This window comes from Borostomias antarcticus (assembly GCF_949987555.1).
Source record: "Borostomias antarcticus genome assembly, chromosome: 24".
NCBI lineage: Eukaryota > Metazoa > Chordata > Actinopteri > Stomiiformes > Stomiidae > Borostomias > Borostomias antarcticus.
The window spans coordinates 9624446-9912803 of record NC_140257.1 but is presented as its reverse complement, the minus strand read 5'-3'; the positions used below and the strand labels follow the sequence as shown (position 1 = coordinate 9912803).

The 288358-nt window shown below is 46.0% G+C and overlaps 16 protein-coding genes across 18 annotated transcripts in view; 10 read left to right on the top strand and 6 right to left on the bottom strand.

The window, feature by feature from the left end:
* The window catches only part of LOC311325508 (protein zyg-11 homolog), a gene marked incomplete at both ends in the record, with an annotated part of 8174 nt that extends 1201 nt beyond the window's left edge, over positions 1-6973 (top strand). Inside the window, 14 exons of the mRNA XM_084458222.1 lie at positions 1-633; positions 769-909; positions 1088-1264; positions 1377-1441; positions 1565-1664; positions 2746-2796; positions 2959-3120; positions 3250-3297; positions 3502-3696; positions 3778-3830; positions 3925-4022; positions 4226-4396; positions 6410-6526; positions 6858-6973. The exon at positions 1-633 is cut by the window's left edge and continues 194 nt beyond it. Of these exons, the coding sequence (XP_084314348.1) occupies positions 1-633; positions 769-909; positions 1088-1264; positions 1377-1441; positions 1565-1664; positions 2746-2796; positions 2959-3120; positions 3250-3297; positions 3502-3696; positions 3778-3830; positions 3925-4022; positions 4226-4396; positions 6410-6526; positions 6858-6973 (2127 nt within the window). The remainder of the gene's footprint in view (positions 634-768; positions 910-1087; positions 1265-1376; positions 1442-1564; positions 1665-2745; positions 2797-2958; positions 3121-3249; positions 3298-3501; positions 3697-3777; positions 3831-3924; positions 4023-4225; positions 4397-6409; positions 6527-6857) is intronic.
* Positions 6974-10543: 3570 nt separating this feature from the next.
* Positions 10544-13770, top strand: angptl1b (angiopoietin-like 1b; the record flags this gene model as incomplete). The annotated part of the gene is made up of 4 exons (XM_084457837.1): positions 10544-11357; positions 12024-12217; positions 13145-13415; positions 13583-13770. The coding sequence occupies 4 exons, from the start codon at positions 10544-10546 to the stop codon at positions 13768-13770; spliced, it is 1467 nt and encodes a 488-aa protein (XP_084313963.1).
* A 4562-nt stretch (positions 13771-18332) lies between these two features.
* On the top strand, positions 18333-21873 carry tada1 (transcriptional adaptor 1). The gene is made up of 8 exons (XM_084458008.1): positions 18333-18419; positions 18748-18839; positions 18954-19019; positions 19112-19206; positions 19335-19547; positions 19636-19787; positions 19907-20063; positions 20728-21873. The coding sequence occupies exons 1-8, from the start codon at positions 18346-18348 to the stop codon at positions 20878-20880; spliced, it is 1002 nt and encodes a 333-aa protein (XP_084314134.1). The 5' UTR covers positions 18333-18345; the 3' UTR covers positions 20881-21873.
* A 755-nt stretch (positions 21874-22628) lies between these two features.
* Positions 22629-24252, bottom strand: LOC311325159 (transcription factor Jun-like). The gene has a single exon (XM_084457822.1). The coding sequence runs from the start codon at positions 23973-23975 to the stop codon at positions 23022-23024; it is 954 nt and encodes a 317-aa protein (XP_084313948.1). The 5' UTR covers positions 23976-24252; the 3' UTR covers positions 22629-23021.
* A 2108-nt stretch (positions 24253-26360) lies between these two features.
* Positions 26361-37318, top strand: fggy (FGGY carbohydrate kinase domain containing). Of its 2 annotated transcripts, XM_084458456.1 has the most exons (16): positions 26361-26677; positions 26778-26987; positions 27225-27336; positions 27738-27889; positions 28054-28142; positions 28343-28455; positions 28574-28702; positions 29309-29412; positions 30146-30253; positions 30379-30440; positions 30866-31016; positions 31140-31214; positions 31347-31467; positions 31726-31820; positions 36348-36409; positions 36548-37318. In XM_084458456.1, the coding sequence occupies exons 1-16, from the start codon at positions 26606-26608 to the stop codon at positions 36624-36626; spliced, it is 1734 nt and encodes a 577-aa protein (XP_084314582.1). In that variant the 5' UTR covers positions 26361-26605; the 3' UTR covers positions 36627-37318. The 2 variants fall into 2 exon arrangements, with proteins under 2 accessions (XP_084314582.1, XP_084314583.1); XM_084458457.1 differs by lacking the exons at positions 36348-36409; positions 36548-37318 and adding an exon at positions 34214-34325.
* A 182-nt stretch (positions 37319-37500) lies between these two features.
* LOC311325426 (peroxiredoxin-6-like) lies at positions 37501-40706 on the bottom strand (the record flags this gene model as incomplete). Its single annotated transcript, XM_084458128.1, has 5 exons — positions 37501-37964; positions 38189-38335; positions 38503-38649; positions 38805-38961; positions 40615-40706. The coding sequence occupies 5 exons, from the start codon at positions 40704-40706 to the stop codon at positions 37836-37838; spliced, it is 672 nt and encodes a 223-aa protein (XP_084314254.1). The 3' UTR covers positions 37501-37835.
* Positions 40707-41265: 559 nt separating this feature from the next.
* Positions 41266-43190, top strand: LOC311325506 (polyisoprenoid diphosphate/phosphate phosphohydrolase PLPP6-like; the record flags this gene model as incomplete). Its single annotated transcript, XM_084458220.1, has 2 exons — positions 41266-41695; positions 42802-43190. The coding sequence occupies 2 exons, from the start codon at positions 41266-41268 to the stop codon at positions 43188-43190; spliced, it is 819 nt and encodes a 272-aa protein (XP_084314346.1).
* Positions 43191-44409: 1219 nt separating this feature from the next.
* On the bottom strand, positions 44410-47052 carry LOC311325699 (myocilin-like). The gene is made up of 3 exons (XM_084458439.1): positions 46427-47052; positions 45710-45814; positions 44410-45580 (listed from the first exon to the last, which is right to left on the bottom strand). Exons 1-3 carry the CDS (start codon positions 46872-46874, stop codon positions 44772-44774), a joined length of 1362 nt encoding a protein of 453 aa, XP_084314565.1. The 5' UTR covers positions 46875-47052; the 3' UTR covers positions 44410-44771.
* Positions 47053-58775: 11723 nt separating this feature from the next.
* On the bottom strand, positions 58776-66815 carry LOC311325169 (activin receptor type-2B-like). The gene is made up of 11 exons (XM_084457835.1): positions 66401-66815; positions 64146-64353; positions 63859-63974; positions 63467-63618; positions 62978-63121; positions 62702-62845; positions 62388-62536; positions 62129-62243; positions 61899-62037; positions 61641-61771; positions 58776-61382 (listed from the first exon to the last, which is right to left on the bottom strand). Exons 1-11 carry the CDS (start codon positions 66450-66452, stop codon positions 61188-61190), a joined length of 1545 nt encoding a protein of 514 aa, XP_084313961.1. The 5' UTR covers positions 66453-66815; the 3' UTR covers positions 58776-61187.
* Positions 66816-70603: 3788 nt separating this feature from the next.
* On the bottom strand, positions 70604-72207 carry LOC311325687 (gamma-crystallin N-A-like; the record flags this gene model as incomplete). Its single annotated transcript, XM_084458423.1, has 4 exons — positions 70604-70739; positions 70908-71053; positions 71522-71770; positions 72187-72207. 4 exons carry the CDS (start codon positions 72205-72207, stop codon positions 70604-70606), a joined length of 552 nt encoding a protein of 183 aa, XP_084314549.1.
* Positions 72208-73136: 929 nt separating this feature from the next.
* On the top strand, positions 73137-74465 carry ly97.3 (lymphocyte antigen 97, tandem duplicate 3). The gene is made up of 4 exons (XM_084458161.1): positions 73137-73220; positions 73492-73561; positions 73929-74051; positions 74206-74465. The coding sequence occupies exons 2-4, from the start codon at positions 73513-73515 to the stop codon at positions 74316-74318; spliced, it is 285 nt and encodes a 94-aa protein (XP_084314287.1). The 5' UTR covers positions 73137-73220; positions 73492-73512; the 3' UTR covers positions 74319-74465.
* Positions 74466-74608: 143 nt separating this feature from the next.
* Positions 74609-79228, bottom strand: LOC311325450 (GTP-binding protein Rheb-like). 2 transcript variants are annotated; one of them, XM_084458160.1, is made up of 9 exons: positions 79202-79228; positions 78397-78546; positions 77754-77825; positions 76685-76752; positions 76429-76511; positions 76260-76316; positions 76124-76171; positions 75855-75936; positions 74609-75501 (listed from the first exon to the last, which is right to left on the bottom strand). In XM_084458160.1, exons 2-9 carry the CDS (start codon positions 78446-78448, stop codon positions 75409-75411), a joined length of 555 nt encoding a protein of 184 aa, XP_084314286.1. In that variant the 5' UTR covers positions 78449-78546; positions 79202-79228; the 3' UTR covers positions 74609-75408. The 2 variants fall into 2 exon arrangements, with proteins under 2 accessions (XP_084314286.1, XP_084314285.1); XM_084458159.1 differs by lacking the exon at positions 79202-79228 and having other exon boundaries at positions 78397-78637.
* Positions 79229-89262: 10034 nt separating this feature from the next.
* On the top strand, positions 89263-90168 carry LOC311325125 (uncharacterized protein; the record flags this gene model as incomplete). Its single annotated transcript, XM_084457783.1, has 1 exon — positions 89263-90168. The coding sequence occupies one exon, from the start codon at positions 89263-89265 to the stop codon at positions 90166-90168; it is 906 nt and encodes a 301-aa protein (XP_084313909.1).
* A 10410-nt stretch (positions 90169-100578) lies between these two features.
* Positions 100579-244138, top strand: LOC311325505 (receptor-type tyrosine-protein phosphatase mu-like; the record flags this gene model as incomplete). Its single annotated transcript, XM_084458219.1, has 33 exons — positions 100579-100651; positions 132886-133008; positions 147379-147653; positions 151301-151379; positions 153127-153242; positions 154448-154622; positions 163592-163885; positions 179348-179656; positions 180509-180618; positions 182750-182951; positions 183124-183226; positions 194509-194782; positions 197050-197086; positions 198042-198116; positions 201881-202016; positions 208753-208970; positions 210834-210905; positions 211314-211340; positions 214902-215098; positions 220034-220121; positions 221255-221331; positions 226283-226319; positions 231921-232018; positions 236159-236275; positions 236990-237144; positions 237363-237498; positions 239281-239430; positions 239749-239922; positions 240106-240237; positions 242224-242349; positions 243285-243448; positions 243725-243860; positions 244085-244138. 33 exons carry the CDS (start codon positions 100579-100581, stop codon positions 244136-244138), a joined length of 4539 nt encoding a protein of 1512 aa, XP_084314345.1.
* A 29050-nt stretch (positions 244139-273188) lies between these two features.
* LOC311325504 (transmembrane protein 200C-like) lies at positions 273189-274700 on the top strand (the record flags this gene model as incomplete). Its single annotated transcript, XM_084458218.1, has 1 exon — positions 273189-274700. The coding sequence occupies one exon, from the start codon at positions 273189-273191 to the stop codon at positions 274698-274700; it is 1512 nt and encodes a 503-aa protein (XP_084314344.1).
* Positions 274701-284683: 9983 nt separating this feature from the next.
* LOC311325666 (band 4.1-like protein 3) overlaps positions 284684-288358 on the top strand; it is a gene marked incomplete at its 3' end in the record, with an annotated part of 30037 nt that continues 26362 nt past the window's right edge. The window contains exon 1 of the mRNA XM_084458392.1: positions 284684-284757. The remainder of the gene's footprint in view (positions 284758-288358) is intronic.

Here is a 288358-nt window from a genome sequence, read left to right as displayed (position 1 = left end):
TCCCACCCGGAGTGCTGCTCCGGCTTGCGGAGTCTCACCCTGAGGGGCCTGCGCCTGGACCGGGTGTCCCCAGAGGAGGAGGAGGAGGGGGCCCCCCGGGTCGGCTTCGGCTCCCTGCGGGGACTCCGGACGCTCAACCTGGCCAACACGGACCTCAGCAACGCGGGCCTGGAGGACATCTGCTCCCTGCCGCAGTTGGAGAGCCTGGATATATCCGGCACCCCCGTCACCGAGCTGAGCGCCCTGATGGGGTGCGGGGCCACGCTGCGCTCCCTCTCCGTCCACGCACTCCGGCGACTGGAGATGTCCCCCGCCAGGCTGCTCTCCGTCATCAGCCGGCTCCGGGCACTCAGGCATCTGGACTTCTCAGACGATCGCTTCGCCCTGCCCTCCGCGGGCGGCGACGACGACGGCGATGACGGGAGGGAAGGGGACGAGACAGTGCGGCAGCTTCTGGAAGGGAGCGTGGCCGTCCTCCCCGCCCTCGTGTCCCTTGACGTGTCTGGACGGAAGAGGGTCACCGAGGGGGCGGTCAGGGCCTTCGTGGAGGCCAGGGGCGGGCTGGTGTTCCTGGGCCTCCTGGCCACCGGCACTGGCTCCTGTGAGGTTCTGTCTGGGCGCCCTAGCCTGAAGGTGAGCACAGAAATGGAAAGATCAATTAACTCATCAATGTGTCTTCACTTACTGTAAGTAATCACTGCTGTTGTTAATCTCATCAGTGAGGTCTCGTAGGTCTTACTCTGAGGCCCTGCTGTTGGTGTTTCCCAGGTGACAGGAGAGGCCAATGAGGGTCAGATCTGTGAAGCCCTGAGGAGATACAGTGAGAGAGAGTATTTCACACGGGAGGCCCTTGTCCACCTCTATAACTTGACTAGTGATATGGACAAACCCAGACCAGACATCCTCAAGGTATACCTGCCTCTATCAGTCTCTGCCTAATACCTCCTAAAATAATATATTTCATTGATAATAATATTAATAGCCCACAGAATTTTGACAGGATGTACTTTTGACAGGATGTCTGTACACTAACCTGGGGATGAATTGTGATTTAACCTGATTCAACCACCACTCCTCTCGTCTGTAGCTGGTGTTGGAGGGGATGCAGAAGCACCCTGAGTCTCCGCATGTCCAGCTAGTGGCCACAGCCTGTGTCTTCAACCTGACCAGTCAGGACTTGGCTGTGGGCATGCCCCTCCGCCTGCTAAGCACAGTCCTCGGTCAGCTGCTGCAAGCCATGAGGAACTTCCCCAGCCACCAACAGGTACAGTACACACACAGGCACACATACGGTACAGGACAGAACGCAACAGAGGTTACACCAAGACTTGGTAAAGAATATGTTCATGATGAAAAATGCACTGTTGTTTCCCCAGGTACAAAAAAACTGCCTACTGGCCCTGTGCAGTGACTACATCCTGCAGAATGTCTCCTTTGACAGGTCAGTGCTGTATATTATTCACCCATTTCACCATGACAGGTGCTTACTGTACTTCACACACCCTTGTCCCTAGGCCTGTTGCTGTGTGAGTGGGTTCTCAGTACTCTGTTGTCCCTGTGTCAGGTTTGAAGCAGCCAAGCTGGTGATGAACTGGCTGAGTAGTCATGAAGACCCCGCCCTGCAGAGGATGGCTGTGGCTGTGATCTCCATCCTGGTGGCCAAGGTCAACTCCACTAACTTATACCCTTCGACTACAGTCAGCTCCACTAACTTATACCCTTCGACTACAGTCAGCTCCACTAACTTATACCCTTCGACTACAGTCAGCTCCACTAACTTATACCCCTTCTTACTTATAGTGGTCAGCTCCACTAACTTATACCCCTCAACAACAGTCAGGTCCACTAGCTTATACTACCCTTTGACTACAGCCAGCTCCACTACCTTATATGCTTCGACTACAGTCATCTCCACTAACTTATACCCTTTGACTACAGTCAGCTTCACTAACGTTTACTCTTCGACTACAGTCAGCTCCACTAACATATACCCTTCGACTACAGTCAGCTTCTTTAACGTATACCCTACACCATACCCTTCGACTACAGTCAGCTCCACTAACATATACCCTTCGACTACAGTCAGCTCCACTAACTTATACCCCTTGACTAGTCATCTCTGCTAACTTATACCCTTTGACTACAGTCAGATCCACTAGCTTATACCGTTAGACTACAGTCAGCTCCACTAACTTATACTCTTCTACTACAGTCAGCTTCACTAACTTATACCCTTCGACCACAGTCAGCTCCACTAAATTATACCCTTCGACTACAGTCAGCTCCACTAACTTATACCCTTCGACTACAGTCAGTTCCACTTACTTAAACCGTTCGACTACAGTCAGCTCCACTAACTTATACCCATCGACTACAGACAGCTCCACTAACCTATGCCCCTTGACTACAGTCAACTTCACTAACTTATACCCTTCGACTACAGTCAGCTCCACTAACATACTTTTCGACTACAGTCAGCTGAACTAACTTAAACCCCTCGACTACAGTCAGCTCCACTAACGTAAACCCCTTGACTACAGTCAGCTCCACTAACTCCCTTTAAAAAAAGGGATATATATACAAAACCATTTGTAACGATAGAAAAACTCTATGAAAAAAAAGCTCCATACAGAACCCTACTATTCCAAATAGAACACCTTTCAGATCCGTAAAGCCCAGAGCACACAAAACACAAGCGATGAAAGCTATTAGAAAATGACGCAGAAGACTTCTGTCTTGTTGCAGTTATCCACAGAGCAGACCGCACAGCTGGGTGCCGACATCTTCATCATGAAGGTATCTTTTTTCCGTGCCCTTCAATGTAACCCTCCCGATTCCTCAAGCAGACCTCTTCTCCTTCTATCTCTCTCTGTTATTCAATGCTGTATCCCTACCACTACCCCGCACCCCCCACCCCCACCCCACCTCCCCTCCTCTCTTCTGCTCTGGACTTAACAGCAGCTGCTGGGCATCGTACAGCAGAAGGCCATGACAGGCGTGGTGGACTCCACTCTCAAATTTGCCCTGAGTGCTCTCTGGAACCTGACGGACGAAACGCCCACCGCCTCTCGCCACTTCATCCAGTGTCAGGGCCTGGAGCTTTATGAGGAAGTGCTGGAGGTATACAGTATAATCATACGCATGCACGCACACATGCACACATGTTCCAAATGCGTAAACACACGCACACACACGCATAACATCTGGTACTCATTTCTTCTTCCTCTCTGCCTCTCTCCGATATCGCAGTCCTACTACTCGGAGTCCGCCGTTCAGCAGAAAGTCCTTGGCCTTCTGGTGAGGGCTCACTGCGTCTCAGTGTGTTGTGGTTGCGAGCAGTGTCCTCTGCAACACCGACAATGTGTTTTTTTTGTTTCAAACAAGCTTTGCTTGCCATGAAAATGCATTTTATGGCATATAAAACCACATTATTTCCCTTGAGTTCAGTCTTACACCCCCCCCCCCTTCCCCCTCTCTCCTGGTGTCTCTTCGGCCCTGCAGAACAACATAGCGGAGGTTGAGGAGCTGCAGGGGGTCCTGATGGAGGAGGACCTGCTGGAGCACATCCTGACCCTGCTCCAGGGAGTGGAGGTGGGGGTCAGCTACTTCGCCGGGGGGATCCTGGCTCAGCTCACCTCCAGGGAGGCGGCGTGGACCCTGGAGGAGGAGCTCCGCGCCAACATCCTGGAACAGCTGGTGCGCATCTGTCTCTCTGTATGTGGCGACGCTTGTTTTACTGCATTCTTTGATCTTAACCTAATTCTTGCTTGTCGCCAGCATGCTGCCATACTGACGTGGACGCTGCCTGAGCGGGAGATGGTGTCCTATAGGTGAGAGATAGGAGCTGTATGTGAACCAATCACCGTTCTGTCCCCCCCTTCACCTTCCTCTTCATCACTCTCTCTCTCACACTCCATCCATCAGGTCCTTCCATCCTTTCCTGTCTCTGCTACAGCCTGCCCAGCCCCCGGGAGTGCAGCTGTGGGCTGTCTGGGCCATGAGACTGGTCTGCAGCCAGAACGGTAAGCAGCACAAACACACCATAGTGGCTGTAAGATGAGATAAGTTCGCCTTAATTGTCCCCAAGGGTGAAATTGTCTTGGGATACGATATGCTGCTGTGTCTAAAAAATAAATGAATAAAATGAAAACATGAATGCATAGTGTAATGTTCAGGGAAGTGCTGTGGCACCTACTTAGAGAGAGTGTGTTTACCTGTCTACCAGCCGTCCAGTACTGCAGTATGCTCGTAGAGGAGGGGGCGGTGGATCTTCTCCGGGCGCTAACCTCCCACCCCGACACACACAGCGACGTCACAGCACTGGCAGAGTGCATCCTGGGTATCCTGCATCGACACCAGAGCCACGGAGACGCCCCTACAGACCAGTCAAGGCAGGGTCAGGAAACATCATGATGATTGGTTGCCCCCACAATGCAAAAAATGCACAAGGATTTGATTGGTTGCAGGGGTTGGGGACTTAAGTTGTGAACTATTAACTATGTACAGTAGCATTACCAACACTTTTTCAGTCTCAAATATATATGTGAAATATCTATATTTTAAAGCATTTCTGAAATAAATAGTACAGAGTAATCTACAGACAGATTGTTTGTATAGTAAACAACTATCTTTTATTTGGAAAATGAGAGCAGTGAAGTTGTGTTTTCTTCAGGAGGACAATTTCTAATTTTTCAAAATGAGCTTTCCTAATTTTTTTTTTTGTAAGTGAACAAACCTTGAGTTTTGGATTCAAATCCTAAAGCTGTCGCTAGAGGGCACTGTGGTACTATGACTCTAGAGGGAATCTGTCCTCAGTTTCCAGGATCAGTTTATCAACCTCAAACTATAACCATGGGCATTAGACGGAATAATGCCAAACTGACCTGGGACTAGTCCTTGGCAACATTCCCCTCCACTGGATAGATGTGTACTCTTTCTCAATGAGTTACAGTATATGAAGAGGGAGTAACTCCTTTTACCACAAAGGAAATACATCTAGCATGTTTATCTTATGTACAAGATATGGGTATTGTACCATGTACAATGAAATGCTTAGCTGTGCCCAATGAGTGGGTCTCATGCTCGATGAACTGAGCTAGCCAGGCAGATAGAAGAGGCCAGTTTGAGGTGCAACTAGACCATAGCTTGGCTATCAGGTTCTGAATTGACTCTCTAGATTATCTTTGACAAAAATAAACTTTTATGAATGTGTGTTTGTTTGGCATTCAATCTCTTCCTTTTGGCTTATATCATAGCCTTCAATGAGGAGGAAGCATTTAGAAAAAAGCTCCAATAAATTCAGCCATAGGCCTACATCTGGAGCCGACAGTGACCAGAGCCAGAACTGAAAAAGAGATTAACTGGACTATAAAAATTTTATTGGCTATAACTCCTTTATAGAGAACTGCAATATGATAAAATAACAAGATTGTGCGGGTGTGTCGTGGTGGTAGGAGCACACAGTCAAACCCGTTCCAGGCACAGCCAGCCGTACTACATCCAAAGTGTGTATCCCCGGCTCCCTGGGGGGAAGGGTCAGTTTAAACAAGGCCCTCTACATCCTGATATAATTTATTTAGGTACCTCTATTTTATACAAACGACCACCTTGGAGAGACGCTGAACACACACACGCACACACACACACACGCACACACACAGCTGAAAAAGACCTCTGTCTTAGTATCTCTCAAATTAAATCTTTCCCACCAACTCAAACCTTACATCCACTTCAAAGTTTGACATTCTTCCAAAACATTTGCCCCAGAGACCATCTTTTCCTTTTAAGGCCTCCACACATTGTCTTTGTGAACAAACACAGCTGGGATCGTCACAAGACACATACACACCCTTGTGGGAAAAACGCATAACAGAACAAAGCCCATCCCAAACAGACGTTCTATTGTCTTACAGAAGACATCTTAACACTAATAATTCTTATCAGATTCTTAAGACGTGCCAGAGAGAGCTTTCAAAGAGCTTGTAACTTGTAAAATGGATGAGCAATAGAGACTGTCTGTGATGTTGCATGAGAAAATTAGGTTTGGAGTTTCACAAAGTGCTTGTGAGTGAATTAGACAGCAGCAACAACAAAAATGTGTCGCGCGCATGTGTGTGTGTGTGTGATATGAGGAGGGTGTGAGCGCCACCACCACACATGGGCTCCCTACCGGTCCTGTTTTGACCCTTCCCTCTCTTAACACTCGGTGAGAGTAGGCAGGGCCAGTTCTACTGGGGAGAAAGCTCACCGTCCGACCCTGTTGCTCAATCATTGTGGACCTCCTTCAACACAGCCGTTAGAGTGAGTACACTGAGCGCGTGCCCCAGCTGTACACTGACAGCCTCTGCTGCTGAATGAAACCAGAGCGAGAGGGACGGAGGGCTCCTAAGCACTGGATCATGGAGAGCAGGCATCTACACAGGAGCCCCAAGTGAGAGGCCGCGGTCCCTGCAGACGCCCGGAGGATCACCACAGGAGAACCGACCCCCGTTGAGACACCTAGACTCTCCTGCGCACACAGACACAGGTGAGCACGCAGTCCTCTTGTCGTTCTGTCTCATCTGCCTTTGTGTTACTTGCTTCTTGATGGTATGTTTCGATTCTTCTTCAGAGGATATTCCACTGTAAAGGCATTCAGTTGGGTGTCTATTTCTTACCAGCAGTTGCCCCGTTGGTAGCAGGGTTAATTGTTAGTTTTTTGTGGAATTGAGAGCTTCTTATCTACTGTATACCTTGGTCTTTGTTATGGATTGTTTTATTATCATTAGACAGGTTCATACGTTTCCTACAGATGTGAGTTTTATGACTCATTCAGACTCATCTGCTACAGGTGAGAACACGTCCCATCAATCATCTAGTCTGCTTGCTAAAGAACAGCTCTCAGTCCCAGCAGAACACCCAGAGTCAGATTGGCTCCGGCCCACTGAATTGGCAGAGGGTGCGGGTTGTTGCCACAAAGTTTGACCTGTCCTGAGTGAGAGCTGCTCCATTAATATACTGTAGCTGAGGTATTGGTCTGGCTCACAGCTAGGAGGAAAATATACTTTGGTTTTTAATAAGTCAACGAAAAAAAATAGAAATTCTGTGGCTGACTTGACGAAGAGCAGCCGAGTGTTAACAAGAGACAGCAGTGGTAATGACTGTGATTTATAGTCCTGCGATTTTCACCCAACCTTTGTGTAAACACTGTCATTCAAGTCAAATTGTGAGCCATAAGCCTTTATGTTGAGCCTGTAATTAAACGTTTTAGAGCCAATAGCTGGGGTCAAACTATTGATGAATAATCATGGTTTGCAAAAAGGAGACTTTTCTTTTGGCCTTAGTGTGTTCCTGAAGGTGTTGACGTGTTTGTGAGCTATCTGATGGTTCATTTTCAGTTATGTCCATTGCACCAAATTCCACTAACTTATGATGGCTTATAGGCTTATAATCAGTTAACCATTCTTAACCTCTACTTTACCTGTACAATGTTTAATTAATCTAACATCATTTTTAGTTGCTTATGTTGTAAATCCAGACACTATTACCAACCATAAATACGTACTTAAACTGCCTGTGTCAGTTAATATCAGTTAATAAACATTTCAAAGAAAGTTTGGAAGCTAGGACAATGTTTTTCTTGTTTTGACAATGATTAAGGCTGCAATTTTGCTACAGCAGCAGTCTGGGTTTAGGTAATGCTTCTGGGTCCGTCCCATTAAGTATGGTGGAGATCCATCAGTGTAGCTAAACGCTCTGGAAAAGGCCGCAGAGATGATTGAGTACCCCTACTTTTCTCCATCCACAAGACATTCAGTCCTGTTTCCCTAGGATACGCTCAAATGCAGAGAGGGTTTGTTTGAAAGGTTATTGATGTGAAGTACTGTAGGTGATATTGTGCGCCTGTCAAATGTGTTTGATGACGGTTATTTAACCCTCTTGGCCACATCCACGACAGACTGCATTCTAGTTAGGTTTGGCTGAGGAGCAACATCAGACTGGAGTTGGCCTGCCCTTAGCCCCATTGCCTGAGCCAAACCAGCCACTGGATTTGAAAGGGGGGGATCTTTCACTTAGTATGCATTTTTCAACATCACCCACTCTGCTTCATTTGCTCCACTGTCAGGACCAATACGATCAACATGTGAGCCTCTCCCCAAAATAGACTCTAGAAAACATTACTCATAAATCAAGGGCCTCTGGTCACACATCCAGCGCCGTCATTCTCTTCAAATGCACTTAGAACCATGTGTTTTCATTCAGGACAGCCAATAAGAATGTGGTGTGCAAGTGGTTACCCTAAAGAGATCAGTAAGATAGCTTGGGTTCAGTGTACGTGCCAGGGTTCACACCCCAGTCTTGCGCTTGTATTGCTCTAACATCTAGAGTCTTCTAGATCCAGAGATGATCTCTCTGGTTCTGGTGAGTTGGGGTCCACACGGGGAAGCGCTGCCTCATAATAAGAGCATGATTCTAAACCTCATCTTGACAAGGTAGTTTGAACCTACATAAAATATACTTTGAACCTACATAAAAGGTACAAAACTAAATTTTTCAATGTCAATTTACATTTACATTTGAGTAATTTAGCATTTTATCCAAAGTGACAAGTGATAACTAGAAAAATCAAGTATTGTCATCGCCAGTAAAGCCAGTAGGCTACAAGTGATATTTATAGCTGCTACAGCAGTGAGTCAGGGTGGAGGAAGAGGAAGAAGGAGGAAGAAGAGGAGGAGACAAATGACAAATACATGAGGGTCTCTGCCCGGACCCTAATTATTTCAAACTTCTTAAATTAAAAATATTGTTATAATCATGTGTCTGAAATCGACACAGTACAATGCCTGAGTAGGCAATAGCATGTTTACTCTGCATCACCCAGGGCTTGAACTCGCAACCTTAGACACCAAGGGAAAAGTCATATTCTTGTTGAGTTACCTGCCAAGTGAGAAGCTGGCAGTTTTGCCTTTGCTTGGCCTTGTAATAAAACATCTTAGGTTCTACAAAAGAAAGTTAAATCACACGAGGCAGCCTTCAAGTAGTGTCAAAAAAATCTATCTATCTATCTATCTATCTATCTATCTATCTATCTATCTATCTATCTATCTATCTATCTATCTATCTATCTCTTCCTCTCTTCAAATAGGGTTTCAAACATTTTGGCTTATTTTATGAATTACAGATTGACTGCAGTGCTCAATCAGTGGCCAATCAATTTTGGGCGGGGTTGCCAACAGTGACATTTTTGATTTGTGGAGCTTGCTGTTGCCATGGAATGTTTCTTCTCCATTTGAAAGCAATAGTTTGAGGGGACAGAATGAGGACAGAATTCAAATAGTGCCAAAAATGCAGTTTTTGAGATTGTGATTGAGATTTTGAGACCGTGCCATTAATATTTTGTATTTTTTTCATGAATATTGGAGATTTATTGAGTGAGAATTTGTGGTGGTGTCAATTGAACAAAAAATGTGTGAGGAGATAGGTTTAATAGGTTTTACTAGTGATGGACTTCATAATTCCTGCCAGTTCAAAGCATATGTTTCTCCTCACTTGGGCCTACATTTTGGCGGTGGCTGCGAAGTGATAGGACATATGGCTGATTTGTGATGAATTTTCTTTTCATTTTTTTCTTTTCATGCACACATACAACGTAATCTCCAGTGAGAGATTTTAAAAGTCCAAAGGATGCAGGCCGAGAGCTTTGGCAGAAGGTGAATAGGCAGGGGGGATATCTGAATATGAGAAACAGACGGAACAGATCCAGAGACGTCATACAGAGCACAGGATGAAGGGACACCCGAGAGTGAATGAAAGGAGAGCAGCTAAAACAGATCTGAGCGGGTCTGAAAACCAACGAAAACGGGAAGACTGTAAAGTATGCCTTGCCAAGGCCAAGGCTGTGTGTTTTGTTGAGGCCTGTGTGGTCTGCAAGTTTTCTCTCCACATTTCAATGCTCAGTCTCTTCATAATTAGACAAAACTATTGTATAGCGTCTAGACAGGACGTCATGCATTCTGTCATCCATACTCCCACCAGCAGCTGCCATACTTCCAATTCAATTATTACAACTTTATACCCCCATGGGCTTTGTGGGTTGTTTCCAGGCCCAGGTGGAAATACTACTTGAAATCATTTCAATTAATTATGTGTTTGATTGCTAACACCATGGTTCCACAATGGGCTGTTCCCCAAAAATGCAAACCACACTTCACACTCTGAAGAAGACACTGTGCTGTCGAAACGTCAGTGTCAGTGATTTGTGCATTTGAATAAAAAATAAAGTTTTTTTAAGATGATCTGTGAGCTCCACTACTCTCTTATTTGATGCTGCCGGTCCTTATCTGAGAGCACGGGTCCCCGTCTCTATAAACAGGTTTTAGTGTGTGAACACCCACCTGACACTCCAGATCCAAGCAAATGCTGAAGTCACTGAAAGGATTTTAAATAGTATTTTGACCCAGGTCTGTTTTTCCCCCCCAACGTTGACCCTCTCCCTTCTGTGGTTCTAGGTGCCCATCTGACGGTCAGGCCCGCTGCGGGGAAGGAGGAGAAAAAGACAGTAGCTATGGAGCCCAGGACATGGAGCCTGCTAGTCCTGGTGGGGCTGTCCCTCTGTGGCAGGAGCGAGGGCCTCGCCAGGGGCCCCAACCTTGCGCGGAAGCGGAGGGCCCCCGAGGACAGGGCGGCAGGGGGTGGACAACCCAAGAAGTGCTCGTACACCTTCCTGGTCCCCGAGCAGAAGATCACGGGCCCCATTTGCGCCAGCCGGGGCCTGTCGACCGACAAGGACCGCGTGACTCGCATGGACGTGGCGGCGGTGCGCGACCTCCTCTCCAAGCAGCGGCGCGAGATGGAAACGCTGAAGCTGGTGGTGGACGTGGACGGTAACATGGTGAACGAGATGAAGCTCCTGAGGAAGGAGAGCCGGAACATGAACTCCAGGGTGACCCAGCTCTACATGCAGCTGCTCCACGAGATCATCCGGAAGAGGGACAACTCTCTGGAGCTAGCCCAGCTGGAGGGACGCATCCTCAACGCCACTGCCGAATCTCTGCGACTGGCCGCACGCTACCGCGACCTGGAGTTCCGCTACTCGGCCCTGTCGGCCCTGGTCAACAACCAGTCGGTGCTGATCGGCGCCCTGGAGGACCGCTGTCTGCAGGTGTACGGCCGGCGGCGCGAGCAGCACCCGGTGGGACCCCCCCTCGTGCAGGTGGTGCCCGAGAACCTCCCCGTCAACATCCCGCGCTTCACCAACGAGATCCAGAGGGACCCCGGGAGGGGCTTCCCCAGGGACAGGGGCTCCCGCTCGGGGCCCACACCCACGGGCAGCACCCTGGAGCTCCAGAAAGCATCACAGGGCAACTTCAGCGCTGAGGGTGAGGCAGAATAATGGCCGTGGACCTGGTCCACCTGGTCGGTTGAACGGATGATCGTGGAGGGAGGGAGGGTGGCAGGGAGAGGGTGGGAGTAACTACCAAGATTGCAACATGAAAAAACATTAGAAATAGTCATCCTTTTGAGATACACTGTCATTTGTAAGATTATGTTGGAGGCCCAAAGGTCAGATTTTCATCTGGAACTAAATGCAGTGCAAACAGTCTGCCATGGAAATAAAAATGTTGTAATGTCTGAATTCAGGTGGAGAGGGGGAAAGGAAAGAAAGAGAGAGAGAGAAAACAGCCCGTGCGATTTTACTCATCAAAAGAAATTCCTGACACATTTAGATTGTCCTGGCCCAAGAATAATAAAGTGTGTGGGATTTAAAGGCAGCTGTATATGAAAATGAATCCTCTCCATGGCTGATCCCTGCGTGGACGCAGCCCGGGCTGGCGTGACATGATTTCCCTAACCACGAAGTAGCAGTACTTCTGGTTTACTTCAAGCCGCCGGTCGGATAGGTTGGCCAGCCTACTCCCATGAACTGGGCAAAGATTCCTCTCACACTGAAAAGACTCAATGCTCAATGCTCTGCTCAATGCTCTACTCTATCGTGCTAAACCTGTAACATCTGTCTGTCTGTCTGTCCTCTGTACTTCCCTCAGGTCCTTTTCAGGACTGTCTCCAGGCACAGGATGCGGGCCACATCGCCAGCGGTATGTACCTAATCAAGCCGGGCGACGCGGAGCGGCCCATGCAGGTGTGGTGTGAGCAGGGCCTGGATAACGGAGGCTGGACCGTCATTCAGAGTAGGAGAGATGGCTCCGTCAATTTCTTCAGGAACTGGGACAACTATAAGGTAACACGCCATCCACTCAACACGCTTTTGGTAGGCCAATCATCCAGGGACAACAGCGCTGCCGTTATTTGAACCATCGAGAACCATCTGGTGTCCCGGGGAACATTTTCAGGCTAGACCCTGGTGTTTTCATTTAGAGTAGACTAACTTGTGTTGTCAGCATATTCCTACCGTGGTGATTTAGTTTGAGATTCCCATTACGAAACTTAAGAAGACCCCGCAGGAAGGTATGTTCCACAGCTCAATCTCCGCCTTTGCTCTCCAAACCGCCAGTGTACTAGGCCGGCTAAAGGCACATCACACAGTACGTCTGCTGTGAAGAGGACGAGATGGGCTGCAAAACCTCGGAGATTCAGTGTTCCATTCATAGCTGCCAGGCTAGCGCATGTTTAACTGGAAGCCAATTATTCTCTTCAACATTGATTTGCCTCTCCCACAGAGCCGCCACATACACACGCAGCATTAGATGAGGCCCCGTCTGAAAACCACACATCGTCCATCATCCCTGGCTGATCTAGTTAATCCGCAATCAGAGACCACAGGCGTTTTTGCGTGGATGTACTCTGGAGGAGGCAAATAGCCAGACGGACTCTGGTCATGGTCATTCAGCACGAACACAGAGGCCTGTATCACCGTCAGCAGGGATCCAGGGTTTGTTTTCGGGGTTGAAAGATGATAGAAGCCCATTTTGAAGATGAATGTCTACTTTCCAGTAGAGATTGTCCAACACGCTGTTTCATAACTTTTATAATAACCTCATACGCTACTGCCAAAAGTGATTCTAAAAGAGACTTTTTATTGGGACAGACCAAGACACAAATTAAGATGGCAGCCTTTCCAAAAGTACTTTCAACATACATAAAATCTTTCTAAACACCCCAACCGCGAAACTAACAACTGACTTCATATCTCTTCCCCCTGTGGCAGAGTGGCTTTGGCAACATCGACGGCGAATACTGGCTGGGCCTGGACGGCATCTTCAACCTGGGGAAGCAGGGAGACTACCGGCTGCTGGTGGAGCTGGAGGACTGGGCGGGGAAGAAGGTGTACGCCGAGTACAGCAGCTTCCACCTGGAGCCGGAGAGCGAGGGCTACCGCCTGAGGCTGGGCGCCTACCAGGGCAACGCCGGCGACTCCCTCACCAGCCACAACGGCAAACAGTTCACCACGCTGGACCGCGACAAGGACGCGTTCTCAGGTGGGATGCGCACAGGCGTCTCTGTGTGTCTTGCCTTCCTCGCTAACCTGTTGTCCTGTTCTTTGTTTAAAATCCATCTAATCATTACCAAACTGCGTGTGTGTGTTAATACGAGCGTAGCTCTGTGGTTCCATGCTGACAAACCGTCCCATATTCCCCCCACACAGGTAACTGTGCGCATTTCCATAAGGGCGGCTGGTGGTACAACGCCTGTGGTCAGGCCAATCTGAACGGCGTGTGGTACATGGGCGGGGTCTACCGCAGCAAGTTCCAGGATGGCATCTTCTGGGCCGACTATGGAGGAGGCTTCTACTCCATGAAGGGAGTTCGTATGATGCTCAGACCCATAGACTGATGTTAGGGGCGGAGGGACCACAACCCAACCCTCAGCATGGTCATGAGATGCCTGCTGTTTCTCCCAGCTCGCTCACAGACATGGACTGTGCATAATTACTGTGTGATACTGTAACGTCCTCCTCACCAAGCTTTGTTTGTTTATATCCCTCACCACAATAACACAGTTGGCTAAAGACCGAAGGGGGTTAGAGGTCCCTTTATACTCATTGTATGAAAATCCACGAGGTTCAACCAGGACCAGTTGCTACGTGTGCAGCAGGTCGTAGGTAGAGGACAGGTTTTTCCCGCAGGCTTCGAGATCCTGTTCTACCTGCAAAGACTGCTACTGCGCCATCTGGGTCAGCTAAACACTAAGACCAGGGAATGTCAGACCTGCCCATTAATGAGGAGGAGAAAGATAACAGAAATACCATATGGTATGGCCAAGATATATCCATGCTATTCATAGACTACAGTAGATACGATAGCCTACCAGTTGAAGATGTATGTACATATCTGGGTGGCTACATTTGTAATTGTTTTTTGTTCCAATACAAGTAATGTAAAGCACTTGAGGATGTATGTGTACCATTAAATAGGCTATAATCATGACATTGAAAAGGACCAGGCGTCCTGAGGAAGCTGTAAATTATCCTATGGGAAACAGAACATTTTCTTTTCACTGTATTCATGGCAACCATGTGCTGTTTTGTGCTTGCACAGTTCACTTACAGTATGTATGTGCGTTGCTGTAATGTTTCTCTAATTTTGCGTGTGATTAAATCTCGATATGAGCCCGTGAAAAACAGGCTTTGTTGAAAAAAAGAGATGGAATTAGGCTATGGTTTGTTTTGAGTGGTTTTGGAAAAATGCAAACCAAGCAGGGAGTAAGTGAGAAGCGTCGGGACAGACAACGAGAAACACATTTCTGAATGCCAGACGGGAGGGGGAGAGAGGAAGAAAAGAGGAGAGAGGGGGAGAGGGAGAGGGGAGGAACTGGGATGGAATCGGTCCAAATTTCCAAGCATTTTTCCCCCTCTTCCTGATAAATACAGAGAAATTTACATTCTTTCCACACAAAAGTGCTTGGGCTGTATGTTTTTAAAATATTCTAGATTCAAAAAGTCACGACTCTCTGCGGTCTGTAATCACTGGTCGGAGCGGACTCCGTCAGAAGGTATCACAATCCCACAGGATAACTAGTGAGAATAGAGAACCTTGGCTTCTGTGCCTGTACTGAACATTGATAGCAACCCCACATCACTTTTTAAGGAATATATTTTAAGGAATTACTACCTACATTTTATTTATTCTTTATTTAAACTGGTTTTGTCTATTGAGACCTGGGTCTCTTTTACAAAGACCACCTGTGAACACGCAAAGGAGTACAACAATAGAGACATAGAAACCAAATTCAATTCAATTAAAAAAACATTGGAAAATAGAAAAGGAATAATAACAAGAAAATATGCATTCGACATGTGGGTTAAACAGTTACAATCTTCAGATAAGTGTTTGGAGACCATCCTCCAGAAATGGCCCCCGGGATATCGCCAGATATGACAGAATGACATATTTCACTTTGGCCCTGGATAAGTGCTGTAATTTGATACACAAGGCCATGATCTAATGCAGCAACAACAATACTGCTAGCAAGACAAAACCACATTGCCATCACACCCTCTCATCAAACTGTAAAAGGAACAACATAAACTGGTCAGAATCAACCAGTTGAGGCACTTTGAACATTTTTAGAAAGTGTTTATGGAAAGAATGAAAACGCATAGCCAATTAAATGTGCTTAGACACAATGTTTCATTTACACAGACCTAACAGGCCAGACTGGAGCAGATGACTCACACTTGACCTCTGATACAGACTGATTTAGGAGCAAGGGTACTGTAGGAGTGGATGTCTGTAAGAGGTCATTCAGGGTCCTCTTAAGATATAGTACATTCATACAGCCAACGTGCATGTCCCAGAACAGCTGGGTGTGTATTACGCCCTTACAGTGTTTGTGCTCATTTAATTAGTTTATTCTTTGTTGTTCATCCAAGTTCTAAACCTTCTTGGACTTGAACTGTCTCCACAGAACTCATCGCATGAGTAGAAATTCTCACATTAAACTCTCTTCTTCATCTGAAACATATGGCTGAGGGCTTTTGTGTGACGGTAAATCTGGGAGGGTAAGGAAAGAGTTTTCCACTGAAAGACTAAGGTACATTCTTTGCAGATTGTCTAATATTTGCATTGGATGGTGATGGGGCCTCTCAAGGTGTGTATGTGTGAGGGAGGCTAGTGGAGAGACACGAACCAACCACACAGACCTTCAGCAGCTGGTAAAATGCTCAGATTCCAGAGCCTTCCTCTCCCATTAACAGCACTGCATTCTGTGTGTGTGTGTGTGTGTGTGTATTAATGTTTTCATGTGTGTCTGTGTGGGGGAATGAGAGAGAGAGAGAGAGAGAGAGAGAGAGAGAGAGGGAGAGAGAGAGAGAGAGAGAGAGAGAGAGAGAGACTGACAGAAAAACAGAGGGAGAAGAGAGTTTGAGCATGCATGTTTACATGTAACCCATCATCAAGTCCCGGAGGAAACAAAGACAGAAGGTGATTGAGTCCACATGGGTTGTGGCGAGTCTTCCAGTAAGTCTGTCTACCATACCCCATAACCCTCATACTTTACATAGACACACACCTGCCGTCCTCAGGAAAAAGAGCCTGTGCTCTCAGAGACTGGGAGCGAGAAGGTGACATCCTTGGCCCAATGAGAAGACCACACTCAGGCACTGGCCACTAGCAGATTTTGGCAGCACTGCTGGTTCTTGGGGGACTGTTGGAGGTTTTAAGAGTGAAAGACGTCTCTGTCCCAGTGGACCTGTGTGAGAGAACACCGAAACAGTCCTAAATTCGTAAAACTTGGGGAAAATGTTTGTGGGGGCTACCAGGTATTTGTTTAAAGACATCCAGTGCTGGGAATCTCTATAGAGACCCATTTATCCCAAACCGTTCCAAAAAAAAGTCACTGTGAGCCTCAAACAGCAGAGAATGATATGAGATGGAAAACTGTAATCTTGAATGGAGCACAGTACCAAAAATGGCTCACTACATAACTGCTTTCTGTCTTCAGAGAGCCAGTAGAGTAACTACTCCATAGAGACGGGTAGCCATTCAGAGGAAGCTAAGAAGCCTCAGTCTGAGACAGCCAAGGAGCTTTTTCCTCTCACTTACTGTAACTCCAGAACGTGGTAAGATATTTCAGGGAGACGTGAAACACGGAAGTCTTTGCCAAGGTTTGATGGAATTTATTTTGATAGCACCCAAGAGCAAATCTCTGGGCAGTACGTCCAGAGATAATACATCCAGAGATAACAAATAAAAGGACAACTTGAGCCCTGAAATGAGAGCTACTCTCCCTCAAGCCAAGTTTCAACAGCCATTTAGCAGGCATTTAGTCTATTAATCCTCCATCAGCTAGCATTCAGAGAACATATCACTAGTCAGCAAGGGGTTTTTACAGCCCACATGGCTCTCTAGGATAAGGTATTATTATAGATAATTGTAGATTAAAATCTAGTATGCCTCTTTTTGCCAAATACATAAAGCTTGAAAACATAAAGCTTCACATGATAAATTAATCACATAAAGTATGTCCAAAAGTCAAAATAAGAATTATTTAGTTAGATTGTGTTTTCTACATTGGCCTGCTGTACCTATGTGTTAGCTCCAAATGTGACAGTAATTATTTTGATGAATTGTTTTTGGGACCATGGGCCAATGTCTGTCTGGGTCTGGAGCTAATAGGCCAATGCCCATATGCTCAGCTGTTTTTATGGCCTAGTTAAGACTCTGAAAAACAGAAGGACCTCACGGTAAAGCCCTGCAGAGGAAAACAATGAGCTAATGTGTTAAATTAGTGTTACTCATTCTGAACTCAAAGCACGAAGAGCACAGCAACCAAAACAGAGCCAAAGGGAATGGCAGTTTTTTCCTGCTATATGTTTACTTAGAAAATTAACCTGGTGGTTAGGGACCATCTGTTCTAGCTCTTAAAACAATAATGATACGCATGACGATATTGATCAGTTCTAAAGCTAACTTATATGAAATTGTGATGCTGATAGGCCTAGGCTACTAATCTAAGGTAGGTTTGTTTGGCACATCCTCTACCCTAAAGAGTATAAAAGCAATGCTATTACAAATACTAATATTAATAGCCTATATTAGTTTCAAATTGACTATGTAATAGGCTAGATTACCAAGAGAGACCCCAGCTAGGCTATTTTAATTCTATTCAATCAGGGAGAGGAATAAGTATAGATAAAATAAAGCCCTGTATTATGTTATGCGCCTACAAAGACCAAGGCTTCCAGCTTCAGTATGTGAGGCATGTCTGCCCTCTGCTGGCGAAGTAGGATTTTAGCAGTGAAATCCAAAGCTGCACAGCTCTCCTCACACCGCTGGGCGGCGCTACTGCACTACGCATAGCAAATAATGGCACCGAATTAGCAAATAAAGAAGTAGAAGCCACCTCCATGGTAGAAGCGCTGGACGTTCAGCTAACGTTAGCCTCGTCGAAGGCAGGGCTACAAGCGCTATGGCGGCACATGCTAGTGAGCTTGAAATTGCGAAGAAAAATCTTACTGAAGCAATTGGTGATAATGTCAAGCAGTAAGTAGGCTGTTGTTGTATGTTGTTCTGTTTGATGCTATTAATAATCAGGCATTTCTAATTTTACCCAAATTGCAGCTTTAGCCAGCTATGCTAGCTGGACTCAGCCTCAAGCTAACACTGTTGTAGCCTAGCTAGTAGGAGGCTCAGTTACTGCTACTTCTGCACTGGACCTGTTACAATGTACCCGGCTGGGACGTTACACGCTGCACATCTTTTTTGTTGTTGAAGATTCTGATTAGTTCTTTTTTTTTGTGTGTGACATCTTTTGATGGAGTAATGTTTTCTGCTGCTAATTACTTTTCTTTCATCGTCTTAATCGTTATAGTTATTGGGCAAACTTGAAACTATGGTTCAAACAGAAGATAAGCAAGGAGGAGTTTGACATTGAAGCTCGTCGTCTCCTGGCACAAGATAACGGTTAGTGGCCAGCCTACTCTACCCAGCTGGAGGTCTACTGGTAGTCAACTTTCAATGAGCTACATAGTGCTATCTAACGTTACCCACTTCTCAACTGACTTGTTTCTCCCACAGTTCATGTCCACAATGACTTTCTCCTTGCCATTCTCACTCGCTGCCAGATCATTGTATCCACACCAGGTATGTTGTAAATGAGCTGTTTGCCGAAACCTTGCCTGCTTGTCATCTTGTTTGAGATGGACTTGTAACTCCCGACTTTTTCATTTTCCCAGAGGGCCAAAGCTCTTTACAGTGGACGGGAATCTCAGCCTCCAAACCTGGCAAACCCAAAGGAAAAAAGAAATTCTCCTCCAGACAGAAGTTTGATGTGAGTTTCTATGAAGCACAAAAAAAAACGGGAACAACTGAGCTAATGATACCTACTGAGCGGTAGCTTGTCCTTCCTGCTGTTGAAGAATTGTAGTTATGTCTTTGTGTGACCTGTCCGGCCTCCAGCACCGTTTCCAGCCCCAGAACCCGCTGAGTGCAGCCCAGCCGTTCAGCCCCCGGGAGGTGGGGGCGGAGGAGGAGGAGCTGCGCCTGAGCGCCCACACCCTACTGCTGCCCACCCGGGGCCAGCTGGAGGCCCGCATGATGGTGACGGCCTTTGAACTGGGCCTGGACAACGTCACAGAGGACTCTGTCAGCACCATGATCCATGCTGTGGAGGTGTGTACTGTACTAAATGGGGGTGTGTGCACGTGTGGTAGGTAAAGCTCTCCTTCAGGCACCCAATTAAGTGTCTCCTCACTGACAGGTGCATTTGAAGGATGTCCTGACTGCCATAGTGACTAGGAGGAAGGCTTATCGGCTGCGGGACGGTCACTTCCCCTATGCCTTTGGTTGTGATGTCACACCACGGCCCTATCTGAAAAACAGCTTGGCTGCTTACCACAGTGTCACTGAATGGTAAGGAGATGGAAGTTCCTCCTGAAGTTTTTGTGACGGAGCGAAAATCTCACTCTTAGGTAAATCCCTCAACTCACTTTAGATCACTAACATAAAATAACATGACTTTCTCACCCTAGCCCCCCTCCAAGTGCGTCGCTCCCTGCAGGTCCGCCCCCTCAGGTGTCTCCAGACGAGGCAGAGCAACAAGCCGCCCTCCTATTGGCCTGTTCCAGTGACAGTGTCCCCGCGCCCCTCCCCCCTATCAGTATGTTTGATCTACTGGAAGCACTACAGGTGAGAGAATCACATTCCAAGTACATACTCATTGTTATACAACGGTATAGATCCGGTCCATTGTCTCTATTGGTCAGTTTGCATTCCAGCCGTGGCGATAACCACGATATCCCAATGCTAAAATGGAATGTTTGCACATCTTTTAATATCAATCCACCTCTTATTAGTAGCCTATAGATCAATGTTTACAAAAATGTGCTGTAGCATTGTCGCCTGTTGCCTGGCAACGTTCCCTTTTTCAGCGGAAGTATCCGCAAATGATTACCAAATAGTTCCATTCAAAATACATTTATTTAAAGTTCATATTGTCTTTCTTTTTGAAATATTGACGGATAAATGTGGCAACCGTTGTATAAAAGCATTATGGAACTCGAAGCCGTGGGATGTCACGGATATCGCCACGGCTAGCGGGGTGTAACGGCACTCTGCTGAGCAGCGTCGTGCCTAATCACTCCCGCTAGCCGTGGCGATATCTGTGACATCCCACTGCTTCTCATTCCATAATGCTTTATTGTCATGTAAGAGATCACGTTTTTATGCCTGGATTGTCCCACATTGATTCCAGCGTCAGTTCGCAGCATTCCGTCCAGCTACCAAATATCGATGCGTCACACGGAACGGCCTTTTGTGAAACTGCTGACTCGCTTTGCCCCCCTGTCCGCAGGTCCACCGTGGCGTGATGCCCTCCCACACCATGTTCGCCCTCAACATGGAGCGCATCCTGTCACGGCTGTGGCACCCCAGCCACGAGGAGCTGGAGCAGGACCACGTCCACCGGCAACGCCTGGCCACCAAGGAGGGCCTGCTCGTCAGCTGAGAGACTAGCTCGTAGACGGGCGGACATACAGACAGACAGGGTAGGGCGTAAAAAGACACGGTCAGATGTTGACAAAAAGAGATTTCAAGTTCATGTGAAGCGCCCCTGTGGGTTCTTGAGCCTTCTGGAAGCTATCCTGGCTTTGCCATCTTGTTCACGTTATCTCACAGTCTGTTTCTGTCCATGCTTCATCCTTTGCACTTGCGAATTGGGTCTGGTGATGCCAGGCTACCTGGAAGTAGGCAGCTGAGATGCACCCTTGTGAGTCCCGAGTAGGCAGCGAGCTGTTGTTGAAACTCGCTCCCCCAGTTTAAATACTGTCCACCTGCGCAGATGAAGAGCTAGCTATGAAGAGCGTGGCTGGTCGAAGCTATCCCACAGGAGACCTGGGTTTAAATCCTACCCAAGGCATGCCGAAACGTATGGGTTACACTAGTGCTGTGACACGGATGCCCTGTGGATGTAGTGAGTTTGGGCGGGTGAGTGTAACCGAGTGAAACGACAAATTCCTCAACTCACTCTTTCACTAACATAAAATAACAAGACTTTCTTGCTCCGCGCCCCCATCCTAGCCCCCCACCCAGGGCGGTGCTCCCTATAGCTAAGTGAGTGGAACAGAATCCTTGTGAGTCCCAAGTAGATGAGTTGTTGATTAAACTCACTCTCCCTGTATAAATACTGTCAACCCATGCCAATGAAGAGCTAGGTGGTTAAAACGCGAGTCTGTCCCACGGGAGACCCGTGTTTGAATGCCACCCTGGGCATGCAGGACTATATGGGTTAAGTGTACAGTAGCAGTGTGACAGGCTCACCAGAATGAAGAGAACAAACACCTTAACACGTGGTCCCATTATTCAATAAAACTTTGGGTCTCTGATTGGGGTATTGACAAGCTGTGATGGAACCATGCCTGAGTACACTTGGAAACCACTAAACAGTAAACCATCCAGCCTGTGCAGCAACACTGTGTGTGTGCGTGTGTGTGTATGTATATATGAGAAAGAGAGAGTTTGTTGTTTTTTTTACTTTTTTTTTTTTTAAACAAGAAACATGTTTGCGATTCCCATGCGGGTGATAAACCATACGAAATAAAATTTAATACATCTCTAACATGCTTTGTATGAATGGTGAATGAGATTTGCACTATATTAGTTATTTAATATATTGTCATTAATCAACACCAATATTATCAGGTTACAAGGATGGGACAGACTGGTCTGTTCACTGGACAACAACGGATGTGACAGGTTAGCTAATCTTTGCCTGTAGACCAGATGTAGGCTATGGAGGGAAAAGCCTAATTGTAGAAAGAAAATGTTTTTCGATATTTTCTTGTATGCCATTAACATTGTTTGCAATATAATTTAGTTAATTTGGGGAAACAACCAACCCAGTCCCACTACTGCCAGCACAGTATTTTAGGCACACCCACCGTCACACATTGTAGTCGTCTGACAGCTCTCTTGCCATATTTGGCTTGCCTGCTGCTCATTTCCGACACTAGGCCGTCCAATCGCCTGTCGGACGCAGTCACCACCAGACCTCTACGCTGGAGTGACTCAATGCACGTCCGACACCCATTTCTTTGTCAACAAATACTACAATAATTCACTCAGGACGAACTTGAATAAAACTACTCTTGGTTCATGAAGTCAAGGCAATTAGGATAGGACAACGATTCTCAATTCATGTTTTGTTCCACATTTTATTTGTAGTTATACAGTTCTGAAGTGCTCAAAAGACAGGCATACAAATAGTTGGCCTATTACAAAGTATTAATTCGGGTCTAACAGTTGTTACACCCACAAAATGTTACCAATGTAAATGTTATCAAAGTAAGGCAGTTTTTGTCAGTAGGCAAGTCACACCTCTGAGTCAGTCCTTAAAGGTGTGTCAATGAAGCAATGTTTCATATTATGTTATATTGTACAACTCGCCGCTGGTGAGAAAACTCAGTGCTAGACACGGTCTATATACATTTGCTACTGGACAATGTGAAGACTCATTTGGCTACAGGCTTTGGCCACCTCTTGACACACGTCTCTTCTCGCTATTCTTTCGGGGCGCAACTTTGTATCACGCCCCTTGGAGCTGCGTTTGGTCCCAAATGTCCCTCGCTCACAGCGCACTGTCCTTGTAATTCAAAAAGCTTGGAGCTGCTGCGTCAATATGAGCTGACACCCACTGTTTACGTGGTCCATGACCTTCTGTTTGAGCAAAGCAAGTTCATCCCGTAGCACGTTGGCAGAGGAAACCAACTCTGTGTGTTGGGTCTTCAGGTTTTTGACCCTGTCCTCTAGCCTCGAAATCCTTTCCAGCTTCCTTTTCCGGCATTTGGACGCGGCCACTCGATTCCGCATGCGCTTTCGCTCGGCTTTGATCCGCTCCTGGCTTTCCATGTCGATAGGAGATAGCGGTGGGGTTTCGCCGGTCATCTCGGGTACCGTTTGGGGCTCCTCTTTGAAGGCTTGTAGTCGTGGGTGCTGCGTTGACAGCTGGGGGTCGATTTGATTTTGGGACGGGACCGCCGTGTAACTGGGCGAGGAGTGTCTGTCACCAGTAGGTGCCGACGCAGAGCTTACGGCCCGACTGAATGTGCCCAAGTTTGTATATTCCGGTGGTTCTGCACGTACGGTGCAGCTGTACGGAATACCACTTTCGGACACAGTAGATACGGGGGCCATGTCGTTGGTTACATTGGCTTGAGCGTCAGAGCCATTAGGCATATGCTGTTGATAATGAAGCTCCGCGAGCGCCCTTACAAATCCCTCAGCAAAACCCTCTTGCTCGTCGGTGATGTTCTTAGGACAGAGGAACTGAGTAGGAGTGGGAGTAGTCAGCCCATTACACGACTGAATGATCAGTCTTTCCAATTCAGGAGAGGCCAGTTTCAGTAATCCCACGTCAGGGGACGTCAGTATGTCAATGGCTTTAGCTCGCAATTGAGGTTTGAAATTTCTGGGGTCGTTCAGATTTAGTGTCATGCTCTGCTTCATAGTTTTCGGATTGAATCCATATGTTCCTATCCCGCCGTGCTGAGAATTGGAAGCATTCACCGATTCGTCATAGAATGTCGCTTCCATCTTGGTAGGCATCAATTGAAGGTTTTCTTGAGTGTAGAAATTATTTTTACATCAAATCTTCCGACCGCAATAGACGGTTTCGGCTGAAAAAAAAATCCAATCCCCTATCACCACCAGTCGTCTAGGATAGGGTGCGCCTCTTTCTGAACCTCAAGTCAGGGAACAACTTGTCCAACTGCAAACTTTTCTTTTTGTTGCTAAATAATTGTGACAAAACACACTAACCTTCGAAATGATGAACGTCAATTGGTCAATTCGAATATTCAAGTGAAATAATTATTTTCTTCTGTCTAGCCACTACGCCTCGCACTGATTACAATGTACTTTCTACCACTTCCAACGTGGAGACGAACTTTATCCACTTCTAAGCTGCTGCTATACTGAAAATAACAATGATGTCATTTCTAAAGCTTCCCATTGGTTTGAGATTATGCGATGGGCGTTACTTTTTGTAATGACATGCAGGTTGCTTTGACAACCAGCCATATTCCCGCCTCCCGCAATGGTTGATGGGATTAGGTAATGCAGAAACTGCAGCAATGTACTCTGGGATTACGTATTGTTTTTGAATATTTAGTTACCCGCTCATTTATATATTCGCTGTACTGTATATTGTCACATTACATTCCCATCTCACGCACACAAGTACACACATGCTTTTAGTGTGACAAAAAGAGAGAATGTTTTGGAGTTGAGAGAGGTATACTGTAGTGTGCGAGTTGAGAGCGAGAGAGAGCATTATGTCTAGGCTACACAAATGCCCAAGGCTCAAGTGGACTTTCTTGTCAATTAATAGCTACGTATTAGGCTACCGGTGTCTCATTAATGTAAATTGGGGAGTTCTAGGCTACTATGTGAAAATGTACTTGACAAAAAAGATTCTAAAACTCTTGTCTCTATGAGTGCAAGATATTATTGCTTTGTTTTAGCCTACTCTATAGGCTATTTCTTTGATTTGATTGTATTTTCCCGTGCCTGCCATGATACTTACCATCTGATGATTCATGTGATTCAGATGAATTTGTGTTTAATTCTGGTAACCCCTTGCTGCATTATTCAACCTATTCTATTCAGACCAACTGTAAATACAACTCAGCCACAGAAGGTGTGAGTGTTGGCTGCATGAGGTCAACTCTGAGATGACAAGCTGTGTCCAAATACACCCGCTGCTATCCCTCCACTTGCTCTGGATTTTAATTTGAATATGAGCAAAATCTTACACCACATATCGCCATACAGTATGATTCTCAAACCATGCAGGGGAAGAAGAGGAGCAGGTCCTCTGAATTGTCCTCGGCCTCTTCCTGCAAAACAACAACTGTTTGGAGGTATTAGACACCTTCAATTGGAATATCAGATTGGAATATTTTCTTGCTTGGAATCTTGTCCCTCTGCAGATATAGTAACAAATGGCATCAAGAGCTGTAGGCTACTCCAGTCCAGTCCAACAAACAAACAGAGCACAGACACACACAGTTGTCCACACAGAGTTGCATTACTTATAATTATGTGATTATGAACATATACATTATTTCAAGGTCTTAAAATCACTTTCACTATTGTTATTTAAGACCTTTTTTTATTTGAGCCTGGTGCCTCCGTTGGCTGACTAGAAGACGATGCTACGTTTCTGCCTGCACCTGTGTTTATAACTGTCCAGAGGAATTTAACCATCAAACTAACGCTGACCCGGCCACGCTTCCTGTTTCTCTGGCCACATTTCCCTTCCGCTGGCCTGATGGGTAATCTTTCGATAACATCACCTTCCTCTCTCTGATTCAGCCAGCTGTTTCCACGATGTGGACTTCCCTAATCAAGAGTGGGCTCAGCCACAACAAGCTGTCCTTTGTTGTTAAAGGATGGATCCACAGACCATGAGAACACACCCTTCCACCAGGCCAAAACATGGAGAGTGCGCTGTGCATGTGTTGATCATTAAACAGAGCTACACTTCTCTCTCTCCTTCCCTTCCTCTCTCTCCCCCCTCTAGGCTACACAACAAAGAAAGTGAGGGAGAGATGGGATTTCAAACATTGTCCTTCGTGTTTGTAGAGGAACATCTGTTTCTTCCTGTCCTGCTGCTCTGTTTTTCTCTCTTCTCCAGTATTCATTGCTGCTCCAAACATTGCTGACTGCACTGTTTACCTTCAGACTTTAAGGAATGAACAAATGCATAGCACAAGTGCTGTTAGCCTCAGACCTTTGTTCATAAAATAGGCTTCTCTGAATGGCATGGAAGGTGGTATTTATTTGTATAAAAGAAGATTACCTGGAGTCTCTCATGAAGTCTAATCATCTTGAACACATATGGCATTGGTTTTTAGAGATAGTCCAGATGCTGGGACCTAATTAATGGTAATTTTACCAAGGCCCTCAACAAGACGTCTGCCTTGACAATCTGGCAAAAAGTAGGCTATACGGAGGTAAATGCAGATGTACCCTTTTTGGCCACTAAGGCGCGCCGTTGGAAGTCAAAGTACAGCTGCTACAACAAAATTAGCCAGTGAGGCGCAACAACTGACATTGGCCAACGGGTAAGGCATCGTTTAAAGTTAGAGGTTCCTTTTGAATAGTTTATGAGGTGAAAACCAAATCATACAGTGATGTTTCGAATTGTGCAGATTAGTCCGCTTCTATAAATCATGCCAACAATATCTGAATTCGCGGTCACTCACGAAAATGCTGTAAACAATGTTTTACTTTTCAAACAGATGGTAGGCTACTGGAAAGGATCCATTTACTTAAAGTTAACAGAGTAACGTCTCTTCTCTTGTAAACTCTCGTTAATTAACAATATTCTCTCTTTCTCCCTAGGAGTATCTCCTGATGACTACTCACGATTCTATGGAGAGGTACTTTGTGGGGGTTGATGTGGGCACTGCCAGTGTCAGGGCCGCTTTGGTCACTAGGGATGGCCAGGTCAAGGACACTGCAGAGGAGCCGATCACCATTTGGGAGCCCCTCCCAGATCATTATGTCCAGTCGTCCACAGAGATCTGGGAACAGTGCTGCCGCACAGTCAAAGTAGGTCTCCAAGAGATGCGTTTTTGCGTGCACATTCATAACTAGTTCAACTGTCATTTAAGAGGGATTTTCTGCTATAGGCTATGCTGTCTTCATTGCCTCAAAGTCATGACATTGACATACATTTAATAATTGTTTAAATATGCAGCTTGATGCTTTGATTCTTTACCGTTGTCTCAACATTTGCTAGCAATTCAGAAGAGGCAGCAAGTCTTATCTGTTGTCTCGCCCTGCCAGAGAGTAACCCAGGGTGTGGAGAGGAGCCAGGTCAGAGGAATCGGGTTTGATGCCACCTGCTCTCTTGTGGTCCTGGACCAGAACTTCCAGCCAGTGGCCGTCAACCAGGACGGTGAGTCCGCGAGCCCATTCCTGTTCTGCTTTGCTAATGTTCAGAGGTGCAGACTTGTCACCTTTAGGTGAAAATAGCCGTTTTTTAATCCAAAATAGGTCATTTGTTTGATCAGTGTTTGTATGAGTTTGTATGTTTGTCACCTTCTTCACCTGTGATCTGTTTGCACCTCTGAATGTAGAGTAGGAATTTGTGACTGTGTGATTGGAACGGGAGATGTTAGGTCTGTCTAGCGTACAATATTTCTTATATAAACTTGTACAAATTAAGGTTTGATACATAAAAACCCACACCGTTTTTGTTGTTGTTGCATATTTATAGCTTTGTACTACACGAGGTGAGTTGACTGAGCAGCACATGTTTTGGTCGTCATTCCTCATCTGATAATTCCCTCCCTCTAGGCGAGCAGGACAGGAACGTGGTCATGTGGATGGACCATCGCGCTGCGGAGCAGGCAGCTCGAATGACCAGCGGTGGCCACCGGGTCCTGAGGATGGTCGGTGGGGTCATGTCACCAGAGATGCAACCCCCAAAGCTGCTCTGGCTCAAAGAGGTCAGAGTTCACTGAAGTCAATGAGCTTTTTATGGGTGTGCTCTAGGCTCCTCTTGAGCATGTGCTGTTTATAGCCATGTGCTTAGGAGATCTGATGGATCTCAATCACTCCTCTCCATCTTGGAATGTGAATGTCATTTTCCTCCTCTTGTGTCTTTTGTCAGAACCTGAGAGAGACCTGCTGGAAGGATGCTGCCCACTTTTTTGACCTTCCAGACTTCCTGTCATGGAAGGCTACTGGGTCCTTGGCAAGGTGAGGCATTGGAGAGATGGAGAGCAATGGAGAGAGGCTTTTTAAACATAGATTATGTAGATTGTTGAACTAGTGTGCTTTGTGTAAGGTGTCGTCCTCCAAGTTTAATGGTTGTATGAATGTGAATCCAATAGTGTTGGTCTGTGTCTAGGTCAGTCATACTGTAGTATGTGTCAGATCAAGTCTACCACCCTTTTCAGATCCTTATGCACGCTGGTGTGTAAATGGACCTACTGCCCCTCGGGATGGGACGCCAGTTTCTGGACAGCCATTGGTCTAGAAGACCTGCTTGAAAACAACCATTCCAAAATAGGTTAAAGGAGTTACACTTAACATCGCCACTCAACACGGGTTGGTTTTGGATTCCACAATAGGAGACCACACACTGTTTTGTAGTTCAGTGTATCTGCTTTGTGTTCCCCCACCTTCAGGCAATCTGACCTGCTGTCCAGGGACACCGGTAGGAGAGGGCCTCAGCCAGGAGGCAGCAGCTGACCTGGGGCTGGACCGGGGCGTGGCAGTGGGGGCCTCCCTCATAGACGCTCATGCTGGAGGCTTAGGTAGGTCGCCTGTTCATTCCGGGAGAGCCAGAGAGAGCAGAGTGGACCATTTGTGGTCGATGTTGCTTAGCCATCGATCGTCTTGAGCATGTCTATTAAGTCCCCGGGTCATTGCTGTTGTTTTCCTGTGGGCTCTGTTAAAGTCCATTCCAGCTGTCAAATCCTCTGGCCCCAAAGGCCCCACCACAGCCATCTGGTTTTTGTTTACGGAGTGGCCTTTGACCTTTGCTTTGACCTCTGCTGATCACACAATGATACCTCAGTCGGAGGTTAAAGCACTCAGTAGGCTTAACTGTTTTACATACCACAGTGATGTACACTCAGGCCCCTGCACAACCATCTACCTCCCACCTCTTAAAACGCAAACCAGCTTGGCAAACATTATTCCAGCAGTGTCACTATGTCACTGCTCAATTCCATGTGAAGGTCAGAGACCCACTTCAAACGGTAAGTTAGACATTTCAATTATAGAATTCTCTCTTCAAGTTAGAAATGTAAACTGTCTGCTTTCTGTATATTGGTTAACCTGGTGAAATGAAGGTAAATACTAAAGGCCCCGAATAGGACCTGATTTGTTTATGTTTCTAGTGTGTTTTGTGATCTCAGGTGTGATTGGTGCAGATGTAAGAGGCTTCCGTCTGCCCTGTGAGGACCAGCCAATCACATCGCGTATGGCTGTGATTTGTGGGACTTCCTCGTGCCACATGGCGGTCAGTGGTTTTGAATTGAACAGCCCCTGTTATGTGTGACCTCGCGGAGGAGAGGCTACTTATTTAACAGTCTTATTTACGGTAGTTAATACAGCACGGCATGCCTGGCAGCCTTAGCACATAAGAGGGAAAGAGCTCCCCCTGTGTCTTGGCTTGTTGAGAACCAGCCAGGCATCGTGGAGTTAGGAGGTCTACACAATGCCTCTCTGAGGCTAAGTATCCATGCCTGTCTAATCTAAACCACCCACTTTTGTCTCTTCATCATAGCACAATGCTCACCTTATTCTCAACATCTATCTTCCCATCTGGCAGGATCCACCCCTCATGTCTGACCTCCATATAGAAAAGTCTTGCTATGTGTTGATGTTATTACTGTATTGAAGTTGAGGAAAAAGGAGTAAACGCACACCGTAGTCTTGGAGAGGTGCTGGTAACGGGTGGAATATTCTAGAAAAAGAAAAGAGACTGTACACTCAAGCTCTTGATGCTGGGTGATTTATTCACACAATGTTTCGGCCTAGTGGCCTTTGTCAAAGTCTTGGACAAGACTTGTCTGAGTCAAAGACTTTGATAAAGGCTGCTAGGCTGAAACATTGTCTGAACAAATCACCCATTCTTTTCATTTTCTAGTATTACTGTATTGAAAACATATTTCCATGTTGAAACTACTGTTACTGCGTGATTGGATGAGAACCGCGCACCGTCCTTAACATGGCTTTCTCCTCTGTTTCAGATCAGCCAGCAGCCTGTGTTCGTCCCAGGGGTGTGGGGTCCCTACCTGTCCGCCATGGTGCCCGACCTGTGGCTCAATGAGGGAGGCCAGAGCGCCACGGGACGACTGGTCAGTTAACGTGCTACACAATAGGACTTTGCATCTGAAAGGCCAACCCATACAGCAAGCCATGATGATTGTAGTAGTTCATCTTTCGCTTAAATTTCTTTTTTTTTTTTTAATCTCTCCCTCAGATTGATCATGTGGTGAAGGGGCATGCATCCTACCCCCAGCTAAAGGAGCAGGCAGAGAGAAGGTCAGCTATATGCAGAGTTCTATTGTAAATACATTCACCACCATCTCTCTACTGAGGTCATATGAGTTTGTTGGGTCTACTACTGGTATAGTGTTATTCTAAAACAACACAGAGCTGTTCAGTGTTTGTCAATAAGCCACACTTATTGACTTTGGTATACCATAGATCTACCCATTGAAAAGGTATGTTAATAGGTCACCTGGAATGTACCATTGTATATCTATTTAATGTTTGTAAACTTGCACTAGATGCACCATATGTACCATTTCCTGTGAGTATATGTACCCCGACTGACAGAATGTGGAACCAGATGGTTGCCTCTTACAACAGAGTCCCTTTGACGATGAAAAACAAGTATTTCTCTTGATCCTGATTAAAAGCCTGTGCTGTCTGCTCACCATCTTGTTTTATGCTCCCCTTTGCAGCGGAGAGAATATCTACTCCTACCTGAACACCCACCTGGGCTCCATGGCCAGAGAGCAGTCCTCCGTGGACCTGCTGGGCTCCAGCCTACATGTGTGGCCGGACTTCCATGGGAACCGTTCCCCCCTGGCAGACCCCACCCTGCGGGGATCGGTGAGGAGAGAAGGGCCCGCCCAGGGCTACTGTAGCTCCGACCAGTGGCTAGCGCTAACACAGCTAGTTAGCTTGAGCCAACATGCATCTGGTCCGATTTAAGGTCCTCTCTCTGTTCCCCAGGTGGTCGGGCTGTTGCTATCCCAGACTCTAGATGACCTAGCCCTGCTGTACCTTGCGACTGTACAAGCTCTCGCTGTGAGTTCACTACATTTACTTACAGTAGTTCATGCATCGACTATAGCATGTTTTCCTCAGCTGTTATGAAAAGGATTCATCATGGTATCATATTGTATTCCTCTCTTCCTGACTGTCCCACTCCTGTTTCAGCTGGGCACCAGACATATCCTTGAGGCCATGAGAGAGGCAGGACATGACATCACAACCCTATTCCTGTGTGGAGGGTTGAGTAAGAATCCCCTATTTGTGCAGATTCATGCCAATGCTACAGGTTTGTGATGGGGACGGAGGGGTAGTTAGCAGTGGGGAATGAGCTTGAATTAAGTAAGAGTAAAGCCCGATTCATACTCTAGGTAATCTACGCTGATGCGGCTGTGAATACAGGCTCTACGCAAGCGCTTGCGTAAAGTGACAATTGTATCTACGACACACACAAGGCCTTAGGTAGCTCCCGCTAGCCTCGCTTGCAATCTGCCGTAAGAGTCAGATTATGTGGAATCCAGCTGTGTAATGTGTGTGGCCTCTCCAGGTCTGCCTGCGGTCCTCCCGGCCCAGACCGAGGCCGTGTTGGTGGGGGCAGCAGTCCTGGGTGCATGCGCCTCACGTGAATACACATCTATACAGGTGAAGTATATGTAACGCACACATGCGCGCACACAAACACACACACACCCCCCGAAGCAAATCTGAAGCCCCCTCTCCCCAGATTTTGAAGTGAGATCAAAACAGTTACTTTCTGATTCTATACAAGTGCACAGTAAACATATTGTCCCTGACCAATGATGTATCACCCCTTTGTGTCAGTGAAGTAGTGGAAGCAAGTAGACAAAACGAGTCTAAACACTTTCTTAAAAGAATGGCGAACAAAAATATCTTGATGCGAGAGAAAACAACACCACTATATTTTTGACATTTGTCATGTCTAAGCATCGGTACGCTAATGTCACTGACCCAAAACAATTTAGAAAGTTAAATTGAGCTGCTCATGGTTAAATCAACCGCTCACTGTGCATCATTGGGTTATCCTTAACAGCCAAGTAGAACTATGTCCAAGTAAAAAAAAATATAGCTTCTATAAATGTAATCAATAGATAGTCAACTAGTGACCAGGTCGCCTCTTGACTCTGACAGCTTATTTAAATGTATTATAATACGTCAGTAGCCGCTGATCATTTGATTACTCCTTTACAGTCAAGCCGGAAAGTCTGCACACCCCTTTCACCTTCTCCACTTTTTATTATGTTACAGACTTATTCTACAATAGATTGAGTTCATTTTTTGCCTCAAAAATCTGCACACAATAGCCAATAATGAAGTAAAAACAATTTATTTTCACTGACAAAAATAGGTTATTTAGGGGTTACATATCTATACACACCCTTAGCCTAATACTTGGTTGACGCACCTTTGGCAGCGATTACAGCTTCAAGGCGTCTTGGGAAAGAAGCTACGAGTTTGGCACACTTGTTTCTGGAGATTTTTCCCCATTCTTCTTGGCATATCCTTGCAAGCTCCATCAGGTTGGATGGGGAGCATCGGTACACAGCCATTTTCAGCTCCTTCCACAGATGTTTGGTTGGATTCAGGTCTGGGCTCTGGCTGGGCCACTCAAGGGTTCCTGAGGGAGGGTGAGGGAGGATGAAGTGTGGTTGCCTACCTTCACCACCTGGGGTCTGTGACACATAAAGAAGTCTTGAATCTTGGACCCCCTGATGGAGGACGTGAGGGGCAGAGTGCAGCTGGTGGAGAATAGCTCCTCCCTCCGAATCTCTAACTCCACCATGTCTGACGTGCCGTTCACCTGCGTATCTCTGAAGGAACGGCGATGGGGCAGTCCGCAGAGTCCCAACACATACCATAAGTACTACCGCACAGTCAACTGCAGGGAGATGTACTTGGTGGACAGGACAAAGAGCAGGAACTTCTCTCTGGTCATCCCATCACTGGGACTCAACCACTCAGGGTTTTACGAGTGCTTGAGTCGTGGTTATAGCCGATTATATAGAGTGCCTAAGCGGAAGTAGGAAGAGCCGTCCCATGGGACCTTATTTAAGAGAAAATATGTTCGGTAGTGAATGGCGAGAAACAAAATTGCTTGATCCCGTTTTATTTGTGCCATGACCATACACATATGATATGTTTTTCAATTTAAAACATAATTACAAACAAAAAAACAAAGTCGCAGTTTGTCGTAAGACTGGAAAGCACTTATTCCAGAATTAATTTAAAATTATTCAGAGGTGAAAATCACTATTATACAACGGTTAGTTCTGGTTCTTGATACTGATTGGCTGGAACCCGTGTTAAAATACTTTGTAACACACACCTGTGTCATTCCATTTTCAGTATTAATGCGCCTCCCATTTGATCCAATGCATTGTAGTTGTTGCTTGGCAAGCCTTTTGTTAGGGGAACTATTTTGCTCGCCGGAATTGAGGAAATGATGCTTTGTTTTGAATAAATGTTAATATTTTACATTGCTGTGTGTTTATTTTACACTAATAGCTGTAGTAACCGTTGTATAAAAGCAATAAACCACTCGAGGCCGTGTGTTATAGTGATTTTATAACAGCTAGGGGGGTGTTATAAAACCGCTTCGCGTCGTGCCTAACAACGCCCCCTAGCTGTTATAAAATCACTATAACACACGGCCTCGAGTGGTTTATTGCTTAATTAGTCTGGCCATGTTGAGAGCTGTCACAAGGTTGTCACAAGGTTTTGGTGAGTTTTAAACCAGTCAGCAAGCTAATATTAGCTAACTTGCAAGCTAACCGAGATGAGTAAAATGTATGCTTTAAATTGACAGACATCATATGTGATGGTCATGGCACAATTCAGTCAGGATCAAGAAATTATTTTTCTTACGCCGTTCCGTACCATTCAGATTTTTTCAGATTTAAGGTCCCATGGGGTTTTTCTTTTCCTGCTTCCGCTTGACACTATAGTCTACTGGTCTCATGGAGGTATAATATGACTGGTCGACCTCACGCCCGCCCCCCTCACTGTGTTCTTCTCAGAGGGGGCAGAGGTCACTCTCATCTGTGACCTAGGCCCAGTGGACCAGGAGGCCATGTGGCTCAGAGACACGGATAAAGACGACAGTGTCATACTGGAAACAGAATGGCCTGGTACACCACTTCCTGAGGATTTGGTGGGAAGAGTGAACGCGTCTCTCCGTTTCACCTCTCTGACGTTCTCCAACCTCTCCGAGGAGGAAGCGGGGAGTACTGGCGTGTGAGGTACAGACCCGTCACTGGCGTGTGAGGTACAGACCCGTCACTAGTCCTTTCAACGGGGAAATTGGGTATGTGTATGTACAGTATCAACAGCCAAGTCTATCTTGGTCTTTCAGGAGAAGGTCCCCCTCCACGCAGTGCAGAATGCAGTGGGTAGCTGTGCCCTGCTGGGGAATGTCTGTGCTGTGGTCAGTGTCATCCTGAAGGCCAGGAGAAGAGACCAGCACTCACTCTGAACCCTCTGAGAGAGATAGAGAGAGACGGGTCATAAGGTTAGATGTCGGGGGAAAAAACAGGGTATCTGTTGTTCAGTTCACTCACATAATTTTTGTCTGTTGTTGGTTTTGTAGAACCAAACCAATATTTCAATTACTTTCCCATTCCTTTCTAATCTCAAACTTAGATGATCCATTTTGATGTCCAAATTGCATTTTTATTATTTTTTTAAAGACTTTTTGAGCAAGAAAATGTACATTGAATAAATGTATTATTTTCGACTGAATCAGAGTAGACCTGATGAAGTGACATACAGTTTTAGGACTGTTCTAAGACAAAGAGCCTTTTTGATCCCCAGTGATTTAACTCTCCAGATGCACTCTATCTAAGATGCACTCTATCTGGCACAGCCAGCAGGAGGGCGGCCACATCTGTCAAAGAGGAACATGAACTGATGAACACTGAATTAAATTAGCATTAAAAGCTGTGTTTCGGTAAATCTTAACATTGATTGCTTTTAATGCATGTTTAGTATCATTTTGCTATGTATTTTTTCGTGGTATGTTAAGACTGGGATGGCATTAGTTTTGTCTGTTTCCGGTAAAACATATAAACATAAACCATATCCATTGTCAATGTCTCTATCTCTCTATCTCATCTTCTCAATTTAGGTATAGGTATAGGTAATGCATTTGTAACCCGCTCCCCATCCAGTTGTTACACTGGCCCGGAGCGCCATTCACACACCAATGGCAGCAGCTGCCATGCAAGGCGCTTGCCTGCTCATTGGGAGCAATTTGGGGTTCAGTGTCTCGCCCAAGGACACTTCGACAGGTAGTGGCGGGATTCGAACCACCGACCCTACGATCACTGAACGACCTGCTCTACCTCCTGAGCTATACCACTGCTGCATTTCCTCTCTCTTTTCTCATAGGCCTTTGCCATGTGTTCTCTCTCACAAGCTTCTTTGTCCTTCTCTAATCTCTTAGGGCAGGATCTCAACCTTAGCTTACTTTGTTGCATTTTACTTTGTAGCATTTTCGCCTTGTAATTTGTTTAATTAATTTGCAATGTAATATGGATTTGACTTAACACACTGACTATTCTTACTCTCGTTTAAGTCATAATCAGCTAGTGTTTGCACAAGGAGTTAGGGGAGTCAGATAATTGCAATTTTAACATTTTGTGTCAGTATTAATGTACTGTCAGAGACAAAGGCCATTTTAATAGACCCGATTTCATCAGGTGGGGGACAGCTACCATCTAGTGGAGAGGAACTAGAATACATTTAGATATCCTCTCTGAGTGGATAACATGGAGATGGTTATCTATCTGGAAATAGAGTGCAGCCTGGCTATGGCTATGTGGCATTCCACTAGCATACCTCTTCACACAAGGGGATGGCAAGCCTTTAAGCCAGATCCACTAAAAATAAGAATATGTGTTATTGTTCGGACTAGGTTGCACCTGTCAACTCATTTTGAGTCATAACTGTCCATGCAGTTGGTGTTGTCTGATCTGTTGATCCAGGGTCAGTGAGCTGATGAGCGCACAGAGATTCAGAGGTTCTGCCTGTGTCATGTTAACCTCTGGTCCAAGTACAGAAATAGTTCATCCTTGCAATGCATGTTTGAGTGCTCTAAACCAGAACGTGTTTTATCTAGTGGTTTCCAATGTGGGTTTTTTCTTCATGTTCTAGGAGGCCATGGAGAAAATGGCCAAAGTGGGGAACGTTGTTCGGCCGAACCAGGAGCTGCAGAGGTGAGAGTTGCATCAGCCACCGGTTTCTTTTAAAAGTGTGCCGGTGAACAGAGATGACAAATCTCTGCCCTTTCACACATCGTCGTAGATCAGTCTTGATATTGTATCTAACAGGACGGTCTTGACTTTCTCCCTCAGCTTTTACCAGAGGAAGTTTGAGGTGTTCCAGCGGCTCTTCGTCCACCAGAGGGAGTACACGGCCCTCATGAGTGACTGAGCAAGCACCTGGGTGCACCCCTCTCCCCCTTGAGAGAGAAACGGGGTCCTGATACTGAGCTGCTACCTCCAGACAGCGGGGGACATTGGGAGTAGATGCACACTTCGACCCCACGTTCGCACCCCTGAGATATCTGATAATCACATACCCTCGGTGGACGCTGAACATGAGCTGGGTATCCGACATCAACTATTCAGATTGCCATGAAGAAATGTGAGCAGTGTCTGCCAAGTGTCATAAAATCATCCTCCATCTATGACACAAAGTTGCTAATTTAAGATGTAGAGCAGGAAATGATGCAATAAACAAAGATACTAACAGGAAACAAGAAACTAACCACACCGGATAGCCATGTAGATAGCTGTATAGCGGAAAGATGTATAGTAGCTTATTACATGAATTCAGTGATTTTTCAACACTCTAAAGAGGATTTTGAAGGAAAGCTTGGCGATACAGTTTAGCAAATTAACGTGTATGGAAGCCTCTTTCTCCTCTCTCACTCGAACACCTGTGTATTGTAATGAATTTCACTACCACTTACTAATTGCTCTCCGTATCTCTCTCTCTGTACTCATGCTCTGAGTTGATCTTTATCACTCTCCATTACTCACTACCCCACTCTTTCCCTGAATTCTCCTGCGTCACGGCTGCCGTGGAGGGATGTCAGATCCCAGCGCTGTACAGGATCAAAGACAGGGATCTCTCTCGCTGGTGTTGTCCTTGTGAGAGAGAGAGACGCCAAATCCCACACACAGCTGAGTCAACAGCTGACTCCAAACATCAGCGCTGACTATTGACCTTTAACAAGTGTCCGAATGGTAGCTAGGTTGCAGACCCAATGACAGAGGAACATGCAAAGATCCATCACTGCCAACCCTGTCACTTTCTATTCAGATACCTAATTAGCTACATTGACAGGAACCAAAAGACTGTTGAGGTTGAAGGTTTTTATTGATGTTTAAGCTTCAAAAGAAGGCACCACACTTTTGAAAGGTATTTCAGTCAAGTCCACACATAATCCAATCCATAATTTATGAAATTACTCTTCATGAGCATGCCAGTGGTACCCCAGTCATGGCATCTGGACTTTGCTACCAGTACTGTGGTCCGACCTCCACCATGGCCAGGAGTATACTGTAGCAATCCTTCTCCCCGATCATCATCGTGGTCCTGTCAGCGACTGCGAGAGCATCATTTTGCAGCACACCCTCAGGGCTGGGGGGTGTAGCGCAGGTACTTCTTCCCTGACGGCAAGTCTTTGGTGTACACCCCAGCTGGGAAGAGAGAGGCAGCCTCCTCCTCTGGGATGTTGGGCGGAACCATCACACAATCTCCGGGCTTCACAGGGAAAGGAGTGACAAGTGGGGTCAATTGGCCTCAGAGTACCATGAGAGCAGTTCACTGTAACAAACAGATGTCATTTGTACTGAAGAGGCCTGCAAATCGGTACAGTATGGTACCGTTTTCTGACGGCAAACTAAATTTTCCTCCTGCATTTTCTAAAAGTGCACACGACAGTGATAATGTCCACCTTGACCAGTTTGTGTCACTTCTTGTCTCACCTTCCAGTCTACAGGGGTGGCCACCCGTTTCTGTGCAGTAAGCTGCAGGGAGTCCACCACTCGTAGGATCTCATCAAAGTTGCGTCCCGTTGTGGCTGGATAGACAATGGAGAGCTTCAACTTCTTGTCTGGACCAATGATAAACACCTGAAACACACAGGCGAAATATAACACTGATAGCAGACAAAGCGTTGGACAGTTCATGCATGTGTGTATAAGAGAGAGAGACTGAGGTTTACTCATATCGAACATATATTGCGGGATTGCTGGTGTTTTAAGGCGGGCGGGAGAAAGGTGTCGGAGAGGAGACTCACGCATCGCGCCGTGAGGGGCATGCCACTCTTGTCCTTCTCGTCTGGGTCCAGCATGCCTAGGGCCACCGCCAGCTCCCTCTCACTGTCCGCTATGATGGGGAAGGGGAACTGGGACCCCGGCTCCTCATTATTGTAAGCCAGGATGTCCTACAAGGACACAAGAGTTCTTCATTACTTGCTGGAGGGTGTGGGGTCTCAATCAGATGTACGATATCTTACAAGCCAGGGACTGGCAATTAATTCCTCTCTTGACAAAAATGACATTGGACATGTTTTGGGGTGTGAGAGAGGGGAGTTGACACCTTGCTCCAGCCATGGTGTTCCTCCACGGCGTTGATTGAAAGGGCGATCATCTTGACGCCACGCTTGATGAACTCACTGCTGAGCCTGGCGGCTCTGCCCAGCTCCGTGGTGCAGACGGGGGTGTAGTCACGGGGATGGGAGAACAGAATACCCCAGCTAGAGAGAGAAAGGAAGGAAGGAAGGGGGATTAGTAGAGGCCTAAAAAAGCATCTCTGCTACTGGTTGTGTTTCTGTTCTCATGCTACAAGCTGATTCAGCTAGCCTACAGGTAGCCTACCCTCTCTGACAGAATGTTCGCTGGTTAAAAACGTGTCACAGGCTACAGTAATGTCTAATAATGTTTTAGGCTATATGTTGTAGCCTATTGTATGCACTATTTTACATTTGATACTTCAAAATTCCTTTTATTTGTCACATGTAATGTACAGTGTAGGCCTACAGTCACAGTGAAACGTTGCTGCTGGCTCCAAGATTATGCTACAGATAACTAATACTCAATTTCCAAATTACAAATTTACAGTTACAAATTTACAAATTTCAAAAATTACAATTTTATAAATGAGCACAAATTACACAGTAAGTAGGCCTACCCTTTCTATAAAGTATAAAATTAAGATGGGATAAATAAAGGTCTGGGTGGATTCTGTACATATGGATATGAATAAATAAATAAATAATAAATAACGTTTTAATAAATAGTCCCGGGGGGGCATTTGCGTTGTGGTGGTTATGTTATTATACACTAGATCCTGATCCTAGTGATAAGATAGTCATGTTAGGTAGTCATTCAGGAGCCTGATGGCTTGCGGAAAGCAGCTCTTCCTCTATCCGTGCATAGAGAAATCTGTTGCCTGGGTGGCTGGGGTCTCTCAGGATCCTGTTTGCATCTTCTGCTGGAATAGATGTCTTCAAGGTGGAGGAGTGGCCCCCGAAGATACGTTCAGCTGACTGTACCACTCTCTGTAGGGCCTTGCGATCCTGAGAGCTGCTGTTCCCGTACCAGGTGGTGGTATTCCCAGTCAGGATGTTCTCGATTGTGGATGAGTAGAAACTCCGTCGGATCTGGTGGGACGCTCTGAGTTTCCTCGGTTGTCTGAGGTGGTACAGTCTCCTTGGTGATCTGGACGCCAAGGTAGGCTACTTGAAGCTGTCCATACTTGAACTATTCTGTATCTTTCCTGTCCTTTCTTTTCTTGATGCTATAAGGCTTACACCCCCGCCGCCCCCCCCCCCCCAAATGGGCATTATTAAAGTTGCATCTTTTATTATAATGCTCATTATCAGCCTCCTGTGGACATAAACTTTAGTGGACATTTAGTGTTTGCTACAAACACTAAATGTAGCCTGGAAAGAACTGCAAAAAGTTCAAATTAATAAAATGTAGCTTTTCATTTTGATTTGCCCTAAATAAAAGCAGTTTGTCTAGAAAGGTGTAACTCAACGGATGTGGTAGGTTGATATCGAGCCTCTATAACAACGGAATTGTTTGTCAGCGTTTTTATTGAGCTCAGCGTGCAAACGATTTGAGACACTTTCTCCCCCGACCTAGTTAAGGATTAAAATATAGGCCAGCACAAAGAACACGTAGCCTAATAAACGTTTCTTATTATTTCGAGTGCTCAAAACACGTGCTTAACATCCCCATAAAAAGTATAGGCTATAGTCTATCCTATACTAGCCTACATTCACATCGAACATCGTTTCTCATAGCCATCTTCAAAAGGGTATTTAATAAATGTAGCATCCAACACAAACCTTAACTGATATCGGAATCAGGCTATGATACGATAGCACTACATGCATACTTACGAGTCCCCCAAGAAGTCATGGAATTTTATATTGCCAGTAGTTGTTTCGGCCTCGAAATTAGGAAGCACATCTCCGAGCAAGAGAGCAGGCATAGCTGCGACGGCGAACGGTGCGGCGCGTCCAAGCAATGACGACAGGTGAGATGACATAGGGGCGATGATGACGAGGCTGAGCCGATCGTCCTCGATAAAGAAAGTGATGGCCTATTAACGGTGAGCTACGATCTGTGTTAACGGAATTTGCCTCTGAACGCTGAACAGCCTGATATAGACACAATTGTGACTTGATTGTTCAATTGTGTTAATAAGCTCACTCTATAAATGTTGAGGTTAATTGGCCTAAAATCAGCATTAGTCATAATGAAACACTTAATTGTTTCAGCAATAAGAAATGTAGACCTGTCACAACAATGTATTGTATCTTAACTACCGTTTTGTGCCACGTGACTCAATCCATCCTGCAATAGTCGGCAACATTTAACCTCATTGTGTCTGGTGCCTGAAGTTTTGAGGATGGCTATTGTGAAGGTTGGATTATCAAGGGATTAGCCTACCAGTTATAACAAGCCGCCAATAAACAACGGACAAATTAATTGTCATATGCTAAATTGAGCTCTTATTTGGATTATTCAGCCTATTATTTAGAAGAATAATGCCGTCGCCAAGAGCAAGAAGGAATAGCAGTCGTAGTGGCAGTATTTCTGGAAACAGTGGCGCCGCTGCCAGTGGGAGATTCGAGTTTGCCACAGTAACCCGTTACCGGGCGTCCGAGTGGCCATCTCGCCGGCGAGGCTCCAGTTGTTTGTATGCCTCCACAGCTTCACAGACAGAGGATTATTCGGCGAGTTTGAATCACTCAATTTTTGTCATCATCCTGAGGTTGTTTTTAGCCATAGACCTGTGGCTATCGAAGCGGCTGGGGGTGTGCGCCTGTGAGGACTCGTCGTGGGGCAGTATTCGCCCCCTGGTGAGGCTAGTGGAACTCTCTGGCCACGCCATCCCGTGGTTCATCGGTACCTTATACTGCCTCCTCAGGGGCGAGACAGTCACAGAGCAAGAAATGATGCTGAACCTCGTTTTAGGTGAGTGGGCAGGCATAGTGTGATTTCAATGCATTATTTCAATTAACTTGTCTTCTTTGATTGATAGCCTATTTTATCGATTTTGTCATATAAAATAATCCCTGTCCCGTTAGACTAAATTCTCAAATCAATGGCCCGTAACCTTTAGGCCTAGCCTGGGCTACTTTTTATCCTGCATAGTGCCTGCACGGCCACGATATGCACGCATAGCCTATGAACTTGTTGAACCTAAAACAGTGCCAATTGCAAAGCTGCATTATGATAAAGGCCATTTGTATGCCTATAAGCTACCCATCGGCTTTGCGCCCTGTGGCCATTGACTATCTATGTCAATTAGTAAGTACATTTATTTTATTTGTAAAGCACCTCTCTAAACCAGAGTTACAATGGATAAATATAAAGTTAACACCAGAAATACAGAAAATAATAAGAATAGACCTACAACAGTTAAACTATCCTAATAGAAGGTTAAAAGAAAAATACATAAAAACAATGTATAAAATATAAAACCACAGAAGGCAGACATTTATTTTATTTTTAGGTATTTTTTGGCAGAATGCCTACAGGTGGGTTTAGCGTCTTGAAACCGTCCACCGAATTACGGCTCCATCAGCAAGTAGACTCGGCAGCAGCTGAGCGGCACTAAACAGGGAAGGGATGCAGCCATGGAAAGTTTCTCATTTTAATCTCCTGGTAGACCTACAGTGTCACCTCTGGATAGGAAATCAAGCAGCTGTTCGCGATTACATGATCAGGCCTATCTTTATGCACGTGCCTCTCGTGCTGTTTATATTGAGAGGATTAGCTGCGTTGACTGAGGTCTTTGGGATTCAGTTGTCGTACGTTCCTACTAGGGGAGCGTTCTGCATAAAATAAGAATGGTATTCTATTTTGGACTGGAAGACGAAGCTAAAAGGTCAAAAGTGAGTAAGCTACTCTTCTTATGGAGGAGAATAGCCCTGCCAATTAACACTGATGTTTTAACAACAATAACAACAACAACAACAGCCTTTCATAAAAGTAACATCCTCTATAACCGTTTACTTTCTCTCTCTCTTTCTCTCTCTCTCTTTCTCCCTCTCCCTCTCTCTCTCATCACCTCACAGCTCTACTGCTGGATTGGATTCTGGTCAGGAGCGTAAAGGCCGCGTTCCGTCGCAGGACACCCGCCCAGAACCGCTCTGACATGTTCTCCGCCTTCTTTGTAGAACGCTACTCCTTTCCCTCGGGCCACGCCACGCGGGCTGCCATGTGTGCCCGCTTCCTGGTGGCCCAGCTGGTGGTCACGGCCCCCATGCGCGCTCTGGTGCTGGGTTGGGCTGCCCTGGTGGGTCTGTCCCGTCTGCTGCTGGCCAGGCACTATGTGACGGACGTGGGCTGTGGCCTGGCCATGGGCTACTGCCAGTACACCCTGGTGGAGAGGCTGTGGGTGTCCTGGGACTGCTTGCAGGACCTCCTGCTTCTGCTGCTGGGAGAGGGACAAGCCAGCGCGTGAGGGACTGGAGGTTGTGAGAAAAGGCGTTAACATGTGAGGGAATGAGGGTGGAATGTTTTGGACGTGTAGAAAGAGACTGTGTGCATCGCAATCCACCCTGTCAGCAGCCCTCTGTTCCCTATGTTATTGTTGTTGTTGTATTTCAATATTTTTGTGTGTAGGTTGTATATGTCTGCGTTTTTGGTTAATAACCATTTTTCAAATAGGCTCACATTAGGGGTTTAATTGTGTTAGATGGGATGGGGTGGTCCTTGTGTTTTTCACTAGAAACGCACATGCATTTTTTTTGCACATACGTTTTTGTGATGCATGCACTTCAGCTATCAATGTTGCAGTCAACAGCTTTTAATACTGTATGTAGACATTTCTTCACTTTTCAATTGTGTGTCAATTAAATTCATTTGTACATCAATCCATAGGAGTTGTGGTATATTTCTTTATCACAATCTCCTGAAAGAGAGAAAGGGGGGGGGGGTGAGGCAGTATGTGTGCTGTTGAGTATGAAAGTAGAATGTGCGTGCGTGCTTCCTGGTTCAGAGAATGATTCTGTGCAAAGTGAGGTTGCACAGTGTCCATGTAGGGTGCTGTTGTATTGTACTGGCTGGCTTAGTCCACCGCGGGTGTGCGTTTGTGTGGGAGGGGGGGAGTCCAAAGTTTCCATCGGTGTGCAGCTGCTGCAGAGTCTCTTGACTGTCATTATAACTCACCCCCATCTCCCCTTACAGAGTTGGTAATTCCCAAGCGTGCTGCCACCCTCTCCAGCCCTGCCAGTACCCCACCACCCTTGCCCACCATGCCAGTACCTCAGTAGTACCCCAACCCACTCTTCACCCCCTAGGGGGGGCAACACTGGCCTTAAACCATTATGGGGGTTAGAAGGCATGAAGCCGTGTCATCTCTCTTACTACTCTGATGAAGTTGCTAGCATTGACTGTGGGTCACACTGCATAGGCCTATTATTATATGGCTTAATAGTGGTTTGTGGTGTATAGGTGTGATTTTGACTTTTTGTCACCAGATGGAGCTCTGTGTCAGGAAACCTCCACTGTCATGGCCTCAGGAAGAGTACCTCACTCCCTCACACTCAGCAAACCTACCTCATTTTGTGGCGCAACAGATAGTCTTGAGCTATTGGATTTTGCGTACTCTTATGTCAATATTATTGTACAAAACAAAGGTGTCTTTTCACTTCTTGGTCCTTTAATAATAATAGCTTTAGAGAGCCAAGTTGACATGTTAATAGTTACAGACGTTTCAGACGTAGTTTGATTACAGACAGTAACACAAACTATATTATTGTACATTCTTAAATTAAGATGAAAAATAAAACTATAAACATGAGTACTATCTGAGTTTGTCAAAACAGCAGCATCAGGAGATGGCAAGAGGTTAGGAGATATTTACTGTCATCTTATTTACAGTGAAATAGAAAAAAATATATTCTAGTGAAGCAAGGCGATAATACATAGACAGAAGCCTCAGTATAATCTCATTACAGAGTTAACAATGAAAGCTGTCATCGATATACTGATCGCTAAATAGCTCAATAGTCCACACCAGGCCACCTGCACTGCCTCTCCTCTAGAGGGCGCCACTGCTGCTGCTGGCTCTCCCCAGCCTCACGTCATAGGTGATCATGTGGAAGTTGTCCCAGGCGAAGAGTTTCCTCTGGGCGTGGTTGTAGTCCACCATGCTGTTGTAGCGGTAGCGGTTACGGAAGGGCACATGGACGGCCCGCCCCTCCCCGGTGGCCGTGTCGAACACGTGGTTGATGGTGGTGTTGGCGGCCGTGTAGCTGGCCACGGTGTACAGCCGGCCGCACACCATGAAGGCGTTGGCCACCGTGTTCTTCTTGACGCCGGTCTCCCAGCTCCTCCTCACCTCCAGGTTCTCGGGGTCCAGCAGGGAGACCACGATGGCTCCCTTGGCCTTGCTGGTGCTGTAGATGGCCCACAGGCCCTGCTCGTCCACGGCCAGGTCGATGTCGGTGTAGCCACCCCAGGAGTAGGGGTGCTGGCCGTGGAAGCCGGCGTGCGGCAGGTCCCGGCGCGCCGCCAGGCTCTCGGAGGCCAGGTCGTAGCGGAGCAGGGTGCGACTGCGCCTGCGCTGGTAGTAAATGGAGCCGCGGAACAGGGTGGCGCCTGTGCTCTCCACGGGCTCCGGCAGGACCAGTACCTTCATGGGGAAGCCGCGGGCAAACTGCTCCGCGTCCTCGTAGGCGAACAGCTGCCGGACGTCCTTGCCGACCGTGTCGATGCGCCACACGGTCTTGCCGGTGTAAGGGGGGCCCAGGGGCTCGGGGTCCTGTAGCCACACCCCGTACTTCCCTGTGATGCTGTCAGCCTTCCTGTGCAGCACGGGTTCTCCCACAGACACCAGCTCCCCGCAGCCTGTGCACGGGAGGTAACACACACACACACACACACACACACAGAGGGTCACAGCAACGGCCATAGCACTGCGTGTGATCTGCATGTGCGCCGTAGTCGGGTGCAGAGAGACGGCAGGCCGTCATATACCTTCGAGGTTCTGTCCCCCCTCTGGAATCAGACGGGATGCTGGGACCTCAGTTACCTCAGCCTTCATCTCCTGATAGGCAGGATTGCTGAACTCATAGGCTTTGTCTGAGAGAAAGAGAGAGAGAGAGAGAGAGAGGAAAAAACAGGGAAGAGGAAGGCAAAGATTCATCAATACGACTAAGGGCTTTCCAGTGAAGCCAGACTCAGTTTTGTTTCATTATAATCTTGAAAGACAGTCCACGCTAGTGAGATGATGCCCAGTTACCGGACACTAACAGACACACAGTAATTCACCCCGAGGCACATTCATTATTACACTCTGACCACATCAAGGCCTAGCTGCCCCATTGATTGGACTCACAGCATGCCACTGTATCCTATAAACTAGTTATTGCATTCCTCAAAAACGATCACACACACTCAAACTGACACGCAGGCACAAGCGTTGTAAAATGAGTATCCACGTTTTAAATTTCAATCCCCTTACCCAACCTTTAAAGACAGCTAATGGAAACCTGACTGTAGCTTCACTTAGAGACTCTGCATATCCCACTTTTGACAGTTAAACAAGTAGTCGTTTATCATCACGTGTCCTAATCAAAATGTACTTGTCGTCTGTGATCAACAAAAAAACATTGGTGCGTAGTTAAAACAAATGATGGCACAGTTAAAAAGGGGCGACTCAAATTTCCCATCCCCCTCAACGTGGAGACTCACCGCTGGCTGCTCTCTGTCCGAGTCCGTGCAGAGGGCCCCCAGGGGCCGGGGGCTGGTGGCAAGGTTTCTGTCTGAGGGTCTCGGCCTCCAGGCTCAGCTCGTGCACCCTTCTCTGGAGCTCCTGCACCTGCCGGGCCAGCTGCTCCTTGTCCTGCTGGAGCTGGCTCTTCCCCCCCACGGCCTGGGAGTAAGCCTCCTGGAGCCCCCCCTCCCCCCCGACCAGCCTTCCAACCGTGGCTTCCAGCAGGGTGAGGCGTGCCCTGACGCCCTCCAGCTCCGGCCCCCCGCTCACACTGGGGCAGCTGGTCTCCAACGGGCTGTCCACTGTGAAGGTGTACTGGCAGTGGCCACTGTGGTCATGGGAGCGATGCAGGGAGGCTCGGCCCTGACCCTGGCTAGCCAGCACCAGACAGGACAAGGACAGGCACACGGCCGCCTGGAGCCACATTCTAAAAGATGAGGCTGAGTGGGTCTCTTCGAGGAGGATTCTCTGGACTTCTCTCCGTTTTTCTACCTCCGGTTCCCTGATGGCCGAGAGTGCCTCAGATTCACCACAGACTTCCTCGCTCCTTTTTCTTTCTGTTTGAATCCTTTGCGTTTGTTTGTTTCGTCAGTCTATCTCTCTCTTCTCCTCTCCTGGTCTCTGATGGTGTCTGAGTTTCAGCATGCTGAGGGGGGGTATTTATACAGTCAAGTGTGGGAGGGAACAAGGAGCGTGGTCGAACTGCACATCTGAGAATGGGATGTGGGTGGGGTGTTGGACCGTGTGTTTTTGGGACACACCGATGTCTAAGTATCAGTGGAAAACAGTTTTATGTTGTTGTTGTTCGATTCATTGTGTCTTTATATCTGTTGTGTCTGGACAGGACATCTTTATGTCTGTCTGTCAGCTGTTTATAATAACAATTAGGGCTACTCTTGTCTACTTCCTTTGTAGCCGGTAGTTATATCATTAAACTACTGTATGAAATCCCTGTGATTTATGACCTGCATAATTAGGCGTTCAGGTGCAAGTACATCTGGGCTGCGGATCTTAGCCAAACAGGACTTGGAATCCCAGCTGCCGTCCTCCAAACACAGCAGCATGTGGCAGCCCAGTACGGAAACAGCACACCTGCGGGCACGTTGGCAAACTGGCATACCTGCCAAAGGCTTGATGTCTGGACCGCAGCCGGGGAACGGGGCCATGTCAGGCTGCTCTTCCTCCCAAACCCATACTTTCCCCAATTCTGCTGGAACCATCGCCATGCGATAAAACGAAACCTGCAACGTCGTCATTCACTTCATGATGGCGAATTGACCTTAGTCAGCGCTTCTCCTGTTTCCCCTCACACGCTGAAGTCCCTGTGTCCCTCCACTCTCTCTGACGCCAAGAGAGGTTTTGAAGGGACTGCCAAGAGCGATCCATGGAGAGTCAGAATTGGAAGTAAAGGAAGCCTCCTTTTCAGCAGGTGGACAATCCACGTGTCTCTCCTTCTCTCCTTATCTGGGTCTGAGGGGGGAGGGGATAGAGGGGGAGGGGCGTACACACCCTACCTTCTATCTGGATTTGGAGGGGAAATCGCACCTCGTTAGCAGGCGTGTGCAGCACGTGTGGAGCGCGTGTTAACGGCCGTGGAGGATGGGGACACTAGACTCCCATGTTGATTAAGAACAAAACAAATGATACAATGTAGGAACTGTAGAAGAAACTGGGAACTAAGTCATAACAGATGCTACGGTCTTTCTTTCGGGCAACAGGGTAATGGGTTTTGCATACTTGTACAGGGCACCGCTATGGTTGACTCCAATTCAAAACACTGCCTCTGGGATGATTTATATTTTAGTCCCCGCCTCCCCGAGCCCAATGCTTTCTTTCCGTCTCTCTCCACACACACACTAGGGAGAGGCTGTTTTTCCACAAGATCAGTTTGTTGGCTAGAATCTCTCACTGTGGAATTTCAACCAGGTGGATGTCCCATCGTGCATTCACCCCTAGAGTGTGTTTTCTTTACATAGTTTACAGTACGGACCTGGCATCCTGTTTTCCTTCACTCCAGCTCATGCACAGAGTACACATCCTCTATAGTCCTGTACTGGAAGTCCATTGAGACACCAGCAGGCATGTTGTATTATTAGGGCCCGAGCACTGGCGGTGCGAGGCCCTATTGAAATTGGAAGGATTATTCTCCCTTCTCCTACCTTCTTTTTCTCCCCAAACAAATGCCTTTTTGGCAGCCTAAACATCGATGAAAACGCATGAAACTTTGCAGATACGTCAGTCTCGGTGAAAAATTTGATATTTCATGGGTGACGGAAATGGGCGTGGCAAAACGGCTCAAGAGCGCCTCCTGGACAATTTAAAATGGCGAGCCCCACCTTTCAGTTTGATGTAGCGAACGAAATTCGGTGGGCATATGTAGTTCATCGAGACACACTAAAATGTCTCTTGGAGCTAAACCCAACATCCAACAGGAAGTCAGCCATTTTTCTCTTAATGTGCCATTTTTTCCTTGTTTTTACCATTTCCATGCCTCGTACTTTAATGAACTCCTCCTACAGATTTCATCCGATCAACTTCATATTCGGTCAGCTTCATCTTAAGACCTTTGTGATCAAAAGTTATTAAAAAAAAATTGTTTTCACCAAACACCCTTTTGCCAATTTTGACATTTCGCCATAAAATAGGAAGTCCTCATAACTCCTCCGTACATAATCCAATTTGTCCAATATTTCTCACGCTTCAGGAAGGTTCTGTCCTGAACACATCTATGTGTCAGTATTGCGTCATACTTATAGCGCCACCTATTGGTGAAACAGGAAGTCATCAAAACTCCTACATACATTATCCGATTTGCACCAATTTGTTAAAGCTTCATGAAGGTCGCATTCTGAACACATCTATGCGTCAGCATTGAGTCATACTTATAGCGCCACCTACTGGTGAAACAGGAAGTACTCATAACTCCTACATACGTTATCCGATTTACTCCAAATTGCTCATGCTTGATGAAGGTCGCATTTTGAACACATCTGTAAGTCAGTATTGCGTCATACCTACAGCGCCACCTACTGGTGAAACAGGAAGTCCTCATAACTCCTACATACGTTATCCGATTTACTCCAAATTGCTCAGGGTTGATGAAGGTCACATCCTGAACACATCTGTGCGTCAGCATTGAGTCATACTTATAGCGCCACCTACTGCTTACAGGAAGTCCTCGTAACTCCTACATACATTATCCGATTTACACCAAATTGCTCACGCTTGATGAAGGTCGCGTCCTGAACACATCTGTAGGTCAGTATTGAGTCATACTTATAGCGCCGCCTACAGGTCAAGCAGGAAGTCATCATAACTCCTACATACATTGTCCGATTTACACAACATTTCTCACACTTCATCAAGGTACCGTCCTGAACACATCTATGCGTCAGTATTGAGTCACGCTTAGAACCCCACCTACTGGTGACAGGAAGTTTCTCTCAGTACTGGACCCCAAAATAGCACACCTTTTAACAGCGCCGCACCCCGACACACGTGGAGTGCAAGGGCCAGCTCACTACTGCTCGCAGCCCTAGTTGTTGTTGTTGTATTGTTGAGAATGCACATATTCAAGTGCTATCCCAGAATCCTTGGCACATCTTCAAGTTTCACTCCGAAGGGACAGTTACATAAGCCTGAATCAGCCCATGAATCAGAATTTTCTAATGTGATTCAGGGTCTGGAAAGGCTCTCAATCAACATCCTTTGAATGCGTCCTTTGAATTAAACTGCGCAACGTGATTGGTTAGGGGATGAACTAATCACTAAGGACTCCTTCGGCAACGCCCATCTCCAAAACAGCTGTAATGGGAGCCTGTTCAGGCTGAATGAGTGAAATGTGAAATGAAATGTGAAGTCAGTCTGTGTCAGGCTAGTTATTGGTATGTTAGGTTGAAACAGGAGGGGGGGTGGCTCTGTCTGTGGAAAAACCGATTCAGATGTAAGATCCAGAGGCTTCTGGGAGAAGTCTTGCTGAAAAATACTTTCATTACCCTGAAAACCTGGAATATTGGAGTCTGTGTCCAGTGAGGCCACCCGCAGACAAACAGAGAGACTTCTCACTTGATTAAATTCATTTTCACCCTCAGGGTTTAACTGGTGTTAAGTGTGAACACTATATTAAAGGAATTTAAAGTCAAAGTAAAGGTAGTCCTATAAAGTCAGGTACTATGCTGAGATATTCTGGCCACTTCAAACTGGTTTTATTCAGGATGATAAATCACACATTCTCACACATTCTGAGGACACCACCCAGCCTTTAGCCCACGCTGCTTGGCTGGGCACTCGTAAACAGGTGTGAACTATTACGTAAAGGCCATTTACATGAGGTGCCAGACGTATGTGATAAAAGAAGGTGAAGCAGACACGGCGCAGGCACTTCTGGGGCCGGGCGAGCTCACCACACAGAAACTCACACCTCGAATATGACCTCTGACCCCCGAACAGGTAATATGAACAAGGGAATTCCCCCAGACATTCCATAATGCCAGTGTACTACACAGAGAGTACAAAAGACTAGGAATGTCATGGGACTGTTTTCTGAGCAGTGATTGGGCCCTCTGGGAGAAGAGCGGGGTGTTTTGGCTGTAAATGATTAAGGATGGGCTGCCGTCTGCTATGACTGTTTTCATAATCACTGTGGATCCCACAACGCCACAGGCCCTCCTTACTGGAAGTGTTGTTGAGTCACTGCCATCCCGATGCAGGTGTTTCACACCCCAGGCTCTCATTAGAGACATGGCACCAGACCCTGGTAAAAACCCACACCACTGGACACTGAAAAATGTGACGTTTCAGTCACTAGAAACGGCAACACACTTAAACTCTCTCTCTCTCGCTCTCTCTCTCTCCTCTCTCTTTCTTTCTCTCTCTCTCTTTCTCTGTATGCCTGAGCCTGTCTTTCTTAGCCTATGCAATCTACAGTAAGTGTACAGTAAATATACAGTGTAAAATCGTGAAAAAATTCCTGTTTGTTGTAATTCTAGTAATATGGTCACAAAGCATTACCTTTCAGGCACATTATTCTGTAAGTACAGTTCTATGGAATCATGGAATTCCAGCGGCCATAATACTGTGCTTTTAGAATCCTCAATAAATTCCTCTTTTGTACTACGTCATACAGCTAGACACACATCCCTAATTCCTGTGTGTGTGTGTATGTGTGTATGTGTGTGTGTGTGTGTGTATGTGTGTATGTGCGTGTGTGTATGTGTGTAGGTGTGTGTGTGCATGTGTGCGTGTGTCTGTGTGCGAGTGTGTGTGTGTAGGTGTGTGTGTGTATAGTGAGGGTACAGTAGGTGGATGTGGAGGCATAATGTGCACATTACGTAATGGACAACTGTTTTCCTCGTTGATGACAGTTTAACAACAGGGCTCCGTTAGCTTCTGGTGGAGCCGTGCCAGGAATTAGAGACGTGGCCATCAAAGCAGTGAGGTAGGAGAGTTTGGGGTTAAGGGAGCCGTAACTCTCTTTCCTCTGAGCACTCCTTGGGCCCATTAAAAAGATTGATACATACATAAATACAGCGCGTGTACCCAAATGAAACAGAGTCATTTTAAGTCCTGGAACAACCAATAACGAGTTGTTGGTTAAACTCACTCCCTGAGTATAAATACCATCCACTCGCGCCAATGAAGAGCTAGCTTTTCAACGGCAACTTCAACTTTTCAACTGGTTAAAACTGTGTTTGTCCCGTGGCAGACCCAGGTTCGAATCCACCCCTGGGTATGCCAAAACGTATGGGTTACACATGCAATCCACATAACTAGCTTGGTTTCACAGGGGAGGTTGGATTTCCACACAGAGCTCTCCACGTGATCCTCTTCCTCACTTTGAGGTCTTGCTCCGTTGAGTTGACCCAGGAACCCAGGTATTTGACGTCCTCAACCTCCTTCAGAGCAGTACCTTCAGCTGTCATTAGGGGCAGATGGTCCGGGGTGTTATAGGTGATGACCTCAGTTCTCTTGACGTTCAGTCCAAGACCCACCTTGGCACATTCCTTTTCCTCTCTGGTCAGGAGCTCTTGTGCTTGCCTCACGTGGTTAGATATCAGGCTGATGTCGTCAGCGTAGTCCAGGTCTGTTAGGACTACAGCGGGATACCTTCTCCACCTCCTAGGTGTTATAGTGAAGCCAAGATCCTCCTCCCTTCCCTGGATCGCCTGCCTCAGTGCGTAGTCCAGGACTATTATAAAGAGCAAGGGTGTCCCCTTGTAACAGACCCTCGCTGTTGCCGGCGTCCGGCATCTCAACCCTAGGCCTTGTGTTTGAATACATGGTCCCTATGGCCCAAAGTAAATTGGGGGGAACAGCATAGGACTTCATTTTCATCATGATGTATCTGTGTATTGAGTTAAATGCCTTTTTGATATCAATAAAACACAGCACCGCTGTCATGTTGTTCTTCTTCACGTCCTCGATGATCCTCCTGATGAAGACCTGAGTTACTGTGGACCTCCCCTCTCCAAAGCCATTCTGGTTCTCTCTCAAGTGTGGGTCGATGGCGCGATGCAGCCTGTTAAGTATCATTCAGTTGTACATCTTTGCAATGATACAGGTCAGGCTGATGCCACGGTACTTGTCTGGCTTTGAGAGATCCTCAGATTTAGGCACTGGGATGATGTTGGAGAAAGACCATATATCAGGCTTGTTATTTTGCATTAGGGGAAGGTTGCAGATGTCCAAGGTGATGTCATCAAGGTCGCAGTTCTTAAAGATCTCTGGGGGAATGCCGTCTGGCCAAGCACTCTTTCCCCCCACACACACACAGACACAGACACAGACCTCGATCTGTATATAACCTGGAGATGACGGAAAGAAAGAAAAGGATGTAAGAAAAAGTAACAGCAGACGTGCAACAGATACGATGCAGTGTCCCATCTATCAGGATACTTACATTGGCCTTTAGTCATGCATCTAGATATAACATGGTTGTTTGATATCTTGGGCATGTTCAAAATGGCTGGAGTGGTCTGAGGTGTTCTGATGAGCTCAGCAGACTTTCCCATATTCTGTCCCAGTGACAGCGCTGCAGTAGAAGAGCGTGGGGAACGAGGAGAGGCATGGAGGAGAACCATCGCTGGCTTCCTCTCCTTTACTCCTAGAGGAGATCAAGAACTCCTAGCCTTCTTCACTCAACCAACACCAAGTTATCTGTCTCTGCTATTCTGACACACACGCACGCACACACACACACACACACACACACACACACACACACACACACACACACACACACACACACACACACAGCCATTTGGTGCTCTGCCTCTGATCAGTAGTTCCTCCACATCTAATCACTGTCCCTACCAGTGTTATTATGTAATGTACAGTATATTATGTGAACAATGACCACTCTCTGCTGCTTTGGGAACATGTGGTATGTGTTTGGGAACGTGTGATCCAACATACAATCATTCATGTGAACATGTGCTTCTGGTGCCCACAGACGTGTGAATGTCATCTCAAAACACTGTTATTGTGCCTGGACAGATTCCGCAAATAGTCAACACATGTATCACATAATGTGAATGGACAGTTTCTCTAATGGATAGACATTTCTAAGATCAATTCCTTTTTCATAAGATGCAGGTATTGCTCTCATATTTACATATTTCCTCCTTCCAAGAAAAAGACAAGCAGCAATTTAAAAAAAGAAATCTCATCCAGGTGGTGAAATAAGCAGTGCTAATTCATGAAAAATCTCTATTGCCCTCTGCTGATGTGCAAATCTCATGCTACAAATACATACACACACAGACGGACGGACACACACACGTCTCATATAGTAGTGGCTGCAATGCGTAAACAGCAAATAAATAAACTTGATATCTGAGATGATATCTAAAGCTGACTTGACTCCTCATTGTAATGAAGAGCCAATGTTCTCTAAAGAAAAACAACATCTTCATCAGGACAGGAACACGGGTCTACAGTTCACTAGACACCGGGCAGGACGGTAAACCTGGCAGAAGTAAGGATAAAGTAAAGGGAGATGGTCCAAGTATGGGCACATTTTGTTTTCTTTTTATTCATGTATCTGCCCAGTGATTCTGATCCACCCCAAAATTGAATGGGTTCTAAGTTGGCCCATGCTACACCCTGTCACCAAGTTTCATGAAAATCGCTTTGGTAGTTTTTGTGTAATCCTGCTAAATAGCGAACAAACAAACAAACACACACGACTGAAAATATATAATAATCCGAATCCAAAAGCAATAACCCAAGGAGCAAAAACCAAGGAGAACAAACACAAGAAACCTGACAACGAACAAAGGAAACATGAGGGTATATATACAGGGTATATACTGTATACACTGGGAGGACTAACTAGGGAACGAGGTGCAGGTGGGGACTAATCATGAAGACAACTCTGCTCCAATCAGCATTACAAGTATTTTGCGTGGTCTGTGTCCCACTCTAATAACTCCCCAGAACAACACACATTAGGAACAACAATCCTATTGTTACAATTGGAGTAGCTCAGTTAGATCAAGAAGGTTGATCATGTTGCTAAAGACCAGTAACCACCATGCTTGATTAATAATTAATTAATCAACTAGAAATGGTGCTCAGAGAGCACAGACCAATTCCCATGAATGCATTTTGGGGCTCTGTGTGCGCATATGTGCGTGCATGATTGGCATTGGTATTGCTGAATTTGTTAGGTCAAGAGCTTTATGGCAGTCAACACCCTGTGTCTCTGTAACCTTCCCATGTCAAGATAGGGCCAATTCAATTCCCCCATTGACAATGACAGGGGGGAATTTTTCGCTCCTTAGCCAGTCCAAAAAACGAATGGTGAATGGCCTTCCATGTTTGGGCTCCCCTCCAAAATGTAATGGGTTCTAAATAGGCCCATGCTACACCCCTCCACCGAGTGTCATGAAAAGTGGTCTGGTAGTTTTTGCATAATCCTAGTTTTAAAAAAATGAATGGAGGTGAATGGCCGGCCCGGCCATGTTTGGGTGGCTTGTGGACCCACCCCGTGATTAGAATCTGCTCCAGAATTTACAGGGTTCTATATTGGCCCTTGATACACCCCTCACAGGGTTTCATGAAAATTGGTCTGGAAATCTTTGCATAATCCTACTACAAAAAATGAATGTAGATGAATGGACAAACCAAGAAAGCTTGTGGACCCGCCCTGTGATAGATTAGATGGGACAGACAGACAGACAGACAGACAGACAGACAGACAGACAGACAGACAGACATACTGTCTACTACCCAGAGCACACATAGGCAAACAGAGACACCTTGTGGAGAGATGAGGAGACTGTGCAGTAAGTTCACCAAATAGGCAGTTTAATGAAACTCAATCAAATGGAAGAACAGAAAAGTCCCCTGCCAATCGACGGGCGAAAAAAAGGTGAAACGAGGGCCCGCTCCTCCTGGAGTCAGGGCAAACAAAAAGGGTTCCAACCCAAGGGCTGCTTTCTCTCTGGGGCGTTGGTGGTCTCCCATCACTGTGGAGGTCTCTCTGCGGGCTCCGGTCAGAGAGAGAGATGGGTGAGTTTCCACAGCTACTGTTGGGAACACAGCACTAACACACCGTCTGTCTACCTGCTACTGTTCTCTGGAGCGCCTCTCCTGCAGCGCCACTTCTGGGTTGATGCGGGGTTCGTGGGGCTGATTGCGGGGTTCGTGGGGCTGATTGCGGGGTTCATGGGGCTGATTGCGTGATTTGCTGCAGCTGAGCGGCCGTAGCCTGTAGCATCATCTCCCTCTCACCACCTGGCCCCGTGGGGCCCCCCGTCGCTGTCCAGGGTGCTGAAGCGGAACCACCCGACGCTGTCCCGGGTGCTGGGGAGCAGGGCCCTCTTCCTGGTGCCGCGACACCTGGAGCTGGCCGGTCAGGGCCGGCCGAGGCGCGTTCAGGTTTCCACAATACATACATACATACATACATACACATACATAAATACATACATACACATACACATACACATACACATACACATACACATACAAATACATACATACACATACACATACACATACATACACATACACATACACATACACATACACATACATACATACACATACACATACAAATACATACATACACATACACATACATACACATACACATACACATACACATACACATACATACATACATACATACATACATACACATACACATACACATACACATACACATACACATACACAAACATACACACATACATACATACATACATACATACATACATACATACATACATACATACATACATACATACATACACATACACATACATACATACATACACACATATATACACACATATATACACACACACACACACATACATACACATACATACATACATACATACATACATACATACATACATACACACATTACAAGAGATCATGCTGTTCAGATCGGTCAAACAATGAATATGCAGTGATATTCCATATCTTGCTGTAATTTGTACTGTAATTTGTACTACATATATTGGATTTCATAAAATTTAAAACAAATTTCACAAAAATATTAGACAGTAAACCCAAAACCCACAGAATGATGTATGATTATTTTTCTAAATTGTATGAAGTTGTAAGAAGGTCTGTGAAAAGCCTATTCCTGGTAGCACAGTGAGTAATTCCCCTTCTTTGGGGATTAATGGATTTTCTTTCAGGATTAGCCTACTGTACATTGCACTAGTTGTTTTAGAACCAATTTAATGCGTCTTTACGATTTAATGCGATTTACAGGAATGTAAATTTCACATGCATTTTAAAGCAAGCCCAATTAAAATGGCGGCATGTCAGAAATACATTCAATGTAGTCCAGTTTCAAAAATGGTTAGCATATCACTAGCAACATCGACCTCAGAAGCAACCAAGGGCTTCAAAATTCGCAAAACTCATCTTCAACGGTGTATTTTTACTTTTAGAAGAATAGGCAAGGCAAGTTTATTTGTAGGCTATAGCACATTTCAGCAGCAAGGCAATTCAAAGTGCTTTACATGAGACATTAAAAGCATCAAGACAAAGTGCAAGAAACACATAAAAGGTAATATAATACGAAATGCAAAAAAAATAAAATATATATATATTTATCATTATTAATCTGGGGGAAAACCATGCTCGCCATCTGCATTAGCATATTGTTATGTTGGTGAGTGAATCACAGAAGGCGCAGCGCTAATCCGATAAGAGACCACTGGCAATGGCTACAGCGAGGCAGTAAGAGGACACATTTTCACTCACCCGTTGTCAGATAAAGTTGAAAGGTCAAGCAGCAAGTTTCATTAACTCAGCTAGTGTTAGCTGGTCATTACGTTTTGGTAGGTATGGATTTGAAACTGTGTTCCACCGGCAGACTTTATATACATTGCAAAAAACATGGCTAGAGCCATAATGTTAGACAAGAGTAATGTTATTGTCAACTAGAGTAGTGTAGTAGAGTGTAGTACCGCATTGCACATTTTGCAGCACACTTCATTAATGTCCATACATTTCCAAACTCCGATTTGCTCACTTCATGTTGTGGTCCGACTCTGTGAGAGCGAATTTTGCTAGTTATGTGACAGCTGGCATCTGAAATGCTAGCACAGTGCCCTCTACTGTTGGATTTCAAAGTTGTTTCCCCCACACCCCAGTAATTGAGAACTCATCTCCCTTGCCTCTAGAGTCACAGTTAGAATCTGTAGTTTTTAATTATAGGCTAGCATGTGTTGATTTCATCCATAGAGTGGTGAGGTGATCTCACCATTTTGTAGGCTAGCATGTTTGCCATTGTGATGTGTAGTCCAAAATCTAATGACAGTATTGTGTAGCTCACTGTACACACAATGGCTGTCCAAAAAAGTTGGCTTAAATCTTTAGTGGACTTTTTTTTTTTGTTGAAAAGTTTGTGGCTAAAATTATGACACCCTAATGCCTGGCTGTCCTTTTTCTTAAGACCAGTCTAAAGGTACAGTATGAGGATGTAGAAATATATTTCAGAGCTAATTATATGCCAATTTAAATCAATCAATTTGATGCTTTGAAGGCTCAAAAATGGCATTGCCAATGAATATTAGGTTAGGGAATACGATTACTTCCGGTATAGACAACGCCCACTTCCCGTTTCTATCCAAGTACAAATGCAAATACTGTACAGATAATTTTGTTGGTTGAACAGATTCTGATAATGATCTCGGTGCATTCCTTATATTATGGAAAAAATGTGATAAGATTTCTCCAGCAACCTGAAGGCCTATGAGGCTCTTAATCGGATCATAGAAACTCCTATACACTACACACATTTACATGGTTAAGCAGTTTCATTTTATTAATACAAAATTTATGTATTTTCATCTAGCTTTATTCATACATGTTTTAGAGCACAAGTATTAAATGAACATTCATACTTTTTAGTGGAGACAGATTGACACACACACACAGCTCATTCAAACAAAGCAAAACACATTCTCACCCACTCCGTCTTACCACAATAGACAACATAACAATAATCAACTGTAATTAAAAAGATTTTCACAGGATTCAAACATGAAAAGGAAGAAACCATTACATTTTGTCAAGTAGCTATATACATTATACCTGGTACTTTTCTCAGTGTTTAATGAGTTTAATGAGAGTTGCATGAGGTAATCGGTTTCTGATCAGAAAAGCTGGATGTAAGACAGCATTCACAGTAAAATCTTATATATACTGCATTTGATAGTAAAACATCAGACACTTCATCAGTTGATGAAATGAACAAAACCATGACATCAACTATTGCTGCATACTAATATTGCAGTGGTCAACAACATGTGGCGTATCGTATTCTCTTCTCAGTTATGCAGATGTGTACGTGACATTCATTTTCCTTCAACATAGCAGAGGAGAAGCAGCTACTGTAGGACTCTTATGTTCAGTGTCTGGAGCCAAAACAACCCACACAGAGGATGGATCCAGTGTGCATTGTCAAACTTAGCCCAGCTATCACTGAATTGATAAAAATGTTAGCAGTATAATAGCATTGAGGTAATACTGTTTGTAATGGCATTTGTAGTGAATTGCTTCGTGGCCACAACTTACCAAACCATCCATTGTTTTTGCTGAAATACAATGTAACACTCTACAAAGCTTCCTAATGTAAGCGCTACCTAAACAGCTGATCTGACTGAAAATGACTGATATCAGTACATCACATAAATCAGTAACACAATCAAGTTTTTTGAAATTTCTATAGAAAACACATTACAAAATCACAGAAAGTGAACAGATCGATTTTTAAATACAGTGGATTAGTGAAAGTCCCTTTTCTGTCACATGGAAATGAATTCAATAATGCCCAAGTACTGTATGAGATCAGTGACCGGCAGCTGTGTGTGTGTAAAGGTATTTACAAGATTACTCCTCGATTCTTTAGATTCTTACATCATCAAAATCTCTAATCATGAAATCTCCACTCACAAGAGGCAAACCTGCAATAAAATATTTTGACTACTAAACACAATAAAATGCATAAAACTTGATATATATATATATATATTTATAAAAGCCTGAGGTATTTGTCAGAATATCTGAGGTCAGGAACAGTAAGCACTAGAGGACTTCCATAGTTGTTAGCATAAACTAAGAATACAAGTACATCTATCCTTGAGTAGTCACAGCAGCATTACAGACATTCAATTTTATGGTATGGCATTGCAAGTGAGAAAGGCAACCACTGGGTTTTCACTGAGCTATCTGTGATTGGTGTGTGAGAGACTACTACAAGGACACCAATAAACACAGACTTGTTGCCTATTCACATTAATTTAAAATACTGGTTCACTGTTCTAGCTGTTAAAACAAAAAATATGCCTTTCTTATCCAGCCTCAAAATGTCTATTCCTCCATTTCATTCACAATCATGTGTACAAACACAAAAATTTAAATCAAGAATGTGTAACATTGCAACTCCAGATAGCATTAATCAATGCCTTTACTGGCAAAGGAGTAACTCTGCATCTCTGATAAAAAATCCGGGAATATAGTTCAGCATACAGTAGCTAGATAGCTGGGCTCTCGTGTTGTAGAAAATGTTCAAATATAGGCCTACTGGATACCTGAGAGGTAGTTCCGCAAGGACAAAAGGGTATTTTGTCCTGATTCTTCAGAGTCCAATCATCAAACACTATTTTTCCCGCTCCCGTCTTGCTACGCCACAAAAAAAAGCTGTGCTCCTGTTATTTCCCATTTCTGTAGCCAACTAGTTTTTGAAGCATTCACTGACAAAAGAGGTGAAACGCTGAGTTAAAGAGAAGGTTCATCCCCTGAGGAAGAGAAATCACATCTAACAGTCTCATCGCTCCTCCTGGGCGATGCAGCGCGTCATCCAGCGGTTTGGAGTACGGTTGGTTTTGTTTGGCCACAGACAATCTTGACCAGAGAAAAAAAAAACATATGAGGTACATAATAGTAGTCTAGACTAACACAAAATATGTGAGGTATTGACTGAATTTAAGATTCGACACGTGGATGTATTCGTGGTGCTCATACTATAGCTTATTTCTCTCCTTGTTTTTCATTCAAAACTACAGCCAACAGATGTTTTAGTAAAATCCACTTGATCCAAAAAACACAAAACGGCAACAAAAAACACTACGAATATCGAGAAAATAGCAGCTGCATTCAAGTTTGTTTTTTTAACGGAGATCCGCTGAGTTTGGATTTTTTTTTCTTTTTCTTTTTACGTCAGGAGCTTAAAAGTCACTGTCGCTTGTTGGTTCGGTGACGTCCCACTCAGGTACTGGACTCTTTGGGAGGTAGGTCCTCGTTGGTGACTGACGTCACTATGGAGACAGGACAATCTGAGGTAGTGCTGTTGGTTGTCCTGGAGATCTGGGCGATGCGCTCCTCCACGCAGCCGGCCGACAGTCGGGCTTCTGCATCGTGGTCCCAGCATTCCTCTATGGTCTCACACAGCTGATTCAGACCCTGCAGCCGGTCACACACACACACACACACACACACACACAACGCAGGGAGTTAAAGGACGTCAAGAAACAAACGACGGTCCAGACTACGCTACGGACAACTTGCCCCTCTGTGGAACCTCTTTGCAAACATTTCCGTAAGACGGTGTGTCAACGCATTGTGATATACACGTGTCCTTGTGGAGTCCCATTTGAAAGCACCAGCAAACACCTCTCGTTTACTCAGTACATTTACTGACTAATAACCATGATTACTGACCGGATGTTTGAGCCAGCAGTCCTTGAAGGCCGGACGCATCTTCTTGTGCACGACCACGTCCTGCAGGTCCTCCAGGGACGGATGCTGACCTATCTCCTCCTCGAACGGCAGTGTGTACTCACCCACAGCACCTGGAACCAGGAGAACAACTGTGTCAACGGGCTGACGTGACGGGAGCGGAGGGCTCGTCGGTTACACCCGAACGCCGCCGCACAGAGAGAAGAGCCCGGGGGGCCGAGAGAAGAGCGCCCGACTCACCGTCGACGTCCGTGCAGCGCGAGACCAGCTCCCACAGCACCAGGCCCATGGCGTACATGTCTATCCTCAGGAAGGAGTCTCTCTGGAAGTTGATGGCTCCCTCTAGCACCTCTGGGGCCATGTAGCGCCTTGTGCCCACCTGAAGAGACGAAGCAAGAGTGCGAGTGAGGTAGGTGTGTGTGTGTGTGCATGTGTATACATGTGTGTCTACCTAGTCAAGGGGCGGATACCTGGCCGTGGGTATCCCCTGGAGCCTTTCCTGGTTCAAACCGAACTGCCAGCCCAAAGTCTCCAATGACTGCAGTCAGATCATCTCGCAGCATCACATTCTTGCTCTTGAAGTCCCTGAGGTGAAATTGAGGACCACGAGATATTGGTGTCAGTCTAAAAACAACTGGCACAAAACAGTCAGCTCGTGTCACATCAAACGGCATGTGTGTGTGTCCTGGGTTTAAAGGTTGGTGGCAGGAGGGGCAGGGCTGTCCTTACCGGTGTGCGATGGTGGGTTTGGGGCCTTCTCCCTTGTAGATGGGCGTGTCCTCGTGGAGGTAGGCCAGGCCGCGGGACATGGTCGCTGCTATGTGACACATCTCGCTCCACGTCACGGTGCTGCCTTTCAGGTGGTCTGTCAATGAGCCCTGCTCACACAAAACCCCGCATGCGCACACACGCACGCGCGCGCACACACACACACACGTTATTACTCACCAGACAGTTGTATACAGTGTAACAGCAAAAAATAAAAAAAATAAAACCAGTTTGGTGAAACTATTCGACTGATGACTCATTTGTTATGTTCTCACCCTTTCGTGGAACTCCATGATGAGCCATAGTTCAGTCTCCAGGTTGGCTCCGTGTTTCTCGGCGGCGATGTAGCGTAGCAGGTTCTCGTGTCTCATGCCAGGCGTCAGAAATATGTCCCGCTCGTTCTGCCACGACTGCTTGTCCTGCAGAGAGACGCCCACGACCCCATGAATTAGCGTCACGCGCTTCTGTTATTGTCAATATCAAGTCATCGCTCATTGTTAGCGGTGCGGACGCTTCGGCCCCCACTGACGGGCAGTGAGACAGTCCCTCACCTGAACAGGGAAGATCTTCACAGCCACGTACTCGCTCATCAGCTGGGCCTTCCACACACAGCCAAAGCGCCCCCTGGCTTTGATCTCCAGCAACTGCAGGGGTTTCAGACCCACCAGAGGGGAAGGTGGAGCTGGACCAGGGTCCTGAGAGACAGACAGGCTACGAGAGTTACATTTCTGTGGGAGATCACTAAAAATCAAATTACCATCATTTTTTTTCGCTAAAAAAATCAAATTATCATTATGTTCTTTCACTCTGCAATGAGATATGCCACATGCAAAAAGCACAATACAGGCCTAATGGCTACGGCTGCTATTGCTAAGGTTATTCCACCCTGACAGCCAGTATCTCATAATAATTAAAATAATACTTCACAACAACAACTACTCTAGGCTACATGCCAGTATGGCATAACTGAGCTGTTATGCCAGGGTACAGAAAACAGGCAGTGTGTGTATGGAGCGTGTGTAGGAGGCAGAGGGGCAGACCTCGTTGATATCCACGTGGCCGTAGGGAGGTTTGCGGTGGCGGTACACCCACAAGGCTAGCACCAAGGCCAGGGACAGGACACACAGGGGCAGCAGGGAGTACACCAGCACGTTGAGGAGAGAGGGCACTCGGGGCGGAGGGCGGATTTTCACTATGGAGGAGCACACGAGTACAGCCGGCCGCGTTAAAAAGGCGCACATCGGGGCAACGTAATAGGACTCCAATTTGGCTTCCGCTGTGTCAACTAGAATCAAAATTAGAATGATAATTCTTCCCACCTTCTAATGATTCTGATTCGAATGAGTCTGATTCGAATGACTCCAATACGAATGACTGCGGATTCTAATGACTGATTCTAATGAATGCATGTCGGGGGGGGGTTGCCACTCACCTCGGCTGCCACTGCCGATGATGTCTGGGAGGTGGGTGAACCTCTCGTTGCAGTAGTTACCCTCACAGCAGCAGAAAAACACCTGAGGGTTCTCCTCCATGGACACGCACTCCTGCCTGAGGGACGCATGGGCACACAGCGCTACGTTGTCACTCCCCTCACACATTTACTGAACGCAAGCGTCCTCAACATGACTCTCATGAAACGATCATGTACGAAACACTGGGCGTTTCCACCGAAACGAGGCAAGGAGAGGTCACGCCAGCGCTGCGCGCGGAGCACCTGACCTGTCATAGCAGTTGAAGTCGTCCAGCCAGCAGCCCTTCTTCACCAGCTTGATGGTTCCTGAGGAGTTGAGCCACGAGGCATAACAGTGCAGCCGTTTGTCCTTCTCGCCCTCGCACCTCTCGAAGCCGCTCTGGTTGGTCCTCTCCGTCCGCCAGTTGTCATTGTAGTACACACACTCTCTGGTCTCCGCTTCCCCGAGGCTGGATCCTGCGAGGGGAGGAGGACCGGGACTCGAGTCAGCGAAGGAAATTAACAGCAATTCAATTAGGCGCGTTGAAAACTAGACATTTCTATGATTGAGCTAGGCCTATTCATTCCTGGAATGCGGCGCTTTCCAAGCAAGAGCTTAGTGAGAGCATTTCTCCACCACTAACACGCTGGCAGCCAGCCAAGTTGGGGGCTCTCAAAATGAGGGGCTTCTTCGGATTAAATAATGTCACAGAGAGATAGTATTTAAACCATCAGAGTTAATTTTATCAGTATAACAACTGAGACCTCTGCTGCTTAGGTCAAATGACACGTAATTATCCACTGATAAACGTCACCACCAACCACAGTAGTAGAAGACTGTAGTGTACCGTGTCTACAATAGATAGCAACCTTAGCCAGAGCACCCTCCTTAATAAGTCAGTATCTGGATAGCAGATAAGAAGATTCATCAGTCACTGGTGTAACGGCGTAAGAAGTGAAACTGGTGTGGAGTACAATTGATAAGTTTCAGGGCGATGACAAGACTCTCGCCTCCTCAGATGCTGTAGGCCAGGCTGCCATTTTGTTAATGAAACCTGCAGCTGTTTGCAATTTCTCAAAGTCATTTTAGGTCTTATTGACTGCTGTTGTTCATCAGAATGACCTTTTTGTCAGCTAAACTGTGCCGCGTGTATTCAATCGACATTCAATCACATTTAAACGCGTCTCAATTTTCATACCATGTATTTTTTTTAGAAACAACAAAAGGATCTGTGTAAATGTGATCCAAGGAATGTTTGGACCATTTAGGCATGTCCTATCTTTGTTCACAGAAAAAATAATGCCTGTCTCTTTAAATCCCTGCTGGTGGGGGTAGTTGCCCATCCCCCCATGTTACCCCTCAACCCATTACACACACACACACACACACACACACACACACACAGAAGTGATGTTTTCAAAATTATCTTAGCACACCTATTAAAATTGCTGTGTATGTACGTTGGGATACATCCATGGATTCTAGGCTCATTACACAGTAAGGCAAAGGCTACTTCTCTTCAATGAACAAAACTTGAATCTTTATGCTCCACTGAACTGCGATCGCGTTACTGATATCAGTGGTCACGTGATCTGCGGACTTTTACTACCAAGATCTTCCCCAATCCCCTCCCTCTGACACTCACGGAACCCAAACAACATGGATTCTGGAGGAGCAGTGTAGCCCTAATCTGCTTTATGATATGAGCCATTACAGCCACTAGCCGCTACAATACTATTCATGGAAAAACAGTTTACTTGTAAATATTAAAGTAGGCCTATGTTCAAAATTGTAATGAGTATGCCTATCTATTGGATCACTCAGTCATACAGACCAATTCAAAACAGACGAAAATAGCCTAGGCAGCTGTAAAACACCCCCCTCAAAAAATAACAAGTCCAAAGCCAGTCCAGTTTCATGTGGTATCTGTAAATTGCTGTAAACAATTGTATCAAACAAAACTGAACGGTGGGCTACATTATGGCCTCCAACTAAACAATCATTTCTAAGCGTCCTCCTTTTTAAAAAAATGTCCCCCTAAGTGACCCATTTCGTCATCCTAAATCAAAACAAAACGCTCAAAGTAAAGAATGTAGGCTACAGCCTAGTTAGGCTACTGCATTTCACTGGAGTGTTATGCAATAGCCGCTATAGCTTTGCAAAAAATACATGCGGGTAAAGAACTATTTTACATTAACCTAAAAGTGGCTAAAATATAAATAATAGGCTAATATGACCACAGGCGATGTGATCGCTGGTCTGAATAATTGCCTACCAAATATAGGCTGCCGTTTTTCGTTAACAGTGTAACGTTAGGTTGAAAGAGAAACTTAATGAATTAAATAGCCTATTAGCCTAAGAATAAGACACATGGGGGTTTCGGATGTACAAAAGTAACAAGAGTGCAAGCCTCAACAAAAATGTTGCATTGTTGCAGGCATTGAATTGTGCGGACTTCGAGTCATTTGGTCAATGGCTGGATTGAAACTGTTGCGGTGCTATCTCAACAATGAACGCGCTTACCTGCACATAAAGTTCCCAGAAGAAGTGAACAAGTCAACCATGAAAAAGACATGCTCTCTTAAAAATTGGAAACAAGGAAGACGTTCTATTTTTTTCCTTAGCGAACATTTAAAACGGAGGCTGTCCCACTGCCAACATCAGTCCACGATCAAAGCAACCACAGGCCTCCGCAGTCCATCCGGCTATCAAGCGCGTGTCAATAGCCTCGGAGCAAATGTTGCAAGTGGTTGAAGGTAGCCTAGGCACAAACGATTAATTATCGAGGTGCATTAGTAGGTTATATGCACCACTCTTATTTAATAATTGAAACCTTAATGTACGCTATCAACCGATAATAAAAGTGTAAGGCCTTTTTTCGAGGTTACTGAATGGAATTGCACCGCTGCGTCGGGAGGTCGCGGTTTACATGCATGTTGCTGATCTGTGTCCAAAATGGCTCCTAAATGGGGAATGGGCTGCAAATAGGGAAACCCGGATGTGTAAACACAAAGGGGGGAATTCAGGCAGCAAGAGGGATGACCTTACAGCTTAGCGGCACTGTGGACGAGAAGGCTTTGGGGAACAACGGCGAAGGTATAAATAAATAAATACAAAAATTCACACAAACACCAGATTTATTGTAGGCTATCTATTGGCCTTAAATCTAAAGATATTTCCAAGTGTTCCTGGTGTTAAAATCACTGAAGGATTTCTAGCTGTTCCATTTAGTAATATATGATTAATGTGATTGGATAGCCTACAGAATAACACCTTCAGTTATAGGTGCTCAGTCTGTCTAAATGTCACTCAGAGATTGGGCCGTGAATCAAGTATGATCAAACTTTGCAAACTCTAGCCTATGTTTTCTATCTATCCAAATATATTATAATAGTAGAATAATATAAAAATAGATAGCCTATTGCCTCATTGCTAATACAGGGCCTAATGATGATTGAGACCCACACTTTAATTAGGCTAAATGTGACTTGACTTGTGGCAGACGTGAAACCAATTCCAAAACAGTTGTGAATGCATTACAGTAGACCAAGAATAGGCTGGCTATATACAACTCGGAAAGTATTTGGATCCCTTCACTTTTTCCAAATTGTTTATGTGTTATAGCCTTATTCTAAAACTAGTGCATAGTGCCTGTGGAGCTATTATGGTCTATTGATGGATCGATCTATCTAAAACTGACGTTTTGGCTCCTGAACCCAAGTCCAAATGAATGGAGATGAATGGGTGGCCTTGTTTGGGCGGCGCCCTTGGGTTGGAGCCGACAGGGGGCAGTTCGGTGCACTCGGGGCTCTCCCCCCGCACACAGTCCAAACCCAGCTGTGTCTGCAGTGCCACATAGGGAGCTGGCTTCGCTCAAAGTTTGGTTTTGCTTCAGTATGCGCGCACGTGCATGTGAAGGGGACAAGAGACGGGACATGTCAAGAGCTTTCTGCCAGTCCAAAGCCTGTGTCTCTGTGACCTTCCTACTTCAAGATATGGCTATGGATAGGATATGTTTCAAATGCCCCATTAACAATGACTGGGGCGAATTTTTGGCTCCTGAGCCGAAGTCCAAATGAATGGAGGCACGCATGAGCAGGACATGTTGGTATTGCTGTGTTCATTACATCGAGATCTTTCTGCCAGTCCAAATGTCTTTCTGACCTTCCCACAGGGAGATACAGCCCTTTCAATCCCGTGCCCTCTGGTGGCTAGGTGGTGAAGTGCATAGGGAACCTCAGAGACAGAATTGTGTCGAGGCACAGATCTGGGGAAGGATATAAAACATTTTTGCAGAATTGATGGTCCTGAAGAACATAGTGGCCTCCATCATTCTTAAATGGAAATAGTTTGGAACCACCAGGACTCTTCCTAGAGCTGGCAGCCCGGCCAAACTGAGCAATTGACGGAGAGGGCATTGGTCAGGGAGGTGACCAAGAACCCGATGGTCACTCTGACAGAGCTCCAGCGTTCCTCTATGGAGATGGAAGAACCTTCCAGAAGGACAACCATCTCCACTAATCAGGCCTTTATGGTAGAGTGGTCAGACGGAAGCCACTCCTCAGTAAAAGGCACGTGACAGCCCACTTGGAGTTTGCCCAAAGGCACCTAAAGGACTCTCAGACCATGAGAAACAAGATTATCTGGTCTGCTGAAACCAAGATTCAACTCTTAAGCCTGAATCCCAAGTGTCACAACCAGGCACCGCTCATCACCTGGCCAATACCATCCCTACAGTGAAGCATGATGGTGTCAGCATTATGCTGTGGGGATGTTTTTCAGTGGCAGGAACTGGGAGACTAGTCAGCAAAGTACAGGGAGATCCTTGATGAAAACCTGCTCCAGAGTGCTTAAGACCTCAGACCGGGGTGAAGGTTCACCTTCCAACAGGACAACGACCCTAAAGCACACAGCCAAGACAATGCAGGAGTGGCTTCGGGACAAGTCTGTGAATGTCCTTGAGAGGCCCAGCCAGAGCCCGGACTTGAGCCTGATTGAACAACTCTGGAAAGACCTGAAAATAGTTGTGTAGCGATGCTCCCTATTTAAAGTCGCACAGAAATGGACGTTTGATATCATCTAACTTCTGTAGTTTGACATATTTCCGATGCAAACAAGCTATGAGGGTGGGACATGCATTTAGAGGAATTTTATTGGAACATTGACAAGTGGACAGGTTTTAAGAACTTTAGACAGATTCGATAGAAGGATAGCGTTGATTGACAGGTGGATGTCGTGAGATTATTGGCCTAAAATCTAAGGTACCTGTTGTCGTCATTGCACGTGACCTACCGTAATTTTTTTGGCATACATCGTTGAATAGGTGAACACTATGACCAATTATGTGAACCAAAATGGGACAGAATGCTTTTTTTCATTTCAGTGCGACTTTAACCTGACAGAGCTTGAGAGGATATGCAGAGAAGAATGGGAGAAATACCCCAAATACAGGTGTGCCAAGCTTGTAGTGTCATACCTAAGAAGGCTTGAGGCTGTAATCGCTGCCAAAGGTGCCTGAGTAAAGGGTCTGAATGCTTATGCGCATGTGATATTGCAGTTTATTTTTATTTGTAAAATGTACATTTGAAAAAATACATTAAAAAACCTGTATTCACTTTTTCTTTATGGGGTATTGTATGTATTCATGAGGAAAACATTAATTTAATCAGTTTTAGAATAAGACTATAATAGGTAAACATAGGAGTAGGTTTATGTTTTAGAATGTTACAACCTGGGGATATAAGATGCTCTGAACATAGAAACTGTCGCTCAGCCATTCTGTACTTTAATGAGTATCAGGGTCGGGTCGCATGGGTTTCAAACCAGCAGTGTAACCTGAAACAAAGCACTTCCTCTTTCCTCCATATTGACCTCGTAATTCAATACAGTGCATCAGTGAAACTGTGTAAAGACAGATGTGCTCAAATATTGTCATGGCAACTGGGGGAGCAGGGGCGTGGTGGTCAGGGTTCATCATCCTGCACCACGACGAGTCCTCCTCAAGAGGAGAAAAGAGCATGGAACTAGAGCCAAATGGCTCCAAATATAAAGATAATCAAATAAGGTGATCTGGTTAGAAACAATCCGCTTCTTATGGTAACATTGTTTAAAAAGGAAGGTCTGAGCTATATTGCCCTGGGGAGCCTCGACCTGACCGCGTTGTCTCCGGTGGAGAGCACTGGGAAGAGAGGGGAGTCATCCATCTCCAGGGATGAAGACTACCGACGACCTTCAGAGGATGATGGATGGAACATTAGGTGGTGTTACACTCCACGGTCTGGTTGGTCAGCTGTCTGTGTGCTCTAGACTAGTAAACTCAAACCAGATTTATGCTAGAACCAGCTAAGATTTGTGCTAGGTAACATTGCTCTGCTCTTGCTTGTTCTTGTAACATTGTTCTACTGTATATCTTCAGGTGGACAGATCTTTATGAGACACAACATGCTAGTGTGCAAAAATGGAAATAACATTGAGGATTGTGCATTATTGCTACTTTATTTCAACCTTAATCTTTCAGTACAAAAATAAATAGACAAGCATATGATAAAATATTTTTGTTCCTTTTTTATTATTTTACAGCTTCATGGTGAGTTAGGGCGGGGGGAGGTGCGGATTCCATGACTGTAATGTAAACATAGTTGACAATACCTGGCGATGACCCATGCGCATGCTCTAACCATGTGACCACCCTGCTACAATGAGGTGAAGGGGTACAGTTGGTGAGGTTTAAAAATAGTTGGAAACCCTGCGAATGGACTGAATGTTGGGGTTCTCGGCCTGCCACTCCATGTGGGTACAGTAGTTCCCCCTCTCCACAATGTACATGCGTCCACGGTAGTTGGGCTCCTCATACATCACCCAGCTGATAGGCAGAGACAGAAGGGAAGAAAAAAAACATAGATTGGATGTTTTCTATGTCATGCAGCAGTAAGTACTATGTAACTAAGCATACTACGTCCGCACAACGCTGAGTGCACTTTTAGACACCTGTTATTACACCTTATTTATGTATCTATATATATATACGTACGCTCCATCTCCATACACCCTGATGGAGTTGATGCAGGTCTTGGTCAGGCCTCGTGCCTGCAGGAATGGAACGTCGTCACACAGCTCCACACACTGGCCAGTGAAGTTGGCTTCCTCGAACAGCTCCATCCTGTAGTGCTCGCCATGCTGTTGGAGAGAATAACATGCTCTCTCATTGGCCTGTACTCATGGTGTTTTGCTTTTAATGTTTTCTCCGTCCCCTTCTGACTACGACCCTAGAGTTTTTTTTCTGAGCTGGTCACATGGTGAGGAAGATTCCTGTGAGCTTCTCTGCGGTATTTCTTTGCATCTTCTCACCAAAGTAATTGCTAGTTGGGTTAAAAGAAATATGAATCGTCCAAGGGCCACAGAGCACACCGGAACAACCTTTGTTTGAGCTTCATGTACTTGCGAAGCACGTACACTAACGTCTTTCTATTTCAGTCAGTGCCTCTGTCTCCCACTATTAACCAGACATGAAGCCCGTTGTTACTCTATGTGCCAGTCTGTCTGCCCCTTGGCAGTCTGGTATGCCAGCCATCCTGAAGCCCCATCCAGCTCTCTTTCATACTGCTGATCCCTGCTGTGGCGCAGTGGCTGACCGTTAACCCTTACCATCCTGACAGGCTTGCAGGAGCCCATGTGGTCATTGTGGGCATTCCAGCGCTGGTATTCGGGGTACTCTCCGTGCTCCAGGATGTACTGCTGGCCCTTGAGGTCGGGGTGGTCGTAGCAGATGAAGGCCCCGCTCTCCACGCGGATGGAGTTGACCCTGTTCATGAAGCCACGGTCCTCGAAGTTGTCGCAGTCACCGCATATCTCCAGCTTACGCCCGGTGAAACACTTCCCCTCGTAGAATACGATCTGGCCAACCACGCAAAAGTAGAATTAAGATGAAGGGTAGAGAGAGGTTAGGATCAGTCCTGAAGATTCACTTCTCTCTCAGAGATACATCTATTTTGCATGGCAAAATTGAGACCTAGTTTCATTTGAATCCAACATAAGGCTCTAGAAGTATCCTTAGTAAGCATACTCAATGAGAGATGTAGCCTATAGTAAGTGATGTAATAATTTGTTGCACTGATATCAAATTCTCATAGTGACAGCCACTGGAAACCGTTGACTATTCATTCAAATGTAGAAACAGTATTACTTATTGGACGAGCCCTCCCTCATCCTCTCTTGGTTAGTGTGCAGGTGTCCAGGAGCGTGCACGTGTTCGGATTGTTGAGATGGGTGTACCAAGATGGCTGTGCCAAACTCCCAGTTATACTACTCACCTTTCCTGAGTACTGCGACATTTTCCCCAACAGTCGTGTCTGGACTAGTCCCACAGTATAAGAGTGTGAAAATTTGGACTCCCTGATATATATGGCCAATAGGGAGTGTGGCGGTATCGCGAGGCCAAAACAACAAAGACTCAACAATGGAGGGTTTAGACTTTCTGCTACATGGGCAGTTTCCCTTACATCTGGCACTGCTGATATTGGACTTTGGCGTAGGAGGGGAGGACAACAATAGGGGGAAAGTTTTTGCTTTGATTGGGTTTTGAGGGTGATGCTGCAGTGAGTTTGCAGGCAAGGTTCCAGTCTGTGTGTGTTTTTTTGTGTGTGTTTTTTTGGGGTGGGGGGGGGGGGGTGCATCGATGATTGAAGGCCAGAGACCGAAATCAACATCACACAGAGCAATGCAGGGAAATTGGATGGAGTGTAGACAGAATGACACAGAGCAGACCTGGATCGGTGTTACTGTACAGTATGTGTGTGGTAGACACACCAAGGCCAGTGAGTTGCAAGAGACGAGGAGACACAATGTACTTGTATTTGTGTTGTATGGAGCAAGGTCAAAGGCACATTGAAGGAAAGCTATTGGACTGTCCGCCAGGTCATATACTGTACAGTCCACATACATGACACATAACAGGTTCAAGCATGCATTTATGCAATAGTAACCGATAATATCTTGAACATTAATCAGGTGCATTGATACTGAAGGTGAAATGGTTCAGGAATGATTCATGTTTACAGTATAAAAGAATATCCATGTAGGAGACATAGGTAAATAACAGACGACAGCTGCTCTTTTGCACGGTGCAATAATTTAATTCACAGCCAGGATGTTGAGAAACACTAGACCGCCTGAACATGTACTGTACCTGAGAATGGGTTGGTGCAGTAATAGCAAACACTAAGTCTTTACTCAAATATGACCTGGTGGTTAAAGGGAAGTTGATATGACTGTGTAAAGAAACAGAGGGTATAAAAAGAGGGGAGAAGCTCAGTTACTTCACATTCATCAGCACAGCACTGGAGAGGTAAGTTACACTTGAACCTGTACGTGTTTCAACATTCAAAGCTAGGGCAGTAGCTGTACAGTATAAAAGTCGTTTTTTTAAATGTATTCTGTGTAGCCCATATACCGTACAGTAGTGTGTGCATGAGACAGAAAGAGAGCAACCTTCATATGTAACCGTTTACATCCAGGCTGTAGATGGCGTTTCTCACATCATCAATCACAAATGGGGTATTTAGAAGAGAATCTGGAGGACATCTGTTGATAAATCCCCGCGTTTCCTTTCACTCCAGGTTCCACTGTTAGACAGAATCATGAAGATGCTGGTGTTGGCTCTCGCTCTGGCCCTTGTGTTTACAAGTGGTGAGTCTGTCACTGATTGCTACTGAGTATACACACACTGCTAACCCCTGGACCCCTGCACTACAGGGAGCTCTGCTCTCTCTATTAATCATTATTAGCATACTAACAACTGTGGCTGGCTTATTTTACATAAACTTAAACTGTACCAGTGCAGCAATTGTCCTATTGTCCGTGATCTTGCACTTTGCCTTCAGCACTAGATTATGCTCCTAGTCACTTGTTTTAGAAAGAAGATGCACTTGTGAGTTCTGGCAAGTAGTAGTACATTGGCTTTTCCTACGTTAAATGCAATTATTGTTAGTCGCTTTGGATAAAAGCGTCTGCTAAATGACTGTAATGTAATGTAAATGTAATGATCTAATTATAGGTAAAGCACTGGACTGTCATCACTGTGTTTCCAAGAAAGCCGGAGGGTCGTGTGAGCTGACGGTGGAGTCCTGCAAACCAGGGAAGGATGGTTGTGCTGCAGCCAAGTTCTCCAGAGCCCCCTGTAAGTAGCACTATGAACAGTTGGTCTAGAAGACTACAGTATAGCCGTTGCTTCGCCACTGGCCAGAGGGACATCAAATTCAGATGAGCTGATAGTCAACAGGTTAATACTTTACTAATATCACATTAACCCTCTTTGTCTTCGTTCTTCTCAGTTGGGCAGTACCAGAAATGCATGGCCATGTCAGACTGTAGCATGCTGCAAACCAACGCCTACATCAACATGAAGTGCTGTGACACTGACAAGTGCAACACATTCGACCCTTAACACATTAGGCCGGTGAAAACAACTAAGGAATCAATAAGGAATGCATTGTTAAGGTGAATATACACAAACCTTTTGTGTGTAATGCTACAACTCAGTAGACATTGTGTATGACCAGTTACAGCAATAAACCTGTTTTTTTCCTTACAATTCCCTTCTCAAGGTTAAGTAACTGATATTTTACATTTTAAGTAATTTAGCAGATGCTTTTATCCAAGGCGACCTCCAATTATGAGCTAGCATTGGGGTGTGCCTTGCTCAAGGGCACAACAGTAGGTAGGCCAATGATTGATGGGAAATCACTTGTCAAGTAGCCTGGCCTCGAACCAGCGACGTGTTCACTGGTCACATGCTCTAACCACCGGGTTACCTTCTGTCCCATCCACTCCTTGTAATGAATTACTGTATGTACAATGCAAATCACCATACTGTATGAAGAATTATACAAATCACAGGGCTGAATGACATAATCACTTTTTTGCTTTAATGAATACAATCAAAAACATTTGTACAACATTTTCAACATTAGAAAATGGATGTAGATTTTTTTGGCTGACAATACTTGAAAATGGTCATGAACACAGGAAGTAGAAAAAGAGATGTGTATGTGGAGGGACTAAACGGGGATGTATCAGAACAAATGTCCACATGTAGGCCTACCAGGACATTTCCTAAGTGTAAGTGTGGCAAGAACTGGGAATTCTTCTCTGTTGGGGGGGGGGGGGGGGGGGGCTTTGATGTGAAATAACATAATTATTACAGTCGCTGGTCCTACCACCAGCACTGAGAAACATTTATTCTGATACATCTGTTCGAAGTTCTGTGTTTTGCATCAGTTCTTAGCACAAACGTGTGTGTGTGTGTGTGTGGGGGGGGGGCAGTCGGACTGTGTGTGAGGTATGAACGCAGACAGCCACTCATCCAATCATTTACAAACAAGAGAGGGGAGGAAACAACGAAGACGACATAAGGAATGGAGATACTGGTAAATACCAATGGTGGATCTGTATGAAGTGGTGAAGGAGGACTGGCAGGTAGCCTTCAAGTAACGGGATATTCCCAGTGCAGTTTCCAGTGTGTTGATTGGGCGGCTCTACATCATGGAGCAGGTGGTCTTCCCTGGTTGGACGCCGCCGTCGATCTTCTCCGCCTCCAGGATCATCCGTCTGAACACCTCCACGGCCGTCTGGAGGGAGGCAAACGGGACAGTGTTACCCCACTCTGCCCTGCTATATGCTACACACCACCTCCCTATCCAGCAGTGTCTCTAGGCACATTCTGATATAATGTGATCCATTCTGCTCAACAGAACTATGGAAAATATATTTGTAAGAATCAACCTTGTTTGCGTATTTAAAAAAAAAAAGAAAAAAGAAAGAAAAGAAAGAATCAACACTTTCTACATATAGACTATTGATGATGAAATCGACATCATAGCTGAGAGGCATATTGGACTGTGGGGTGCTGCCCCCTGCTGTACAGTAGGGGGTACTACTACAGCACACCACGGTGATGCAGAGGCGTTATATTCTGGGGCACCTGGTTCTCTTTAGCTGAGGATTCCATGAAGGCAGCGTTCCAGGAATCGGCCAACGCCCTCCCCTCTTCACAACTGATTACCCTGGGAAAATAAGGGATATCAAACTAACCGGCACAAGTTTTAGGAATACTTCACAGATTGTGAGAATGCCTACTGTAATGCTGGCTTTGACTGACCCAGGGATGCAACACAATGTTAGTTTCCGAGGAATATGTGACGGTTTTGTGTGTCACTGATAGAGTCAAAGTTGAATAGTTTGTATACATACCGTTCCATATGCAGGTCATTCTTGTTTCCCACCAACATAATTGGAACTCTGTAGGGAGAAAATTAAATATACATTCTTCTATCCCATCCATCCAAATACCAAGATGCATGGTATTAGAGTCATAAAAGTTACTCACTGAACTTTGCCGACCATATCCAATAATTTTTCATGGATAACTTGTACTACTTCAAAACTGGAAGAGACAAACAGAACAGATGAAGGGGCAGTTTTTAGCATAACTTTATATTAGTGAACAGTCCGGTTATTACACATTCACGCTCATTACACATGTACATACAACTGACCTTTTATTGGATGTGACTGAGTACACCAGAATGTAGCCATTGATGTCTATGGAGTAGGTCTGAGGGAAAATGGAGTACTCGTCCTGGGAGAGAGCAGTATTAACATCATACCATCACACTCTCATGTAGACTACTGTATAGAGACTCTATGAAGATGATCATATCAAAATGGCCATGACTGTCCTTAAATCAGTGTGCAAATTGGCATGCTTGGGACTGACGGGAACATCAAGCCAAAATGAACCTCATACAGTACCTGTCCTGCTGTGTCCACTAACTGCAGATGGTAGTCCTGTCCGTTAATTGTGATCATCTTTGTGAATGCTGATGGCAAAGGGAATAGATGACAGCTATGACACAGGAAATATGATGTCACACATGTATTCACTTCTGGGGTTGTCCACCAAATAACTGGTATCTTGTATGTGTTAGCCTGGTTTTATACTGCAATGTGTCAAAAGCCCCCAAAATGGTGATGGAGGGATGAAAGAAAGCTATGATTGCCACAATGCTATCACATACTGTATTTTCTAACTCTGGGGTCAGTGTGAGTTAGAGGATCTTTGGGACTCTCTTCTAGGACTCCCTGCATAAATAAAGGTTTAAATATATATGTTTTTAAAATTAAAATAAAATAGACATTCTAATAAAATCACTATGAGACATCGCACCTCCAGATGAGACAAACTAGTCCCCCTGACTCATGGGCTAGTTGAGCCGTGTTCCTTGTAGAGTGTGTAGTGTCGTACATGTGTACAGTATGCTGTTTGGATAGCATGCCTCTCTACATGGCACAATAATAACGACGACGGCCTTGATATTGCCTCTGTACTGCGGCCATGTGAGAAGCGTCGGGAGTACAGGACCGCTTCGCCTGCAGCATCAGCCTGATAACGCTGACGTCTCGTTCTACTCTACTGGGTCTATTTATAGATGACACAGACCCCACACCTGAGCAGGCCTGGACATACAGTAGCCTCCTGCGCTACACTATAGACACAGACTCACGTACATGTATCCTATTGTGGGATCTAGCAAGGCAATCAAAAGTCTAAATAAAGAGACGTGTGCTGATTGTGAGGTCTAGCAGCCAGGGCCCTATTCAACTGAGACCAGTATAATACACTGTATTCTGTATATTCCAGATGGTATTTGAATGAACAGGGCTTTAAGCTGTCCTATTTAAGCAAGCAAGAGGCAACCAGAGGAGTCCAAGGAGCAGGTGGAAGGCTCCAGAACATTCGGTTTGAATATCCATGTGCAAATGACGCTGTGTAATAAGGCCAACTCTATAGTCACACAGATGCCTCCTACTGACTACTTACTGTTCTCTATGGTTGGGTCATATGAGTCGACAAACTGGCCCTCCACAAACTGAATTGTCAGTGAGGATTTTCCTGCAAGAAATAAAGGAGATTGAGGGAAAAGGTGAACCTGCCTCACCACCTTTTTGCATATTCTATGTTCACAATAAGTGATGAATGTCAGCTTATTTTAGTGACACATCTGCGACAGATCACATGAGAATAATGGATAGTAGGATATGTTAGGCCTTGACGTTATAGTCCCACCCTAACGGTCTGGGCCACTTCTATAGCACATCATCTGAACATGGGTAGTCACAGGCCCTCAGGCACGTGTAGGCCTACTTTATGTATGCTGATCGACTTTGAGTGCAATTAACAGAGCTCCCATTTCCGACTGTATCGTGATAACATGGCCAATACGCGTTAAACAGCCATGGCTACAACCTAGATAGACAGAGACTGCAAGGCCACGTCTCAGCTGGTCGCACGCTCATTCGCTCCACTAAGGTGTCGCGGGACAGATTCTGCTCCCTATGATTTGAGTTAATTATAGGAGGCCGCCTACAACTTAGGATAAACTGCCTTGTTCTTCCTTCAAATTTCACAACATAAAAACGCATCGTGCAGTAGGCTATGTAATCGACCTTGTAACGGGACTCACCTACGGATCGGTACCCGAGGATGGCGATTTTTCGGGACTTGGGCTGCGGCATATCTAGTGCAGGCTAGCGCATCTAGTCCTCCGGGTGTATCGCAGCCTTCAGTTGGAGCGGCATTCAAATTCAAGAAAAAGAGAGAATCCACATCTGCCCTGTTTTGAAAAACGACTATTTATATCTAAACTGTGTATGGCATTCTAGTCTGTCTTTTTGAGGAAGCATATGAAAAGCATGAAGCGTCTATTATAACTGCGTCACTCCCCTTTGCATTGTAGCCTAATGAATTAGTCATGAACACTCAATTCCGATAGGTTGTTCATTGAATAAGGGAGGGTCTTTTTTTTCTTTCTTAACAATGGTTGGATAACATAGCTGTCTGTCTAGGTGAGGTGCCGCGTCAAAGATAGACTATTGGTTGTTAAATAAATGGACCGTTTTGGATGGTCGGGGACAATGTCATTTATGGCTAGGCTACTCTTAAAAAGTAAAGGTTCACAAAAGATGCGATATAGATAACAATTTTATGTATAATCATCAAAATAACAACTCGATCAATAGTAGGCAATTAAGCACCAACGTCGTATATATGCATAGATTCTACAGCCATGTAAAACGTGCACAATTGGCATTAGACAAGGTTTCGATAGGAGCTAATGAGCTCTCATGAAAGCAGTAAAATCATACATAGGGGGTTGAATAGCCTACACAACAACCACTATTTTAATCACAAATGATGCCCTTTTCAATGTAATGGATCTTATTTAGCCTAAAAATAGGTTAAAAACAAAGGAACTATAGGCTACGCACCATATATCTCGTGAATGACAGTATGTCTGCACTTCACCACCAAGCCACCATGGGGCGCAGTAGAAAAATAGATGAACAAGCTGAGGGCGCGAACACGCAAACTCATTTGAATGAAGCCAGATAGATGCATCAGCTATCTTAGCCAACTAGAAAGTAGACTATCGTGCAGCCGAAAAAGGCTGCTGTTGTCGACAGGGTCTACAAGCACAGAAAGTTTCGTTTTTTGACGAAGAAACAAAAAACATGTAGACAATTCACCCACTATAACGTTAGCTTTCCTGCTACTGAGGACGCTAACATTAGCTTCGCTAGCTCTGCTAGTTGCTAGACTTGATGGCGCTGCTGAAAACAGACGACTTTGGTCTATTTTGTCTGCGTAACGGTAAGAGGATGGATTTCATTTTCTTTGCTAATGTATTTTTCGCCCCCTCTGTTGAAGCTTTATGTAGCCTTTCTATAGAAAAATCATAAAAGCAGTAGCTCAGTAGTTCCTGAAACGCAGCTGTTGTTTCAGAACCATGGACAGACACAGCCTGTTTGTTGTGTGCATGGGGTGCGACAGGATAAAAACCAGGCCAGATCCAGCCTGGCTTATGGGGGTACATACCAATAGGGTCCATCTGCAGACTTGCCTAAGGGCCCACAGCGTGATCACCGGAAGTTCGCAAGTGCACATCGCTTCTAAGGACAAAAAGGAACATGGAAACCACACTGAAATGAATCACTCATAATGGGACCTTTTGGATTTCAAACCTTTTGGAGTATGTGAGTTATTCAGCTTAAAGGTGCTCTGTTCGATTTACTGCACTTTTTGTAAAAATAAATAAATTCAATATATGCAATACATAGGTCCAGGGGAGTCATAACTATCTGTACAGAAAATATAGCCAACAGTGTAGTGCATGTGGAGCAAATGCAGAATTCCTTTTTATTATGAGCGAAGCCGGCCAACGCTGTGCCCCACCCCCTGAACGGCACCGTATATAAGAGAGGGGCAGCGTCATCTTGATTGACGTTTGAGACATGTCTGTTGCTGAATATGGCTGAGAGAACTTACTCCGGGAGCAAAGACACCACGGTCTTCGGCTAAAAAAGAGTCAGACAAAAGAAGATCACGTACACGGATAAATATTGGACTGTCTTTTACTATCTGGAGAGAGATTGGAGTTACTTTGGGCATCAAAAGCGACTCGGATCTCTCCTTTCTTCTCCTCGACGCGTAAGTAGCTAAATTCAGGTTCATAAGCAACGTTAGCCAGCCTAGTCCCCTAAAAATGTTAGCCACCATGTATTTTTGTATTATACCGACTAACATGGTGTAGGCATACACTAACATACATGGATACAGTTCCAGCAAGCTAACTAGATACCAAACGTTTGCTTCCACTCAGGCGAGTGGTCAGTCTGAATGTTATCGGCTGATTTAGCCATGTGTTTGTGTAACGTTAGCCATGTATTTAGCTGATAAATCAGGAACAATGGGTAATTGCTCGATGTCGGACCTGTTTTTCAACTGTAGTTGCAATGCTGGGCCCATTGCAGTCATGATAGAAAGCCTGTTTCAAGTTGTTTAGCTTTTTACAGCTACAGAGAGTCCTTCCTATTTCAACTAACTAGCGAATATGCGGCTGGGTTGGGGGGTGCATATCGATATATGGAGTGAAAACGCCCACTTGTTTATATCTGATACGCTGCACCACTGCCCCATCTAGTGGCCGAAAAAAATAGAACTGAGCACCTTTAAGTTAGCTTGGTTGCCAGTTATTGATAATATGTTGAAATGTAAAAAAAATTATGTGAACGGTGCATGTTGGCTCAACTTTAGTGAAGTTATTCTGCTTTGGGTAACTGTAGCTAGGTAGCTAACATTAGCTAGCTATGCAACTTGATTAGTAGTTGACTGTTGCTAGAAAGTAACGTTAGCTAGCTGTAACCATTGTTGTTGTTTTTTAACACTAGCTACCTGTCTTCAATTTGGGATAGCTAGCTACATATTCTATGCTAATATTCAATAAAATGTTGTCAAACTGGTTTTGTAATATGTGGCATTTAGCCGTATTTCTGATGTCTAACATCAATCTGAAACATAGACCATTTCATCGCTCAAATATTGAGCAAGATCGAGATTTTCTTCTGACTCAAATTTCTTTACAATGGAAGTGACCAGGGCATGTTAACATGTGTTGAAAAACTCAAGAAAAGCTAGCAAGAAGCTCAGTGTTTTATCATACCAGTCTCAGCATGCTGTACTGTGAAATGTATCACACTCCGTTGTGTTCACGTGCATGACAAGGCTTGGATATGAGCATTGCTCCAGCCTAATTTTCACCCCGAACCCTCCGCAGGAGCGGTGAAAACGAGGCTGGAGCAATGCTAAACACAACGGAGTGTGATACATTTCACAATACAGCATCCCGAGACCGGTAAGATTAAACACTGAGCTTCCTGCTTTCAACACGTATTTCAACATGTATTACATCTCGTAAATCTCGATCTAGCTCAATATTTGTATGTGATCAATGAAATGATGGTCTCTATGTTTTAGATTGATGTTTCAGAATTAGGCTACGCCTTTATTATATTATTATTTGAACTTTAATTATTAAATCATATTAACAACTACATTAATTCATGTAACCTTATCGTAAAATCTTACCAGATAGTCTTTGGTAGTCAAACCATTGGCTTTGTTCAACCCTCAACTGTCAAACTTTCAGACTGACAGCTGTTGTTCTATCAGTGATGAAGCTCTCATATCTCTTTTTGTCCAGTAAACACAGCTCACACTGTGTTTACATTATTTACAGTATGTTTTTATAATCTCTTTTTATTAAAAGCACTATGCGCTTCATTGATTTGTATGGTGCTATAGAAATGACATTGATATTGTTTTTAGTAAGCTGCAGAATAAATCTATTGTTTCCCCCCCAAAAAATAGTCTATATTATTATTTTTTTTGACAGGTTCGACAAGAATGTCCTGTTTACCTGTCTGGTTTGGTGCACCTCCCAAGGCTCATGAGCCAACAGTACTACGACTTTGGTACCACATGGTATGGCAGGAGGCATACACAATGCATTAGACTGCTACTACCGTGGACCCCCTGAGTTGTTATTTAAATAAATAAAAAAGTCTACATAAAATGTCATCTCTAGCACCTTTAATTATTAATCAAGACCACCCAGGCTTCAGCCTTATTGTCTTATTGGAGCACAAATATGTTAATTTCTTGGATGATGTTTAGCCTTAGTGTTCTGTGTTGATTATTACAATTTACAATAAAGTTATGGGCACAGATATGCAGTACTTCTCTTGGACCAGGAGAGGTCCCCACAACATACCTGATCAGAAATGGACTTCACATATTCCATCATGTGCTCCTGTTGTAAAGCTGTTCTAGTCTAGTCATGTTTCAGGGGAATACAATATTCCATATGTTGAGAGATTTGTTAACTTTGAGAGATTAAGTTGAACGCATTTGCAACAAAAAAAATGCTAGAGAAGACCAACCACTTTGAACCTCAACAAATATGTTATCTTGGTGTGTTAGTTTTGAAATCAATTCCTTAAATACAAACAAATCCCTCCCAAATTATTTAAAGTGAATCATACTACTCATACCTTCTATGATGACATATGTTTCAACATAGCACTCATAAACCTCTAGTGTTAATATAACTGTAGTCCACAACCAAATCTCAGGCATGAAACAACAACACTGTAACTGGCTTAAGCCCAGAATCAGACAGAGATTCCACCCAAGCATATAGGAGAGCTGATCAGAGGAGAAAAGTCCTCTAGTCATCAATACTAAAAATGTTCTTCACCCAATAACTACCCCTAGTCTTTTTTATAATGTGTGCCTTTTTGATAGCTTTCTGGTGAAGATGTTGAAATTCCATGTGGAAAAAAAACACAAAAAACAGTCAATTCAGTGTATATTATACTTGAACACTTTTGCTGTAGAAATTGCAAACCAGATTCCGAAATCCAGCAGCGAAGTCCTACTGTAGTTATTTTTCTTCCACTGTTGCTCATTTCTCAGCCGGGGAGGCCCAGGAACTCCTGGTGTCAGCAGCGGTTATTAAGAAGTCCTGGCTGAAATACTAGGGGGTACAGTACATTATGACATCACTGAAGCACGGTGTGACATGGCTGTGGTCTCCCTCTGAGTGTTATGATAGTAAAGGAACATGGGGACAGTTTTGTTTTACAGGGTGGTTTATGTAACGTGGAACTGTTTTGCACATTATGAACCACGCTACATAGAGTATGTCACATATTTATTTCCCTATTGCATTTCAAATGCCTTTATCCTTCGGCTATGCAGCAAACATGCAGCTGGAGCGAGTCCTGCCGAACCCTGGGTGGTTGGCACCAGCGTCGGTCTCTTTCAGCTCACTGTGAAAGCACCCCTGGCTCTGTATGCCAGCCTGTGTGCCAGCAGAGTGAATCAGTCACATCCTCCAGCTGGGCCCATGCCACCAATGGGCACCTGGAACCTCTCGCCACCAACCTCATGAAACGGAATGCATATTTAACTATGGCACTTTTCATGCATGGGTCTCCACACTGTTTACTGGATGTCTGAAATTACTTGAGGTAACTCATCTTATCGCCAAGGTCTGTGCGGAAACCATCTGTGTGATGCACATAGGCATTTTGTGTGTGGAGGATTCTCACTCTTTGTGACAGTGTTTTTGGAGTGCCGCCAGATTTGTTCAGCAGAAACTCTCACAACCAGTCATTCTAGGAATTAGATGATTACCATATCTTCACCAGAAGCATTGATGTAGTCTTGGCAAAGATTACTTGGCAGCATTTTTGATATTCAAAATAGAGCTTGTTAGATCATTCTGTTTAATTCTGGATTTGAACAAAGTTTACAGCACTTTGTTCAATCCAGCAACAGATTTGAACAGTTGCTTATAAAGTAATTGAGTATTACAGATTTTGTGATGTGCCAGTGGCGTTATGTTTTGAAGAATAAAAAGCTTGGAGTAAAGCAAGCAATATTATCCTTGTTGTCAGTAGATAACACATCAGTAGATTGCATTATCACACCCACCACCACCATCATGATCCACAGCCTCTCAGGCCTCCACCGACTTTGTTTGTGTGTTTTAAGCCTCTGGTTCTCTGTGCTGTGCAGGTGAGACCCAGATTGGCTGTCCTGTGGTACTTCATCACGGAGCTCGTTGTTGTCAGAGGCACAATTGGTCTGTACTAACATCTGCTGCCTCAGCAAACCCTGATTTGGTCACTTTGGAGCCCTGTTAGCTTTGTTCACTCGCTTCCACCTCCATTCCATGGATCATTACAAATGGTGTCTTTATGCGGTGTGTTAACCCGGATAGTGTTCTCCCTTGAGCACCTTTATCATCGATTCATCATGTTGTCCCAGTTTAGCTCAGTATGTATCTGGCTGTTAAACTACACTGCTTGTTACTGCCGCACACCTCTGTCAACTAGAGAAAGAGAGATTATGAGCTCCAAAAATGATATAAGTAGGGATGCACAATATTATCGGCATGGTATCTGTATCGGCCGATCTCGGCATTAAAATGCAAGATGGGAGATCGGACAACACGCCGCTACCCGCCGATCCGATCTTATTTTGCGCAAAGAATGAATATTACATAATTTTAAGCTTCATTTGCATTTGCTGGTGGGCCAACACAATAAGAGTGCATAATAATACTGTAGGCCCTATGTTAATTCCACTACAGAAGAGATTTTATGATCCCGCAATTAGGTGTAGGGATCGGTATCTGTTATCGGCCAAATGAGTTGGAACAGATCGGCGGATCGGATATCGGCCGAAAATCCAATATTGTGCATCCCTAGATATAAGGCTTTCTCTCAGATTCAGTATCATAGCTCATGGTGTTGACAATATCAGTGAGTCAGAAAATAATTTAGGAGCAGTCACTGTCTGCATGTGCAGAGAGCAGTATTAATACAAACACTATCTGGAAATGTGTTGGCCTATTACAGTTCTGAAGCACCGGGCTGTCCTCAGAACGACATTATGCAAAGCGGTCTGGGATTATTCCAGTGACAACTTGCATACCCAGCCACCGGCAAAACTACGTGTCCAAATAGATAAATAAATGAACATCGGAAACATACAAATGAACTGTTCTTGGCCGTGCTTATCTGTCTCTACAGACTTGTTGGACACTCCCTCATATTTTTCCTCGCTCATTTGCATTGCTGAGTAGATCAATGTGTCACCTGGAGGTTTGAACGAAGGCAAATCGCAGCCAATTTCCAGATGGTGTTCCAATGCGTGGCATATCCTCAATTTTTGAGAAAAACAGCGCAGCCACTTCCACAGCCTCCATTAGCCAGAGGACGAAGACACGCAAATGGAAAGTGTCCAGTGGTGTGAATATTCACATGTGCACCGGTGAATAATGGAGGAGTTCTAGCTCAGGTGGCCGTCCACAGATATTTTCAGCAGCTAGGCCTATATCACGTTATTCACCATTTCTACCCATCTAGTTTGGAGTTGAATGTTTAATAGGTTTCTAAAGTGCTTCAGGTTTCTTGTCTTAAGTGCCTGAATCTGCTTAAAGAGAAAAAGTTTTCTTTTAATTTGTGTGTGCCTCGAGAGGTAACATCCAAGCTGTTAAAGGGATTTGGTTTGGCAGGATCGTCCACTTAAGGCCTGTTCTGTGGCCGGATGCTGTCCAATTCTCTGTCAGGTCATATGGCAATCCAAGCTGTGTACCATGTAAGGGTAAATCGTGATCTTGGCTTTCTAGAGATCACCCTTCCAGATCATTACTGTTCCAGGGAACCAGATGAGCTTTCGGAAATTAGATCACGCCCGTCACCCTCAGGACAGGTTGTTCCTTGCTCTGCGAGTGAATACCGTAACTCATCCTTGTTTGGTGCTAATGGGACTCGTTATTAAGGTGTTGTTTGTGCGTACGCCAGAGCTACAGTAAAGCCTCCACTTGTCTCTGATTTACACCTCAAGTTGTTGTTTTTGTAGGCTATCCATCTTGTGGGTGGAAGCAGAGACTTTATTGAGTTAACACTTGCTCTGCGTATGACACTTATAAAGTGCTGCCTTTGATTCCTGACTGAGATAGCTAACCTCCATCCATCCATCATTCACCCACTCATACAATATTTCGATCTCCAGTTATTCAAGGTATTACATCATACACCTTCGTGTTCAGGGACACAAGACTCAAGCTAAGCCTCCCCATGTTTGCCAGCATGTGTTCCAGTCTTCCCACAGCCTCTCTAGGGCTGTGTTTACACACAGGAGGAATGCTAGGACGCTGACAGCCGAAGTGTCATGTTTCCTGTAAATAGAATATGGCAGGGTATAGCAGACCTGCTGTGAAATTTGGCATTGGCACACACACTGGATCAACAGAACTTCCTCCAATGCAGAATTTGACTATATGTGCAATGCCAAATGGGAGCAAGCCTTTTTCCAAGAGATGCTGTCAATGTAGATAATGATTCCACAGGGGAAATAGTTTACAGTAACTGCACAAAAGAAGTAGGCCTATTCCAGACAATAATCTGCAGGTATTAACACTCACAGAAATACATTCATATCAGAGGACACACACTGGTGCACAGACAGCTGTCGGAACATACAGTATTCCTTAATAAGAATAATATCCAATGGACGGATATCGCACAGGCATAGAGAAACAACTATGAGGTTTACCTTTACTTAATCAGCCATTCATCAGTTGACGTTCAACCAGGCGGCAGCCTGTATTTTACGTCACCAAGTACACAAACCAATTAGGGTCTGCTTTCCACTGTGGTACGGAACAGCAGTTAAAACGCAGTCCCTGATTGGCCCGGTATGGTCTGGATTTTGGGATAATCGCTCTTGAGGAGGTGAAGGCCAGACCGTTCTGCGTTAGTGAAACAGAATGTGAGCTTGCAAGAACGGGATGGTCATACCAGGCTAGGTGTTTTGTACCAGTGGGGTCAGTCACCAAGGCTCATTGATTCATTAAGTCAGCGAGAAATGATGACTGACTGAGAACCCTCCGAGTCCCAGTCGAACTAAGGAAGTCTGTTCAAGACGTTGGCTCAGGCTCAGGCTCCCCTGGCCTCCCACCCCTCCCTCTCACAAATTCACACCTCGTAAAAGTACATGATAAACGTACATGTGTTATACTAATCTATATAGTACTGTATGTAGGGATACTGTGACTGGCAATCTCAATCTCATGAACATGCACTACAAGACCACTGGTCTCGCGGCCTCGCTGTAAAGTGTGACATAATAATCTAAATATCAAATGTTTGATATTATCAGGGCTGCCCTGATGAGTCTGCGAGCCGTTCGGAAGGTATATGATTGGATCTGTAAACCCCTCACATTTCAAGATTATCTGGGCCGAACATTGGTACTGACCAACGTTCCAGACCAGATTTCTACTCCGATTGTCGGGCTGGGTGGGGTGGAGAGGAGAGGTGAATCAGGGATAAATGGGCCAAAAATCCTGTAATGTGAGCCTGGCAAGAGGTAACTTTGTTACGATTGATTGGAACCACCATTGGATGTGTTTCCTATCCTATTGCACTTGAGGGAAGGTGAGAGCTTCTTAAGGGAAGCATATCTTCATTTACCAGTTTCTCTAACACCTCCTAGAACTGTTTCTTTTTTAGGAGCTTATTCAATGTTTTTATAGTCTCGCATAGCCAGACCTATCTCCACACTTCGGGAAAGGATTTTCTAATAATTACTACGAAGCCATTTCGGTGAAGTTATCAAAACAAAAACTTGTGAGTGTCTTTAGAGTAATAACCTACTAACCGTGAGAATTTCAAACAGTATTTCGCCTTCTTTCAAATTTTTGAAATTGCTTCATTCCTCCAGTCAAAGTCAATGGAATTTAAGAAAAATATTTTCATAATTCGGATTGTGATTGAAAATCAACTATGATTACCAGAATCAATAAAGTTTGTCTCCAAGTATTTGCCGTTTAAGGCATTCTACTACCTTTTCGGTGTTGACCAAGATATCATTTTTCAAAAGACGTGTCTATGAGAAATCCCATTAATTCTCTCGGCATTAGGAACGCTACCACTAGGGGGCGATGAGACTACTTAAAACGCAGTATTTCTTTAAACCAATCACAGTCGTCTTGGGCGGAGCCAGCCCCAGACGCAGCGACGGTGCTCTTGCAAAATAGTCTGGATTGAATCTGATTGGTGCCGAGAGAATCTTTCGGCCGAATCAGATTAATTTGCGTCGCCACTGATTGGGCAGTGTGACAACGAATGACAAGGTTTATTGCCAAAACCTACATCTGTTGAGTCAGAATGATGTTTTTATAGCTGAGAGCCTGGTGCCTAATTTAAGTTTAGAGACAAAATAAACACACACACAGACACATGCACACATGGCAAGGCGTGGTTAAGGCTAGGTTACCACCCACATTTTGTATCTGTGTGTGTGTATGTGTATGTGTGTGTGTGCGTGTGCGATCATGGTAGTGACCAGCTGGTTGAGCCACCCCCCCCTCCCCCCCCCACCCAAGTCGTGGTTGCTATCATGGGAGTTGGGGGTGGTGCTGGCTGAGTTCCTGTGAAGTGACAGGGCCAGCTGGGGGATGAAACTCAGTAAGACGGGCAGTTGGTCTGGGTGGCAAGAGCTGTGCTCCGTATAGCTCTAAGGACGACTGGAGTGCAACATAACTGCCACAGCAGACCCACACGGGATTCGGTGACTCTCCTTTGCCAAACATCAGAGAAGAACAACTTTAGAACAAAACAACCGTAAAAGAGGGAACCCTGACCATGCTCTCGGTGGCTAGGACACCTTGTTCAACAACAGAAACTGGACAGCTTCAATACCAGACCTCTCCATGCTACCAGAATCAGAGATCTGGCCAAACTCACCCTGATATTTTGTTTAACCTGTTCTGTTGTGGGTCAAATTGACCCTTTTTAAAGTTTGAAAATCTAAGGGAAATATTTTTAAAGTATTTTTTCAGCATGAAACTTATTTTGCTGGCCTTAAAAGGAGAGTGAAACAACCACAGTACCAGTGTGCTGTGTAAAGGACCATGGGGGGCAAGCAGTCTAGAAGTTTCTCCAGAGAACAGCTGAGTCAGGTGAGCGTGAGTCATGGGAGGAGGACCCCCGGGAGAGACGACCACCACCACCCCAGCCTGTCGAACGCGGCGGAGAGGATCCGCAAGCATGCCGTCACGCACTTCGGCTACAGCACCCTCAGCCTGTCCATGCGCGGGCTGGACGAGACCCCCGCCGAGCTGTGGGAGCTGCGGGAGCTACAGAAGCTCAACCTCTCCCTCAACTGCCTGTGCGTCCTCCCCCCCGCCATGGGTGCTCTGGACAACCTGGTCATCCTCAACCTGTGGGGGAACAACCTGACCTGCCTGCCGCCGGAGATCGGCCTGCTCAAGAAGCTCCGCGTCCTCTTCGCCTACCGCAACCGTCTGAGCGAGGTGCCTGACGAGCTGGGCTCCTGCACCCGCCTGGAGGTGCTGAGCCTGGCCAACAACCAGATCACTAGCCTCCCCGGCAGCCTGGCGGCCATGCGCAGCCTGACCAAGCTCAACCTCAGTCACAACCGCATGGCCCACATCCCCACCTGCGTCTACAGCATGAAGGGCCTGGTCTTCCTCCACCTGGCCTGCAACCGGCTGGAGAACATCGCCGACCAGATCCAGGACCTGGTCAACCTGAAGATCCTCATCGTGGAGGGGAACTGCATCCACACGCTGCCCAAGACCCTGTGCTTCCTGGAGTCACTGGAGCTGCTGAACGTGGATTTTAACGATCTTCAGAGCGTGCCCGTGGAGATGTACCTGCTGAGCAGGCTCGGGAAGCTGGCGTGTCACCCGTTGGACAAGGGTCTGCATATCGTCCATAACCCCCTGCTGAAGCCCATTCAGGAGGTGCTACAGGGAGGCCTCAATGCCTTCTACAACTACCTCAAGCCTGCGTGAGGAAAACAACTGTACTGTGTGAATGCATGTATGTGTGTGTGTGTGTGTGTGTATGTGTGTGGTTTGTAGTTATATCAGTGATGTTGAGAATGTTGAGTCATGCTGTGAATTCCTTGGTACACCAGGACTACTTGTGAAGATGGGATCACCATAAGGACCGTATTGTACATGAACATTACATTATCCATATCAGAGACAGAGCTTCTACGACTTTAATGTTTCGATTAGCTTTTCCCCAAAGCTTTGTACAGTATATGAAAACTATATTTCAACAATATTTATAAACAAACATTCAACAAACAAAGTCATAAACGAACCAAGTCATTGGGTAATCTGTGCTCTTGTTTTGGTGAGCTCTCCACTTGACCTCGCTTGGCACTGCAGTGAGGGGAGTAGTGGGGCATGAGGGCAGTTAAGTTACAACACCCACCCCTTCTCTCTTTTCCATCGAGCTAGGCTGGGGGGATCAGGTCTGGAGAGCCAGTAGAGACTAGCACTGGAAACTGCGCTGGTGGGGGCTTTAGATCGTCAACAAAACAAGGCCATAGATTGTGATTAAATGTTCCACTTGCTCAATCAAATCAACACTGCTCAGCGGCAGCCCCTGAGGTGGCTGTGGTTATTGCTATTGTTATGCCTCTGATAAAAAATCTGACTGCACGGTGTCCAATTTCTTTATCTCGCAACAGACAAAAATGGGAGAAATATTGGATATTCTTTCTTCCATTAATGGTATTTGGCATGCTTTTTGCATTTGCAATCTTGTAATGAACTGTGTGCAAAAAAGAGAGACTTAGATGTTCCTGTTAGATGTAGACTAGACATCAGATTAGATGTTAGACTCCTCATTGGGGAAAATGTGTCCTAGTAAGCAGTAATATCAATATGTGTTAATTTTAGACCATTGCATCTGATCTACTGTAGGGTGATATATGTTGGAGTGAACAGACAGTAGCCCAGGTCATGTGCTGCGACCGTCAGGACCCATTCCAGCCAGTTCAAAACCGGAGGAGACGGTTGTAAATCAGACCACGGAATCTGAATGCGATGGTTGTTTCAGGCATGTCCACTGCCATTCAATTGGATTCCACGGTGACCTCCTCAAACAGCTGATAATTTGTGTTCATTATTTCCAACTCTCACCGGATTACAGTGGCATTCCTCAACATAAGTTTGGCCATACCTTCATAGATATAGTATGATCCCCAGCTTCAGATTTGGGTATGGCCTTCTCCACTGTAACACATGACTACCGTAGAGAAAGAGGCTGATACTCAGACCAGGAAGACTTATTTTGAAGTATTTTCCGTGTTGGACTTTACAGTACACCCTTCAAGAATATTAACTCATAAACCTATGACCGACTAATCATGTAGTATGGAGTGTGTTTTATAAAACCTGTAGATCGGCACTTTGACCCTATGAAAGTAGCACAAAAGCGACCTCTGTTGGATACCTGCTAGCATTACACCAAATTGTACACTGCCCAGAGATCTCCTTTACACTCTCTCTCTTCCCCCTCCCTCTCTCTCTCTCTCTCTCACACAAACACACACAAACACACACACACACACACATATACACACACACACACACACTCATGACAAATGAACCTCCATTGCACAAGACCAAAAATGGATAAAATCCTCTGTGCCTACCTCAGGCTATCATAAGACATGGTTTCAATTGTAACCTGTATAAAGATATTGCATCATAAATTTGAGGTTTGCAGCTCACCTTCTGTGTGGGTTGGCACACAATTACTATTTCTCCTTGAGTCAAATGTTCAGCCATAAAGGGCATATCGTGTGGCTACTCAAAAGCGAAACACCCCCTTGCCAATGGACCAAAGCTAAGGTCACTTCAACTGGAAAATTATAGTATCTAATATCCAGAAACACCAACATGATGTTTGGGTCAATTTAAGTAATGCAATGAGACCTTTTGTGGAAAGTGGAGTTATAGCAAAGACATTCACTCACCATAACAATTCCTTCTAAGTACTGTACCTAAGGGCCATCGAAAATGTTTTATCCAAAGACACAAGCTAGATCTCACTTATATACATATATATATATATATATATATATATATATATATATATGCATAATTTCAAAATGGCTGCCGATAAATACATTTTTGGGGTCAAGAAATCCAATTTAATTTAAGCTTAAAAAACGAAATAGTTTTCTCCTGATCATGTCAATTGGGGATAAAATATGCACATTTTCCCACCTTAAAGATAAACCGAAAGGGACGTTGGAGAACATCTTGCTTCCGTACTTTGACGTATTTCCACCTGAAATGGGCTGCAAGGGCGGGACATACGTTTAGATGAATTTCATTGGAACGTTATCGAGCGGGCGGGATATTCAACACTTGAGGCTGCAGAGTAGTTGACGTTTTGATTGACAGGGTGGATGTCGTGAGATTATTGGCCTAAAATCTAAGGTACCTGGTGTCGTAATTGCACGTGACGTACCGTTTTCCAGGAAGTAAGAAATGATATACTTTGATATAAGATTACAACAAAAGTAGAATTTTGTATTTTTTTTGGGCATACATCGTTGAATGGGTGAACACTATGACCAATTATGTGAACCAAAATGGGACAGAATGCTTTTTTCATTTCTGTGCGACTTTAAGATGTAAAAAATTTTTGGGAACCTTACGGGGTCTTTATTTGGCCACGCATGACACACAAACACATGTGAGTGAGGTCGACACAGCACACACAACACACACACACGTCTTTGGTGGTCGCCGGTGGAAATTGCTCCCTGCATTTCTCCCATCCAAGTTGTACTCATCCATGAGCAGCCAGGAGCAGTGGGCAGCCATTGTTCATGGTGCCTGGGGAATAAGTCCAAGTGCTCAGTCCAAGTCCTCGTCAGGGACCGGACTGAAGAGCATCTGTTCTTCTGCATGTTTTTCGTATTGGGTTCTTTTGGGAGGAAACCCTAGCGAACATGGAGAGAACATGCAAACTCTGCTGTGAGGCGACAGTAGTTACTGCACCACCTTGATGCATGTGAGCGATTTTGGGGTTTAGTGTCTTCAATCAATCAATCAAAGCTTTATTTGTATAGCGCATTTCATACCCAGAGGCAACACAATGCGCTTTATAGAGAACAAGGGAGGTGGGCATACGAGCCACCTCTACATATTCCAGAGGGAAGAAAAAAACCAGTATCACCCGGGGGCCAGATAAGTGAGCTGTAAAAATTCTTCCCTGACCCCTCTCAACAAGGCGATCAAGCAGGCTCCTGGAGTAATGAACCACAATTCAAAAGCAGTGGCTGATTTTCATTAGTTAATTTTCAGTCAATTTTTATTTATTATTACTTTTTCAGTTTCAAGTTATTTCAGTGACCATTGTGGGTTTTTCTTTCTTAAACGGAAGGGTACCAACAATTTTGTCCACGTCTGTAGGTCTATCCAATTGTGTCCAGAGGCATTTGGTCTGTGAAGACCCCGACCACACTCCATTACACCTTCAAAGTGATGGTCTGGTTGAACGATTTGATTGAATGGGACTGCCACCAACCCCTGGTCCCCATGGCATACAGGTCTGCCACCCAAGAATCCACCGGATGCACTCCAGCTGCGCTAATGTTTGGTCGAGAACTTCGGACGCTATGTGCCGCCCCTGTAATTAGCCTGATTTATCCCTTTTTGTCTAGCTGAAATTAGTTTGTTGGCAAGATATGTACGTGACTACCTTAGTATGGGGGCCTGAAGCCCACCATTTAGTCTGTGTATGGGCGACACTTATCTTGTGTTCGCTGTATTTGGACTCCAATCGATTGCTTAAAGGAGAAGGCTCGTTTCGACAACCTGGACCTTATTTACAGCATATTATAAGACGTTTGACTCACCAAGATAACTTTGGTGTAATTCGGAGGCCTGTAGAAGAAATTTAAAATCCAGTGCGAGCCAAGTATATCCATGTAATGGCGGTGGACGGGGCACCGAGAATGCAGCTTCTAAAAAATGTATTTTCTGCTGTGAAACGGTTGTTTTCATCAATCTATTGATGATGATGATGAATCGCTAGTTGTGCTTCCATAGAGCAAGGGCTTGTTGTGGTTTTCACATGCCTCTGTAATATGATCTTTAGAAATGTCTTTAGAAACTAAATAAAGCTTCCCCACTTGAATAGCACTGGCTATTCTCCGTCTGTAGGCTACACTTGCGGCTCACATTCTCTACGCTACGATCGGCTTTTTGGTGCCTGGAATATTGTGTGCAATATGGCTGAATATTTATCTGATTTTTAGGATATAGAAGATGACTTAGAATATGATTGAAGCCGATCGTAGCGTAGAGAATGTGAGTCGCGAGTGTAGACTACAGATGCCGTAAATAAGGTCCAGGTTGTCTAAAAAGAGCCTTCTCCTTTGATAAATCCTTTAATTCTGAATCCTGGGTCAACTGTCACAAAGCCTTTGTTCTTCTCTCAATGTCTTTGTACCAATATCATCCTAGACTCACAAGTCAGTCTCCAAACGCTGCACTCAACTAGAGACTGAAGACATTTATCCACTACAAGATTTCTTCGCTAAGTAAGTGGAAATAATTTGAGAGAAAAAAACTGCATTGCAGAAACGATCCAATGTATTTAGGGCGGTCCTTCCTAATGGGGCGGTGAATGTTTAGATGAAACTTTTTAATTACATTTGCATATTTTATCCCCAATTGTCATGGTAAGGAGAAAATTATTGGGTTTTTTTTGCTCATTTTATTGGATTACTTGACCCCAATAATGACACCAGTTTTGTCATATCTATAACAGAAGCAAAGATATGGGGTCTGGTATTGTTGGTGGCCAATTTGAAAAGATCTAATTTGTGTCTCTGTTTTTTTGTCCGTGGCTGTAAGCCAGCGCACCAAAGACAGCAAATGTCTGGTTGTCACTCCTTCCCTCCTTACTTCCCTCCCTTTCTCCATACAGTATTTTATACCTACAGTATAGGTGTTTCAGTAATTACCCATTATATATAGACCCTTTTACTGTTGGTGAACAATTAAGTGTGCGGGCATTTTGGCAACAAAAGAGTCTATTAGGCTATACTTTGCATGTATTTACCAGGTAAGAGAAGGGAGAGATCCCATGGGAACAAAACATTGTTTTTTTTTATCATTAAGGAAATGTACAGTCTGTTTTGCAGATGAATTAACTGTGTCAAACTGATTGTGCCACCACAAGACGAAGAACATCAAAGTCCCAGAACATCAAAACAAAAACACTATAGCTGTCTTTCCACTGTCAGACCGAACGGTTAGGTTTCGTTCGACTCCGTTCTGTCCCGGACTCGTGAGAACCGTTACCATCTGTTTTTCCACTGTCGGACCGCTAACAGTATGTAGGAGGATATGGTTTATTTTGGACTATTTCTGTTTTTTCTTTTTATGCGCCGACATGAGCACACAGACCGTACCTGGCGTGATGGTGTTGAAAGAAGCAGACAGAGAAGAAAGAGAGAAGAAGAGAGTAGGCACAGGAGGAGGACACAAATCAAAGTAGGTAACAACTAACGTTACAAAATAACTACAAAAACTAAACCTGTTGCGTTCTTGTGATTGAAACAAGTTTAGGTAGGCTAGAGTAACGTTATATTACACAGGCTAGCAGCAGTGTTTCCCCAGACAAGGGATTTGTGAGGCACTTTCAAGAAGCCAACTTTGGCCAATATGACTGGCTAATGGCTAGCAAAACTTAATGAAATGATGAGTCCTGCTTTGCAGCTTTATGCATTTCAGATTGATCATGTTAGCAATGTGTGTGAATTTGCTGCTATGTGAGAGATAAGGACCTATTGTTGCATGTCGTTGACAAAAGCTTCCTTTTATTATGGTGTCAGAACGATGGCTTATGAATGCGATGTGATACAGTAACCCAGAGATGGTTAGCACTGGCAGGGCTATTTTCAGTTTGATAAAAGGCGTTGTGGTGTTTGAGCACGAGTTGTCATAATCTTGTGATGGACTTCGTATTGGTGTGGAATTATAGTAGTAGTTGCATCTTGTTTACGTTTTGGTAGGAACAATTAAATTGTCCCAAGTGTTGCAAATTATTGGTACCCCTACCAGTGGCGATTGCTCCTATAAGCCAGGATAAGCCTGGCTTACCCATACAAATCCAAATAAAACTTGACTTTTGCACCTTCTTTCAGTGAAAGGAGGCACGGAAATCGACTTTCAGACATTTTTTGACTCGTTTCGGCCTAAATATTGCCCTCTTATTCGTTCGCTCTCAAATTATTGGCCTTTCTTGATGTGTTAAAAGAAAACATCAGTAGCCTAGGCTACTGTAGTTAAATGCCAATGCTCAGCACCCTTCTGGTGCTGTGAAACCCATCAGGGCATGCTTTGAAAGCGCACCCCCCAAAAAATTGTGCGCGCCGCACGTGCGTGCTTCGTTGTTCCTGGCTTACCTGGTTCTAGGACCCACCAGACGCCACTGACCTCTACGTGCGTAGTTTCTCTCCCTATCTGCGTTTGTGTACGGGGCGCGCGGGGGGGTTGGGGGGCATTGGGAGTAATAACAAAGTCAGAGAAGACCCTGTGCAAGACCCCACGGTACGCTACTGCATTCTAGACAGACAGTCCTCATTACGATAGGAGTAGGACACTTCAAATCCTATAGTAATTCATTTTTGTATGGGATGTGATGCACCAGTCGCTATATGCCTACATGTGGTTTATTTTCGGTGATTAGACTGACTGTTGACTGGCACAGCTTTAGGTGGTGATGGAGGAATGAGCTTAATGTATTGATGCCTTTTTGTGCGTGGCTGTAAGCCAGTGCACTTAGTATAGCGTTCGTCCGGTTATCACTCCCTCCCTCCCTCCCTCCGTTAATGCGGACAATGTTGGCCTGCATTTCTCTGTTGGCACCACAAGAGGCAGTAGTCCCAGCACACCAAAATCAAGAAGGACACCAAAATCAACCCGCCGATCTCCACTGCACAAGTAGAGTAGTGGTTAGAGCATTGGACTCCCACCCTGGAGACTGGGGTTGAAGACCCGGTGGGGATGACTTTATGGGACTATACCCCAAACCTCACCACATGTTCATCCTTTCACTCCAACCTTTACCCCTTGCCTTATAGATCAGATCCTGTCCCAACCCCAACCCATATTCTAACCCCAACCCACACTAGGGACTGGAAGGACACCAAAACCAACCTGCCGATCTCCACCGTAACAAGTAGAGTAGTGATGAGAGCATTGGAATCCCACCCAGGAGTTTTCTATTGACCTAAGGTACTTCCATACCAAAGAGGACCTTTGCATCATGACTTGCAGTAAAAAGTCCCTTAACCCATATACTAGATTGCAATGAACAGCGTTTAAATTGTTCAAAGCCATATCACCAAGTTTGTACGAGGCATAATCACCAAGTTTTTAGATTTTTTGTACACAATATATGATTTGAAAGTGTTGTTGAAATAGTCATCTTTTTGGGGAGTGGAGGATTTTTTAGTCTAGCATTATTGGAAAAGCAAATTACACACGGGCATACTCTATTATTCAAAGGGATATAGGCCCAACTATACTTGGCATTGCCCTTTCCTCATCAGCAATGCTGTTTTTGCAATTATAAACAAATTATGAAAAACAACATAGAGCTACTAATGACTGGCTTTTCGAAAGATTGCTAATCAATCCCATGTTAGCCTTTCTATAATCAAAACACATGATAATCACAGGAGAGAAATTACAATATCACTGTTGTCTTCCAACCACACGAGGAGTCTGTAATAGTTCTCTGGAGTAGCATACGGCTGGAATCCATTGATATATTTGATCATGCTGAGAAGCAGTAGGCCTAGGCTACACAGCCTTAGATGACTGACACATTGACAAAGAGTGTGTGACTGCTACCAATTGCCAAAAAATACAATTACCCTCAATATCATCTATTTGTGTAATTCCCGAGGGGGAAATATCAAGCAGCTACTATAGATACTCCACAAGCCAACTCTTTTGCTGTGGTCTGTAAGGCGCATGGTGTAACCCATGTTTATGGCTTGCTAGGGCTGGATTCAAACCCACGCTCTCCCGCTTATGAGGCGGACGCGCTAACACTTGCGCCAAAAGGGATGTCTCTCTTGGATGGACTGTTAGCACTCCTTTGAGGAGTGAATTTAACCAATTACTCGCTACCACTACCTGGGACTCACAAGAACACTTTGCACTTGGTTACATCTGCAACTTTTCAAATACATTAAGGTAGGCCTACCTCTGTGTGTAATATCAAAATCAGTTTTAGAATCAGAATCCGTTTTATTTGCCAGGTAGTTTTTACACATACTAGGAATTTGTTTTGGTCAATTAGTGCATAACACTGATGGGGACAACATTAGTCAGGGTAAGGACCAAAAAGGCACAGTGCAAAGACAGGAGAGTGCAAGTACTCAGTAGCTTACTCATTTCCCAATCAGAGAAATGTTATAGCGTTTACTGTTGCATCGGTCACACTTTACAATAAGGGTCACAAAAAACATTAGTTAACTGTTAACTAATTCTTATTTAGGGTTAGGTAACTAGGGTTTAGGGTAACCTTAGATAACATAAATAACATTATTAAATGGTTAATAGAGACATTAGTTAACTGGTACTTAATGCTTAATAATGCATTAACTAACGCTTATTAATGTACCCTTATTGTAAAGTGTTACTGTTGCATCTAGCTCCTAGCTACTGCACAATCATGCTAAATCAAGCTCCCTAGTTGGTCAAACCAACACAATGTCCTGATATGTGTATGACCAGGGTCTGAACTCCACATGGCGTCTGTGTTTACCTCACAGTCAGAACCACATAGTGCTGTCTCACCTCAGTGGATGATTTACACAATCAGATCCCCACTGTTTCCCACATCTCTCCTGTAATAAAGCAACAATAAGATATTGTTGAACAGCTATCATCACAGACAACAACATTGGGCTATGATTTTGTTTATTTTTCTCTACAATTAGTGGGTATCATACATTTTCCCGGTCAGAGGAGTGTACATTCCTGGCAACACACCGCCATGGACGAGACAATACTTAGGCCTACATACCAGAAAGATGAGTGGTTTCACACTGGGCAAAAGTGCTTTGCCATTGTTTTGCTGCAAGCACAAAAGGTTGGAGCTTCAGCTCCAGGACAGCAAGGGTCATTTTAGGGCTAAAAGTAGATCCATGTCAATCTCATTGTTTTTTAATTAGGGGGGGAATGGAAACTGCTGGTACATGAGAAAAGCTATGTCCCTTTATGCACACTATGACATCCAGGCACTGGTATTGATCTGTTGTTATTCAGCTATCTTTCCCCTTTAAATGAACTTGTTTATATTATGGGAGATATGTTTGTGTTGGCGAAACACATTTCACACAAAACATCTTAATGGACCAGACAAGGAAATAATGACCTTATCTGAAAGAGACATTGCATGACAAGACCTTTTTTTGTGCAATATTTTTGCCACCGTCAATAAATCATGTCTCGATGGATGTCACCCTGGGCTCCCTTTTAAAAGGATCAATGTACCGCTCAAAGGACACACAGGGGGGACTTAGACTAGAGTGGTCTCAATGAACCTGGGGGTCCATTAGACATTGATACTACAAGATACTGTAATGTCATCTAATATAGGATAATGAAAACGAGTTAATGATATAGACTTAAGATAACTCAGCCAGGGAGACGGACTAGTTAGTTATTTGTCGTACATACACTGACGAATAGATTGGCAGATGAGATAATGTGCAAAACTGTAAAACCCAGGGAATATCTTCCAAAGGTAGGAGGAGAACAGCATCCGTTCCAATGACCTCTTCTGCCTCGCGCGTGCCAGCACAGAGCGCTCCAACACCCCCTCTACTGGAGAGAGCGCTCCAACACCCCCTCTACTGGAGAGAGCGCTCCAACACGCCCTCTACTGGAGAGAGCGCTCCAACACCCCCTCTACTGGAGAGAGCGCTCCAACACCCCCTCTACTGGAGAGAGCGCTCCAACACCCCCTCTACTGGAGAGAGCGCTCCAACACCCCCTCTACTGGAGAGAGCGCTCCAACACCCCCTCTACTGGAGAGAGCGCTCCAACACCCCCTCTACTGGAGAGAGCGCTCCAACACACCCTCTACTGGAGAGAGCGGACCTCTCACTCCCCCCGCGTGATTCAGGGTCCAGATAGCTCCTCGAAGTCTGGAAGTCGGGAGAGCGACACTGCACCGTTAGTAGCCTAACCTACTCACATCTTAAACAAGAATACGAAGGGAAGGAGGCTTTAATTCGGGTATATTAATGTTCCCTAAATATCTGTAAAGTGCAGGTAGGAATTCCACCTTAAAAGAGGAAGAGTTTTGTCTCCAGTTAACCCCGCGGCGGGGGTTAACTCATCGACGGCAGTCTCGAGATGGATAAAGTTATCAATTGTGTCTTTGCTGCATTAAGCCTTTTGATGTCCGTGCAGGGAGAAGTTTTTAAAGGTAAGAATATCCGAATATTATATTTAATGCCATGCTTTTGCTAGAGCCAGTGTACATCGGTAGTTTACAACTCGCCTAGATTGAGGTGTGCGCGCCGCGCTGCGTTCAGGTGCGCTTTGATGCGAGTGGTTCACATCACTTTTTGTGTCCGTGCAAGATCAGAATGTTTCACTTTGTGAAATAAGTTTCACGTGTAGGCTACAATGTTTAACGTGAAGTAGGCTATTGCATGACCATCTCTTGCTTGCATAGTCTTCTTCACCATTGACAACACCCCTCGCCTTGCTTGTCATGCGTAAATAGTTGTAGGATAGCTGTTTGAGAAGCCAGTTATTGTAATATAGCATAGCGAGTTATTCTTCCCTTACGTTGTACTTCAGAAGACTGATTGCATTGATAGGCTAATAAAATCAATATACAGTAGGTCTATTTATTAGAACTTTAGATTTTCTGGCTTTACTTGTTGTCTATGTTGCCCGTTCATCTGAGTTAGTGAACAACGGAGGCTATATGCTACCCAAATTAGTGTGGATAGACTACTTATCAATAACGTGAGATAGGTTCATGGTTTGAAGTTTGGGCAATAGTCTTTTGGCTACTTTGGTCATAGCCTACCTTGCAGTATGGACATATGTGTGGACAGTGGACAAATAAAAAGTAATGTAAGCCTATATCAATTCTCAGTAGCTTATAAATAAGATTGAGGCAGCTGCAAACGTATTTATTAATGACGTGTGGCCTTTGCTGCCTGGGGAATGATCACTGAGACTTCCTTAAAATACAAAAGAGGGGAGAACTTGTACTTGGTTTGCGCCGCACAGGTGTCACGTGGTTGTCACCTCAAAGGACACATACAGTATTGTATACAGCATCCTTACAGTATGGGCCAATATTGCCAAAAGGGACAGTAACTGGTTTAATTCCACCCCTAAAAGGCTTCACTTCAGCTGACTGTAGACCATGGATTTTTCTTCATGTTAAAAGGGCATTATGTTCATGCGGATCAATACACACATGAATAGCCCAGTGTAAATGCAGAGCCTTAGGGTGATAAAGGCTTGGGCTTTCACATTCGATGAGAAATCTAGCTTACAAGTCACTGTTTATTTGAAAAACTGTGTCTAAGAGGTCTGAATCTGTTTTACAAAATATTTGATTATCTAATAGGCTACATTTGCTGTCTGAGACTAAGCTATGAATGCAGGTAAGTTTTGCTGTGGACTTTAGTTGTTCGGATGCCGTGGCTTGATAAGAATTGTAAACTATTACTCAGAGACCCTGCTGGGGGCAGTGTGGTACACTTATATTCACAAGGCTGCTCAGATCAAAATGTAAAGATCAAAACTGCTGGGGAGTACAAGACCACAAGTCAGGTACACAGGCTAATGCAATCTGAATGTGGTTTGGAACTGTTGTTGCTCCTCAGCTGAGATAGAATTCAAATCTGTTTACCATCTTTATCTCTTACCACAATGAATATGATTCACTTCAATGTTTAAATTAAGATATAGCCCACAAGAAACACAAACAACTCAAGAACGTTATACTGTACACAGTTTTGTTGATTTTAAAGAAATCCCTCACCACTCAATCTATTTTCGTGTGAGGTTCATCAGCCTTACCTGTTGTTTAGAATGCTGGCAGTCTGAGGAAGGGGAGATTTATTGAAACAGGGTTTGCTCCTGCCCCCAGTGGTACTCAAGCCATCGATAAATGTGGTCCTAATTGCATGAATGTGTGTGTAAATATGTAAACCAGTAAGAAAATCAATAGGAGCTCTTTTACTCCCTATGACTGGCTGATGGATTACCTACACATGGCTGATCCGGTATACGGGCTAAATGAGACCCATGCCAAAGACGGGGCATCATAAAATGATTTGGCAAAGAAATAAGAATAAATATAAGTAACCAAAATATTGGTCTGTTTTGGTTCTCTACATCTTACAACTTCTCACTTTACTACCTCCTTCTGGTTTTAGCGGCTCAGAGTATAGGAATTTTAAAATTAAGTAGCCTAACTTTAGCCAAAACTTACAGTACTGTATACTATGTGTATTTTGATTTTTTTTAATGTGGCTTTCAACCCCTGCCCCCAAGCACAGAAACATAAGCAGAAGGACACATCATGAATCACTTGTGTGTATCGGTAGTGTTTTAATACATCGTATGAACATGTTCTTGGCTGGGCCTGCCAGGACTTTGATATCCATACTCTGTCTTTTGACCAAGTGCATTCAATTCTAGGGAGAGCTGCACTTTGTTATGTATACCTCCTTCTCCCACAGCCATAAAACCTGCCTTGTTTTCTGATAGAGGTCGGCCGTGTCTGGAGGAATAATGCTGCTGCTCTGGGTTGTAGTGCTGTGCTTTGTCATTGCAGAGTGACTGCGGCTGATAGTGTCCTGGTTGACCGATCCTGATCGCCAGCCAGGCTGTGACACCGAGTAAAACAACACATGGTCTGTCGGGAGAAGATAAACAGCACTTCATTTGAAGCCTGACAATAATTTAGATTTAGTTTTTCTCTCGTGAAATGCTTTTATACCTCCCTCTACTGTCTCAGACATAATAGAGACTTTACCCAGAAAGGTGTCTTGAAGGGTGGAAGCTTCTTTGTTTGAACCAGTGGAGAATGAAATTAAATATGGATGCAAGTTTTAAGATAGTTTCAACAACATTAGAAAAAAAGCACCAGCATCAAGCTGGTGATTGATGACGGTACAAAGCAAAGAGTTGAGCTAGATGTATCTTCCTTGCTTCCAGATACTTTTTTTCTATTATGATGCTAGCGGAGTGTGTGGAAATCCATAGACTCGTCAAGTTGACATGCTGCTGCTTGGTCTGACCGCCACTGTGTCTACTGTAGTTGATGTGTAACAGTGGGATACTTGTGAGAGTTCGTATGTCAGATTGATCTTCGCAGCAATGCCAGTCTGGAGTTAGAGTGAACCATGTACATGTGTTTGAGTTGTGAGTGGTTTACTGTAGGCTTGGTTTCAAACATGGCTGCTTGTCCCTGGCATTGAATGCAACATGATGCTGATGCCAGCTGCACAGTTGGTGAACAACGGGACATGTCTCCTGACACAGGACGCTGTCTACAAAACTCAAATAAGTTAAAGTCATCTTACTATGACAACTTACAGTACATATTGTACTTTTAGCTTATTACATAACATGGTTAAGTCAATTTGCAGTAGCCTAGTTGTCATGCCTGTGCTACAATCTGTCATAGAAGGACACAGACAGTGAGGTGTTCTCTGCATTAGGCTACGCAAGTATTCCAACAAAACAGCTTCAAGGAAAATAAACTTAAAACAGTTCAGTCTGTGTGTATCTCCAGGACAGCTCGTCTTCATATCCCCGGAGGCCCACTCCACATTCAAATCATTGACTGTTGATTTTATTTACATTCTGAAGAACCGGTAATAGTTTGAAGTTCATTCTTGAAGCGGCTGATGTGGCAATGTTATCCGGGAGTTGCACCGGAATGGTAATTGGCCTTGAGATGTGACTGTGTGAAGGATGCTGGACAAACAGAGATGCTCTAATTATACACAGCTCCTTCTTCAGATGGAGAGGATAAAAGCTAATGAATCACACACAGGCCGGCACAGGCGCTGGCTAATGAAGAGAGAGACACACAGAGAGAAGAGGAGAGAGGGCAATAGAGAGAGAGAGAGAGATGGGAGAGAGAGAGAGAGATAAGTACTGTAGATGGCTACTGGTATGCATGAGCAGTTTTCACCCTGATCTCATCACTGTTTTCCGAAGAAGAAAAAAAGTGCAAGAATAACAATGGTTTGTGGTGGATCATGTTTACAGTACTTTGCATTCGTTGTAGGTGACTTTGAGAGTCCAGGCACTCTATCACTAATTAATGCTCTGAGGGTCTCAATTGTTATTAGGGATGAACAGGAGGAGGAGATTATGGGAGGAGGAAGAGGAGAGGAGGGGGGAGGAGGATAGAAGGGGAGGAGTAGGAAAAGGGGTAGAGGGCCCCAATGTAAGAGCCTTTCTCCATTGCCCTAACTTACCATATAGATGTGGAACTGGCATTTGCACACTGATGTTTTATTCAACTTAGATACCAGCTCAGAAGCAGTGTACGTGAAGCCGAATTGATTTAGGCGTTACTCCTTTGATTGTGGTTCACATTATCATATAGCCTTGTCTTTACATGGAGTCTGATATGGAGTATGATTTTCAAACTGTCATATTATTTAGATTGTTATTGTTTCTTGTGGGATTGGTGAGGGGGGGTCTGTGGTTGTCGGATTATTGATCCTGAATTAACTCTTTGGTTGTGATGAAATGTGTTCCTTTATTCACATGCTACCAAAAAACAAAACTGAAAATGTGTCTCTCCCATATTCAGCTTTAAAGTTCTACTCAAGGTCCTACCCACTCCATAGGACAATCGCACTCGCTAACTTTGAAGAAAAGCTGTTCATTGCCAAAGACCTGTCTATGTTGTCTGATCTCACAACTGGGGGTGCTGTTTTGTGGTGGCAGTGGTGCCTGCCTGATGTTTCACCTTGTCTCGTGCTATTTATCAGGCTTCTGTCAGGGTCTCCAACAGTAGGCAGGTGCCGACGGCCCCCTCCCGACCATGCCCTGTGAGTATAACCACAGGCAAAATTCTCCATTACTGTCACTCTGAATCTGGGACCGTCACATTAGTGCACGTCGCACAGTCATTAATGCATTAGGACCTGTTTGAGCAGGAGTTATTTGCATTGGCTTTTTTTCCCCCACTGTCTGTTTGCCCTTGTGTTAAAAACCTGCCCGGAATGAACCTATTAGCAATTTAGCTGTTCAATAATGAAGCTGTCCAGACTTGAATTAGGCCTCAATTGACCTCTGATGAGGTAATTTGTCCCCGGTGTGTTTTGATACCATTTAAATAACGTTGTCTGGACCAAAACCTCAACACTCCATTCACTGTTATTTAATATTAGATGTATTCACTTATCCAGTCGAGGTGTAAAGTGGCCAATGTGTTACGTTTGAAAACAGCAGAGCAGAGACACCTTTCCCCCTGCACCATCCAAACATTCACAGTGCAGTACTTTGTTTGCCTCCCTCCCCCCTGCCCTCCCTCTCTCTACCCCCAACCACCCCCCCTCCCTAAAGCACAATGTACCTGATTATGCTCCGTATCGGTCACACACCGGGGCGTGTTTGGACGCCGTTATCTGTTTACTCTGGAAGCTCCGGGGGGAGGTAAACGTCTGATAAGACACTGTTGTTCGGTAAACAGCCCTTTGACCTTAGGCTCAGCTCTTTCCTCTTTTCATGTAGCCCTGCAGCCCAAACCTCTCATGTGACTAATTCTCTGGGGGGGAGGGGGGTTAATGGTATTACTGTCCGCGTCGTGCGTGCACAGGATGGTCACATTGGAGCTGTCGGGGCCCCAGGACCCCATGCCTACGTAGAGGGGGGTTGGAGGGAATGTAGGTTTTAGAAAGGACGCACTGTTTGTCCCTCTTACAACATTCTGAGGACAGGGACGATAGCTTGAATGACGCCTTTATGTGGCTACCCGAAAGCATGCTTTAGGGAATCTAGAGATACACTTTGGCATTTTCAAAACCTAGAATCACCTCTCATAACCCCCTCCGGAAAAAAAACTAAAACATGAATGACATCTCCTCATCGCTGTTTGTCTCATCTGAGGCTCACTCTGTTTTCTCATTGTGGTGTGAATTGATAGAAGTCTGTCATCTCCTCTGGGGACTATTACTGGACCGTTGACATTAGCAGGGGGGGTCTGTTGACCGGTCTGGGTCAGGGCTAGGCGCTGGTAATGCCAACCCTCCGTTTCGCTCCCAATTCCAGACCCCTGTTTAGTATTCCAGTGTGGCTGTACAAAACAGTTCTTTAAAAGAGTAGCCCAAAGGGTGCTGCGATGTGCACCGTTGTATTAAATCAGTTTGGTGTTAAACACCCGTGTAGCTGTATGGCTACTGAGACGCACAGCTGCAGGGCTCACATAACGAGGCCGAGCACAAACACAAAACAATATCTGGAAAAAAGATGACGCGTCACCGAAGCTTAACTCACACCCTGTAATCTGAGTTTACCACACGAGAAAGAAATTACAGGGCTCTGGAGTCATTAAGGGACTGTGAGCCGGAGCTCATCGTTGCTAACGGAAACAGGTTGAAAACACATGTTTCGGGCATAATGCATGTCTGAATAAACAAAACAGAACAAATCGGACATGTTGCTAGTAATGATAGGACGATGCCGGAGGATATTTGCTCGGATGTTATGTCGTAGAGACTTGCTATCAGGGTGAAAAGGAGAGTAATTATTGCAGAGCGAAGGCCTCTAGTGTAAATAGGCTTTCCTGCAACAGTATCATCATTCTGAAGGTCTGTCTAACCAGCCCTCCAACGATCTCCAGCCAGTTCCAAATGCTAATAGACTGGATATGTGAATAAGAGCATACTACTACGTTACTCAGGAGCCCAAATAGTAATATTAGGAATATATTTTCCACATGATTAATATCATTATCCTACTGTTAGGTTTCCTTAAAATGCAAATATATCTTTTTGTCAGAGCCTCACCAATAGGCTTTGAACACACATATTCCCAGAGGCCTTTGGGAGGATTTCCCCAGCAGCTCAGACACTATTCCCAGTGGGATCTTTCTAGGCTGCAGCTATAGAACAGCTCCGCTGTCTTCTTTAGTCACTTCGAGGGGAAGCGGCATCACACCACGGAAATCATGATTGCAGTGGCCGTCACACCAAGACCAGAAGAGGGATATGAATAATTCACTCCCAGCAGCCCCTGCTCCAGTCTGAGACAAATATTTAACAGCCCCTGTGAGCCTGGGTGACCCCTAACCCCCTAACCCCCCCCCCCCCCCCAACACACAGACACACACACACACTCCTCTCCCTGGGGACAGCCCAACCCCAGCCTCACCCCAACATTCTCTGGAGCATCAGAATGACATGGCTGTGGCTGGAACGGGGGGGGGGGTGGGTGGAGGTGGTCATGGATTGGCTGATGTGTTGAGTGAATTTGTAATGTATATCTCCCTGAGTTACAGGGCTCACAGTAGCACATTGAGCCTGTCGTATGAAATGTGCTGTATGAAATAAGCTTGACCTGACAGTAATGTATCCTGGATGACGTATTTAATTACTGGTATCATTGGTTCATTTTGAAAATTAGTTTGTAGATTACAATGGGAACTCTCGGAGTTCAAATTCAGCTAGATAACTAATTATTTTGATGATATGGTAATAGTTCTAAGCTGTAATGCTATGCTTTAACTATTGTGTGAAAGAAATATAGCAGAGGTATAATGACAGACTTTGTAGGAAGCAGCGGTATCTGTCTATTGTTTATCCTCAACCTGCCCCAACTTAATTTCTATAATTATCTGAACAACACTTGTGAATGCACAAAGACGTAACAAGCGCGATTGACAGTGTATTAGCATGCTTTTATGTAGGCGACAATATGCCGTCTTGGAAGTGGTGCATGTGCCCTCTCGATGTTTGCATGTCACTTTGTGTGTGTGTGTGTGCTCAGATTAACACCTATGTATGTGTGCCTGTGTGTGTGTGTGTGTGTGTGTGTGTGTGTGTGTACGCGCGCACATTCCCTCCGTGCCCCTGCCTGTCAGGTGGTGGACCCATCGAGGCCTATTATCATGGATGTGACATGACGCGGCAGTGTGGCTGGTGCCCTAATGGAACTGGGCCCTGGCTAATTGGTAACACTGGGGCAGTGTGGATGGAGAGAGGCGGTTACCAGACTGGCAGAAGAGAGGAAAGAAGGAGAGGAGGAGGAGGAGAAGAAGAGAGGAAAAGAGCAGAGGGGAGAGGAAAGGAGGAGAGGGGAGAGAAGAGGAGAGGAAAGGAGAGAGGAGCTGAGAAAAGGGGAGTGGGGAGGAGAGCAGCAGTAGCCCTCACACCGGTGTAGTAGGCCAGTCATGTTCATTTGCTGAAGACGGAGGGAGAGACAACCAGCACTGTCTCCATCGAAATCCTGAAATTGCACAACCGAAAGATCTGTTCCAATGAGTCTTTCCTATAGCCTCGTGAGATCAGCTCACATTCTGTTTCTCTCCTCAGATCCGTCCGGACTTCCATCTATCTCGAATAGGGATGTAACGATTCACTCAACACCATCCGATTCGATTCACGATACTGGGTTCACGATACAAATTTCTCCCGATTTCTTAAATACAAAATGAAATTGAAGACAAATTACTGATTTTTCTTTCTTTCTATAAAAACTACAAACAATATTTTATTCTCTTATCTTTTCTATATGAAATTAAAGAATCCCTTTTTATTTCTGGGTATCACAAACTATGCAATTAATGCAGGGTAGGGTAGGGTATCACAAACTATGCAATTAATGCATATTTCCTATTTCAACATCACCTGCAGTCGAGCCCATGGCTTCGTCTTTTGTTGCCTAGTCTCTGTACAGGTGACGTAGGACGTCGAACATGACATGGCATGTTGAACAAACGAGGTCAAAAGCAGATTACACCCTCTGCTGTTTAAAGAGTATTGTGATTCATTTTTAATTTCATCGATTTGATTTGTCACGTGTTTGTATCGATTTTTAACTGTCTCGCGATGTATCATTACATGCCTAATCTAAAATGATTTCCAGAGATTTCATTTTCAATCTGGCCAATCAGGGACTGTTCTGCCCCTCAGTGGGGACACAGCCCCTGATTGGTTCCCGTAGTTGATGCGTGAAAATGAAATACAGGCCGCTGGCAAAACAGGAGTGAGAATAAACACAGCCACAGGCGCAGTTAGTGCAGTTATTGCGGCTGGGGATCACAAGGTCCCCGGTTCGATCCTCCATTCCGGCGTGTGCCGAAGTGTCCTTGAGCAAGACACTGAACCCCAAAATCGCTCAGGTGCAGCACGGTGGCGCGGTACCTTGTACTGTCGCTTCACAGAAAGAAGGTCTCCGGGCCTTTCTGTGTGGAGTTTGCATGTTCTCGCAGTGTTCACAAGGGCTTCCTCCCAAAAGAACCCAATATAAAAAAAACATGCAGATATAAAAAAGAACAGATGCTCTTCAGTCCAGTCCCTGACCAAGACCTGGACTGAGCACTTGGACTTGGTCCCCGGGTGCCATGAAAGATGGCTGCCCTGCTCCTGGCTGCCCATGGAGGAGGACAGCTCGGAATAGGATAAATGCAGAGAACACTCTCCGGCGGCCCCCAAAAAGTTGTACGAGTGTGCTGTGTGCCGTGTCGCCACTCACTCTGTAATGGGTGTGTCATTGTGTGGCGAAATAAAGCCATGATGGATTTGGCTTCAGGTTGAAAATTTGGCAAAACCTACAGAAAGTTTCTTCTCATAAACCGTAAGTCTGATCAGTCTGACATTTCACACGTATGTTTAGAGTGCATGTCTCCCTGTTAACGGCTAAGAAATCCAATCAAGGATGGTGGAGAAACTGGCATTCAAAAATGAAAAATTAAAATAATTGGGCCACAAAGTTCAAGTGCTTATAATTTTGTACAACAATAATGTAGGAACATTAAAGTCACTGGACACGAAGGGCACTACCATATCGCACCCCGTCGAAGCATTTGCAGATACGACCATAGGTGGCGCTACAGTCAACGAATCAAAACGCAAATTTCAAAGTGCTGGCATTTCCACGCTGTTTGACAAAAATGTATGAAACCTGGTGCACTTACGTCATCCCTCATGTGGAACAAATTTTCCATTTGGACCCATGATTGCCATGATGGATTAGGCTGCAGGTTGAATAATAAGTCTGATTGGTCTGAAATTTCACAGGTATGTTTAGGGTGCATGTCTCCCTATAGGGTGTTAACAGCTAAGAAATCCAATCCAATATGGCGGAGAAACTGGCATTCAAAAATTGCATATATTTTTTAATTGGGACACAAAGCTCAAGTGCTTATAATTTTGTACAACAATAATCTAGGGACATTAAAGTCACTGGATACGAAGAAGGCACTACCATGTTTCACCACGTCGAAGCATTTACGTGACTCTAGCATTTACATGGTCAGTAGCCTACACGCGCTGGTGGTGGGGGTGCAGGTGGGACGGGATCATCAAGCGACCATCATGCTTTCATTGTATTTTCATTGATGTTATAACTCAAATGTGCTGTAATAGTGTGGCCTGTTGATGGGCTTGTTGCTGCGCTCTCTCATTGCGGCTCTCATTCGTTGCTGCATGGTCGCTTGAAGCTTGACCCTGTATAGCCGCTTGCGGCTTTAATTATTATTATTATTATTTTTATTATAATAACAACAATCAAACAAGAGTAAGTACAATACAAGAACAAGTATGTCCTAGCAGAGTGTTCTGGAGGAAAAGACGTTTTCACCGTTCTTCTGACAGGATTTGGAAAAAGTTTTGTAACGCTGATTGGCTGCACGAGTAGTATGTCAAGGCAAGTACTCCCACTAAAATCGTTCTAGATAGGGGGACGGCCAGACTGATCTGCGGAGAGAAACAGAATGTAAGCTCGCTAGATCAGGATGGTCTCGCGAGTCTATCTTTCCTCCTCAATAGACTTTTCTTATTCAACCGTGTACCTTTCCATTACACCTTTGGCGATTTAAGTCATTACATAGAATATTATTCTCTGGACTGAAATAGACCTGCCCCTCCCAAGAAGAAAGTGTATGGCTCCCCCAGATCTATACCAGGGCCCTGGGCCCCTATCCAGGGTGTCTGGCCTAACCCCTCACTGGTGGTCCAGGGTGTCTGGCCTAACCTTTCACTGGTGGTCCAGGGTGTCTGGCCTAACCTTTCACTGGTGGTCCAGGGTGTCTGGCCTAACCTTTCACTGGTGGTCCAGGGTGTCTGGCCTAACCTTTCACTGGTGGTCCAGGGTGTCTGGCCTAACCTTTCACTGGTGGTCCAGGGTGTCTGGCCTAACCTTTCACTGGTGGTCCAGGGTGTCTGGCCTAACCTTTCTCTGGTGGTGGGAAGAGGAGAGAGCTGATACGTGTACGGTTAAACGCCCCGAGTTCTGTCTAAAGCTTCGCTGAGGGTCTGAGGGACCATAGAGCACAGCGCCTCCGTGAGCTGACTCTGGAAACGGTGTTGGGTTGGGTTTTGTGTTCAGTTCCATTGTTCAACCTCGGTTCGATGATGATAATGAATTGGTGCGTGTCCACCGGCGAGCTGTATTTTAGATTTGGCACTGTTTTCTCGTTTTTACCATGGGAAGGTCGCTCCCCAGACCAGAGCTGTGTTCTAAGCGCTTTTTAGCATTATAGCTCCAAGGGCTCTCGACCTTTTTTTTTTCAGTTAAAAAATGTTCAACGGAAAATGAAATGGAATATATAATTGCCTCTCAAACCACAGGTGGTCTTGGTCAGTTTAGAGAGTGATTTGCTATCCACCTATTGTCAACTAGTACTATCATGCAGTATGTAGGACCGATGCCAGATGCGAATCAGGTGGCTCTGGATATCACAACATTTCTCTCAACACACCCTTTTTGAAATGACACTATTCTCACAACAAACATCACATCAAACCTAACGTGACCAGAGAAAATAAATAGATTGTCTTCCTCTACCAATAACACATATTCGGTCCAAGGCTGCGATCTTGCTGTCCTTGACTGCTTTGATGAGATCAAAGAAGGCAAAAATAAATGTACATGAGAGATTATGTATGAGTTGTAATTAACTGCCTCTTGAATGACAACAAAAAAATATGATTTCGCATCATGCGGTTTGAAGATGAGATGAGGTAGAATGAGATTTATTTCACCAGGTCTTAGCCGGGGTGTTCATACTTTTAATTGAAGAAATTCCCAGATGATCAGCACAACTTTTCCTCAAGCACCTGACTGAAATAGATAGATTAGGATTACTCTGATTAATTCTGTCTAATGCATTCACGCACATTAATTTTCTCTGGGATAATTGCATGTTTTTTCTTTGATGGCCAGCCTTGTAATTTCATGTGCCCAAGTGGGCCACCCTAAGTGTAGTCGCCCCCCCTACTGTACATTAGCCTACTTCAAGATGACAGTTGCACTACTAGTGGCCATATTAAAATTATAATGCTGACAGAGATTTGGGACATCCGGACTGCAATATCTTGTCAATGGTTGCAGCACATGTTAAAGGATATTATACTGATTTTGGGGATTTTGTTAAAGCTTCTCATTGGTTTACAGGGTATGAGACAGTGTTGAAGAGATGCGTCAGTTGACAAGGCTGTGAAAGAAATCATTTTAATACGTCGTTCTCTGCTACAGTTATTAGAGGCAATTTACCTGTCATAAAGAGGGTCAGTAGTGAGGTCATATTTCTTTTTTTTGTGGCTATTGGACTAGGCTATTATTTAGAATCTGGATTTAAAAAAGGCGCTCTTTGAAAATGTCCAGTTATAAGCATGATTTCAGTCTTCATTCAGTCTTATCATTCTAAGCAGCTTGGTGAGGTGGAAGTTCATCTTGCATACTTGTGAAAGGGTACTCCTTTCAGAGATTAGTGGGACGCTCTCGGATGTGGGCGCCTTATCTCACCATAGGAGCTGACATTTACTCAACAAACTCACCTTTGCTTTTAAGATATTATTCTTATATACTGCCTACTGCGTCAGGTGCTTAAGATTCAGAGTGGAGTAGCCTGCCTCTGCCTGTCAAGCTCTGTAGGTTTTCGCTGTTTTGTGGAGAGACCTATTTTTTTGTTTTTGCATCTGTGATGTTTGTTCTAAATGTTATTGGTATTGTGCCTCATTAGAGTGAAGATTTGCATGAACATGATGTGTGTGCAGTACAGGTAGTTGTTCCTCCTGGCTTCATGTGATGATGTCAGACTGAGCATCGCTAGTACTGTGGTTGCGATGGTGGAACGTTCGGATACCAAGCTTAATTAATGTTTTTCGCCTGAGTTGCTCCAATTCTGTCAATCCGGTAATTCCAGGAGGGATATTATCCTTTGCCCATTAATACGTTTTTAAACATCTTTTAATTTACTTGGGGATATGTAGAGATTTGCTTAACATGTTTAATACTAGTTAGGGCTGACAAATAAATATCCGAACTTCGACTAGTCATTCAATGGAAAAAATGCACATTGAATCTTAAAAATGTACTGTACCACACATGTCAAATGTCACACAGCCTCCCAAGTCCTGCCCATCTTCTAATCATGCCAAAACACATCCACATTAGTAGTCATTCTTTTCAACATGGGCGAAAAACAGCCAAATGACTATCTATCTGTCTCTGTCTGTCTGTCTGTCTGTCTGTCTGTCTGTCTGTCTGTCTGTCTGTCTGTCTGTCTGTCTGTCTATCTATCGATCTATCACCTATCTATTAGGACTGTCAAATGAGTTTAGAAATGATATTCGACTTTCTCTCTCCACCTATTGTCATGAACAAGCACCAACGGAACATTTGTGTCTGTCTGTGTTCACAGGATTCAAGTATTCAACTAACGTTAATACCCAGTCAACATGGGTGACATTTAGTGCAAACAGGGTCCTTTTATCAGGCCTATATCCTAGCCAACTGAAAACAAAACAAGAGGAATAGCCTATAGTGCATGTACGTATAGAACAGCCTTCACCAACAGGCAGACCGCGGTCCGGATCCGGACCCAGAAGCCATCCAATCCGGACCGCGTCTTATAACCCAATGAATTAATGAGAATTTCTCCCTTTTGACGGAGCGTAGGCAACTAGTTTGAGCCGGGCATTTGTTTACTATCTCACGTGTCGCTAGCCAATCGAATCTGTGTGTTCATTGCCTGAAGTCACCCAGTCTACATGTGACAGCCTAGCTATCGTTACTGTAATCAGAGCGATTTATTGCTAATATTAGTTGGAGTTGGACACTGCATGACCGGAGAAATGTAACGACAAACGAAGAGGGAAGTGAGATAATATAAGACAGAAGTAACGTCAGCCTATACATGCCGTGCTCTAAAATAAGAAAAATAGATGTTGAAAATAGGGCATTCCATCAAGTGGACCGAGTTGTATTCTCCCCACGGGTAGCTCTAAACCTGTTTGTCTCATATGTTCCAAGAAATGTAGCCTACTTTATTTGATTTTAAAGTAAGTTGGGGACCATACAAATGAAGTCAACAATATTTTAACTTCCATGCGTACAGTATTTCACAGTAACATACTTGCTGCTATACAACAATTTGATAGGAATATGCAAGAGAAAAGATCTGCGCTGAGGGCATAAAAAACGCACGCATCACTACCGGACCCTGGCTTGAGGCCATTTTGTCAAACTGGACCTCTTAGAACTTTACTTGATTACCCCTGGTATAGAAGGTATTACTCGCAAAACCAGGATAAATCAACTAAAATCCACCATTCAAATCATTACCTCTGGCTGGCATATACCACAAATACCCCCCCCCCCCCCCCCCCAGAACCCGAGACCTGGGGTCCTCTAGAATGTGTCTAATGTGGAATTAGTGATTGGAAACAGTTTTCTTTTAATCGTTTTCTGAGTAGAACACCTTGTGTTTTAGTCCACAATATATTTGAAAGGCCTTTATTCTGAAATTCCACAGTGAATAGTTCTGGAAGTTTGAAGGGCTGGATGCAGAACTGATTATATTTGAAAGGCCTTTATTCTGAAATTCCAACAAGCACGATGGGCCCACTGGCATTTGTATCATTCTGGAAGTTTGAAGGGCTGAATGCAGAACTGATTGTGGCTGCCAAGTAAATCCCCTACCTGATATTCACACTGTCGACCCAAAAATATATGCTGATAAAACAATTTGGCTCATAGAGAAATAGGTTTGCAATGTGGATAAGATACCAACTCATCTCACCTTGGTTCAGTGAAGAAAGCGAGGTGCATGCAATTGGATCGTAGCACTGCACAGGAGCCTATCCCACCAGCCACTGATCCAAACAACTTCACAGGTGACTGCACGTTTTGGGGTGCTGAAGAATATACAGCTGAATTTTAACTTCACACATTGGCCGGTTGTCAAGATAATCATGGATATACAGTACAGTCGTCACCAGTCACCAGTTCTGCCATTGTAGAGAGACTTTTACCTCTCTATGGAGGAAATCAGCAGCAGGCAGTTGTCCTTCCAAACATGTTTTACAGTATTTTTTTAGTATTTCTGAGAATTTGTGTTCTCTTAACAAAATACATAACTTATTTGTCCTTGGAAAACACAAAGTGGACCGCACAAAAAATAACTTTGTTTAAGTCAAATATCTATTTAGCAATTAGTGTGTTCGAAAATCTATTTGTGAATTAGAGTAACTCTCCACGGACATGGAAAAACCCATGGCCCAACCCAAACCCAAAAACGGGCGCCTGTTCCTTTAAATCATGAACTTGGAAAAACTCACTGCCAGGCCTGCCACACCAGTGACCATGTTGAAGCTAGTGCCTTTTAATATCTGGCTGCTCGCGGAAAAAAACACTTTAAATCTTCAACAAGCTCACCAAAACCTGCCCTAAATTGGACAGATTAACTGAGGGTTTTATCGCGGGTTAGTGGGAAAATGACACCTTATGCCAGAAAGGTTTTTTCCAGTGCTCAATCACAGGCTTTTGTATGAGGGAAAAAACACTGCTTTTGAGTAAGCTCATGACTACCAGTCCCTGCCAATGACACAAAGGCCTCATACTCCAGATAGATTTTTTTTAAAACTCTGACTGACCAGAACTAGTATGTGTAAAAACTTACCTGGGGAAGAAAAATTTGATTCTGATTCTGTTGCCAGTCCTAGAGAACGAACCTATAACCTTCACTGCTTTACACTTCACACCATGGAGAAACAAACATATATAAGGAATGGTGGTGTTCACTTTCCCATGACTGTATGCGTATTTGTTTATACTGTACATTTTCTTGTAATTTATCCAAAGCGACATACAATTATGAGCTAGCGTTGGGGTTAAGTGCCTTGCTCAAATGCACAGCGATAGACAGTGATAGGCAAGTGTCCTGGCGTGGTCTCGAACCAACGATGAGGAGCAGCGCTGGAGCTGACAGGAGCAGGAGGCCCGTGGCAGAGGAAACAAGTCCTCTAGCACCCTCAGGCCCCGCCTCCTCTCGCGCCCCCCCCGTGCCCCCCCCCCGTCCCCCGCGTCCCCTGGCGTTGGTGCTGCTGTAGCCCGAGGACACAGTTCCATGGGTATGTGGTCCCGAGGTGCCGTGTCTGCGCTGCGGTGACAGATCTGGGGAGACAGGGAGCACATGGGTAGACAGACACCTCGCTGGGGCGCCTGCTGCCATTTAACAACCCTCCCCTACCTTCTGCTGACATTTCTCTCTCTCTCTTGCCCTCCTTGTCGTCACCATCGCTTCTCCCTCCTCCGTTACTGGGATGGATGACGACAGAGGGTGGGATGAAGGAGGGAGGGATGGGAAGAAGGAGAGAGGGAGGGAGGGGAGGAAGGAGGGAGGGGAGGGCACTTGTTAGGTATAGACCGGCTGGCGAGAGAGAGAGAGGAACAGAATTAGTTTCCTTCAATGTTCTGGTAATTTGTCCCTCACTTCCCGCTGTTTTACTGCCTCGTTAAAAACCAGGCAGGGACGGCCGTCTCACTTGTAGCAGGAGGCTCCAGAGGGAGGTCAGGTGACGCTGACGGATGGTCCAGGAAGGAGTCAAAGCGGGAGTGTGTGCGAGAGTGTGTGTGTGTGTGTGTGTGTGTGTGTGTGTGTGTGTGTGTGTGTGTGTGTGTGTGTGTGTGGATCTCTGGTGGCCACGGGAGGGAGGACCGATACAGCACAGCCAACCAAGGCTGCGTTCTAGCGGGCCGCCCCGCTAGCTCACGACTCTCAGTCTCAGGTTCATGGGTTTGAACCCCCACTTTGGGCGCGGCAAAGCGTTTAGTTCTACACGGTACACGTGTCATCTACATATGACAAATGAAGGCATTATTATTGCTAACCACCTCCTGTCCACCCAGCAGCACCGTAGCAGGGCTCAATCCCCCTCCAGCTTAAACCACCCTCAGTCACCCCTCCCTTCCCTCGCTGTTGCTCTGTCAAAACAAAGGGGTTTTGTCAAAGACGAGGGTGTTGCATCCCTCTCAGTCCCTGCCAACGGAAGCGCTATTACTGCCTGCCAATAGCCCTGGGAGAAAAAAAAAGAATACCCAATATGCATATTATTCTAATACCAGCCCGTCAATGCCCAGAATCACATGGCATGATCGTGTAATGAATGCAGTGCCTTGTGGATTTCTGCATAAAGCTGTTTTGCCTCTTGGATGAATAATTCATACTAGCCCAAAGGCACTAAATCAGCCAGGCAAGAACTAAGAAAATTAGCTACCAATTAGTGTTTATTTATGACTGTTTTTTACTCCTTGACTCAAAGCCAAAAAATACGAGGGAAGAAAAAGTTTTGTTAGCTTCCCTGACCTTGAGAGGGAAAGATGAGCCGAGCAGAAGAGAAGGAGAAGAAATGGTGGCAGAATCAGACATCTCATAATCTCCTCTCTCCTCACTCACTCACTCACTCACTCAGTCAGTCAGTCAGTGGAGATGTAGGGCTGACTGACGGCTCTCTCTCTCTCTCTCACACTCTCTCACTCTCCCTCTCCCCCCGACTCTCTCTCCATGTCCCAGACATATCTGATTCTGCTTTGCACAAACAGACTGATCAAATCTCAGTCAGTGATGCAAAGGGACCTTTGTGACTGAAGGGATGTGATGGGGGGGGGGGGGGGGGGATGCTGCTGTTGAGCCACAGAGCATGCAGCCCCACCACCACCACCCAGCCCCTCCTCCCATTCCCCCAGTCCTCTGGCAGCCTGCCCACCCATTGGCAGTCGTTAGTTGTCACTGGAGCGAAGCGACACGTCGTTCTGATTTGCAGGGCCCTGTTGTTCAAAGGAGAAACCCTCACCATGGATAAATGGACACTGAACAGCATGCGAACATTGAGATGAAAATGGCAGAGAGATGGGAAAATAAACTAGTAGGTCTGGAAGTCCAGTCGGGCTTTTTCAACAACAGGATCATTGGACCTCATTCCTGAACGCAGTTAAGAAGAAGTTAAGAAGAAATTTCTTCTTAACTCCACTTACAAAGTTCCCGGGACAATTCTTGCATTCCTGAATGGTTTCTTATCTCAGATTTGTTCTTATCTAAGAACAAGATTTAAGAATGCGGAAATGCAGTCGTAGGTAGGCCAGATTGGAGTGCGCCCGTTCGCAAGGGCTGAATTTATGAGAAATCCGAGGTGATTGCGTTCACATCAATTCTACAGACATCCATATAGGCTTGAATAATAATCATAATCATAAATACGAGGATATTTGTATAATTTCCAATTACGTTTCACATTCATGATTCTACAAGGCATCACAGTGTCCTAAAATAAATAAAAGCACTACACAAACACTGCAAATGGCAGTGAATTAATAAATAAGCACTAAACTCAGTCGCTATACTCAGACTCAGTACAACAGCACCTTATATTCCATAGTCGTCAGAATGGACACATCTATATTTTGTAAATAAACATGTGAATATCCATAACTACAATATATCATATGGTTCTACATAATATAGATAGGGCATATCAAGATCCATAAGTAGCCTACTCATGCATTTAACTAAACTGTACAATTGAATCTGCTCTCAGCACATCCCATCCCTTTCATGTAGGCTATATATTTAGCATTTTGTATTAAAAGTCAATATATACCGTCTTGTTTTCTTTTGTTATTTTGTATTGGTTTATTTCACCTTGCTTAAGCTTAGTGTGCACGTTATAAGAGCCAGCGGAGAAACATCTCACTGCTCATTTTACTGGTAGGCTATGTTGCATGTGACGAATAAAACGTCGAATTTGCACGTGACCTTGAACATCAATCATGTCAATTGGGAACGCCTCAACTTTTTCCGCGCTGTCTGGGGATTTTGTGTTCACACGACCCTGTAGTAAGGAGCTGGTGGGGCATTTATGTATGCAAATTCAGGTGTACGACACATTTCCACCTGTTCATGAATCCGGCGGGGATCTTTCTTAGGGTTGGTCTTACGAAGTTCGTAAGAAGACATTTAAGAAGACACTTAAGAAAATGTTCAGGAATGAGGACCATTGTCGCTGGTGAAGTTTTCAGAAGCTTGTCAGACCTGGGGCTGGAGCTGACTGAACATCCTTCCACCATATTCCATTTACCTCCTGCATCCAATTTCTTCCTTTTATAAAACTGTGAAGAAATATTCTTCTGCTGTGGGTGTCTTTGTCCAAAGCGTCTTTTGTGAACTTCCACTGAGGAGCCTGGTCAGCTTGTGAGATAAGGTGGGCTATAGGCGACAGGCTTCCCAGGAGCCTTTGCTCTGACCTAAGCACCATTTATTTCACACCCAGCCATCACTCTTTTATCCCTGAATAATCCCGCCTACAAGGAGCGGTGGTCTTACTACTAGGGTTCAGTTTAGATGACAGATTTTTGTCTCATTTCCCTCAAATCAAACCATTTTTATTTATATATATATATAAAAAAAACTTTTGCAACTTATATAATATGTCAGGGATGACCTAAATAGTGTGTGACTTCCTGTGACCTTCTGTTGTTCACGGCCCCACCTTTCACGGTGGTGATTTGATTCTGTTTACCGGGACAGCGGTTAATGTGCCCAGACTCCTAGAGGACAACACTTGTCACAAGTCATTGTGGCTTCAGCGTCAGCCCGATGTCAGCCGCTCTCTAAGTGCATCGGCTACACGACGCAACCTAATTTGACACAGCCTTCGTTAACACGCTCCTACCTAAATAATGCAATTATACCTGGCTGCTAGCTTTTTTTCTGTGCACCAATTGTGAATGAACTTCAGGCTAATGAAATATGTCTGTGCATGCCAGACGACTCCTTTAAATGTCCACTGTGTAGAATTCATACCCAGATAGCAAGCGGATCTGGGCCATATACAGGCCAGATCTGGCCCTTGTGGCTTAGTTCTGGCCCATACCTGTATATGGCCCAGAATTATTACACATCCGCTTGCTATCTGGGTAGAGGGCAATGGCCTGAGGCACGGATCACAGAAGTGATCTGTGACTCTTTTCCATGCTTACCTTGCACTATTTTAGATAATTAATTAATGCATACAAGCTTTGAAATATCAGAGAAGACTTTCATTGCTTGTTCGTTTTTTGTTTACAGGCTGGCCTACTGTATTTATATCTGGGGGGGCTCTATCAGAAAATTTGGCATTTTTAAAGAAACTTTTCCTTCTAGAACTACAGTATTGTCATATTCCCTCACCAGCTTTCTGTCTCTCTTTTTATACGTTTAACTTTGTATTCTGGGCTATTCACAAACTAAAGTTTGAACAACAACAAACTTGATGTTTGAGCAACACCAACATTTTGTATACATAAGCATTTTGGAGAAAGTCTTAATTGATCTAGCTGTGAAAACCACTCTTGATGCCAAGCAGCCGTTTTTCTTATGACAGGCCAATGCTACAGATGGCCATATACTGTAAACATGTTTATCCATTATGAAATCACCATATTATAATCCATTTAGGTACAGTAGTCTTGTGCAATTCTCCTGGCATATGGTAGCTTGCCAAAATATGCATGTTTAAAATGTTTCTCATTATCTTCCTCAACAGTAATTGGAACATCAACATTGTTTTCTCCCATTCTTTTTCTCAGGTATCAGAAGGCAAGGTTTATACTTTGGTTACCCAGTTCTTGAGTGTCTCTCTCCTAACCAAGCACTTTTCTCAGAGAAAGCCATAGTGTGGGCCTAATTTCCTTGAAGGAACATGGATGCACTGTGTTTGATTCTCCCCAAGCCCGCAGAATCTGGCAGCCATTAGCTATGTGAAATCCCCCTGCAGTCCTGCCTCCCTGGCTGCTACCGTAGCTCCCCGTTAATCCCACACTGCCCACCTGCCTGGGGCTACTCCTGCATGGTGCACACCGCAGTCTAAGCTCACCACTGTACGTTACTGTATGCTACTCTGATCTAATGAGCCGTCACATAGTGCAAGAATTGATGATCTCTTTGCCTCACAACCGGGTTCGAGGAAGCCTGTTTTGATCAGGGCCTGTTTCTTGTTCTCATGCTCTGCCTTTGTGCCCTGAACCTGGCTGGTTTGGTTGGTTGGTTGGCGTACACTAGCCATATTTCTTGATTGATAGATTCTGTGATGGTCAGTGCAGGTATGTGCACTGAAGAAGAGATTCCAGAAGAGATTATTCTTTAAAAAATCATGTGAATATTCATATCTTACATATCTATAATAATATACTGTACATACCCATACTCTCTCTAGATCAATATGTATACATATCTACATTACTTATCTACAATTCCATCTGTTCTTTCAGCTCATTCCATTCATGTATTCATTTTGTATTTGGTATTATATATTTAGTATTCTTTTGTACCCTACCTTTTTCACTTTGCTTATTGTGCACATTTAGGAGCTATGGTAAACATTTCATTACTCATTGTACTCGTATGATTTAGTATATGACAAATAAAGCTTTGAACTTTCAAGAGGAAGACTATAGAAAATGCCGCCACAGATTCCTCTTGGAGAATCATTTTTAACTAGAATCGACCCTCAGGTCATATCGGTGACATTTTTTGATCAGTGTCACAGAGAGGCTGAGCTGCTGCAGTGTCTGAGTGTGAAACAAGGCCCTGGCAGCTCTGCTTGTCTTGTGACCGATTTGGCTCTTTTGGCCAAAGAGAAGATATAGCCAGGCCTTGGGGATGGTCAAGTAGACTGGCTTGTTTTTGCTTCAAGTGCTTGGGTATTATAAGTCCCTGACCTTCGCAGGGTGATCCAGCCAATTACCAGAGGGGAAACTACCTTGGGACTCAGACAAACAGATTGATTGACAGACATTTCCTTTTTTTAGCAGTGGTAATAAGCCTCCGGTTAGATTGTCTCTGAAGCTGGCACTGACAAAATAGCTTTATATTATCCGGGCTCACTTCTACCGGCCTCCCTCCATCTCAATATCTTTCACTCCTTCTCTCACTCTCTCCTTTTCTCCACACCTGCAATGACCGGGACCTCTGGCTCTCTGTGAGTTCTTGTCACACTTTTAATGAGAAATCCCACAGTGTAACGAGAGGTCTCTGGTGCTTTGATTCACGAGTTTCTTTGCTCCGGCCTAATCCCAATAATCGTTCAGCTGGATGCTACAGTACTACCTAGGCCAAGGAATTATCCTTCACAGGAAGGATACACAAAGGCAGAGAGCAAAGATGTGGAAGCACCAGAGTCCCATGAACAGTACATCGGCATAGACTTGACAGCAAAGACCCTGATCTGGAAATATAACGGGACTCGGGAGGTGTTGAAACTCTGTGATATATGGGGTTGCGGTAGAACAGTCAATGGGAAAATAGGTCAAGAGCCTTCTAGCAATAATGGGATTTAATAATTCACAATATTAATGAGGCATTACGTTCCCTCAGCATTTGTGTTTTGTTCAGGATTGATTCATGCCACCTGATGGTTTGAATGTGGAGGAAACCAGGTGAAACACTTTAGATTTGTCTCCTTTTATTCTGTCATTGTCTGCTCGGATGTGCAAATACATCATTGTTTAAGAGACAGGTTACCAAAGATTATTTAAACAGAAAGGTTATAATAGTTCATTAATGCACTGTGCACTTAATGTAAATCAGGCAGTTGTCAAGTCAGTGAGTCAGTTCACTCTAGGGGAAGTTCTTGCCTAATTATGCACAGTAAAATATGGATATGACTGCTTATATGATTCAACCAGTTTGTTTTCTACCGTGACCAAACTCCCTGTTGCTCAGCTTTGCTAGGCCTGGACACACACACACACACACACATACAAGCAAGCAGTGGTAGTGAAAGTGGATTCATATTCTGTGGTGTTCCACATCCGCTCCCCCTGACCCAAAGGGATTGAGCCAGGCCACAGGCTTTTCTTTTAGGCAGCAGATTTATGGGGCTTTCGACAAAGAAACAAAGGCTATGGATGTGTTTGAAGTTTGCAGGGGGAAGACCCTAAGACAGCTCTTTGAAAGAGCTCCCGCTGGGATGGAAATCTTTTCAGCCACACCTGCCAGGGCAACACTCAGATCCACATCATAACCTCTCACCCCGACCTGTCCCCTGCTCTCCAGACGCCTCTCAGGCTGCCCGGTCAACACACACGGGACAAAGAAGCTGCACACCGCGCTGTGTGATCAGAGAGTTACTAATCATTTCCACTTAGGAATTCTGATATTATTCAATATTTCAACAATTTCCCCTGAATGATAGTAAAGTACCTGTCTGTCTGTCTGTATCCATCCAACCATCCATCCATCTATCTATCTTAGCTGTATGAGCAGAATGGCTCCTGCATTACCGCTAGTACAGTATTATCAATCCAAACGGATATTTATAAGCACTGTATCTTTTTCTGTTCTTCATGTGGGATTGCACTAACCTCTCCCTTCTTCTCCACACATCTACTAATTAGCTCTAGTGCTCTCCTAATTCTTCAACATTCAACCTTGAATTGTTCCCTGTCTCCAAACATAAAAACCAAGGTTTGTTGCAGTTCCCGAAATCAACAAAGCATGTTAATGTTCTTGTTTATTTCCATGATCAAACATAATCGCTCTCTCCTCTGGAGGGGAACTCTCTTCGGGGTAATTTCTAGCATTGTAACTCGCACGTTTGACAAATTAGTTCTCTGGGAACACTGCAAGGGAGGAGGAAAAGCTATGCCTCTGATATTGAAAATAGAATCCCCCCTCTCTTTCTTGGGTGGTTTGAGCACATTTCCAAGGCTTCTTGACTTAGCAGGTTTTGGGAGGATAGAAGGGGTTCAATCTATTCTAAAGGGTCATCCACTCTTGGACAGAGGTTTTCCATCAGAGCCATGGGGGGCTTTCAGGATTCAACGGAATCAGGGCTTTCTCTCGCTCTCTCTCTCTCTCTCTCTCTGGCCTGGTGGGGATCTATTCTCTGAGACAGGCCAGATTTTTTTTCCTCTTCCCATCTCACATTGAACCTTTTCCCTTTGTAGCTCCGGCCAGGAGGCACAATGCACCTGATCAGATACGATACAGACCCAGAGGAAATTTGATTCCAGGCCCCATAGTATTGAGCCAGCATCGAGGAGTCAATCAATGTGCCGTCAGACCTGTGTGATCATGTGTTTGAGCCGGTGTTTAGGCCCTAATCCTTACTCATGGCGTAGCATTTTATACCACAAAGTATAGGGTTTAACAAACCATCTCTGACTCTTCTAAGCCCTTATACAGTACAACCACAGCTATTTTTTATTTATTGTTTCTTATGACAATACGGCGATCCAAAAATATCCTTTCCTCCCTCTGTTCTGGGTATCCAGCGCGCGCTGTTCACCAAAACAAACAAGCTCCATCTCACTCTGTCATTCAGCCCATCAACGGGCATTAAGCTGTATCGGAAACATCGTCTCCCTCTCTCCTCCCCTCTCTGGTTGGCCCGCCGACAGCATCTCTCTCCTTGAATAAAGAGAGGGATGATGACGGGAGGAACAAGAGGCATTGTTAGCCAGCCTTGTTGCCATCAGCCCCCGTCAGGATGCGCTTAAGCCGCCGCTTTGCAAACTAAACACTCCCGCTTACTGCGCTCGCCTGCCTCAGCCTCCCCTCATACATTTACATGAGCACAGCAGGTGGTTGTCCTTAGTCTCCCAATCAGATTACATCTGATCTGCAACATCGCCGAGGTGCACAAAGGAGGCAGTCATCTGCTGTCTCCACCCTGAGCAGTCTGCTTCCCCTTTCGCTGCTCCAACAGCTTTATCACACTGGGATGCCAAATGGACTTCAGTGGAAGGAAGATAAACATTATGCATGGTACTATCGCCAAGGGATCCTTGGCATCCATTGCGGTCTTGATTTTGACTGATGAGGCTTGGCCATGCAGCCGCATTCATCTTAATTGCTACCTGGCAGGTTAAAGAAATGTTGATGGATCTGGTTCGGAAGTGAATTAGTGTGAAGTTCTTGACAAGTGCAGAGGAAGAGAACTTCAAGAGAACTGTCGATCTGCCTGATCTGACATCTGTCTGAGTTTAGCACATCTGAGGAGAAGAACGTCTGTCAGCTCTGTTATGAACCTTACGGTGTACAAGGGTAGATTTGATCATGAACTGAGGAGTGATCACACTGCAGAAGCAGAACACATTCACCATGTTGATGTTTGACAGCAAAGCTTCCTGTTAAGGAAGAGCTCTTCTCATTTCGAAATACTAGTGGAGGCTAAACATTGTTGGTGAAGTTTTAGGAAAACACATGAGTGCATCAGAAAGCATCATCAGGGATTGTTAAGTGTGCTGTCGTTATCATTGGAGGATATCATGGAATGTTTCTTTTCTTGTCTGTCTTGCTCTATCATTGTAGTCAGTTTTGCTTAGTAGGAAACATAGCTGACAAGCCTTTGGACCAGTCAGACAGATAATCAGACAGTGGAAATCTCCACTCCAACCCCCTTTATTTCCCCCTGAATCAATGCGGGGAACAGCACGACTTGATTGATAATGATATTGAGATTGATTGTCTAAATCCCCTCCCCGAGTTCAAAGTCCCCAAACAGACAGTATATATACATGCAATCCAGTGCTAAGATAGAACTTGGCAGGAGCTGCCAATAGATAAGTGAAATAAGGCTAGAGTGAAAAGGGCCTATCAGTCCCTGAGGGGCTTAGCTGTGGGATTGTGAGGCTTCAAACTGGCTGTGGTGGAGGGAGATAGTCGACATTGGGTTTTAAATTACCACAGATTGCCTTGTGGTTTCAGTCTACAGGGACACCAGGAGACTAGACGTTTGTTAGAACAAGTGCAGCCATTGAGGCAGATTGGGGTGGAGAGAAGACCTGCGATTTCTTTCCAGACAGAACAGGTTGGAAGGCTGGTAATTGCTGAATTGGCAGAGGGACCAAGGAGGTCTTGCAGCAATGATATCTACCAGAGTGACAATCCAGCAGTCATTGAGTGTGGAGGTGTTGGTATCTCCAAAGGATGATACTCTATCAAATTACACATCTCGCTATATGCAAGCTACATAGTGTAGTAATAGCTTAGTAATCACCCTCTCACCATTCCTCCACAATACTCACATTGAAGTTCCCCCATCTGAATTCCCAGGTTAAGTGCTACTGTAAGTAAGTACTAAGCCACATAACGATTACTTTACATTTGCTGTTTTATTTGTCAGGAGATTAATTGAGTCAACCACAATCAGGATAAGAGGTTGGATTTTTTAATGTAATTGTCAGAAAACACCCATTCTGTCCACTATCTCTGTAAATACCATCTTGCAAAGACAAGACTACAGTGCATCCGTAAAGTACTGTACCCACACTGCTTCATTTTTTCCACATTTTGTTATGTTACAATCGTATTCCAAAATGGATTCAATTCATTTTTTTCTCAAAAATCTACACCCAATACCCCATATTAACAAAGTGAAAAAATATTTTTGGAAATATGTTTGCAAATGTTTTTTTTAACTGAAATATCCCATGTTCATAAGTATTCAGACCCTTTAATCAGTACTTTGTTGAGGCACCTTTGCCAGCGATTACAGCCTCAAGTATTCTTGAGTATGACGCTACAAGCTTGGCACACCTGGGTATTTCTCCCATTCTTCTCTGCTGATCCTCTCAAGTTATGTCAGGTTAGATGGGTTGTGTTACTGCATAGCTATTTTCAGATCTTTCCAGAGAGGTTCAATCAGGTTCAAGTCTGGGCTCTGGCTGGGCCACACAAGGACATCACACTAGAAATCGACCAATAATCGGCTTGGCCGATAATTACGGCCAATATTCACGTTTTGGTGTCATATCAGCTATCGGCTTCATAAAGCCCATATTGCATCACTGCCAAAGAGCCACATAATGTTGGTGAGCGCTACCGAGCGTGCGTGTGCACATCGCCAAGGAACCCGGAGGAGTCTTAATATTACGTTGATAACCAAGCATGCCCAGGTGTTATGTGTTTCATGATTAGTAGCAGCATTCAGTCTCACTCTCAGTAGCTGCCCTGTTCTAGATGGCAACATTCAACTACTGTAGCTTGTAAAATTATTATTATAATTTTTTTTCTTTTGTTGTATGATTCAAATAAGAACAGGGGACGGATGGAATTTATTTAAATCAATTTGTATATATGTGCGAGCTGTAACATAATGTGTGCCCAGATGATGACCAAAATCAAAACATAATATAAACTATTTTATTTGCATAGCGTTTTAATTCAGCTTTCTCTCCTTGTCATTTTGTAAAAAAAAAAAAGACAAAAAAAAAAAGGCTAAATTGGTGTTATTGAATATCGGCCTTAAATAATCTAAAAAATGCATATCGGTCGATCTCTAACATTCACAGACTTGTCCTGAAGCCACTCTTTAATTTTCTTGGCATTGTGCTCAGTCAGGGTCATTGTCCTGTTAGAAGGTAAACCTTCGCCTCAGTCTGAGGTCTTGAGCGCTCTGGAGTAGGTTTTCATCAAGGATCTCTGTACTTTGCTCAGTTTATCTCTCCCTCTATCCTGACTAGACTCCTAGTTCCTGCCACTGAAAAACATCCCCACAGCATGATGCTGCCACCACGATGCTTCACTGTAGGAATGGTTTTGGCCAGGTGATTTCCTCCAGACGTGACGCTTGGTATTCAGGCCAAAGAGTTCAATCTTGGTTTCATCAGACCAGAGAATCTTGTTTCTCGTGGTCTGAGAGTCATTTAGGTGCCTTTTGGCAAACTCCAAGCAGGCTGCCATGTGCCTTTTACTGAGGTGTGGCTTACGTCTGGCCACTCTACCATAAAGGCCTGATTGGTGGATTGCTGCAGGTTGGATGGATGGACAACCTGGATGGTTGTCCTTCTGGTAGGTTCTCCCATCTCTACAGAGAAACGCTGGAGCTCTGTCAGAGTGACCATCGGGTTATTGGTCACCTCCCTGACCAAGGCCCTTCTCCCCCGATTACTTGGTGTGGCCAGGTGGCCAGTGTAAATGAAAATCTTACTTGGTTTAGTTTAGATTGTCAAAGAACACGCTGAGTGGTCGATCAAGCTGGTTTTAAACAAAGACAATAGTTTTATTCTGTTTACGATTCTGCAGAGTCGGACTCAGCACAGGAAGTGAATCCGGGCGGAGTGAGTTCACTTGAGGACGAGGTCGTTAGGTTATACAGTGAAAAAGGAAGTGACAGTTTCAGGATGAAGAGGACAGGGAAGTGATGTCACACAGGGAAGAATTTGTAGTTCTAACAGACTGATCTATGAGAACGAACTACAAAGTTTAGAACAACAGTCAAGGGGGAAAACAGAACACTTTGTTGAGACTTGAAATTCATTCACAACAGCTATAAGAAGAGTCCTGGTGGTTTCGAACTTCTTCCATTTACGAATGATGGAAACCACTGTGCTCTTCAGGACCTTTAATTCTGCAGATTTTTTTGGTACCCTTCCCCAGATTTATACCTCAATACAATCCTGTTTTGGAGGTCTTCAGACAATTCCTTTGACTTCATAGCTTGGTTTCTGCTCTGACATGCACTGTCAACTGTGGAACCTTATACTGTAGACAGGCGTGTGCCTTTCCAAATCTTGTATAATCAATTGAATTTAACACATGCGGACTCCAATCAAGTTGTAGAAACATCTCAAGGATGATTAGTGGAAACAAGATGCACCTGAGCTCAATTTTGAGTGTCATATCAGGGAGTAAATACTTATGTACATATTATATTTTTATTTTCTATTTTTAATATATTTGCAAACATCTAAAACATGTACTCGTGGGGCATTGTGTGTAGATCTTTTAGAAAAATCATGAATTTAATCAATTTTGGAATAAGGTTGTAACATAAGAAAATGTGGAAAAAGCAAAGGGGTGTGAGTACTTTCCGGATGCATTGTGTGCTGTCATCATTTTTGTTTATTGCAGTTTTTGCCACTTGTAGTGAAAAGTGAGCATGCAAATCTGTGGCCTTTTGCCACAGAGGTCCAATGCTAGAAGTGCTTGACTGAACATGATGGTTGTGAGAAGAGCTAAATGGTTAGGGAGGGACATGCCAACTCTACAATAGCTCCTCCATAAATCTGCTACAACACTGTGAAGTGTCCTCTTATGAAATGGAAGCACACCGGCATTATTGGTTTATTTTTATGTTCTCATTATGAACCACCAGGCAGTGATTCACACCTCCAATTCTACTTTCACTTCACAATCCCACATAGACCTATTCATAATGGCATTGGTGTGCAGGGCGTATAGTCCTCCGCCGCACAAAACTTTCACACAGTAGCTTTTAATGCCGAAAGTTTACTTTTGTTACAGGTGCAATAACAGAAGGCCTTTTAAGTCTGACTGGAAAATCTTTAGGAGAAATTGGCTCCAGCATTGAGGGTTTGAGATATTGATTCTAGCCCCTGGCTCAGCCCAGTAAAAGATGGATAGATTTCTTTGAAATGCACTCTGTGTGTGAATATAAAGACCATTGTGTGTTCTCACTCAGGAATAAATCGTTTAATGACATATATCTGGGCCAGCCTATGTCTCGCTCTGCCAGGTCCCCGTGAAAGGGGGGGATGTTGACAGCGTGGCACACATTCATCTCCACTCTCAGAGAGACCACTCTCAGAGAGACCACCTCAGAGGGCAGCGTTTCACTGGGAGTTAAAGCTTCTTCAGATAGTACCGCATTATTACCCCCCTCTCTTGTTGGCACATCGGTTAAAAAGGCTGTCAAGGCTGATTATATTTGGTGTGTGCCACACACTGATACAGATAGACAGTTCCTATGGAGGGAGGGGGGGAGGAATACTGTAGTATCTCATGAGAAAGGCTCTTTTGTACATAGTGTGTATATAATTTTGAGCGGGACTGACATTGCACAGCTTCTCAGAAATCATGAAGCAAATGAACACTGGATAATAATGTTGTCTCCTCTGGTTAATGAAGTGATTGACCTTATTGCGAGTTGTGATAGTCAACAAAATAATTAGTGTATTTTATATGAGAATAGACTGGCGAATGCAATCTACGATGTCTAGACGGGGTATCCAGCAACAAACACCCATCACCTCTCCCTCTCTCTCTCCTGGGTCATTATTAAACCCAGACTTGACATTTGACGAATTATTAAACCTCTCAAAATGAAACAAAAGGCTTATGCTAGTTACAGCATGTTTGTTCTTTGCAGAGAAGTAGAATATTCCTTTGGATTTTCCTGGAACCCCCGCTCTCTCTCTCATCCACTGGCCCTGAATACATCACTCTCCTTGGCGATGCCATCGATTTGAATATCAAACACTAATAAAAGCCATCTGCTCGGGTTTGTTTGAGCTCCTCATGCTGCGCTAGGAGGGAACGTGACAAGGGAGGAGGGGGAAAGGGGGTCCCAGAATGATCGTTGACACCCCTCTGACACTCAACAGCAGATAGCCCAGCTAGATGAATGCACATTCTCTCTCAACAAACTCATGCGCACGTCTTTGCAGTACAAACACAAATGATCAATCATTCGACATTAATTCAGTGTGTGCAAATGTGCAGTGCGAGCCCCATGCTGGTGTGGGTTTACCCACGCAGGGCTGGAATGAGAGAGGAGAAAGAGTAGCTAGCAGTGGTACTGTACTCCATGTGTGTGTGTGTGTGTGTGTGTGTGTGTGTGTGTGTGTGTGTATGAAGCTTATAGCACTTTTCCACCCAAAAGTCCCCAGAAGTTGATTGAAAGAGCGGTTGATGCCTCACACTAACTTGTCATCACCAGGCCCTCCTTGCGCCCCAGAACCGCTAAATTGCGACACGATTGGCCCCGGACTCTCTAGAGCCCGCCTACTCCGCAGCTGTATCCAATCTCACCCAAGATCAGATCTAAAAATGCAAAGCGAGTGCCCCCCCCCCCCCCCCACAGATAGTCTGTGTGATGAGCTCTTAGACAAAAGAGTGCCATGCAATGATTTACGCTCAAAACGACCTGAGAAGACAGTGGTCTGTGGTCAATAATACCCTCGCTACATTGACATTACCAGACACGCCATCCGTCCGTTCACGCCTTCAACCTTTTACCAATATAATGATATATCGGCAATCTTTCCCAGCCCCCCATGTCTGCCCACTCAGAAACAGGCAAAGCAGCAAATATATCATTAGCTGCTGCACTATGAGTCCAGATCCATATTAATTACTCTGTGTTCACCTCGTTTGGGCGCTCGTTTGCACACGTACTGTAAATGTCACCACAGAGATAAATGAGCAAACATAGAGTGCTGTTCACGGCCTCACGTGCGGCAGAATGTCACGAGGAGCTCGTCAGAGAGGAGAGGTGGGTTTTGGCCTGCGGAGACTCTGGCTCAAACGGGGCTCACACGATACTAGATAAAATATCCTTGTGTAATATACTGTGTAGTGGTTATGGTTTTGGTGTTGCGTTATTTAGTCAAAACATGCAGTCGGTGTATTATTTGAGAACTTAAAAAAAGTGAAATCAGAATGTCAATTTTTTTATTTTGAGGATCCAGGCTATAAGCTTATATTCATGCACTATTAATAACAGTCGTTCTAGTTCTAGAGGTTTTCTCCTCAGAACCGGCTGAAATACTTTGAAAGGGGACCCCTGTGGTGTAGAGGCAGCCTCGCCATGGTTGTTTTCAGTCTGTATGAACTCTCCCCCTCCTAGTATTTCTCTGATAAACCTTTCCTAGATTTATGAGTGAATCGAAAAGCACTTTGAACAAAAGAAGCTCAACTTTTACATTCTCATCATGGCCTTTTAGGTGTGAGGAATAAAGGGGAATTTGTATTAATCGATCACACACTGGCTGAGTTGAGATCTGGGCTCTAATGGCTCCTTGCTGTCATTTTGAGAGCGGCCAGTGAAAAGGATTACAGTGGCTGTGTGGACTAAAGGCCCATGAACAGCCTAGTTCTATGGCCAGCTGCAGGAAAATAAATCAATGTATGCTAGATGGTGCAGTTTGGGAACATAATGCTTAATGATGATGGAGTTTGGACACTTCATACTTGTCATTGTGAAATTGGACTGCTGTGTTGCTAATGACGGTAATGTATGTTGTGCCTCGCCTGCTATAGTAATCCTTCACTCTGTCTCTCTTAAATGTATCTCATTGTCGGGCATATTGCATTATGAATACCGCGGGTTGAGAAAAAAAAAGAGAGAGAGGGAATGTAATTTATGTGTTCATTCATTTGGGCGCGGAGTTAATGGAAAAAGCCTTAACAATATGAATTTCCTTCTTATGTGGCAGGCGATTGTGACTTCGAGAAGCCGCTGGCAGCGTGCGGATACAGCCAAGGCAGAGAGGATGACCTTGACTGGGAGCAGGCCAATACCAGAGAGAAGCCCACATCAGATCCCTGGCTGCCCGCAGGTAAGCAAGGTGACACCGACAGACTGGAGAGATGGAATGAGAACCGCACTGGCTGAAAGGAAATACGCTTTTGTGCAAAAAATCTCAAAGCTCTTCCACACATAGTCACTGCGTGTAGTGAAATTGAATGAGCATTCTCATTCACTGAAGGCCTCTTTTTGTTAAAAAAGTGATCTAGATTGTATGTTTTCCATGATAAAATGAGCTTGCAGCCATTCACTGCATGGCAGTCAAATAATACAATACCTCTCAATACAATACGTGTGAAATGTCCATTTTCTCCCATAGAGTAACTGGGATTTCCCATCATGCAGCTGAACCAATAAGCTCTGTGAAAGACAGCAATGCTGGGAGTTCTTTTGGTGGGATAATGACATTTCCTACACTTTCATCTCTGATGTTGATGCCGCCTGGTCCCTCCATCAATAACTGCTTCCCCTACTTCTCTGTGACAATAATAGGAATTGAGACAAAAGCAACGACAGTGAATTTCATATCAAAATACTTCAATACATTTTATTTAAAGAATTCTTGCCCATCAGCCGCATATTGAAATTCATTAGAATGCTTTCCCCGCGTTTTGCGCCTGCCTCACACAATCAGTCTCCTTAACGTTCCATTGATCGCTTTTTTATTTGATTTGGAACGGGGAGATATCAGTGCCACCGAGCTGACGGCACCCAAGGAATTAGACTAATGGAATGGCAGTTTTTTCATGCTATAACAAAGGTAGTGCCGCGAACTAATGGATATTGTTTCCCTCTCCTATCTGACGCCTAATCTCACAAAGGCTGCATCGCAGATAGATTGCGGTGCACACCCCACCCCACCCCCCGACAGAGGGGGAATTAATTAGGAAGCCCTCGCTAATTTTAAGCAGCCTGCCACCTAGGCCTGTTTGTCTGTGTCTGTGTGTGTGTGTGTGTGTCTGGGTGTGTGTCTGTGTGTGTGTGTCTGGGTGTGTGTCTGTGTGTGTGTGTGTCTGGGTGTGTGTCTGTGTGTGTGTCACACCACCCTGGAGAAATTACCTGCCAGGGAAGAGAGAAGCATTCACTTTTGCATGGGAATTGATTTATGTGGGGACACAAGGAGGTTGGGCGAAGGTTAAAACCGGATCCAGAGACGCCGTGACCCACAAATTAACACATTGCGTGCGGCCTAAATTTAACATATCTGATTTAAAGCCTGTGTCGTGTTAAGTGGTGTCTCTGATTGTGCTTTCCACCCAGAGAGCACTTCAGATAGGCTTGCTTTCTCCCACTGCATCTTGAATTGTGGGCAATTAGCAGGGTGCAGCTCTGTCTCCAGATCTCAGGTTGAGCACTCCACCCTGCCATTCAAAATCCTAATCTGTCCCCTTTGACTGCTTTTGAAAAAGATATGAGATGTAGTGCTCTTGACGGCTGAAATTGTTTTAGGATGACTAGAGAGAGGTTTGATGAGGGCAGCGAAATGCATTTAGGTGAAAGCCATCCCTGTGGAGAAGCCATCTCATCACTGATTGTCGTCTCACTCTCTCAACCTGTTCTTATTTATCTCCACAAAACCACCTCACCGTGTTTAGGGATCAAATTGTTATACTACCTGGATTGTTGTCCTCAATGCTTACATTGGAAGAGGAAGAACAATAGCTAACTCAAACATGTGGAAAGGCAGGCATCTGTCAAAATGGGGTTGTGTGTACGTAAACCGAAAAAATATTAAGCATGATAATAACCTTATTGCTCTGGAGAAGTTTTCATTTTTACATGAAAGCATCAGATATAATTTGCAATGCAAAATTGCAAATTTGGGATGAATACATTTCTACTCAACCATCTCATTCATTTGAGTCAGTCTAGCTTCATTTCAGTGTAGCTCTTCAAAGCCCCATTAAACAGTGGACCTGTTTGGACGTGGAAACTTCAGAGCTGATGTTCATGTTGATGATGTTGTTGCCTTTGTAACCAGGCCATCTTCCTTTTCTGAACAGTGTTAACTCATACCAGACTTCTGATTCCTAGATCAGACAACCTTCAGTAACCCTCAGCTAACCTTCAGAGCCGGTTTGAAAGAGGAGTGTTACAGTACTTGAAATACGGTAGCTGAGTGATTTGCACATCCACAGCCCAGTCACGTTGACTTGGATTGAATGTGACCAGTGCTTGTTTGATGAACCTGTTGTGGTTACAAGCCCAATAGTAAAGCTTACTGTCCTTCCTGTGCCTGGAGCTCAGAGAGCCGTGTTTGCTCCTACCCAGCTTCCCCTGGCCACCGAAACCCCAACTGGCTCCGCTCCAGCCCACCACAGAAATAAAATAGGACTAAGAGCAGAAAAAAAGGGAAACGAAACGCGATGGGGAAACGAGCTCCATAGCCGCATGAGGTAGAAGAGACGAACCCAAACTTGGGCCTGAAACCCTTCATTGTTTACGAGGATCCTTCCCCTGCCTAATTGCTATGTCTGGACAGAGAGGACCCTTGTTTATCCCTCTGCTGGGCTCTGATTGCATGCTTGGGCTCCTTCGGGGTGGCTCGGCACAGCTCTCGGTCTCTCCGTGTCTGTATGGACACACCCCAGTGCGCCCTCTCTCTCTCTCTCTCTCTCTCTCTCTCCCTCTCTCCCTCTCTCCCAGGCCCGCTGGAAACGCCCACTGCAAAGCCGACTCCCCATCATAAGCAAGTGCCCTTATCTGGATTGGGTTGTTTTGACTGCGAAGCCATATCAAAACTCTGCGACATCCAGAGTTGGAATTAGCCCCGTGCTGTTCAAATGACAGTTGCATTCAAAGCACTGGTATGATGCCTATAATACAACTCCTGAATGGGTTTGAAGAAACCATTCAAAAAGAGTGCAGGTTCATGTTCCTTCCCCTTGGGCTGTCGGAACGTTCTCTGTGGAGACCTGGATGAGAGGTTTGGAGAACAATGGACCACTTTGTGAGGACGTTCGCTCCCTGTCTCTGATGCTACTGTTGCTGTAGGGAGTGTCCAGATGCCATTAAAAGTGGAGCTGTTTTTAGTGAGCCCCAGCTGGTGCAGTAGCTGCCTCCTCTCTCTGATGGTGCCATGGATGTTGCCAGTTGTGGGCTGCTGCTCCGTGCTGTCTCTCCAGAGACTCATTCTGGGGAATAATGGGCATGGGAGGCAGAGAATAGAGGTCCTCTAACTGAGATTAATTAGGGTTTTTGTTTTATGCTAAGCACAATAGCAATCGCAGCTTCGTCTGAATAGCTTATTGTCTTGTTTTCAATGTTTAGCACTAAATATGTATAAGGACAAAATGGACCCCCCCCCCCCCCCCAGCACACACACACACACACACACACACATACAGTTGCTACGTGCGGCCGCCGGTGTCCATGGTCGATAACGCAGCCTAAACAATACAGGAGAATTGGCAGAGTAAGGTTTCGCAGAGGGCGAGTGATCTGTTCCGACTCAGATTGCTTTCTTTGTCGCAGGTTGGTAATGCGTAAATGTCAGCGCCACTCATTCCTCAACTCAGTGGGTTATCATGTTTTAGAGGGTCACCAATGCGTATGGATAAAGTGATTGATTCTGCATTCATTTTTCTGTGACAGGTATGTACTGAGACTGGTGAATGGAATTGACTGAAGATAGGGCCTTGACTTTCTTACCCGGACAGAGGTTGTTTTTGTGTATAGTTTATGACCAGGGCTCATACAGAGGAAGAGGCGAGAACCACTTAGATTGGTGGAGGAGAGGAGAGCCACCGACTGAAGGACGTCAGAAATTAAATCAGAATTTAAATCACATCAGCAAAAGATGAGATTTGCTGGGGGTGGGGGGGTGGGGTGTGCGTGATGTGAAAATAAGCTAATTGTGTTTGCGGCATCCCCAACTTTTTCTGGAACTTGCGTGCACCTCCTGTGTGGGGGATTGGAAGGTCAAAAGGTTAAGGAGAAACACCATTATATGATTAAGGTGCCAAAACAGTACAGCAAATTACCTCGTCTGATCAATTCGGAAATTAATTTCCTCCGGACAGCAGTGTAAGATTTACAATTTGTCATGTTGGTATGGTGAGGACGTTCCTTCAAAATAGGATTGAGCCATTTACTTTACTGGGGCGGCTGTAGCTCAGGAGGTAGAGCGGGTTGTCCAATGATTGTGGGGTCGGCGGTTCGAATCCTGGCATGTCGAACTGTCCTTGGGCACTGAACCCCATATTTCTCCCAATGAGCAGGCTGGTGTGTATGTGTAAATGGGTGAATGAGAGGCCATTGTAAAACAATTTGGATAAAAGCGTTATATGTATAGTCCATTTACCATTACCATCCACCATACTCTACACAAACTGGTCATGACACACACCACCTGGATGTCTGCCCTCTATTAATCCATGCTGGTCACGATGCAGGACATATTTGTGTACTATATTTCAATTTAGTGTGTGTGGTGTGAACAATTATGGCTAATCATATAGCTAGGTAACAAAGACCTTGGGTAGCCGTTTAATGTGCTTGTTGCAGACGCTTGCGTCATTAAGAGGATATCGGTATAGAGTGCCAATAATCCATATTAAACCACAACGCAATAATTCAATAGCCAACAATCAACCTATTTCCAAAGGAGGGCATTTCAGCAGATGCTGTACCTGCTGTTATTCAAGTGCTTCTTGCCTGTAACTCTGACTTAAAATATGTCTTGAATGATCAGTGGTTCTAGTGAACCGACTAGACATCCATAAAGAACCCCACCGGAAGCCGCTTATGGCAGAAACCTATTCTTCTCGTGTTTTTTTTCTTTCTTTTTTTCTTTTTCTTTTTGGATTTCAAAAGGACACAGGGGAAGGTTCTGGCCAGCTGGGGAAATTGTGCGAAGGCCGTGGCTCCTCACATTAACAGACTAACCCTCACAGCGAGAGCATTTTTGATTGGTGACAGAAAGTGAGAATAGCCCTGTCTTCATTGACATTTCTGAAGCGGCTGCCATGCTTATCCGCGGCTGTGACCTCTGAGAATTTTATTAGCAAATGAGACCTGGAGGGTTTGGGTTTAAAGAGCGCCCCTTCATTCGGATTTCCTCCACATAATGATTTTCACAGAGTTCAGGACCCGAAAGGAGGGGAAATAATGAGCAGTAGTCATTACCACAGATTATATCCCCCACCCAGGCCATCACTCAACTCATAATGAAGCTAAATAGCCCCAACCTATAGAAATTGATAATTAGTAGCAGACATTTCCATGTCCGTGTCAACTAAATTAGGTGAGGCTAGTACAGTACCCATGTGAAAAATATTCCTCCTTATCATATACAGTATGAACAGGCTGTTGGATTGAAGCATTTCTGCTGCTTTTCTAGAATGGGTATGTCAACGTTGATAGCAAATCATCACATTACGCTGAGCTATCGGTTTCAAATCCACTGCTGCCAGTTTACAACAGCAAGAGAAAGCAGGGCTGTTTTTAATTTTATTTTAAGTCAGGCCACCCACTGAGGGTGCTCATTATGTGCATCCTCTGCTTCAGGCTAACGGATACATAGCTTAGCATTCTGCGCTGACAAATGAGTATCTCTTAACATGACTCCACACTGGCAGACAAGTGTCTGTTTATGATACTGTAAGAGTGGCAAGAAGAAAAAAAGGGTTTTCGGATGCCATAGTATCAATCTTATCCGAAGATGCTAGCCGCAATAAAATACTACCACATGAAATTGCTTAGTGGCTTGTGATGTCAGATGAAGCATTTAGCTTGTGATTGATCACCAATTTACCACCAAGCCTCCACTCCGAGGTGCCACTTTGAAAAATGTCCTCCGGCAGTGGACCCTTGAGAGGAAAGCTACCTGTCTATCGCAAATTACTAAAGTTTGGCCAATTCCCCAAACGCCTTGTCAATGTAGGCAAGTCGAAGAGTCAAAGTATTAACTTGGTTGAAGCTTTCAGAAGCTGGATAAAGGCAACCTATACCTTTGTTGTTAATCCGGATGCCTGTCTGTCCTGTGGATGATATCATTAAGCCACCAAGACTGCTTTTTGATTGATTATGGGGTTGGTCAGAATGTATCTTGTGGCAGTTGTGGGATTACACATAGCCAGATTAGATTAGTCAATTGAAACATATACAGTAGTCCAGTAGATAAAATACAGAATAATGACAGATTGCTTGCTTTTCAGTAGAGCATGAAAACAAGCATACAGTACACCTGTATAGAACACTGCACACTGATTGAAGCCTGATATGGTCGACAAAAAATACCAGAACCAAAAAAGATGACTTTCTGCGAGCCATCTGAGTTAGTCAAATAAATCTGGTTGATATGAAGGACTGAATAACAAAATTTGCTATACAATTAATTGTCTTAGAAATAATGGTGATGAACAATAGAACTGTAAAATAAAATAACAACTTTCTTTTTACAAAAATTGTAAAACATTTTTGGGTGGATGGGTGTATTTGCAAAGCATGCCCTGACGGGAGGTTTCTAGGTAGCAGAAGGGTTCTTGAGCAGTGGTGTTTGTATGTTAAAAACAGACAGTGTGTAGTGACTCTGCGGAACAGAGTTGTGGTTGCCTGGCAGCAGCAGGGGGGGCGTGGCCTGGCTAGGCGGGAATAAAAGGCGGCTTCGTTTCCCGTTCTGTCTCTTGCGCCCTCATGCGTCCATTTATTCCCCTTCCTAGTGTGTGTATTCCAGAGCATTTTGTGTCTTGTCTATTTTAGTTGCGTTGTTTAATAAACCCTTTTATTCTCACTAGGCATTAGAGATGCGCGGATGGAGTTTGAGCGCACCCGAACCCGCGTGCACTCATCAATCATCCACCCGCCACCCACCCGACATCATTATCTTCTAAAATTTAGAGACCCGCCCCCAACCCGCCACACTTTTAAGTTATTTTATTTACATTTAAATTATGTCCAGCCGTTCGTGCTCATTCGCTTCTCATATAGGCGCACTTTCTTGACTTAAACAATTTAAAGATTAGGCTATAGGCTCACTTTCGCAGGATCTCGGTTGACGAAGTGGTAAAGGGTATTCACGCTTTCTCGCAATTGTTATAGTAGGCTATAATATATATACTTATAATAATTATAATAGTTATTAAATACGAATATAACTGACAAATCCACCCGCAATCCACCCGAAATTAATCACAATGTTGATTTTTATTGGCCCACCCACCCGCGGATGCAGATATATCCGCAATATTCGCATCTCTACTAGGCATGTAACGATTCACTCAACTCACGATGCGATGCGATTCACGATGCAAGGTTGACGATTTTCTCACGATTTTTTTTACAAGATGAACTTGCAGACAAATTATAACTTGCATGCTGTTTTTGTTTTGTCTGTTAACTTCTCGCCCTTTTCATTTCTGAAAACAGGGAAGCCAAAATGCGTCCACACATCTGACTTGAAACTTGCGGGTGCATCCTGGATTTCGGATTCACTCGATACATCCATGTTTGCCGCTGTCATGTTTCTCGTTCTGTCAGAAATAAGTGACGCATGACGCAGACGCTCCACGCAGTGAAGTTAAAAGTAGACTGGCGCCCTCTGCTGTTAAAAAAAGGGCATCGCGATGCTCTTTCATCCGCACCGATTTGAATCCTGACACAATTTTTTTTATTTTAAACTGCATCGCGAGGCATCGTTACAGACAATTTTCACTGATGACTCCTCCTTTTGCCACACTGGTGTCAGAAGTGAAATCATCTAGGCGACGGAGGTACGGAAATCCTGACGTGAGCTAGCTATCTTAGCTAAAAAGTGAAAGTGAGCTAGCTTGCTAGCTCGAGGCATGGACCTCTTCGGTGGAACGGCGAGAGTGAGGAAGGAGAAGTCGAGAGACTGGAAGGAAGACGGAGCACGCAGATGGTGGAAGGACATCACAAAGTTAGCGAGGGTTTTTCCTGGTTGGCGAGCGTGGAGGCGAGGGGTTGCCCGTGAGGAAGCTGCTGTGAAGATGGCCGTCGAGGAGCTTGGGCACGAGGACGTCCCCTGCTGCATCACGTGCAGGCCCTCTTCCCGCGCGGTCGCCTTGGAGATGGCGGAGGCGAGAAAGAGAGCCTGGCTGTTGTGGAAACTCTGGCTGCGTTGCTGTGGCAGTGAAGGGGGTGACCTGCTCCGCCCTTGTGGACGTGGGGTCGACAGTGACTTTTGGGATGGTGGTGCTGATCTGGAGTCAGATTGAGCCCATGACTGTGTGACGGGAGTGTGTTCACCGGGACTCTTTGGACAATGGATGTGACGAGTGGAGCAGCCAGCCAGGAGCAGGACTCATAGACAGATACGCTATCGTTATGTGGCCTACAAAAATTGCGGGTGTCGGCATCTGTGTGTGGGGTGTGTTGCAGCGGCCGTGGGAGGAACCAGCAATGCGGGAGGTCCCCAGTCCCTGGCAGCCTAAAAATGTATTCAAGATAAGTGTCTGGCAAGAAATGGATAGTAGCTCCTAAAAATTGTAGGCTACTATTCTATTTCTTGCCAAACACTTATCTCGCAAGACTTTGCAGATGTTAGCCCTCTCTGTAGCTGCATGGCTCGTTTTTTCCTCTCGTCTCCCTCCCATCTCATGCTGTTCTCCATGTTTAATCGAGTAACGAATGACGCTTGAGATTATATTCCTTCAGAACGGCAACGGTTTCCTTGTATCAGGCAGAGCATTTCCATTGAACTCCACAACACATACTGCGATGTCCATCTTTCTTGAAACTACCTTCCTGCTCCTAAACTAACCTACCTGCTCCTAACGTTAGTTACCGATGAACAGCCTCTCGGTGGCTAGCTAGCCAGCAAGCAGCATTCCATTCATAGTTCATAGTCGTGTGCGGAGTGCGGACTGATGGCACCTGTGGCTGTATGCAGCCCTCGCCTCTCACGCCAGCGCCGCGCACAGTCACAGCCCCGTTTCATCCCGCGTTTGAGTGAGTTAAGTTTCGTATTGTAGGCCTGCCTGCCGGCGCCATGTACAAGGAATCATTTTGTGGGCCGGATTACATTATATTTTTGACCTCATGTCCCGGGCCGGATGGAGGGGTGGGGTGGGCCGTCAGTGTCCCTGTCCGTTCGTGTGTAAATAGCACTTGCGCTCACGTAAAGTTAAAATTTTTGGCGTGACACACTACGCAAGGACGCATCAACTTCACCTTGCGTAGCTCGCGCTAGCGTAGCTTGCGATGACTATAAATGGGCCCTTAGCTATTTTTTTTATTTTTTTTGGGGGGGGGGGATGCACAATCATGGTTCAACAAAGTAACCACAATCACTTTTAAAAAAATTGCGGTTTGACTGTTATGTAATAATTGTTACAGGCCTAGCTGATGATGATGAACATAGATTGTAATAAAACATCTAGTGTTAATAGGTTAACATTGTAAAATAATTACCTCCGCCCCAGCAACACTGCAGGGCGAGAGGTTGTTTACAGTGGCGTGTGTGTGTGTGTGTGTGTGTGTGTGTGTGTGTGTGTGTGTGTGTTTGTTAGCAGGCCCACTTTAGAACCCATTAAATGGACGACCTTAGAACCCATTACATTTTTGGAACAGATCCGAATCACTGGCCAGATCCACAAATGAAAACAAAACTAAGAACGAAGCCAGCTCCCTGCGTGGGGGTGATAGAGACACAGGGTTTGGACTGGGGTGTGCGGGCGGAGAGCATGGAGTGCACCGCACTGCCCCCCACTGGCTGTGACCCGAGGGGGGCACCACAGAGCTGGCCGAATAAACCACCCATTCACCTCCAGTCATTTTTTGGATTAGGATTACACAAAATGTAAACAAGATTTAGAATGAAGCCAGCTACCTGTGTGAGGATGTTAGAGACACAGGGTTTGGACTGGGGTGTGCTGTGAGCCGAGGGGGGCATCACAGAGCCAGCTAAATACAGCCATCCATTCACCTCCAGTCATTTTTACCTCCTCCCCAATGAATCACGAGCCCCCCAAACACAACCCAGATGGCCATTCACCTCCATTCATTTTTTGGACTAGGATTACACAAAAACTACCAGACTGCTTTTCATGAAACTCGGTGGAGGGGTGTAGCATGGGATAATTTAGAAGCAATTCAATTTTGGCATACGCAGGGCCACAGTATGCATTCAGGGGCGGAGGTCTGTGCTCTCTGAGCACCATTTCTAGTTGCAATAATAGACATAACGCAGGCAGCCGATAATGGTACAATTCATGCTTCAACATTTTTGGGACCCCCTCAAAAAATAGATGATTTCAACTGTTACAAAAAAAATCTTCAGACATCTTTGTACTGACCAATTCAGGAATCTCTGTACTCGGAATGGAATTATATGTTTTCAACTGGGGGACTTTGTTTATGGCTGCATAACAACGTACAGTACTGTAGTATCGGCATGAGGAGCATTTTGTCTGTCGCCAATTCATTTCATTCATTTTCCATTAGACATACGGTATACAGTACTATCCTCCATGTTCACTCATCACCTTAACAGAAGGTGAAAGTGGCCTACATTGGAATGATAATAAATCTCTTCTCCTTCTCCAGTATACCTTAGACAATAGCAGAGCACTGCCCTTTGTGGAGTAGCACAGACAGCCCTCAAGTCTATAGAGAGCTCTCTATTTTTAATTGGTCTGGAACATGCCATTGTTAAGCAGACAGAGAGAGAGGGAGCGATGGGAGAAAAACACTCCTCTGTGTCACTCGTGCATTAGTACAGCACCAAGACAATCTCATTATAATTTGCTCTTAGACTAGTAAGCTAATTAGCTTGTCGTAGTGTGGCAGGTCCAGCAGTGAATGTGGCCATTAGGCGTAAAGAACACTGAGAGTGAATGGCGGTGAGAGTCGGGACCTGTCACCTGGACACGGATGCAGCTGTGGCAGGTCGGTGTGGTGGAACACTGTCATGTCAAATATGGTGTTGCTACACTATTTTCAGTGGGTTGATACCAAGTCGAGACAAAGGGAAAGACACTGTCCTTGCTGAAAAAGGTCTCTTATTTGTCCACAGTGACTCAAAATGTGTTTACAGTCTTGTTGAGCACCTCTTTGTTTAGAAAAATATTGCCATATTCATCATTTATTCTTTTACAAATGTGCATGTATTTCAAGAGAGTAGTGAATATTAGCATGTTAATATTAGCATGCTAAATCAAACAAGAGGGGACTTTTTACACACGTCGTACCTATTGTATTATTAATTTTACATTACCATTCTGGTAAATTGTACCACTGCTGCTGGGGGGACCCGACTTTCCTCTAATTACCTACACAGAGAGCACTAGGATGCATAAATCTCCTGCGCAACAGTGTCAAGACGTGACTGTTTCAAATGAATAGTAAGCAACCTGGTTTAATCATAGAGGAAAGCACCGGGAGCTGGCCTCTTTGTCTTTGTAACGCAAGCTTCAATTGAACTATTCATCATCTGATTATTAGTGCTGGTTCAGATCACACCTAGGGCCTCTTGACGCCCCTGTGGGGAGCAACCGAAAAGTTGCAGCACCTGACCAGATGGCTGAGTGTTATTAAAGGGACCTCAAAGGCCTTCCATGGAGCCGCCATGATCAAAGTTAGCGGAGCCAAGTGTCTCAATGTTGCTCCGCATCTCGCTCCTCTTCATCAAAGGGACGTGACCTGTCGTCACACGTCCTCAGTAGCCACTACGCCACAATGAACACTGGCTGATGGTAAACAGTATTATACAAGGCCGGGGGTGAGAGATCTGCTGGGAATCGGTGTTTTCTACGCCAGTCAGTGATGACACTGAATACGCAGTGTGCATGGAGAGTTACTGATGGACAGAGTGACTATCAGTTAACTTAATGCACATTGCATATTCCGTGTGTGGCAATCGCTGACCCGATAACCTACAAAAAAGTCGCACATTTTATTGCATTTCCATTGTTCAAACAAAACTAAGTGCACTTGTTGTTGTAATAACTGTTACCCTGTTATTACAAGGTGGCGTGACGCTCACATGATCCGAATCCTGTGGAGTTCCGGCTAGACACGGACTGCCGGGAGGTGCTGGTGCACAGATGCGTGGAAAACAAAGCAGAGTCATGAAAGCTCGGCACTCTTCTCCTCTCCTTCTCCACTCCACCTCCTCTCTTCCTCCTCCTCTCCCGTTTCATTCTGTAAACATGACAGATCCCTCGCTCGTTATCTGTGCCTGGGAGACAGATGGAATTGAGGAGCGTTACAAGTGTAGCACAACAAGACAAGCGGGCAAGCTGGAGCCACTCATGGAACAAATAGGGTTCTTCTCGAGGTGGTGTTTGCCTGTCTCACTCCAGGGCCCTGCGTACTGTAGTGAACATCTCCAGGGCCCAGCGTACTGTAGTGAACATCTCCAGGGCCCAGCGTACTGTAGTCACCATCTCCAGGGCCCAGCGTACTGTAGTGAACATCTCCAGGGCCCAGCGTACTGTAGTCACCATCTCCAGGGCCCAGCGTACTGTAGTCACCATCTCCAGGGCCCAGCGTACTGTAGTGAACATCTCCAGGGCCCAGCGTACTGTAGTGAACATCTCCAGGGCCCAGCGTACTGTAGTCACCTTCTCCAGGGCCCAGCGTACTGTAGTGAACATCTCCAGGGCCCAGCGTACTGTAGTCACCATCTCCAGGGCCCTGCGTACTGTAGTCACCATCTCCAGGGCCCAGCGTACTGTAGTGAACATCTCCAGGGCCCAGGTACTGTAGTGAACATCTCCAGGGCCCAGCGTACTGTAGTGAACATCTCCAGGGCCCAGCGTACTAGAGTGAACATCTCCAGGGCCCAGCGTACTGTAGTGAACATCTCCAGGGCCCAGCGTACTGTAGTGAACATCTCCAGGGCCCAGCGTACTGTAGTGAACATCTCCAGGGCCCAGCGTACTGTAGTCACCTTCTCCAGGGCCCAGCGTACTGTAGTGAACATCTCCAGGGCCCAGCGTACTGTAGTGAACATCTCCAGGGCCCAGGTACTGTAGTGAACATCTCCAGGGCCCAGCGTACTGTAGTCACCATCTCCAGGGCCCAGCGTACTGTAGTCACCATCTCCAGGGCCCAGCGTACTGTAGTGAACATCTCCAGGGCCCAGCGTACTGTAGTCACCTTCTCCAGGGCCCAGCGTACTGTAGTGAACATCTCCAGGGCCCAGCGTACTGTAGTCACCATCTCCAGGGCCCAGCGTAGTGTAGTCACCATCTCCAGGGCCCAGCGTACTGTAGTGAACATCTCCAGGGCCCAGCGTACTGTAGTGAACATGTCCAGGGCCCAGCGTACTGTAGTCACCCTCTCCAGGGCCCAGCGTACTGTAGTCACCATCTCCAGGGCCCAGCGTACTGTAGTGAACATCTCCAGGGCCCAGCGTACTGTAGTGAACATGTCCAGGGCCCAGCGTACTGTAGTCACCTTCTCCAGGGCCCAGCGTACTGTAGTCACCATCTCCAGGGCCCAGCGTACCGTAGTCACCATCTCTCACCCGTTTTACCCGTCGTACTCCAGCGCCCCCGTGGATCTGGAGACAGATGACAAACAGCTCTCTGTTCCCATCCATCACAGTTTCTCTGTCTGTGCAGGTCTGATGTAAAGGAGGAGGAGGCGTTCTTGCTTAGCTTTCTGCTCACTAGTCAATTTCCTGAAAAAACCTGAAACGCGCATCCTGAGGGATGATGATGAACGGTACTGCGCGCTCTGCTATTTTCATTGAAAATAAGCCGAATCGTTTAAACGCACTCAGTAGAAATAACGCCCACCTGCGCTTCTAGCTGCTAGCTTTTTCGGTTTGGTTTGGATAAAGCGGTGTTTGTGGGGAAATGGTCACATGTGGGGGGGGGGGGGGGGGTTCTATCAGTACTCTCCCGGTCGTAAGCCTGGGGAGGTGATGAGGTATAAGCCCTGGTTGAGGTGCTTGTGGGTTAGGAAAGGCGCTGACGTCGCTCTATCAGCACAAGCCTGCAGCCTTCCTGCTCCTCTCTTGGTCTCATGCCCTCCTAGCTTGTCTACTGAACTAAAAGCTATGTGATGATGACAAATTGTGTGGGCTCTGCCCATTTCATTGAGGGTTTTGTCAATATAATCATTCTCACTTGTGTTATTGGCAGGCAAGGAGAGAACTGGATTAACCTTTAATGTTAAATCAAAATGAGGAAATCTAAATGGGTCTTACTCTGCAGAATGTTTCTTTTTAGCTATTGATTTTTCATAACCCCCCCCCCCCCTCCGAGATAATTTGAGCTCAAACTAACGTTTAAAGTTGTCGGAAGAATAAGATGTGTGAAAAGTAGTCTTTATGCTCAAAGATGCCAGCCAAACCATGGTATTAGCAGTGAACACCTCTCTTCGTCTCTTGACAGCCAAGCACACTCACACACAACAGAACATCCACTACCTGTCCATGCCTGAGTACCACACACAGATTAACACAGCGCCGTCGTGTTCTTTGTCCCAGGCTCGGCCTTCATGATGGTCAACACGTCGGGCCGCTTCGCCGGCCAGAAGGCCCTGCTGCTGACCCCGCAGCTGAAGGAGAACGACACCCACTGTGTCATCTTCCAGTACTTTGTTTCCGGCCGGGAGGGCAGCAACCCCGGGCAGCTCAACGTCTACATCAAAGAGAACAACAGCCCCATGGGCATGCCCGTGTGGAACGTGTCAGGACCCGCCACGCGCACCTGGGGACAGGTGGAGCTGGCCATCAGCACCTACTGGCCCAACTTCTACCAGGTGAGCGGCACTTCAGCACTGAGACCTGGGACTTTTGAGAAGCCAATGTAGGATGAGCTACTGTATGTTTGTGCTGTATAGCCAAGGAACAGCTACCTCATGGTAGAGAATATAATTCATCAGCCAATCATTGACCAATGACTGCTAAACATATAAGATATGTGACACGTGTAATTATCATCTAAAGGGCCCAAAACAGCCGCACAATGTTCCATAAGATTACTCAATGATCCGAAAGGTAAGATGATTCATTGGTAAGAACACTGTATCTTCCAGGTACTGTACCCAGGGTGATATACAGCCTCTTTCCCATCAGAGTTGGTTCCAAATCACATTATTTTTATCCCTAAAACTCATTTTCACTTACCGATGCGCATGACTGTGGGACTGGCCTGGGTGATTTCACACATGCCTGCCTATTAGTCTTCACCCCGGCTGGTTCCCGAGAAGAAACCAAATGTTAATTGAGGCAGAGAGACCCCTTGACCTCCCAATGGGAGATCGAGCCCCCGTGAATTATTTCATTATGGCTGCCAGCGCCGGGCCATGGAGGAGAAGGGAGAGATCCTGCCTGCTCATCACAGTGACCCTGATAACGTAGTTAACGAGGTAACACTCTCTCGCTATTCAATAGAACCCAGGAGGAGCCGGCCCTCTCCTCTGCTCATTAAGAAGGAGGAGCCAGGAGGAGCCAGCCCTCTCCTCTGCTCATTAAGAAGGAGGAGCCAGGAGGAGCCAGCCCTCTCCTCTGCTCATTAAGAAGGAGGAGCCAGGAGGAGCCAGCCCTCTCCTCTGCTCATTAAGAAGGGCCACATAGAGTGACAGTGTAGCCCCAGCAACAGTTCACATTCACTGTTGACACCATAGTGACCCTTGTAGAACATTCATGTTTCTGTATTCCAAAGGTGTGCTATGTTGTTAGAAAGCTGTATAAAACATATACTATATCTATAGACTGTATTAGGATCTGTATTGCTCCAGTACATATAGCCTCGTAATGGCCTTGACAATACATTTCTGTAAGACTTTTGTCATTGTTGACTCTGAATACATACTGTACCATTTTGCACACTTGCTTTGTGACAGTCCCCCTCTCATGGGGGTGACATACAGAGTTGTACTGGTTCAGGAGCGTTTATTTGAACACACACATTGCTCTTGGATGGTGGGACCTAAAAGAGGTATGATACATCTCAGTGTGTGCAGGAAGTCCCTAGCATATGTTACTGTACAATTCAAACCCCCATGGAACGCACGTCTCGCTTTATAATGATTCCAACTGACAACAAGGGAAACTTTTCAGGATGCTAATGATCTCTGCACAGCACTCTCCCAGATGAGAAAAGAAAGAGCATTTCTCAAAATTATATCTAATTAGCAACATGGTGCTAATTATAGGTGTCTTTAATTGCATAGTAACCTAAGTGATTGTCAAACTGGAACCACCTGGTACTTGGAAATTATCTTTTAATTACTGGTTTCGCTTTTTTAGTCAAAATTAGTCGTTGTGATAATTACTTTGCTGTCAGGTCATCCCTAAAACCTTTCTAATATTACTGACCAACATAATCTTCACTATGTTGTTTACCTCTTTTCATCACAAACGTCAGTGTTTTTTCCATGTCAGATACATTTATAATATTAGTTTGACACGGTTCCATGCACCAGCTCTGGATAAAAAACAAAGAATTCCCCATCCAAGAACTACAACGTTACAGTAGCTACTGTACACAAATCCACCCTCATGCAGCATGCACTGGAATACTTAGAGTACAGTAGTGTGTAATGCACTGGAATACTTAGAGTACAGTAGTGTGTAATGTACTGGAATACTTAGAGTACAGTAGTGTGTAATGTACTGGAATACTTAGAGTACGGTAGTGTGTAATGTACTGGAATACTTTACACACTACTGTACTGGAATATACATTTACTTTTTACAAACTCCTGCACACATTAGCACAATCTATGCATGCTAATATATTTGCACAATCTACACATGCTAAGTACTACTACTAGACCTACTACTTACTGTAGCTTAGTCCCATAGGGATAGTCAGTCAGGGGATGTCGATGCTGAATGCTTCTGTATGCTCTGTGCCTGTCACTATGATAAATGGCCATGTTGAACTTTTCTGTGACATCAAGTGCTTTTGTCCCCGGAGTACTGTATGTTCTCACTCAATCGGTCAGGCTCAATTATGCGCTGCACTATCATTGATGTTCAAATCAATTATATCAAAGCCATTAGCAAGGCAGACTGATGTCTGTTGCACAAACAAAAGATTTCAATTAGAGAGCGGGGGCCAGTTCATTTGTCTGGTGGCAATGATATGGCGCGGTTGGCCTTTTAATTTCCTTTAAATTAGGCTGTAATGAGACCATAATTGGCACTCGAGCCATTCACTGTAATATTTCACAAGACCAAAAAAAGAGAAATAGTATAATTAGAAGCCTTATCTGAAAGCATTGTGCTTCCCAGATGACAACCTGGGATATAAAAGGAATCTTTTGGAGATGTGAGTCACTCGGCTCCGGCCAGAAGAGCAGGACATTCTCCTAACCTCATCACTACCGTAAAAGGACTATATGAATTAGTGTGTAGCATACAGTGGAGTGTGTAGGGTATATTTAGGTAATGATGGCATGTGGAACATGTCAAGTCTGTGTATGTGTGTACTGTGTGTGTGTGTGTGTGTGTGTGTGTGTGTGTGTGTGTGTGTGTGTGCGTGCGTGTGTGTGTGTGTGTGTGTGTGCGTGTATGTGTGTGTGTGTGTGTGTGTGTGGCGCTGCTGGTCTCCGTACCACGCCCTGGGTTTTTTGGGAAGGACCGGCATTCCATTTCCCTTTTTATCTGGCAGCAGCAGCCTGCGCTACATAACTCTGACATTCTCCCGGGACGCGCCCTCGCTCGTCACGCCTTACACACAGAATTAGTGCGGAGTTAGCGCCGTGCTGCTGCAGCGCTGTACAGTATGTGTGTGTGTGGCCGTGGTCCCCAGAGGTCTCTGCCTTCGGAGCGGTCTGCCTGGGAATCTGAGCGTCTGTCACAGTCTGTTAAGAGTCTTAAGCAGAACCTTAAGACCTTCTTTTAGCCTGGTATTTTTTTATTCTACTATTATTTATTTTATTATACAGTACTGTCATGTATTATTTACATAAAATTACCCTGTGTTATTTAATGTTAATGCCCCCCCCCCCCCCTCACCCCCACTGTGTTTTATATTACAGCAGCTCACATGACCAAGAAAATCTCTGAATCCATTTGTAAATCGGAAGCCACTTTTGAATTCTGTATGCCAACATAGCATTGTTACCCTTCCCATAGACCTTAATGTACTATACCCAGTACAACCTGTAGGTTCCTGGTCTCCCGCTGTGGTGGCGCTACTATAACACTCATCAGGCGCCTGGTCTCACCCTCACATCTCAGCACCACCATTCATCTCCTCTACATGCTCATAGAGATCACATCAGCCGGCACAGAGAGCCCACGCGCTTGTTCCCGGAGGCAGCCGAGGCACGGAATCAAAATGGATGACGAGGCTCGTAAGCCGGGGCTGGCTGTTGCGGACGGAGCCCGGGTGCCATTTGGAGCGCGCGCTCCATTTATCACCGTGGTTATGAGCCTTCTCTCTGCTCCTCAGATCGTCTTTGAAGTGGTGACCTCAGGGCAGCGGGGGCTGTTGGCCATCAAAGATGTCGTCCTGCAGGGCCACCAGTGCAGTAAGTCCCATCTCCTCTGCAATAAAAGTCCCGTCATCAAATGCTCCTTGTCCTTTTCCTGACACCCTCCAAATATCAATATATATCTTTTTCAAGGCACCCCAAGCTGAGCCATGGTCCTTTTCACAGTATGGTGCAGTTGATCCAAAATGGCCCCCACACCCCTGGCTTCACTCACCCAAACTCCCTCGACAAGATTTATAGCAACGGGGTTGACACACATAAAGCCTCTTCAGGATGTACTGCTGAAGAAGCTGTGTTAAATATGTCCTTTGAGAGAGAGGGAGCGAGAAAGACTGGATGGAAAAACAAATAGCAGCATTATGCTGTAACCTTCGCTTGGGAATCCACCCTTATTCTCCTCTCTCTCAAGAACAGTAACACTAAAGCCCCTTTATCCCTCTCGGATGTGTAAGATACCGTAGTGACGCTAAAGTACAACCACCAGCTTTTCAGAGTGCACCAATAAGCCGATGAAACATGAAAATCACTGGTGTGTGTTTGAGTTGCTCATTCTCTAGCCATGTAAAGGACCAGTACAGTAGAATTTCTTAGTGCTTCTGCAAATCTCCTGGGCCTCTATAAGGGAACGGGTGAGTGTTTATGGGTAGCCAGAGTCACATGTTCCCCTTTATAGCTAACCGTTTATACTATAAGAGATCTTGCAATGGTCGGGCTGCAATCTAATGCCATCTAAACCCAAATCGATACCTCCAGGCTTTTTATCAATTGATTAGTACTTACTCCAGCTTTCACCATTGCAATATCGTGGTGGCATTATGCTAATATACCCATAACCACTGGACAGTAGTGGGATTCCTCCAAATGTTTCTGTCAATGAGATTGATTATAAGACGGTATGGACGCCATATGAATGTGTAGACGAAGATCGATGGACACCTGCGATTGCGATAGATGTTTAAATGTCCAAGTGTGACCAGATCAATACCATGTTGAGTGGCAATAGAAGGTTTCTCGGTGAGATTACCAGGGTGATCGGACTGGGGTTTCTAGGTGGAAGACAGCCAATTCATTTTCTATTTATACGACCACATGGAATATCGCGCTCAAAGGTGTGATTATGACACTGGGTGGTCTGCCTCTGCATTCACCATTAGAAAAGACATTAGTGGTAAATAGATCTGTCTCATTTGGCATTGAAAGGACTGACAGGTCAAAGTAATCAAGAAGACTTACTTCAAAGGCATCTTATGAAATATTAAGTTTAAGTGAAACTCTTGATGAAAGTGATACAATTAGCTGTTGCAGTGTCTTTAGAGATTTGGCTATATTTCAAATCAAGGTCAGCCTGTTTGAATCAGCCTATTTTTACTTCATAAAATGGAGAGACTAATCAGAAATGTTCTATATACTGTACTTCGATTCACTTGGATTTAGACCATATCCTAGTCAGTGATTTACTGTATGTGATAATGAGCATACATAAAAAAGAACATAGAGCTTTTGTTGAGGCTCCCACCAATTAAAAAAAGGCTGGAGTCCACAGACAATTAGCTAAATTATTTGGGGTAATTTTGAAAAATACAGTGGTAAGGAAGGATTGGATTTTCATTCTAAAATGTTTGCTAATGTTCAAAGGAGTAGATTATACTCTAGCTTTGTTTACTTACAGTACATGGATCGGCTTATGTCCTCTACATCCCTCTGTAGAGCAGTCATAGCGACATTAATGTGTGTGTGTGTGTGTGTGCGTGTGCGCGTGTGCTTGCGTGTGTGTGTGTAATAGTGAACACTCCACACTTCCTGACCATAAAGGGCGTAGAGGTCAACGCTGGACAAACGGCCACGTTCCACTGCACTGTCAACGGACGCAAGAGAGACAACTTCAACCTCTGGTTACAGGTGAGAACAAGAGAGACGCCTTCAACCTCTGGTTACAGGTGAGAACAAGAGAGACGCCTTCAACCTCTGGTTACAGGTGAGAACAAGAGAGACACCTTCAACCTCTGGTTACAGGCGAGAACAAGAGAGACACCTTCAACCTCTGGTTACAGGCGAGAACAAGAGAGACACCTTCAACCTCTGGTTACAGGCGAGAACAAGAGAGACACCTTCAACCTCTGGTTACAGGCGAGAACAGTATCACAGCACTGTCCTCTGTTTCTAGAAGACTGGCCTGTCGTTTATACACAATCATTCAACCCATCTTATAAAGCCAGCCCAGAATGGCGTTAATCTCAAACTAATGAAACAGATATCATTCCTGCGACTGAATCCTCACAACAGCCAGTAGACACCCCCGTTTCACTCACCCAGTTCCCAACACCTACATAGTGCTCTATCCTTCCCAGCTCACATACTGTACTGCTCTGGCTTAATGGCTTCATCCATATAAATCTAGGATAGCGGATATATATATATATATATATATATACACACATATATGTGGATAATACGTACTATATATATACACACACACACCTCGCCACGTTGCCTGATGCCTCACAGCAGTTTTTGAACTGACCTTGTTCCGAGCAGTGGAGGTACTGCATCTGGCGAACATAACCCTGCTGCCCTGCTGCTAAGCACGCCGTCACATGAGTGATCAGTGGGAGCGCGGCGCTGGGTAAAGGTCCTGCGCCAGGTACTCCATCACGAGAACAAACACGTCCTCATTAGCACAGGAGCTGGGATGCAAACATTAAGTGAGGTCCCCCGATGACAGTAATGAAGAAATATTTCTAATGAACAAATGTCCCCCCATCTGCCTGCTGTGTGAGGTGACAGCTGGGGAGAGCCCACTGTGTGTGTACTTGTGTGTGTGTGCATGTGTGTATGTGTGTGTGCGTGCGTGTGTGTGTGTACACATATGTGTTTGGGTGTTTGTGTGTGTGCGCTTATGCATCTATGACTGAATACATTGCTACAATCCACTGATGGGAGTGATGGCACATACAGTACAAACACACACACACACACATACTGTACATACACAAAAAAAGTACACACACACACACACATGCAATGAACATGCAAGGTCAATGCACTTTTTCTAATTAAAACCACTCCATGTTTGAAACCCGTTCGTGTGTCTTGGTTCCAAACAGGGCACCGGTGGGCGAGAGGCTCCTATGAAAACCACTAAACCTTGGAACAACCGGCGCTTCATCGGCACTTTCGACGTGGAGAACACCACCAAGGGCGACTCGGGGCGCTACCGATGCATCGTCCACTCAGACAAGGGCGTTGGAGTGTCCAATTACGGAGAGCTGACCATAAAGCGTGAGTAGGACCCCGCCTCACAATCGGGCCTCGTTTGAGTCGACGCAACGAGCGTTTAGTTGTAAACTAGCCTCCGTATTATATAAAGAATGGCAACGGGACGCAGAAAAACAAACACCCAGAAACCAGGCGCAAGTTTTTTTCCCGGATGAAAATGCCCTCGAACTTTGATGCTAACGTTGCTGTGAACGCAGGCTGTTTTTATGTTGATTTGTTACCCAGAGGACGTTGATAGTTCCCCTGTAAAGGCTGCCCTTGACCAGGGATGATTCCTTCTAAAAGAGCACAAAGGCGGGAGGTGCCAGGGTTTACAGTATCCTCACTGATATTACACTCCTGCAGTCATTTGATATGAATTTATGGAGTCGTCAAGAACTAAATCCTACAAGGCCCCACTTTCCTGTAGCCTATAGTCCGGTAATGGCCTTCGATATTTCTTCACCTCAATTTTCTCCTCTGCGCTCTCAATTGAATTTACTGCCCCCGTTTTTTTTTTTTTTGTCTCTCAGCTTTGTGTGATTGATAGGTTTAATCCGGGCTGTCCAGATCGAGGTCTGTCAATCACAGTGAAACGGCTGGGCCTGGGCACTCTTGCGCAGAGAGAGAGATAAGTCTGTGCTCCGCTGTGTATCGGGGGACCCCGGTGGTTTGCTATCGCAGAATTTCAGTGAAATTTTATCTGCGTAATACTTGATGAAGCACGCGCCTAGTCACGGCACACACTCTCTATGACTGAATTCGGCGACGGTCCTTATTCCGTTTGACATGTTATTCGCGGTCTGTCATTGGAGATAAATCACTCAAGTGCATGTGTCATGAAAAGAAATCTCCATAATCCTATTTCATAAGTCCTTCTCTCTAGTTGAAGGCATATATCTCATATTCAGATTGTTCATCTCATCCTGTTTTAAATTGTGCGGACACGTTTATGATCTTATAAGGATTCGGTCCAGAGTACATAAGACAATGACCTCAACATAAACCAACTTGTCACGGCGAGAACAAAAAAAGGGAGGCATTTTCACGGTCATAAGTGTCAGACATAAAAAGCCAGTATCTCATCTTATTGTACCAGTCATAAAACAAGTGCTTAACCGGCAGTAATGTCTCAGAATCGTAAATCCTGCTTAAATGTGTGTTCGCCGTATCCGGGACTGGGTTTTTTGGGGGGAGGAGTGACCACAGAGTAATTCTGTGGATTAGGATCCTCTACAGACACGACCCAGCACCCCCCTCCCGGCTCCTCATTAACATACCCTGCCTTCCCTTCACCATGAGGAGAATGAATGCTTGATTATCCGGGATAATCACTTCTGCTTTTTCGTGCCAGTGTTCCGTCAGATTGTTCTGCCCGTGTGCAAGTGTGTGTGCCTTGTCCCTCCACGCTGATGTAAACCCCCCCACCCCCACTCTCGCCTTCCTAAAGCCCCCTTGTGTTAGCCCTCCTGCGGCACAACCAGTGCTTCTGGAAGAGGAGGATAATTCCTCCCAGTCTGTGCGCTGGCTAGCTGTGCGCTGCTCTGGCTGGAATCACCTGGCGCCTCGGTGCGGTACGTTAACCCTCAGCCAGTGCGGCTTTGCGGCGCCGTCATCGCTAACGAGACCAGCCGCCATAATCAAAGCCTCCGCAGTCAAGCTCATCATTTTTCTCCCCCTAGTCCCCCTTTCTCAAATCTGCAGCCGATCAATTCTTCACACGACCGGCCAATTAGGAGACTGGACAGCGTAACGAGGACTACTTGCGTCTTAACAAGAGAGAGAGCGACGCGGTTGATGTCAGCGGAGAGAACAGAGGGAGGTCGGGGAAAAAGACAGGCCTATATTTGACTCAGGATGGCCACTCTTTTGTTCATGGTCTGTGGGGCAAATGAGAGTTGGGGGGGGGGGGGGGGGGGGCGGGGGCGGTATGGTTTGCGGTGAAGAGAATAGATGAGGTATGTGTGTGTGTGTGTGTGTGTGTGTGTGTCTATTGGCAGACAGACAGGTGCCGTGCTAGAGTAGGACACAGCTGTCGCCAGGCCGTCTGGCTGCCTGGTCAACATCCCGGCAACAGCTGCTTGCTGACTCTGGCGTCCACTCTCAGCCGCGCCCGTCTCTTGCCAGCGTTTAGGTCACTTTCAGCTCGCCATCGCCCCCCCCCCCCCCACCTGAAGCAGAAGCTGCACCTCATGAGACTTAAACTGAAGTCATTAACGTCGTAAGTGCTCTTGCGCAGTGTGTGTTTCACAGTGCTACTCTCTAACAGTGTGTGATTCTCTCTGTCAAAGCTTGCAAAGGATTACAGTTAACAATGAATTATTCCATCAACTGTATTGCTACAGTACTGTTGCTGCTTATTGACTGAGACCAATGTCTGATGTGTGCCCGGTTTGGGCTCAAACAACAGAATCAATTGGACAGTCGGAGATACCAGTATTAGAGAATGATGAGAAAATCAGTACCGTAATAGCTGTGTACCCTATCAGTATCTGGCCTTCAGAAGATATTGTAAATTTGACCCTTAAGAGATGACAGAGACGACCCCCTGCATGTTGACTCAGAAGAGATATTGATTCTGAGCCTAAAGTGGGCTTTTGGCACTGTCTTACACAATATCTTTTTAACACAGCCGTGTGCAGTACGTTCTCACATCGCTTGGCGCTCGTCGGACACCAACATGAGCGCCCTGATCGATTGAATGTCTCTGAAACGGCTGCTTGTTGCCTGCGGTCATTTTTATCCCACTTCCTAACAAAGCACCACTGACTCTGCTCCAGTCAATAAAGTTCCCTCTTACACTCATTAATAAAGGTTGACTTGCTGCTGCCCTAGATTGCCACAGCGTGTTACTTTGTGCCTGGAATCATGTCTCCAGCATGAATCTCCACAGTGTGACCGTGGATGGCTAATTTTCCTGTGTCTTAGCAGGTCCATGGCCTGAGTGCAATATCTGGTTCAGACATGGGTCAAAACACCATTTGAAATTACTATCTGTGCATAATTGTTCTTGTCTGGAAAATTGAACCAATTCAGTTCCTAAAAGTGCAAACTCCACCCACCTGATACTCCAGGCAGATTCAAGCAAACAGTAAAGATGTCAAATAGTATTTCCACACATGTCTGGTCTGCTTGTTTATAAAGCTACAGTATGAACGTGGCTGGTGATATCTGAACTGCAGACTTACAACTATACTTCAGAAGGATCATCCTGGTTTTGTCATTATAGTTCACCTGACAAAGGGTGTGAAGAATTACAAGTTCCCTCGACTGTTAATATTGTAGTTGAATCCCCTCAAGCTGTCAAACCTTGAAGCAATAGGACTATTTATATAGAAATGGTGCCACAGCACACAGTCACAATGGCCTGACTGAAAGCCATAATAAATGAATGGCATTGTTGTTATTTCTGCTATAGCACATGCTGTCTAGTTGGCTAAATCTCATTTGAATCGATAGCCGCTTTTCAATCATGCGGGTAGCTGGCAGGGGCTGTACCAAAGATTAAAACGACGCCAGTCAAAAACACACAGGCCTCGCTGCTGCCTCCTCCCCTCCCCTCGGTCGGGAGTGTACCAACAGACCGGCAGTAGTGGTGTTGGTCCAGGAGAAGATTTTCGGATTAGCCGGGTCACTTTAGGTGATGTTTGACAGGCGGGTAGGAAGCTGGGATTAGGTGGTGTTTAAGGTGTATTGGCGGAGCAGCCATCTGCTCCCCCCAGCGTCTACTGACCAACCCTCTGCAGGACGCTCCTTACTCTCCCAGGCTCCGATGCTGGCGCCTATCTCCCCATGACAACTCAATGAAAACCAGCCAGGCGGCTAATGGCATTATTCTGTTACATGTGTGTGCTCATTAGAGTAATTCACTGAGGCCGCTGGGACTTGTAAGCATTGTGGTTCGTGACAAGGGAGGATTCCTGAGCTCTGCCCCTGGCTGCAGGACATATTTCTCTGCTGATGATGCCTGAGGAGAAAGAGACGAGTGCTCTGAGACATGAAACACATGGTGTTATTTGTTTATAGTCAGAGTGAATAGTGTTTGACAGTGAATAGTGAGATCTATTTTTTTTTTTCTTCTAATTTTATTTGTACAGGGACAGTACACATACAATACACACCCAGGCTAATTTGGTGTTGGACCAGGCCAGGTCCAGCCTGGCTTAGGTGCGAGGCTGACTTGTTTCTGTTCAGGACTGGTAGGACAGAAGCTAGTCATGCTTAACTGTGAATTGAAATGACATGAAATCATGTCTGATAAATTAGGATAGGTCTTGTTGCTTGGACACATCAATTCCAATGCTTCCAATGCCAATCCAGCAAAATAAGAGCGGAATAGCCAGTTAGCTCATGGGCTCACAACAACTAGCAGCAGCTTCCATAACATTAATGGTAGCAGTCAGTGGCTAAAGCAATTACACTGATGATAACATAAAGTCATCCCCACCGGGTCTTCAACCCCAGTCTCCAGGGTGGGAGTCCAATGCTCTCATATCTACTCTAATTGTGCAGTGGAGATCGGCAGGTTGATTTTGGTGTCTTTCTTGATTTTGGTGTGCTGGGACTACTGCCTCTTGTGGTGCCAACAGAGAAATGCAGGCCAACATTGTCCGCAGTAACGGAGGGAGGGAGGGAGTGATAACCGGACAAACGCTATACTAGGTCCGCTGGCTTACAGCCACGCATAAAAAAGCATCAATACATTAAGCTCATTCCTCCATCACCACCTAAAGCTGTGCCAGTCAACAGTCAGTCTAATCACCGAAAATAAACCACATGTAGGCATATAGCGACTGGTGCATCACATCCCATACAAAAATGTTGTATGTAGGATTTGAAGTGTCCTACTCCTATTGTAATGAGGACTGTCTGTCTATAATGCAGTAGTGTACCGTTGGGTCTTGCACAGGGTCTTCTCCGACATTACTCCCAATGCCAACCCCCCCCCCCCAACCCGCACACCCCGTACACACACACGCAGAGGGGACACTACGCATGTAGGGGTCAGTGGCGTCTGGTGGGTCCTAGAACCGGGTAAGCCAGGACCAACGAAGCACGCACGCGCAGCGCGCACAATTCTTTTGGGGGTGCGCTTTCAAAGCATGCCCTGATGGGTTTCACAGCACCAGAAGGGCGCTGAGCATTGGCATTTATATGTAAAAACATACAGGAAAACTATAATAGCCTAGGCTACTGATGTTTTTTTTTAACAATCAACAAAGGCCAATAATTTGAGAGCGAGCGAATAAGAGGGCAATATTTAGGCCAAAACAACCAAGCTTTTAGGGAAACACTTAATAAACTACAGAGCCATTATATGACAACAATGGCCAAGCACCACAAAGAGGAATGACAGGACGATAAAATACACCCCCGTAGGGCACAGCACTCAATAGCCTACTCCCCTACTTCACTTATCAGTGTTTAGGCTACTAGGCTACTAGCCTACTAGGCTACTAGGCGTGTTAGCCCACCGCTCCAAGTCTGATTTGGTCTTGATTTGATTTGGTCTTGATTTCTGTAAGCCATAATCATTTTACCTGGCCTACAATGTAAAGTGAATGACGAACTAGTAAGACCGGTGTCAAGACCGGACCGTAACGTGGACTGTATTTTCATGAGGACTGTAGGGGGTGACGGAGCACTACTAAAATGCTAAACATGGATGAAAATTAAGCAATATGGCAGAATACAAGACGCATTTAAGTCAAAAACAGTCTGAAAGTCGGTGCAAAAATCTAGTTTTATTTGGATTTGTATGGGTAAGCCAGGCTAAAAATGCTAAAAATGACTGACTGTAATGCTTATAGGAGCAATCGCCACTGGTAGGGGTACCAATAATTTGCAACACTTGGGACAATTTAATTGTTCCTACCAAAACGTAAACAACTATAATTCCACACCAAAACGAAGTCCATCACAAGAGTACGACAACTAGTGCTCAAACACCACAACGCCTTTTATCAAACTGAAAATAGCCCTGCCAGTGCTAACCATCTCTGGGCTACTGTATAACATCGCAATCATAAGCCATCATTCTGACACCATAATAAGGGGAAGCTTTTGTCAACGACATGCAACAACAGGTCCTTATCTCTCAGATAGCAGCAAATTCACACACATTGCCAAAAGTATCAATCAGAAATGCGTAAAGCTGCAAAGCAGGACTCACCATTTCATTAGGTTTTGCTAGCCGTTAGCCATCTCCGACTTCCCAGGCCTTGAGTTAGCTAGCTATCACTAGCTAGTGTGTTAGCTAGCACTAGCTATCATTAGGCTTCAATTCCTGAACTTAGCTTTAGCTTAGCGTGCAGCCAGGTTATGGGTTACTGTTTACTTCAGATATCACTCTACATTTCAACCAGACATTCCAGTGAAACCAGGTAGTCAAAATAACTTACCTGATATAAAATGGGCACCGCAAACGCATTTCTGACGATGTACTCAGTCAAGTCTGTACGCTTAATGGCTTGTAGCCACAGGTGACTCCGGTTTCTCTAAAAGGCCGGTTTCCTCTTGAAACGAATAAAGTTTGAATCCACTAGAACGCCGTACATCCGTAGACGCAACAACCAGACATCTTGATGGTGTATAAAATACTAGTCTTTGCACTAAAATACGTCTCTTTAGTGCTCCTTGCTCTGAATTCGTCTGTCTCCCCCTGCTACTGTTTCAAGAATGTGTGCGCATACTTGTGCCGATGAAGGCTGTAAAAGGGTCTATAATGAACAAATATGACCCTTTTCTTGGTGCGACGCCTCGCACAAAAATGTCAATGCCAATGTCAATTAAAGCTGCTACGCAGCGATGAGGCGGGGCCAGGCAATTTCCGACAAGTTTAGGAGCAATAAGCGAGAGAATAGGAAGACAACAAGAAAGTTGACATTCCAATGTTCATTTTGTACATTCGTATCGTATCGTAAAACATTTGTAAAACATTTTGATGCATTGTAAGCTCGATTTTGATAATTCAACAATCTGGTCAATGAGTTTGTGAATTACAGTCTGAAGATCTAGTGTAGCAAGTTTGGTGTTAATTCATTGAAAAATGTGGGATGAGATATGTTTATAAATTTTTACAGGTTTTGTTTGCTTTTCTTCATAATTGAACATTAACTTCAGCAGCTGTGTACTCAGTCAGTTGCCAATCAATCGATTTAGTCATAATAGACATTTGTAATCCTCAGCGGGGGTTGGGTAGGGTTGCCAACAGCGATGTCTCCGATTCGTGGAGCTTGCGTTGGATTGTGGGTAATGTAGTTTTCTCTGTATGAAGTGTTGGTTTCAGAGGACAGATTTAAACATATTTTTAAAAATTCTATTTTTGAGATAAAATTCTGAAAAAAAATCACACTACATCTTGGATATGTGGCCAATGTTGTCACTTTTTATGAGGATGATCAGACATTGATTTGGCTCAATTTTTCATATTTCAAAAATCTGTGAGGATCGTTTGTTAAGGACAGTCTGAAGATACAGTATATCCATTTTTGTGTCAATTGAACAAGAAATGTGGGAGGATATAGGTTTGATAGGTTTTACAGTTTATGAAAAAATCAGAGTGATGGACTTCCAAATTCCTGCAAGGTCAGAGCGCATGAAAGTTTTCTCTCACTTGGGACTACATTTACATGGTGATTTTACAGTGATAGCACCTATGGCTGATTTGTTATGATTTTTAAAGTTTTAAACTTTAGACTGTTGCTGTAGCGCCACCTTCAGCTTTATTGACCTACAATGCAGGTTGAGGACTTTGGGTATAGTACTGGAGCTATGTGCAAAGATTGGTGATTTTTTGTCCACGGGAAGTCAGACTTCACTGGAAGATGGATAATAATAATAATAATAATTTAGGCAAATACAATAGGGTTCCGGCAGCTATGCTGCCTGGCCCCTAATTATCAGTCATTTTTCCGACAGTGTTCAGTAGCTTTTGTTGGGACTGAAATAAATGTGTTTTGTGTTTTTCGTTGTTTTTCCCCACGGACCAATTCACTCCAAAAGCTGAAACAACTTCATACATCAGTTAAGTGCTCTTCTGTATCAAAGCAAACCTGATGAACATGAACATAGACGCAGCACTTCTGATGATGACGCATCTATTCAAAGTCAGGGCTATTGTGTTATTGTGTGGGGACTCGGGGGATTTAGAATATTTGCTCTTTCATTTTTCATTTCTGTTTTGTTTGAAAAAGCAAATTGATCTGTACTGCTGGTACTGTAGCAGGGAGCTGGAATATGAAATGTCACAGTGTAGCAAAACCGCAGTTCATTTAAACCTACAGTACCTTTCAACACACTGGTTATTAGTGCCACTGTATGTATTTCTTGCAGCAGTAATTATGAATTAATCATTTAATTATGTGTTATGTGTATGTAATTTGTTTGTATTGTATGATATTGTACTGTATGGTGTGTTTTTTAGGACCCCAGAAAGACTAGCTGTTACTTTGGCTTCAGTTAATGGGGATGCTATTCAACGAAAAACGTAAAGCTCAATGAGAACTTTTTTATACAGTAGTTCAATATTCACCTTAACTTGCTATTATTTTATGAATTGGCCTTAGCAAGACCCCACTTTTTTTCGTGACATGAGACTGCATGAGACTCTGTGAATTTATTATTTTAGAATTTCGGTGTACTGGCTAGTACACTGGCGGGAAATCTTGTGATGGAACACGGAAGTGAACAAACACTTCGCCCCGCAAATGTATCTACATGCACATAAAAGAAAGAAGACCGGTATTTACCTGCATTGAAGCCATCCTTCCAGAAAGTCCATTGAAGTAGCTACAATCTTCCAGCCCAGTCTGCTCACGCGCGTTTGTTATCATTTATTTCCCACCATTACAGTGGGGGATTGTGGGAAGTGTGGTTCTTAAAATGCAGTGCTGAATTTACCACGACCAGGGGGGCCGCCAAAGTGCCGAGTTATCTCATGTAGCTTTAAATTTAAGCCAATCCCTGTTCTCTCCTCCCCCCTGCCATCCCAGAACCCCCGGTACCCATCGCCCCGCCCCAGCTGACAGCAGTGGGGGCCACCTACCTCTGGATCCAGCTCAACGCCAACTCCATCAACGGCGACGGCCCCATCATCGACCGGGAGGTGGAGTACCGCACCGTGTCCGGCACCATGTACGACCTGCAGCCCGTGGACAAGACCACCCACAAGATCGGCCACCTGGACCCCGACACCGAGTATGAGATCAGCGTGCTGCTGACCCGGCCCCTGGACGGAGGAACCGGGGCCCCTGGACCCCCTCTCAGGGCCAGGACCAAATGTGCTGGTGAGTGCTCCTCTACACCCCGTGTTCCACCAGGAGGTTATCTACAGGCACTCCCTTATCTCCATCATGTATAGGGCCCTGGCTAGATGACATGGCATGTCGGTATCTTCTTCGTAGATGGTAGATAATGTAAGTGTCGGTCTTGTTCAACCGCGGTTTATCAATGTGACAGTGATGCCTGAGAATACACACACGGCCTCAGTCAGGAGCTCCGTTCAATCCTGCCATGAGGTGTATCACCAGCGCTTTGCCTCATTCTGTATTCAGCGATGTCAGCAAGCACTTGATTGATTAACAGCAGAGATTGATTTCAAGTTTGCAACACACTGGCACCTTAGATATGTGTTGATATTGTTGCTTTAATGCTTCCATTAGAGACCCCTTTATATGGACATATACACCCCCAGGACTCTTAATGATACAAATTGCCCTTCTCACAACATTAACCAGCTAAGTTCCCATGCCTAACCACAACGCTGAACTCAGAGAGGAAAATAAAGCTACAGCCTCAGCGTTTTCTCCCCCCCCCCCCCCTGAATTCTATTTGGTGTCCGGCGAAGTGCTGATGAAAATGGGATTTCTCTCTGCGGGTAATCAAGGCCGCGCCCCCCCCCGGCGTCGGTGAAGGTCGTCGGCTCTCTCGTCCCGGGACGCGGCAGACGGGTATGGATGGCTCTACCTGTTTAGCCTTCAAAGCCGGACCCGTGGGTGTGTCTGCTGGGGGTCCTGCGCCCTCCTCCTCCTCCTCCTCCACCACCCCCCCCGCCTCGCCTCCCCCTCCCTCCTCCGCTCCCCGTCCCCTGCCACCCCCCCTCGGGCGGGGAGATTGATGCCAGCGGCTCCGGAGGTGTGTTTGAGAAAGCAGGAAGCAGCTCTTGATCTTGTCCAGCTCTGGTTCCCAGTGACAGGCGGGCCTCAGCAGAGCTCCTAATTGAACGGTTAGGGCTCACAGGGCATTGCGATACATCACTGTTGATATAGACGGGCCGTAGACTCTGTCGCCGTGGCGCTGCGGGGTGGGCTAGCCGCTGACGGAAACCCGTGGGGCGGCGTGTTTTACAGCCCGCAGCGCCTCGCTTGTTATTACTCTGAGGATTTTGTTTGGTCACAAACCAGGGGATCCTTCTGATGACAAAGGACCCTTGAATTAGACCTTTGGAAAAACAGAAACATGTATAATGCAATGACGCAACCAATGAAATTCAGATGCTGTAAGAAGAAAAGGATAACCTTGAAAGTGTTTTTTTTTCTTTCATGGAGCTATTCTGTTATTTTCCTTGTGGACTAAGAAAGGCTCTTTTCGTCCAAGGCTCTTTCAATTGCTTTTATGGCTGTTTGCTACACTCAAGTGCTTACACAATAACCCTGAATGAGGGACATTTTCTTTTGTCCGTTGCCTCTCCGAGAGTATGTGAACAAAACTCTGACGATATTCTACTACAGCACATAACAACCAAAATGTTGCTCACTTTTATGATTTAGAAGTCGGATGGAAATACGTACAGAGCAGCTCAGATCTGAAGTCATGTCCTAATAATTGCAGCAGTATTAGGGGTGTAACGTTAGTGGTAAATACAGGGGTGGGTAAGCTCTGTCCAGTGCAGAGTTCACCCACCATATTTCCCCTCATTGATTAATACAGTTGATCAGAAAATAGGTAAGTAGACTCTCAGCCTCATTTTAAAGAGGTGGGTAAACTGAGTTTAATTGGGTTTACCCTCCACTTCACCCCTGACCAGGATGAAGCTGTTTAGTAGCCCCTCAGAGCTCTCCATGCCTGGTACAGTATGTGATCAGGTGGTAGGGCAGCTCAGCAGGAGTATTAAAAAGAGTCTTACTGTATTTCCTGCCCTCTCAAGGCTCAAGTACATGTATTCCAGGGCAGCTATGACTGAACCACTTCTCTTTTACCAAGATATCAAAATTATATTGGATTTCAGAGTGTGTTGTCGATGATGTATGAACACAGTGTATTTTGCATCTTTGTATCTGGTTCGGTTCCGTCCCAGCTCCCGGGAGCGTGCCGAAGTGTGCTTGAGCAAGACGCTGAACCCCAAATTGCTCTTGTGTGTCACGATGGCTTGTTGCGTTACACCGTCGCCTCACAGCAAGATGGTCCTGGGCCTTTCTATGCGGAGTTTGCATGTTCTAACTGTGTTCGCACGGGTTTCCCTCATAAAGGACCAAATACGAAAAACATGCAGGAGAACGCGCTGACGCTGTCCGTTCCTGACGAAGACGGACAGGAGAGCTTGGATCCCCGGGGGCGGCTCATGCACGCGCCTACTGTCCGCTCCCGGCTACCCTTTGGGGAAGGACGGCGGGATGGGTTAAGAGCAGGGGAAGGATTTCATTGGTGGACGCTTCTGTCACTCATGCGTGTGTGTGTGTGTTGGCATCGCCGCCTCCCTACACCGTGTGCTGTGTGTCTCACTGAAAGACAAATAAAGTCTGTTCGTCTGTTGTTGTTGATTCCAACAGAAGACGGTCTCGGCTTTCCATCCAGGTAGATCAAAGTCCACAGCTGGATGGAGCGCTCCTCGGTGGGCCTCGGCTTCCACCATGTGGCCTGGACCGCCCACTACGGGCTCCTCCCCCAGACGCGGGGGTGTCGGGGGGGGGAAGCAGCGCGATGCCCGCGGCACGCTGGGTCCGAACACCTGCTCGGGGGCCCAGGCACTGCCAGCTCAGCTCCCAGCCTCCTTCTACGAGGCGTCTCCATCTGTGCTCGCCGGCCACGTGGGAGGGGTGTCATCTGTTTGTTTTGGTTCGCCATTCTGCTGCTCTCTGTGTGCTATTAAACACAAGGGAACGGCGGAGACCTCGTTAATCACGGCCGGACGGCCCCTCGCTTTACAGAACGTTTAGGCGTTATTAGCGAGGAGGGGCCGGGCCGGTCAGCCTGGGATGTTCAAGGTTGGTGTTTGCATGCAGTCTGTGGGTGCGGTGATGAGGGAGGAAGGGAAGCGTCCTTCACCGGAGCCCAGGGAGACCGCTCTTCCTGGTATGAGCTAATTGGAACGGGGCTGGCGTTTTGGGTTCTCAATTCCACACCGGGCCTTTCGGAAGACCGTCGTTCATGATAATCCCCCGTTCCTCCAGACACCTTCCTCCCCCTAGGACATGGACTTTTTTTTCTTTCTTTTTTTTTTAAGGACACAAAGCAGAACGGGGGTCTGTCCCAATTCAAGGGTTGCATCCTACCTAGGTCGCAGCCTATGCGGTCTACGTAGGTCGCGTCCTTCAGGCCAGGTAGGCCGGATGTAAACGTTTTGTGAAATGGGACGGTCTAGCCTACGGAGGATTCCCAACTCTTCATTTTGTTGCCTAGGCAGCCCCAAGCGCGTGCCAAGCGTGCCGGTAGCGCGACCTGTCCTAATGCTGACGGCAGGTTGTTATGGAAACACCACAGCAAATGCCTATTTAAATTGTCTATCTTGTAGATACAGGCGTAATTTGGATAAAGTTTCCACATATTGGGATTCTATGGTGGTACTATCACGCATGAAATTGTATTAAAACGTAATAATATTAACATCAAAGCGGTTTAAAAACGTTTTAAAATCTGAGCAATGGCGGCTGGTACAGGAATTCATCCGGACCGAAACGCATTCTGGGAGGGAGGCCGCGAAGGCAGGCCGCGAAGGATCCGTCAGTTGTATCCTTCAAATTCGTCAAAAGTAGGCCGCATTTGAGGGCTGCATTCGGAGGACTCTTCGTAGGCTGAATGAATTGGGACAGCACTTGTCGCCCCGCTGTGACGTAGCAGCCTTCAAATCCGGCCTAGGTAGGATGCGACCTTTGAATTGGGACAGACCCTGGGTTTCTGCTTATGTGCTCTTTGTTCTCAGCCGAACGCGCGTTTACTATGGTTCGGTTTCTCCCCGGTAGGCCGCCTCCACCCTGGACCTCCCCTGTATCTAAAGGGGAGGGAAATAGTTTGACGTTTTTTTTTTTTTAAATCAATGCCATTGCTTCCTTGACGTGTGAATACAGAGCCACTCCTCCACGCCGCCCAGATAACATTGGTCCGTCGTCACTGATTATTACCAATCATGTGGCCTATAGGCTTTATGTGTCACGTATAGCAAGGTGAATGAAAGCCTTTTCTTTAAGGCTGCATTGAATTTGTGTCCCTTTGTCAGCGAGAGAAAGCAGAATAGATTGTGTTTGGTGTTGTGGTTGCGGGAAGGTTATCAGAGCCCTGGGAAAAAAAATGAAAAAAGCTGTTTATTGCTGAGAGTTTGAAAGAAGAATGGTTCATTGTTAGTTTTCAAGGACATGTCGTCAGACAACGGTGAGAGAGAACCGGTGCGTTTATTCATTTTCTCCCCATTAGATTATAATATAATTTGGATTCAATCTCTACCCCCAAACACTGAGGAATTCAAACTGTCAGAACGGAAGTAAACAGACTTCTCCGGTAACATCGGAGAATCTCAAAAATTCCCCAAAAGCTCCTTGCGCTGCCAAGAAAACCCCTCCCAAACAGTCGTCTGTTGTTTTTGTTTTGTACGTCAGATGGTGAAACCCTCAGAGTACAGCATGTCGAACAGTGGTGTTTGAGTTTCTTCAGAACACTTTTAATTTGGACAAAAATGTTTTTCAAAGTCTTTATATGTTGCCATTCTCTGCGTTCAATAATTCATGGTCTATCCGGGGTAATGTTTGCCATACAGATTTTTCCCGGCCTTCGCTGAATTATAGATGGCCTGTTCTGCTTGTCAGCCATTCAGGAAGTTCTCCTCCAGTCTGCTCGGATAACTGTGACTGACGCAGAAACCTCTCCACTTCATATGTACTGAAGTACACGACCAGTACTTTAGACCAGCTCCCGCTTATAACCAGTTTGGACCTGTTCGAGTTTATCTGAGACCTCATCGATCTTCTCCTGTGATAATCTCGGCCTACATACTGTAGCTCCAAACGTGAGGTGACCATTTTACAAAGTTGACCATTTACAAACCTTCACTTTGATTTACACCCGTGGTAACGCCCTAGCTGAACCACACTGGGCGCACACCGCAGCCTGGGGCGGCGAATGACAACACTCCTCAGGCCATCTGGAAAGTTTTGAAGATGAAGGATCACCTTGGTCACCTCCCGCCTCCCTCGGCTCTTGTAGAGATCGCGTCCCGTCAGTAGTCGGAGTGTGTGTCCTTCCTGTTTTTGTCGGCCCAACCACTGGCTTTTCCCCAGGACCACTGCTGCATTTAAGACTCAACACATGCGATGTGCGTGCGTGCGTGCGTGTTGGGGTCTCTCCTGGCAGTCTGACCCCAATCACCACCGCAGCGCACTGGTGGAAACAAAATGAAAGATCGATTTTCCGTTGCTCCACCTCCTGCTCTCCTTTCTTTTCCTCTCCTTTCTTTCCCTCTCATGTCTCCACTCTACTCCTCTCTCCTCATCTCTCCTCTCCTCTGTACTCCTCTCTACTCCTCTCTCCTCATCTCTCCTCTCCTCTCCTCTCTACTCCTCTCTACTCCTCTCTCCTAATCTCTCCTCTCCTCTCTACTCCTCTCTCCTCATCTCTCCTCTCCTCTCTACTCATCTCTCCTCATCTCTCCTCTCTACTCCTCTCTCCTCATCTCTCCTCTCCTCTCCTCTCTACTCCTCTCTCCTCATCTCTCCTCTCCTCTCTACTCATCTCTCCTCATCTCTCCTTTCCTCTCCTCTCCTCTCTACTCCTCACTCCTCTCTCCTCATCTCTCCTCTCTACTCCTCTCTCCTCATCTCTCCTCTCCTCTCTACTCCTCATCTCTCCTCTCCTCTCTACTCCTCTCTCCTCTCCTCTCTACTCCTCATTCCTCATCTCTCCTCTCCTCTCTACTCCTCTCTCCTCATCTCTCCTCTCCTCTCTACTCCTCTCTCCTCATCTCTCCTCTCCTATCCCCTCTACTCCTCTCTCCTCATCTCTCCTCTCTACTCCTCTCTCCTCATCTCTCCTCTCCTCTCTACTCCTCTCTCCTCATCTCTCCTCTCCTCTCTACTCCTCTCTCCTCATCTCCCCTCTCCTCTCTACTCATCTCTCCTCATCTCTCCTCTCCTCTCCTCTCTACTCCTCACTCCTCTCTCCTCATCTCTCCTCTCCTCTCTACTCCTCTCTCCTCATCTCTCCTCTCCTCTCTACTCCTCTCTGCTCATCTCTCCTCTCCTCTCCCCTCTACTCCTCTCTCCTCATCTCTCCTCTCTCCTCATCTCTCCTCATCTCTCCTCTCCTCTCTTCTCCTCATCTCCTGGCGGTCCATCTGTTTTCCTCTGACTGGTGGTGGGAGCATGTGGAGCAGCTCTTTCTGCACCTCCACCCCCGGGAGACTCACTTAGTATGTTCCTCTAATCCTTTAGAATGGCATTAATCCTACTCTGTGTAAACCCCTGTATTCTCTCACCCGTGAAGATAAATAGAGTAGATAATAAATTAACAATACATTTATCTAATTCAGCTAACGATTCTAACACTGCCGAAAGTCTGGCTACCGTATGACCAGGACCAGGGCTCTTTGATGTCTGCAGCGAGCCAGGAATCATCCGAAGTCATGTCATGCGATGGCCCACGAGAGAGAGAGAGAGAGAGAGAGAGAAAGAGAGAGAGAGAGAGAGAGAGAGAGAGCAGAGTGGGCTTCCTCTGCTCCGGAGGTCTGAGCAGGTGTTCACTCCATCCCAGCCCCCCTGCCGCTTCATCGAGGGTGGGGGGGTGCGGGCTCATCAGACAGAGTGTCAGTCCAGCCACCCTGGCTCTCTCTCTCTCTCTCTCTCTCTCTCTCTCTCTCTCTCTCTCCATCTCTCTCTCTCTCTCTCTCCATCTCTCTTTCGCTCTGTCTGTGGTCTGGATGCGGTGCTCTCTCTCTCTTTCTCTCTCTCTCTCTCTCTCTCTCTCTCTCCAGGCCAGCCGCTCATTCCAACCCGTCATGGCGCTCTCATTAATCACGGCGCCCATAAAAGAAGGACTTGATAGAGTGAGGGGAGACCGCCGCCGTTCAATAAATCCCTCTGATTATCCAAGCCTCAAAGGGATGTGTGTGTGTGTGTGTGTGTGTGTGTGTGTGTGTGTGTGTGTGTGGGTTGGTGGAGGGGTGTGGTGTGTGTGTGTGTGTGTGTGTGTGTGTGTGTGTGTGTGTGTGTGTGTGTGTGTGTGTGCGTGCGTACCTGCGTGTGTGCGTGCGTGCGTGTGTGTGTGTGTGTGTGTGTGTGTGTGTGTTTGTGTGTGGTTTGGTGGGGGGGGTGGGCGGTGGGCGGTGTATATGTGTGTGTGTGTGTGCTGGGGACTAGGCCTGTGTGTGTTATAGCATCATCAGTTCTAATTTGTGTACATGTGTCAACCTCAAGGACTTTGCTTCTTGTTTAACTTGTTGTATGATTATTATTATGAGTGGAATGAAAACCTTGGCCGTGTGTAAAAACCCGGCAACGCCCACATCTTTCTCCACCCATCTCTCTTTCCCCTTCTCTCTCTCTCTCTCTCTCTCTCACGCTCTCTCAGGAACACTTTAAATGAAAAAATCCCTCTGAACCAGGAAGTGGGATGTATGATATTGTCATGTTGCTCTACCGTGCTGTCTCAGAGAACCCCCCTCCCTCTCTCTTCCCCTCTCTCTCGCTCTCTCTCTCTGTCTCTACCATTTTGTCTCCCTCTCTCTCCCGCTCTCCTTTCCTCTCTTTCTAACTCTCTCTCTCCCTCTCTTCCTCTCTCTCTCTCTCTCTCTCCCTCCCCACTCTTTATCTCTATGTCTAGAAGATTGCATTAAGGAACACTCTAGAGGGTGATCGAGGTTTGATTGTTGGTTATCAAAAGCTATCGTTACTAGCTTGCCTCTTGTGCGATATGAAAATGATTTCATAAGCGTGAAACCATGTCATTACCGCAATGGCCTCGCCGCTATAGCCCAGATTCTAATAGAAGGAGGCAAACAAGTCTGTCTCCCAGGCCTCCCAGTTTAAACACATCCCAGTGAATAAGACTTGCCACAGGGAGAGTAAAAGTGACGGCTTCACTGGAGCCAGCTGGCTGAGCTGGAACACAGGGACACTTTGCATGAGGCAGCCCTCTGAAGCAGGAAGGGGGAGGTATGTTATTGTCATGTTGCTGCGCCGCGCTGTCTCAGAGAAACACCCTCTCACGCGCGACATGTCCGCGCGGAACAGGCTGACATTCTCACCCGGTGTACATGGCGTTCTGCGAAGGCGGAGGCATTGCTCTTTTCCTTCTGCGACAGCGAGCAGTCGCTCCTCCTTCTCCTCCTTCTCCTACGCTACCTGAGGAGTGTTTTGTTCTGTGATTACATCTACACTGCCCCCCCCCCCCCCCCCTCCACACACACACACACACACACACACACACACACACGCCTCCCTGATGGCATGACAGGGTTTCTAATCGCTGGGGAAGTGGTTTTCCCTCCCGGCAGAGCGCGCTGTGTAGAGACGTGAGCGAAGGCGAGCGGTTCTGCTCTTAATCGATGTGGGTCTTACAAGGATCCCGGCTCTCAGAAGAAGAGGCCGCGTGCCACGAGTAATGCGCGCACGCACACACACACACACACACACACACGTGGCAACAGCTTTTTTCATACACAAGCTCCGGCAAACAAGTTCTCACACACACACACACACACACATACCGTACCTCACTCCCAATAAAGTGAGTCTGCTGTGGACATGCCCAATTTGTCCCCTCTCATCCAAGACTAATGTCTCTCTCCTTCAGCCGAGGGGTCTGGGAGCACCAATAAAGTCCCCTCCAGGACACATGCTTCAGAAGGGGGTTATTTGTTCCCTGGTTTCATGTTTGGGGTAATCATGTTATCTATTTGCATGAGAAAGGTTAGACGGGGGAGCCCATTAGAATTAACAGGAGGCGATAATGTGCTGATAATTTGGAAAACATTATTTAAATGTCAAAGCGTAATGATGAAAACCCACTAATAGTTCTATCTAAATGTCATATTCAAATGATTCAATTACACCAGCAAGAGAGGGGCAGGTGATAATTTGCCCAATGCTTAGAATACCAATCACTAGAGTTCATTGAATTCACCCAGACAAGATAGAACTCTATAATTTCCTGCTTCACAGGAAGCTTTCATACCCTAAATTATAACTCTATTGGCACTGAATTTCTCGACCATACTGCTGGATATTAGTGTCATATCTCCAGTGCTTTCACCCCAGCGCAGCCTAGTGTCTGAGAGCTTACGAGAGCAGTAGAATATGGAATGGATCTCAAGAGAGCCTGAGTTACCAACCGAGCAGTCAGTCCTAAGTGGAGTAATGGGCTCACCTCATCAACTGTCATTCACACGCCCATACAGCACCGTACCCCCCCGCCCCCCCCCCCCCCCTCAGTCTCCAAAGTGCACGAGGCACCTTGTTATTGATGGACATCATCCAATGATGTCATTCTGAGTCATGGGATATGAGTTGTGATTGGAGCCCCGCCACAGGTCCTCCCTCGCGACAGCTGGTGCCGGGACTACAGGGAGCCAGTAGGGCCAAAAAAAACAATAAACAAAATCAACCCTGGAGAGTAGTCATGAATAATCAGGCACTAAGGGACTCTCGGTGGTCATTTTACCACAAGTGCTGTATGTGACATCAGTGTCCTAAATCTGCGTTCTTACCTGTAGTCTCATGATATCACACTTTGGACATCTCCGCCTCCGAAAGTCTAGAGACACCTCCATTGAAAATCGTTGCTGGAACAGCGGCGAAAACCGATACCAATCAGTCTGTGGCCGAATCCCAATGTCCCCCATAAACCCTCAAGCCCTGAACCCTCAGACGTATTGACGTCACCTGGAAAGTGGATGAGTGCGAGAGGCTGCAAGGGCTCGAAATGGTACAGTATAAAGAGGAATGGAGCAGCATCTTGCGACATACCACATGACGTTTTATTTGCGGTATTCAATTTTGTTATTATTTTTCTTGTAGGACTACATGTAAATTAATTTTGAGCTGAGTCAAATCCCCTGTACATTATCACAACCCTCTGTCTTACCCTCAAAACATTTCTGTTCAACTTGGTGAAATCATTACCTCCGCCCCAACGGCAGCGCAGGGCAAGAGGTAATGTTTTCGGTGCGTGCGCACCTGTGTTAGTCTGTTAGCAGGATTACACAAAAACTACTGGAACGATTTTCACAAAACTCAGTGGAAGGGTGTAGCATGGTCCAACTTAGAACCCATTGTGGAGCGGATCCTGATCACGGGGTGGGTCCACGGGCCGCCCAAACACAGCCAAGCCGGCCGTTCACCTCCATTCATTTTTTGGATTACGATTACACAAAAACTACCAAACCGATTTTCATGAAACTCGGTGAAGTGGTGTAGCTTCGGATCTGCTCCAAAATGTAATGGGTCCTAAATTGGACCATGGTGCACCCTTCCGTGAAAATCTGTCTAGTAGTTTTTGCGTAATCCTGCTAACAGACAAACGCACGCATGAATCCGCACAAATCAAATTATCCAAACCTATAGGGTTGATAACCTATGCGTAAAAACATAAAACCAAAACTTAAATCATTATGAGACTATTTGTGCAGTTTCTTGCACACCACCCTAACCCACCAGGATAGAGGGAGGGGGAACTTGCTGTTCATCGACTACAGTTCAGCATTCAATACCATAGTCCCCCCCCATCCTGGTCAGGAGGATGAGGCCAATTCACCCTTCGCTAAGCTACGCCCCCGAAGCGCAGACTGTCCAGTCACAGCACAGGACAGGCTCCGACAGAGGTCCGACACTTTCGTGGCGGCGCTCCGTTGACTCCAATGTAAAACACATTCACATTTTCTTAATTTTCGAGCTGGTTTTGTGGACTTTTAGCTCGCTATGGCTTAACATTGTAATAGTGACGCTCGTTACCCGCAGAGGTTGGAAGGAGGTATACATTTTTTTTTCCCCTGAAAAGAATCAAACCCTGAAAAGTGTAGGCTGTGGATAAAGCTATGTTGAACGTCCTCAAATCCAGTTGAACCCCTCAAAGATCAAAAGACACAGCCTTTTCTGCTCCAAGGTAATTAATTACTTTTAACCATAAAATAATGTTATGCTGTTTTTGCAGATGCTAGCTTAAGGTACGCTACTACATACTGTAGGCCCTATGGATAGCTATCCGTGGCACTAGCAAACTTAAACAGTTAACTAACAGCTTATTTACTACTGAATACAGTATACCATTATATAGGCCTACTGCTTTTGCTTCTTAATGACTGTAATAGTGAATGGACCTACCCAGCTTAACAGGAACAGTGTTGCTCCTTAATGTCGTTGTCCTCTGTCTGAATCGCCAGCTGGTGCGCTGGTCCACTTTTACTCTGATCTGTAGGCTTTAGCTTCTATCTTTATTTTGTTACCATGCTTTCGTTGCTGAGTCAGTTTGACGTCCTGAATATATCCTTCAAATGCGTATGGTAGACCCTTCTGTCTGCTTCTATCTGAAATCGCTTTTTTCTTTTTCCAAAAATTAGACACTATTTCTCCAGGGAGCAGTTAGCAACAATGGGAGCGCCATGCTGGCTCCGAAAGCTTGTCGGACATAGCAACAGTAACTAAGCGGGGCGGGCCTTAGCGAAGGGTGTATTGACATCAATACCAGGTTATGCAACTTGGTGCACAACGTCCTCAGCGACCAGCCCCAGGTGGTCAGAGTGGGTGGCCAGACGTCTGGATCACTAACCCTCAACACACTGGTGTATAACATCTATACCCACGACTGCACAGACACCGACAGCTCCACCTCCATCATCAAATCTGCAGACGACACCGTGGTGGTAGGTCTGATCTCTAACAACGACGAACACCTAAACCTCCTGGCACAGTGGTGCCAGTCCAACAACCTGATCCTGAACGTCAGCAAGACGAAGGAAGTGGTGGTGGACCTCAGGAGACAGCAGCTCGGTGAACATCAGCTGAGGATCAGTGGAGAACCTGTAGAGAGGGTTTCCAGCTTCAAATACCTCGGTGTGCACACCACCGAGCACCTCACCCGGACGCTCCACACCAGAACATACATTTCACTGCAGGTTTTACTTATCTCTGTGCATGTGACAAATAAACAATCTTGAACCGTGGACCTTGATAAGAAAGTCCAGATGAAAGCATGTTGTTTTGCTCCCATAGGGAAAGTCTGCAGAAGTAAAGAGAGGGGAAAGGGAGTATGAAGGGCTCAAAATGTCTGCCAGGGAGCCCTGGTGCCCTTGACAACGGGACAGCCCTAAACCCTCACACACTTAGCAGGAATGCGCCTCAAAGTCTGTGAGTACGTAAGGGTGGACATTGGGACTGGGCCACTGGCCACAGTAGATCTTCAATAGGGTGAAGGACTCGCCTTGCCGGAAACAATGTCCTTCCCTTATCTTCGTCACTAGTGAGTGGAGAATCAAAACATTGACGAGACTTTCGATTTGTTCTGAAATGCAGGTTTTTAATCTCCCAAATTGTTGCCACCCACTTTTAGCAGCAAAATCTGGATGAACGTCCTCAGTCTGTAGTACTCTAGAGTGTAATGTTTAGAGATTGGCTCGTACAGTAGATTGGCTACCTGTAGGTTTGAAAGTCCTGTATTACTACCTGTATGTATGGAAGTCATGGTCCAAGGAGGGGATTACTATATAATTTAGTTAATTGCAATGTGCACAGCAATACTATGAAGCATTTTCCCATCTCATTCTTCCCCATGGAATGGTGTAACAGGCTCTAGAGGTTCTCTACTGTATCATGTGTGAGTTCCCCACCACCAGTAATGGTTCCCCCACCATTACTGTCTGCCCCCTCCTGTACTGTACCTGCCACCGCGCTGCTGCTAACTTCCCCAGTTTCTATCAGCGGTACCGTTCCAACACCGGGGGAATTTCACTTTCGCTCCTCAGTGTTCTACAGTAGCTCGATGCAGTCATCTCCCCCCATGGGCCAATGCTGGAGTACAGTGGACATTATCTGTGACGCCCCACAAAGATGGGTACTGTGACATTCTCCGTGAAGGCTCCAGAAATGAGACTCTCCCCGGCCGCTTGCACAGGTCTGCTTGAAATTCACACTTTAGTGCATTTGGCAGTTTGAGAGCATCTTGGTCTAATTTGATTTCTGCGCCTGGCCACCCTGCAATTCGCAGTGCTTTTAGTGTAACCGTTGGTTACTGAGTGTGGCCGACAGATAGTTCTGCAAATAGAGGGGTTTAACGTTCTATTTTCTGGATGGCTTTCCCACATGGCATATGGAATTGACAAGGTCTGGTTCTCCTCTGTCATTCGCTACTCAATTTTTGTGTTTTTAAACATTTCCCCCATCTGAATGTTGTGTTATAGAAAATGGTGAGCACCCTTAGAGAATTTGTGGCATCTGTCAAAATGGCTTGTTGGTGGAGTGGAATTTACCTTCTCATCATGGCATGTCATCTGTTTACCTGTCAACATCCATCTGTTTACCTTCTTTGAGTGATTCTCTTTGAAGGTTGCAAGTCTGTTGGAGTATATCCCCTGCCAGGAAAATGTATGGAAGTCATGTTTCAAGGATTTAGAACCGGAGATCACTATATATTTCATTACAATATGGACAGGACAGTACTACATACAGCATTTTTCCATCTGACAGACACATTTTAATTCCAATGAGAGGCTGTATAATATTGTAGAAGGCTCCTTGCTCAAGGAAAATCAATCGCTTTTCGTGTTAGATTTTTTGAGACAATCAACAAACTACTCCCTGAGGATTTGTACCTTCATGACTCATACTGCTTGGTTTGCCATTAATGCAGTTCACAAAATAATACTTATTTGTATTGTAAGTCACAAAAACAGAACAGAAATAGTGACTTACTTTCAGTGAGGGAGTTCTTTCCAGATACCACTCATTAAGAATTTTAACAGCTCACTTATCTGGCCCCCGGGTGATTACTGTTTTTTGCTTCCCTCTGGAATATGTAGAGAGTGGGTCGTATGCCCTCCTCCCTTGTTCTCTGTAAAGCGCATTGTGTTGCCTCTGGGTATGAAATGCGCTATACAAATAAAGCTTTGATTGATTGATTGATTGATTGATAACCCATTCCTCTCCCCCTCCACCTCCGTGTTCACTTGGCTGGTGGCACTCAGCACCTCTGTTAAAGCACAGGACAGATCAAAGTGTCTCTCCTTGTGAAATCTCAGTCTCCCATCTTTCCTTGATTCTCTCACTCTCTCCCTCCCTCTCTCTCTCTCTCTTCTCTCTCAGACATCAATCATGTCATGTGTTATGACCTAATTTCTTTCCATACTGTATTTTTGTTATTTTTTTTATAGTTAAAGTCATTATTTTGTCTTATCCAAGAAGATTTATGGTTACAACTGATACATGGAATCCCCCGTGGGGATTTACAGGCCTGTCAAGCAGTGATCTGGGGATGTTATTCATCCTTTTTAGTCAATTTAATACCATCCATCTTTCCAAATGAAAAAAGGCAAAACGCAGAATAATGTTGCGGTTGTTGTTGTTGTTGTTGATGTTGTTTGTCGTTCCTTGCTTGCTTGACATGTCGGAGCATCTCTGACCAGACACATAGGGTCCAGTGTGCCGCCAGATTAAAATGAGGAGTCCAGTCTCCCCCTGCACCTCCAGAATGTTAAACATGGCTGCCGCCGCGGCCTCTGGATTGCTGGGCTGTGTCTCCTGGGAAACGGGGTGGGGGGGGGGGGAGATATTGAGCCCTGGCTGTTCCTAATAGGTGGTAAAGTGTTAAGTTCCAGAGAGATGGACTGAGAATCTAACCTGGAATGGAAATTGATCCCATTACTTTGTGCTCCGGCTGCTCTCCTCCCATAGGAGGAGGAGGATAGGTGGAGAGAGAGAGAGAGGGAGGGAGAGAGAGAGAGAGAGGGAGAGAGAGAGAGAGAGAGGGAGAGAGAGAGAGAGGGAGGGAGAGAGAGAGAGAGGGAGAGAGAGAGAGAGAGACGCAGGCAGAGACGGACAGCGTGTGTGATCAGAGGTGATAGCAATGGCGGGGTGGGGGGGGGGTGTTTTGCCTGGTCAGACAGGCTCCTTGACTCCGTGTCAGTGTGGAGCTGATAACCGCCTGGGCCTCTGGGTCTGGCAGGGGAAGGATAAGGGGAAGGAGTGAACAGAAAGACACGCTCTGACGGGATGATGTGCCCCCTACTGTGCGAGTCTCACCAGCAGGTTCTGGGTCTGGTGGCGTGTCGGTTGATTGCCGTGCCAGCCACGGCCATAGCCTGCTGGGCACCTCCCTGTCAAACGGCTCCTTTGAAACCCTGAAAAAGATCACCCGGCAACGCTGACCAGAACAGAGACTTTAGACGGCACGGTGAACAACAATCCTTCTGTAATAGATTCCCCTGTTGATGTCCTCCTATGGTGGTCGGCACGAAAAGAGAAATCGGTCCGTCGGTATTTCCCACAATGTGTGCCACGAATCACATGAATAGCGATTGTCCAGTCCAGTCCAGGTATCCTCATGTCCGCCCCCCCCCACAGAGCCCATGCACGGCCCCAAGAGGCTGGAGGTGGTGGACGTCCAGTCCAAGCAGGTGACGGTGCGCTGGGAGCCGCTGGGCTACAACGTGACGCGTTGCCACGGCTACAACCTGACGGTGCAGTACCGGTCCAGGCTGGGCGGGAAGGACGAGACCCGGGAGGAGACGTGCTACGACACGCAGGGCCGCGACCCCCAGCACACCATCCACAACCTGACCCCCTACACCAACCTGAGCGTCAAGCTGGTCCTGCGCAACCAAGAGGGGGTCAAGGAGAGCCAGGAGCTGGAGGTGCAGACCGACGAGGACGGTGAGCTTGATTAAGTACACCTATAATAACTCAATTTGGAATTTTATTTAGACGTTTATGAAGGCCGTAATGCTGTGCAGTGAACTACCACGTTGGTTGAGGTTCCCCAACGCCAGTGTGAGTTGCAGTGTCAGATGTTGGACATATTGTACTTGTAGGAGGCTATTGTTATCACTGTTTAATTTTCCATTCACACAATCTTCTTCAAAGATCAAACCCCTACTAGCGTGCCTCTACAGACTTAGGAAATGAACCCACGCAGCTCTCAAGAAAACCTGTGACAAATAACAAACAGATTTAACTGACAAAAAGAGAATCTTTGTAATGTCTCCAGTACTGTACCTTTGGTAGGAAGTCTTGAAAGAGACGACTGCTACAGTATCTATCTGGTGGGGGTGAGAGTATGTGTTTAGGTTCCCTAAGGGAGTATGAATCAGACAAGAGTAGCTCTAGGTACTGTGTTATTTTAGATAGATCCCTTTGACAAAAAAAAACTATCGTTCCATTTCATTTAAGGATCGAAAGCAATTCCCATCAGGGTGAAAGGTTCAGATCTCGGCAGAAGCTTCTGAGTTATATTTCCTGTGGGGTGTGTGTTCCAGTAGTTCCAGCACAGCCAGTTCCAGTTTGTTTGGGGTACATTTTTAGATACGTGAACAAAGTGTCCCAACTCATTCTGTCCCCTTCTCAAAGACCTATCTCCTCAGCGTTTTATGCGCCAGAGTAACGGAAATTAAATCCAAACGTACAGTAATGGTGTTCAGTCCGTGTTGATCGGCATTGGAACCCGTTTATTTTAGCCTTTGAAAAGCTTTCTGACTGCTCGTTTCATTTCGGTTCATTTCCCACCAGTGCCGGGGGCGGTCCCTCTGGAGTCCATCCAGGGCAGCTCCTACGAGGAGAAGATCGTCCTGAAGTGGCGCGAGCCGGCCCAGACCTACGGCGTCATCGTTCAGTACGAGGTGAGCGTAACTGGATGTAGATAATGACGCACCGTACAAGTTGTGTGCTACGACACCATGTAAATCACAGCAAGGAGCAGTCAGCGCCTTTCTGGCTGTCCTTCGCTAAGCTCCCCTTTTTTCTTTTTACTCTGCCGGGCGACAACAGAGAGCCAAAGAACTACGCTTTACACGCCCTTCAATTACCCGACGCGGCGAGTTTTTTGACATAGAGGCTTGTGAGCTGTATTGACTCTTGAATAAAAAAAGGAGCCTCGTTACAGTATATATGCACATTCATTTCAAGCAGCAGGAGCTGGAAGTCGTCCTCCAGCCTTTCCCCACAACCATTGATCCACCATTGTTTGTTTTTTTTCTCCTGTCCCCATTCGCTCATGCTTGGCATTTTGACTGGGTTAGCATTCATTGACGGAGCCGTTACCCACCGATGGGGGCGGAGGGACAGAGGGAGATTGAATTGCAGAGGTTATACAATCAGGCGGCGCGCTATAGGTCGCTCTATCGGCCGCCACAGCATCAGGTGAGCAGCGTGAACCCAATATGAAATAGACGGGGCTCGAGAGCTCGAGGGCATTTCAATCATAGCTGGAGGGACCCTTCTAACAGTTCATGTCAACAATCACACTGTCGCATATTTATATAGAGCACGAGATGTTACGACCTCCAGCTAGCCGTAGCTAGCGATCAGCCCACTCGCTCCCTCTGCGTAACTAGGCATATTTCCCCTGATGCATCCTGTTATGGTAAGTGGCTCGCTGTCGCCGAGCTATTGAGGTAGACACGCCACGGCTGACATTTTGGAAGGATAGAATTTCCTACTACTGTTGAATCGGTAGTTCTTAAAAGGCGAAGTAGATAATTATAATAACAGTCAGATTGTCTGTGCTGAATACCTACTGTGACAGGTTAAGGAATGTGCAGCAAGCCTGCAGGTGTGTGTGTGCGTGTGCATGTGTTTGCATGTGTGTGTGTGTGTGTGTGTGTGTGTGTGTGTCTCACATTGCAATCTTTGGCGATACCTAACTCTGTATTTTTGTTGGAATTCCCGTGAAGGCGGTGCCTTTAAGTCAGGACCTCCCTTTGATTTTACACTATCAAAGGCCTCAAAGTGAGATCCCTCTGACAAGCTACGGTATCAAAAGAGACCCCTCTTCTCTGGCTGGGCTGTGAGAATACAGCACTGGTCTTATCTTGCTCCAAAATCCTCTGAAATGTGACATTTCTCTTCAATTACCATACTTTATAAACTATTTTGCAGATAGTGTGTTTGAACTATAATGTCAACTACTTTTGCCCCATTGTCTTTGAAATGCATATACTGTATGCTTCATTCTGAATCCTCTAGCCTCCCAATTTAGACATGCGCCAAAAATCCTGAAATCGAGCAAAAGCTCAATTTGCAATTCAAAAACTAATCAAAATCAAAAGCATTCATTTGCTTTTAATTATTCTCCTTCAGTTCTTCCCGTCAGTTTAATTTAAATTGTAAAAATTTGTCCAAGTGCCCAGTGTTGATAAGTCATTTCAAATTCCTTACCCTGAAATGTTATGATATATTATTTGGCATGGCAGAGTCATTTCAAAGACAAAGAATAAATGAGAAGGCCCCCAAGCATTTCAAACTTGATGGACACAAATTATGCTGCACTCTAAACTCCCTTTGTGTTCTTTTAATTGGAATTATAATGAAGGCTTCCCATTATGAGCAGAGGCGTTTTCTTTAAGTGGGCTTCATAGATATTTAAAATGGATATTAACAAAAACACTCACCTTAATGCTTCCCTCTAGAGCTCCTGTGTATAGTTATGGAGGAGGAATAGATTAGCGGGGGTGGGGCAGCTCAATAACAACAAGCCAATACAATATGTATAATATGTGATGAAAGATAAGCACCTCTGTCTATTCAGCAGATTCCAAATCGTGTTATACTTTCCTCTCCCAGAGCCACAGCATATTAATTCTGGAGCCCACTGCTCCAACATATGAAGCTGCCAAACGTCAAACACGTTAGATATACGTCCAAACGTACTGAAGAGAGTACTGCCGATCAGGACATGAACTCCCTATCGGACACGACCGTCAACATGTACAGTAGAGCTAATGTCAGGTTTGTTTATTCCCCTTTTCCCAGATCTCCTACAAGGCGGTGAGCTCCTTCGACCCAGAGCTGGACCTGTCCAACCAGAGCGGCAAGGTGCTGAAGCTTGGCAACGAGACCAGCCACGTGTTCATGGGCCTCTACCCTGGCTCCACCTACTCCTTCACCCTGCAGGCCAGCACGGCCAAGGGCTACGGGCCGCCCGTCATCACCCAGTTCACCACCAAGATCTCAGGTCAGCGCAGTCGAGGGTACACAGTGGACAGCAGTCCCCTAGCAGCGACCGCTACAGTCTCGGTGATGTCAGTGTTCCAGCTAAGAGCTGTAAACATACTGTTTAGTGGTGGGGAAAAGCGTAGAGTAATTTGACCTCTGTGTGTACCTCTGACCTCTGTGTGTACCTCTAGCTCCCTCTATGCCGGCCTATGATCAGGAGACCTCCCTCAACCAGACGGACAGCACAGTGACCGTCCTGCTCAAGCCTGCCCAGAGCAGAGGAGCACCAGTGAGGTGGGATTTAACACACACTCACACACACGCAGTGCAACGCGCACAAATACACACACACATACATACACACACACACAGGCACAAACACACACACACACGCACACACACACACACACGCATACAGTACAAACACACACACATACTGTATACAGTACAAACACATACATATACAGTACAAATACACACATGCACGCACATACACACACACACAAATATATAGCAAACTGTATATAACATATTAAAATGCCGTCTCTGGAATGGCCAATAACCAGCAATGAGTGTGTTGTCATCAATACACTGCCTCATGCAAGACCTCAGGGAAGTAGCGAGGGGATTTCAGTAGGCTGCCCTTCCATCTCTTTTTAAGAACTTTATTTGTTTGTGGATTTTTGATCCTGCGGAGGAAGCCTCTGCCTTTGAAGAGGAGAACAAAGGCGGGCGGAGCCGCTGCTACTGTAGCTTCAGGATCCCGTCTTTATACCGTACATGTCTTTTATGTGCTGGGCGGTGGGCTGCTCACCCCAAGCCGCCAAGGCTCCTGGGAAACACGGGGATGGTCCCCGCTGGACTTTTCCATTCATTAGGCAATGTTAGAGCAGATACACCGTGGTGCTACTTTAAAGGCTGTATCTCAGGACACGAGCCAACTCCGTCTAAAGGAAAACTGTTAATGACTGACTGGTGTTGAATGACTGCTGTAGCTACCTTTCACATTAAAGGCTATTTTAGCCAACAAATCTTTTCTTTATCTCACCACGCCAGTTTAAAAGTCTGTACCCTCCTTGCTTTATCTGTACTTTGTCCATGTGATATGTTTGAAATATTGTATTTCAAGCAGAACCTATATATCTCTCTGAAATATTGTCTGACAGTGCTTCTCTGCCTGGGCTATTAGGCTTTAATACAGTATGTAACTTAAATGAGAGAGAGAGAGAGAGAGAGGGAGAGAGAGAGGCATCCCTCATCTCAGAGAGGATACATACTAAGGCTTGGTGTAAAACTGGATTGTACATTTTATCAGCTCATCTGAGCCCTTTTAAGATTACAGCCTGAAGATCTTTAGTCAGGCTTGTCATCTCATGTTTACTGTGTGTCTAGCTGCCCAGATTAATGCCTGCAGAAAAAAAAACAAAGATGCCTGAACAGAGAAGACAGGCTGATCTGCTTTTAATTTTTTCTCAGGTACAATTCAGAAGGCCCTTATTCTGCCTGCCATTCTTTCAGAGGGCTAATTACAAATCACTAATTATAATTAACATAGTAGCATGATTCAGAGCTGTCATTAATTATCATGCTGGGATACTTTTTTTTTTACCATTGGAAGGTTTCTACTCTCCACTACAGACTCAGAGTTGTCTTTTGAGATATGAACCGAGGTTTGGGAGCTGCTATATTCTATTTGCTTTAGCTGAGGCACAATTGTATGCTAATGTTTTACAACATAAGCCCTACAGTACATATGAATAGCTATTTAATGAATAGCAGTACATATGAATGAGCTGTTTAATTAGTCTTTCACAGGGATACAATCATAGCACTAGTTACATTTCATGGTGTTCACTGTTAAACATAAGATAAACAGTATTGTGTTTTGATATAGAAATCATATGGATTTTGGGGGACACATTAAAGAGTGGATGTCTTACAGTTAAAGCATCCAATAGAATGTTATTAAAAACTCAGGGGCGAATTCACTAAAGCAAATTGCGCCCGCTAATTGCACCATTATATTGCGCGTCAGTTGCGCCCGCTATGTGCTCCGTTTTAAAAACCTATTCACTAAAGACATTGCGCTAATAATATCCCAGCGCAAACACGCCCATTCGGTGTTTGCGGCTGAGTGCAATTTGCTGCTGATATAGGAAATTACTATAAATACAGCGCATACAACTCGAAAGCATATCATTGGACGATGGCAGACAGAAAAAGAAAGATACGATTCTCAGACAGCGAACTTGAAGGCCTCACGGACGAGGTTCAAAAACATGTCTCACAGCTTTCCGCAAAAAATATCACGACTGCAGCAAAAAATCATATTTGGGGTTTAATTTCCCAATCAGTCAGTGCCATTTGTGTGTGTAAACGCGGAAGACTGCAAACGGAGGTGGAATAATTTGAAAAGGCGAACAAAAGAAAAATTGTCATTTTATGTTATGCAAGTTGCAGCACGATCATCTGGCATACTTTTGGGGGAGTGTATAACATTGCCCCACCGGTACGATCTAGGCATCTAAACGGCCTTTCAGGATTCCAAATGTGCACTCAATCACACCGCGCGTCCTGATGTGAGCCCAGTTGTACGCCGCCTCTCCAACGTTGGAAGGATTACGCACGGGAGTCATCATCCATGGCTGAAGATGATACCTGCCGTCACCTATGATACAAAGCAAAATATTTTCAAGACCATTCAAATAAAAAAAATATTGTGTAGGCTATGTTTTTATTTATTTATAGGCTACCTATATCGGCCCCCAGCCGTTCAATGAACAGCTATAGGGAATGCGCAGTTTCGCGTATAGACTATTATACGCACAGTTTCATGCTATGTAGGCTATTATAAATAAGTATTATTCATTGTGGGAGCTTGGACTCGCTGGGGACGGGTGGAGAGACGCATAGTCAACTGAGCCTCCCCAGACGCGACTTCATCCTCCAGTTGGCTGAAGAGCTGCGCGCTCTGGTGTCCAAACAGCTACCGCGGTGGTTCTAGTGTTAAATCAAAAAGTGACCTTCTTCTAAATATTCTCTCACGAACAACACGCCTGGCGTTCGCCTCGCAACAATCACTGCTGCCATGATCAGCGGACAGGCTGGCCGCGACACACCCCTTGCGCTTAAATACCACCACGTTTCTGAAAACGGTATTAATTTCACTTTAACTGCGTGAGGCAATTAGCGCCGATCTTTGTGAATTGGGCGGGTTTTGCAATAATGTTCATTTGCATAGAAAGGGGAACATTCTCCGCCCATATTACCTAATTTAAATATGAGCTAATAACACCGGCGCAGAGGAACGCAATGACGAACGCAACGCAGTTAACACCGTATTTCACCCTTTGCGAGGGCTTTGTGAATAGCAAACATAATTTTTGACTTATTTGCACAGGCTTTGCGTCAGGAAAAGCTGCGCAATCCTTTAGTGAATTCGCCCCTCAGTGTGTTCATGGGGACACGCATTTGACATCGGGTGTTTACTCAGTATAAGTGATCGAGAAAGTAACAGCTCAAATCACAGAGCCATCCTTTGATCGCCATGATGTCAGTCAAAGGATGGCTCACACCCACCCTCCTGTCTGCTCTCTTTGGACATGAAGGCCTTTTTACCTGCGCAGCTGGTATCCTGGGAGAAATATGGCTTGCTAAAAAAAAGAATTAAAAAAAAAAGGATGAGTTGAAGGATAGCAGAGGAAGGATGCAGACAGAGACCAGGCTTTTGAAGTTTTCCTCTACCTCAAGTGACACCCGGAAGCTTTGAAAGTTTAAGGTGGCAAGAAAGCCACCTTAAACATTCACAAAATGTTGACAAACAGAAGGATGATGAACTTCTTTTTTTTTACTTTAAGGGATTTTTTTTTAAACTAGGGCCTCATTTTCGACTTACAGTACCTATGCTGTTTTTGACTGATGGAGATCATTTTCAGTTAATTCCATGCTGCAGTTAGCTTTGGGTCGTTCCAATGTCCACTGCTGGCTAATGCTAGTGCAACACAAAGAAGTCAAGTTAGCCTGTTCAAAAAAACACCCTCAAATACCCAAAGCGCGCCCAAAAACAAATTAAATAATGAGTCTCTCTGGGATTCTTTTGTGTCTATTTACCATCCGTTTTGAATTCAAACCATCGTGTAATCTATTCTGGTTTGGGGACCTACAGTATATTTCTGTCTAGTAACAAGTGCTAGTTACAATGGACATGTTCGATATAGAACGTCCGATTTTGAAGAGGATGATGAGGAGTTCCGTTTTTCTGGCGAAGCTTACCAGTTGGCACCAGAATACGCTTTATCACAAGGTATCTAATAGATAGCACTAATTTATTAGTACTAATAGACAGTTGCACATAGAGACATCATAAGTAACTAGTCTTTTTTACTCCACTGTTCAATCCATACAATCCAGCAAGTCTGCTCCAAATAGGCTAGAACAACACAGCACACACAAGCCTATATAGCCTACTGTAGCAGTTGATCATGCGGGCAATCATTCAGAGATAGTACTGTGTGCCTACCTGTTGTTCATTTGTTGTTGTTGGTGAACTAACAGGTGATGGCACAGCGGTGTTCTTCAGTGTATGCATGTCTGTCCGATGTGGAAAGACTTTCACATGGTCGTCCGGAGTGAAATGGTCGCTACACAATAGTTTGAATTCAAAACAGATGGTAAATAGACACAAAAGAAACCCAGAGAGACTTTACTCATATTTAATTTGTTTTTGGGTGCGCTTTGGGTGTTTGGGGGTGTTTTTTTGATCAGGCTAACGTGACTTCATTGTGTTACACTAGCATTAGCCACCAGTGGAAATTGGAATGACCCAAAGCTATCTACAGCATGGAATTAACTGAAAATGATCTCCATCAGTCAAAAACATCATATGCCAGTCGAAAATGAGGCCCTACTGTAGTTCAAAAATTCCAGAATATCCCTTTAATCGTTTAAAAATATCAGCAGTCATCTCAGTGTGGTGTTATTGCATCGGGTGGCACAGACAAGTGACATTTAGGAGAGCAGAGCTAATATAAAATGTGTCTTAATTTGACACTTTATGTTTGACAGGGGATAGAAGTAAAGGCGTGCTCAAACACACGGTTTGGGTGCTACAGTACCGAGAAGCACATCACAGCAGTGTGAAGCCTGATTTGATAATGCAATCTCTCCCGCTGATTGAATTCGGGAGGTAATGCAGTGGCAGTCTTTTGAATTTTAAATAGCAGATGTTTCGCCGTGATACAGGAAGATGAGTTTGGGGGAGGGGGGGGGGGGCAAGGAACATCAAACGATGGCATCAGTTCATAAAAAACCCAAGACATGTTGGACCACATGGCGGTTTTTCAGTGTACTCTAGTGCAGTAACTGTAAATATTAGATATATCTCGTCAAACGTCATAGCAGAAGGGAGTCAGACATATTTCATATTTGTGTAATTACTAATCTGTGTAAAATTCCCCAAGTTGGATTTGACGACTAATCTCTGGGGACAACATGCATAACTTGGAACAATTTTTTTTACCAGAGGGGACACTGTTCCTTTAAGAGGATTAGCGATCTGTCTATCAGTCATGTTACATTTGAAATAGCCCCTCTCTGGGGCCAGAACACGCCTTCTCACTCCCAACACGCATCCAAATACATGGCGTATTCACTGGAATAACCATGATTTGGGAAGCTTTTGTATTTCACCCTCACCTTTGCATTGAGCTGGAACCAAAGCTCACACACAGAGAGAGAGAGATAGAGAGAGAGAGAGAGAGAGAGAACTCTACGCATGAATAGGGTACACATTTCTCAACTGTGTTTTCCCCCTATTAAAGAGTAAGTGGAGTTTCCGCAGCACTTTCTGCCCTGTAGGCATCAGATTTTCTTTACCCAGCCAGAGCCTGAAATCATTTAACTGATTTTCCACAGTCCTAATATAGGCACATGTTTTCTTTGATCCAGACATCAACAGGCATTAATAGCAAGGGGATGCACGTGGCACATCTCAATGGTTCTTACAATTTAGTGGCGAATGGAAATCTGTGGCCCCCACTAATTTGTTTGCTTTAATGGTTTTTGGACACAGAGGGATAGATAAACCGTTAGCAGACAGGGGCATGCAGAGGGAGGATGCTGGCTCAGGAGATAGGTGTTACTTACGAGCCCTCTTAAATCAGGCAGATATAGGGCCACCACAGCACCTCTGTCACTGGCTCAATAACATGGAACGGCTGTTAGGTGAGGAGATTAGCATTAAAGAGAGCGAGATGGAGGGAAAAAGAGAGAGAGAAGACAGGACCAGGTGATTGAAACGCTCTCCGTTCCCTTCATCCGCTCAAAACAGCCCGGAGTTCTTCCTCTTATCAGCCCCCACATGAAAAGTTTCAGGTCACAGTCCAGTCGATGGCGAGTCAATCCACCATAATTGGTTGGCGTCACACGGCGGCGCGTCTGAAATCTATCGGGCCAGCCGGGCTAGGGGAGGCCTAATTGGTGTCAGCTCAGGTTGCAGAGCGGCTGCAGGAATAGCCTACAGCTCCCCCCGGCCGGCCCCCGGTGGCGGACCGCTTTATAACAGCTTATTCCGTTCTCTTCCAAACGCTCTCCATCGCTTCCTGCTCCGGGGGAGAAAGAGAGATGCTGGGGACCGCGGCCGTCCCGGAATAAACTGCCATTATGTGATTTCAGACGGCACATTGGTAGTCAGGGTGAGATTTTTGTGTGAAGTCTAGTTTTATCTGATTCAGGTGTGTGTTTGAGGAGGTAGGGGTTTGAAGCCAGCGTCTGCAAGGACGAATGTGAGAGGATTATGGCAGTAAACTAGTGGCCTACTCAACACCAGGCTGTGATACTACGCCTACAGTAGCAACATTTATTGATGGACCAAGAACATCTTTGAGACAAGTACAGTACTAGTTTGATGTAACCTGTTTATACTTTATTATTAAAGTGGATTACATCAGATATGGGAAATTGAGAAAGATAGTATCAGTTCGTCGTTCTGTGCCCGTCGGCCAGCAAGCTGCAGGTATACAATGCTCTCCACGATCAGTCAGGACTTCTTCCCATCCACATTGATTTCCGATTCCAGATGTCCAATGTAACCGGGCCAATCAGGGACTGCGTCCTAACTGCTGTTCTGCTCCCCAGTGGGGATGCAGCCCCTGATTGGGTTCCGTAGTTGATGACATGAAGCAATGAGCAGTAACATTACCGTTAGTTAAACACAGCCATGAGTGCAGTTATTCCAGAAATAGACTCAATAACAACAATTAAACAAGAACAAGATCGTGCACTAGCGAAGATTCTCGGCGGAAAATACGTTTGGATTTGGCAAACGTGTTGTTACGCTGATTGGCTGAAGGAGTTTGTCTGTCAAGGCAAGTAGGCAACTCCCACCGACTGTAATCGTTCTGGGCAGCTAGAAATCCAGACTGTATCAGTTTGTTGTTGTTTTTTTTGCGAGGAAGTCTGTCTTCCAGGCTAGATGTTTCTATCACCCCAGAAGAGAGAGGGGATGAACCATAGATGTAAACAGGCAGCTAATTTAATTTCCTACCAACATAATGATTTATATTTTATACAGTATATTACACATAATTGTGCATATTAAACACACACCTACTTAAAAGAAATCTTTTTGATTAAAAAACAAAAAAACGTTCACCTTCCACCAGGGCATGACATTCATACCCCCAAAACATGCTGTGCTGTGGGCTTCAGATTATTCATGTTTGTTCTTCTGCTGTTTGTTCTTGGTTTATCATTCATGTCATGCTAAATCAAGCATGACTAAATAACTTGGGTCTGTCAAAGTGACTCATAATGTAAATTGTGAACTCAGCATGTGGTCACAAGGTGTCATCTGCTCAAAGGGACATTAATATGACAGCAGTAATTATGCAAGAATTATCATACCAAACCAAGATCGCCTTAGCTAGAGTAAGACTATTAAGGGAGGAACATGCATTGTGCGAATGTTGAAAAGGGTGAAAAGCTACATTTTCCTTCTCCTTTGCTCATCTAACGCACCCTAACACTAGATCTGTATATCAAGGGGACTACAGTATATCTGTGCAAGATAAATCACAATAAAAAAAAAATCTATACTTTATTATACAGTACTAATGGTGAGTGGACAAGGATATTTTAAATGAGCCTGATGCTAAAAATGTTTGCCCACAATCAAAGTTCATTAAAATGGCTGCCGGGAGTGTCTCGGTTGGCCTGGGTTGTGATGGCGACCGTTGCGTTGGTCCTGTGTTCAGTCACGCCTACAGTGGGCAGATCATCAAGCTCCGTTCAATTGTCCACAGCACAGCGTGGTTACACAGGGTAAGCACCGCCGCCACGTCAACACCTCAGACCAACATTAACCGAGGAACACCCAGCATCAGACAGCGATCATCATCATCATCATCATCATCATCCTGAGCTGAACATGCAAGAGAACCCACACCAGCGCGACAAACACCAACCTTAAAGGGATTCTGTGGCGTTTCAGAAGGTGGTGCCCGAAAAATTGTGTGCCACGTGTCTTCGTTCTGACATGCGCACGAGGACGCACAAGCAAGAGCAGACACCTGAGCATTGTGGGGATTGTTTCACGAGCGCTGAGGTGATGTTTCACACATGTATGGCACTGTAAATTGCAGTGTGAAGCCTGGCCTCTACAATTAGAGACCATCATGTGTTTCCAGACCAACGGGTCAGGGACAGGGCTGAAAAGCATCTGTTCTTCTGCATGTTTTTCTTGTTGGGTTCTTTGGGAGGAAGTCCTTCGGGGAGAACATGCAAACTCTGCACAGAAAGGCCCGGAGACCTTCTTGCTGTGAGGCGACAGTACAAGGTACTGCGAATTTGGGTTTCATTGTCTTGCTCAAGGACACCTCGGCACACTCCGGGAGCGGGGATCGAACCGGGGACCTTGCGATCTCCAGGCGGGCCAGTGGGTTTTCTCACTATATTACATTTGTGTGAAAGGAAAGAAAGGTGATAGTGATTTCCACATTACAAGTGCGCGGCAACCTCGGAGCTCCATAGCCTTTGGCGCTCGCTATCTAGCCCGAGGAAAGAAAAGCAGTCCTATTCCTTTGTATGTCCATCATTAAGTCAGGGCACAGCCACATCATCATATCATAAGGAGCTACCTCGGGGAAGCATCTTTTGTTCTTGTCTCAGAAAAACAGTGATATGGAATATCAAGTCCCCTCTCTCACTCACCCTGAGATGATACTGTATAATCTGATCATCTCCACAACAGAGAATGACATTAACAACAAGGACAGGTTGAGTAAATACAGAATTTCACATAGTGATAGATTTAAGTTTTAGTTCAGTCTACTGTACAGTATGTGGTAATGTTACAGGTGTTACTGCATCATTCGTCGGTAGCGTTTCCATGCTCACCTGCCCACAGCAGGTTCAATCTCGGTCGACTGACTTGATAACACACACGACCACCTTTCCTAAACACCGCTGTAGCCATCTGCAGTATGCCACCGACAAGCTAGGGATTCAATTGTGCGGACGGTCGGTATTTATACTGGGGAGTGAGTTCTAACCAGCTCAACTCAGTTACAGTATAATGCTGCACAGTATTTCTCCTTGAGATAATGATTCAATGTGATACTTCATAATACTTTTTGCTCAACTCCAGGATGGAATGCATGGATTAGAGCTTCTGTTCAAGCCCGTATAGTGTATAACCCACTCACACCAGCCCTCCATGTTTAATAAAACGTATCTGTCCACACTTTAATTTCTGTTTTCTGTGGCTAAGTGGTCCTTGTGTACAGACTCCCCCTGACCTTCGACCCCTGGTCTGGATAGGGAACAGTAATTAAGAGCTCTAGACTCTCAGCGGGGTTAAATATTTCATCACCTCCCATTCCGGCGGCACGTATAGAGAGCTGTGTGGAATACAGAAACACCCGCCAAAGGGGCACTCGCTAATGACTCGACAATCACCTTATGATAAACGGTGGGTTAAAGGGCACCTACTGTACCGTGCACACAGGGGCATTTTATCACCCACCTCTAACCATAGGAAGCCATTGATCATTTAAACCGCGGTGATTTCTGCTGAATCTTCTTCCTGGGTTTTCTACTTCCTGTGTTTGTATTGAGAGCAGGGAGGAAAGGCCAGCTGAGGCAGTGCTGTTAATGCAGCCTTAATTAACTATATTTGTATACCCTGCACTTTCTATACCCGGATAACCTTTCGGTGGAGCCCCACAGAAACCCAGAATTCATTAGAGATTAGCAAATCCAAAGGTCAGATTAACGTTGGGCAGCATTCATCTTCATGGTCGGGTAGTCGCACATGTCCTGAGCTAATGGTACAGTAGTCATGCGTTCAAAATTAGATCCACTTCATGTTTCTTTTTTCTCGCACTGTAAATCTATAATTTATTTAGTTAATGAATCAAAAAGTGTATTAGAGCATAGAGACGAGAAGGAACATCTGGGTACTGTAAGGAGCATGTGCAGTACTATAAACAGTCGTTCGAAGGAATGAAAATTGAATTCATTATTTTAAAGAAAAATGAAATGAATTGCAATGTCTCCATCTGTTCCTGTGTAACTGAGCGTGACTGTAATTCATTCGATCATGTAATTCTCGAACCACTTCTGGTTTCTTCATGCCACAGGTTTCTTTGATGAGAGGTGGTCAGTGCACAGCATGCAAGCAGTCTCGCCTCGACTTTCAATCAAACAAACTGCGACTCTGAGACGGAAACTCTTCCATTCTGCCGCTGCAATTATCGGGGTTTATGTTTATTGTAGTTTTGAAAGTATTCTCCGGAAACGTGTGTAACACAAGCCTCTAGTCAAGGCTAGTTCTCCTCAACGTATTCTCCGGAACAGCCTCTCTGTCAGTTGGAAACTCAATAGATGTAAGCAGGGTGGCCACGAGGCGCATGCTAATACCGCCGTCCGTGAGAAAGCCCCCCCCCCCTCCCTCCCTCCCTCCCTCCCTCCCTCCCTCCACCACAGTGGGCCGTCAGAGACAGAGTCATCTCTGTCAGAGGGCTGAGCTTGCGATTGGGCTAAAAACACGGCGCTTAAAGAGAGAGAGAGGAAATGGGGAGAGCCGTTTGACCTTTGAGATTTTGAATAATGAAAGAGCGGATAAGAGCAGAGGCCCGTGTTGCGGCTCTCGGCTTATCGGTCCAGAGATGAGTAGAGGCAGCGGGGGTGCGTGAAAGACCTCTCTCCTGCCGGCAGCGGTACCTGGCTTTGCTTTCCCAGATAGAAAGCAGATCTGGGCAATATACAGGCCAGATCTGGCCCTTGTGGCTTAGTTCCGGCCCATATATGGCCCAGATCCGCTTTCTATCTGGGTTTAGAACGCCAGAACCCGGCTCATACGACGAAGACCCGCGTTCAAAACGCCCCCTTTGAGAGAAACCAATGACTAAGCTGACATGTTATTTCTTCACGCTCCGCTCGCAGCGAATCAACCAACGGCAAAGCTTTGAGCACGGCAGCACTTTTATAAGATGATAACTGAATCTCTTTTCACTTGTGCGCTTTTCATCTCGCGTGACCTCTAACCCCCTCTCCGTGTCCCCCGTCGCCGCGGGCAGCGCCTACCAGGTGGTGGTGGAGGAGGAGAGGCCTCGTCGGGCGCGCGGCGCCGCCGAGATCCTGCGCTGCTACCCGGTGCCCGTCCACTTCCAGAACGCCACGCTGCTCAGCTCCCAGTACTACTTCACCGCCCAGTTCCCCGCCGGAGGCATCCACGCGCCCCAGCCCTTCACCGTGGGTGACAACAGGACCTACAGCGGCTACTGGAACGCCCCCCTGCTGCCCCAGAAGAGCTACAGCGTCTACTTCCAGGCCGTCAGCACCGCCAACGGGGTGAGTACTCCTGATAACGCTGTTCTGTGTGGCGCTAAGGAAATGGTAAATGGTAAATGGACTGCACTTATACACTATAGCGCTTTTATCCAAAGTGCTTTACAATGAAGGCCTCTCATTCACCCATTCACACACACATTCACACACCGATGGAGGCAGCTGCCATGCAAGGCGCTAGCCTGCTCATCAGGAGCAATTTGGGGCTCAGCGTCTTGCCCGAGGACACTTCGACAGGTAGTCAGGAGGAGCCGGGATTCGAACCGCCGACCCTACGATCATTGGACGACCTAGGAACGGAATAGTGTACCAGGGTACTAGTCAACAGACATGGGACCAAAGTAACACTATTCATTTACTTAACTGCGCGCGAGTGCTCATGTCTGACACAGTGGAGCCAATCGCCTCCCATTTCAGCAGTAGGAGAGCTCTGTAGTATTCAGACCCACAATGGAGCCAATAGGCTGTTTCCAAAATATGTAAGCCCCACCCATCTGCTACTCCAGGCAAACGCTGAAGTGATTGAAAGTATTTCTAAAAACGGTGCTTAATATTACGTTTAATATTACATATTACGTAGTTTGACTGGCTCGCTGACTGTGTGAAGTGGGAGACCAAAGAAGTGGGTACCCAAACTGACTTACCCTGCCCTCTACTGCACACACACGCACACACACGCACAAACCCTCATACACACACGGACGTGGCAGTACTCCTGTGGGTGTTTTAGAGCCTGGCTGCACTGTAATAGGCTGCTACAGGGCTCGACTGGGTAAGTGGCGCCCTGCGTCATGACTTCCCCCCCCCCCCCGCCAGTACTGAGCCCATTCTCCCAGGAGGCCGGCCTGGGAAACGTGCGAGGCCGTCAACAACAACAACACGCTCCCACCAATCGTTCGGGGCCCCGTCGTCCAGCGGCACTCAGCTCGGCCTTCCTCCTCCCAGGTTCGATGGAGACTTCAGTAGAATTCCGATTGTGGTCCTGAATCAGGACGGTCGTAAACAGACCCCCCCAGCAGCTCTGGCAGATATAAAGGCGGTGGCAAATAGAAAGGCATTGGAAAATACACTGTATACTATTAAACTGTCTTCTCCCCTCCTGAACCAAAGTGCTTGGTCCGAACTTTCCAAGGTGAACTGAAGTTGGGTGAACTGGCGTGTTGAGTGGTGCTGCTTGCACAAACACTGAGAAAGACAATATTCTGTCCTCACAGACCTTGTTTTCCATGATACAATCAGTGTACTTCATCTCTTCGTCCATTTATAGAAAGCCTGTGTCTTGAATAGCCGAGGCCACAAAGGCCTTCTAGCCATTAAGAGCCACAGTCAATGCATGTTTTACCTCCTGCTTGAACTGATTGGCTAATTGACGCAGGAGTCTTTGTTTGTACGTTTCAATGGAAATTAGCACTTAGCGAGCTGGAGTCCAATCTATTACGCACTATCTGAGTGTGATATTCAATTATGCAGTCTCTTACGACATCCTTTAATGCGCCTTCTTAGCTATCAATGAGAGGGGTCTTGGCAGCTAAAAAGCCGCAGTGTCGTAAACACACGCACACACACACACATGTTTAACTCTGTGGTTGTATTTTTTGTGTGTTTTTCTCCTTTTCAATGTTGGTCTTGTGACCTCCAACGTTCCCTCATCAACAGGCTCAGCGGTGTGTGTCAGAGCTGGGAGGTTGTGCGCACAGGGGCAGAGCACTCTGGTCTTTTGTGGTTCCTGTCGCTCATTACCTCCGTGCTTCTTTCTCCGCCTCCTCCTCCTCGCAAAGCCGTCGTCGATACCATAGCAACGTTGATAGTGAAGCCGGCCGTGATTGCGCTCTCTGGGGTTTGGCCAGTCCAGGGTTGTTGTCTGGGCTCAGAGGGAGCTCGGTGCTGACAGATGCAAGATTAACACTCCTAATCTGTGGGATAGTCAATCCTAATCTGTGGGATAGTCAATTCTAATCTGTGGGATAGTCAATTCTAATCTGTGGGATAGTCAGTTCTAATCTGTGCGATAGTCAACCATAATCTGTGGGATAGTCAGTTCTAATCTGTGGGATAGTCAACCCTAATCTGTTCTAATCTGCGGGATAGTCAGCTCTAATCTGTGGTATAGTCAATTCTAATCTGCGGGATAGTCAGTTCTAATCTATGGGATAGTCAGCCCTAATCTTCAGGATAGTCACATTATTTGTGCACATACCTTCACATTTTAATATTAATAATTTGTATCTCTGCCCCCCCCCCATTCTCTCTTTCTCTACCTTGTTACACAGGAGACCAAAATCGACTGTGTGCGCGTCGCCACCAAAGGTAGGATCACACCAGGTGGCCTGCACGCTCAACATGTGCGTTTCACCCAGGCCGTTAGCAAACACCGCTAAAAGCAACGCAGCTGTATCTAACATCACCTCTTGGAACTAACAAACCCCATTTTAAACCTGTTTTGGTTGTCTCACAAGACAGAGAACACGCAGGGAGACAGGTGTCAGGCGGAGGACTGTTTATTATGCATCTCGGGAGAGACCGCATGCCCGGCCAGGGAGAGACCACATGCCCGGCCAGGCATGCTGGACACTTAGTAATCCCTCCTGCTGTGTCCTGTTCCTACATTAACGTGAAGCAGCTTTAGCGCTATTGATCAGGAGGAAGGATTGATGAGGCCTGGGGGAGTCCTGGTCACACTCTGTTCTCTCCACTCCTCTGTATAGACTCACATGCAGACCCCCCCCCCATAGATTTCCTGCTGAGTGTTCCCTATATCTCCATCCCCTGGCTCTTCCAGACGAAGTGCAGAATCTGTCCAGATTGTGTTACGATTGTATTTGTATTTTGTCAGCAACAGTGATACGAACTGCACCCACTGGTAGACCTGAATTACCCGTTACCCATAATATTGTGGATTATCACCTGAAACAGAACTTGTAGCAACTCCTAAATGTCTATTAGGTGCAAAACACTTGTAAGCATTAGGTATAAGATATATTATATTATCACATTGTCATGGGTTGAAAGCAGACTAGTTGTATTAAAGGTCTTTTAACAAGTCAGATCAACCCGATAACCTCTCTAATCCCGATGCTGTGTTGCATGGTGATGGTTTGAAATATTTGTGTGGCTATTTGTTTTCAGCTTCAGTGTGAATTCTTTCTCTCACCCTCTCTCTCTCTCTCTCTCTCTCTCTCTCTCTCTCTCTCTCTCTCTCTCTTTCTCTCTCTCTCGTTTGCTCTTTGCTGCATGCCATCTTGGATCCTCTGACTATGTTCAGCTGCCATTCTCGTGACTCAGCTCACAACCCCCTACATTCGCATGGCACCGGCGGCCGGTGACAGCCAACTAACAGGTCAGACTCAGCCACTCCCACTCCCACTCCCACTCCCACACTCTCTCTGTCTCTCTCTCTCTCCCTCTCTCTCTCTCTCTCTCTATCTGTCTCTCTCTCTATCTCTCTCTGTCTCTCTCTGTCTGTCTGTCTCTCTCTGTCTCTTATCTCTCTCTCTGTCTCTTATCTCTCTCTCTGTCTCTCTCTGCCTTTCTCTCTGTCTCTCTCTCTCTGTCTCTCTGTCTGTCTCTCTCTCTGTCTCTCTCTCTATCTGTCTCTGTCTCTTTCTTTCTCTGCCTTTCTCTCTCTCTCTCTCTCTCTGCCTCTCTCTCTCTCTTTCTGCCCACTAAGATTACTCTACTCTAGTTTTTGCAGTCTATTCCAGTCTAGTTACAGTACAAGGGGCAGGTAGCACTGTGTTAAAGCGGCAATTAATGTGTTGGCATGTGTGTGAGTGTGTTGTGTGGCGTGATGCAATTGTATTGCAAAAACAATCTCTAAGTAGAGGCTCTATGATTGTGCAGCATCTTCAGAGAGTGGCGGACATGAAAGGCTCGTTTGAGGTCCGATCGTCAGTTAGGCATAATTACCAGGAGTTTGAAACCCTTTCATTAATATTTCTCATTATTTCCTGGAGTGTTGTATCCCATGGCTATGACAGTTTCTCAGGTGTTTATCATGCGGACGCAGAGACACTCATTACTCAAAGACATCCGTGGCGGCGCGCGCGCTGACAACTCACTCTCCGCACGGACCATATGTCTCCAAAACTCCCTCCGGCTGAAACGGAGAGCGCTCGCCTCGTCGGTTCCCACGAAGATTCTGACGGGTTCCCGTCAAGCCTCCCGCTCCCGAGTCTGAGCGCACCCGCGAAATAACGGGGGGAAGCGGGTTCTTATGTGGAGGCAAAGCCACGCGTCCCGGAGTCGGGGGCGGCTCCATCAGAGCGTCAGTCTGGGCCGACCGGAACGTGAACTCCGGTAGACGGGAGTCAAACACGCACCTGTCTAAATAGGAGCCCTGCTGCCTGATGAGCCGGTTCAGAGCGAGGACAATATGTCCCGGCCCGCCCCCGTCCCCCCCGTCCAGACGGATACCCGCCTTTTCTTTTCTTTAAGGAGACAGAGACACCGGAGAGAGGGGACAGATCTGGCCGGGCAGATTCACCTGACGTAACAAATTTGTCATTCTAAATGTATCCGCAGCAGACAAGGGGAGTAATGTGTTTTTCAGGCGGGCAGTTGGGATGCCGGGAACGTCCGCCCGCATAGAGCGCCGCTTATCGCCGAGCCTGAGAGAGAGAGAGAGCGGACGTTGTTGAAACAAGCCGCTTTCCTCCTCGTCCTGGCTATCTCTCCCCTGAGCTGATACTTAATGTTTTGGTTATTTCTGGGTGTTTTATCTCCGAGGGTATTATCACCCCCCCTTTCCTACACACACACACAGACTTACACACACACAGACACACACACACACCTCATATTCAGCACATTTCCAGGGCCCAACACGCATTGGGCCCTAACGTGATTAACCAAGGGTAAATCTCATGCTTATCTCACTCTGTGAAGTCCACTACCTGCTAATGTCCACTATCTAAAGCCTTGGTTCTGCTCCCTAGTGGACGCGTGCGTGGACAGCTGCGGACACCACGGACGCTTAGCACAGTAGTCCTGTTTATGCTACTTTCTGGAGTCTCGCTTGGAGGATGCGTCTCCACACATACGCAGTAGGTCGGCAGGAAGAGTAATGTATGCGCACTAGGAATCAAGCGCTATCGCATCAGCACAACTAGTCTCTTTCAGAGAGCACATAGGCCAGCAACCATGGGCAGCATCCATATTAAATTGTTTATATAAAAAGGATTTACCCCAATAAATTACAAAAAAGATCCGTCTGTGAATTTGTCGTGTGTAGTTTTCATTCAATGTACCTCGGCATGCTGTACTGTAGGCATGCACAATTGGTGCCCTTGTAGTAGCGTAATGGGTGTGCCAAAAATTGGGGGCGCGCGGATGTCCACACAGAGACTATGCCTACACCCGCTGATGATGACATTTACTGTACATCATGCGGACTCTCGCGTACCCCCAGATGGGGAAGTTTAACCTACAGTAGGTTTAACGCTAGCAGTGCTGTTCATAGAGGAGAGCTACTTGCAGGAATTAGTTAGATCCCTGTTGGGGGCTTTGTATGAAAAGATCAGAAGCACTCTTTTATTTTGTATTTTTGTATCCATTCATCTTGTATTATCATAGATCCCATTTCCATTCTATAAAATAGACAACAATACATGTGTGGCAGGAAGCAGTAAACAGTGAGCCGTCCGCGATGGTGATTCACTCATTCACTATATTGGCAGTTCAATCTACTCAGTCTTCCCTAAAAATTCAATATTTTCAATCAGGGTTGCTTCAACCAAGTTGGTATTGGACAAAATCCGTGTGTGTGTGTGTGTGTGTGTGTGTGTGTGTGTGCGTGTGCGTGTGTGTGTGTGTGCGTGCACCAGGTAAAAAAGAACGATGGTCACTTGTACTGGATGTGTGTTCTGTGTCTGTACTATACATCAAGTGACTATATTGGATGTGTCTCTAGTGTGTGTGTGCGTGCGTGTGCGTGTGTGTGTATCGAATGGATAACACTTTATATTAAGGTCCTCTTATTAAGCATTAGTTAATAAGTATAAAGGTCCTTATAATACGTGTATTAATATGTGTTAATAGGACATTTATATGTGTTAATAATACCATTGAAATTTTTTATTGTTCGATTATAAGACATTTATATGAAACTTGTTAGCAGTTTATAAACTGCTTAAGAGTTATTAGTTTCTTATACATACTTATTTATCTATAAGAAACTTGGTAACAGTTCATAACTGTTTAAGAATGTTAATAAAAGCCTTTTTAGTTTTTTATACATATTTACTAGACGTTAATTTTGCACTTATTTAGCATATTACTTTGCTACCAGATCTAAAGTGAGAAAAGTGCCTTATTAAGGTTAATAAACCCTTTATTATTTACTTGTGACCATTTCAGCTTACTGTATAAGTGCATACAGTTAGAAAGGGTTTATTAACCATAATAAGGCACTTTCCTCACTTAAGATCCGGTAGCTGCAAAATGCATAGTAAAGTGCATAATAAGTGTATAATTAATGGCTAATAAGTATGTATACAAAACTGATTTTGGGCTTTATTAAGCATTCTTAAACAGTTTATAAACTGTTTCTTATAAATGTCTTATAATCTAAAAATAAACTTGTTTATAATGCAATTACTAATACATATTAATGTTTATAAGCATCTTATAGGGACCTCATTACCTATTAACTAATGCTTACTAAGAGGACCTTAATATAAAGTGTTACCTGTGTTTATGTTAGTTTATGTTTTTACTGTATGTGTCTTTTGTGTGTCTGTACTGGATGTGTCTATACTGGATGTGTCTGTACTGTGTGTGTTTGTGTGTGTGTATGTGTGTGTGTGTGTGTGTGTGTGTGTGTGTGTGTGTCTGTACTGTACTGTACTGTGCAGTATGTGTGTGTGTGTGTACTGTATGTGTACTGTGCAGTGTGTGTGTGTGTGTACTGTATGTGTACTGTACTGTGCAGTGTGTGTGTGTGTGTGTGTACTGTACTGTATGTGTACTCTACTGTACTGTGCAGTGTGTGTATGTGTGTGTGTGTGTGTGTGTGTGTGTGTGTGTGTGTGTGTGTGTGTGTGAGTGTGTGTGCCAGCCAGGGGCGTTGATGTGTCTGTGCTGTCTGTTGTGTGGTTGATACAGGAGCGGCCACCCACAAGCCTGATGCGGTGGAGCCTGAGAAGCAGACGGACCACACTGTCAAGATCGCCGGGGTCATCGCCGGGATCCTGCTGTTCGTCATCATCTTCTTAGGAGTGGTACTCCTCATGAAGAAAAGGTAAGCCTCGTCTTAGACCTCCAACTCACAGTTAAACACATACGTACACCTATCCATAGCAGGCAGACAAAGTCACATGGAAGATTTTAAAATTAATGTTCAAATTCCATGCAGGGTTTTTTAAACTTCCACTGTTCGTTTGTACGTAGGTCTGTGGGGAAGCTGTTTTCTATTCAGTTTTGCATTTTTCTCCCTCAAACGGCTGCATTGTCAGTGAAATACTAAATAATTAAATTGATTATGTTGATACGCTCCATTAGGGCTGTTCACAGTGCTGAGATACAGTGTAGCATGAAAAATTAATATGCCTCTGTGGCGCCCTCAAACAAACGCATCCTGGTTCAATGACCTTGCAATGGGAATAAGAGAACTATTTTTGAGGCCGATCTTAACGGTGAAAGAAGGGCGTTAAGAAGGAAAACATGATGAAATGCTCAGAGGGAGAAGACTTTGACCATGTAGCTGCAGGCCAAGTTCAAATTAGAGCCAGGCTCCGAGCCGGAGGAAGGCCCTGGTGCCGCGCATCTCCTGGGTATCTGAAGTCAGCTAAAGCTCAGCAAATATCAAAACCTCTTTTGTACACACGGAGACCTGAAATAAGTAGCACAATGTCCATTTCTGTAGGTTTTGCGCAAGATTAGTTTGAGGCGAGCGATATCTCAACTGAGGAGGAGAAGAACTTTTCAGTTAAACTGTCATTACTTTCCTCCCCCATTTTGACAGGAGAGGTTGTGTGGGAAGGTGCAGTTGCTTGGTGATACAATCAAGTAGAAATTAAATGTGATGTTTATTTTTAACAGTAATATAAGATGTTTCATTCTTCCTGACAAACCTAGCGATATTGTACCTTGAACAGTAGTAGTAATTATGCAGACACCGGTTTATATAATACTGTAGAATTGTTCTCAATTTGGCTTAATCAAGTGAGATAGGGAGATGATTTCATTGGTTATATTTGTTCAGTTTATCAGCCAGACAGAGAGTATGAGAACCGTGTTTAGAATCGCCAAGCCCTCATTTAGAGTCATGCCTGCAGGTCAGAAATGTTAATTTGCTTATGTCTATAGAAATACAGGTCCTAGGCAGCAGAGATCAAATGCCGGCACGGTTCTTACAAAAACAGCAGTGTGTGTACAGAGACCTCATGCATGACACGACTCCAAGCGATCACCTTTGCCCTCACGATCACGAGTTTACCTTTCACGTATGCCACCATATCTGGTTTTGTTCATTTTTACTCTTTTTTCAAAACATTAATATATTTTTACTTTTTCTTTCCTTTCATCCCATTTCCCCCCTTCCACCGCTTATATCCTCCCTCCACCCACTCGACAGAAGAACCTATCACTCCTACACTTACTACCTGTAAGTAACCACTTTGTGTGATGTTAGTGCCATGCCTCTCACCCACGCCGTGAGTGCTTTCCATGCATGGGAGACATGTCACCCAGCTGCAGCCATTACCAGTGGGGGGAACTTTAATCAGACCTTCACACTCCACATGATGATTGCAGTTGCAGTGTGTCACATCTAAAGCTCTGCTCGACTTGTGGACAGGCACCTGTGGCCCTTGTCTTTTTCCTTCCCTCGCACAGGCTAGAAACAGTACAAGCAGATGCCACATGTATAACACAAGTACTCCATGACAGGAGTCACTTATTTTTGACTTTGAAGTACTGTAGTTGGTCTTTTAGGAGATTATGAACCAAAGTTCATCTTGTAGAGAAAAACATCTTGTGGAGAAAAACATTGAAATCGATAGACTGCTTGTGCATTTTTACTGAGTGTGAATTCTCATGTTGCCTATAATGATTTTCTTTCTTTTTGGCTTGTCATTGTCAGATTCTGAAACGCCTGTCATCACCTAATCAATACTGTAGTTTGTTTTTAGGGGGACCTTGATTAGCAAGTGCTAATATTTCATGGTCTCTCAGATTTGTGCTACAAATACCAAAACTAAGCAACCAATAGTCTGCTATGATAATAAATTTGGATTTTGAATAGAAAAACATAAAAACATGGGCATTATCTAACATGGTGCTCTTGCCTATCTGGCCCAACAAGCATGTGATAAATCCTCTCCTCTGACCATCTACCTTGCTCCATCCATGCCTACACATCCTCATCTTTCCATGTGCTCTTCCTCTGATAGAGCGATCTGACCTTTCACGCTGTCTCCCCCACACATCTCCACACGCATGGGGTATCGCTTCCACTGAATGGGAAAAAACGGTCCCCCGCGCGACGGCGGAGTCGAGAGTGAGCGACTGTCCAGTCGTCCATATCCCCTCTGGCGTAGATTATCCAGTCAACGGACCGCCGCCGTTCTGTTTTGACATGTTTACAAAACGACAGTCTGCTCAGATACAGTAGCCTGTAACCCCCCTCCCCCCCGAGTGCACCTTTAGGTAATAACGCACAGCGCGTCGACCATACAGTGGACCCGGCCGTCCGAAGCTAGAACTTAAATGATTTAGGGGAACGGAATGGCTGAAGCGTCGAGCTATGATCTTGAACATGTGGACCTACGGTAGTAGTAGTACAACATAGTGGACGAGGTGATGCTGTCGCTGGTACTGTAATGGTTGTGAAGCCTCAGGTGCATCAAGTATTAATGGGAACCCCGTCGACAGGGTCAGGATCACGTCTCCTCTATGATTGATTAAGCTCATTAATGCTTTTATGTATCCATCAAACACGTTTAAGGCGGTACTGTACACTCTGTAACGCGCTGCCAAAATCGGCGGTTTAGGTACACAGCCAGGGGCGGCGCTCGGGACTTCACACACAACATCAGTCAACAGTGATTAGGGATGCAGTTACATGTGTGATTAAATATGTCCTTTAATCAATTGTCGGATGTCGGATGCAGCTTTACTCGCTTTCATCCGCGCCGTTTCCTCGGGACGTCCTTCTAAGACGTGAGCGGACGGACGGGCGGACGGGCGACTGATGCGCGGCGGGAGGGTATCCGGAGACCCGGCGGTCAGACGCGGCGGCGGAGCGGCGTGGGGCAGGAGGCTGATGGGGGACCGCCGTGTTGTCATGACATCGATACGGCGAGGACAGATGTCAGAGCCCTTATCAGCAAACCTGTCAATGCAACCCAATACGGACAACAGCCCCCTCCCCCTCGAGGGAAGATTCATTAGGCCACTATCCTGGCTATGAGAGAGACAGGAAGAGAGAGGGGGGTGGGGTGGGGGGGGGGCGGTCCCTTCATTGTATGTTTTTGTTTTGCATGGGTTTGAAGTAGAGCGAGTGTTGAAGAACGTAGTAGTTCTCTGCCCCTCTCCCTGGTGCAGGGTTCTACCCCCCTACCCCCCCCCCCCTATTCTCCATCGCCTCCGGGCTTGTCTCCTCCCCTCTCGTCCCCGATAATAAATCAGAACCGTCATCGCCGTCTCCGCCCCTCGCGCCCCGCCCGTCGCCGTGGCGCGCTAAACCCACAGCACAAACACCTTCATTAAACCTTACAAGGCTGCCTGAACGGCGAGCAGGAGTCATATTAATTGGTACAAGCAGCGCGCGCGTGCCGGCGGAGACGCGCCCTGCATGCTGACGAGAGCGGGAAGGGGAGCGGGCTTCTGACATGGCTGCTGCTCTCGCTGCGTAGACAGACAGCTTGTAGGGTGATAAACACCGCCCTTCTCTATACACTGAAGGGGTAACGGTGTAATCGAGCCTGACTTCGCCTTCTGAAGTGGGTCCCAGTGGATCCAGAATCTCGCTCTGTGGTGTCTCTTGGTGTGTGGCGTGAGATTTCAAAGCTGACATGTTTTTCCAAGTCAAACCAGCTGATTTGACAGGAGTGCACCATATTGTCAGGAAGTACAAGTCACCCTCCAGTTAAGTTATTTCTCTCTCTCTCTCTTTCTCTCTCTCTCTCTATCTCTCTCCCACACACACAAACACACGCACACTCTCACTATCTCTCTCTCACCCTTTCTCTCCCAAACAAACAAATATCAAATTATGCAAGATAAATGAAGAGAAGTAATGTAGAACACGCCGGTGCTCCGCTCAGCCAGCCATTAACTCTAAACTGCGCCTGAGTAATGTCTCTGTTGCAGATAAGGAGCCATAGAAATGAACAGCATGTTCAAGGTTGCTCTGGATTTTAGAGTTTGTTTGGAACAAGATGTGAACAGAAGAGGCCTGCAGTTTAGCAGATACTGCCAGATGACATTGTGCAGAACTGAATAGAACGTCCATGTCCTTCCATTTGACCTCGTACCATATTAGGTAAAACATGGTGGATTGAATGGATGGACAGATGAATAGCTTGGATGGATGGATGGATGGATGGATGGATGGATGGATGGGTGGATGGGTGGATGGGTGGATGGGTGGGTGGGTGGGTGGGTGGGTGGGTGGGTGGGTGGATGGATGGATGGATGGATGCAATATAAAACACAACAAAAGGCACAGTGCCATGTGCAAAGGGGGGGGGGGCTAAAAAAAGGACACAATATACGGTATATAGTATGGAAGGTTTACAGAAAGTATTAATGTTAATGTTATAATGTAAGTACAAGAAATACATACAGAAAATATACGCGTATATATAACATACAATATGACATTAAATGGTGAATGGTGAAGCTGAGGTTGCTGGTACTGTAGCTGTAAGCTAACTAACTAACTAACTAACAGCTAATACTAAAAAGTAATACTAATATTTACTGTCCAGACAAGAAACAGCTGGCGCCAGAGCAGGCCGTCTTAGCTCCCACCGAGCTGGCTCAGGTCTGTAGTGTCCAGCCAGTGAGGGGATGCATTGAGCAGTCTGAAGGCGGCTGATGGAAGGACCTTATGGGGATTGTCTGAAAGAGAGTATTCAGTAGATGAAACAATTCTAACAGTGTAAAACCACCACAGAACAAAGCAAAGTTGCCTTTTCGTCAGATCAAATGTTTTCCTTCACTGTTGGGTGTCAGTCAGTCATTTTTTACATACACGTGCGCACGCACACACACACACACACACACACACATACACACACACACACACACATACACACCGGTTACTGTGTGCGAATCGTTCTAATGAAGACTTCTTAGTGCCTGTGGCACAAGGTTTGGGTGGAACGAGGCCCACCATGCAGAGCCTGGATGTTTTGAAGCTCTGTGTCTGATATTTCATCCCCGTCTCCTCCCCCAGACACACACACACACACCGTCCGCAACACGCGGTTCAGGATCTCAGACGTGGCCGTTTGTTGTTGTACCGAAGGCAAAGGGCCTAACCAGAGTTTCCCTATCCTGTAGTTACCTGGAGCCTTAGTTCTAGCTTTATCTTCTGTCCTCACATGATCATCCAGCCATCTTCTTCTCCTCTGGATATTCAGTCTGACATGAGCTGCTGTGTACAGAGACACGCGGCAGCTGGAAGAACAAATGAACAATTGGCAGCGTTTTTCCATCAGGAGGGACAGTCTTTCTCCTGAGCGTAGCTCTAACTATAGAGGATTGTGATGAATAGTCGCATTCGTCAACGCACACAAACACCCATACTGTAAACACTCTCACACTGTCTCTCTGCCAATGATAGTCTCCGGGTAATACTGCCATCTATCATTGCTTTCCCCCTCTCTTACAAATGAGAGGAGAATGGCACAGCGATTAATCTTCATATAACACCCATGGTGCCTAGGAAAGATCCTCAAGCTGGCATACTGGCAACTAAGCAGCCCATATTACCTCCAAACGACTGAACCCAGCGCTACACGGAGAGCAGAAAAACTCCGAAACCCAGAAATGTCGAGGGACATCGATACCACGTATTAAACCTGGATTAACAGTGGTTTTAAATTGGTTCCCGACAGCCGGTTCCTACACCGCTGTACTAGCCAGGGGCAAAAACACAAATTCTCCTCTCTAATTCCATTATGAAACCAAAAGACAGGGGCGAAAATTACAAGATTGCCATTTTGTTCCTTGTTCTAATTGCGGATTAAGGACAAAAAAAGAGAGGGCCCAGCAGATGAAAATGTCACTACTTTGTCACTCAGACGCAGAGCAAACAGCTCCACTATTAGCCTCACGTCGGGGCCGTCACAGCAAATGACTGTTTGAAGGCAGCGGGAGCCGGGGCGCCATATGGCACGGGACAGCGGCGAAATTGAATAAACAGAGGAGCCTCAGAACAGCGATCAGCGGGAGAGCGTCGCTAGCCCACGGTTGTCCGTTAACGGAGGCGTCCGTTCGGATCGGGGGAGAGGGGGGGCTCACGCGTCGAGCATCAAAGCGGGGGGGGGGGGGGGGGGCTGCGAAGACCGCCGCAGTTAAATCCGTACACAGCCTCTGCCTTCCGGCTACGGCAGCAATCAGCAGCTGTTAGCTCCAGCGCTACGCCGCGGCGCCGCTCAAGCTGTCCGCCGCTACTTCCTGTGTGGGAGGAAAGTCGCTGGAACGGAGGCTTCGCTAGCAGGGGGAGCCGCCTACCTCTGGAGGGAGGGACGGGTTGTCCTACCACATCCACAAGCTCCACAGACAATACTTGAACAGGGTGTTCATCCACTTCAGAGATTCTCAACTCACTCAGCACTTATGGGGCGAAGGAATGGAACTAGATCCTCCACCATCTCCTGTCCTAGAGTGTGGGTTCCGTCTGACCCAGTCCCTCGGAGGCGGGGTGAGGGTGAGGGGGGGGGGGGGGCGTCGTCATCGCGCCACCTCTGTTTCAGGCGCGGTCATTTTTGTCGTTCTTCTGTCCTCTTGTCTCCGAAATGAAGGAAGCTGGCCAAGAAGCGCAAGGAGACGCTGAGCAGCACCCGCCAGGAGATGACGGTGATGGTCAACTCCATGGACAAGAGCTACACGGAGCAGGGCACCAGCTGTGACGAGGCCTTGTCCTTCATGGACACGCACAACCACACCCTCAACACCCGGAGCGAGTGCGCCCTCAACCTCAACGGCAGGAGCGAGTGCACGCTCACCCTCAACGGCAGAAGTAAGTGGGCGGGGCTTCAGTGGGAGTCATTTCAGTCTGAGCAAGTCACTTATTCTCAGGACCCTCAGAAGTGACGCACACGCTCCGTGTTTCAAAAAAAAAAATCCGTCTGTAAACATGTGGTTAATGAACAGGGTGCGGCGCGGCGATGTAAAGCCCCTGGAGAGGCCAGTGGTCAGATCCCCAGTGGTCAGATCCCGTGCCCTCCTCCTCCGTCTCCTGCGCCGTGGTCAACACGGTACACAGCTGTCTCCTCTAATCTCATCTCATCTAGCGCAGCTCCGTCCGTCCTGGCGCGTGTGTGGGAAGCTGGGCTAAGCCTACATCCCCCTGCACCTGACCCAGTCTAATCTGATCTGTTCTACAGCCCCCCGCAGGAGACCACCAGGCCAGGGGGGGACTGACCTTGTTTAACTGTCTGAGAGTTTATCAGTGTTTCAACACTTGGCCTCCTTGGCTTTTTGCTCGTCCAACTCCAGACTCATTTTCGAACCCTCTTATCCGTGTTTGTTGTCCGTCTGAACCGGCCTTTAAAGCTGTTCCAACCCTTACCGACGCTTCCAACAGAGGTTCCATCAGCTGTGCGGTTTAGTGTGTGGAGATTCCAAGGCCTCTCACTCAACATTTGAGCCCTTCGTATGTTGAGAGGACTGCCGTTAAGGACTGATGTGTTACGCACACCCCTAATAGGAGAGGCCAAATGTGGTGGAACCCAGAGAACAGAGACAGAGGCCAGGAGATGATATAACAAGGATTTAATAGTTAAGGTATCTAATGATAAAGTAGCCTATAATTAATAGTAGGCTATATATACAACGACAATAACCCTAATCTAACTAGTGGGGAAAACAGTGTATAGTGTCTAGGCGAGATGTTATGGAGTGTGTAATTATACTATGTGTGTGTGCGTGTATGAGGTCTGGGTGTTGGTTATGTGCTGCGATACTACCTAAGCTAAAGAGCAACGTCCGTGATCCAAGGGGGTAATCGAGGGTAGTCCAGAGGTCAAGCCAGGGAGATCAGTCCAAGAAGGGAAAAAACAAGGGGGCAAAAAATACGAGGTCCGGGTGGGAACGGGTTCAGGAGACACAGGAGGGAGCGGGTCCAGGAGACACAGGAGAGGGAACGGGTCCAGGAGACACAGGAGAGGGAACGGGTCCAGGAGGCACAGGAGAGGGAACGGGTCCAGGAGACACAGGAGAGGGAACGGGTCCAGGAGGCACAGGGGGTCGGAGGGAGCTTGAGGGTGACACAAAATGACGGGGAAAAACTCAGCCAGGAAGAACACAAAAACACGGTAACTCGAGGAGAATGCAAGGAGATGTATACGAGGAGAAAATACGGGAGCCAGAACTAACCGTACAGCTTATTACGTTCAAGCGTCGGGTCTCTGTCTGCAGAAGCGTTATATAGGTGGCTGTCCTGATGGTGATTGGAAGCAGCTGGGCTGATGATAATCGCCAACACCTGAGCAGCCAGCAGAGCAGAGACCCGGCCCGCTCAATCCGGCAGGGATGAGGCGCCGGAACGAGGCTGACGGGGGCGTGCCCGACGGGGAGGCATAACATGATGTCTGTGAACAGTGGCGGGGATCTGTATCCTACTTTGGGGGGGACATTTACATTGAAATTTTGAGTATTTTTTTTAGAGGGGGGCATCTTCCTACGTGGCTGTATGGTCATTTGAATGCCACTACCCCAATCTAAATATTGTGGGGGGGGGGGGGGCTATTTTAATGATCTCAAATATTGGGGAGGACATGTCCCCCCTGACCCACCCCCAGGATCCCCGCCCCTGTGCCGTTGGGACTCTGCTGACGAGCATGTGTTGCTCTGTCCTCTGTCCCTCCCCCTCTAGCCGGCTCCTCCCCCTCCTCCTTCACCCTGACTAAGACCAACACCCTGAGCACCTCCATCCCCAACTCCTACTACCCAGGTAAAGCAGCACCCTCACCCTCTCTGCTCTGCTCTGCTCCCACACACAGATACAGCAGCAGGATGTAGCCTAGAAGACGAAGAAATGGTGGAAATCGTAATTAGATTATAATGAATTACATATAAACAAGTGTCTCTAAGTTTTACTAATATGTCTGCTGATGTTAACTTTATTCTTTGCAGTACACCATCATGAACGTTCAATAAGTGTTATGAAATACCATTGTTATGGTTTGCGAGTTAAGCTCTTTTAATGTATCCTGTTTCTCACGGTGTAGGCGTCACTTGAATCACATTGTTATGCTGATACTTTATTGCTATTGTGCTCTGTTCTTATCTGACTTTCTTTTATTTACTGCAACTCTCTTTCCTCCCTCAACCCCTGTGCTTGTTTGGGGGGTTTGGGCAGATCCATTTGTGCCAACCGCTATCTTAGGTGAGACCAATCTTCTTTTCCCACTTACCCTCCTCTGCTTTGGGGGATTCACTGTTATCTCTCACAGTAGCCTTCTCAGAATTAAACTGTATTCATGCGGAAATTAAGTACACGGATTGAATTATTTGTGAGACCAAACAAAGACTGTTTTCCCATTTCGCTTTGGTTGGCTCTGTTACTGCAGATGGCTTCTTCACCTCCATACCTGCCTGCTGTTTCTCCTCTCCCCACTCTCCCCCTCCTCTCCTCCCATCCTTACCCTCCTCCACTCTCCCCCTCCTCTCCCCCCATCCTTACCCTCCTCCCATCCTTACCCTCCCCCACTCTCCCCCTCCTCTCCTCCCATCCTTACCCTCCCCCAATCCCCCCCTCCAACTTCCTAACCCCCCTCCTCTCCTCCTCTCCTCCTAACACCTCCCCCCCGCCCCCCCTTCCTACTAAACCTCCCCTCGTCTCCCCTCTCCCTCCCAACCCCCCCCCCCCCCACCTCCGAACCCCCTTCCCCCATGGGACTCTCTCAGGCTGAGGCTGGCTTCACTCCATCCCATCCGCATTGCGTGTCGTGCGTGTGATGTCACATACGTGTTTGACCTCTCATATGCATGGACAGACATGTGGACTGGATGTTGGGGAGCGTCTATAAGGACGGCAAGGGCGGGGCAGGTGAAACGGGTGTGTCGGCTAGGCCCCTCCCTCCCCCCCCCCCCCCCCCGTTGCCACGGCCACCGTACTCTGGGTACAGCAGCTACAGCGTACCGTCTGCACTGTGAGTCTTAGATCAACCGCAGGCCGGCAGGGAGAGACACTGTAGAACCAACTGCTCTCTCTCTCGCTCTCTCTCTCACGGGGCCCCACCTGTGCATAAAGCGGGATATGTTCGCTCTGGAAATGTAAAGATGCTATTAGCTGTGCCGAAAATCCCCCAACCCCCCCCCCCCCCCCCCCCAACTCGTTAGACTACCCCCACCTCCTCCCAACTCGTAAGACTACCCCCCCTCCCAACTCGTAAGACTACCCCCCCCCCCCCCCCTCCCAACTCGTTAGACTACTCCCCCCACCCCCCAACAACATTTCTATTATTCTTTTTAATGTTTCTCCCCCTGCCTTTGGCTAGCTGCTAGTGACCTACTTTGTTTTTGTTTTTGTTTCGTTTATTTATCCTGTTCCATGATAAGATGGAATAATAAAATCATTTTGTTTTCTCATTAATTATTACTGACCTTTGTCGAACATGCAAAGCAGCCCAAGGAACTACACACCATCCATATTACCAAACATTGCTTCCACAGTATGTGGGACACTGGAAATGCAATAATTAAAAAACTTTAAGCCAAGAGGTCCTACTGTTTGTAAACAGCACAACGCAAGGCGTAGAAGTTAGAGCTAGAAAAAAACAATCCACTTAATTATGTGCAATCCACAATCAGGTCTGCTAGTTCTGTGAACATATTAACAGGATGCCTGTCTTCATAGCCACGATGACAGCTTACAGTATGTCACTGTCACATGTAATCAAGCATCAAGTGATTCACATAGATGGTAGAAAGGCTGTCGGATGTTAGTTAACCAAGTTAGATGGTTCCATTCTTAGTGACTAGTAAACAGTAGTACTGCAGCTGAGGTAAATGGTTGTTGGCAGAACAGAAACATGTCATGTTTGTCATTTCACAACAGGCTCATTTTGCATCATTCAGAAAGTCTCCTCTGAAAATTTGCCCCTACTTCATTTGTCAATTAGACTCACTGTAAAACAATTGATACTTAGATTCATAAATTCAGAAAACATAGGGGGAATCAAAATCCAGTTTCCAGAGTAACGCTGTAAACATGAAACCATAACTCCTGCTCCCAAATTGGCTGCCGTGCAGTTTCTCCCATATTTGCTCCCTTGAGCTCCATGATTTTCTTGTTTTCTTCTTTGAATCCTGTCTTGCACTGTTGTAACGGCCCCATTCGGTTTTATCCATCCACTAAACATTCCCCAGAGTAGCTTTTGTAGTGCCAGAGAAAAGGCATGTGATCTTGCCTAGCCTACTGTAGCTCTAAACTACTCCTACTGTGCAGGTACTCATGCTGTATTGTTGCTTATCCCCTCTTTCCTCTCTCTTCTCCTCTCTCTCTCTCCCTCTCTCTCTCTCTCTCTCTTCACATACGTATCCTCTCATGTATCTGCTTAAAAAGTGCCCATTAATGGTAAGTTTCCCAAGTGGGCCCTGGGTTCTGGGGGAGGAGGTGGTTTTGCTCAGACAGCGGGCCGACAGCGCCAGCTGCTTCTGGCACGGACATTTCTGACATTTGCATGGCCAGTGGACATGTTGTTAGCATCTCACCACCCTCCGTGTGTCCGCCGCCACCAAGCCATTAGCTTAGCATGACCACGAGTGCATCGCCCCACATCGCCAGCATTACCTCATGGCATCTTTGACCCCCCCCCCCCCCCCCCCCCCACACACCCCAAACACACACACATCCGCTTCTCCTTCCTCCCCCGCCTTTTGATTTTCTGGGATTTTGAGTTGGACTTCGTTTGAGTATCGATTCAGGGCTGCGTGCGGCGGCGCTCGGGCGGCGGCCGCAGGCTGGGGGCGTGCTCGCGGCGGCCACCGCACCCTCACCTCCTCCTCCTCCTCCTCCTCCATGTCTCTGGACATCCTCATCTGTGCTCTGTGGCGCCTCACAGCATCTCTGCCCCACGCGGCCACCGATTGGCTCGCTGTATGAAAGGGCAGACTCGATATTCAGTTCAGCTTCAGTTTAACGAGCGCGAGCTGCCGTCACAAAGCTTTACCGTAACGCACAAGCGGACTTGTTTTTCCAGCCTCTTCACGGAGCGAGGTGCAGGCAGTCTCCCTACTCTCTCTCCGGTGTGACGCGGCGCTTTACACCGCGTCTTAAATGACAGCTTATTGCTCGCGGCGCCCTACCCATAACTAGACCTGCACTGGGAGCTACCGTAGTACGCTGTAAGGGCAGTACACGGGGAACAGGAAGTCAGCAGAGGCTGGACTCCAGGCCCCAGACCTACCTTAGTCCCTCCCCCCGTACCAACTGATCTCCAGCGACACACTGAGACAGATGCGTCTGAGCCTCCCCAACACCAGCGTCGTGTTGTGTGATCATTCATTGCCAACGGATAGCTGCGGTCGCCATTTTGTTGCTCAATCTGGTCCGGGTAACGTTAAACTTTGGCGGGGGGTCATAACCCCCCTGTCCTACATATTGTAAGACAAACAGGTGACTGCAGTTATACTCATGTGTTAACGACATGGCATAGCCGTGTTGTGGTGCGTGGTCGTCAACCACTCAAACCAGCACTCATCTCCACCCCCCACCCCCCCCCCCATCCGCCATGCCTCATAGCACTGTTATATCAGTCACACGGGTGTTACTGTCATGAACTGCAGTGGTCGCTAAGTCCCCAACAGGCGGTGCGTCGCCCCGGCGACAGCCTTACGCCGGGCTCACGGAGGCAAGCGTCGCGGGGGAGGGGGGGAGGGGTCTCGGCGCTACGCGGTACTGACCTGTCGACCCCCTCGCTCTTTCCCTCTACATGTGTCGCAGACGAGGGCCAGGCGGCGAGCAGCGACACCAGCAGCCTGGCGCAGTCCCACACCCACTCCCTGAGGAAGAGGGAGGCGGCCGAGCCGGCGCCGTACCAGACCGGCCAGCTGCACCCCGCCATCCGCGTGGCTGACCTGCTCCAGCACATCACCCAGATGAAGTGCGCCGAGGGCTACGGCTTCAAGGAGGAGTACGAGGTGAGGCCGCCGCCTCCTCCTCGCCCTGTGTGTGTGTGTGTGTGTGTGTGTGTGTGTTTCTCAGTGGTTCAGCACCACAAGACGGTCTCGTTCCCCCAGGTGCACTAGCAACTATAACTAGTGTCCGTCTTTCTGTTTATGGTGTGATTAGTCACGCTACTTACAGTGTGTGTTGTTCTGGTTCTTGTGTATGGAGATTGTACACCTGTGGTTCTGTTTCATGTGTGTGTGTGTGTGTGTGTGTGCGTGTGTGTGTGTGTGTGTGTGTGTGTGTTTGTGTGTGTGTGTGTTCGTGTGTGTGCGTGCGTGACCCAGTTCCCATCAGGAGGTTAGCCTAGCCTTAGCTTTAAAAGAGTGAAATCACAATGACAAAGGCTTGTCTGTCTGTCGTGTCCTTATCTGACTTCAGTCAGATTACTCTTCAGCTGCCTGGCTTGCTGCTGCTGCTCTCTAAGGAGAACCATGTCACGCAACGGCACCCGACGGACACGGACGCCGACACGGTGCCGCTCACTGACACCCAAACAAAAGATTTTCCGCCCGCGCCAAGCATCCATCTCATTTGCTCTCATTAGGCTAACGGCTGGCTCGGCATCGCTCCGTCTCCCTCGCTGCCTCTGAGCTGTCAGGCTAGGCTAAGCTAGGCTAAACTAGGATAAGCTAGGCTAGGCTAGCACATGGGGGTAGCTTAGTCTCACCGTACCTCTGGAACCACTCGTACAGTACATCATCATTGCCACTGCAAGATGAGCAACTCGGCATCTTGGCGACTCGGTATCTCCTCCTCTATCTCTTCCACTTTCTCATTCCCTTACTTCCCGTACTCTCCTCCTCTCTTGCTCTATCTCTCCTCCCTCCCTCCCTCCCTCCCTCCCTCCCTCTGTCTTTCTCCGTGTGGGTGATGTTAATCAGTTATGAATTGCCTATTTCCACCCCCCAACTCCCCCCCCCCCCCCCGATGCAGAAGAGCAGGGGAGTTAAATAATGTAACCCCCCCACAGCTACCTGCAGCAGCTTGTGGAGGGGCTGGGTGTTCCCGACTCCCCTCCAAGCCCTGATCCATTATGGATAAAGGTGTTTGGGACTCATGTGGCTCGTGCCACTGAGGTGCGTCGAGTCAGTCAAAAGCACAGAAACAGAATAACTGATTGCCCCCCCCCCACACACACACACACACACTCTACACCACTTCCATCGACCGATTCCAAAAAGCCTGCTGGACATTTGGGTGATGGGTGGGATCGGAGCTCATTCTCTCTTGGCTAGAGCGATTCATTTGTATGTTGTGTTCCGATGCTGTCTTCTCTATGATCAGTCTGTGTCAGGTTTTTTGGATGAGACTGGAGGCCAGTGCACCTCTAAACTGTACACTCATACTGCACTGTATCTCTCTCTGACCCATGCTTCTTGTTAATCTGTACGTTAACTTGGGAACAGATAAACGAGGTAAGAGCATATTTTTGGTTATTTGTGAGTTGTGTAGATACAGTATTTGAGTGATGGTGCCTGCTGGCTGTTGTTTTGGTCCTCCTGTAGGATGACAGCATCTCAGTTACTGTAGGTTTTTTAATCTGACCAATAATCAGAAAAGGGCTTTCGCCAACAGAAATACTATGTGATGTTATGGAAGCATTTGACAGTACACTGATTTACAAAATTTATGAACTAGTCCAGAGGCACTGTCAAGGCAAGCTCCCAAGACAGGTCATGTTGTACAACTACCCCCATGACTGTGAAATGTTACCTGTTTGGGGCATTGTCTCAACACATACTCGACCAAACGTGTGTCGCTTTATGAGGCATGTGCCAAACATACATACTAATGTAATGCTAGCATTGGATGAGAAAAGTACGGTAGCACAGAAAATAAAGCTTGCATCATTTCAAAACAATTACTCACGGAAAAATTCATCTGATATGCATCTTGATGATTTATGATGTTGTGTCCTTCTTACATAACATCCAATAGCTGTTTCCGTGAGCAAGAACAAAGCTGATGTCATGAACACCAGGCCCCCAACCTATGTGTATCATGTCGCCTATTGATGACATCACATAACCAGAGAGCAGGAAACACTGAATGTTGTATAATACATGATACTCTACATCACTTTACTGTATGTCAACTGTGACACATATGTTGCATGACAATAGTTACTGAATGCATCTTCCTTGTGAAGTCACTACTGATCTGTATGTATGTTTGACAACGGCTTCATAAAGTGATGTTTGATATTGAGTGTGACAGAGTAAGTATTGCATGGCCAAGCTGTTCTGCACGCTTCACACGGTGTGTCAGCACTTGGGAACAGATTCGACACCAGGGTTAGTTTTCATGCCACATTGTCGTGCATCAAACTTTTGATCGTTTGTTTGTTTGGTTTTTAATTCTAAGAGGGACACAGTTCAGTAGGTGCATATAATGTGAGTCATTAACTAAAATAATAATACAATTTTAAAAATTCAACAGCTCATGGGAAACCACAAATGAATTCTAGTCAGCTTGAATGAGTCTCCTTTTCTCAAGTTGTGAATGATTAATTAATATGCAGAAAATTCACTAAGTTATTCTGCTGCTCTGCGCTCACATCATTTTTTCTTTTTAAGAATCATCTGTACATTCAAGTGTTCAGTCTTCACTTAAAGCACATTTCTCATAATGAGAATTTCTTTTATCACTTCTATGATTACTCACACGAGAGGAGCGAGGAGGAAACTACGGTTTAGCTTAAACATTTTAAACAGACTGCAATTAAAAAGTTTCATAAATTCTGCCCTTGGAAAGTTATTGAAAAGGGAGAAAAAAAACCTCACTGCAGAAGCCTTGTTTCTATGGTTCCGCCTTGTCGCCAGTTCTTTTTAAATACGCGTCTCCCCTTCACATCCTTCTGTCCACACACCGCTTTGTCCCCATTATATTATGCTATTGTAAAGTAAAGGCCAGAGAAACAGCCAGGGGGACAAAAAGCCTATGGACTCTGAGACAGAAAAGGTCCTTCACTTTAGAATGTAGGCTTCACTGTTATGAGGCTGCCAGGTAGCGCCTTTTCTCTTGAGCCTGATTGGTCGGCTAGTGTTCTATATCAGACCTGCCCCCGTCACGCTGACAGTCAGAGAATGACATTGGCTGAAGCATTCCCTGAGGACATACAGGGTGAAAAGCCTGTATCATTTATCCACGAGACACATTTCCATCTTGGCTCAACAAAGAGGGTGTGTTTTTTAGCATATTAAAGCTGTTTCTCAGAGAAAACGCTTTCCTAATCTGTAAGACTTAAATGAATGTGTAGAAGTATGTCCTTCTGCACGGCCTGAAAGGCCTTCATTTGCCAGACAAACTGCTGCTGCCTGGGTACGGCTAAGATGAATGAAAGAGTCTTGCAACCAGCTGACTATTTATCAAGACTATGTTATCAGCCTTTATTCTACCACAAAGTATGTGGGGCTCATAACACATGAAGGGAGTCCTTTAAAAACAAGCGTGAATATTTCCGGATATTTTCCGCGAGTGTTCAAATGGCTCTTGAGTCCATATTTGAAGATTAGTCGGTGGTCTCGGTGTAATTTTCTGATAAGCATAGTTGATTACCAAAACATGAGCAATAACATGCTTTTTTTATAGAGCCCGTCTACTAAGAGCCACCTCACCATGGCCCTTGAACATCAGAGAGCTGGTGGAGATGTATTTTCATAATTTGGTTTAATTGTGCCTGGTGTGCTATCAGAATGGAAATGTCCCCAGCGAGAGGTGATACATATTTCATGAGGGTAATCTGAGGCAAATGGTTTTGATCTGGAGATGATGAGCTGGCTTTATTGTTCCTCAGATGAGCGACTTCTTCAGAGGAGGCTGACAGACAGACAGGAAGACAGGCAGACAGACAGACAGACAGACAGGCAGACAGGCAAACAGACAGACAGACAGACAGACAGACAGACAGACAGACAGACAGACAGACAGACAGACAGGAAGACAGGCAGATAGGCAAACAGACAGACAGGAGGACAGGCAGATAGGCAGACAGACAGACAGACAGACAGATGGGAAGACAGACAGACAGACAGACAGACAGACGGTAAGACAGGCAGACACACAGATAGGCAGACAGACAAACAGGCAGACAGACAGACAGGAAGACAGGCAAACAGACAGGCAGGAAGGAAGATAATCAGGCAGACAAGCAGACAGACAGGCAGGCAGATAATCAGGCAGGCGAGCAGATAGACAGACAGTCAGACAGACAGACAGAAAGACAGGCAGATAATCAGGCAGGCGAGCAGATAGACAGACAGTCAGACAGACAGACAGACAGGCAGATAATCAGGCAGGCGAGCAGATAGACAGACAGTCAGACAGACAGACAGACAGGCAGATAATCAGGCAGGCGAGCAGATAGACAGACAGTCAGACAGACAGACAGACAGACAGACAGACAGACAGGCAGATAATCAGGCAGGCGAGCAGATAGACAGACAGTCAGACAGACAGATGTTGTGTTGGCTTTGATAAAGGGGCGTCGGGGGACCAGTTTGAGCACGACACACACTGCCTGTGCCCTAATGGGCTCTCTGTTTGACATCGCTCCCAGGGACCCCCATCCTCTCTGTCTCTCACATCTCATAATGATGTGGATACTGTACATCACTCTCGCTCTCTCTCTCTCTCTCTCTCTCTCTCTCTCTCTCTCTCTCTCTCTCTCTCTTGCTCCGCTCCCTTGCTTTTTAGAGCTGAAAGAGATGATTCTGTTCTGTATCCTGGTTCATCTTTTAAAGGGCTGAGACATGATGCCACATTTCACATCCCTCTTCTGTGTGTTCTCCTCTCTCCTCTTCTGTGTGTTCTCCTCTCTCCTCTTCTGTGTGTTCTCCTCTCTCCTCTTCTGTGTGTTCTCCTCTCTCCTCTTCTGTGTGTTCTCCTCTCTCCTCTCTTCTCAGAGTTTTTTTGAAGGACAGTCGGCGCCCTGGGACTCCGCTAAGAAAGACGAGAACCGCATGAAGAACCGATACGGGAATATTATTGCATGTGGGTACAAAGCCTCTCTTCTCTGCCCATGAGTCTATCCATGTCTTCGTCACACTCTTTTGGCTGATTTGTTGCCTCTGCGTGACACTCTTGATAACTTTAAGCTCCTCAAAGACTTGCTACTGTGTTATCTGCCATCTAAATGACATGAAGTTCTTTTGTAGTCTTCTGAGAAATAGATATATGTCGTTGTAGAATCTAAACGCCACCTAGAGTATTCTAGCCATTTACTCTTGTCACCTACATTACACTAGTCAACTACACCAGCCACCTACGCTAGCCACCTACACTAGTTACCTACACTAGCCACCTACACTAGTTACCTACACTAGCCACCTACACTAGTTACCTACACTAGTTACCTACACTAGCCACCTACACTAGTTACCTACATTAGTCACCTACATTAGTCACCTACACTAGTTACATACATTAATCACTTAAATTAGTTACCTACAGTACACTAGCCACCTAGACTAGTTACATACTTTAGCCACCTGCATTAGTCACCTACATTAGTCACCTACACTAGTTACCTACATTAGTCACCTACACTAGTTACCTACATTAGCCACCTACACTAGTTACCTACATTAGCCACCTACCCTAGCCACCTACACTAGTCACCTACACTAGTTACTTACATTAGCCACCTACATTAGTCACCTACACTAGCCACCTACCCTAGCCACCTACACTAGTCACCTACACTAGCCACCTACATTAGTCACCTACCCTACCCACCTACCCTAGCCACCTACACTAGTTACTTACAATAGCCACCTACATTAGTCACCTATCCTAGCCACCTACACTAGTCACCTACACTAATCACCTACACTAGTCACCTACCCTAGCCACCTACACTAGTCACCTATGCTAGCCACCTACACTAGTCACCTACACTAGTCACCTATGCTAGCCACCTACCCTAGCCACCTACAGTACACTAGTCACCTATGCTAGCCACCTACGCTAGCCTCCTAGCCTCCCCCTGGCCCAGGCCTACCATGGGCCTGCTGTATCAGTACGGTGATGACAGTCTGCCCCTGTCTCCCCTCTCCTGCTTCCTCCCCTGCCCTCGTTAATGTGATTAATTCAGCGCTGCCCCCCCCCCCCTCTCTCTCTTCCAGATGATCACTCCCGTGTCAGGCTGCAGGCCCTGGAGGGGGAACAGAGCTCCGATTACATTAATGCAAATTACGTTGATGTAAGTACACACACCAGCCAGCGCCGACCACGTAAAGGTCACTGCGCTCGCTCTCGGAGCGGAGAGGGTGCCGGTGCCACCGAGGCGGGGGCCCTGTGGGGGAACACCCCCCCCCCCCCCCCCACACACACACACACACACACACACACACACACACCAACCCTCAACACACACACACACACACACACCCCAACCCTCAACACACACACATACACACACACACACCCCAACCCTCAACACACACACATACACACACACACCCCAACGCTCAACACACACACACACCAACCCTCAACACACACACATACACACACCCCCCTCAACACACACACACACACACATCGACTGTTGTTTTGCTGGATATGTTACTTGGAATGAATACCGGAGTTTGACAGCAGTGGGATGGAGGGAGGTAGACTAGGACATGAGGGGGAGCAGGGGTTAGGGTAGGGCTTTGAACGGAGAGATGAAAGGAGAAGTTAGACACAGAGAAGGAGAAACCAAAAAACCAGGCCAGGTCCAGCCTGGCTTATGTGCGTGGCTGGCTTGTTTCTGTTCACGACTGGTAGGACAGAAGCTCGTCATGCCACTGAAATAGCTGTGAATTAATAAAATAAATTAAGATAGGTCTTGTCGCCTGGACACATCAGTTCCAATGCTTCCAATGCTAATCCAGCACAATAAGAGTGGGATAGCCAGTAAGCTCATGAGCTCACAACAACTAGCAGCAGCTTCCATAACATTAATGGTAGTGGTCAGTGGCTAAAGCAGTTACACTGATGATTCCTGTAATGTTAGCTATTTTGTTGCAATTTGTTCCACTTCTGTTTCTGGACAAAGGTAAGGGATAAAAAGATTGGAGTGAAAGGATGAACGTGTGGAGGTTTGGGGTATAGTCCCATAAAGTCATCCCCACTGGGGTCTTGAACCCCGGTCTCCCGGGTGGGAGTCCAATGTTCTCACCACTACTCTACTTGTGCAGTGGAGATCGGCAGGGTTGATTTTGGTGTCCTTCTTTATTTTGGTGTGCTGGGACGAATGCCTCATGTGGTGCCAACAGACAAATACAGGTCAACATTGACCGGAGGGAGTGATAACTGGGGAAACGCTATTCTACGTGCGCTGGCTTACAGCCATGCACAAAAAACTACTGCCTCTTGTGGTAGCAACATAGAACTGCAGGTCAACAACACGACAGAGGGAGGGAGGGAGGGAGGGAGGGAGGGAGGGAGGGAGGGAGGGAGGGAGGGAGGGAGGGAGGGAGGGAGGGAGGGAGGGAGGGAGGGAGGGAAGGAGGGAGGGAGGGAGGAGTGACAACCGGACATTTGCTATCTTTGGTGCGCTGGCTTACAGCCATGCACAAAAAGAGCTTGCATAGAAAAAGAGCATACATAGAATTTATGATGTCAAATAAAAGAAGATACATACATGCTGAGGGACGTATACTGTACAATAACAGTATTGTATCGTTACAAGTGTTGTCACATGAGGCGGCGCTGTGACGATGCACTTAAGTAGCAGTCCTCTCCGCTGCTCCGGGCTCCGCCCACCTCTCCTCACAGCGAGGGAAGACGGTGAAATGGCGGACGGAGACGTCATTCAGGGTGAAAAGCACCTCGCGCAGTCCACGGCGAAGGCTCCCCCCGCGACCTGACCGGCCAGGCCAGGGCCGCCCGGTGGCCTCTTTTAGCCCTTTTCCACCAAAGTAACTCTGGTTTGTGAACCGGTTCGGTTCAGAATTCTTGGAACCTTGGTTCTATCTAGGGAACGGGCCCGCGTTTCGACCAGTTTTGAGCGGAACCGTTGTACGTCATTAGCTTGGAGATATAGGCATGTGTAAAGTTGTTTAGGTGGTGTGCCACAAAAGTGGCTTGCGTAGTCTACTTAATTATAATTGTATTAGGCTGTCATCACACTATTGTTTTAGGGATTGTCAATTATATAATCTGTATAAAGTCAGTTGGCTGGCTGGTTATTCAGATAGTTGGCACTTAGCATAGAGAGAATGAGATCATTCACACTTGGGAGCCTTAATCCCGGCGCACATTTACACATAGATGAAGTGGTTGCTTACCACTCTTATCTTCCAGTAAAGCACATGTGTTTACAGCAAATCTCGCAAATCTACAGTATAGACCACGCCCGCGATATCATCACGGTTTGCGCTGAAAAACCTAATATTTTTTGGTGCCGGTTCGGAACCAACTTTGGGGTTCCCGAACTCATTTATTATTGGTCGAAATGCTCGGAACCGTTCAAAATTAGGTTCGCGATAGAGCTTGTTTGGAAAAACATTTTATGATTTTTCATAACCCCACGAATTGAATTAAAAAATCCCAAAGTAACAACCCTGAACAAGGTCAGTGTTGGAGGCTGTGTGGTGAAATGTCTGCTGGTCATTTTCACATATTTTGGCGATGCCCTGTGATTTCCTCTTACTGGGAGGATGTGGTGACAGAGATCAGATTAATAACCAAATTACAGCTCGATTTTAATTTCAGTGTTATATACCTGGGGAATGTGCCTACAGGACTCAGTGAACGGGACAGATACTTGTTACAAATACTACTTGCTGGTACAAAAAAAGCAATAACCAGAAAATGGCTATGTAAGGAACCCCCAACTGTCCTTGAATGGATAGGAAAAGTCCAGGAAATGTATAGTATGTAACATTTGACCTTTTCTCTTAGAAACACCACCAGTAAGTGTGAAAAGTATTGGAAGAACTGAAAAACTTACATGAGTCTGATGTGACATGTTTTGTGTTTTAAATTCTCATTACTAGATATATTTTTTTCTGCTCTGAGATGTATTATCTCCTTTGGTTTATGTCTATTGGAATGGACTTGAGTTGGGAGGAAGTGGCCTGTTACTATTCCCCTCTTAAGGTACTTTGCAATCAAGGACGCACCCAAAGATATCAGTGTGATCCTAACCTTGTATTTCTGATTTTACATAATGCTGGATATTTGCCTGGAATGACCTTGTCTGTGTATTGTTTTTGTGTTGTATGAATGGTTTTGTTTGTTGTCAAAATCGAATAAAAATAAAGTAAAAAAATAAAAATAAAAAAAGGTTTGAGAACCGGCACCGAACCGGTTCCTTCTTGGTGGAAAAGGGCTATTTGAGGCGACTCCGCCTCCCGCCTCCTCGAGGCCTGTAATGGCCGCTCACATACCTGACTCTAAGTGACTTTTTCCCACTCAGGAGAACACCCCTCTCTCCCTCCACCCCTCTAATGTGGTCGTTTGTAATCTCTTGTTACGCCCTGAAAGGTAAATTCATAATGCACAAGGCCACCGCAAATGCAGGGGGCTTAAATTATTTACCTCTCTCGCCATTCAGTTTATGGTCCATTATGTTGAGAGTGCTGCGGAGAACGCCGCTACAATAGTGAGGGCCCATTAGAAGATAAGAATATATGCATATTAAAGAGTGCCCTGATTGAAAAGGATTTTCCGAGCGCCACTGGCTTCATTGGAAAAGTACTTAGCAGCAACGCAGACAGATGGATAATGGTGTTTTTGCTCTTCAGGAAAGCTTTTTAACCCATCTACAAGCTTGCCCTGGCTAATAAACTACTTTTGTGCGTGTGAGTTTTCCTCAGTGTTTATTATTCTGCCGTGTTATTCCAGGGATTGTTTGCAGCCAGGTATGAATGAGCACAGATAGATGGGGCATCTCTGCTCTCCAGTTGATTGAGGATTCTTACCTTCTATCTGTAAGACAACATAATGGCCTGTCGACGGCATTCAGCGAGTGGACTGTGTGTGTGTGTGTGTGTGTGTGTGTGTGTGTGTGTGTGTGTGTGTGTGTGTGAGTGTGTGTGTGTGTGTGTGTGTGTGCATGTGTCTGTGTGTTGCTTTGTTTCCCGTAGTTTTACCATTATGCTGGAATGGCGCTGTACACACACTACAACAGGTCCCTTGACGGTGACTGGTTTTCCACGTTCACTCCACCCTGCGGTTCTCTCTCCCTTGTCATGCTTATCCTGACAACACACTCTTACCACACGCCAAGGTTCTGTTCAGGAGAAGTCCCCAGTTCTAGAAGCACTCCCCGGCTGACGGTGCTCATCACACTGGGCCCCTCCCTCTTTGATCCACCCCCTGCACCGGTCTGCTCCCCTGCCTGACAGAACAGACATGAAAGCACAAACAACCCCCCCCCCCACACACACACACACACACACAGTCCAGAGATAAAGAAGTCATTAAAATGGAGGACAATTGAAAAGCGGAAGGAACCCAGTGAGGAGAGAGAGGGAAATATGGCTTTGTGTCGACTCACTTCCCCCGGTTGAGCAATGTTAATCACAGCCCAAGTTAAATTGAATATGACAGAGATAAGGGACTGGCGGGGAGGATTGCGCAATCAGCAGGAGGCAGGGATTGGACGAGCCTTTGAGTCCTCGTGTTTTGTTTCCCCGGCTCCTAATCTCAGGAGAGAATACAAGGAATTGGACAAATAAAACTTAAGGGGATTAGAGTAATCCTTGGGAGTTGAAGCCTATTGTGGAGATCAGTGCTCTAGTTGTATCTAGAGGATTATCAACACATCGGCAATGTGTGTGGAGGTGTGTGTTCAAGCACGTCTGTGTGTGTGTGTGTGTGTGTGTGTGATAGAGTGTTTGTGTACATGTCGACGTGCAATGTGTTTTTCTCCCTGTTGGAGTGCTTATGCCTGTGCGTAGGTGTTGATGAGTATTGTACGGGGGTATTTATTAGAAGGGTCTTTGTACGTACGTGTGCGTGTGTGTTTGTGAGAGAGGGAGACAGGGAATCAAGGGTTAATTGATTGTGGCACTCTTTTTTTTTTGTACAATTTTTACTTCATGCTCACCTCAACGCAGTCTCCTACCGCTACATATGTCAAAACTTCGATAATAATGAATTCAAGTTAACCTGCTGGTCTGCTGTGGATTTCAATGTCCACTCTTTTTTGCTTTCAGGGCTACCACCGGCCAAACCACTACATTGCTACCCAAGGTAAGGAACCAGCGTTTTAGTATCCTGTCATTCATGCGTCACTTGAACATGCGTGAGTGTGTTTTTAAGGCTGTCTTGTTTGTAATGGGCATATTTGCAGGTGCGCTCAAACAGTTCTCTGTACGCGTCCTTGTTTACATACGCTCCTGTGAGCTACTCTTTGATGCTCAGTCAAGTGTGTGTTCAGGGAATCTGGTGATACTCACACTGCACACGCACACACACACACACACACACACACACACCACCTCTCTCAGCTGGTGGAGCACAGACCATCTCTCTCCCACCCCTCTCCCTCTCTTTCTCTCCCCCTCTCTTTCTCTCCCCCTCTCTTTCTCTCTCTCTCTCTCTCTCTCATTCTCTCGTCCTCTCTCGTCCTTTCTCTCTCTCCTTCTTTCCCCCCTCTCTCATCCTCTCTCTCATTCTCTCCCCCTCCCTCTCCCTCTATCTCTCTCCCCCCCCCCCTCTCTCTCTCCCACAGTCTCTGGTGTGGGAGCGATTGATCAGTCACTCGAGGAGAAAGCTGAATAAATAAATGGATTAGCCGGCATGTTCAGGCACATTTTGTCATCATGTTAATCTTCCCGGCAGATTCACGGGGCAAGGAGCACGTAGCGTGACCCCAGAGGTTAAGTCTGATTGATGGTTAATTGTTATGAATTTCGTGGAGAAGCCCACTCCCTAACGCTACAGAGTGCTTCTTGCCCAGGGATTTCAGCTCCGAGGTGAGGAGGGAGAAAACAGAAGAGTAGGGGGAGGCGGATGCAGCGAGGCCGTAATGGATTCACAATCTGCTTTGGTGGAGCTGGGAGTTGCATAATTACCTGTTTATTAGAGCATCGCCTCCCATCCTCGGTGTCTCAATTAAAACAGCCCATCGGCAGCTCTGACTCCAGTAGCAGAGAGCATACCAATCAGGACCAGCTCTGACTCCAGTATCAGAGAGCATACCAATCAGGACCAGCTCTGACTCCAGTATCAGAGAGCATACCAATCAGGACCAGCTCTGACTCCAGGAACAGAGAGCATACCAATCAGGATCAGCTCTGACTCCAGTATCAGAGAGCAGACCAATCAGGACCAGCTCTGACTCCAGTAGCAGAGAGCAGACCAATCAGGACCAGCTCTGACTCCAGTAGCAGAGAGCAGACCAATCAGGACCAGCTCTGACTCCAGTATCAGAGAGCAGACCAATCAGGACCAGCTCTGTCCTCCTATCTGGCGGCTCATTTTATTTTTATTTTACTTGACACTTTACAAACAACGCGCACGCAGACGGTACAAAACCATATGAAGAATCAAACAAAACAGGCGGGGCAACTTGGAAAATGTGGAAGAAATAACAGTAACTACACATCCACACGTACGCGCTATACAGTACACACACGTCAGGCTGTGGGCTCTGTGTGTGTGTGTGTGTGTGAGTGTGTGTGTGTGTGTGTGTGTGTGTGTGTGTGTGTGTGTGTGTGTGTGTGAGTCCCTCTCTCAGACCGCTCCAGCTCTCCAGTCCCCATCACTCTGTCACTGTGTCTGTGGGTCATGACAACTAGCCATGACAACTAGCCATGACAACTAGCCAGCCTCAGGACAGGCCCAGAATAGCAGCGTTTTAGACAGGTTATCAGAATGATTTGTGTTTGCTCCTCTTTGTCTTTCGAGAATCAAAACACATCTCCCTCGCCGTCTCTCGCGGGAGACACCTGCTCGCAGAGAGAGAGAGAGAGAGACGCGCTCAAAGAAATACTGCGGCCCTCCTCGAGATGAGAAGAGCAAAAGACGCGGCCGTTGTCGTTAATTAGCCGCTTTCCCGTTTACCGCGCGCAGTGGGCGGCCATCTATGCGATGGTCTGAGCAGGAAGTGTCTTCCGCCAGGGCAGAGCTTCAGCAGGGGGAATGTCTGCAGAAACATCTGTATCCTGACGGAACGAGAGAAGGCCGGGGATGTTTTATAATTCATCATCATCCTCAGCAGCGCGCTGGCAGGAGGAAGGAGCAGTCTGCTGACACTTAAGCACAGAGCTGGAGATGATAGGAGCTCAACACACAAACCTGTCTCCCTCCAGTCCTCCAAACTGCACACGCTAGCATCAGAAAAATGTGCCCGGGCATTGGAACCGTAGTTGGGAAATGAGGAAGTATTCCTCCTCTCTCTCTCTCTCTCTCTCTCTCTCTCTCTCTCTCTCTCTCTCTCTCTCTCTCTCTCTCTCACTCTGTTTTCTGAGTGACACTTTCTCTAAAGCCCAATGGGACTGGGTTTTTCAGCAGCAGATGATGAGGTCCACGCCGTGCCAGTTAAGCAGAAGGGAAGAAAAACTGTAGTAAATCTGGCTATTGGATATGGCGTCTTTTTTTTTTCTAATAAGAGACAGTGTGTGGGATAACATTGTCTTCATCCCGAGGTCCATAAACCGCGCTGGCGCTCATTAACTCCCTCTCTTTATTGATGAGTCCCTTCGCTCCGTCAAGGTGACGGCGCCAGGTAGAACAGCTGTCAGTCTATAAAAGCCTCATCACCGGAGCTTTAGTCCTCATTATCTAGGTCATTCTCTCACCACGGCTCACACCCAGGGCCCCAGCACCACAGAGGGGGGGCGGCCGCGCTATTAAATCTCTCTCTCTCTCTCTCTCTCTCTCTCTCTCGCGCGCGCTGCCGTAGTTCACCTGGTAAGCTGATTAGGGCCGACCCGGCCGCCCCCCCCCCCCCCCCTTTTTTCCCCCCCCTCCCTAAAACCCATCCTGGCCCCGTTGCGAAGTGGCGCCGACGGCTCCCTGAGCGCAGCACACGCATGTTGGTCAGAGAGTCTGAATGACACGCCGGTGGGTCCCAACCCTCCGATATATCCCCTAACCTCCCCCCGGTGATGATGTCGGAAATATTCATTGGAAACATGGGCTAGGTTCCATTTCATCCAGCCCCCCACCCCCCCCCCCCCCTCCGTCCTCCATCCTCCGATCGGCAAATGTCACCAGTTTTATAATTTACAGGTAATACTGAGAAGCCCACCGGGAGCGAGAGAGAGAGAGAGAGAGAGAGAGAGCCCTGCAAATCAATGATGAGTGAGTGTATATAATGCCAGAGTCTGCCACATGTAATATTAATGTGGGTGGGGGGGTTTTGGGGGGGGGGGGCTAGCGGTGCATTGATAGGGAGTGTTGATGGGGGGCTGAGGCTGGCTGGGGGGATTCTACAGCTGTCACACTCCAGCTTCAGAGAGCCCGTATGAGGACGGGAGTGTCAGGCGCGGCGGCGGCGCCGTGACAGCTGGAAGTCGGGGCTCGGAGCGCCATTCGTCTCCCTCTGAAGTGGCTCCTCCGAAACTCCTCCAAACTACTGGGCTTTACACGCTCGCAAGCAATGCAGAAAACTGTTCTCGCCTCGTGGCTCTGTAAACCCTCACATAAAACTCTGGACAACTGGACATGGGGTTTGGTACTGCAAGGACGCCCGCACGGAGGTGCTCAGAGGTTTAAGGATCGGTTGTGTGACTGAAAAACAAGTTGAGTGCAGTCTAGTGTGGTGTACTGCGCCATACTGGCCATCTTAGATTATTATACATCTTAGTTTAGGCTTTTCAGTACTTCCTGTGCGTTTCAAAGTCGGTTTCAACCCGTAAGCCTCCGGTCTGTCTCCTCCGGTGAAGCGACACACCACCTCTCCTCCTCCCAATCTGTTCCTTCTCCCACACACTGAATAAAACGTGGGTGTCTTGTGTGTGGTGTTTTGTGTGTCTTGTGTGTGGTGTTGTGTGTGTCTTGTGTGTGGTGTTTTGTGTGTCTTGTGTGTGGTGTCTTGTGTCTGGTGTTTTGTGTGTCTTGTGTGTGGTGTTTTGTGTGTCTTGTGTGTGGTGTCTTGTGTCTGGTGTTTTGTGTGTCTTGTGTGTGGTGTCTTGTGTGTGGTGTGTTGTGTGTCTTGTCTGGTGTTTTGTGTGTCTTGTGTGTGGTGTTTTGTGTGTCTTGTGTGTGGTGTCTTGTGTGTGGTGTTTTGTGTCTGGTGTTTTGTGTCTGGTGTTGTGTGTGTCTTGTGTGTGCTGTTTTGTGTGTCTTGTGTGTGGTGTTTTGTGTGTCTTGTGTCTGGTGTTTTGTGTCCCTCCTTCTATTACCCCCCCTCCCCACCACCACCACCCTCATCCCCATCCTCATCCCATTGCGGTTGGTGAATCCGGTCCAATTAACCATCTTTGACTTCATTCCATTCAGCTGTGTCCGTCCAATCAGCTGCTGCCCTGCCTCCTATATAACCCTGCCTGTCTGTCTGCTCTGTGCCTTGTGCCCCTTGTTTGTGCTGCTGTTTATGTTCTTGCTCTACCTTAGTTACCTCTTTATTTCGCTCAGTTTGTAGCCACACCACCACCATTTTTATGTAAGTAGTTTGTCTCAGTTATTTTGTTTCCAGTTTGTTACCGTTTGTCTCAGTTTTTGTATCCTGCCCAGGGAGTGGGGCACAGGTAAACTGTCCATGGGTATACACACCCCTAACATAGTTTACCTCCTGTTACTGTAAGTACACCAGGTTAGGGACGTGTGCCACCCCTTGTATGTTTTGGTAGTAAGGGAAGTATAGTTTTGTGTTACTTTCTTTGGCACATTTTTTAGTCCCCTTGTTCCCTGTGGAATAGGTGTTTTATGTTATAAAATAAATATTCTTTATTTATTCATTCTGGTTCTCTGCTTCTTGTGTTGCTGCCTCACTGTCACTGGTACCCCACGCCCTCTAGGGGGCGGAACAACCTGGCTTTCTGTTTGTCTTACGTTTGGCGCGCTTTCCCAGTCAGATCATTCGCCTCGTAATCCCACAGTGCGTTTACGTTATTGGAAACCTACACACCAGATGTCCTCAGCCCACAGCGCAGTCTCCCAAACTTCTTCTCCGTAGCCTGCGAGGCTGTCTCCCCCCCCCCCTCCCCTTCCCCCCCAGGGACAGAGTAGGAGGGTAGTGGGTGGTGTGGGAAGGAAAATCAGTTTTGGGGAGACGTTTGGAAACCAGAGGAGGTTTTTTGAATATGAAGATGGTGTCCCTCCCCCGCTCTGAGACCCCAGACTCACAACACGCAGGAGGCTGACTGGCACCGTGAGGAAGAGGGAGAGAGAGAGAGAGAGAGAGGATGAGGGCGTAGTCAGGTGTGGTTTTACCTCTCCACACAGCCGCTGCATAATGGCATTTTTATGAGTAGGGCCCCAGGGCGCTTTGTCCGCTGTGTGCGTGTGTGTGTGTGTGTGTGTGTGTGGCAGTTCTTTAATTTGCTATGGCTCCAGGTAATTTGCATTAACTCTGGGGGATGCATGGGGATTTGCACTCACTAATTAATTTGTCAGAAGTAAATTCCAGTTGGCGGTTGATTAAAAACAATATTAATTTGAATTAACCAGATTCATAATTGAGTCCCTATCAATTCTCAATTATTGCTTAGCGAAGTTTTAAATATGGGCAACGGATCGGATGCCTCCTTACCTTGACACTCGCCTCATGAAGTCCTGTGGACTGACTAATCATGGAGCCTTGATTTTGTGTTCTCTAAGCTTGGTTCATTGGGATGTACTGTATGTATAAACAGAACTTCGTCTCTCTCTCTCTCTCTCTCTCTCTCTCTCTCTCTCACCCAGGTCCCATGCAGGAGACGGTCTTCGACTTCTGGAGGATGGTGTGGCAGGAGAACACGGCTGCCATCGTCATGGTGACCAACCTGGTGGAAGTGGGCAGGGTGGGTAGTCTGTCTGTCTTTACAGGACCCCGCTAGATCTAGGGTCAGATCTCACCAATAGTCCTCATACCCTGAGCCATCAGAGACACCGGAGCACATCTGATCCAGGATCAGATCTTACCGGCAGCCCTCCACTCCTGAGCTGTCAGAGACACCGGAGCACATCTGATCCAGGGGAAGCTATTGGGCGACGTCCAGCCTCTGTGTGTGTGTGTGTGTGTGTGTGTGTGTGTGTGTGCGTGCGTGTGTGTGTGTGTGTGCGTGCGTGCGTGCGCATGTATTTGGTGTATCTTACCTAGCGCCGGTGTGAGTGTGTGGGGGGTGGTGGAGTCGGTGGGCCATGTGTCCTGTGTGCCAGCAGCAGCTCTCTATCTGATCAGAGTGCAGTGAGAGGAAACTGATTGATGGCCTTCATTACGGGGGGAGGCATCCTGGCGACTGACTACTGTTACGTCTGAGCGGATCTATCAAAAGGAGATTACACAACTCTGGCACCGCCCCCCCGGGGCCCTGCTGAGATCCCCCTCCTGCTCTAGACTGCCCCGTGTCATTGTCTTGACTCTGGTCGTCATCAGGGCGACAGAGTATCTGACTACTGGCTGAGAAGTCCCATGATCAGGCCACTTGACCATCACTGCCTACCATTGTGCCCTTGAGGAAAGTACTTAAACCTCAGCCTTAGCTCGGAAACATCGGATAAAAGCATCTAAAGTCAGTCAGGTTTCACAACACGCGCAGGGAAATGTGTTTCTGTTAGCTCCTAAATTGTGCACACACTAAGCAATGCAGAAAGGCAATCTGCTAAATCAACCACAATGGCCCTTTCCTATTCAGGCGGCAAGTCCCGCCTCCCCCAGTTACTGTTGCTAGGTCCCACAAGCTTTGCAGCACTTTACCAAAATGTCCACTGAACAGCTACCAGATGATTCTCTCTCAAGGATTCCAGACAATATTGCTGTGGTTATTTGCCAATTGCCACTACGTTGTCTAAGAAGTTCTACAGAAAGGCCTAAAGTACTTTACCCAAGGATATATCCATGACATTCGGATTTCGGACGGAGCAGGTAACAATATCAGATGCTCAGTGTTGGCGATTTATGAGGAAGGCACAAACGCCACACAAACTCCAGATGGAAATTCATCAAGACAATATTGTGGAGTCTCTGCACATGTAAAGCAGAGTGAGTAAGTTAATGGCATCCATTATTTTTTGTTTGGTGTTGTGGTAGGGTTTGTTTGGTGTTGTGGTAGGGTTTGTTTGGTGTTGTGGTAGGGTTTGTGTGGTGTTGTGGTAGGGTTTGTTTGGTGTTGTGGTAGGGTTTGTGTGGTAGGTGTGGTAGGGTTTGTTTGGTGTTGTGGTAGGGTTTGTTTGGTGTTGTGGTAGGGTTTGTTTGGTGTTGTGGTAGGGTTTGTTTGGTGTTGTGGTAGGGTTTGTTTGGTGGTGTGGTAGGGTTTGTTTGGTGGTGTTGTGGTAGGGTTTGTTTGGTGGTGTGGTAGGGTTTGTTTGGTGGTGTGGTAGGGTTTGTTTGGTGGTGTGGTAGGGTTTGTTTGGTGGTGTGGTAGGGTTTGTTTGGTGTTGTGGTAGGGTTTGTTTGGTGGTGTGGTAGGGTTTGTTTGGTGGTGTGGTAGGGTTTGTTTGGTGGTGTGGTAGGGTTTGTTTGGTGGTGTGGTAGGGTTTGTTTGGTGGTGTGGTAGGGTTTGTTTGGTGGTGTGGTAGGGTTTGTTTGGTGTTGTGGTAGGGTTTGTTTGGTGGTGTGGTAGGGTTTGTTTGGTGGTGTGGTAGGGTTTGTTTGGTGTTGTGGTAGGGTTTGTTTGGTGTTGTGGTAGGGTTTGTTTGGTGGTGTGGTAGGGTTTGTTTGGTGGTGTGGTAGGGTTTGTTTGTTTCCTGGAAGGACATCTCATAAGCATCACATACCGTAATGTTAGCTAAAGGCTACTAAAGTTACTCTTGCATGTATTTATTTTGAGTTATTTATTTTCTGATGTAGGATATTTGATATCCAGTTATATATCGAGTTTGACAGGGTGTTGTGTTGTCCTATTATCAGGGCCCTGGTGTTTACCGTGACCAGAACAAACTATAGAACTGTGTTGGAACTGCTCACTCATTCACTCACTCACTATTCACTCACTATTCACTATGTGGTGTAGTGAATGAGAAATTCTAGGGTACATCGTCTGTTCACTAGAAATTGCTGTGAATTGTGGATATTTTCTAGTGGACTATATACAGTATATAGTGAATCAAATTAACTGTTGAAAATTAGAAGAAAATGGGGCACACACACTACAGGTACTGTACAGTATATACGCCACTATTTCTGTAATAGGGAACGGTTTCTAACACATCTTAGGTCCTTACAGGACGTTTATGCGGCTCTACCAGAGTTTTTCCTGGTCTGGAATAATTCAGTGCCCTCTGTAGAACGCAAATTCCCCCACACAGCAACACCAGCGATGACTACCTACTGTACTGCAGTCCTGCTTATTCTTCAACCTTGATGTGCTGATCTGCATTTCTCTCCTAAATGTACCACGACGGACTGTGATTCATGGGGCCTATCTCTGGACACCTCATTACCTCGTTCTCCTACATCGCCCCCTCCTCCGGTCCCCTGGCCCCCCGGCCCCGCCCCGTACCTTCTCCACACCTGCTTAGTCACCACGCACCGAGGGTGGGCGGGGCCGACTGTCATGATCCTTGTCCAATGGCGTGTGAGTGCGGTGGCGGAGGCTCTTCACAGGGCCTATAAAATCACTGAGCATATCACAGCAGGCCATATGCTCCGCTCAGCGCGCTGATGCACCCTGGGAGATCCTGGCACACACTCCGGGTTTAACGCCACGGCGGGGAAGGGGGGCGCTGGCCACGCTCTGTATGAAAGGTTTGGGCTGTTGGGTGACGTGCTGACTGAGCGGGGTTACACACGCGAGAGGCTGTGGGGATAGAGCCGATACTTTGTGTGTGTTTATATGTAGAAAGTGTGTGTGTGTGTGTGCGCGCACCTGGGTGTGTGCATGCGAGTTTGTGTGTGTGTGTGTGTGTGTGTGTGCGCGCACGCCTGTGTGCGCGCACGCCTGTGTGCGCGCCAGTGTGTGTGTGTGTGTTTGCCTCTCTGTACTCACACGATCGCATCTCTGCATAAAGGCATGTCATCACTTCGCCAAGGGATAATTCCCGAAAGCGAGGCAGCAATTTCAAGTGATCAAATAATGTAATGGTTTTTTGTGTGTGTTTTTTTCCCCCCGCTTAATTCAATGGCGGTGGAAACGGCGGGTATGTGATTGTCATCTGGGATTAGTCATCAGGAGGCGTCGGAGAGAGAGACCTGAACTGCTCCTATGCATGCACCCCAGAGTGTCACTCCATACCCAAATCTCATTTTGGCTCTAATGACAGCATAGACTCCAGCAGCAAAATTGAATCTGGATGCCGCTCCAGTCGCATATATCCATCGGAGAAATGATCATTCGCCGTTACGCCTCTGCGGTTTCAGTGGTTTTAAGACGCCGCCTTCCATCGCAACAAAGTCAACGGTTTAATTGAATGTGAGGTAATTTAGCCGCCTGGCGATACCTGATATGGGAGATGTATGAAGAGGGCTGTTTTAGTTTTACCACAGGGAAATCTATCTTTTAACAGTCTATGGTTTGATATCATTATTGGATTGTCATTATGACTTCCTCATCTAATGGCGCTAGACTGGTTTTTCATATTTCTTCACCCAGACAGAAGTTAAGGTGGAATAGGCCACATCCATTCATGTTACAAGAAACAGCCTCAGTCCTGAATCTGATCCAGTCCACCTTTAGGCATGGACCCATTACACACTATCAATGTGGGAATGAGAATAGTGATAACGTGTGAATTATCTCTCCGTCGATTCGTAAGATTCCCATTCACAGCTAGTCCTTGGCCAGAGACCGAGCCCAATATGAGGTGAACCTCAATTAACTTGAGAGAAATGAAGCATGGAGGCAAATGACATCCTGCCTTCAGTATTGTGTCTATGGGGTGAACATGACCGCCGAAGTACTGCTTGTGTTCTGTAAGCATGTTCGGCCACGTGTGTGTGTGTGTGTGTGTGTGTGTGTGTGTGGTATTATTGACCGCCGTGTTGTGTGTGTGTGTGTTATCAGGTAAAGTGCTGTAAGTACTGGCCAGACGACACAGAGATCTACAGAGACATCAAGGTCACTCTGATAGAAACGCAGCTCCTGTCCGAGTACGTCATCAGGACGTTCGCCGTGGAGAAGGTGAGCTCATAACCACCACTACTGTTGTTTGTGGTGCTACTGTTTTTTGTTAAAGGGGCAGGGTTCGTATGTAGCTATTCTTAGCTGAAAGCTATGATTCTTAATCAACCACCAGCCAAGAAAATTATACTTGGCATTTTCTGTAATTATGCTGTGATCATGAATCGCTTTTCCAACTTTTGAATATACTGTAACAGACAGAAGATAAGAGACAGAATCACCCAACGTTCCTTCATTCTCTGTGCTCCTCTCATGGAGAGTCTTGCTACTGTATGTTCCAACCAGCAGGCGGCATGTTGACATTCTCACCAGCTGAGATGCTGTAGCTTCTGTTTATCTACCTTTATCTCCTCCTCTCCTCTCCCTTCTCTCCGCTCTCCTCCTCTCTCCTCTTCTCTCCTCTCTCCTCTCCTTACTCCTCTGTCTACTCTCTCTCTCCTCCTCTCTCCTCTTCTCTCCTCTCTCCTCTCCGTCTACTCTTCTCTCCTCTCTCCTCTCTGTCTACTCTCTCTCCTCTCCTCCTCTCTCCTCTTCTCTCCTCTCTCCTCTCCGTCTACTCTCCTCTCCTCTCTCCTCTGATGTCCTTTCCTGTCCTCTCCTTTCATCTTCCGTGTGTGTTGGTGATGGCTGATGTGTGTGTGTGTGTGTGTGTGTGCGCGCGCGCGTGCGTGTGTGTGTGCGTGCGTGTGTGTACGTGCGTGCTTGCGTCCACAGAGAGGGGCCCATGAGATCCGAGAGATCCGCCAGTTCCACTTCACGGGCTGGCCAGACCACGGGGTGCCCTACCACGCCACGGGCCTGCTGGGCTTCATCAGGAGGGTCAAGGCCAAGACCCTGACCAACGCCGGGCCCATGGTGGTCCACTGCAGGTAGGAGAGATCTATGGCTCCGACACAGCTGGGTTTACCAGCCTGCAGTCATAATGATCATGTCTGATCATAGACTTTTTCATTGACTTATTCCAAGTGTTAGTCTCTCACTTGTTGTAATGGGAACCCAAGGTCTCTGAGCTCCGTGTGGCTTTGTGGACCTGTGACCTGAGCTTTGATTGGCTTTCTTCGTTCCCTTCGATCGGTTCCCCCTGCAGTGCCGGAGCAGGCCGAACAGGCTGCTTCATCGTGATTGACATCATGCTGGACATGGCCGAGAGAGAGGGCGTGGTCGACATCTACAACTGTGTGAGGGAGCTGCGCTCACGGAGGGTCAACATGGTGCAGACTGAGGTAAAGTACCGCCGCCACGTTAGCGCTCGTAGCTAACCAGCTAACCTCCCCACAGACACCCATCACCAGAACAAGACTGAGGTAAAGTAGCTTCGCTACATTAGCGCTCCTAGCAAGCCAGCTAACCTCCCCACAGAGACCCATCCCCAGAACAAGACTGAGGTAAAGTAGCTTCGCTACATTAGCGCTCCTAGCAAGCCAGCTAACCTCCCCACAGAGACCCATCACCAGAACAAGACTGAGGTAAAGTAGCTTCGGTACATTAGCGCTCCTAGCTAGCCAGCTAACCTCCCCACAGAGACCCATCCCCAGAAGAAGACCGAGGTTCAATAGCTCTGCCACGTTAGTGCTCTTAGCTAGCCAGCTAACCTCCCCACAGAGACCCATCCCCAGAACAAGACGCAGGGGTGATAGAGAGGGTGTCAAAGGCGGGCCAACAGCCATCATCTGCTGCGGTACGAGGGCTCATCTCCGGATGCCTCATTACACCACGGCTGCCAGGTATTCATTCATAGCACATCCCCGTTTACTGCGGTCGTCTCATATGAGCTCGTCTTTATCGGGGAACACACCCCTGCTATTCCCCAAGCCGCCCAGCTGTACGGCCGCACAACTCGGACAATACGAGGCATAGTAAAACCATTTTTAGAGGCTTGTAAATGAGAGAATTTAGCTCACGTGGAGGGTGAAAACATCCCAAGCTCATTCAGCCTGCACAATGCCAGCGGCAGGGCTGAAGGACTCTGAGCTTTTTTGAACACGGACCATCTGGACGCATCCACAGTCTCGCTGAATGCATCATTTCACTGTAATTCCTTTTAAATCACAAGCGTCATTGGGCTTAATGGGCAAATGTTTCATCGTTGACGTGCGAATTGGGATTTGAATAACTGGAGACCAAATGTTGTTCCCCGAGTCACTCTCCTCAGGTTCAGTGACCTTCAAGGTGTGCGTGTGCGTGCATGTGTGTGTGTGTGTGTGGGGGGGGGTTTATCCCTCGCAGGTGTTTAGCTCTTTGACTCCATGCCCAACATCCATGGCCTGCTCCTTCTCTGACGCGAGATCGGAGTTTGTTTCCCATCCAGCGCAGCTGAGAAAATAAATCTCCTTGAATCACTGACACAGCATCATGCTTAACATGACAGTGGGCCGGTTCAGGGTGAGGGGACGGCGTTCTGAAGCGGCGCAGAACCCGACCCGTCAGACGCCACCCGTGCCCTATCTGCAGATCGCCGACCTCTGCGCCTCGCAGGATTTGGTCCAAAGTGACAGGGGTGACGTCAGCTCAAAATGTCACTTCAGAATGGATTTCCATCAAGCGTCGAGGCGTCGTCTGGCTGGCTTGCTGGCTGCTCGTCAGACTGAGTGATGTGTATCACAGTGAACATGTCCTTACACCCCCCCTCCCCCCACCCCCGCCTTTCTCCCAGTCAGTTCAAGGAGAACAGTGGGGGTCCTGTTTGTTATTGAGAACATTAGGCCACTCACCAGGTCAGCCTCTTCATGTATTGACAGTGTCTTTATTGGTAATAGGCCGTCATCCACATCTGAGCAATATCACAGCTAAGCTTTTTATTGGGTCTCGAGCTACTGTATCAACAACCAGACAGCAGTGTTGTTTTTCAGCCGACACAGCACAGATGACATTTCCTTTCAGAGGCTATAGTTAAGGGATATATTATTACGCGGGCGACCTTGAGTGTCCTGAAAGAACAAATAACAAACATATTACCATTAGCCGGCGTGATCCTCTCCAGTCTGACCGCGCCCTGATCCCCTCAGGAGCAGTACGTCTTCATCCACGACGCCATCTTGGAGGCGTGTCTCTGCGGCGACACCACCATACCGGCCAATCAGCTGCGCTCCGTCTACTACGACATGAACCGGCTGGACCCGCAGACCAACTCCAGCCAGATCAAAGAGGAATTCAGGGTGAGAGAGAGGGTTGACACTCTAGTAGACGCCACCACATACACACAGACACACACACACACACACACACCATGTCAGTCACATGCTGTACGTTTTCCCACACGGCCATCTTTGCCTCTGGCCTCATTGGTAGCCCTATAAAAAATCTACAGTCTACAGGTAGTTAATTATCCATTCACACATTTAAATAACGCGTTCTCGCGGTCAGATAGCGCTCCGCCCGTCCGTTCGCCAGGCCGCGGCGGCAGCGTCGCGGCGGCTCTCGCTCGCCGTGAGGCGCTGACCAGGTGGCGGGTTGCGTGTCTCTGCTCTGTCCAGACCCTGAACATGGTGACCCCCACGCTGCGGGTGGAGGACTGCAGCATCGCCCTGCTCCCCCGCAACCACGAGAAGAACCGCTGCATGGATGTGCTCCCGCCCGACCGCTGCCTGCCCTTCCTCATCACCATCGACGGGGAGAGCTCCAACTACATCAACGCCGCCCTCATGGACGTAAGCCCCGCCCCTCCGCTGTCTCGTCCGCCGATGGGGTCAGACTGATAGGCCGGAGAACGGCGACGGCGCTTTTGGCACACCGGCATGCAGAGGAGGGGTGTATCGTCTAGTAGGAAAGACGCCAGGTCCTGTCCTAATTATGCGCTCTCTTCCTCTTTCCCCTCTCGTTGTCCCACGCAGAGTTATAAGCAGCCGTCGGCGTTCATCGTGACCCAGCACCCCTTGCCGAACACGGTGAAGGACTTCTGGAGACTGGTCCTGGACTACCACTGCACGTCCATAGTCATGCTGAACGATGTGGACCCAGCACAGGTAAGCCCTGAGACACACACACACACACACACGGGCAGACACACACACACACACACGGGCAGACACACCCAACACCCAAGAAGGATCCCGGTGCTGATTTTCGATGTCACAGACTCACAAATTGAGATTGTAGACCGGGTACATTCCTTCTATAGAACCATATCATCAATTTCAACAAAGGAGCTCTGGGAGAATTCGATTCCCGGACTGAGAAAAACATTGCTTTGTAAGTCTCTGTCACCGTCGGATAAGCCGTCATACCTACACACACACACACACACACACACACACACACACACACACACACGCAGACAGAGGCGGCAGAGTAAACAAGGAGAGAGATGTCTAGGAGGAGATGAGCAGACGGGACGGGAGAGGAGCGGTCATGAAGGAGAAGGCCGGTGAGGAAGGAGACGGACGGGCAGGTGTGCAGACGTGAGCTCCCTCCGGGCGCGGCGGCCCCAGGCCCTGTCATAACACCCAGGGATCAAAGCCTGGGGACGGGCTCCTCTCTCGCCCCACAGACCCTTCTCTGGGTGGCTGGCTGGCTGGCTGGCTGGCTGGCTGGCTGGCTGGCTGGCTGGCTGGCTGGCTGGCTGGGCCCTTTCATTCAGTATTCTCACTGTAGCCAGCCAGGAAGAGAGAGTACAAGGGGGGGTTGTGTGTGTTTTGGGGAAGGGGGTGGGGGGGAGTTGGGGGACTGGAGATTTACTATCTCACCAACCATCAGCATCTTTGTTTGGCATCTGTTGAATTTGTCAGCTTTTGATAAGGTCTCAGAGGAAGCTGGAAAGTGATGGTTTTTTTCTATTTCTTTTCTATAGATGTGTGTGTGTGTGTGTGTGTGTGTGGGGGAGGTGGGGGTGCGTGGGTGTGTGCGTGTGTGATGGTGGCTGTGTGTGTGTGTGTGTGTGTGTGTGAGGTGGGGGTGCGTGGGTGTGTGCGTGTGTGTGTGTGATGGTGGCTGTGTGTGTGATGGTGGCTGTGTGTGTGTGTGTGTGTGTGTGTGTGTGTGTGTGTGTGTGTGTTTGAGAGGGTGGCTCTGTGTGTGTGTGTGTGAGTCTTTGCATGCTGTGCAGGTATTTTTCCTCCATGTACACAGAAGTCTATGTGTATATGTGTATGCATTTTTATGAACATCGTCTCTTTTGTCTGTGTGTGTGCGCTTGTGTGTGTGTGTGTGTGTGTGCGCTTGCGTGTGTGTGTGTGTGTGCGTGTGATACGCTGGCAGTATGCAGGTGCCGAGCGCTCTCCCCAGAGAGTGTAAACGGGGAGTTTGAGGCTGATCCTGAGTTGCTCCCCAGGGCTCACTTCCCTGCGCAGCTCAGCACGGGGCTGGGAGGAGTCTAGAGTCCACCGCTGATACGACCGAACGCGTTCTGAGGCCGGCTTCCTCATCATATATTCCTTCTTAAGGCCCGTTTTTATTGTGTGGGAACATGTGAACGCACAGTTTTTAAAAAGGCTGATCAGTTAAAGATGGATCGTAATACAGAAACATAATAAATAAATAAATAAATAAATTCAATAGAAGGGGTGGGGTGCAGCTGGAAATGAATTATCCCACCAAGGTTGTGTTTTGACCTACTGCACAGAGCCGCCTCAATCAATAGTGTGTTATGTTGTCCACCTTGCTGGAAGTGCGTCCTTCCTCGTCTGTTCCCTCCCGTTCTGGTGAGGGTGTCCTAGACCCGCCGTCCTGCTCTACCCTTGGATGGATATTGATTTATATGAGGAAGCTACTCAGTCTTTCTTTTGGGACCGCTGCTCCTATTCATTATGTTTCTAATGATATTTTCGCAGTTGTCTCCAGTGTTTTGCTCTTAACCATCTCAAATCCTCCAGATAAAGAGATGGTTGAATTGAGCCAGAGGCGAGAGAGTCCAAACACAGCAACTAACCTTCAGTTCTTCCTGTGTGTGTGTGTGTGTGTGTGTGTGTGTGTGTGTGTGTGTGTGTGTGCGTGCGTGTGCGCGTGTGTCCAAGCTGTGCCCTCAGTACTGGCCGGAGAATGGCGTCCACCGCCACGGGCCTATCCAGGTGGAGTTTGTGTCAGCTGACCTGGAGGAGGACATCATCAGTAGAATATTCCGGATCTACAACGCTGCGCGGGTATGACTGTGTGACCCGCTAACACACGCTAACGGGGTCCTGACCTCCTCGGCTCCTTAGAAAACTCCCCGTCAGAGCTGACCATGAGCACACAGATACTCCCACGCCTGGAGGAGAGGAGGGTGTCATGACGGCCTGTGGCCAGCAGGGGCATCCCCATGACCTCTTGACTATCTGTGTGAATATCAGGAACTCCTAGACAGCACTCCTGAGACACACAATTGCATCTGAGAGGGTCCATCCTAAGCAAAACAACAATAACAACAACAACATGTCTTTGTCTATGAATCTCTTCATGAATCAGCCTGTCTATCCTCTCTTTTTATCATCTTCTGAGCAGTTAGTGTTTTGTCCCTCCGGTCACCATCTCATGCAACGTGTTACTCTCTGATAGGCCACGCCTGTGTTACTCTCTGATAGGACACGCCTGTGTTACTCTCTGATAGGCCACGCCTGTGTTACTCTCTGATAGGCCACGCCTGTGTTTGTGCCATTGACACTTAGTGTTTGACCTACCTGTGTGTTTACCTGTCTGTGTGTTTACCTGGCTGTGTGTTTACCTGTCTGTGTGTTTACCTGTCTGTGTGTTTACCTGGCTGTGTGTTTACCTGGCTGTGTGTTTACCTGTCTGTGTGTTTACCTGTCTGTGTGTTTACCTGTCTGTGTGTTTACCTGTCTGTGTGTTTACCTGTCTGTGTGTTTACCTGGCTGTGTGTTTACCTGTCTGTGTGTTTACCTGTCTGTGTGTTTACCTGTCTGTGTGTTTACCTGTCTGTGTGTTTACCTGTCTGTGTGTTTACCTGGCTGTGTGTTTACCTGTCTGTGTGTTTACCTGGCTGTGTGTTTACCTGGCTGTGTGTTTACCTGTCTGTCTGTTTACCTGTCTATGTGTTTACCTGTCTGTGTGTTTACCTGTCTGTCTGTTTACCCACCAGCCCCAGGACGGCTACAGGATGGTGCAGCAGTTCCAGTTCCTGGGCTGGCCCATGTACCGAGACACGCCCATGTCCAAGCGTTCCTTCCTCAAGCTCATCCGCCAGGTGGACAAGTGGCAGGAGGAGTACGACGGCGGGGAGGGCAGAACGGTGGTCCACTGTCTGTAAGTCACACTCGCTCACTCGCTCATTCACCCCACTGGTGTCCGTCACTGAGCTAGAGTTACTACCGATGGTATTAGAGGGGAAACATCTCCACCTACTGGCGGGATTGGGTCACTGCACGATGCAGCTGTATATCTGGCACTATCAGTCGCATATCACTTAATCAGGACTCTCTCTTTCTCCCCCTCTCTCTGTCTCCCTTTTTCTGTCTCCCCCCCCCCCCTCCTCTCTCTCTCTCTGTCTCTCCCCCTCTCTTTCCCTGTCTCTCCTCTTAGAAACGGGGGAGGCCGCAGTGGGACCTTCTGTGCCATCAGCATCGTGTGTGAGATGCTTCAGCACCAGCGCTCCGTAGACGCGTTCCACGCTGTCAAAACGCTGAGGAACAACAAGCCCAACATGGTGGACCTACTGGTAAGCAGGCCTCTCCACAGCTTGGTGCGTAAAATTAGATACCGTACGGCACTGCCTCTGTCCCTGTCTACTGCAGGATTGTTGCAGTGTTATAATCTGGTTTTAGAAAGAAGTTTTTTGATATTGTCCAATTGAATGGCAGGTTTGTTGGGTGTGAATTGTGGTGTTTCAGTTAGAACACGTGTGGTGAATAACTGTGCCCTCATTTTAATTTTGCCTTCTAGGACCAGTACAAGTTCTGCTACGAAGTGGCTCTGGAGTACTTGAACTCTGGGTAACAAGTGTCAAAACGTTTCTCAACCCAGAGGCTGATGGTGTGGGACTTTTACAGGAAACTGCAGTTCAGATGTGTGTGTGTCTGTGTAAGCTGGTCAAACTCACTCACACACGCTCACACAGTACTCATTGACTTTCTCTGACGGACAGGCGACAGAAGGAGGTGTACAGTAGAGATATCGCAGCCAGCAGGCCAGTGCCAGTCTGTCTGTCTGTTTGTCTGTCTGTCCCAGCTTTGTGTCAAAGCAGGAGCACAAGTGTTTTCCACTGCTGGGTCACCTCCTCCATGGATCTCTCTCTCTCTCTCTCTCTCTCTCTCTCTCTCTATCTCTCTCTATCTCTATCTATCTGGCCTGTGGTCTCGTGATTATTGCCTTGATCCTCATTGGATGACAAACATCAAACCCTTTCCAGTTTTTCTGTGGAATGCGATATAAACTCTACGTAATGTAATGTGTTCATTTTATCTCTCCGATCATTTTATCTCATGCAAAAGCTGAATAATGTCATGGTTCAAGTCATTACGCAGGAATTAAATGCCTAAATGTTACTAAATGTCCTGTAAATTATGACTTGTAGATTATTATTATTGTTACTATCGCATTAAAAGGGGGGAGAAGTGGGCACAATCTGCATTCGCTTACCCTGTTTCCTGTACTGGGATCCAAAGCTTGATTTTGCACTTCCATTTTATTCTTGTTGTGCATATTGTACATATTTCTGTAGATTATTTATTCATGGTATGTACTTTTTTGTGACTTGCAGTTAAGTGACAATCATGTTTATGGGTTTGTTGATTTTATTGATTGTATTGTGTGCTTTTTTGGGTCAATTGGTCAATTTGGTCAAATCAATTCCATTGTAAAAAAAATTAAAAAAATAAAAAGTGTAAATGTATCTATAATACAGAGATTGTCGTTTGTCCATTTTTGATTGACTGAAGTTGAAGAAAATATGAATTACGTTGCTGGAGTTACTCCCTCTACACTGAAATGTGAGTTTGTAGTGACATCTATTGGAGAAAGAGAGAATAGCCTATCATTATTACACATGACATTTCACAAACTGAAAAGGATTTGCCTTCATATCAATATATCAATATTTATTTCTTTGAAAGAGGATCTGAATAGCACATGCATACAGTAACTCTTTATAGTAACAGCACTATTAAAGGAATGGTCTTTGTGCTGCGATGTGCTTAGAAATGGAACAAGATTCAAGATTTCTTTATTTGTCATTTTATGTAATGTTTGTGTACAGTCACAGTGAAATGTTGCTGCCAACTCCAAGATAATGCCCAATAGCAGATAGACTCCAATATTCAATTTACAAATTACAAATATACAAATTACAAATTTACAAATGACAGAATAAGTACAATTCTTATACAGTATAAAATAAGAGTAAGAAAGATAGATATCAGTCTGGGTGGATTATATACATGCTATGTATGGATATGAATAAATACATAAATAACCGGGGGGGGGGGTATTTGCATTTGCATGTGGTTAAGAGGAGGGACCATAGGCTCATATGAACCCCCTCTGGTACTCAGCAGTGTCATTCCTGGCTATCACAGTGCCTAGCAACTTGGCTCCTGCTCCTCCTTTATCCATTTGGCTAGTTAGTTCCTGTCCTCTCCATCAGGCCCCTCCAGGAGGTGTCCTGGACCGGAGACAAGGGGCTCTGCTGGCATCATCATCAAGGCTGTCTCCCCCCTCCAGAACTCTCCAGCTGGTCAGAACCACGGGGCTCTGCTGCAGCTGTTTTCATATTTCCCACATCCTGTCACACACCCCGCTTCACACATACAGTAAAATGCACCTCAACAGCGCTTTTACCCAAAGTGCTTTACAATGGCCTCTCATCCAGCCATTCACTCACATTCACACACCAATGATGGCGGCTGCCATGCAAGGTGATAGCCTGCTCATTGGGAGCAATTTGACTCACATACTCACATACTACAGTACAAACACACACACACACACACACAAACAGCATTTGACACTGTGGATCATCAAATCCTGACAGGCTAAGAGGTTGGGATGGTATCTCTGGGAGCGTCCGTACCAGATGTTCCCTGGGCCAATATCCAGACCCATGCCTACACACTCACATACTACAGTACAAACACACTCACACACACACACACACACACACACACACACACACACACACACACACACACACACACACACACACACACATGCGCACACGCACATACTGGGCATGCATGAAAACTCATTGACAACATATACGAGCTAAAAATCCGGCCTACAGCAGGATTTTCAAGTACTGCTTTGGGTTGTGTTCAGGGTGTGATAATGTTCAGTGTCAAGTCAAGTCACTTTTATTTATATAGCACATTTAAAACAACAGCAGTTGGCCCAAAGTGCAAACAGCCGCGTTTTGGACCATTTGCAAACAGGACAGAGTGGAGTGAGTCAAGCACAGAGAGTTACAGTAGTCCAGCCGATAAGTAATAAAAGCATGGATGACACTCTCAAGTTCCTTATAGCATAACACGGCTTTAGCCTAGCTATGGTTCATCTGATAAAAACTGCCCTTTACAACACTGTTGACCTGCGTGTTAAAATTCAGGGAAGAGTTCAGAATGACATCAAGATTCCCGACTGCATTGTACACATTAGAAGACAGCGGACCGAGCGGGCTGCAGAGATATATATAAGTAGAAATAATAAGAAATATTATCATTTATGTATTTCTTTCGTTTAGTTGGAGGACATTTCTTGACATCCAGCATCTGATGTCTTTTAAGCAGTTAAAAAGGTTATTCAAAGAAACAGCGTTGTCAGGTGTAATTGGCAGATACAATTGAGTGTCGTCGGCATAACATGATACTGAATAGGATATTGTGTTTTTGAGGCAGGGGATGAGAAACTGTTTCCTAATCTAATAGTGAAACTTCTGTTTTTCAAATAGGAGGTAACAGTTTATTAACACATATTAACACTTTGATGACATGAAGAGCAAGACAAACATCCTGCCTCCCAGTGTAAATCTATTAGCCTACCAATGAATGCCAGTAGGGGGCACTCTTCACTCTCAGTTGAACTTTAGCCTAGCCTACTGTATATCCTCAAAATGTCTTTTATCTGTGTTCTTTTTAACTTCATCAGACATCGGGCTACATCCCCCTCCCTCGAGAGGGGCCAGGACTACACCCCCTCCCTCCAGAGGGGCCAGGGCTACACCCCCCTCCCTCCAGAGGGGCCAGGACTACACCCCCTCCCTCCAGAGGGGCCAGGGCTACACCCCCCTCCCTCCAGGGACAAGATCATATTCTCTCCTTTTCTGCTTTCTCTGTTGTTCCTCCTCTCCTATTTACCCTCTCTCTCTCTCTCTCTCTCTCTCTCTCTCCCTCTCTCTCTCTCCTTCCCCCTCTCTCTCTCTCTCTCCCTCCCCTCTCTCTCTCTCTCTCTCCCTCCCTCTCTCTCTCTCTCCCTCCCTCCCTCCCTCCCTCTCTCTCTCTCTCTCCCTCTCTCTCTCTCTCTCTCTCCCTCTCTCGCCCTGCCTCTCTCTCCCCCCCCCCTCTCTCCCTCCCTCTCTCTCTCTCTCTCTGCAAACAATAGTCCAGACAGTATATTTCTAGGATGCAGAGAGCAGGGGAGGAAATTGTCTTCAGACTTGATGACATCCCATCTCCTTCAGTTCCAAAGTGCAGTTTCCATTAACGTCCTGCATGAAACAACCAGGGCCTGTTTGGGAAAGGGATGATGTGTTTTATGAGCCTAGTCTACTGTAGAATGATTGAGGAATCCTGCCAGACTCTACTTTCTCTGGAATATAATATATTCTGACTAAAGTCGTGTTTTTATAGCGCTTTTGTCATGTGCAACTTGTGCTTTTTCATACATCGGCCATTGCTGCTAGTAATTAGTCTTGTGGATTGGCTTAAGTGGACATCAATTTATTCCGGGACAAGACCTATTTGCTTTTGGCTCCAGCCTACGAGAGCTCGCCAAAGGAGCCGGAGATCAATCAGTGAACCAGCTTGACGCGCACAAGTGCCCCTGTCCAGCACTCACATCAGCCAGAAATCCATATCTCATCTTTCTTCCATCTCCATGCATATGAAAGAGAGGGAGAGACAGAGATAGAGGGAGAGAGGAAGATGTCTGTCTTCAGAATTATAGTTATTCTCAGTTAAAGGATGTAATGTCATTATCACACATAGGCCTACTGGTTGTTAAAATTGGACGTTTCTATTCAATGTCAAATGCAGGTAGCCTATGTTCTAAAAGTTTATCTCAACAGCAGCAAATGCTAGGCTAGCCTACATCAAGTGAAAAGCAGGCAGTTTGTCCAAATCCTAGGATAGCCTATTAATGTAACACAGAAACCACCCCCCCCTGTCCTCAGTCAGCCCAGCCTAGCCCAGTCCAGCCCAGCCCAGCCCAGCCCAGCCCAGCCCAGCCCAGCCCAGCCCAGCCCAGCCCAGCCCAGCCCAGCCCAGCCCAGCCCAGCCCAGTCCAGCTCATCTATCCTCATATAGACAGCCCTGGCAGCACTGAACTATCTTTGGCAAACCGGAGGTCAACTTCTCATCAAAGTCAATCTAATTCCCCTCCCAGTCCTCCAGTTCACAACTGACAGCTTGGTCTGGTCTCACGTTGCCGTGGCAGCAACAGCCCCTCTCTGCATGATCAGTCTGTTGCCATAGCAGCCCCGCGGAGCTTTCCGGCCGGTCCGTGGCGGAGCCCCCGTCCACGGAGCCTCGCTCGTCTTCATCTGTTGCCATGGCGCCTTAATAGGCGTTGTGGATGGAAGTGACGGGGAGTCGGCGCCTTCATCTTCCTCCCACAGTATTGAGCTGTAGTAACAGCATGTGTTCTCCGGCCTGGCAGACAGTGACAGGCAAACACAAGTCGGGTGGGATACGCTGGTATACAAGATTGAATTGCTTATCTGTGTCAACATCTACAGGGCTGATGTTGATATATATAGAAGAGAAGTACAGTATATATATATATGAAGTGTAGTCTATATATATAATATATACACTTATATATTATATATATATAATTTATACATATATATATGAAGTGAAGTGGGTTTATTGACAGTGTGTAGGCCTAGGCTACAATGCCTACAGTAGGCATAATTGTGATAGCCTACATGACAGATAGGCCTACCCAGATCTGATAGTAGGTCTATTATTAGGGCAGCATTACATTACAGTCATTTAGCTGACGTTTTTATCCACAGTGACTTACAATAACTGCATTTAACGTAGGAAAAGTCCGTTTGTCAGACTGTTTTTGAAAATGTTCTTTACCTGTTTGTATGGGTAGCCCATGTAGGCTATACTGTTTTATATGCTGCTAGTGCTGTGTTTTTCAATTGTGTTATTACTTAGACTAAATAAAATGTCAAATACCTCAGTTCTCAGAGGGGAATACGTCCGCTGTCTGGAAAGGTCTCAGACAGATAACAAACTATAAACTTAAATCCCTCCAGTCAACTGACGACTCACGCCTTGCCAATGACCTGAACGAGTTCTATTGTCGATTTGAAAAGCAATGGAACCCCCTCACCATCCCTCTCAGCATTGGCCCTGTCCCCCCCCGACCCGCAGGTGGATCATGGACTTCCTGTCCAACCGGACACAGCGCGTGAAACTGGGGAAGAACATCTCTGACCCAGAGTCCACCAGTACCGGCGCCCCACAGGGCTGTGTTCTTTCCCCCCTACTGTTCTCACTGTACGCAAACAGCTGTACCTCCACCCATCAGTCTGTGAAGCTCTTGAAGTTTGTGGACGACACCACCCTCATGGGGCTCATCTCCAAGGGGGACGAGTATGCCAACAGGGGGGAGATTGAACAGCTGCTGTCCTGGTGCAGCCGGAACATCCTGGAGCTTAAAGGGGCACTTTACCGATTAGTATTAAGCCTTGTATCATTCCCAAATGTGCAGTATTTTACAATTAATGTGATTTTCCTTCCCTTAGTGTTTCAAGTGTCTCAAACGATGTCAAATGACACGTTTGACATCAATTGTAGAGATTTGGTCCTTCCTGCTCAGAACTACAACTTCTAGTTTTTTCTGTGCCACCCACACCTGAAATGAGGTGAACATCCACGCTCCGGCAAGAAAGCCACAACACCCTGTGGACAAAAACAGACAGGATCTGCTTATGACCATGGCAGAAGGCAATTTTCCAGCTGATATGCATGAAGAGGAGTTTGAAAGACTTCTGGAATCGGACATACGTGACTATCTGTATGAACCGGAATCCAGCGAGGGTTAGGCTATTTTAGGATCGAGAAGGTGAACTGGAGAGAGAAACAGACGGCTAAGCATGAGGTAAGCATTTTATTACTAACACAGCAATTTAGAAGCAATTTTATATAATAGGCCTACTGGGCTCGGTTTGAATTGAGTGAACAGAGGTGGACTTTTGTGGCTAATGTTGTCTATGACAGTGGAAATGGTGTTTGACTTCAGGAAGAACTCAGCCCTTCCCCCCCCCCCATCACCCTGCATGACTCACCGGTTGTCACCGTGGACTCCTTCCGCTTCCTGGGTGCTGTCATTTCCCCGGACCTCAAGTGGGAATTGAACGTCAGCACCCTGATTAAGAAGGCACAGCAGAGGATGTAGTTTCTGCGGCAGCTGAAGAATTTCAACAAGCCACGGACCATGATGGTACAATCCAACACCTCCATCATTGAGTCCATCTTCACCTTCCCCATCATCACCTGGTTCTCGCTACAGTCATGCTCGGCGGAGAGGGTGATCGGCTGCGCCCTGCCCTCCCTCCAGGCCCCGCCCTCCCTCCAGGCCCTGCCCTCCCTCCAGGCCCTGCCCTCCCTGCAGGCCCCGCCATCCCTCCAGGCCCCGCCCTCCCTCCAGGCCCCGCGCGACTCCAGGGCGCTGAAGTGGGCCAGAAAGATCATGGCCGACCCCTCCCACCCGGGCTTTGACCTCTTCACACCGCTCCCCTCTGGCAGGAGGCTGTGGTCGTCAAAGACCAAGACCTCTACTGCACAGACTCTTTGTAGTCCAATTGCACTGCTAGTTTTTGCACTATGTTTGTCTCTTGCACTGTCCTGTCCTGTCCTGTCTTGTCCTGTCCTGTCCTGTCCTGTCCTGTCCTGTCCTGTCCTGTCCTGTCCTGTCCTGTCCTGTCCTGTCCTGTCCTGTCCTGTCCTGTCCTGTCCTGTCCTGTCCTCGCACTTGTCCATCGTTGTATTGTTGTAAAGCACCACGGGGTCGCAAAAAAATCCTATGTATGTACAGAATAGTACAAATGGCAATAAACAAATTCAGATTCTGATAGCGTGAGGCAGGGGTACAGAGCTGTATGCCACCAACGTGCTGAGTAGGACCGCTAGCAGTGTACTTGGTACGCCAGCGAGGCGATTAGCCGATGAGCAAGAACGAAGCAGTTCACCTGCCAGAGGGGGCGCTGAATTGGTCTGGGCTGGTCTGGACTGGCCGACCACCCATACAGTATGTACATCCTCCGTGGATGGGGGATACTTTGTTTCTCTGTGTAAACTCGTCATCCCTGTAAATGAGGGAAACCTCAGGGCTTCACAAGTATAAATAAAGGTTGGAAATGAAATACTAGCTGGGTAGCCTATAGTCTCTGTCTCCAGCCTCAAATATTATATTGAATCACTGGGCTCCGCCTGTAGCAATTCAGTTTTTTGAGCGCCTTGTTCTGCAGCATCTCAAATCCATCACAGACCCTCTCCTGGACCAACTGCAGTTTGCTTACAGAGCCCGCAGGTCAGTGGATGATGCAGTAAACATGACCCTTCACTTCATTCTCCAGCACCTGGAGTCCGCAGGCACCTACGTCAGGATCCTGTTTGTGGACTTCAGCTCTGCTTTCAACACCATCTCCCACTCACCCTGGAGGGCGTGCTCTCCCAGATGCGCATGCCCGACCCCACCTGCAGGCGGATCACGGACTTCCTGTCTGACAGGAAGCAGCATGTGAAACAGGGCAAGCACGTCTCTGACTCCAGGTCCATCAGCACAGGCTCCTCACCTCAAGGCTGTGTTCTTTCCCCTCTACTCCTCCCCCTGAACACGAGCAGCTGCACCTCCAGCCACCAGTCTGTCAAGCTCCTGAAGTCTGCAGACGACGCCAGCCTCATCGGTCTCATCTCTGAGGGCGAGGAGTCCGTCTACAGGGAGGGAGAGCGACCAGCTGCTGCCCTGGTGCGGCCAAAACCATCTGGAGCTCAACGCTCTCAAGACAGTGAAGATGATGGTAGACTTAAGATGGAATCTAGTCCCCCTCCCCCCTCCAGCACACTGAATGACACCCCAGTGACCACTGTTGACCTCTTCTGCTGCCTGAGCACCACCATCTCCCGGGACCTCAAGTGAGAGCTGTACATCAGCTCCCTCACCAAAAAAAGCACAGCTAGACGATACACTTCCTGAGGCAGCTGAAGAAATTCAACCTGCCAAAGACAATGATGGTACTCTTCTACACCTCCATCATCGAGTCCATCCTCACCTCCTCCATCACCATCTGGTTCTCAGCCGCAACAGACAACGACAAGGGCATCATCCGCTCCACTGAGAGGGTGTTCGGCTGTAGACTGCCATCCCTACAGGACCTGCACACCTCCAGGACCCTAACACGGGTCAATAAGATCGTGGCCAACCCCTGCTATCCCAATCACGGTCTCTTTCACCCACTCCTCTCTGGCAGGAGACCGCAGTCCACGGCTTGTGTCCCCCCACGACGCCCCCCCCCCACCCAGGCTGACTCTGTACCCCCCTGCACCACCTGCACATGGCCTCTGATTGGTCCACATACTGTACCTCAACGGCACACATATTGAACACACTGTACATACAGTAACACCACTCATCCACCACACTACACTCTGCACATACCCTGAACATGCACTCACCAAACTTCATTCTGTATATAGAACACACCCTGTACATACACTCACCACACTCCATTCTGTATATAGAACACACCCTGAACATACACTCACCACACTCCATTCTGTATATAGAACGCACCCTGTACATACACTCACCACACTCCATTCTGTATATAGAACACACCCTGAACATACACTCACCACACTCCATTCTGTATATAGAACACACCCTGTACATACACTCACCACACTCCATTCTGTATATAGAACACACCCTGAACATACACTCACCACACTCCATTCTGTATATAGAACACACCCTGAACATACACTCACCACACTTCATTCTGTATATAGAACACACCCTGAACATACACTCACCACACTTCATTCTGTATATAGAACATACCCTGTACATACACTCACCACACTCCATTCTGTATATAGAACGCACCCTGAACATACACTCACCACACTTCATTCTGTATATAGAACATACCCTGTACATACACTCACCACACTCCATTCTGTATATAGAACATACCCTGTACATACACTCACCACACTCCATTCTGTATATAGAACACACCCTGAACATACACTCACCACACTCCATTCTGTATATAGAACACACCCTGAACATGCACTCACCACACTCCATTCTGTATATAGAACACACCCTGTACATACACTCACCACACTCCATTCTGTATATAGTATGTAAATTGCATTTGTGCTTCCCCTTTTTTAACAGTATATAATAATTTGTACATTGCACTGTATTTTGTTTACACTACTTATTGTATTTTGTATACCCCGAGGTACAGTAACAGAGCATCTTACTTGTAGACTAAGAACACCAGCTGTTGTGTTAGGAAGAATTCCATATAGATAGCAGAGGAAGTAGGCCTATATATAGATAGCAGAGGAAGTAGGCCTATAGATAGATAGCAGAGGAAGTAGGCCTATATATAGATAGCAGAGGAAATAGGCCTATAGATAGATAGCAGAGGAAGTAGGCCTATATATAGATAGCAGAGGAAGTAGGCCTATATATAGATAGCAGAGGAAGTAGGCCTATAGATAGATAGCAGAGGCCTATAGATAGATTGTGTAACTGTGTGAGCAGGGTTTTTCCTCTCTTTCTCTCTGTCCAGTAGGTCTATTTCAATCGATAGGGTCCCGTTTCAATCCAATGTGTGTATGTGTGTAGGCCTACACGCTAAGAGAAAACCTGGAAGCATTTTAGGTTCTTTGGTTGTCCATGTAGGGGAACCCTCAGAAAAAAACATTTTGGTTAAAGGTAGAACTAGCCAGCAAGGGTTCCAGCTAGAGCCATTTCATCCAGAGGCCCAATAATGTTCTTACAGTTTTTCTCAATTGTTTAGGTTACACAGATTTTCTGAAAGCATAGGCTCATTTTCTCAAAAATCTAAACACAAAAAAACACATACAAAATGCAAAATACCACAAACAGGGGCGTCATTATTGGGGTCGGATTCAGAGCCCACAGCTTGAGTGGGGCCCAGAAAACTAGCAGCCACTGATCAATAAATATTTTACAGGGCCTGGTGGAATCTTTTTCATGGGGCCCAAAATTTCGCCCCTTCCCACAAATCTCCTGCAAAATGAAACTTTGCCTTCAAAACAATGTTGTCTTCTCAAAATGGTATTTTGTGCTCAAATGACACACAGGTCATCATATGAGTAAACCTTAACCCTTAGGAGTCGGCTATTTGCCACATTCTGCTATTCAATCACGCCAGTATGATCGGGGACTCCCAAGGGTTTAATAAGAACCAACTGAGCACCGATGTCCTGAGTGGAAAACAGTAGTATGAATGAATGCCTTATGAAGAGAAGTATGCCTCATGTTCAGTGTTCTCCTGTTGTAAAATATTAGGCCACTGTATAATGTTTATATTATATCCATCCTGGGGCCTCTTCTGTTCAACATTTACAAGCTCCCACCAACTGAAATTATGGAAAACAACAAAATATGCAGATGACACACAAATTGATATCACCATATCACCAGGAGACTATAATCCCATACAAGCGCTGAGTAAGTGCATTCAACAAATCAATGATTGGATGTGCCAGAACTTTCTCCAACTAAACAAAAATAAAACTGAAGTAATTGTCTTTGGAGCCAAAGAAGAACGATTAAAAGTCAGTGCTCAACTTCAATCAGTAATGCTAAAAACCACAAACGAAGCCAGAAATCTTGGTGTAGTCATGGACTCAGACCTGAATTTCAACAGCCACATTAAGTCAATTACAAAGTCAGCCTACTATCACCTGAAGAATATATCAAGGATCAAAGGATTTATGTCCCAGAAGGATTTGGAAAAACTTGTCCATGCGTTTATCTTCAGTAGACTCGACTACTGTAACGGCATGTATACAGGTCTCTCTAAAAAATCGATCAGACAGCGGCAGCTGATTCAGAACGCTGCTGCTCGAGTCCTCACTAAGACTAAGAAAGTGGAGCATATCACACCAGTTCTAAGGTCTTTATACTGGCTTCCTGTCTGTCAAAGAATTGACTTTAAAATACTGCTGTTGGTTTATAAAGCACTGAATGGTCTAGGGCCAAAATATATTTCTGATCTGCTCATATGCTATGAACCATCCAGACCCCTCAGGTCATCTGGCACAGGTCTGTTTTCTGTCCCCAGAGTTAAAACAGACCGCAGCGTTCAGTTTTTATGCCCCACATATCTGGAACAAACTTCCAAAAAACTGCAGGTCTGCTGCAACTCTTGGTTCTTTTAAAACAAGCCTGAAGACTTTTCTTTTTGCCACTGCTTTCTAAGAGGAGTTATGTTTATCTGTATACTGCCCTGTAACTTTTATTCCTGTATTCTATTTGTCCTGCTTTTTGTTTTAAATGTCTATAATGACTTGCTTTTTGTTTTAATGCTTCTAATTTGTCCTGCCTTTTGTTTTAAATGTCTATAATGTCTTGCTTTTTGTTTTAATGGTTTTAATGTCTCATGTAAAGCACCTTGAATTGCCCTGTGGCTGAAATGTGCTATATAAATAAACTTGCCTTGCCTTGCCTTGCCTATACTGAAATATAAAAGAAACACACAAATATACAGTAACAACAAAAATATTTCTTTATTTTTTCCCCCCAAAATACTGTAGCCTAGGCTACATTTTACACAACTGTATGTGTGCCATCCAGTAAAATATACAAATACAGTAATATACTCTAAATATTAGAAGAATACTATGCAGTAATACGTAATACATGATTACTGTATTGACAAAGTAGGACTACAGTTCTCAATATCATACATACATACTGTACATACTGTACATACTGTCCATACATACTGTAAAACATACTTTGTTTACAGTACTGTGGTCCACGTGCAACACTATTGATATTATTACTGTAGAATACAGTATAGATTTCTTACCTATTCTCATTTCTGGAAGTCCAGATGATGGATGCAGCTGAGAAGCGGCTCAAATTGGGTTGAGTCCTCTAGCCAGTCTCCCACATGGTCAACCACAGTGGCAATCTCAGTCTCATCACAAAGTAATAGCTCTCCTTCTTGCCCTTCCTCGTCCTCCTCTTACTCCCACTCCTCTGCCTCTCTGATTGCCTCTCTTCAATGTTTCCTACCATTTTTCTCCAAATCAGGAGCTCTTCTGTGGTCCTTTTACAGCTAAAGTTCTGGTTGCAAATTGCACAGCAGGTTTGGAAAGGTAAGTTTATCAATTTGAATGCCATGGCAGTACAGTATGTTCCATGTGAACGCAAGAGATTTTATCCATGAAGATTGTGCAAAATATAAAGAATTGTGTGTGGTGTTTTGAAAAAAGTGTGGTTTAGAACAATATAATCTAAGTGAAAAGCAGGAACGTTCTGCTATTTCAGCAGAACTTGTTTAGGGAGTCAGCCTACACAAGTCTCAGGTTGGGGTCATTATTGTGTCTTGTGTTAGTGTGTAAACAATTGTAAATGTTTTTTCAGAGGGTAGTCACCTCTATAGGGTACTATGGACAACATTAAAAGCCCTTTTCTATGAGACGAGGCTGCAAACACACCATTGGGTTATCTGTAAGCTACTGTAAATACAGTTGACAAAAAAGACAGCCTCAACGAATGAGCTCTTTAAACAGTACAAGGGCGATGTGCGTATTGACATTACATAACGTTGCATACATACACAATAAGGTAGTGTGCCTCATTAATAACGCGGCTAAAACAAAAGGAGTACATCTGTCACTGCCCACATCACACAGAAGGCTGAGAGAAAAGACTGAGGTAAGCATTCTTGACAGCCTGTGAATCTGGACAGGGGCCAGAGCAAGTCTCTCTCAACAGCAGTGAGGTGATAATGTTTCTTCTCAGTGACTGGAACAACATGCACGGCAGTTTGCCAGTTGTACAGTAGCCGTGCTCTCGTAGCGCTCAGGCAGCCACTTGGCAGAGCAAGGTGTTTATGGAGATAATCAGCAGGAGGCTGTCTGTGGGTGTGCTGGGTAAGGGGATTTGAGAGGGATACAGTTTGACTCCAGGGATAATTTATTAGACTTTTACATTTACCATTTCTCTATAGTGTAGCAGTCTAAGGGTTAGAACTATGGATTATGCCTAGGTATAATTATGATTATACCACGATTATCACAAATATGAAGGAATGTGGATTTAATACATTATATGAACTTGTATGGGGCACCACCCTGTTCTGTACAGGGAAACAGATAACGTTGATCAATAGTCTAATTTATCAATCTCAATCTGAGGGAGGAGGTCTTGACTCAATCAAGTGACCTAAAGATCATGTGATGATGCTAGGATGTGATCAATGGTTAATAATATTTATTGAAGTTATATTAATCAATTATAAAAATAATATGAAAACACAATTCAATAATAGATGGAAAAACAAATGTGGCAATATGAAAACAGCAGAAATGAAAAGAATGATGTCATAGATTATCACAGCCTATCCTAAATCCTAAATCTTAGACAACACTTGGCATCACACCACATCAAAAGAGAATGCTGAATGGCAACCTTACATGTAGTGTGTTTGAAAGCGAGGTGTCCGGGAGTGTTGTTGGCTCAAAAAATGGAAGAGGCAGGTGACGTGATGGTCGCTCGGTTCGATGCAGGGTGTAGTGCGCCTGCGCTCCTGTTGAAACAGTGATGGTAGACTGTTGCACGAATGTTGATGTTCGCGGAGGTTAGAGTTCAATTTCAGCGCTGCTCTGTGTACAGCAACTGGAATGGTTCAGAGTTTGAAAGTTGCTAATGTCTCATTCAAAACCTCTATTCTCGTCAGAGGTGAATCATTTGAAGAGTTTGTGGAAATTCCTAAGACCCTGGTGTCAACTAAACAGAGATCTTAGATGCCAGTAGCGGTTCAGCAATTCCACAGATACAGATTGATTTTGATCTTTGATCCTTGGTTACGGAGAGAAACTTTAGAGAAAACTTTGAGAGAGACTTGAGAATCTGTCCGGTCCCTATTTAAAAAGGGCAGGAAATTGAGGTGTGTCTTGTTTGCATAGACAGCACCAATTTGTCACTCACACAGAGTGAGGGGTTTGACCCCCACCGACTCTGAATCATAAAAAGGGGAGCCAAGATTCTCTTAAGAGTCTGGAATCATCAAATATTCCTGTTATGGTTTCAACATGATATTACATTTCTCCAACATGCATAGTCAACTGATTCATGAGTTTAGCTTCAGACAGTTAGGTTGACTTAGAAGCATAGAACCAGTTATTTACAACACACAGTAACACTTGGTTACAAATACAATGAATCAATGTCCATACTTTATTCCTAGGGCTTGTTCTCATGGTGGTTGCATCACATAGTTGGGAGAAAGTAATTGCACTTTATTAAATCAACAAGACAAAGAATGCTCATACCCCTTTGTCTCGCTGTGAGTCTGTTGGGCCAATGTGGCCTCAGGAATGTTGCGCCATGGATTTATATCACCCCAGGGGGGGAAGAGAGGAGGACCATGGCAAGGAGAGAAAGAGTCAGTCGCGATTGCTCCTATAAGCCAGGGTAAGCCTGGCTTACCCATACAAATCCAAATAAAACTTGATTTTTGCACTTTCTTTCAGTGAAAGAAGGCACGGAAAATTGACTTTCAGACTGTTTTTGACTTAAATGCGTCTTGTATTCTGCCATATTGCTTCATTTTCATCCGTGTTTAGCATTTTGGTAGTGCTCCATCACCCCCTACAGTCCTCATGAAAATACAGTCCACGTTACGATCCGTTGACACCGGTCTTACTAGCTCGTCATTCACTTAACATTGTAGGCCAGGTAAAAGGATTCGTTATTCACATCGCCTGTCAATCACATTACCCACTTTAGCTATCTAGCTACTGGCAGCATCAATGAACATGGAAAACGGAGATCTTGAGTATTTGTTGAAAGTTGATTCCAAAATGAAGTGGATTAAATGAGTTTGGGTTACGATATAAGGTTGGTCTTTTGTGATTAATTACCAGTTGTTATGGCTGTGTGTTTTGCTTTGCCTAGAGGGGGTGTATTTTATCGTCCTGTCATTCCTCTTCGTGGTAGAGGTCTTCTCGGGTCTAAAATGTGGACCTGAAACCGAGATGGACCCGAGACATTCGTTCCGAGATCCGACTAAATCCAATCATTTTTTAAAATATGTATACCGGACCCGATTTTGTCCGAGAGCAGGAGTAGGACAGAGACCTGAGACCCGAGTCGGATCGGGTATTTTACGGATCCGACAGGTAGTAGTAGCAAGTAGCCTAGTAGCATTATTCGCTTAGGCTGTCACGGCTATTGGCTTGCATGCTGTTGCATCACAGTTGGATGGAATTGCGATTTATCCTCTCAATCTCGACAGGATCAATCGCTGTTTCGTCAGGCTGTGATGTGGCAGCATGGAAATGAAACGGTCGTAAATAAATAAGGCTACACAAAGTCTGTCCTGGCTTGCCTGGTTCTAGGACCCACCAGACGCCACTGGAAAGAGTTAATAGTTTGCCAAATCCCATTTCACGGAATCAGTCCTTGATAAAAGGGTTTTGTCAGGTTTACTGTGACTTTGACAGGAAACAGTCTAAACAAAATGCATTCCTCTCTACATGACCTCCCTTTGATTAGTCCCTGGGTAGGGGAGAGCAGGAGGTCCCGGGCTGACAGATCTTTATCCGGCATCACCAACATTCCAGTCAGTGAGATCGTCTCTAGCTCTGGTAGGGAGCTATAAAATATTTAGTCACATTCCCTGTCAGAGGGGGGAGCAGAAAGAGGAAGTGATAGTCAACACCAGCCCTCAGGGCAGCGGACAGCTCATTTGGCCTCCTGATGGAAACACACTGTATTATACATAAAGCTGGAGGATGGCGGACTGTCCTTCCCTCCACTGGCCAAGGTCCATTTAGCTGATAACAGCTGAGTGTGAGTCCCTGCCGGAGCTTCACTCACTGCCAAATGTTGATTAACACATTAGCATAAGAACAGCGGGATGACCTCAAAGACATTCATGATAAAAAGGTGTCAAAATGGAGATTGTGTAAGGTCGAGCAACAAACGGAGAGACTTTTGATGGGATGTTATGCACATTTTCAGAAACGTAGCGGCTACTTTGCATTGTCCTGTCTCTGCACTGTCATTTGCACTGTCCTGTCTTTGCACTGTCTTGTCCATTCCTTACACCCTTTCTATTGTTGTCTATCCATCAGTGTTGTGCACCAACTGACCAGAAGAAATTCCTAGTACAGTATGTGTAAAAACCTATAATAAACAATAAAACAATAAAATCTGATTCAGCTAAGAATTTGTATCATACAGATTACTTATTGTCCTTCAATACGTAATGAAAGGAGTTCATTTTATACAGACGCATATAATGTTGCAATAAATCTGTAGCTGCATAGTTTACACATTGGACAGAGCCATGAGAGTTCAATAAAAGTGCACAGGGCCTACTTCCGTGCACTTCGTGGGCTAGTTTAATCTCTTCTCTGTGGCGAGAACAGAAGCTTATTTCCTCTGTGATGAAAGAGTTCTTACTGTGAGAACACTGTAGGGAGTTTGGTGTGGTTTCTCCTCACCGATAGAACACCTGTTACAAAGCCTAGATAACACACTAGGAGATCTCTTAAAATAGCAAGAATGGGTAAGAAGATTAATGTGTAACAGATGAACTGGCCCAAATAGTCACATTTGTGATGAAAAGATTGCACTGATATTACAAACAAGCCTCTAATGAATTATGTTTTTTAAGTTTCTTATCTACCATCTGTCTACCCTCCATTTATTAGTGAAACACTTGCAAATGTTTACGTTCCCTTGCAATCTGATTAGGGCTTTCCACAAAGGCATTTACAGTGTCCATTAGGTACGACTCCGAGTAACCATAATGGTTTTAATGATGCATCCAGCTGTCCGCTGTTGGCTAGCGAGTGTCGAAACAAACCAGCCATAGCGTCTGAAGCCTTCCCCCTCTCCCCCTAACCCTCTCCCCCTAACCCTCTCCCCCTCTCCCCCTCTCCTCCTAACCCCCCCCCCCCGCCCCCCTGTATTGTGGCGCGGCGGTCTGGAGACTGCAGAGACAGCTCCCCGTGTGGACAGACCATGTTCTTTCCGCTCCGTCTACCTGCTCAGGTAATGCGGGGTGACTGCTGCCGTTGCCGCGGCGATGGGCTCCCGCGGGTCCCCCCGGGGCTACTCTGACCGGCCGACTTGCGCGCACGGATGGGGCCCGGGTTCTCATCGCTGATTGGTCCTGTCAGCTCCTGGCATGAGCTCCCCCTCACCCCTGCAGAAGGCCCAGCTGGCTGCAAGCCCTCCCCGTTCTGGCTCGCTCCCGCCCGCCTGTCCGCTCGCAGCCTGCAGCCCTTCCACATGACCGAGCTCGTCCTCCGGGACCGCAGACCCAACCTTTACCCCCTGAAGAGGCGCTCTGCCTCTCATGACCATCACCGATGGCATGCCCCACTTCAGATCTGTTTAGGCCATCAATATGTCAAAGTTATTTAGTTGGTTGAACTCATTTAAAGACTATTAATTAATCTTTCCACATTTTTGTTGTTACCTCAGTAGGGCCGTTGCGTTGTTCTTCCTGATTACACAGCCTGAACCCTGACAACCTCGAAAGACCGATCTCTCTCTCTCTCTGTCACTCTCTCTCTCTTTCTCTCTCTCTGTCTCTCTCTGTCACTCTCTCTCTCTCTCTCTTTCTCTCTTTATTTCTCTCTCTCTCTCTCTCTCTCTCTGTCTCTCTCTCTCTCTCTCCCTGGTCTCATGGTTGTTCAGGTTCATCTATAGTGAATAGTCAGCCAGGCCTCTCAGAGGCAGACAGATCATATCTAGTGTAATGTTGGCTCCTCCTGAGTGCTTTCCCTCCATTAGCCCCCGAGCCTTCGCTCGTCTGATGTTCCCTCCAGTCCACTCCAGATTTTTCCTTTCAAACGGAGCCCTCTTCCAAGGTGTTCCGTGACGAATTATGGAACCGTTGCCATGGCTACCCTATCTGACGGGGCTGCACCCAACCGAATGGGAAATGACTGGTTCGGTTTCTCACGTTTCAAAGTTGCTTTTCTCTCTCCGTCGTGACGCGGAGCGTTCCTATCGACGATGCCGAGGAGCAAGAGAAGGTTAAGGTCTCTTTTGACGGGCTGTTTCCCTCTCTCTCCACAGAGAGGTGAGTTGAATGGCATTTCCTGCCTCATTGCTTCTTGTTGTCTCTCCCTGAAGAGATGACCTACATTATCAAGGATTGGAGATCAAAGCAGCTTTTCCTTCCACAATAGGCTACTTCTCTGCTCAGCCTCTAGTGTCTGCTCACCGCCCCAACCAGCGCCAACCCAACACCAATGTTGAACTGGTGTGCCATGTTTGTTGGTGACTGTTGGTGTTGGGTGGATGGATTTTGCAGCTGAATTTTAAACTTCCAACATTCTAACAAAAACTGACAACTTTAAAATGTGGGGTGTTGGGAGTTGGTTGGCGTTGGCGTTGGCTAGGGCAGTGTGCAGGCATGATGCAGGAGGGAGGGGCTAGCCGTATGAAACTAGCCAATTACAGTAAACAATCCTCATTCACCATCTAGTTAACTCCGCCCCTGCGACAGTGTAAGGCAAGAGGTAATGTTTTCGGTGGCGTGTGTTCATTCGTTTGTACCTCTGTTAGCAGGATTACACAAAAACTACTAGACAGATTTTTCACGAAACTCAGTGGAGGGGTGTATCATGGGCCACCTTAGAACCCATTAAATTTGGACCGCACCGAGACACGTCACTAGAGACGCGGACGTCTCAAAACAACGGTTTTGCTGGTGACGCGTTTCTAGCGACGCGTCTCGGTGTGATCGTGGCCTATAGTGTGCACCTGAGTGTGCATAGATTCTGTTCTTATCTAAGAACAAATCCCAGTTAAGAAAACATTGGTGAATGTCACAATCTTTGTGAAAACAGCAAATGGGTTTTCAGAAGAAAAATCTTCATAAGACGGTTGGTGAATGAGAAGACTTTGTAGACATAGCCTGGAGGAAGTATGATACAATGATTGAGTCAGAGAGCATGAGACGCTTGATGTGTTTAAGAAGCTTACAATAGATCTACCTTCCATGCAACATTCTCTTCTCTTATATTGACCTTTGCCATGAAGAGTGTGGCTACCGTTCTACCACTGTTCAACAGCCCTTGCGGTGGGACCCCTGATGCGCAGCACCCTGGCGGCTAAGCCTACATCCTGGACCCTGATGCGCAGCTCCCTGGCGGCTAGGCCTACATCCTGGACCCCTGATGCGCAGCTCCCTGGCGGCTAAGCCTACATCCTGGACCCTGATGCGCAGCTCCCTGGCGGCTAGGCCTACATCCTGGATCCCTGATGCGCAGCTCCCTGGCGGCTAGGCCTACATCCTGGAGAGACAAGGTCATTTGTTGGAAGAGGCTCCCTACTGGGTGAGCAAGTGTTCATCTGCTGTCCTACCCCCCCCAACCCCCCCCCCCACACACACACATACCCACCCACATCCTCTACCCTGTCCTGTCCTAGCCCCCCCCACACACACACACACATCCTCTACCCCTCTGACACCCCGCTATCTAATAACCTAGCTGGTATGGTCCTCCATCTTCTGCTCCTCATCGCTTTGTTCCATTTCCTGTGCTCCAAATTATGTCAGAGACGCATCGATGCTGAACATAGAAACGGAAGTGCCGGAGAAGTCCATATGTCTCAGTGACCTGCATCGGGTGCCACTCTGTCTTGCATCTCATTAAAACAGACACACCAGCAGATGGACCAAAGTGATCACTCATCAAATGGAGCTTCTTAGAGCCTTGTGGAAAGACAGGGTTTAGTATTGTTGACAGGTTTAGTATTGTACTGTAACCTTACCTGGTTCAATAATGCTCATATTCTGGGTTTACCTTCCTGATTCCTAGATTGATATGATGTATTGCTTTATTTAAGTGTCATGCTTCAAATGAAGACCAGCTCATATGGACTTAAAATACACTTTCCATTCAGTTTTCATAAACAATGATCAAACATAACTAAAAGAAACATCCAAAATACAAACAAGGTATTTTTAATACTGTACAACATTAAACACACAAAACCGCATAAGTAGGCCTGTGAACTCAGGCCTGTGACCTATAGCAACAAGGGGTAGGACACCAGTTCTCAACTGAGCACACAATGATGTCTGACTTCTCATTAGAAAGGATGTCCGGACAAAAACATCACTTCATCTGAGCACATGATCTAGATTATGTTTCATTTGTATGTTGCCAATGTATTATCTGTTTCATTACATTACAGTATCTGTTTCATTTTTGTAGTTATACTGTATGACATAGTTGTAACTCTTTCCCCCTGAAGTCCAAGGTTATGTCATAAACATTCTCTATTATAGGAGCATAGGACTGACAATGGCACTTAGTTATCCATCTCCTTGCATTGAATTTGTTGAGAAAGCACAATCCAGTTACTGTAGGTAAAGGGTCTTTGTGACAAAGGAGAATCCTTGACATACATTTACATCTTTATGTTTGATTTCTCAAACCACAGTTTTGTATACTCCAACCTTATTTAATTGCACTGCCTACATCATGGACACAGACATAGTCATCCATAATTGGATGGGATAAGTAGATGAGGATGATACTGATAGACTGCTAGACGATGGATAGTAGTAAATTGCCAGTTTGGGAACCTCTAAATGCCTCGCTGAGTATCTAGAACTGGAATGAGGAACTGATTAGCTCTGATAAGATCATATAAGGACAAGCGATGTCCAATGTACCTGTACTTGTTACACATGGCAGATAAACATTCTATTCTATTCTATTCTATTCTATTCTATTCTATTCTATTCTATTCTATTCTATTCTATTCTATACATTCTATTCTATTACATTCTAAAGTCTGTATTTAATCATTAACCAGGCAGAGAGATACTGTACATGGAAATCCGACAATTGAGACGCAGAGGCCGTTTGTAGATGTTTAAATGATGACCCGCCATCTCTCCAGATCTCCACACGCTGCGCTGGGCACGCCCGCCTCTCAGGGACGTTCTAAAGGGAACATTGATCCTGATACTGTGGAAACCCTTTTGAAGAAATGACAGCAGGCTGCTGCCGCCCGCAATCTGCTCCACCGAGTCAATCCACCAAGTCCCCCACTTTCTTAATTACACAGCCCCGTGCCTCTAGGGCAGGGAAACCCCGGCAGGTCTCAGACCTGCTAAGACCTGCTGGCGTTGTCCCTCGCAGGTGCGATTGGATGGAGAAAGAGGGACCATCTGGTGCCCGCGGACTACAGATGGTTCCTTTTTCTCACAGTCAATCAGACAGAGAGGTAAACAGTAGGGAAGAGGTTTCATCATGGCAGAGGGGAAAGTGTGCGTTTGCACAAAGCTAGTACTCCTTGGGTGAGAGATAGAGTGAAAGAGAGAGCAATCACTTTGAGATTGGCTCACAATGAAAAGTGCTTCATAAATAAAATAAATTATTGAAGTTATGTAATTATTAAACACGGAGTGATGAATCTACACACGTGTTCTGACTTACTGTGAGTCTTTCTTCAGGCGTGGTGTGTGTGTGTGTGTGTGTGTGTGTGTGTGTGTGTGTGTGTGTGTGTGTGTGCGTGTGCATTGATCAGATAGCTATACACTACTGGGACTCCAGCGTGGATTGGGGTTGATACTTTTTTTATGCATGAAAGATATAAAGGCCTCCGTCAGTCGTGTGTGTGTGTGTGTGTGTGTGTGTGTGTGTGTGTGTGTGTGTGTGGATGTATTGGTATACATATTTATTCAGACCGTGTGTATATATTCGATATTTATGCATGTATATATTTCTTGTAATTTTATTTAATCTATTATGTATATTCTCTAGGTATGTCTATTCTTTATTCTGCTGTAGTTTTTCCCCCACTGCTGGTGTACTTTTCCATTGCTGAAACCTCAGATTTCCCCACACGGGGATTATTAAGGTATCTGTCTATCTGCAACCAGGAGAGACAGGAAACCCATCACACCAAATGAAGATCTACCAACTAGTCACACCAAAGGGAGAGAGGTAGGCAGACATACTACTATACTATCATAGTACTATACTCTCTCTCTCTCTCTCTCTCTCTCTCTCTCTCTCTCTCTCTCTCTCTCTCTCCCTCTCTCTCTCTCTCTCTCTCTCGTACAATTGGTTCATTCTCTCAGTCGCTCTCTTTCCCTGTCTGTCTGTCTCTTTCTTTAATTATTCATCCCAATAGGGGGCAAACTCCTCTAATTCATCATCAGGCTCCAGGTGACTCTAATTACCTTGGGATCCCCTGATCATGAATGATGAGGTACTGTAGGTAAGGGCGTAAAGTCGCGCCATTAAGACAAGCTGTGGAATCTGTGGAAATGTAAACAATTTTCTGTCTGTGACAATGTGCAGGAATCCACAGCACCACCTTTTCACCATGAGGTGAGATATTCTCTCTCTCCCTTTGACCTCCCCTGTTCTCTCTCTCTCTCTCTCTTTCTCTCTCTCACACACACCACTCTTTTATTTTTTTTTATTTGACCTTTATTTAACAAGATAAAATCACTTGAGAACCAATTCTCATTCTCATTTTCAATGAGAATTGGTTCTCTCACTCCTCTCTCTCTCTCTCATCTTGATACTGTATGCATCATGTCAGTTAAATAAGACTGTTAAATAAGACTGTTCTTTCCTAGTCCCCATCCTACCTTGTCTCTGGATGTAAACCAAGCAGTTGAGATGATATCATGTTATCTAACCTGCAGACTTCTCATCTGCCCTACATTGTGGCGTGGAGTAATGAAGAATTACTTCCCCCTCCTCTTCGATGTATCGACTTAATTAAGTGGAACAGGTGCTGGGCAGCCTTTACCACAGAGCACATTTGCAAATGTCATCTGAGAGACTGGGGGTGGGGGGGGCATTGAGTCCCAGACCTCATTTGGAAGGTGGTGGAGTGAAACTAGACTTTGTTTGAATTAGAGATTAGACCCGGAGGAAGACACTAATCAGTGCCTGATGTGATAATGTCCCCCATCTGGCGGTCAGTGAGTCAGTTTGTCAGTGAGTCTGTCAGTCCCCCCGTAGTACCAGAACCCACCACAAAAGGGGCGCCTTTCCAATGCATTTTTCCATTGACAAGTACATTGAGATTTTTACATCAAAAACTATGCTTGGTGTCTCAATATAGTCTCAGACAAGTTTACTCGGGAAACCGTGTACTTTCTACATCCGCAGAGAGTAGAGCTTGAGGTGTTTAGTAGAGCTAGATATGTCTGTATTTCAACATCCATTATAGGACTTTAGACCATACAGGTGCATGGACTTGTTTGCCCACCAGATGGAGACGTTATTGTCCTCTTACTCACTCTACCATGGTTTGTAGAGAGCTTACTTTGGTCAATCATTTATACACATGATGTGACATTAGTAGAGTTATATATGTCTGTATTTCAACATTCATTATACAACTTTTGACCATACAGGTGCATGGACTTGTTTAACAACTAGTGAATGTAGCATCCAAGGGTCATGCCTCTTGATTCCAGATTGCCGGCATGCTATACAAAATCACACATTATGCTGACTTTCTTTGGTTCATTATAAACAAACAAGGCTAGAAAATTGAGGGGTCTTCTATTGGGCAATATAGTGGGATCTCTGTATAAAAACGCCTAATGAGAAGCAGGGGGCTTGATACCACAAGGGAACATGCATAATGGGTGGGGGACAACATGTTTACATGTGTACAGTCCTTGTTAATTACAGGGTTGCAATGTTAGACTGATGGAGATCGGGAAATCATTGGGGAGGATATAACCCCTTGAAAAGGTCTTAGGACTGGAGGCACACGACTCAACTCAGGGCCTCTGTGGATTTTATGGTTGATCTGTAGGATTCCGTGCTCTGCTCAGAGGAACTGGACTCTTCTGTGAGATGGTCGTGTCAGAGACACATCCGTCACTTTCTGTTACTGTGGGAGCGTAGCTCTGTATTGCTGTATATCACCGATCTCATCCCACCCACAACACTGAAACACCACAGATTAAAGAGAGCAGAACTTTTAAACCCCCCCCCCCCCCCCCCCCCCGCCCCCCAGATTATTTCCAGTTTCCTGTGTGCGTTCGCATGAACGATGATCTGTGAGAGTGGTGGTACTGGGAGTACTCTAGACAGTAATTTATGCCATAAACAAAACACATTTCTAGGTCACAACTCTACAGTCAAACCTCTGGAGGATCAACACATGTCTTTATTATTCATGCTCTATCCCTCCATGTACTGTCCTCCATAGAACACACTCAGACACAGACTGTACCTCACATTGAAGGGTCCTGAACATAAATGTGTTCAGGTCTCCTTATAGGTGTGGAAAAAAATGACTTATGGAAAAATTATTGTCTATAAAGGGGGGGGGGACACGGGTTCCTAGGTGCCTTACTACTGTTTATTTTGTCTTGACATGTAAACTATTAGGCCTCTCATAGTCTGGAATAAAGCACAGCAAAACACAGACATAGTGGCGGAGCCAAGGCCTACCTTTCAGGTCCAGTTGATCCTGGGGCCTATTTGCTTTGTAGTTGTGGTTCCCGGTCTAAGCGGATAGTGACCCCCCTGCCCAAAAGTCTATTCTCTAGTAACCCATCAGTATCTACTATTCAATCATGGATTCATTGTAAATCTGTAACTACTCATTAACTCATCTACTCATTAACTAATCTACTCATTAACTAATCATTGGTTCCTCATTAGTTACTCAGTAACTGCTCATTTTTTGTGTACCTTATTGTAAAGTGTGACCGGCCTCTTAATCATCCCATTACAGTCTGGGGCTTGAACCCTCGGTCATGCCACTATGTCACGGAGGAGCGCTATGATTCGAGTGCCAGACATTAGAGTCAAACCTCTCGTCAGAGACCAGACCACTCTGAGGAATGAGGGCTGCAACATGAGATGTTCCCCTCTGCTGTTGGACGCAGGCCTACACGAATCTGTACCTTGTAAATTAATCATAAATTGCATAGAGTTTCTTCCGAGGAATTTTACTTGATATAAAATGCTGTTTCGATAGGGGAAACTGATTTTCGTTGGATTTTCCAGTGGCCCAATTATCGTCTTCAATGTAAATACAGTTGCCCCGCCCCTTGTGGCAGGCTATAATACTAATCCTTGTTCGGATGTTGATCACTCTTCAGAACCAAAGTGGCGCACAAAAGGGAGCCCACGCGGACCATATGGACCACAAAGACGATGCGCTCGTTTGAAAATGTTTGACCGTCTGAAAGCTTTTTTTGGTAAGGATCAATTGAGAGATTTATTATAGTGTTACCTTTCCAATTTAAAACTTAGGCTACAGCACTATCAGACTAAGATATCGTTTGATAGTCGTAGCCAATATTTTATATCACCACCTGTATTGACAGGCATGGAGTCGGTAACCCATTCCAAATAACAAGATGTAAGTAGATCTATAAAGCATTTCCGTTTAGAACAGATGCACGAATCCAAAAGTGTGAATATTTGAACTGTGGAAGCGTCGTTCGGTGAGGTTGAGCTTTGTCTTTTCACCTTCGCTGTTTCACTGTGTGCTAGCCTATCTGTATAAAATGGATGTGGTTAAGAGTGTACTAATGAGGGAATTGATTGCCCTAGCCATCGTTTTATAGTTTTATTGACAGTTGGACTGTAAAGAAAGCGGAGAATTGCAGGTGAACATATCGCTCGGATTTGAGATAAGCGCTACCTGCTGCAAAACTCTCTAGAACTGCAGAAGCTTCTTGCGCTGTTATTGTCTTCACTTGCTTTTTAGATTGATCTGATTGTTACTTTGTTGTCTTTGATGCTGCAACTGTGTAAATTCCCCCCGAAGATCAATACGCCTACTACTAGTACTTATTACATTATTGATTTTTATAGGCTACATAAAACATTGAAATGGATCACATTATTGGGAGTTACACTGTTTAAGGTTTATTACAATATTAGTTGCTACAGGGCTATAAAAAGAGAGGGTGGTATATTTCCACATTTTAACTCGACGGGTCAGCTGTTTTGATCGCTTTATCGTGGCCTAAATGTCAAGCACAGCATGTAGCCAAAAATGACAGACGTACATGTTTGTCATCAAGGTCTCTGAGAACTGACACCAGATATACAGTGTTTTGGTTTCCTATTCGAGAAGGGTGTCTTGTACGTTTGGTTCTGGACAACATCAGTCGAGTTCCAGCAGAACCTTTCTCCCCCGGGCCACACCGCTCTCCCTCGCGCTCAGAACAGAAGTGAAACAGATACTTTATAATAAAAACAAAACAAAACAAAAATTGCATACTTTCTTCTGGCTTTTATGAGCATATAGCTCAGTATCCACTCTCCAAGCTCTTATGTGAGAGGTTTTCCCTGCTTCAGAACCTTGGACAGGGACCCTGGCAGCTGGCAGCGTATTGTTTTTTTTCACCTTAAAACCAGGGAGATTCTCCCACAGATTATCGTCTCAATTTGTCTTATCCCAGAGGACATGCTGAGTGCTTATTGGGTGTGTTGTCTAAATATAGTCCCACTAACTTCCTAGTGCCCAGTGACCATATCACACGTTGAGGAAACAGAAGGCTATCTGGTTCTTATCTCGTCACCATAGAGAGCCATCTGACATTGCCTATTGAAATATTGACTGTTTGGAAATCATACTATTCTTCGAAAAGAGTTGTGTAATTGTTGGTCTGGAAATAATTTGTTGAATAAGTTATTCATGAATCTAAGCCCCCTTAAGTCATACATAATTAGTAGGGCGGATTAGTCAAATTAAATATCTACTGGCAGAGTCAGGTTGAATCATGAGTCTATCTCCGATGTTAAGTCTTATCTTCACATTAATACTCAGATTGTGATTGTATCACATTGGCAAATGACAATCACAGCAGAACCTTTCGTGTCCTCAACTGGGATTATCATTACAACTGATCTGGGGTTGAATACAGATACAATAATGGCCTAAACATGATCATGTTTATATAAGAAGGGTGAGAGACAGACAGGCAGACAGACAGACAGACAGACAGACAGACAGGCAGACAGACAGACAGACAGACAGGCAGACAGACAGACAGACAGACAGGCAGACAGAAAGGCAGACAGACAGACAGACAGACAGAGAGAGAGAGAGGGAGGGAGAGAGACAGACAGAGGGAGAGCGTGTGAGATAGAGAGACAAACAAACAGAGAGAGAGTGGGAAGGAGAGAGACAGACAGAGGGAGAGCGTGTGAGATAGAGAGACAAACAAACAGAGAGAGTGGGAAGGAGAGAGACAGAGGGAGGGTGTGTGTGTGTGTGTGTGTGAGAGAGAGAGAGAGAGAGAGAGAGAGAGAGAGAGACAGACAGACAGACAAAGGGAGAGAGAGAGACAGATGGACAGACAGAGACAGGCAGAGCTTGAGAGACTGACAGACCAAGAGAGAGAGATGGACAGCTACTGGATAATTGCTGTCTTTATACATTACGGTTCTGACATCCTGCTAACCAAATGTAGATAAGTGTCACTTTCTTCTCACAACTGTCAACTTTTTTGTCTCTTTTCATGAAACAGCATGACGCCTAATAGAATTAGAATTTGTTTTATTGTCATTGTAGTTTTTCAGTATAGGATTTTTTTTTCGGGAACGGTGCATAACATAGGAGACAACATTGGACAGGGTGCAGGGACGAGACAGGACAGTGCAAAGACAGGACAGTGCAAAGAGCGAGTACAACATAGTGCAAAATAAGATACGATTGAAAAAACTATGCAAAATGTAGAGTGGTCAGTGTGTATACAGTGAGTGTGCAAAATGTAATGTGTGTGCAAGTGTGTATATAGTGCATGCGCCATGATATGTGAGTGCGGTGCGTCCTATGTACAGGTGCAAGTGTCTCAACAGTGGCGGGGTCCAGGGTGGGCTGGGGGGGTGGGGTCCAGGGTGGGCCGGGGGGTGTGTGGGGGCTGTCAGAGGGGGATACGACCCTTGTTGATGAGGCCGGTGGCCGTGGGGAAGAAGCTGCCTCTGTGGCGTGCGGTCGTGGTCCTGATGGATCACAGCCCCCCGCCCGAGGGGAGCGGCACGAAGAGATGGTGGCCGGGGTGGGAGGGGTCGGCCGCAATCCTCCTGGCCCGCTTCAGGGTCCTGGAGCTGGGCAGGGCCAGGTGAGAAGGCAGGTTGCAGCCAATCTCCTTCTCAGGGGAGCGGATGACGCTGCAGTCTGGCCCTGTCTTTAGCTGTGGCGGCAGAGTACCAGATGTTGATGGAGGAGGTGAGGATGGACTCAATGATGGAGGTGTAGAAAATTCTTCAGCTGCCTCAGGAAGTACATCCTCTGCTGTGCCTTCTTCGCGAGGGAGCTGGTGTTCAGTTCCCATTTGAGGTCCCGGGAGATGAGGGTGCCCAGAGAGAGGAAGGAGTCCACAGTGGCAGCAGCGATGAGAAGACATGTTTATTCTGCACTGTTTCATCATCACCTCTTTAGTCAGATTGAAGAAATACTGTGCATTGCATACAGTAACACCATTCGGTCTGATGTGACCTTTTCTTGTGTATATTTAGTATTACTGTCAGCATAATTAATTCACTCTATTCCATTTTCTCTGCCCTAGGTTGAGTGACAAGCCTGCTGTCCAATCGTCACGATGATAGCCACGGGCGGTCTGCTGCGCATAAACAGGCGCCAGGACTCCAATCGCTCTAAGAACCGAGCGGAGAACAAGAGGAAGAGGAAAGCCAAGAGGAGGAAGAAGAACGACACAGTCGTGGTGAAGGGCAAGCTCAACCTGTGCTCTCCCGCAGGTCTGGTGGCTGCCGTGGGAGTTGTAGTCCTCATGGTGGGGATAGCCATGGCTTCCCTGGGCTACTGGCCCGTCGTCAACAACAACCAGGGCCCCTCAGAACTACAGCTGCCTAGAGGGCGAGCTAACGGCAAGATGAGCTACTCCAAAAACCCGCCAAGGCCTTCGAAAAGGCCCGGCAATAAAACGCTAGCGCAGAGATGGCCGGCGGACCAAAGCCGGGACAACAGCAGCAAAGCCGAGCCTCCATCTTCCTCTGGGTTCCTGCAGGACTTCCTGGACAGCTACCTGTACTCGGACAATCTGAAAGTGTTCGGCCCGCTGGTGATGGGCATCGGTATCTTCCTGTTCATCTGCGCCAACGCGGTGCTGCACGAAAACCGAGACAAGAAGACCAAAATCATCAACCTCAGAGACATCTACTCCACGGTCATCGATCTGCACCAAGTACGGACGAAGGAGTACTCGCCGATCAACGGCTTGGTGAACTACTCGCAGACCTCCAGGGTTACGGACGCGACACCTGGCGGAATGTCGACGCGCGGCTCCTGGCCCTGCACGGCGCTGGGCCACCAGGGGGAGCCGGGGGGCGTCGAGGCGGCGCGACGCCCGTCCTTCGCCTGCAGGCAGCGCGGCTGGTCCAGGGACGTTCAGACCTTCACAGACACGGTCTACAGCATCTACAGGGACCACGCCGGGAGCTGGGAGGAGACGCCGCGGCCCAGGGAGTGGGAGACCACCTCCATCGTCACGTCCTCTGTCAACGCCTTCACCCTGCCTGTCATCAAGCTGAACAACTGTGAGGTGGAGGAGGCCGGGAGGAAGGAGGAGGGGGGTCCGGTGGGCGACGGCGAGGACGAGGCCGAGCGGACACAGGCGGGCCCCGAGCTCAGCGGCCGGGCGGCGGCAGACACCAAAGAGACGCCTCGCCCGTCGACGGACTCCCCCGGGGGGAACCGGGACGCAGCTCAGGGCGAACGCCACGCCCCCCCGAAAGCCCCGCCCCGGGGGAGCCAGACGCAGCTGCACCCTCCGTCCCCCGCCGCCAGGGCCGCGGGGTCGCGGCTGTCCCTCAACTCGCTGTCCGACCAGCCCGGGTCGGCCCGGCGCTGCAGCCTGTCCATGTCGGTCCGTCGCCAGGGCGACAGGGCCCGGCGGTTCAGCTGCCCCCGTCTGGAGCGCTCCAACAGCAAGGGCTACATCAAACTGACAGACCTGGGGGGGGAGTCGTTCGAGGCGGCCGACGCCGACGCGTCCGCGTTGGCCGCCGGCCAGGAAGCGGCGCTGACGACGGCGGCGGCAGTAGTTCAGGGAGAGGAGGCTCTAGTCACGCCTAACACTTCAGCAGAGCACTAGACTGAACCTTCCCTGGAGGGTCTCCTGAACTGTTCTTCCAGTTGTCACCATCCTCTCACTTGTGTTTTTTTCTTAGTAGTCAGGAAGGAAAGGAGACAAGGAGAGGAAGCCGTTGAGGATTATTGGAACCTGGCCTCCAATGACATCGAGTAATACTAATATATAGAAGCTTTATTGTCATCGTACAAGAAATACAACAAATCATCTCAAAAGCATCTCTCTCGCTGCCATTAGTTTGTGATGACTCTTATCAAAAACTAATACTGATGACCAATACCACAAACATAAGTCAATATTCAGATATTAACTGTTCTATTTTTCCATTGTAGCAACAGCAATACCACCATAGATGTTAGCTGTAAAACCATTTCCAGAGTTGTTAGAATAATACTGTACCTATGAACGTGTCCTTTGTATAACAGTAGGGTAACCTGCAGATTAAACTAACTGTAGGATTTCTAAAAATTGATCATCGTACTGTAAGACATGGTAGTGTAGCTATAGGATGTGCCACAAAACATTTTTAATATGATAACTTCTCAACATGTTAGGGGGATATTATGTCAATGACATCTATGGACTGGAATCTCAGGTAGAAGTTCAGTTTAGCGACGGGGACCTGGAGAAGTAGGGCTTAACTTTGTGCACACTTGTCTAATGATTGAATAAACTTGACTGTGACGTCTTTATTGACTCGAATATGCTTTATGATATTATATCTCATATTTTGTTTGCTGATACTGGTGGTCCATCTATAAGAACACTGAAAGGTGAGATATTTGTCTTGATCATACTCATATTAATATGTAGGCTATCCTCTGAACATTTAGGCTAATGAAATGGAACGGCCCTTGGACAAAAGGGGTCAATGGTTAGACCTTTGTCTCTACTGGAAATGTCCCCCTGTTCTCGCTTCCGGAGTTAGGCCTACACTTTTTTGCCTTGACTTGATGGCCATCTAGTGGCTTTAATATGTAGCGTATGTATAGGCCCCCGTAGCTTTTGTTCTGTCAACCTCAAGGTGGCAGTCTCCTCTTATGAAAGCAACGTGTTCGATTCGCCTTCAACTGATAAACAAGTCGCCCCTTTTGTGGGCGTGCTGATCCAACGCAGACGGGTGTATTTACAGTGAATGGGGACCAATGATAATCAAGGGGGGCGGGGGCACCGAGCTTGAGGAGAAGCCGCTGTGTGGAGAGGGACGAGAGTGGAAGTTCACACAGGTGGTGAGTCTGTAGAAACTCTCCCCTCGCAGTGACAGCTCCTCGCTTTCGGCTTAGGATTGTGCTGGGAATTCCTTGCGACGCTCTCAAGTCAGGTAAAGTGCTTTTTTGGTGAGTCGTTAATTGTTGGAGAGAGCCAGGTGATCTGCTTTAAATGTGTTAGTACCAAAACATATTCTCGTCTTTATAAATCGCCATTCATAAGGCGATGCTTTGCGTCTAGCCATCTACAATTGATTTGCATTGACTATTCTATTATTTGAAGTACCTCGATCCTGCACTACGTGTGGTTCAATCGACACGATTGTTTTTTCAACAAGTGCTGCTCATTTATTGTGCCTTTTCCACATCTTATATATTGTATTGAAGAGAGATGAAATATTGAAAACGATTCCTTTTTGTTTCATGTTTCTCATTCAACTGACATGTTGGACATCTTGGTCTTCAACATTCTTGGACATGTCAACTGACACAATGTGAGTACTCAGTAAAAATATTAACTTTTAAAAATATTAACTTTTTTTAATGAAGTAGCCTATGCAGTCAGTAAAAAATACTGAACGTGTTTGAATGCAATGTTTGTCCATTCTGAACGGCCATGGTGCTGTTGGTGATTTAAGTATGAATTTTAGTTATTTGTCCAGTACATGAAACTACGTATAACTACTCATATCTCCCTGTAGTACGGTAGGCTAGTCCCTATAATGGCATGTGGTTATCAGCGTCAGTGAAGCTGATCATCACTGTGTCAGCACTTCTTGACAAACTACTTGACTTGAGAACGTCTGGTCCTCAAACTGCTGAATCAGCCTCAAATAGTTTTCCTTGCGCCCGGACTCATATGACCTGGTCTTACTCATCAAGAGTCTGGATACCCTTGAAAAGGGGAAGCTCTCAAAACATGTGTTTCCTTCAGCTGATGGGGAAAAAAAGTGTGGGATAGGTCAGTGGCTTTAATGCTGTCTCTAGTCTTTTAGAGGTGTCCTATCATTCTGAGATTTTCTTGTAAATGTAGTTCCTCGTTTTGCTGTAAAGAAGACGTTTTAACAGCAGCGTTGGACATCAGCTGTTGTTTTGTTCCAGTGTGTCTTGGCTCTTCATGAGAAGGTCCACTGTTCAGCAGTTTGTAAAGGGTTCATGAGTTGAATGTACAGCTAAAGAACCACTGTTTTCTGACTTGGTTAAGCACTAAGCTTTGGAAGATAAGACTGAGTAAAGTCCATGGCGAGGCATGTTTATTGTTTTGTGGTAGGAGGTCTACCCTCATGACAGGAAATCAAAAAAGAGAAAGAGTTTCCCCTCATATCAAAGTCATAACAAAGTTCATATGACCTAACACCATATTGTGTGTTACAGACTATCTACTTGTGGTATTTCAGTCAGTAGTGTTGGCGACCTCGCTCTGTACAGCCAGCGTTGTGCCGGGAGCTTTATGTGTTTGAAGATGAGGCCAAACTAGGCTGTGCTGTCTGTGACATCTTTCTGATGCGTTCGCAGGTTGTGTGTGAGACAGAAATTGGAAGGGTCAGGAGAGAGGGTCTGTAAACCACATTTATGATGATCTTAGAGATAATGTGCACAAAGGTTGCCAAAAACTCCTGATAACACTTTCTATGAAGCCCATGTGTACAACGCATTATAAATGTACTTATAATGTGCTATAATCTTCTTATAGCACTGTATGATTAGCACTCATAAATATCCATAATGCTTTATGAAAATAATCACATTATACAGCATTTTATACTGACTTATATAAGGTCAAGTCTCATAATACTTCTTAATTGCTTGTCACTCACAGATGGATTCTAAAACATTATAATCATTTTAGAATGCATTATAATCACTAGTGTCACCATACTCCTCCATAGACATTCTTGGGTAGAGTGGGAGGAGTCAGTGCTAGTCTAATACTGTACATCATACTGTACCTGGGTGGTGCTCAGACACTAATTGTGCCATCAGCACAAACTTTCGACCCCTCTTCCAGTTTTTTGCGCCAGGTGTGCACTTTACACAGACACCCGTGAGGGTTATGCGTGGGTTAGCAGAAGCCCAGCGCAGGGGTGAGATAACGACGAGTGTGGCCCAATCTCATTGGCCGGAGAGATAAGCAAGTTGTGGTGTGTTTGTGTCCCGACTTTGTTGATCACTTGAGAGCGGTATGGGCTTCTCTTTGCCTTATAAAGCCCTGGCGCGGGAGGTGGCACCTCTCTTATCAAAGGTTATTTATAGTGGAGGCCGGAGAGAAGTGCACTGGGCTTTCTTTGAAGGTCCATTCAAGTGCCCCATTGGGTGGTCTTCCCATTTCCTGGCAAAAGCTACTTCCTGTCTCTGGATAGAATGACACTGTGTATTGACTATTCCCATTTAACATTTGGTCGCTGTAGAAAGGCTGAAAGACGCTGTAGTGTAGGTTAGAACCAGATATTTCAGGCTATGTGATATGCTGGTCCATTCCAGCCACTACACATGTGCAGCTGCCCTAAATGCCGGCTCCACAGCCCTGAGCACATGCGGGGGCCTCGATCATTAAGCCTACCGCTTTCTAAAGATGAGAAAACCTTCGCCTTTACGAGGCGGCAGCGCTCCTGCTGCCAGATAAGATGTACTCCTCTAGCGCGCGCAAGGCCACACAGTTGAGCTTAAAGGTGATAGTCTTGACCGCTAATCAACTCTTCATATGAAGGCCATGGCTGTACAGTATGTAAAGATAGAGGGTACGATTCTATCCCCTATTTTGTCCAGTTCAAAATACTGTCCAGTTCATCAAGCTCCAGCCTTATAACACTGTATTAAGAGGTATAGAGAGCAGAAGCCAGACTGACATTTTGCCTTCCATCTCAGTGGAGTGTCAGGGTGGGGGGGGGGGGTGATTGTGGCACACTGGGCCATGTAGGGAGATGCACAGACGTTTGGCATGTTATCATGACATGCTTGCTAAACTTTCTCAGTCTAACGGCTGGGGTCATTAGCTCTGCCGGAGCCATGACCAAAGGTATCAATCAATCAATCAACCAACCAACCAACCAACCAACCAACCAATCAATCAATCAATCAATCAATCAGATTTATTTATATAGCACATTTAAACATGTATCTTGTCAACCAAAGTGCTGTACATTTTGAAATACACAATAATATTACACGATAATAATAGACAAAAGTCAGCATCACAGTTATACATTCAGACACAGGACAACAAACAAGCCACAAGTCAGGGTGAATCGGGAAACGCTAAAGAATAAAATTGGGTTTTGAGCCTAGATTTAAGTGAGTCAATCGAGGAAGAGAGGAACAAGCAGCAAATGTTTTCTCACAAGATAAAATCTGACACCTTCTTTCTTTGAAAGTGATAACGTTGATACTGTGTGCAGAGAATTAATAAAAGAATGTGTTAGTTGGATGCTGTTCTCTCCAGGCATTATGTTTCTCCCTCAGGCCCTTGGTGTGGGTTGGAATGTGAGCCTTAACCTGTTTTTCAATTGAATCACATGGGAAATGACGCCTTGATTTAATGTCAAATAGTGTACTGTACAAACATGACACTTAAATGTATATCACTACAGTATAATGATGTTAATGATTTTGGGAAAAGGCCCCTTAAAGTTATTAGCACAGTAAAACCACATACTGTAGTATAAAGAAATGCTTTGCATAACAGTAGGAGATTGTCATGCAGTTAATTTGCAAGTTGCTTCATCACTGATTCATTCATGCTTAGAGTGTTCATGGATTGGTTGGGCACAAGCCTGGCGTATATACTTACCATCAACAGCAGTTCTCTTCACTTGTTCTACTGGCTTAATGAAAGAGGTCCGTTGGAAATCCAACAGTCTTGTCATGATTTAAAATAATTTAAAAAATAAACTAAATTAAGCCCAACCTGTCAGCCACGAAACCCACTCTGTCTGAATCCCATGTCAGTAATCACCTGTCAGTAATACTGCTACCCCTCTTTTTATTAAATAATGTCTTGTGTTTAATGTAGGCACATTTTTAACATTTATACTGTATAAAGGACATAACTCGATGTGTTCCTCAATAAACTTCAACTTCAAGCCCAACCCAGTCTTCAAGAAGACACGCCAAGTCAAAGGTGAAGGTTAAACCATAATTCAGGTTCGTCGGGGCGGGGGGGCAGGCCTGTAAAAGCCAGCATACAGAACACACAAGCAGCCAGAGTCCAGTGATCACATGCTTCCTGTCTGGCGTTAGTCATTGTGCTGACCCAGGATTCTTCTTTATGTTCACGTGTCGATCGTATCCTCAGTATGTTATATATCATGTCTGTATATTTTGACATGTTACTTTGAATTTCTGCTTTTTACTTTTTACTCTTTATTTGTAACTGTGCATTGAAAGGACTTGCACCAAAGAATTTCACTTGCTTCGTTGTAGAGGTGATGTGACAATAAACAAACTTGAACTTGCAGCACCAATTGTTCAGTGCAAGCAGCCATATGTTTAGGGCGTCACGTTATGCACGTCATCCCAGTGTGTTGTTTAGCTTGTTTGCTATTTCGACAGACATAGCCTAGCTACTCTCTCTCTCTCTCTCTCTCTCTCTCTCTCTCTTTCTCAACTCCTCAGTATAGTAGAGAGGGAGATGGAATGTACAGGTCTTTCTCCATCCTGAGAACTGATTTCCACATTTCCAATAGCTTTATCTCCAGAGATTGACAGCAGTCTCAAAGTTCAGCGTTGACTCCAGGCTCAGGTTGGGCTGTTACATTAACCTATGTCTTTGCGTGAGAAACATCATTGCCCTCATAGCATAAGTGTTTGCCCATCTAGTGTACCGCACAGTATGTGTAGCACAGTATGTGTAGTCCAATTGAGATTAAACGATATACTTTGACCATAACAAATCTCATAAATTTGATTTGGTTTTGCCTTGAATTCATATTCTTTATGGAGGGTTTCAGGCGGTGTTGGAAAGTGTGTTTCAAGTGTTTGTGAAGTGGTAGCCTTCTACAAGTGATACTCAGCATGTCGAGTATCCTTTTGCCTCAATGCCAGGTGTCACTATGGGGAGTTACAGTATGTCAATGTTGTGAGTTATGCTGGGCAGGCAGCTTTATTGTGTGGAGGTTCTGACAGGGAGGCTTCTTCTGTGGTATCTTACAGAAAGAACGGTCGCAGGTCCATATAGTTCCCATCTTGTATTACAGGCATAACGAACGCCCAAACTGGTCACTTAACAAGGTCTGAGACAATGGAGTCAACTACACAGTTGGGCCTCTGGGTAACAACTGCTTTGTTGCACAGAAGTCCTACATAACAGTAGTTAGTTTGTGTACTGCCACTCAACACATAATATATGTTGTGTGTAACTTATTCTAGTCTATTTTGTCAAATGTTTTTATTTGGTTATCAGTAAAATACTTTTTTGAGTTACTATTTTCTCTTGAGATTCTTAAGCCAACCATTCAGGATAGGCTACTCTAATTATCATTACACTTGACTTGTGAGACTGATGAACCCTGCTTCTTTGCTCTGGTCAGAGCTCAACTATGGTCTGATTGATCATGAAACTATGAGATGATCATCATATTCATAACTTTATGACTTGGTAATAACTCTGTTACTACTTGTTCATAAATGAACAAGGCTCTGTCTGATGTACCTTTTGCTATCACATTGTGAAAAAGGGAATGGTTATTGTATGTGGTCTCGTTGACTGTATTTCTTGAAGGTGTTTGTGTGTGTTTTACCATATGTGGGAGTACATTTGGTCATATATATTATATATTACACACACATATATACACACGCACGCACACACACACACACACACACACACACACACACATACACATGCCATTTCATGAAAGCAATTAGATGGGAGAAAAGTAGGGTCACATCCCCACTGGGAGACAGGAGGCAAAACCCACAAATCCCTTGAGAGAGCCCAAACACTCATTAAAAATGTGTGCATATGTGTGTGTACGCATACGCACATGCATGCAGATGTATGTTTGTGTGTTCATGGTATGTGTGTGTAGGTCTGTGTTTGGTTGTGATGGGAGGAATATAGGGTTAAGTGGTTACCCCTAAATAGATAGGATCAGACGCAGGAATGCCTCTGCACACTGCAAATGCTGGCAGACACTACAGAGAAGAGTGTAGCATGTAAGTGAGACAGTGAGTGAGAAAGAGAGGGGGAGAAAAAAAAAAGAAATTTCAGTTTCAATTACTTTTGTCAGATGTCCAAATGTATATCCTCACCATTCCATTTACTAATTTGATGACTATTTGCTTATTAGGGCCCGAGCACTGGCGGTGCGAGGCCCTATTGAATTTCGAAGGATTATTATTATTCTCCTTCTCCTTCTCCTTCTTCTTCTCCCCAAACAAATGCCTTTTTGGCGGTCTAAACATCGATGAAAACGGATGAAACTTTGCAGATACATCAGTCCCGGTGTAAATCGGATATTTCATGGGTGACGGAAATGGGCGTGGCAAAACGGCTCAAGAGCGCCCCCTGGAAAGTTTCAAATGGCGAGCCCCACCTTTCAGTTTGATGTAGGCGAACGAAATTCGGAGGGCATATGTATTTCATCGAGCCACACTAAAATGTCTCTTAGAGCTGTACCCAACATGCAACAGGAAGGCCGCCATTTTGCTTTTAATGTGCCATTTTGTCCTTGTTTTGACCATTTCCATGCCTCGTATTTCAACGAACTCCTCCTACAGATTTCATCCGATCAACTTCATACTCGGTCAGCTTCATCTTAAGCCCTTTGTGATCAAAAGTTATCAAGAAAATTGAGTTTTCACCAAACACCCTTGCCGTGGCGCCCCGCCAAAGTTTGACATTTCGCCATAAAACACGATGTCCTCATAACTTCTCCATACATTATCCGATTTGTCCGATATATCTCACGCTTCATGACGGTTCTGTCCTGAACACATCTATGTGTCAGTATTGCGTCATACTTATAGCGCCACCTATTGGTGAAACAGGAAGTCCTCATAACTCCTCCATACATTATCCAATTTGTCCGATATAGCTCACGCTTCATGACGGTTCTGTCCTGAACACATCTATGTGTCAGTATTGCGTCATACGTATAGCGCCACCTATTGGTGAAACAGGAAGTCCCCATAACTCCTCCATACATTATCGGATTTGTCCGATATATCTCACGCTTCATGACGGTTCTGTCCTGAACACATCTATGTGTCAGTATTGCATCATACTTATAGCGCCACCTATTGGTGAAACAGGAAGTCCTCATAACTCCTCCATACATTATCCGATTTGTCCGATTTATCTCACGCTTCATGACGGTTCTGTGCTGAACACATCTATGTGTCAGTATTGCGTCATACTTATAGCGCCACCTATTGGTGAAACAGGAAGTCCTCATAACTCCTGCATACATCATCCGATTTGCACCAAATTGCTGACGCTTCATGAAGGTCACCTTCTGAACACATCTATGCGTCGGTATTGAGTAACACTTACAGCGCCACCTACTGGTGAAACAGGAAGTACTCATAACTCCTACATACATTATCCGATTTACTCCAAATTGCTCATGCTTGATGAAGGTCGCATCTTGAACACATCTGTAGGTCAGTATTGCGTCATACTTACAGCGCCACCTACTGCTTACAGGAAGTCCTCATAACTCCTACATACTTTGTCCGATTTACACAACATTTCTCACACTTCATCAAGGTACTGTCCTGAACACATCTTTGCGTCGGTATTGAGTCACGCTTAGAGCGCCACCTACTGGTGACAGGAAGTTTCTGTCAGTACTGGACACCGAAATAGCACACCCTTTAACGGCGCCACACCCCGACCCGCGTGGGGTGCGAGGGCCCGCTCACTGCTGCTCGCAGCACTAGTTAAAATTGTCCTTAGAGTACAAAGACTGCTGACCGAACACAATGAATAGGCTAAATATCATTTATTGCACTGTGGGAGGGTTTCTGAAATAAAGCTGTCTTGTTATCCCACAATTCTGCAGTGAGCTGCGTATCTGACAACGGAGTGTGATAGGCTAGTGGAGTCTGATAGCGGAGCGTGATAGGCTGGTGGAGTCTGACAGCGGAGTGTGATAGGCTGATGGAGTCTGACAGCGGAGCGTGATAGGCTGGCGTAGTCTGACAGCGGAGCGTGATAGGCTGGTGGAGTCTGACAGCGGAGTGTGATAGGCTGATGGAGTCTGACAGCGGAGCGTGATAGGCTGATGGAGTCTGACAGCGGAGTGTGATAGGCTGGCGTAGTCTGATAGCGGAGCGTGATAGGCTGGTGGAGTCTGACATCGGAGTGTGATAGGCTGATGGAGTCTGACAGCGGAGCGTGATAGGCTGATGGAGTCTGATAGCGGAGCGTGATAGGCTGGTGGAGTCTGATAGCGGAGCGTGATAGGCTGGTGGAGTCTGATAGCGGAGCGTGATAGGCTGGTGGAGTCTGATAGCGGAGCGTGATAGGCTGGTGGAGTCTGATAGCGGAGCGTGATAGGCTGGTGGAGTCTGACAGCGGAGCGTGATAGGCTGGTGGAGTCTGATAGCGGAGCGTGATAGGCTGGTGGAGTCTGATAGCGGAGCGTGATAGGCTGGTGGAGTCTGATAGCGGAGCGTGATAGGCTGGTGGAGTCTGATAGCGGAGCGTGATAGGCTGGTGGAGTCTGATAGCGGAGCGTGATAGGCTGGTGGAGTCTGATAGCGGAGCGTTATAGGCTGGTGGAGTCTGATAGCGGAGCGTGATAGGCTGGTGGAGAAGGGAACTGCAGCCGAGCACCACCCCTGGCAGGAAACTGTAGGCTAAAACACATTTTACGGCTCGCATACCCAACGGAGAGGGCATTTCACCGGTAATAACATTCATTTTCAGGAAATATTATGTGTTGTATGTTTTAATAGAAGTGCACGTTGTCCGGTTTGTGAATTGTGTAGGATTATGATTTGCGTTTGCGTGTAAGGGCAGGGTCGGGCCACATCACCCACGGCCGATGGATAATTGGCTAGGAAAACAGATTTGTGCTTGTTTACTTGTTTACTCAGTCATGCGGCATCGTGAAATGGTCATCATGCCAGATGGTTTTGTTTGGATGCGGGTCGCTTCCGTCTCTCGCGTAGGTTACGGCTTATCTGTTTGCGACATTGTTCGATAGGCTGCATTTATTGTAAACACATGATTTCCTTGAAGACAGTCGAGTCATACCTTAAAATGTTTGTCGCCAACTGTAAGTCGAGCTCTGCGAAGCTTGTTTTTAATCTGCATCGCACCAAACCGCGTCCCAAACTACCGTGTTTTCTGGCTGTTCCTGAAAGCAAAATGTAGCTTTGAGCTCGAGAGATGAAACGGATCAATATGCTTCAGCTTCAGCAACAGATTGAATCGCTCTGCTTCACTTGAGCAAAATAAACATGTTGCCGATATTCGAACATAAAGTGTTTGATGTAACGTTAGGCCTATTATCCAGATGTTTTAGTGTTTTTGATCTGCAATGCGGTGGGCGTGGTTAGGAGAATTTAATTTGCTCTGTATCCTCCTCACCGCTGGCCGGTTCATCCGTGTCTGACTTGGCAAGAACAATGTAAAAGCGATGGTGTGTGGGATGTTATAGCCTTATACAGTACGGGACCGGGGCCGTCTGAAGTAGACTACCATCTATTGCCTACTTATCAGACGTTCTTTAAATTGTCTGAATACATTTTGGGTCACACCTTGCATCTCATATCTGTAGCCAGCTGTCAACTATGTGCCGTAGGTCTACTTATCAATAGGCTTGAAAGATAACACAGATGCTTGGCTTTCAGACTAAGTTGGAGGTGGCAGGTAATGTGCTGTAGACATTACTGGGTCACAGCTGATTGGTGATTAGCCATAGCTAAGCCTATAAGACGGTTTAAACCATCTGCGTGCTGTTAAGTCCACGTCTCAGCCGCCCGCCACATAAACAGACCTTAGCAGACATTAGCGCTTAGGGATTGCCTTGTTTGAGGTTAGTTTTTACAGTGACACTGTTCATGTCACAACTAGAAACGGTGCTCAGAGAGCACAGAGCAAGTCAAAACCGCTTGTCTCTGTGACCTTCCTTGAATGGCTGGCCTGGCTGTGTTTGGGCGGCCTGTGGACCGCCCCGTGCTTCGGATCCACTCCAAAATTTAATGGGTTCTAAGTTGGACCATGCTACACCCTTCCACCCAGTTTTGTGAAGATGGGTCTAGTAGTTTTTGCGTAATCCTGCTTACAGACAAACGAACAAACACACCCACACGCCACCGAAAACATTACCTGTCGCCCTGCGCTGTCGCTGGTTCTCCATCACACATAATGGACCAAAAATGCTCCTAATGGTACAAATCGTTCCGGACGTCTTTTGCATGCTGGAGGCCATAAGGCCACAGCACAAAGCAGTTATCTGCTATCAGTCAAGACAATCCAGTTGAGATTATGACAGACTGGATGGACTATGGACCTTACTAGTATGCTGGCTAGTGAATGACGATAATGTCAAGAATGTGGACTCGTAAGTCCTTTTTCAATGAGCTCACCTTACCATAATATGATTAGTGTGGGCGGACTTTTGGTCGTCTGCTAGTTCCACAGCTGCCGTATCTCAACGGTCGTCATAGTGGGACACTGGACCCAGGGAGAGAGCCTGTCTCTCTCTCCCTTCCCTTCGGAGGTGTCTCCAGCTACAGAAGGCCCAGGCCAGCTAGCCGCAACGTATCCTGTTACCGCACATCCCGTATGTGACAGCTGTTCGCCCCGCAGCCATGGAGAGGGGTCCTCAGATGGACTGGGGATGGGTCCGGACATGACAGAAGGGGCCTCTCACTCAGTCACCTCTGTGTGACCGTGTAACACCCCTAAGCCACTGGACCTGAGGGGGAGGGGCTGAGAGGGAGTAGAGGAGGCAGGGGGGGGGGGGCAGGGCCAGCTGTGGCACATTCTGGAGAATGGCACTCAGCACAGATGGTAACTAATTGACCCCCACCCCCCCCCCCCCCTCTCTCTCTGTAGGCCCTGGTGTGACAGTGTGCATTACAAATCAAATATGGGCCTCTAAGCATCAGTCTACTGTTCAGGTGATGGGGGGGTTGATGTCAGAAAGAGCTCAGTTGAGCAGTCGCCTGATGTATGATGTGTAATTTTGCTACATTCGTATGTAGATCGACCGTACTGAGACATTATCCTTTATCACATCAAGGCGACCATTCTGTAGCCCAAGGCCCTGGATTATGTCTCCTCATCTCTGAACTGTAGAACGGTTTTCCTTTTTAACCACGTTTTGTTTCATACGTCATGTTTAACGTGTTCCTCTTGCGTAGGTTATTGCAGACAGTGGATTGTGTAAGAATATATACTGTAACAATGGCATACGAGAGCTCATTAACACAATGAGCTTAGAGACTGTCTGTCTGTATGAAGACACGTACAGATGGTACAGTACGTAGACCGCTCCCATGTCAAAGGTCAGTCCTCTCCGCTTATTAGGCTGCGTCACGTCTGGGAGGAACGCCAGGCTGTCAGAAAGGTATCAATTAGGGTAGAAGCCATTTTCAGAGAGGGCTTTCAGTGAAACGGGAGTCCCTTGGATACTATAATTGGATCCTACGGACATCAGAATGACCCATCTGCCGTTTTCCTGTCTGAATAGAGTAGAATATATTCAACAGAGCCAAACTTGTTTGTTTAGTCCGGTGTCCTCACGGTACATAAGACGGCGTTTAGAACGGATCATCTCTGTGCCTCGCCGTAGCTTCGGCAGCACAGTGGGCCACTGTGGGCCGTTGTGTGTGACTGTGAAGAGTGACTGTGTCCGTCCGTTGACGAGTGTCGGTGCCAACCGCAGCGTATTCTTGTTCCATGTCAATGGTGCCAAGATGTTCCTGTTAGCCCCCCACCGCCACGGCCAGTGAAGAAAAGCAGCGGTTGGTTACGATGCGTCGCTCCGCCTCTGGTCTCCCGCCCTGCAGCAGACTCTGACCTACATGCTATGGTTGTGTGATTCAGTGGAGAGACGGAAAGAATTGGCCGGGATTTATGCTTGAATTTCCCCCAGGTGGCTTATAATTTTTCAGCCTCACAGAGTCTTTTCAGCAGGGTTAACTTCTTCATGGCTGTGAGATGTGAAACGTCTGCAATAGGACTGCTTTGTCCCCTAATCCCTGGAAAAGTGTTTTTTTGCGGGAACAGTGTTCGGAATTAGAAACGTAACCTGTGTCTTTCGTAGGAACCTTTCGACCTAAAAGACTCCTCAGTCAATTTTCGATCCACACTTTGTAATCTATACGGCCATTTATGGGGTCTGAGGATTCTGACTTTTACAATCTGAAGTTAAATTAGTGCACTCCCTGGCGAGGGCTTTTATGCTGAGTTTTTAATCTTAAATGAACATACCCGTCTAAATAAAGGCATGTTAAAGTAACTTGAAGAATGGCTTGGTCCCCTTTCCTTCTTTA

Coding starts and splice junctions, on each gene's coding strand:
- tada1 (XM_084458008.1), top strand. CDS start 18,346: ATGGCGGCACATGCTAGTGAGCTTGAAATTGCGAAGAAAAATCTTACT. Junction 18,420..18,747: donor ATTGGTGATAATGTCAAGCA/GTAAGTAGGCTG, acceptor TAATCGTTATAG/TTATTGGGCAAACTTGAAAC. Junction 19,548..19,635: donor CCATGATCCATGCTGTGGAG/GTGTGTACTGTA, acceptor CCTCACTGACAG/GTGCATTTGAAGGATGTCCT.
- LOC311325159 (XM_084457822.1), bottom strand. CDS start 23,975: ATGCCTACCAAGATGGAAGCGACATTCTATGACGAATCGGTGAATGCT.
- fggy (XM_084458456.1), top strand. CDS start 26,606: ATGCCAACAATATCTGAATTCGCGGTCACTCACGAAAATGCTGTAAAC. Junction 30,441..30,865: donor AAGGAGCAGGCAGAGAGAAG/GTCAGCTATATG, acceptor TCCCCTTTGCAG/CGGAGAGAATATCTACTCCT. Junction 31,017..31,139: donor ACCCCACCCTGCGGGGATCG/GTGAGGAGAGAA, acceptor TCTGTTCCCCAG/GTGGTCGGGCTGTTGCTATC.
- LOC311325699 (XM_084458439.1), bottom strand. CDS start 46,874: ATGTGGCTCCAGGCGGCCGTGTGCCTGTCCTTGTCCTGTCTGGTGCTG. Junction 45,815..46,426: donor CGGACAGAGAGCAGCCAGCG/GTGAGTCTCCAC, acceptor TCTTTCTCTCAG/ACAAAGCCTATGAGTTCAGC. Junction 45,581..45,709: donor GGGGGGACAGAACCTCGAAG/GTATATGACGGC, acceptor TCCCGTGCACAG/GCTGCGGGGAGCTGGTGTCT.
- LOC311325169 (XM_084457835.1), bottom strand. CDS start 66,452: ATGTCTTTTTCATGGTTGACTTGTTCACTTCTTCTGGGAACTTTATGT. Junction 63,619..63,858: donor CATCGGCAGTGGCAGCCGAG/GTGAGTGGCAAC, acceptor GCTCCTCCATAG/TGAAAATCCGCCCTCCGCCC. Junction 62,537..62,701: donor TCATGGAGTTCCACGAAAGG/GTGAGAACATAA, acceptor TTGTGTGAGCAG/GGCTCATTGACAGACCACCT.
- ly97.3 (XM_084458161.1), top strand. CDS start 73,513: ATGAAGATGCTGGTGTTGGCTCTCGCTCTGGCCCTTGTGTTTACAAGT. Junction 73,562..73,928: donor GGCCCTTGTGTTTACAAGTG/GTGAGTCTGTCA, acceptor ATCTAATTATAG/GTAAAGCACTGGACTGTCAT. Junction 74,052..74,205: donor CAAGTTCTCCAGAGCCCCCT/GTAAGTAGCACT, acceptor CGTTCTTCTCAG/TTGGGCAGTACCAGAAATGC.
- LOC311325450 (XM_084458160.1), bottom strand. CDS start 78,448: ATGCCGCAGCCCAAGTCCCGAAAAATCGCCATCCTCGGGTACCGATCC. Junction 76,753..77,753: donor TGACCCAACCATAGAGAACA/GTAAGTAGTCAG, acceptor CTTTGCCATCAG/CATTCACAAAGATGATCACA. Junction 76,512..76,684: donor TAGTGGACACAGCAGGACAG/GTACTGTATGAG, acceptor GCTCTCTCCCAG/GACGAGTACTCCATTTTCCC.